The following is a 288,358-nucleotide window of genomic DNA, read 5'->3' as shown; positions in this document are numbered from 1 at the left end:
AATAATGACAGCAGTGATATTCCTGGTGCGGTTGTTTTTATGTTGTGTTAATACAGTGTTAAGCCAGTTGTTTAAAACTGCTTTGCAATAATTAAGTAATGGCAGTTACTGCTACATGTGTTTATTAGTAAAAAAAAAACAAAGCACTGTTGCTGTTCAGTTCTTTATATGTGGCCTTAGGGACTCCAGCTTTTGTACTCCCCAATGTGCCCTCTCATTACTGAAAAAAACTCACCAATAAAATACCACAGGGGAAAAAGAAGTTGGATTTTTTCCAGGGAGGACAGGAGTTCAGCTGAGCCTGAACATCACCATAGTGGCAGCTTCTGACATCTTGGAAAGGGAGAGATACACCAGGCAGAGGTGTGGCTCTCTGTGCCACACTCCTCTCTCCCTTGCATTGCAGCATCACCGCAACACAAGAGTTGTATAGATGGATGCTGCAGTTTTTCTTCCTACTTTGTGTCTCTTCAAGAATAGTAAACAGGGCTGAAGAAAGCAGTGTTCAAATGAAATGTCAGAAAGGTGCAATACAAAACCCAAGCAGCATTAAGACACCACTCACAACTCTTGCAAAATTGTTAATAAAACCAAAATCCAAATCAGCTTCTTTTCCCTATTTGTTGGGAAAAAAAACAACCAACCAGGCCTGAGTTTCCATCACCTTATATAATCCTTAACACAAGTGTGAGATTGACAACACATAAAAGCTTTACATTCATCATTTACTAGACAAGGAAAATAGGAAGAAAATGCCTGAAACCCCAGGATGAACGGAATGATGGCTGTGCAAAGTGTACCCTATGAAAACTGCAGCATTAAGAAACACAACAACTTATGGCCCATGAAGGATAGCTGTATAGATTGCCATGAAACACTGAAAGAACTAAAGGTCAAGTGAATCCACTTTTCACTTGAAGATGGAATTCACTCTTTTTATTTGATAACTTCTTCCAATCACTAAGCAAGGAAAGATGAACTTCTACACTAAGTAGGTAACCTACAACTAAGAAAGCATTGTGAATATAACCATACCACGCCAGAGGAATATTAGAATCACAGAAATATTCAGGTTGAAAAAAAAAAACCCCTCAGGATCACCAAGTCCAACCCTACTCTACAAAGTTCACCCCTAAACCATATCTCCAAGCAAATTAAATTTACATTTATATTCCATGTAATGTTTTAGTTTTCATACAAATGTTTACCACGTACTCCCATTTTGACACATCTTACTATAAGAACTTTAAAAAGTTCTGAATCAAAGTCTGTAAAAGATAACCTAAAGGTAGCTTCTTCAGCAAGCTGAGTAATACGTGATAGTTACAAGGTAGCGAGAGGATTTCTCCAGCCATGGCAAGCTTTCAGCAAATCACTGTCCTGTAATACTGCAGTTCAAGTATATTAAAGACAATTTGGTCATACATTTTAGGTCACATGCTGTCAATAAGTAAATCCTAGGCATGTTTGACTTTCTGAGGAGGCAAGTGTCTCAGAAATCCTTGCAAAACTGTTTTCTTTCTCCTCGACTCCTTATTTGAAGCATATTTTTAACTATGCATCATTGTGCACACATAAATTCATTTATGTGTATTAATTTTTGCTCCACTTAGCAGAGTGGTCACTTAATTAAATGTCTTCAGTTGTTTTAATGAAAAAGAAAAAAAAAAAACAACCACCACACCAGCTTTAGCAGAGTGTTGTAAAACTATACGTTTAAACATACTATTTGTTGCCTTTATTTCAGTCCATTTGTAACACTGATACTAGAACATTTGTGGAACTGATATTAAAAAGTAATATACTTTTCTAAAGCCCCTAGACTGTTTAGCAGATTTTTAAATTGAAATCAAAATTATACAGATTTTTCATTCTGATAATTTTACCAATTCACTAATTCTTTAATCTTTACAGGTCATTGAACAGCTTCACATTAATGAGATGCAGTTAAGAACAAATTTTACAGTTTTTCTCTTTTCTCCTTTTTTTTTTTTTCCTTGAAAAATGTTGCATATCATTTGCAAATTAGAAAGAACTTGTTCCATTTATGGTACATTTATTTAAAATAATCAAATGCATGAGAGCCAGCTGAACACTGTGTGCAATGACGCTTTAAAACAAATTACCATTTATTTATATGGAAGGAATAGACTTTTAAAAAGCACACAGACTGCATTTTGTTATTAATGGTGTTCTCCATGCAAAACTGAGTTCTTTCGGGAAGATACAGAAAGAAAAGAAACCTCAGAGAAAAACAAACAGGAAGAAAGCTTATCTTGGGACATGCACATTAGAAATGTGTAAAACAAACAAAAACTGATGGCACCTGAGGTGCATATATGAGGAAATTCAGTGGCAACATCTCTGCAGCTGCTAGACACTCTCAAACTACATCACAGTCACAGAATCACCAAGGTTGGAAGAGACCTCAAAGATCATCAAGTCCAACCTGTCACCACAGACCTCATGACTAAACCATGGCACCAAGTGCCACGTCCAATCCCCCCCTTGAACACCTCCAGGGATGATGACTCCACCACCTCCCTGGGCAGCCTATTCCAATGGCTAACGATTCTCTCAGTGAAGAGCTTTCTCCTCACCATGAGCCTAAACTTCCCCTGGCACAGCTTGATACCGTGTCCTCTTGTTCTGGTGCTGGTTGCCTAGAAGAAGAGACCAACCCCCTCAAACTCTGCAGTAGATACTGTATTTATAAAGAAGTTGAGTTACTCAACATAGGCATGTAAAAACTTTACTTTCTTCCAGTAGGCACAGTGTATTCAAGAAACACTTTAATATCAGATGCCTGAAAGAATCAATATTTCAAAATTATTGTAGACTGCAATTTCATGCTGTGGAAACAGTGAAATGTAATTACTTTGGCTCAAGTATGTTAAATTACTATTATTCTATTCTAAATTGACTAGCCTGTTTATCCTTCTAAATGGCAAGTTAACCACCTAGGGTTTCTCGGGCCAGGTTTGGTGCATAGAAACATGTGCATACCACCCATAAAAGCCAGCACTTGTTCCTGGCCCAGAGGTCCATTGTTATTCAGTCAAGAAAAATTAACTTGCTGAAGATTAAAGTTACATGTCGTAGCTGAATATTTTGACTGCTGTTCAACAATTCTCTAGGCTCGTTTGTAAAAGCCTGCAAACTGTGCATTTGACTCCCTCCAGAAGCCAAATGAAAAACATTTTATACTGTTTATAAACAGCTCTTTCATTAGAGAAGAGCAGCAGTCAGGAACAGAGATATGTTGTGATGTAGGTGGTACAGGGATGTGGATTTCTTTCTTTTTTTAAGAAAGAATAATTGAAAACAGTAATTCTATGAGCATTTGTCTATTGTTATTTCAGCATGCTCATTCCCTTGCACTTTAGCTCCCTCTCTCATTTTATTAGCTAGAATATGACCTGTACCTTCATAGCTTAATACAAAGGAGTGCTACCTATTTCGCAGTCAATTTTAACAGAGGCAGGGATGGAAACATACACTAATTTTCTTTTAAGTTGGTTTTTGGAAAGGCTTAGAAAATACTTTACCTCCAAAAAACATATGAACTCTTTGGCAATACTAACTATACACCTGATAATTCCAGAAAGCTTCTTCATAGAGGGGGATGAGATAAGTAAAGCCTAAAATTACTCTTACTAATGAGATTGCTGTTAACAGCCAGCAATATCAATACTTGACTGCAAGTTCTTATCTGGCCAGTGATCTGACAACAATTCCAAATTACTCATTAGTGATCTTCACTTCAAGAGGTGCTTTGTAAAAACCTGAACTAATTCCCTCTTCTCTCATGAAAAAGCTATTTGCATGATTCCTGAAATACTGAAATTTGAGTTGCTCTGTAGCTGCTAGCTATTGTCATTGATCAGATTTGAAGGTTGGGGTTTTTTTCTTCTAATAAGCTCCCTTACAAAATTTCTTAGCAAATTAAAATATAAAGGAAGTTACAGCTCCTGGGGCCTGTTTCCATCCCTCCAATCAGCTCCTCTGATGACCTTGCTTTCCAGCTATTCTGATTTTTGCCTCTTGCAGCCTTGGGGAGTGGCATAGTCTCTGCATAAGTTCCACCTAATCATTTCAATACTGCCTTACTTCAGCAAAAGGCCACTGAGCTATGGTAGCATCTCTGATCTGTCATTCCCTCAGTTGTTCTCCATTGCTTTACTATCAGATGAAGAGAGAATAATGTGCACACACTTAACCCACTGGCCCTCCCCAGGCCAATGGTCCAGCTCAGACCTTAACAGCATCAGTTTACTGCTGCAACAGCAACCTGTTCCCACAACAGGTCTCAGAGCAGATCGTAGGGTGTGTTAAGTCATGAGATTCTTGTTCCATTGCTCCAACGTGCCAAAACAACTCTGGACTGCTAGACTTGCTCCCCAGCATGGTGTCATCCATGAACTCTCTGAAGATGTACTTGAACCCATGCCCACCTCAGTAACAAAGACATTAAAGCACATTTGCCCTAGTGTTGACTCCTGAGGAAAGCCACTAGTAACCAGCCTCCAGTTAGACCCTGAACTGGTTAGTAATCCTTTCAGCCTGTTGGTGCAGCCAGCTTCCCACCCCCCATTAAAGCTCACCCAGTCAGCCCATATTTCATGGAAATATCATAAGCAGTTAAAATATTAGAGAACATACGAAAATTGGAGCTCTTTTAAGTAGGTAGGCAGAAAAAGATTTGCCATCTTAAGGAGAAGGGACCAAACTGTTCCTGCCAATGAGGAGGCAGAGCAGGGACAAGAGGCCAGAAGACTGTGAGATTCCAGGGAACAGCCTTTCCTCATGCCAGATACGCTACCAGTAGCTGGGGCAGCTATCACCTGCCAGCAAAAACCGCAGAGCACATCATGTTCTTAACCTTTCTAGCAACATCATCCAGCTCCAGTCTTCTGGGCACCGTATGGGCAGTAGGGCTGTTGTGCTGCCCACACAACTGCTTCTTGTACCGTGGCTGTAGTCAGCCTAGACACTCTTCCTGGTTCAGCTTTGTGGCCAAGCAGTCCCTAGCTGTACTGTGGAAATTGCATGTATGTCAAATAAGTTCTTGAAATTTCCCAGAACAGGTAAACACTGAAATTGTGATGTGTATAAATCTTTCTGTTTTCCTTTAAGCCTGAATAAATATATATAAGTTCTTATTTATTTATGCTGTTTTCCAGGTAAAATAACAGCAGTGTCTTCTTGTGACTTAAGAGAATCATACCACTTTAACAAATGCTTAAATAACCAAAGCACTTGCACATATTGACCCTTCCTGTATTCTCTGCAGATTACTTGTTTGTTATTGTAGTGGTTTGGGCCAACGTGAAAAACATGTTTCCAGTCATTTGCTGTGGAAAGCTTATACTCCACTTTCTAAGACCCACACTGGTGCCATTTTTTCCTATAAGGCAAAGCATTAGAGACCTTCCCTATCCCCTTTGTGAAATCTGCATTCTTCTGCTTCACTTCTCAATCCAACTTAACATGTACATCAGTTCTGTTTTAGCAGCTGGTAGCTTTACCAGACACAAAAAAAATAAGAGTAATAAATGATACTTGGCTTAATACTAAGTTTAAGACATGAATAAAGTTGCTCTTTCCTTCAAAGCTCAAAAGAGACCCCTTCATAACCACTCCAGACCAGCCACAGAGGATAGGATCTAGACATCTTTTAAGCAGAGGTTGTAGATGCCAACTTTATTGCTCATGAGGCTATACCAGATGTATTAACTCAAATGGAACAAGAAAGAAGGATGCCTTCACTGTCCCAACAAGCCTACTGTCATGAGGGCTGTGAATATTACGTGTTCAATGTTCTATGTGAAAGAATGAATGGTAAAAGCTTTCAGAATGAAGTCAGCTGTGAATGCACACTGGTTTTTTAACTCAAGTTCCCTTGAAATTTAGCCTTTCAAAAAGTTAGAGAACAACATTTGAAAAATGAAGGCATAGCCCACAACAGTTCTATATTTTTAGAGCAAATTCAAATATAAATACATCATAATCCTGTTAAAATTAGGTTTTTCACAATAGTTCTAGTTGTACTATCTGAGGTTTGAGGATGATGTGTAAATCCTTCCTGCTGCAAACTCTGTATATTTCAAAAAACAAACATTGGTCCCAATTCTAATTTTAAGTATACCTGGTAATTTTTCTCGAATTCCATGTTTTGAAAGCCCTATTGATGTCAAAAGTAATCAAAAGGTCAAATTCGTGGTTGGAAAGAAAGGTTGGAAAACAGTTACTCAATACTCAAAAAAAAATTCCTGGAATATATTCCTGTTGAAATAAATTATTTTTCTCACAGTAATTCTTTGAAAGAATAGTGGCTTTTGTTTTATGACAGAATAGCCATACAGAGGGATAATCAATATTAAATGACATGCCATTTCATATTTTTGCAGAACATCTTCAGTTCCTTATTCTCATGTAGATTAGACCTAGGCCTTCTAGACTACACCTGGAAATTATGGAGAAACCTATCTAGACCAAATTTATTTACCCCCCATCAAGACTTCTTAGCGAGTGGAGGGCAATTGTGACAGATTTGGACATAAAAAATTCTGGCCCTTTACTGGGCTGGCAGTCAGCTTGTGTGTCAAAGATGGTGGTTGTCCCTGAACCCACTTCAGTTCCATAAGATTGCCAGTGAGCCGAGATGGTGACAGCAATGCTTATTGTCCCCAGCAGAGATACTGTATTGGGTTAGGATGCAGGGACCATGCTGCTGCAAGAACATTTGCTGACCTTATCCTTCCCACTTCAGCAGGAGCAGAGTGTCCCCACACTGCACTGCTCTTGCTGTCTCTCTCAGTCCCTCTCCTTCTCACAGTAGGACTCACCCAGGTCCCTGACCTGAATGGTACCTAAATTCAGGTTTTGTTTCATACTCCTGACTCATACTCAGCCACAAACTGAAGCTGAGCACGGTCCCCCCACATGGGAGTGCTTGCAGCTGACTATTCCGGGAAGTAAGTTATTGGAGAGCTCTGTAAGGGGAAACCTTTACATCAGGACTCTAGGACTAGTTCTGCCTTAGTGTGTATAACATGTGAATTACTTTACTTTCCTCACTAAGGATAAATAATGCAGTTCTTTCTGAAGCAAAACATACCCCAGGTCAAGTTTTCCCTCACGAGTTATACTGGCAGCCTGGAGTAAATGGAAATATGCCAGAGTCAAAGTGGACTGTAATAAAGTCAATGACATTTTATCAGATACCTTAGCTAGGGGCAGAATATGATCCAACACGTACATTTTGAATAGAATTCTTTTAGAAAGCACTTCAGAGAAATGAAACAAAACCAGTTTATTTTCTTTGATAGTATTCAATCCACGCAGTACAACTCAAAAGAGGCCAATAAATGATTGTTACTGGAAACTTTGAAATATCATTGCAAAAGAAAACATTTATACAAGTTTATGAAGGCTTCTGAAGTGTGGTTGATATGTTCAGGTCCAAAAGGACTGTAAAGTATTGAGATATTACATAGAGTAATTCTGATGGTTCTTACTCTATTTACACTGAGTGCAATTTAGTTTGCCTTTTGCATATGGGAAGCATTAATTCTGTACTGAACAATGTTTTGATTACACACTAGTGAACTTCTTATAGAAACACAAAAGATTACTTGGATTAATAGCAAGAGTAATAAAAATACTTCCCACTTTATAATGCAAAGATAAACAGATGAATCTGTAACAGAAGAAAAACCAACCCTGTGTTTTGTGGAAAAGACAATATTCAGATCTTGGCAAACAGGTTTGGTAAATATAAAGGTAGCCCTGAGTGCTCACCTGAAAATGGTTTTCATCCCCGCATTTGTCTATAGCAGAAGTAATTTTCTTAGGTAATTTTTTGGTTTAAGCTTGCAACTGAAGATAATCAAGATACACTTAATTACAGTAGGGTTACAGCAAGATTTTTGGGGTTTTTTTTGGAAATGTGATGCATCTCAGGACAGTTTTCATCAATAGTTGAGCCAAGTTTGCAGAGTGCACGAACCTTTCATTAAAGCTGAGTCAAGTCTAGAGTGAAATCACATTGAATTATGGCATTATATTTAAAGTAGAAATACCTTGTCATCTTTGGGAACTTAAAAATTGAAATAGCAGCTTCAATATTATAAAACCGTGGGTACCCTCATATGAAATAATTTCAATGTTCTGTCTATCCTGTCTTGAATACAACAGAGAGAAAGAACGGTGCAGCTGACAGTATTCAAAACCAGGCAATAATGATGATTGCAGACACATAAATATATCCAGAGATGAAAAGGTTGAAAAATTTGAAGGTTTCCTTATTGCAGAGGAAATGGAGGGGAAAGAGGGAGGGAACAGGCTAGAGCTACTGTATTGAATGCAAGGTATGAGGGAATTCAGATGTTCTGATGTTCCCTACCACTGTGAGAATAGGGGCATTTTCAGTAAGTGTATAAAGAGTGGTTTTGCAAAGTGCTAAAGAAGCTAGTCTGTTTTGTCGGGGGGGGGTGGTGGGGGTGGTGGTGGTGTTGTGTTGTTTGTTTTTTTTTTTTTCTTTTTTCAAGCCACAGATTATAAATGACCTATAGAATTCCTTGTTATACTTGAAAAATTTAGGTGGGTAGGGAAAATATAGTGATTGCATCCAAAAACTCAAGAACACAAAATATGATACTTAGCACAAAATCTGACTGGTTAAAGAGGTTAACCTGATTCTAGCCAAAAGAAACCTCCCTCTTGGGCATGTTGTCTTCTGTACCAAATGTTATCATTACTAATGCTATTGAATTTACCTATTATTAATTCAGCATTTGTATTTTGTACTATGAATGGTTTACATTTCCTTTTTATTTTCATTGAAGAGTTATGTTAGTCTTTATTGCTAAAGGACTGTTCTTAGATCAATCACCTACAAAGATTTTTTGTGTTCTTCAGTGCACAGGCTTCTAAGAGAGAGGCTTGCAGACTAGGAGAAGGCACTTAGTTCATGATTACTAGAAATACCTCTTTGCTTTGAACTATCAACAGCCTCCTTAAAAATAAACATATTACAGCCAGATAATTCCCATCATTCTAGCAATAATTGATCTTTATCACTGCATACCACCAGGGCAGTCTGGTTACCATATAGAGGCTTCAATAAAATATTTGGATAAATCATCATCATGAAATGCACCAACACACCCCCACCCCCCACCCCAGGCATTTGTTGGGTCTGAAGTAACTAAGGTGCAACAAATCCTCTTCAACTAATAGTCAGGAGACAGAAACTAACACCAGTTGATATCTGTAACTCTGAACAACATATTTCTCTAAAAGCCTGGGCAAACACAAGTAGGGGACATGAAACAAAACTAGAAATGGCATTAGGAACTTCTAAGAGAACTAAGGATATATTTGCTGGAGATAATAGAACAGGCTGTAAAATGCACAAGAGAATGCCAAAACAACATGGATTAACCACAAGAAGACAGAGGAAAACAGAATTCCATTTCTCTGTTCACAGGAACATTTATTCCCTCTTTCCTTCATCTTCCTCTGATGTTTCACATCTACAGCCACAAAGAAAATATCAGGTAAAGGTGGATCAGCCTCAGACAACCCAGAATACTTATTCCTAAATGCATAGCTCAGGGTGTGAGAACCAGCAAACTAAAAGCCTTTGCTACTCAAAGAGTCACTCTAGATCATCAAAGCATTTCTTTTCTCCTCAGATTCTATATGTTAATCTTGTGCTTTAGCCACATTTTCCTGTTTGCTTCATCCACTCTGGGTGTGATATATTTATTGGGTATGGAGAATGGGGGCACCTATAGCAACACCAATAAGAAATATTAAGGATTTTAATTTCACCTTGCATGCACATGTCCTTCTATTGCTTTGAGTAATGCTGTGTAAAAGCTCATACAGTTTATGCTTAAGTATGAAGTTTAAAGAATTCAGACTTACCAGTAATGAACTTGGAGCAGGCATCCTACATGATATTTGTTCCATGACGCCAGGTGTTTCTGTACAAGGCATTGTCTCCAGGTATTCAAAGCCTGTAGAACGTGTTGGGTTTTTTCACCCCACCAAATGCAACAGGTGTCTGCAACAGGCTGAGCTGCAAAAAGATTAGGGAAGTACTTTTGAGACCTGCTTTTCTGGCTACCCCAAACCCATTTACATTAAAGAAGGCTGGACTTCACACTGGTAGATGCAGCTAGCGTAGACATTGATATGTAGGATCATCATCCCTCCAGAACAGAAGGGAAACTAAGCTCACAGCTTGCTACCAAGCTGTCTCTGGGGAAAGCAAGAGGAACTGCTGCTCTGCCCACATGCTAGATTTCAAACTGCTGGGCCAGACCATGACATTTTGTATGCATTACAACACTGTTCCACACCTGTAGGAGCAGATACATTAAGATAGTTGACTGAGGCCACTGACTACTAGTGCTGAGCTTTGACTTGAAAGTCTCTTCCTTTCCACCTGGAGAGTACATAAAAGGCTCTTCTGGTGGAGAGCTCCACCGCAATAGCTTGTATAGCAGAGGGAGACCTGTTTCTGGTCATCTCAGTTGTTTTGTGGTAGCTGAGACAACTCAACCAAGAATTTGTAGAAGTGTAGTTCTACCTCAGGACTGACACATACCCAACTGAGGTCCATATCTGTGATATGCATGAGCCTGTTGAGGCTCATATGTCTTGTGGGAGTAGGTGGAAGGGACTTAAGTTGCAAGATTTTGCAGTGGCAGGGATTAAAAACAAACAAACAAAACACCACAGTGATCAGTTTTGGCTGAAAAAGCTATTGACAAGAAAAAAAATCCAACTCAACAATAACAAAAACACCTCGCCAAAACCTACCAACAACCAGAAAGTTATTTCCCTTGAAAATATTAAATTTAGATGAACCTTGACGTTTCTAGGTGAGAGACCAAAGTCTAGCTCCAGGTAATAAGCATATATGCTACGCATGCCACTTACAAAATGTATACAACAAGGAAGACATTAGTTAAGAGAGGCCCATTAGTCATTTGAGTGTTTACAACACACGTCATGCTGCTTGAACATAGCTTCTCTGGCTTGATGAAGGATATACAGGAATCCAGTGTGATTTTTCTATGGAATGCTAGCTGGTATCAAGAAAATGCAAAACTCTCTAGTGCTATGAGATCCAAATTCATAGAGTACTGCTGTAGCTGAATTGTTTGAAAAGACATATGGCATCCCAAGTGTAACAGATAGTTGAATCTCAAGGGGGAACCATTGTTCATTCATCTGGACCAAGTGACATTCTTTATGCAAGAATAATTCCTGATTAAAGGGTGAGTTTTAATGGAAACTAATTAGGCAACCTCTTTAGCCTGGGCATAATGATCAAATGAGCTGTCACACAGTACCTGATACAATGATCTCACTTGGTACAAGATTTTATTCCTTAGCAATTACACTCCCACGTTGCACTGCATGTGTTTATTGCCTGGAGCACACATGTCAAATTAAAGAGCAGCTTATGCACCTGATATTTAATTATTGCCTAGCACTACAGACAACCGGGAAATGTCAAAGCGAGCAGTCCTGCATTGGAGCAACTAAAACTGATATCTTCTTTGGCAAAGAAAAAAATAGAGATAAAATATGTATGGGGGATTCAGTTGTCTTACAATTCACAGTTACAAAAAAATGGCCTCCCAAACCTTAAATAATTTACCATCGTGATGAATTCAGAGAGTTCTGTCAAAGCAGGAGCGTGTGTGAAACGGGTTCACCAGCTCACATGATTATTTGTATTAGGTGCATGTTTGCATGATTAAAGTGTTTACAGGAAAATGGCGGGATTTGAGCTGCTTCATACCAACTTCAAATACCACAGGGATTATTTATTTACTCAGGTATGAACTAATTCACAGGTGTTAAAAGAAACATTCATTCCTACAGCTCTGTTATCCTGCAGTTAACTTAAAGTCATCCTTAGCTTACTGGAAATTTTCCTAAATTCCTTCATAGTCAAATCACCTCCATAATCCTAGTTGTAATAAGGCTGAAATGAAAAGCCAGCAATACTCAAAAGGATGTAAGTAAAGTGTTTCCAGCAAATTGAGACATGCTAATCAAAAAAAAAAAAAAAATAGAGAGAAGAAAGTTTTATGGCTGCAACAGAGGTGCTGACAGTAAGGTGAGGGAAAATCCGTATCGCCTTGAGTTTGGAGTGCAATTTTTAATAAAGACAAATATGTGCACAATACAAAATAATTTCTCTTAGTCACTGATCTGTAATGGAACACCCAAATCGAGACCCAGTGGTCTCCTGTAGCTAAGAAAGTTGTGTGTGTATCTTGGACCATTCTACTCCAAATAAAGGAATCTAATTACCCGTAATCTTAATTGCACAGTCTAATACTAAAAAGGCTTAATAAGAGTGCTTTTGTATTTACAAAACTGCACAGCTTGTGAAAGAACCCTCAAAACATTTGGCAGGAATCCCAGCCGAGGTATGACTGACTGGAACCTCTAATGACTACAACATGTAAACAAGTGTTTTGTTTCGACTGATAATCATTAACTTCCAGTGTCAGACTTATCCCACAAGGTTTTGTTCACTGCTTCACCAGACTGCTTTACAAAGGCATCTGGCGCTAAGGGAAAGGGGGGATGGGGGGTGGGGGGAAGGAGGCGTGGAGGGGAGGTGGAAAGTGCAGAGTGCTATACAGTGTTGTCACTCTTAAACTAAAGTGGCAGTAGGCAAATGAAAGGGTCATGAGGTAAATGCTTCTAACAAGTAGCAAGCTGCTGTGATAATTCCCACCATTCTTTGATGGTCCCTCTTACTGTGTGACTTAGTGACATAATGTGCTAGACCTCCTGGTTATTTTATTTTTTAATGAAGAATGGTAATTTGGAATGGAGCCTCACTGGATTATTGTTTCATGACTGGGTAGTTTTCAAAATTAAAGGTGTGTAAGGAAAAAAAAAAAAAAAGATAAAAAAAAAAAAAAAATTTAGTTTCCCTAACTACTGCAGTACTGGAACAATCTGCCCCTAAGTGCTGCATTTAAATAAAAGACAGAGGAGCAGTTGAATACAGTCCTACAAAGACATGTCTGGTACCCTAACAGAAGAGAAGCACATCAGGAAATAGACTAATTGTCCTGGTTAGGTCAGCTTTGACAGGGCGCTCAGCATCTCTCATTTCAAAAGTGAATTTCAAATGGCTGGATCCTCACCTGGAGTAACTGCTAAAACGCAGACACCATGGAGGAAAATACTCAGATTTCTCATCATTCATTTACTTTATTATTAGAACAGTTATTGTTCAAATTATTTTATGTAGAAACCCTGGGGAAGTTGTTAAAGAAATTTATGTTTGTTATCTAAAATGTTTGGTTAAAACTTGCAGTCTATAAACAAAAATCTGAATAGCTCATATTTACATTCTCAACCTTTTCTTATCTTGGGAAGTGCAACTGCTAGGCTATTTTTCAATTAAGCAATTGTATAGCCAAAGTTTTCAGTCTTTAGTGAAACAGCAGCTAGTATCTAGTACATTGCAGAGCTAGTACTTCTGTGGCTACCTGTAAGTAAGAGGTCATTTGTAAGCTCCATTTAACTATAGATACCACAGAGACTAGTTGCAAAGGTTTATACTTATTTCATGCCCTGCTAGGATCTTGCCTGGGTAACAAGCATCTCCTGATCAGTTTTAGCAGAGCACTGAAAAGCGTGCCATGCATAGCTCTCGTGACTGCATGAAAGAATTTATGCATGCAACTCTCCAGCAGCGTTGATATATAACACCTCAGGATCAGGTAGGAGCTGTGAATCAGCCTGTTTAAATTTATTTTAAAAACACTTGGCAAAGCAAGTTTGCAATTGTTTAATTTTCATTATAACTGCTGCCTCACAAGATAATGAGCCCTCATAACAGTGTTTTATGTAAAAGCACATTATGCCTTTACACAGCACACACAAATGGCCAGTGATTATTAACAATGTTAAAGTGTCAGTAGAACCAAGCCAGCATAACGACACACATTTAGATGCCATAAAAGCTGCAAATGACTGTTACATTGTTTTAAAGGAAGCATCTTTAAAAGGCACTTGCAAATAGAGGAAAAAAAAAATATATATTTGCTACGAGGAATAGAAATTTATGATGAAATGTCAATCAGATTTCACTCCAGGAAAAGCATTAGCCACAAGAAGTGGCTAAGCTCATCACTGCTGTTGTTAGTACTCTCACTTCTAGGATTACAGACAAAATGCTCCATAAATATTTTTTGCTTTTACCTTTTTTTTTTTTTTTCTCTTTTCCCCCTTCCTTGCTATTCCAGGATTTCAGTGTTTTGGAATGCTTTAAGAAAACATTCTCAAAGTAAAACTTTGGAGAGTCCAAATGTGCACATTTAGTACTGATTTATGGTCTCAAAAAAGAGTCCAGCAAAGAGTAAAAGGATAATCACAATCTAAATTATTACAAATATTTTAGAAGCTTTTAGCTTTAAAATGTCACTCAGGGCATCATCTTAGATACAAGTAGATCTTACTCCCACTCACTGAGAAGAAAATGAAAGTGTTAAGAAGTTTGAATCACAATGGATTCATTTTGTTAGGCTGTTAGTTATTTACAGCAATCCTCTAAAGTTATTTCTGTGAACTTGAAATTATTCGAGTCATTTATTAGGCAATGTTTGATTTAATTTTAGTCTTACAACAGAAAGAAAGAAGGATTGGGGGGTGGGAGGGGCACAGAAGGAGGGCATTTGGGGTTTTGTAGTTGTCGTTGAGGTCTTTTTTGTCACATATTTTAAGTCACCACAATCTGGCAAAGAAAACAGCATCATCTAAAATTTATCAGAAGAATTACTGGTTTGCTCCATGTAACTCAGAAACTCTATGAACCCATATAAGTTAAACAAGTAATTTTTAATTTTAGCTTATTCGGTTGCAAGGCCATATGCTGTATTTCATTTCATACATTAACAAAGGTGTTCAAGAGGAAATGAGTTGTGAATGTTCATTCCCCTCCCCAGGATATGGGTTTAGAAACATAAGCATTCAAGGCTTTTAATAAAAGTGAATATAAACAGAAATGTGAAATCAAGCATTTAAGTTTGTCTTAATCAACATAATCAGTGGTCAATACTATGTTTTATTTATTTTATTCCCAACCATTATAATTTTACCTCATATAGACAGTAGCCTATTCAAGTGTGATATGCAATAAACATTTGTATCGCCCTCTCATTAACCACAGGCTTATTTTTCCCTCAGTTGTTATAAAACAAACACTTTAGAAAATGAGTTAGCTCAAAGAATAAACTGGTACATCTATATCATTAACATAGTATAGATTTTGAACCAGGTAGACACAAGATATTTAAAACATAACTTCAAAACATGAATATTTCATTGCCCTCATTGGATACTCAGTTAGGAACTAAGGCAGTAAATTAGTCCCCCTTAAACATGCATTAAATAGATATTGTTTCTCTAAAGGTGGGAACCTATCATTTGTCTCCAGTCAGTTTTAACATTTACACGTGCAAGAAACAAACGCCTGAACATTAGCAGAGAGATTAAGAGGGCAATTAATTAAGCCACATTAGTACAACGTGATCAAAAGCAAGGCATCAGTATCCTTAGGGCAAAAACACATTTCAAGTCAAACTTTAAGTACAGGGGTGCATATCTGGTCACAAACAGACAGGAGGATATCTCAGACAGACCCTTCCTTTATGTTAAGTATCTTAAAAGGCATCAAAGTAACTATTTGCACTGGCTGCTGCATTTATTTGCACTACAAATTATTTGAGATCAGATTCTAGCGCTCGTTAGATTTTTTGATACTTAGAGAAAGAAACCATTGTCTCATATTGTATATACTGATTGCCTGGCACCACCCAATGGTAACCATCAGAAATGCAGATGCCTGTTCTTCCAGATGCATGTAGAAAAAAAAAAAAAAATCAACACTTACATTAAAAGAAAATAAGCAGTGGGTGTTTTCTCTACAATAACAAGCAGGAATTTCTTCAGAAACTAGAGAGCTGCTCTTAATCATGACATAAATTAGTTCATCAAAAGCTGGAGAAAGTTAAGTGCAGTCCAAACTGCATGGCAAAGCAAATTATTTGGTCAGTGAATTATGTATGTGTTTTTTAAATGACAACCTTAAATGGTCATATTTCTCATGGCATCAAGGCTCATAACCAGAAGAGAACCGTTGTTAAGCCTTCTGTGACAGGAAAGCTCACCTACAGTGTGTAACTACAGAGGAAAGAGTAGAAGTTAATCAATTCCAGCAAGTAGGGAAAGAGGTGGATACAAAGCAGAGAAGTAAAAAGCCTTTATTTCTTAGCCACTGTAAGAATCCTCACTTGGTCTGTGATACACACTATGGATATTAAAAAAAAAATAAAATCAAAAGAAACAACCAATAAAAAAAAAATAAGAAAATCTCACACACACATGTTTCTTCAGTCAAATGAAAGAGAGTGAAAAAATGTAGTGTCTGTATGATCAGGAAAGATGGCTACTCCCAATGAAGAGGAAAAGTCACCACTTAATTCCTAGGCTATCTTATTCAGTCAGGGCCTTTGTGCAACTCCAGCACCATTACATGAAAATGTGCAGGTAATGTAAAGAGTCTGAAACACTTGTTCAAAAATCCTCAGAAATTACTCCATCTCTTTTTCTCAGAGAAGCTGCTGAAAAGTGACTTGGTATTGCAATGTGTTTTCATTGCTGTTCCCTCTGAGCTGTCCTATACTCACATGTATAGTTTACTCTTCATTGCTTTCCTCATGAAGGCTGTTTTATCAAGTGTGATGATCATTTCATGCTACTCACAGAAAACAATAAAAGAGAAGAAGCAGTATTGAGGCTTGTCCTTTTTCCTTGTTTAAACATATACATAAGTAACTTTAAAAAGTGATGAACTGGTGGAGCATATTCTTTAATTATCAGAAGGATTACCACAATCTTTGCATGGAACTGTATGTACTGGACACCTCAAAATTTAAGACCTTCTAGATCTCAAGTGGTACAAACATAGCACCTGCACAATTCCACAGAAAAGAACAGTGCTTTCACAGGGAGAAATTAAGTCTCAGATGCCATCATGGACTAAAAATGCCATGGCAGCGTTATTTAATCTCCGATTAGATGGATTTTTCAGATGTAGAATGGAATAATACATGAAGTGTACTTGCTTCTGCGCTGTCTAGTTCCATTTAAGGCTATTATGTCTTGCCTGTATACCTTCATTAATTCCCTGTACTTCTGTGAAGAACAAACCAAGTATCTACATCTTGTCACAGTGTATATTCTTAAGGATAGAAAGATAAATTGAGGACTGATGGATGTGTATGTTGCAGTTATTGCTGTGATAATTATAAATTGTTTTAATTATGACAGAACCTTCAAACCTGATGTTTCAGCCTCAACAATGCCAGTCTCAGAGGCAAAACACACTGTTTAGAGAGATTGTTCGGGACCCTAGAGTGCTATAAAAGGAACCATTTGCACGACATTTTTTACTGCAGTTCAGCAGTGACAACTAAATCACAGATCCTGGACCATAACTCCATATCAGGACAATGATTCTGCAGCAGACTTTAGAAGCAGAAAGCTACAAAACACCTGTGGTCATGAGAGTAGCACTTGCATTGCTAAGCTTCCACAGAAGAGATTCAAAATCTTCAACAAATTAAGGTACACACAAGGCTCCAGAGGTGAGCAGATATTACTACGTGTGCTTTATAGATAAGATGGAGGTATACAGGGTTTAACATTTCCCCCTACATCAGATAAGTTTGAAGCATCTTGTGTCTTACTGTAACATTCTTCCTCTTTTTCCTGTTCTCTAGACAATAGCCATGTTAATGACAGAGGGTCATGTAAATCACTGAGAATGGAAAAGGCACAGAATATGTTCTTACAACGGTGGATTTTAACTCAGAAGGCATTATTTGTCTTCAAAAGGAAACAAAAAATAACAGCAACAGCAAAGCTTGCAGCACTAAATATAATAGTACAATTTATATGTTATTTTCACAAGGATAAGCTGTTTTCTAAGGACAAGACAAAATAATCAACCCTATAGAAGCAGCTTGAGTAGTCTAAATATGTCCCAGTTAAAATTGTTAATGAAGCTGCAGAATGAATGCAAATCTACAAGTCCCAGAGCTGGTGTAGCACCATGTAATTTCTAAGTAACAGTGCCTGAGAAGTCCCCTAGCAGCACACCACAATCTCTGCTAAAGAACTGAGTACCCTTGTAGCACATTACTGGTCTACACAGCGGCATTCAATCAGTTTCTTTAATCTGAGGAGCGCCTTTTTACTTCATGAGGAATCTAACTCTATTGGGGGGATTTGAACTGGAGGCCCTTGGATCCAAAAACAGCAACATTACTAAGGCAAGTGAAGGCAAATCTCCAGTACCTTTTAGCTGGAGTCTTAAGGGGCCTGTAAAAACAGTGAGAGTCTCTCCCTTGCAGGGATACCAATTATAAAGGGTAAACCATTCAGCCAGCTTTAACAGAGATGAATGGGGAAGGAAAAAAAAAAAAAAGCCACACAGGAAAAAAGGATGCTAAATTATAGAGGAACAGTAGCACATATGTTGTATTCATTCCAGGTCAGAGTTCACAAGGAATTAAATCCTGGCAAAGGCTGAGTGCTTTCAGCTACCATTGGGCCAAACCCTTCCATCTTTAATGTTTTCTTATGAAATAGCAAAACTGCAAGTGACCTCCCAGATTACTTTTTCCCTACCTAGAAGATCTAGAGCACTAAAATGAGAGGGAGATGCAACTGAACTGTCCTGGCTTACAGATAGAGGTTTTTCAGCATATCTTCTCCCCTCTAAACAAGTAGGACGTATCAGATGTCTATGACAACAAGCACAGAGGAGAAGAAATATTTCTCATGAAAACTAGAGGCAAAAGATAACTTGTTTTCCTGCTCAGTAGCAGGACAGTTTCCTCCACTGTTGCAAGACTTGTATGCTCCTTTAGCTGGAAACAATCACCCCTCTGCTCCTGCTGCTGCCCAGTTCCAGGTGAGATCAGCATCTCTGAACTCCAGCACATCAGGCTGATGGGAAAGCCAAAAGGCTTTGCTGGGGTTTTTGGCTCACGACCTCTAGCTTTTTGGGAGGATGCCAAAGTACAGCTCTTTCTGTGCTTGTTGGCTCAGCAGCTCTGACAGGCTGAACTAAAGCACAGGCCTCTAAAGGACAATTACTCATTTATTCACAATGAGCGTGCAACCTTATAACAACCAGGACAAATACAGCACTTCAGGGTCAGACTTCGCTTTTGGATAAACACAGAGTAACACAGTCTGTATGTCATTTAAAGGTTTTTTTGAGCAAATCAACAAAAAGCACATGCTCACAGAGAAGGAACCCTTACCCCCACTTGGCATAACATAGAAAATATTGCTCATTTGTGCTCTATTTCTTCATTGTTTTGTTACACCAAAAGGAAAAAATCTCCTTCATTATACACCACACTCCAAGAGACACCCTGGCCAGGCAGCTGATTCCATACACTGACAGACAGCAGGATGGCTCCTCAAAACCTCTCTGGAAAAGTTGCAGGATAAATAGGGAGCACTTGGATCTGAAATTTATGTCATAATATAAAACATTAACTCCAGACAGGGTGTGCAGCCTTTGCCAAAGCTTGATTGGCATCAGATGATTTTGGCAGCTTTGCTTGTAAAGATCTCAATGGAAATCTGGGCAACTGGAAATTAAGTGCACAAAAATTATAGGGACTAGCATCTACCTTCAAGCTCTTCTGCAACAGAAGAGGGCAGCCAGGTAGCTGATATTCTGAATGCAAAAAGGTGTATTTCAAAGCCATTTTAAAGCATTAGGAAAACACAAGCAAACAAACAAACAAAAAAACCCCACAGATACCAATACAGAAGATACCAAGAAACCTCAATTGTCTAACAGTTCATTCCAAAAAGCAACACCAAAGCAGTGAAAAAAAGCCAGTGAGCACAGGAAACCAATAACAGCAACAAAATAAGTAGCATGGAAGTTCTGTCATTCCAGTTAATTTCTGTGTTCGTTATTCATTAAGTCTTTTGTCTACATCTACTGATAAAAGGCTTTAATCTCTGCACTTCCAAATCTCTATGAATGACAATTTAAGGCATTTCATTTACCCCATATTTTTTAAAAAGTGGTAATTAAAATAATCTGTTTTACACTTATTAAAAATAAATTATTGCATATTTTAATGTTTTTCCTCCCTGCAACTTTTTCTTAATTAGTTATTTAAACTGCGTTGAAAATCCCAAGCCAATACATTTCAATATTCATTTTTCTATTTCAATTTTTCAAACAAGAAGAGAAGTTCCCCTCTTTAAGCTGAAAATTCAATTAAAGCAGATTAAATACTCATTGGTGCTATTTTACATCGTTCACAGAGAGCTTCCCCCCCCCCCCCCCCCCCCCCCCCCCCCCCCCAGTATTTATTAATGACAATAATTTCACATGTACCCATTATTCTATAACAACATTTTTGCATGCAGCCATTATGTCTGATAACATCTTTCATTTGAAAAGACACTGAAGAGCTCTAACAAATGGACACTTTTGTAACTAAGATGAGGGAGTGATTCACCACTCAACCCCAAGCCTCTCTGGAATAGAAATCCTTCAACTGTTTAAAAGTCCATAGCAATGCCGTGAAAAGCATCACAAAGTGCCATAGCAAAGATGAGCAGAATTTAGCACAATGTAGTCCCCATTCCCTCTTGCTCCCACAGCATCCTGACATAAAGGTCATCAAATACATAAATCAGCTGTCAAGGCTGACTGGCAAAGTGTAATTACTTCTGGTGAACTCAAAGATATCAGGCCTGGCATCTCTAAATAAAAGATTAGTAAACTCCATATTCCCAGACTGGAAGGGGCTATACATAATTTACATAATTTAGTAGGACATGCTAACAATTATGGTGCTGGTTTACTCTCTGACAAGCACTGTCACAAAGCCTGCAAGTGGACTACAGTATTAGGAAAGAATTACCAGAAATATTAGCAAAGACAGACTGACATAGTGGACAAGGTCCTGAGTAGATGTCAGCAGGCTTTAACTATATGCCACAGCCACACAGCAATGCTTGAGCAGAGGCATTCAGCCCAGGGAAGTACTATAAACAAAGCTTACAGGGTCTGATGCAGAGACAACTCAGTCTGTCCTGGAGCCTGTCAGACCATAAACACAACTGGATGAAGGGCTGAAAATTTAAAATTACTACATTGCAAATCATCCCTGAAATTATCTGGGATTTTTCAGCTGGTTAGGTATTTTAAAGCTCTTCCACACTTTATATATAGATAGGTGCAATAGGAATGTTTTGCTTCTATATGCATGCAATATGTGTGGTTTAAAATTGAATTGTATTTAATTGGAGAGAGAAGTGCACTCCCAGTTCAGACAGAACTGAAGTAATCATTACACAGTGTGGAATAGTAAGAAGAATGAACTCAGTAAGCTTATGCAGAAAGTGACTGGGTTTAATGATTCTCTCCACACCTTAAAAAGTCCTAAGAAAACAGCTTTGCCCTTTAATTTTGCGTGTCTTTCCACCATGGCATAGTGTAAACTCACTTATTCCAAAGTTAGGCACACTGTATTGCGTTCAGTAGAGATGGAGTTTTCTTTTGCCTATATGCTCAATGAGGTTCAGCATGGCATAGTTTTTCTGGAACACAAAACATTTTCCATAATTCCTGGATTTCTACCTTGTTCCCTGTGTTTTATTCCCATACTATTGGTTACTGAAATATCTCTACAGCTTGGCCAGTCTGTTTCCAGGCTTTCAGGTAGATGTCCAATCCATGCCTGGGGGTTCTTTTTACCCCTTCATCTATTCCACTAGTTTTGCCAGTGCAGACTGGTGCATTATCCACACTAAAAGCAAGAAGGTGAAACATGAAATCATGCCTTGGCACAGGGTATTTCCCAAACTCCAGCATCATTTTTATTGCTTGCACTGTTTAATGGTTCCCTTATAAATACTGTTGTGCTCTTTCATGCTAATAATACTGTATAGATGGTAGTGTATGGTGCTCTCTCTTCAGCATTTAACAGGTGAAGTGTTTTTCCATGTAAAACCCAGTTTAATTTGGGATAAGATGCTACAAGTAAAGATGAAACTCTTAAATAATTGGTGAAAATTAAATTGTAATCATTTGCAAATTTGAAATTCTTTCATTCCAGTGTCTTCTTCCTAATTTTGACCTGCAGTTGCCAAGAAACTTTACAATTTTATGCAGACAGCATCTTTCAAGAGCTGATATAGGTTCTTTTCAGACTCAGACTTTAATCACTATTTCAGTGTAAATATTCCTAGGGAAACTCATTCCTTGATGTTATTTTCACCCTTGTAAGCTTCCTTTAGCCCTTTCCTATAAAACATGACCAGCAGCACTTTTCCAAAGTCCATTTTTGAAAGGAGAAACAGAGATAATCCAGAACATACATGGACATGTATATGCAGCAATGCAAGTTCCATGTCAAGCTGACATTCTACATTTCTGTCATTCCTAGGCTGGAGTTGAGAGTCCCAGAAAGTAATACAAGCCAAACAGCAGTGAAGACCACTTCTGACAGGTGTGAGAGCAGACAGCATCAGGAAAGTCAGATCTATAGAAGTATCAACTCCTTATTAGGAGTGAAGAGGATTCTAGCATGGCATCCCAGAAACTACCCGCTATCTGCTACCATATTCTGATGAACTGATCACAACAATCCTCTTTGCTCATGCTTTGAGCACACCGGATAGGTCATTCCTGGTTCCCAAACCTGAAGGTGAAAGGGCATAGTAAAAGATCCCTGGTTAATTTTTTTCTGATTTGGAACAAAATACTTCCAGATACTATTTGAGAGGTACACAGTGCACTAAACTGAGACAAAAGAAAAAATAAGAAGAGATGTATGATACTGCCCAATAACCAATATTTTGTCTCAGTCTTTAGTCTTATTTCCTTTCAAAAAGGCATCAGATGCTTCTTCAGTTGTAGAGACTTCCTCTGTAGTTCAAGTGAGATGGTCAAACCATATGTACATGACAAAGCATATTACAACAACAAAAATTATTCCTAAGCCAAACACCATGTCTAAAAGCAGCTTTGGGGCTCTTTTTTTACTTTAGATGATCAACATGTTGTATTTCTACTTTTAACTCCAGCACTTCTCCCAATAATTTTCTAGATGCTTATCTCAAATATAGCACTCTGTTGGTAGCTAAAAAAGCTGGTTTGCACAACAAGGTTTAAAACTGGAACAACATTTCAGCCTAACGCAGGGTAATAGAGACGAAGGTTGAAATTCTGAAGTTTTGATATCTGCACAGTGACTGACCACCTACTCTATGAATTCTCTAAATTGACAACACTGAATGAGAGCAGAGATCCACAGATCTCAATGCCAAATCAAAGCCAAATGTACCAACTGTCATCAGAATGTCTTTATTCATGAGAGATGGGGTACACGTGCACATAGCTATTCTGTACACTGTATGCAAATTCTCATTCTATAGGAATTATGCTGTTGCAAAGCAGATCTAGGGAAGCTCTACACTAAGGCTACATCCCTCTGGAAATACTGCATGAAAAGGCTTTTTATTTTTAAAGATAAATTACATTTCTTGTATAATTGAGTCACACTTTTCATGTGGCACTCAGCCTAGGGATGTCTGCAGGAGAAAAGAACAATATCTTACTAAATCCCTTTTAGGATCATTAAATTTAGATCACAAAACTCTCGCAGGCGTGCAATTCCAAACATGTCACAGAAACAAAAGGAACAACAAAAAGTGACAAGCTTGCCTTACATTATTTTCCTTCTTCACAATGATGTTTAAGGTAGCAAAGTGTTAATGAATTCAGTACAATGTATCATGCATTGTGTTAGAACTTTTACATTGTTGAAAAATTGTCATATTTGGCTAGGCAGCTGCATGGAGAAAAAAAGCTCTGACAATATCTAATTGAGTCTATTTTTACTGTCTTTCAGATAACATTGTTAGAATTATGTACTGTACATATTTCTTATTTTTAGTTTCATACTCCCTCCCGCCTCTTCACAGCCCTCTACTGCAACAGTATTTTACTACCATGGATATAAATCCAGGTCATTTTCACCAAAGACAAGCGAGTCCCCTTCTGTCATATTGAAATGGGGCTACAAGCTGTTATGTAAATCACTATTAATAACAGAGTATCCAGGACATGTGCCTCTTAAAAGCTGGTCCTTCCTTAGAATGCTGACTGGGACACAAAAGCTCCAAGCTCTGTTTCCTACTTTGTCATGTGCTTCCTGGGCATTTTCAAGCTAAACATTTCATCTCTTTCCTGCTCCTTTCTGTAAAATGGGAACAGTAGAGAATTTTCTTTTATTTTATTTTTTTCTCCTCTGCCTTTTGAGACCATGAATGCTTCAACCTAAAGACTGCCTTTTCTGTGTATCTATCATGTCCTGCATAACTGCTCCAACTCGCATACACACACACTATATTTCAGGTATTAGGATGGGATAATTGCAGGGCTTTCACCACAACAGCTTTACATCTCTCAGCCTTATCCAATCAGCCTATTCTCAACCCTTTCACTCCTGATTTTTTGTGAGTGTCCCAAGCCTTAGTAGTCTTGTAGGAAAATCAGGCAGGCAGGTTAGTCACACAGACAGTACACACTTCTTCAAGGCTACAAAAACATGTCTTGGGCCTCATTCTTTGCAGCAGACCGATTTCTGTACTTGAATTTGCTGCGTGAGTTACATGACACTAACTAGGACTGTCAGAAGTGCACATCTCAGACTGAAGTATTATGAAGAGGAATCACATTCTCTGGGGATGCACACACCTAGCAGTACCACCATTGCAAAGGCACATGTGAAGAAAGTTACTCTTCTGCACAGCCAGCCAGGAGGACTCAGTCTTCAAGTTGTGCAAATGTAGATACCACATCCTGCTTCCACGAGGAAGAAAAGCATACTCAACTAGAGAAAGTAAGCCAGCCAGGTGAGATAGCCTGAGTAATAGAAATTTTAAATGAGTGTTTTTCTGTGTGGTGTCCTGAGGCCGACTCCTTCTTTAAAAAATATCCTACAATTTAAAACAACCCAAAAAATAAATATCACCACCCCCAAAACATTGAAATATATTTTTGTGCCCCCACATTCAAGGCACAGACTTTTGGAAACAGGATCCTCGATGAAAAATTTCAACCAGCCATGACCCAAGAGAGCATTTTGCTATATATATACACTGGGGAAACTATCACAAAAAAATGGACTTCACAGTTCTTTGGAAGAAATTATTTGAGAAACACCAAATTATTTCAGGGACAAGATGAGAAAAATACAGTAAAGAGGAGTCTCAAGATTAGAAAACAAACCACCTCACAAAAATTAGAAAGACTTCTCAGCCCATTTTTTTTGAGCTCCTATGTCTTCTCTGGCTAGCCCTTTTTAAGACTACCAAGATTTTTTTCCCCCCAGAAAATAGAGGGGAAATGTCTTCTCCTGCACTCTGCCAAATCTCCTGTGGGTAAACTGAAATAAGTCAAAACTCCAGAAAGTGAAACTAGTGCATTCAGGAAAAAAATATTTAAAATAAAATCTACTTTCTACATTATTTTTTTCTCCTCCCAAAAAATTGAAACAAGCTCAGAATGAAAACCAGGATATCGTTGTGCAGAAGACTGACAGCTCCCTATATCTCCTCCTTGTCCTTTTCCCACTTCTGTAAAAACATATTTTATTGTTTTCTGCATGACACCCCCACATTCGCACCATAGAAACCTAATACTGAGACTGTTCTGAGTGACTCAAGCTTCTGCAAGCTTTAGGGTGCCCCATGGGGACACAGCTATTAGAGAACCAGGAGGGGGAAATGAAATTAAAATAGAAACAGAAAGCATGGTAGTCTTATAGAAGAATAAGTGGGATCCTAATGAATCTATACCTGTGAAACCTAATAGTCAGAACAGAATTTGCTATACTTACTCACAATAGTTCTTACAGCAGTTTTAACAGCAAAAGTGCTCCAAACCATTATAAAGTGCAGCTGTAGATACATGTAACAGATGCAGGAGTCAGTAGACCTGCTCCTCTGGTACAGATGCCCAGAGGCTATGGTCAGGCATCCAGGATATGAAAATGGATACACCATATAATCAAGACAATAATGCCCACGGCATTTGCTTCCATTTAGCCTGAAGGCTTCTGAAAGTACAGGGAAAAGTCTAGTCGATTATGGGAACTGGCATAATGTATGTATTGCCAAAGAGAGCAAAACTCTCTAATATGATAACACCACTTTTCATTTTTCATGAGTTTCCTGATTTACAGTGCATAATGTACTGGTCTGAACAGATGGATTTAGGAATTGATTGGCTTGTGCACAAACTCTCCTCTGTTATTAAAAAAAAAAAAGTATAATTTTCATGTGTAGATCTACACAGACTAAAAATGGGATGACACCAACTTTGAAGGCTGAACTGTAATAACCTTAAGAGAGATTCTCTCCATGTGTCTCTGCCTGTTCTCAGGAGAGGTGAGGACTGGGTCTCACATGAACTTTTTTTAAAAGAACAAATTAAATCTGCTTGACTACTACCATTTACCGTCCAGTGCTGCTATGCAACTGCATATAAAATAGTAACTGTTAATGACAAAACCCCAGAAATACTTAGAAAAGGAGATTTCCACTTTCTGAATGCAAGATGAGCCATAGCTTCATAATGATTACTGTGGCATTTATTATTTATAGTATATTTTGGGAAATAAAAGGACACGTCAAATAATATTTATTTTTTGGTACAGCATACAGTCTGACCCTGAACTGTCTACTGCCCATACTCAATATTACAGTTTAACAGGGGAGAATAAGCACCTTGTTATGGTTATTTTATATCCATTTCCAAGCTATATACAGGAAAACTCTATGCACAAGCCTCCCATAGAAACACTGAACATGAGAGTGCTAACTGGGCTATCAGCTCCTGGCCTCCTAGCTGCACTCTTCATATAAGACCTTTCATAAACAGTTAAATCTCTACCTTAGATAAGGTAATTCTGGCCCATAGGGCTCGTGAAAGACAGTTCTAGTCTCTCACTACTCTGATAGTTAGGTTTGCTCCTGATTTTCAACCTGAATCTGCTCATAGCCAGCTCATACCTTTTGTTGCTGAGTGGTCAGTGTTCTTGCATCTTCACCTCCTCTAACCACTCTGCTTCCTTTGTTCAGTTTTTCTCCCATTCTGTTCTTTCCTTCCTGTCCCCCATGCTGTCCTTAGGAGTTTCTTGAGCAAATCACTGTTTGTAAGGACCTACTTGACAGCAAATTATTCATTTCTATGTTGCACAATTATGCAAGCAATTATTTAAGCATCCTGTTGAATGTGTGTACATATAACATACACAATTGTTACTAGTAACCAAATTATCAAGCAGCTCTACATGACACAAGCAAAAACAGAGACTTCATCTTTGTGCCAGTAAGAACACTAATGCTCACCAAGGCAGAAATCTATTTGTTGGCTCTTAGTTCTGTTTATAGCAAAGCCAGTTTTTAGAGTGGTTCTACAGGACATTTCCTACCACAGTGGAGTCACAGAAGCAAGATTGTGTTCTCTAAAATGTCTGTGCTTCTGGCAATTGTCAAACACGCTGGACAAAACACATCATTTCTTTGTCCCAGTATGCATCATGCAGGCAGATTTTACTACTGAGCTGAACTACTCTACCAATGCTCAGGTTTGTGAACAGACTCCTCTCATATGTGTCAGTCCACGCCATGCCTCTGTTTGAAAACGATCATTAATAACATTAGCAGAGACTGATTATACATTTTTCTCTCTCAAGTGAAAGTAAACACTGAAGAATCATTGCAAGGAAAAAAAGACATCCATAAAGGGTCAAAGTCTCAACGAAGCTGCTGCAACAGGACATAACCATATCCCTATTGTGTCACCTTTTTTTAACCCTGGAAAACAACTGGTAGGAAATCAGAGATGTACTAGAAAGTAAACTCAATTTTAAAACATCAGAAGCAAAGTTGAATGCATAAGCCAATGTAAAACCCAGCTTGAAAACATGGAAAAATTAAGCCTCGTGCATGGTTTGAGGCTTTATCAAATTTACACCCTTAATATTTAAAATTATGCAACTGCTGCAAGGCCACCCTCTATCTCTTTTGGAAAGTCTAAAACAAAACTTTCATTAAAGGAGACTGCATCGTGTCTGCAGAGCCAAATAATTTCCTCCTACCCCATTTAAGAAAGCTCTTCTTTTAGAGGTCAGCTTTACTTGCAATACATGCCCATGTAAAGGGCTGTAGCTCACACCAGCTAGTGTAGTGGATGAGGGGCAGCAGGATAAAGAGGCTAGCCTGGGGACTTGCGTGAAAGGAGTTTATCTGGTAGCTCCCTCTGATTAATTTAAAAATGTACCTTGCACTGAGGTACCTGAATTTCTCTTGCCCTTTGCACTTCACAGCACATTACAGCCAAGCTGTGGGTATTTTTTTGTTCTTCCCTGAGTTCAATTTTCTCATTTTCCAGGTACTACTTTTCCCCTAACTCTGTATACTCTCTGCTGTCCACCTTGCTCTTTGCTGCATGATGTCTGATAGAGGATCCACCTCATTTTCTGCACTTCTCTGTAGAGCAATTCCCACATCAGTTCTCCTTCCAGGAGCTTCTCATTCCTGCTATATCCTGAAGAGCTTCTAGCCTAAAACCCACCTTTTCACACACATGTGGATTGAACAGGGTAAAAAGCACCCCTCTGGATTGCAGTCTCTGCACCAGGACTCTGGATGTTTTCAGCACTGAGGTATCTAATGCATCATGAAGGCAAACAGCAAGCCCCTCTCTCACACGAGAGAGAGCAAGTATGCTTTGATTTCCAGATCTCACAGATAGGGAAACAGAAATGCACTCTGATTGTTTCCTTTAACCTGGGGATGTACAGGCCACATAGGGTGTTTCCAAATCAGCCTGTTCAGCAGAAGTTCTGGAGCGCGCATATTCAAAACCTGGGATGCAGAGGATGCAGAAGGGGTGGCTTGTCTCCTTTCCTCCTGCTCAGAGACAAAGCAGAGAGTCTTCCCTATTTATTGATCTCAGAACACTGAAGATTTTGAAATAATGTCTTTGCCTTTCAAGTCAGAAGTGTTAGAAGCCATGGCATAGAAAAAGTAAGGGGGGGAGGGGAAGGACAGGGGGAAGGAAAATTGGCAAGGAAAGAAAATGCTTTTTGAAAGCATTCACTCAACAGTTCAGAATTGATCTGCAGAGTGTGTTCCACTTGGGTTTGCTTTTCATAGCCGTTAAATCACTAAAGCTCTATTCACACTCACGCTCTGCCAAAGAGGTGGGAGAGTGGAGACAGGGCCCTTGTTGGCTGTGCACACCCCAGCTAACAGAGTCAGTAGCACCCTAACACAGTTCAGCCTCTATTGCACAGAAATAAGAAAAGGTCTGCTCAGACTTGGACTAGAGACTTGCCCTGGTTAAAGGCAAAAAGCATAAAAAGGATCAGAGCCAGCCCATACACCCACACCCCAAACTACTCCCTCATACATCAGAAATGGCATTTTACTGCAAAACTGGTCAGTAAGTGCAGACAGCTTTGTCCCTGCTTGCTTGCTTTCTTTCCAACCTCAGGGAATTAGTGACTCACAGGGATCCTGCACATTGCACCATGGGGAAGGATGATCCTCTCCTAAGCTTCCTTCGCTTCCACCCACCATTCAGTTATTCAGTAGACAGAAACTATAGGCTGGCTCTAAAGCAGTCAAACTGAAGCAATAAAGCTATCATATAACTTAATTTGATATTAGGAAATTTCTACAGGTCAGGATCATACTTCGTCAGGTAAGAAAAAGATTTCTATTGGCGGTGTATGCTTGGCGACTGAAATAAAAACAGACAATGCAAAAAAAGCACATCAGCCCCAAGGCAAGTAGGGGATAACCATCTGTTCAATCTTAAATCAACACCAACTCAAACTGCTCCATCATGTCTACAGCCACACATTGAACTACTTGCAGAGAGGAAGTTGTTTATCCCAGTAATCTCTTGTAAACTCTGCATTTTCTGTGTACTCCAAAAACACTGCCAAAATGCTATTTACTTCCTAACATAGAGGCTGGTTCAATGGACCTTCCACCAAAAAAAAAAGCAAGCAAGAAAACCTTTCTCTGTCACAGAGCAGGCAAGATCCTCACTGCTGGAATGCAAGACCCCAAACTTCTTTGGCATATCTCTTCTACATTGACACAAAACAGTACAGGAAGGAATAGCTGTTTGACCTTTCCTTCTACTGACAATAAGCACAACAAACATATGGGATGTATCTCTGTAGTGAGAAGGGCAGGCCAGTTCTTAATTTATTTAATTTTATCAGAGGCTGGAAGTTTTCTGTGACTTAGAAGGTCCTCTCCAAACTCAGGCTTTCATGAAGAGATTATTTTATCATTATGGAAAGAAATATATTTAGAGATCTGTTGACCTGTGTCTGAAAGTATAGCATTACAACCATCTTCAGGAATTAGAATTAAAATTAATGGAACTTCTGGCTTTAGAAAAGACTCAAAAGTTCAAATTTTCTGAATAAATTTCACTAAGATTTTTAGAAGGGAAAAATAAAATGCACAAAGACATTAATTTAAAAAAACCAACAACAAACCAACAACCACCACTTATTTTTCTAGCAAGTAGCCCAGGGCTCTGTGGCAGAGCATTTGACAGCATATTCTCTCATTTTTGCTCTGTCAAGATTTTTATACCATGCCTATGGCACATCAGAGACCTTCACCCCAACAGCTGCCATCTTTTTGCAGTAATCAATACTGATATGTCATTAGCTGATATGGGAAATCCTTTTCCAATCTCAAGCAGGCATCATGATGATAGACTACATCATACACTGTGTGACATTTGTGTATTCTGCTGCATAAAGTTGTCACCTAGAATCACCTCAAGTCTCTTGCAGTGTTTATGAATATGCTGCATGTATTTTAGTCATCCTGTTCCCCCTATTACTTGAGATTTCTCTTTAAGGCTGTTTCCTTTGTTATATATATAAGCTCCTTAGGCTATCAATGAAGAATAGGGGGGAATGTAAAGAGATCAAATTTACATTTTCATCTACTCACAAAGCTTCTAACCTTAAATGAAAAACAAGTGTTCATTAAAATTCCTTGCAACAATCCCAGTACCCATATCTCATGGAGCTTCAGGAGAGGCACTCTTTTTCAGCACAGCCAGACATAGGCCCAGCCTGTGCTGGGAATGGGGAAATGCAGAAGCCCTTGAAACAAATCTGAGTTTAAGCTTTCTCCCTGACAAGTTGTGACTGTGCAGAAATTCTTTCTAAGGCTTTGGTGTTACTGCCATAATCAGATATCACAGATATTCACTCAGAACCACAGCAACACAAGTGTAATTTTCACCATGTCAAAACCACAATGAATATGGTACTTCCTACTTAACTTCTGGCCAAAGCATAACCAAAAAGGAAAAAGAAAGAAGGAAACGGTCTCCTTGGGAAAAGGCTGGAATTTCAAGTCTTGGCACTATTTATGCATGCTGTGATTTCTTATGCACAGCCTCTATAGCATGAAAAAGCCTACATCAAATATGACCATCTTCTGAAGATTCTGTGTGGGTTTCAAAAAAAAATCACTTTGCACATTTCAGTGCTAGTAGGTACCCACACTGAGTTATGAATAACTTCTAACTTGTCTCAAAGCCAGCAAGCCTCCAGCACTACTTCAGGATATGCCTGCAAGGGAGTTTTCCTACAATTGTCATATGAGAGTCAGGTAGCATTTTGGAAAAGGATAGTCTCCCTGCTGAGCAACCTTTTGGAAGAAGGGGGTCACCCAAAGCACTCTTCTTTACATATAGATGTGCAAAGGAGTTTTTAAGCCTGGTTTCCTCAGAAAACAAGGCTGATGCAATTACATTTGTTTAACTGTTTTTCCCCAAAGCTTCCTAAATCAGCCACATTTGCAAGTAGAACTAGTATTGAAGATGTCATGTTGAGTGAAAACAGGCTGTCAATAGAAGGAAAAGCTGCAAGCTTGGTTTGTGCACTTACTGGTCCCCAGAAACATTTACACCAAGACCACCAAAATACTTTTTTTGTTCCCATTTGGAATGAGAATCTGCATCAGATTCACCAACAAACAAGCCGGGCAGACAGGTCCCATACATCACTCTCTCATTACACAGGCCTCTTGGAAAGAGCCCTCACCTTCTAGCTCCTTCGTGCATACACATTTTAAGATCTGTTTTTATATAGCCTATTTCAGTGACACTAAGAGCAAGACCCCTTCAAAGTCTTCTTTCTCAAAGTCATAAAATCAGTATGATTTGGCCCACAAAAGCAAGGACCAAGCCGTTTTTTGGAGCATGGAGGAGAAAGAATCTAAAGCTTTAGTTTACTCTTAAATCTAGTCTAGAGCTCTGAAAGTACATCTATATTTGCACTGTCTTCTCATTTGGCAGATAAGCAATAAAATTGCTCAGTTTTCTCTATGCTTTCAGCTGACAGTAGGCAGATTTTACATGGCTTTATCTGATTTTTACTTTAAAAAAAAAATAAATATATATACACAACTCCAGGAATGAATGAGAGCATTAGCCTCCACGCATTCTGCACTTTAGGCTATTTACTACTGGATAGCCCTGGAATATTTGCAGCTGGCTGTACTGTGTTTTGTACAATGTAGCTCTTTATCATGTTTTTTATCAAAGAACTGTGGTTTAGCACAGAATGAGCCAGTGCTGCATTGAAGCTGTAATGTGGCTCAGGTTACCAGATTGCATTTTTGATGATTTGGTATTAAAGTGCTCAACACAAAATAAAAATCAACATTTAAGAAATGCAAGTGAGAAAAGCTCTAAAAGCAACTGGATAAGCTTATGGAGATTTTGCCTTACTTTCTGTATTAAAATGAGTAGCTTTGAATAAATACAAGTGAATCTCCCCATTATTTTCTTTCTGAGGCAAATCTTATACTAAACTTTTGCTAGCAGAAAGTCAGGGGTGCGAGGACATGGGATTTGCAACCAACACAGCTGTGCTGGCAAAAGGCCCTAGCATAGATGTGGTTTTACCGGCAAAATTGAACTTTTGCCAGCATAGCTAATTTCTCTCTTGAGAGTTAGTTTTGCCAGTACAGCTGCATCCAGACTAGGGATCACTGGCACTATGGACTTCTACAGCTCTAACCTCACTGCCTTTCAAACATAGACGGTCTCTTAGTCTCAGCCTAACAGTAGTTTGCCAATGTGCAGCAAGTTGGTCTCACTGAGATTGTGACCATCTAACAAAATACCCCCAAAGCTGATCAAATAAAAAAGCTACCTGGTTCCTCAGTTACTGCTTACACTGCCCTGACATGCAAGGCTCGTCTTAATACAGTCCTTTGCATATCTCACAGAACATTTTTTACTACCACAGCTAGTAACTTTTTACTGAAGCAGAGGCATGTATGCAAGCACCTCATGTCGCTAATCTTTTAAGGAGAAGCTTTGCTATTACAGATGCTTCCTTTCTTTCTGCTTTGTTCTCTTGGCTGCTTCCAGCCATTTAACTCTTCTACCTTTTTTTTCCCAAAAGGTTGTACTCACCATGTTTACTCCTTTTCTTACTCTTCTTTCTTGTCCTGGTGGCTTGCATTTAGGACACTAATATTGCCCCACTCCCTCCTCTCTACCTAATTCAGAAAAGTCACCTTCTCTCCATTCCCTCTACTCTCCACAAAGCCCTTATGCTTTTGGTCTCAACTGAGATTTGCAGCTGATACCTGTGCTAATAATTGCTATCAGCTGCAGTGACATCAGCTGCTGGTTTCTCAACTTAAAGGACTTCTGCAGCACACCACTTCTGATATGCTGCTCAAGTTGTGCTTTAAAGTGTTGAACTACTACCACCTACACCCCCTTATCAGTTTTCTTGTCATTCTCAAGCATTATTGATTCCTGCCTGTACTTCTGTTCCAAACTGGGATCTCTCTTTTTTTCTGTAGGAAGCAACTTCTGCTGCCACACCAGACTTCAGAAGACACAGAATTCAGCTCTGATGCAGAGTATTTTAAATCCTTTCTGACACAGGGACATATAGATAAAGAGATAGCATTTACCCTGACCATGCATTTTTCATGACCATGACTAGGATAATCACCCAGGAGATGAGCAAGGTGCTTACACATCAACTGTGTGTGAACTGGAGGGTGTGCAAACTCTTCAGTAAAGCTATACTTATCCTCAAAGGAAGCTGGGTGCACCATCCTGCAATGGGAATCTCTGATGGATGGAAGCCTCTACCCATCTCCTGGGACCTTATATTGAGATTATTGCTGGATGTTAGAAAACATCCTTCCCTAGGTCCAGGGTTTAGTAGCTCCCTGAACAGATAGCAATTTTGAAGACTGGTTTTTTGAGGAGACTAACTAAACAAACCAATTACTAGTTGGTTAGAAATGAGGGTTACAGTGGTTTTGGATTTTGAGGCAAGCACATAAGACTACCACACTGTACAGGTGAATCTGGCCCTAAACTTATAAATGTATTTTACTCTGGTTTTAGTTTTTGGTTGTTTTGTGTTTTTTTTCTGAGAACATTCAAAATGGAGACAGGAAAATGTCAGTTCCCATATTTGAGGGGGTATAATTAACGTTGTGGGTTGGGTTTTTTGTTGTTGAGGGGATTTTTGTTTTGTTTTTTGTTTTGTTTTTTTAATACTAATGAATAGTGATTATGCAACCATGAATACTGTAAAGACCAAGAGAAGCAGTCCAAATAATATAACAGTGAAATCTCTTGCTATGTATATTCTATCCATTGTACCCTGGAGCTATTACAGCCAAAGGTATTGCTGTGTTCCCTTCAGCCCCAGGAAAAGGCTGGTACTTGTCTTTGACAGTGTTAGAGTCAAAGAGGTTCAGCTTGGGAATCCTCCACCTGGAGTTCTCCAGGCTACTGGCCAAGGCTTAGTTGTGAACAGCTTGGCTTTATTACACTCTTTTTTCTCCAGATTCAGTGAAGATGTACAACTGCTCCTAACAGCTACTGAGTGTTTAAAAGGCCTCCGATTATGCATTGTTGAAACAATTTGAGGGAAAAGAAATGATACAGATGCTGCTGGCTTGTTTTGTTGGGTTTGTTTTGTTTTGTTTTTCAAAGAGAACCAGTTTTCATTTCTATTAAATGCAAATAAACGAAGGGGTGTAATTGTCAATTTTTAGATATTTATTTCTAACTTATAGCAAAGATATTGTATGTACAGAGAGGATATTCTGCCTTTTGTCAGGGGATATTGTATAAAATAAGAAGTTGAATTTTTACCTCAAGAGCAAAGCAAAACTTCAGTGTAATCGGTCGGATGCAATAAGCACATAACTTTGCATATGAAAATGCATGCTTGATTATGTACAGCTTGTTATATGGGCCAAGTAACAACAGGACAGTGGTTCAAGCTGACAAATTCCAACAGATTTTTGGTTTGGGTTTGTGTTTTTTTCCTAAAGCTGCAACTAGTTACATGCATTTGTAAGAGATTGACACACACCGTACCAACCGTATATTTCCTAAGCACTCTAACAATACAAACTGCAAATTCAACTGATCCTGAGCTTTGCATTTTTCAGCTGTTGTCAATTTGCATCACAAGCATAAAGTTATTTAATATACAAAAGCTTTAGTGCTCCTTCCAAATCATATAACAACACGTTTATCCAAGTGCTAAATAAAAGCTTTCAGAACTTTAAAGTGACTTTATGAATTGTATGTACCATAAAATAAACATTAGAGTATAATAATATTCTGCAATTTGGAAAACAGCAACAGAAACCAGTAGAAGACAAAAGAACAAATGCTTGAGTAATCTGCTGTATGTCAGAAACATTAAATTAATTTATGCAATAATGTAAGCACACTGATGTTAAGGTAATATGAAGGACATAAATTATACATTATTATTGTCAGTTCTAGCACTTATCTTAGTGGTATGTCAAAATAAATCTTGATATGTTAATATTTATAGAAATGAACAACAAGTGTTACAGCTCAGGGATTCATCTGTGATATTTTTATATATAATTTGCATTTGCACATATGGTTGTCATTGTCTTTGCTGTAATTTGAGAGGTAAGCATCACGCAATTCATTTCTAATGCATTTTACATTACCATGAAAGCACATTATGGTTCCTCCAAATGCTTTTCAAATAGATGGCCTGCAATGATTTAGAGATCGCACAAAACGCCTCAGCAAATGGGTGACAATCTACCTGCAAAATCTACAGTAACAATAGCTTACTAGTGAGCAAAGTGCATAGTTGGCTAATGACAGATTGTCTCCATAAAGTAAACACATTCCAAAGTTCTTGCAGTGTAGCATTTCCTAAGGATTATTATCTCCAAGAATACATCTTTTCATTCTTTACATTTACACACAAGATAATTCATCCTCCTCCCTCTAATATCTGAGGATACCCCTTTTATCAGCCTCGTTTTCATCCAGCAGTTTGGTTTCTGGCTGAAGATAACTGGACATAGCTTGACTTAGCATTTGAAGCTGCCAGAAGTTTGCAGAAAAACAATACAAGAGAAGATACACTCACAGTTGCTGCTACCTCAGAAGCAAAAGGCATACATTCTTCCTTCAGCAAGAGACTGTAATTCCTCCCCTGAGTAAGGGTGGGTTAGGGATTTTGGCCTTGGGCCATGTCTTCTGAAGTCTGGTAACCATGCTATGGATAAAAAGGTAGATACAGAGTTTATATATTGCTGAGTCTACAAAGTAAGGGTACTTTTCCAAACTACCAAAGATAGTCTTCCTGTTTTCCAGAAAGGAAGTGTGAAAATATTTATATCCCCTGATTTCAGCAGTAAAAGACAGCCTGAGCCTTACATTTGTGTTCTCTTTATGGAAGGACTGCCATGTCAAAATGATTTGGCTAAGTCTGATGATCTTGTCTTTACCCAATTGTCTCATACACAGCTGAAGCTTGTTGCCCCAAAGTTCATCTGTCAGGATTTCCAGTGAGAAAGAATCTAAGTTCAGATTTTCGAATCTTTATTAATTCTGATGCCTGCTTTTTAAAAAACTTGACAACTCTCCCCAGCACCAACTGTTATGCTCCATCTGAACTTCTGAAAGAGCTCCTTTGGAAAAGCATTTCTCGGTCCAATTACAAGTATACAGAAATCAACCTAAACATTCATTTTGGTGCTACCATAGGCACTGAATCCAAAAGGCAAAACAGTAGAGAAAGCTGAAGTGAAAAAGCAGTGAAAAACAGCGACTATTGTATGCTGTGGTGTAACACACTTACAAGCACCACCTGACATCGCATAAAATATGCAAGTGGTTACAAGAGAAAACATGGGGAAGGTTCAGTGTTCTTTCTGATTAGCACAATGTAAAACCAGCCTAACACTTAAGAGAATAGAAGGGGCTACACAGGTGAAAATTGAGAGTATAAATTGTCTCCTAAGTCCTTTGTCAGATGTGACAACAGGGACAAAAAAAATCCTACCTGATTTCATTTTCCAACAGAAAATAATCCTCAAAACTCAATGACCAGCTTTTCACAGAATTCATGTACAATTCAGGAGAGTGAAATACAGCACAAGGGAATACAATCTTTGCACAGGAAAGCTGTACCTGAAGGAATTCTATGCCAGGGCAAACTAGATCCATCGAAAGTATACATGTAAAGCATAGGTGGGTCTGATCTATCACTTGCTTTTTGTTTAGAACATATGCTGCACATCATTTCAATGAAACTCCTGCAACACTGCATCACTGCAGTGAAATGGAATACCATATGACTGCTTGAATGTTCTGGGAACAGGGAGGAAGTAGGCTTGGTGTAAGAGTGGAAAATTCTTCTAAACTTGTAACTGCACAAAAGCATTTAGACCCTGTGGGGTAGGTCTTCGGCTATGATAAATGTTATCGCTTCACTGAAATCAGTGGAGGAACAGTAATCGATATCAACTGAGGATTTGTCCCACTGACTTCAAAGGATGTACTTACAGTGCACACATTTAGAGCAAATGTACAAACCTTTCCGACATAGAGGACTTTAATGTAAGCACATCAAATCCTGAAGTTCTTACTTAATATTTTACACTACTCTTATTCAGAAATCTCTCATTGGAATCAAGCCATGAAGAGAATATTAAAAGGTATTATCAGACCAAGATGCTACAGAAGAGAACCTTACAGGTTAAAGTTGTTTGAGAAATGCTCTTCAACAAAATAAGGTGTTTCATTTCATGTAGATTTGTATTCCAGATCTGAAATACTTTTTTATTTCTTGGGCTTAGGAAAGAAGCAAAGAAGCAGCTCTTTTTTGTTTTTTTTTTCTTTTCTTGTAACTTTCCCAGTGTAGATGAAGTAGAGAAAAGAGATTGAAAACAGGAGGAAAATTAGAAGTAAGGATGTGTAGGCATTATACATTTTAACTGAGTCAGTACCAAAAGGAAAAAATAAGAGGCAAGAAAAAAATCCCCTCTGTGTATAAAATAGTGAATGTCCTTTGCAAATATTACTCATTTTTCACCTTTAGAAAAGACAATTTATGTCAAATAAAGCATTCCATAAGCTGTTCTTCTATTTTTGAGCCTGTTCTTATACCCACAAACTTTTACATTTTTTTGTGTTTTAGAGTAGAATTTTAGGAACTTATAAGAAATGTTTAAATTTTAAAGTGGGTTCATCCTTCTTGAGCACTCATAAATCCTGATAATGGGAATAGGAAGTAAAGCATATGAAAGTATACTGCATATTTCCTCCAGTTTCTTCCTCCCTTGGTTTCTTCCAGCCTTCTGTTGTATATATTTGTATAAATTGTACAGAATTAGAGGAAAAATCCAATAATGACCACACATAAAAACAGAGGAACTGACACTTGCCAGCTAGAAAAGAGGAAAAGATGCAACTTGAAAGCATACTTATAGGGATAAAAATGCCTCTCTCCTAGATAGATCCATTCCAAAATGGTCACTATGACAAAGGTGTCTGTAAGAGAGATTTGATCTTAGCTGGCTAGTGGCATTCAGGTGGCAGCCTGGTGTTTGTTGCTTGTTTGGGTTTGTTTGAGCTTCCTATCACCACACTGCAATGTGTTTTTCAGATCATTTCTTTTTCTCCCCTCTGTAACCTCTCTATTTTTGCTTACTTCTCAGTTCTTCCTGTTGCCTTTGGCTCTGTTCATCACACTGTTTTCCAACTTTGTCTTCCTTATCCTCCTAACCTCCTTTTTTGTCACTTTCTCACACATAACCTGTCTTCTGTCTAGGCCACAGTGCCCAACGGCACTCTTACCCAAAAGATAACCCAGCAGGCCCCTAGGCAAGTCTCATGAATGAAGAAAATCCTTAAGTGGCCTTGAGCCTCTAAAACAATACATATGTTGTGGGCTTTTATAGCCCATGGAATACAGAATATGTATGGAGTATAAATGGCTTGATTAGACACTCCTGGTGCAAGATCAGCTCCTGGAACAATTGCAGGCAGTCAGCCAAACATGAGTTAGCACAGCACTGGTATTAACCTAAATTATACTGGCTGAAGCATTTCCTTCTGTCTCCCTACATGGTAGCCATCACCAATGTGTTCTTTGGTTATTCTGCCCTGCACCCTAGAAAATTCCTGTTTCCCATTTTCTCCATGCCACAAATTGCTATGACTTTCTGTTATCAAGTACATTTTCCATTAAAATGACTCTTCAGTCACTTCAAAGTCTTCTGACTCTGCTGAGCACGAACTAGCTTGTCTAGACCAAAGAGCTTTCATATCCTTGGCAGGGCAGAGAAGCATATATGTGGCTGGAGTGAAGGAACAGAAGTCAAAATGAGCCAGAAAAGGTCTAATATCCAGCCACAGATATACAGATAGGACCTACTGTATTGCTAGATCTGTATTTAGTGAGTCCTAAAGTAACATATCCCTTTGTAAGGAAGAGCAACAATATGTTTCTCAAACTTCAGGATCTGTTTACACTTTTCTATAATTTTCACCACTATCACTTTCTTCAGAGTCTCATAGTTACTTTTCTTCCTTTTTTGATCTTTCATGCATAAATATGGAGCATCCCTAACACCACAGGTTAAAAAAAAAAAGAATTAAAAAATCTAAAACTAAAACAGAAACACAAGTTCTCACTGAGATAATTTTATTCCAGTTAGAGAAGCAGCACACCTAGTCATGTGGTGTGCACCTGTAGTTCTCTCTCATTCCTGTCTTTCACAGGTGTTAAGCTTTGGTAGTAAACACACACCCCAAACTTTCTCAGGGTGGTATGGGGAGTGACATAGACCATGGGTATTCAGAGCAACTAGGCAGGGTTCTGTATGTCAACAGCAGCTGTTCTCTGAGAAGAATGCATGTTATCATGCTAAACAGGATGCCTCTTTTCTGCATTAGGCTAGTAAAGCTTTGCAACTTTGTCAACCTTTTTAGCATTCAACAAATTCTTTCAAACATATGACTTTTTAATAAGTTAATCCATTCATTGTCTGGAACTGTGCAAAGTGACATAAAAGCACAATGAAGCCTAATTAAACTTGTTCTGTGAAAGCTAATTTGTCAAACCCAGAAGCATAGTTCATAGATAAATGCTAATATTTGAAAGTCAAATTAAAGTTGAAAAGGTTTGTAATAACAGTTAATTAACTCTTGTTTTGTTTTCCTCTCACAAACTTGAACCAGCTGAAATATTGCTCGGTTCATCTTTAATATTTTGGACCACAAAGATAAAATTCAAAGCTTTGAGATAAGCCTTTGATGTTGGTATTCTCTACAGATTATATATTATTTTAAGATCTCTTTGTTTAAAAATTCATTTTTATTATCCCTGCATGAAATGCATGGCAATTCCCCAAATAACTAACCATCAGGGCAATTAACATCTTCGATCGACACCATATTCCTGATAATTAATACAGACTTTGTACCTCCCCTGTGATAGCTGCAAGGGTTTGATTTTTCAGAGCAACTGTTCATTTACAGAATCAGTTTCATCCTAATGAAAATGGATTGTGAAACTTTAATGAACAAGACTTTGCTGTCATAATAATAAAGACTTTGAAACAACATGAAGACCTACATAACAAGCATCTTGCTATACTTGTGTGGCTATGTGGTATCAAACAAATTAAGCCCTACAACGAATATTAACACTAGCGTTTTTTGTAAACTATATGACATCAGATAAACCCATAAAAGTGAGCATAATGTTGTTTTGACAACATCTGGCGTTATAGCTTAATAAACTAGGATCTGTAGAGCAAGCTGGCTTGATCTGCCCTCCTCTCTGGTTTTACAAAGGTAAGCAAAAGTCTGGAAATCAAATTTACATACAGTACTAGTATGCTTGCTATGAAAGTCAATGGATATTCTGTGTGCTTCCACCATGTTAAGAAGTACATATAACGGCAAACAAGTATGAAAGATATCTGCAAAGAATGATGCCTCTGGCATGCATATAAGCAGCTGTACAAGTACCTTGCAGATAAATAATTCATCTCTTAACAGGTAGACTATCCTGAGGAAGAGTTTACTCCTTTAACATTAATCTTGGGTGGCCTTGACAAGAATTCCCTGTCAGCAAAGGGTTAAATGTCTTTCAACTGCACAAGTAAAACAAAACTAAAAACAGAGCCAGGGAGAGAGACTATAAGAGAGGGGAGTGAGACAGCAACTGACTGGCACACTGGGGCACTTTCCCTGGCCACTGGAGCAGGGCTGGAAAGGTGCAGAAAGCCCTGATGGGTCCAAGGGGTTGCCCTTGTTGGTGGGGCAGGTCCTACTCTCCCAGCTCACCCTCGTGGGAGTCGGGACAGCTGAGTGGGGGCACTTCATCCTCTATGGCCCTGGTGTGGAAAGTCTCTGACAAGGAACCTAACACGTCCCCTTTGGAAAGGGCTTGTCAGGCTGTGGTTCAGATGAAAAAACAAGCAACCAAGCATCCTAATGAGAAAAAAAAAAAAGGATCTGGGGGGAGGAGGGTTAAAATTTTCCTCCACTAAACTGAAAAGTCATTGTTTTTGTACACCCACCTCACCTCTGTGCAGAGCTCTTTGGAAAGCTCAGAAAGGAATTTTGTTCTATCTCTAATGCCTTGGTGAAAGGTCTTTCAAAGTTGTAATCTAAACTATAATATGCTCCTAGTTTTTGTTGGGCTAAATCCCTTCAAACACAGAAATAGATGTTTGTTCCCATTAGAAAAAAATGGTGTATGGGAGAGAAGGGATAGGCTCATTAGTAAATAAATGAATGAATGGGATAATTAAAAAAAAAAAGAATAATTTGCTCAATCAAGAATAATTTGAACAGCATCTAAGTAGTCATGGAAAATCATAAACTATTACCCTATATAGTGCTCCGTTGACTATTAAATGTCTCCTTTTTCACACCACTGGCCTGAATGAATAACTTGGCAGCACAAAATTAGCCAGGTGGCAAAATATGCTTGTGTCAGCTATTGGCCAAACAAAACAGCAAATAGCAAAGCTCATTTTGCAATGTCACATTAACTCCTTCATCACTGGGGGTACATATTTTTATATCTGCTGTTTAGAAGTACCTGGGAGAAGGCCAAAAGAGAACCACTCAATCTCTGCGGCACGGGTGGCCTTGCTCTTGCTCCACTTGTCGCAGTTGCAGGTTGAGGTGATGTTTGTGGTTGTTTCCACATGTGGCATCTGAGGTGATACGTAAGGGGCTGCTCTGTAAACATCTATGTCAGTTAATATCCCAGTTTGGAAAAACTGTATTCTCAGATCATTTTGTGCACAACTTCCTTTGCCTTTAGTAGAGCCATCTCTTCACATTATCATGACGAATTTGTCTCTTTTCATATTGTCATTATCTTTTGTTTACCTTCAGCTTCCAGGAGACCGTCAGTAAACAGATGTAAAGAGCATAAAGCCAAGTGTTAGAGCACTCAATTTAACTATATTATGTTCTGAGTAACTTCAACAGAATTACCTCAGGGATTAATCTGGAGTTTTACTTACATAGCATTACTAAAATATTATATACGTGAAAAGGATGTTCATCTCATTGATGTCAGCAGGATTCTTTTAATAGATTTCACCAAATTTATCAAGAGCAATCAATGACCTTTTTCATTCTAGATGCTAATGTAGGGGAACAAAATATGTTCTTGTATAATTAGTAATCTTCCCCGGCTATAGAAACTTACCTTCCCATTACACAGCTAACAGTAGATTCCTAAAGGTAAGGCTGGGCCTGTTTTTTGTTAACAGAGAACTTACTTAACCTTAGTATGCAATATTTCCCTGAAGTACTATGGAATTTCATTAAGAAAATAAAGGCTGTATTTTATAATTAAGTTGCTGGCTTAATATTTTTTTTACATGAGACATGCTTTACTGATAAAACTGACCATGTCATTCACCGTGAACCCAAAGCAGAAAAGGGTAGGATATTGGCAGCTGCATTTATAGATTTTTTTTGGTCTACAACATATATATTTCAGAATCACTTCTGAACATGATAAACACACTGTATCTAGCAAAGGTTGGTGTCTTGTTCTTATCCAGGCAGTGTCTTTTCCACTGAATTGTTTCACATGTCCTAGGTGTAAAACTTGGGTGAATAATTTCCATTAAAAACAGGAGTGGTGGGCAAAGGAATCACCAGTACTGTAAGTAAATGAGATGGGGGGCTTTAAATACACTTAATAAACAGTCACTTAGGCTGACCATAATAACTCATGGAAATTTATAAACTATTACCCACTATAGTACTTCATTGACTATTAAACATCTATTTTTCACACCACAAGCCTGAGTGAATAGCTTGGCAGGAAAAAAAAATTGGCCAGGTGGCAAAACGTGCTCACTACAACCCATGTCAGATACTGGCCAAGCCAAATAGTCCAGTAGAAGCTGATTTTTAAATGCTTTTTTTAACCCTTGGTAGACTGTGGTGAAGTTTTCTGGGACTTAAATTCCTGGAAAGAATAACATGCATTAGCATTTTACATGCATGTCTTCTTAAGTACGGTCTTTCTGTCTGTCCTGGATACCTGTCCTCTCTAGGCTGCCTATCTGTGATGTTTAGTTTTGCTGATGGTCACAGCCCAGGGACAGAGGCAATGCAGATACACTATTGAAAACATATCTGGTGAATCTGTGACAATCATTAGTTATATTCTTGGGACAAAGGGGTCTACAGGAGGGAAAAGAGATCTTACAGATGCCTTGAGATCTATTTGATCAGTCTAGCTGACAGAAGGGAAGGTCAACGGGGTAACATTGAGTTGAGCTCAATGTACATAGCCAAATGAAATTGCTGAAGGAATGTGTGTAGGTACCAAAAAAAAAAAAAGAAAAAAACCAATTACTGGAGCTGGACTTAGGCCAGAACACCTTCACTAACACCTCTATTCATGGGGAAAAAAAAAAAAAAGAAAAAAGAAAAAGAAAAAAGTGATCCTTAATGACCACAAATGATCACAGACTCTGTTTTACATCTCTTACAAAAGCCAGTGCATTCAGCAGCATTACATTCCCCAGAGCTAGACGGATAAAGGGGGAAATATGTCATCGATTTTTTTCCCCTCAAAGAAATTAATGATACTGTTTGCACTAATTTCAACTGTGCAGAGATTTTCAAAAAGAGAATCAGTCCTGTTTAACCTGGAAGCTAACAGTATTAAAAACCTAAGGTGTCTTACTCAGTGCTTTCTTTTGCAGAAAGATCTGTTTCTTTTCAACTAATGTGTATAAAAAGCCTCTTAACCATTAGATTCTAACACTACTACCTGCAGCAGTATGGAAACAATCAGCCTCTCTGAAAGTACCTAGTAACGTCATTCCAATGGGGAAATTACTGGTGTGCCCCAAAGTCCACTGAAGTACATGGAACAGCTTCTGTGGGTCTCACTATAGCCTACAGACAGATATAGATACACAGATAAAACTTTGTGGTTTACATTTGTGTTAATGACGTACTCTCAGTATATATGACTGCTAACTGCTTTTAATTGTTCACTCTAAAAATATCCCATTTTATATTCAAGCTATGTAACCTACTCATCCACTGGTTATTCTCCACCAAAACATTAAATAGCTACCTCCAGATATATCTCATTATTTCAATTCAATAGGATTATTGAGGTCTGTCCCTTGAAGTTAGATTTTCTATTAATAGGTTAGGAAAACAGGAAGACTCTCCATTATTTGCAAGAAAACTTTTTTGTGAGGAAAAGGGGACATAAAATTTGCTCTTGCTAACAGCTATTGTATTCTGTATTTCAGTTAATCTGTTTTCAGCTTTAAGGCCTTTCATCAATATAAACCTGAAGTTTAAAATACATACACAGGTAGCTAGTGTCAGAGTGTGCTTGGATTTGAAACGAGTCTGTATCTACCTTTCCTTATTCAGGTACAAACACAGAGACACATCCTCCTCTTCTCCATATTCCTATTTACTCAGTGGCTTACTCCCAAGCCTGGATACACAGGAGTAAGGACTAACTTGACTTACTCATCCTCTTTGCACCTGGAAGAGGAATGAACTAGGAGATCACTTGCTGGTGATCTATTCTCAGTGGGATTCAATGTCTTGTGTGACAATTCTTGGCATGGTTTATTCTTTTTCTCAATAATTTGCTCATGTTATTGCCTACTAAAATTGCATACATACTTCACATGAGAATGCATGAGTCAAAGCTAAGAGAACAGCTCGCATGGAGCTACATATGTTCCTCAGGTTATTTGTTCAGAGACTGATATATTTCTGCTGTCAAACTTACAGCTGGCTTAATGCAACTTGGAGCCTATAGTGTTGCTCCAACCTGTGCTACTAGTAAAGTTTGCTCCTTTCAAAAATGCTACATTATTTTTTCACTGCCAAAGCACACACCAATCTCGTGATCAGCTATGGAAACTTGGTGAATGAAACAGGGCCTTTGAATACTAAAGAATTTATTCTTTTGTCACATTGGCTACTACTCTGCAACACTTCTGCCACTTTAACAGGCAATGAAAAACAGCCAAAACCATTAGACCCTGTGGGGGTTAAATAAAACAAAGCAATATTCCGTCCTGCATATTGAGGTGGTACACATAGCCTCACTTCACATCCAAAGCAGAGAAGTTTTTTGGCTTATGTACTTGCAAAGGGAAAGTGTTATCATACTATCACCATAAGGTTTGGCATTGGGGTTATTGAACCTGTTCTCATTTCAAGACTTGGCATCCTACATTTAACACCTTGGGCTGACAGGTTGAAGAAGCATGAGGGCTTGTTACCTACTTGCCGATGGGGTAGTATCTTGCTGCTGCTCTGCTAGGGCCCCTGTGATGGATCTGAGCAAAATACTAGTGAATTTTTAGAGGTAAAGCAACACCATTTTAGGCAAGAAATGTTGCTCTAAAGTGAAGGTCTTGCTTCATATTGATCTACTTTTATTTAATCTTTCATCAAAGGAAACAATTTTTATCACTGACCAGATATTCTTTGGTCTAGTAACATGATCTCTTCCTTACCCTTTGTTTATTGTCGCTTAAAACCCTCTGAATTCAGACTTTCATCTAGCAAAAACTGAGAGGCCTTATGCTCCTTTAAGATGCTTGTGGTGTTGCTTTTCTTTATTATATGCTATTCATGGCATCTACATAAACTTGCTATTTGAGCTATGGAACAAATCCATAAGACACCACTGTAGATGCAAACCATGTACCCAAATGAGTTGATTTTGGCACTCAGATTGCTGATGAAATTTATGCTTCATTAACAGATGCCTAATGTATATAATACACATATTTTAGAATTGACCTCAACCTAGCCAGGAAGGCTGGCTGAACCCATGAAAATACAATTACCTAATGAGAGATTAGAGGGGTTTGCTTATTGTATTTACTATTTCTAGGAAATTATTTTGTGTCTCTGTAGCTGTGTCAGCCTTCTTGCTAAGAGTATGTTTTAATGTTGTTATAGCTTGCAAGCTAAACTAGTGGAAAGACAGGGATAGGCAGCACAATTTCCTTTCAGACCAGAGCCAATGTTTCTCCAAAACCTTAGCAGGCTGGGTTTACCATAAGATCAATGCAGCTGAACACTCCACCTGCAGAATGAGCTCACTGTCTGTGCATTACACTAGTCCTCTGCCAGTCCAAGTAGTAAGACTCCTGGGGTTGGTCTTGAACCTGCTGCTCCCCCACACTAGAGTGCTAAGCTTTGCTGCCAAGACACCAGGCCAGGTATTAAATGCATTCTTGTTTCTGTTACTTCCCAGCACTCAGAGGACCACATTAGAAAGACCCCCAAAAAAACATAATTAGAAAGCAAGGAGAATACAGAGTACTTAAAGACCTTTTACAGAAAGGAATACGTTATAAAAAACCCTACCAAACCCAAAACCACCAACCAAAAAATCCTTTCCTTACAGAGGCATCAAAATGATTAAACCTATTTGAAACAAATAAACAAATAAAAGAATCAGGACTAGGTAAGCTTGTCTTTGCCATCGTATTGAATTTTATGTGGCCTGCTCAATTCAGCATTGTAAGCCTTCCATCTTTTGAAGAAGTGGACTTTATGGACACTGTAGCTCAAATGCCCAGGTGCAGGAACCCTGGAGTATGAACCCATCATTAACATCCAATTCAGTCTCACTCAGGACTTTGGATGGGACGTGTGCCCCACATGAATACCTTGGAAACCACAGTGAATGGCAGGAGTGCTGCTTTTAATTACACGGAGAAAAACTAGTGAACAGGAAAGTGAGATTCCCATAAAAGCTATTTGGCAGGAGGATTTCACCTTTGGTTTTATAGCTCTTGCAAGGGAAAAAATGAAAAATCTCTTTGTGTTTTTCTTGTTGTGATTGTTGGAGGTAAAAACTCAAGCAGCCCAGGTTTATCATTGTATAGATTGTATGGGAAATAATGCACAGCATAATTCTACCACTCTGTTAAACAAGAAGCAATTCAAAGATTTTGAGATGCAGTGAGGGTTTCTGAAGCACATATGGACTAGGATGCATTTTTTCAATATAGCTGATTGTTAAAAAATGTTAGTAATTTACTGCTTTCTGAATCAGAGCTAAATTTTAATCTTTCATTGTTTCACAAGACTGCTACTTTTAACTGCTTATTTGTTCCACTACAAGAAGCTTCACTGTTAACTATGCCTTACTGTGTCTATTTTGCTAGCCAAATGCTGACAAACAAGAAAAGGAAAACATACCATTTGCAGTTATATGTCCTACAAGAAATATTTCTATGCTACCCTAAACACAAAAGTGCTTCAAGCTAGTCACATAGGTCAGGGAGAATAAAGAGGAAGCAGTCATATAAATTTGTGTACCTCCACTATTTAAAATGGGACTGTATTTATTTGTCTTTTCTGAGATAAAAAAAAAAACTTACTTGTGTTTTTGGGTATGGAGACAGAGACTTCCAGTAAAAAATTATTTAACATGTAAATAATAAATATTTGAGAAATCCATAAACCCTCAACAAAATACATGTCTACTGCTGTCAACAGCAGCTCCAAGTTTTCTGTGCCTTGATTTGGAAGGGGTCTCCATCTTGAATAACATCTTGATTAATGAACAACAATTGCATCTGATGGTTTTGACAGCTGCTATTTATGTTGAACTTTGATACACAGCCCAGTCACAGCTTTGTTATTGGTGACTTCACAATAAGGTAATTGATCTGGATCCAGACTGAAAGGCAACCATGTCCCACAGTCCTACAATGTCAGTCCACAGTGTAGAAGGGAGCAGTAACCTAAAGAGGCTGCAAATATTTTTTAATACCTTACTTGAAAAGAAAATGCACTTTGATAGTTTTGCTGTTAACCCTAACACATTCATTGATTTTCAAATCTGCTTTCTCTCTGATTTGGCCAGGAAAAACACCAAAGCTAGGAATGTTTTCACATTAGTGCAAGCAGAGGGTAGAAAGTAGTACTAGGGTTACTACAGATATTTGGAGAAACTGTATCATGTGAGGGAATAGCTTTCAAGAGGACTGATGCCCTTGACATCCTGTGTAATTAGGGAAATACCAAGCAAGACAAAGGCGATTTTTGTCCATGTACATGGCATTAGCAAAGTCTAAAAAAATAAACCATCAAAAAACACAAAGTGAAGATATTGAAATGGTCAGAAGGTTATAAAAATGTGAGACCAAAGGCAACAGCCATAACCCAAGAAATATCACAAACTTTATCTGCATAATTCAAATGCCTTGATGTCATCTCTGTCATGCTTACACAGGGGATGCAGGGTTCTTTGATGCTGCAGTATAAGATCCCATAGATGAAGATTAACTTCATCTTCCAAGCTGAAAGAAACGTGTATTAGAATCATAGAATCTACAAGGTTGGAAAAGACCTCAAAGATCATCAAGTCCAACCTGTCACCCAAGACCTCATGTCTGCTAAACCATGGCACCAAGCACCACATCCAATCCCCTCTTGTACACCTCCAGGAGTACACTAGTTTTCCTTTACTTTTTCAAGAAGCATAGATTGTCAACAATCAGTGGAGTAATCTAAGAAAACAGTCAATCTACTGTTAACCCTATGGTAGTTTAATCAAACTAGGAAGATCTCTCTCTAAAACAACATATACTCTCTCAGGAGTTATTGGATAGCTACAAGATCACGTATTGTCTTCAAGTGACAAGTCAGGCTAGATGATCCCAAAGCATTCCTCCAAAATCCATCATACAAAGAAAAGAAAAAATCAGTTTAAATCAACAGAGATACATAGATAATTCCCTTATTAAAAAAAAAAAAAAAGGGGGGGGGGGAATAATTTAAATAAATGAATAAATCAGAGTCACTGGTTTTGTGTACTTGTGAAAAGAGATACTGAAATATATTGCTAGGGCTGCATTCTAGACAAAGGACCTCCCATCCTATTTCAAGTTTTATAGTGTTTGGAAGCTGACAAATAAATTACATTAATTGCATTCATTCTAGCAACCACTTAAACACTATTAGGGCTTATGCATACAATATCTGTGCCATTAGTCAAATCTGAATACCTTGCTGCTGGTAATCAACAGTCTGCCTTCTAGTATAACTATTTTAATGTATTTCTGCAAGTCTCCTTTCGCACCATTCAGCTTTTGAACATGAAATTTAGGACACTGATGAATAACCTCACGTGGTGTTCTCTCAGAGTTATAGTCTACTGGGCTACTTGCAGAGAAAGGCTAGCAAGGTTTACTGCCTACGTTATTATACTTTGCCATGCTGTAACCACCTGCTGCAATACTATCCTCATATTACTATTAGAATTGTTGCTTTTCTTCTTTCTTTGGCTGGGGAGAAGTGAGACTCCTTTCCTTTCCTGTCACTCTACCAGGAGACTGACAACCCAGGCCAGGAGGGACAGGGAACATGTATGCAATACAGAACGCTAGAAATTGGGAAAGCTGCCTGCCCCTTGTATCCACTTTGAATTAAGAGAAAGCAGAGGGTGGAATGGGTGGCTTCTTGGAATCTGTTTCTCTTCATTGCCCTCCAACTGGCTATACGAATTGCGATCAAGCACATGAGAATCCTGGAGTTAGGAAGCCAATTGCTTGCCAAAGCTGCCTGTACATGCTCTCCAAAGTTGATCCAGCTGTAAGAACATATGCTCTCAGCAGTCCCTGAGTAACATCTCTAGGAGTCTCCAGCTTTGTCAACACTGTAGCTGCTTCTCCATACAAGGAGCAGGGGACTATGACTCTTATTTTAAAAGTAATTTGAAGACACCCTTGGAGTCTCACCAGTCGTGTGTCAGTCCATGATTCAGTGAGGTTTAGTTTTCATACTGACACCAAAACCTCAGCTATGCACCAGGGAGAAATTCTGTGATCATTTGAGTTAGAGAACTCCTTTTATAATTGAGGGGGAAAAGGGAAAAAAAAAAAAAAAAAAAGGCAGGGTAGGAGGCCTCAAAACTGATTATTCAGGTCACAGAGTTCTCTATTTTTATCATTTCATTAGCATGTTTTTCTGTTTGATCAAGGCAATAAAGAAAGGGATGCGTAGACTCAGCATAGTGTTTTGCAACTTTGGAAGCATGGTTTGTCTATGACCTGAAAGATCAATCTTAGGAACAGCATCTCACCATTATTTCAAACTCTTAATTTCAGACAACACCTGCACAAGATTCTGCAATTCTGCATTAATATGGAATTGTCCTAGATGTAACAGTTGTTCATTAAAATCAAGTTCTTTCATTTATGTTCATTCTCCCCCCTCTTGTGGTTCATTATAAAATCACAATTGTTGCCTTCAGAAACATTCCATAGTTGGGCTTTCGTGCAGAAAGGATAGAAAAGGATCCACAAAATCTAACCAGGCAGTGCTACTAATAAGCTCAACAAAATGCAAATACAGTAAATAATGAGCTTGTTATTCAGGGTAATTCTGCTTGCTAATTTAAATGTTCTCTGTAATCTTTGATTGAAAGCAAATCTTGTATGGAATACATTTCAGACAGATTTAGGATAACTATTAATTGGATATCATGTGCTATTGTCTAGGGAAGATTTTAGTACTTGCACCCTCAATCATTTATTGTCTTTACTAGCTTAACATAGAAGCATTGAGCCATAATATCTTCAGCCAGATCTTCAGCTTGTATAAGTGACTGTAGTGCTAAAATCCTGTGAGCTTGTGCCAGAAGTATGCCAGCTCCATTCTACAGGCAGCTTCTTGCATGTCTTATGTACATTTCCCCATCAAAGTGAGCACCCTGACTCGATTCAGCAAAGCATAATTATGAAGAGTGGTTACAGAAAATACACAAAGATCGTGGATATTCAAAGGTCTGCAGAAAAAAAAATGTTTTTAACCATGAAAATGCTTATAAATGGATGTGAATATTTATACAGACTCAAGATATCACTGTTCAGTTAAAAATATCTGTGTCATGATGCAGCTAGAGAAATTTGTCAACAGCAGGCCAGCTAAATAAAATTACTGAATTGATAGAAGCTGGTCTAGAAAATCAGGGACATGACGCAGGAAAGCCAATGTGTACTAACAACATTTGGTTGGAGGAAAACTCTCATGTCAGAGTTTCTCACCATAATCCTAACTGACAGCCAGTTACAATTTTGTAGTAGGTAGGTTAGACTATCACACTTACAGCCTCTTTAGCCAGGCAGTCTCATAAGCAGAGCAGACTGCTGAAGTGAGTGAAACAACTCCCATTGCTAGAAAAGCTGTTGTGACTGGTGACTCATGGGTGACTCACTTCTGAAGGGGGTGGGAGACCCGTTATGCAGGCTGGCCCCATGTCTTCCAAAAGTCTGCTGCCTCCCAGGCTTTGGTTGCTACTCATGGAGAAGAGAAGAGCCTACGGCCATGGGAAGAAAAAGCAGACTACTCAGGAGGACTACAAGGTTGTCATGGGACTATGCAGAGGAAAAATTAGAAGAGCCAAAGCCCAACCGGAAATTAACTTGGCTTCAGCTGTTAAAGACAACAGGAAATACTTCTACAAACACATTAGCAACAAAAGGAGAATCTCTGTCCTTTGTTGGATTCAGAGGGGAGTATAGTGATCAAGGATGATGAAATGGCTGAGGTACTCAACACCTTCTTTGCCTCAGAATTTAGTAGTAAGACCAGCCCCATCATTTACCAACAGTCCTGGGATGTCTCAGCTGAGCGGAGATTGGCAAATGCAATACCCATCTACAAGGAGGGCCAGAAGGAGGACCCAGGGAACCGCAAACCGGGTAGTCTGACCTCAGTGCCCAGGAAAGTCACGGAGCAGGTCATCTTGAGTGCCATGATGCAGCATGTGCAGGGCAATGTCAATCCTCAGTGCTATGATGCAGGTGATCAGGCCCAGACAGCATGACTTCATGAAGGCCAGGCTCCTGCTTGACAAATCTTTTCTAACAAGGTGACCCACAGTAGGTGAAGGAAAGGCTGTGGATGTTGTTCACCTGGACATTTCACACCATTTCCCACTGCATCCTCCCAGAGAAACTGGCCACACTTGGCTTGGATGGGTGGGCAATTCAGTGGGTTTAAAACTGACTGGATGGCCAGGCCCCAAGAGAGGTGGTGAATGGGGTTAAGTTTACTACCTTTATCAATAATCTGAATGAGGGAATTTGGTGCACCCTCAATAAGTTTGTAGATGACACTAAATTGGGTGGGAGTATGGATCTGATTGAGGGCAGGAAAGCTCTGCAAAAAGATCTGGACAGGTGGGATCAATAGGCTGAAGTCAGTTGTATGAGGTTTAACAAAGCCAAGTGCTGGGTTCTGCATTGCGTGGGGTTGTTGTGACCCAAGTGCAGAACTGCCCCAGGAGTGGCTGGAAAGTTGCCCAGCAGAAGAGGACCGGGGTGTGTTGCTTGACAGCCATCTGAACATGAGAACATTTCCGGCTCAGATGTCCAAGGCCAACAACATTCTGGCCTGTATCAGGAACAGTGCAGCCATCAGGATTAGGCAAATGATCTTGTCCCTGTACTCAGCACTGGTGAGGTCACAGCTTGAGTGTTGTGTTCAGTTTTAGGCCACTCGCTCCAAGAAGGACATTGAGTTGCTGAAGCATGTCCAGAGAAGAACAACAAAGCTGGTGAAGGATCTGGAGAACAAGTCTTGAGAAGCAGCTGATGGAACTGGGATTGTTTATTCTGGAGAAAAGGAGGCTTAGGGGAGACCTTATTGCTCTCTACAGCTCCCTGAAAGGAGGTTGGAGTGAAGTGCATTCAAACATAGACTCTCCACATATCTGCAACTTTCAGAATTAGAGGTAAGATTTGTGGTAGACTGACATTTAAATGAACAACAGCAGATGGCTGCGTTTTGTCATAACATAATAATCACCATTCTACTTAGCAGCTGAAACTCCTTAAGAACAGCTATGGGGAAAGTCTTACAGAAAATTTCTCACAGATTAGACAATTTTTAACAAAAAGCATAGAATGGTAATAACAAACCAGGCTCAATAATGTGAATCAGCTACATATAATACTTAAACACTTCTAAGCAAGAATGAAAAATGGTGGTGGAACTTTGAGGAATATCATTCTCCATTGTGCCCTGGCTATTTTTTGTGCCTGTTGCTCTAAATATTTAGTGGGGCAGGGGAGGGGAAAGGAAAAAAAAAGAAAAAAGAAAACATAAATGCTACAAACTTTACCCTTGATTAGCATTACCCATCAGAAATTACACAACTGATTTTATCCATTGTATGAAAAGGCTGAAATTGCAAAATGCCAGGTAAAAGAAAGAACTGTAGAGAGCCTGTAGAGAGCCAATGCAGACAATGGCAATTTGGCTTTTAGTTTAGTTTAGTTTAAGGTGAGTGGGAAAACTCCTACTCCTGTTTTCTACAGTTTTTAATTCTATGACACAATCACATCATACAATCAGTCATAAACTTTGTAAAGTCATAAACCCATGTTAATCTAACCAGGCATAGGCTGAAAGGAATGGGATAGATAAACTGTGGTAGCCCACAGATATCATTGGAAACCACACCTCAAGGGTACATGTCAAAGACCAATTTATTGCCTACATCTTCCTTATCCTAGAGGAAGTTATTTGTCTCTAGTTCATACAAGTAACATTTTGGAAACCCTGACTCTCAGCCAATACCAGTAAGCTAGTCAGAGGAGTTTTTGTGCCAAGAGGGATTGCTTCATCTCCTGCAATCCCACCACCCTTTCCCTTCCCTAGGCACATTCCCTCTGAGGAGAAAGAGGAAGCAGATGCATAACCCTGCTGCTCCTGCAGGCCCAGTCCCAAGGTCCAAGTAACCTACATCAGGATGCAAGAAAAGCCTTCACACTCTTATTGGGCATGCAGTACACATCAAAATCTAGCCCCAAGAAATCAAGAGATTAAAGTTAGAACATGGTTTAAATGGATCTGAGTGAATAATTTTTAATGAATGTATTTAATGATGGATGAGTTTCCTTCCTTCTTTCCATGAAATGTGAGGAGCAGTTGCAATTTACTACACACATTCCTTCCTCATTGAATTTTTTTAATTTCTTTTAAAGTAAGAGGTTGCTACTCCAAGCACAAACTCACTGTTCAGTTGCATTTGGTCCCATAAATCACTTAATATTGTTTGCATCCTCCAGTCTAATGAACACAACTCATGGAATCAGCTTTGTGCTACATGGGCTTACAGAAAGCACATTAGAAATTCACTTTTCACAGTATTCCTGTGTGAGCTTAACGTTTATTTTCTGCCAGCAGTTATGCAATTAAACTTTAATAACTATGAGCGTGTGCAGGAAATGACACCAAAAGCAACCCCAAGATGGCTGAAGATTTACTTCCAAATTTGCACAAATAAGTGGAAATTGTTTCTGCATTATTCATCCAACTTTAGACCTAAACCAAATAAGCCTTGCTAGCAGCCTTGGAAACATATGATGAAGTCTTTTAAAATGCCAGTAGATGTCACCACTTCTCCCCCAGCAAGTCCTTAAGTGCATCTGAAAGAAGGTTTTGAAAACCCAGTTTGCACTACATCGTGAGTGGAGAAAGCAGAGAGACTCACTTTGCTTTGGGTTACATCTATGTGTTTTGACAGAAAAAGAATACATCCAGTTTTCCAACCTGTGTCAATGAATTAATGAAGTCATAGAGCTCATGTAGCTACTGTAAACCAAACCACATGCAGATTAGCCATCAACTGCATAACAATGTTGTTGCTGATATAAAACAGTGTCCAGTGTTGTATTAATTTTTCCTGTGTCACTTGATGCCTCAGAAATACCAACAGTTTCAATGATGCTTTAACTATAGTCCTGATTGTGCCAAAGCTGGTTTTCCACCTATGATGTCCCAATCCATGCAACATGGGTTTGCTTTAGTTGCCCAAGTTTAAACAAGCCCACTAGTGTCTCCTCCCTAACACTTGGGTTCAATTCTTTTCACCTTTCACTTGCTGTTATCCATCCTGCTCCTGAAAAACAAGACCTCATGCTTCAATTCACCTGGTTTTCATGGCTACATTTTTCTCCACTCCCATTGGGAACTAGAGTTTCCACATGATAGAAGAGAACTTCTTCTGGTCAACTACCTCCAGACAGAGATTCCTGGTACTTTCCCTTTCCATTTGCACACTAAGTCTCCAAGGAAGATATATTGTTTTAATAAGTAGCTGATTATACTCAAGGCCAGATAAAATCAGGATCATTGTTTGAGGAGATGGATATTCATTTGTTTATACTGACCTTGCCTCCTTGCCTCTGACAGCTGAAGCATCTTTCATTGTTCTCTATAAAATGAACAACTTCATATTTATCTGCATCATGGAATAAATAAAAAAAAAAAATTCTAGTCTTTTAAAAGAAACTCAAATCCACAGAGCATGATAATATATACAACTTATTCTACTACAGAAAAATTCTGTAGTCTAAAATTCATTTTCAGAAGAACTTAATATTCTTTATCTTTAGAGACAAATTTTACTTTTTCTTTGAGAGTATTGGAAGATAAAATTATTTCTCAACAGTCCCCAAGGCAATAAAATATTTTGTCTGATTGCTTTTCATGTGACAAGGTCGCCCCAGAAGAAGCTGGCTTTCTATCTACTTTTACCCCTTAAGAGAAGAGAATTTGGTTACACAGCCATGCATAATCACCATGTATTTCTGATGAGTTCAAAAGTGTATTAAATACTTCAGAAAAGTTCATTTGCAGGTCTGTGGATGGCTTGATCTTATTCAGATTTCATCCAGATTAAAATGTCCAAACTGACTAGAGACATTACACATGTAAGGAAAATGGTCCCCTAGATATTTTAGGAAGTGAGATAAAATTCAAATGCATCACTAAGACCTTTTAAAGTGGCCTTATGTATGTGACTGGTTCACTTGAACAAGTTAAAAAACTACCAAGCACATTTAAAGAATATTTAAAGCATTATTGTTTCTATTCTTTTCCCACTCAGCTGTAAAGGGGCCTCTAGATTACTGTATTGTCAATGGGATTTGTAGAATAGCAGCCAGAACTAACAGGAGACTGAACAATAGCAGCACTGTACTTCTGCTCAAGGAAAAAGAAAAATGCAGCCTATGGTAGAACTTTGGGCTGCTGCATGAGGATTGACTCCTTTTCCGAGATCCTGCTGATTGCTTGCTATGAAAAAAATAATATATATATATCAAATATTAAAATGTAAATATAATATATATCTATATAAGTATTTTATATATATATAAAATCAAACCTTCATGTTAACATTTTTAAATTACTTCCTTCTTTAAAAATAAATTAGTGTTAAAAAAAAGAGGTTTTACCTGAACAGTTAAAAGCAGTTTATTGCCTTGACTAAAAGTATGTGACTGGAGGGGAATGATATGAATGACTGTCCGCAATCAAACTGGATAATTACCAACATTAATTAGTCCAGAAGGTGCTTCAGTATTTCTAAAACACTGCTGTCTGTACACAGAAGAAATATATAAGTTATGTGTGAGTTTGATACCAGTTATCAAGCCTGTCGTGCAAACAAATAGTGAGGAAGATCGCTCTTCAGCAGGAAAGTGACAAATGAAGTGGAAAAGAAGAGGTATGCAGACAAAATCAGAATTATCCACAGAGCTTGCAGCTCTCAGCTGTCCCAATGGGAACAGATAGAAGTTACTTTAAAAAAAAAAAGTAAACAAGTCCACAGATTACTCAACAAAGGACACAGACACCTGAACTCACTAGAGGCCATGGAGCATTCTCCAGTTGAAGGCAGCTTGGGGGAATCTTCAACAGGAGAAAGCAATTTCAGCAAGACTTTCTCTCCTTCTTGTATTCATACATTTTCTGGCTCTTGTTCTCCTGCTTGAAACAGACCAGTTTGCTGGACAGGACTACAAAACTGCTGCTACTAAGACCATATGATGTTTGTTCACTTTCCTGTGAATGAAAAAGTAGCCCTTGATATTGGAGTGTCAGGACTCAAGATTAAAAAAAAAATAATTAAAAAAAAAAAATATGGAACTTCTGTGAAATATCCTGAAAGAAAACAAAATATGATAATTTCCTTGGTAAAATCTTATGCAAAGGCAAACCGAGTATCTAGAACAGCTGAGAGGTGCTGGACTGAATGGTTGTTTCAGGATCTTAGAACAGTTTGTAACTGAGAGGTTTATTCCACATGTGCAGTCATTAGAGCTTAGAAGAACTGCTAAACTGAGATTTAGTAAAGGAATTTGTGTAATGAGATTGGAGGGAAAGTTAGCTAATATGTACCATTCTCAAATAAAATTAGGGTTTATTGATTTAGGCAATTCTATACCAAATAGTTCAGCTTTGCAAATTTTTTCTTGCTTCCCACCTCCCCTCAAAATCCTGCTTCAGAAACTTCTTCTTTCATCAGGAACATTTTCCTGTCTGACAAAGTTATTCTCCTGCTCACCACTATTAATAAATTCATGGTGTATTAATACCTTTCTTCTTCTCACCATGATTCGACCACATGTTCTGATTTCGTGGCTAATAGGATAAGGAATAGCTAAGGTATCATTAGTATATAGCCCATTTAATGCTTTAAAGATTATTTTCAATCATTGACAACCCCAAGAACATATGAGCTAAAGTTCTAAACTAACAAAAGAGTTCAATGTATTTTTTAACTCTATTAAACTAATACTAGATGAATTTATCTGCTTTAGGTAACAAAGTAGTGACACAGTAAAAGAAATAATCCATTTAGAAAATCCTATATTTCTAATTTACAAGGCTAGAAGTGCTACAAATCAGAACCATCCAGAGCAGTCCTCTGAAGGCTTTAGCAGGAGTTGTACAGTAGCTGGACCTGAAATTGCTAAATGGACTTCAGCATACAAGGAAAGATCTCTCACAAAAATTAACAAGAAATAAATGTTTAAATATATCCTTTTCATTACTAAAAATCAGAACTGTGCCATCAGAAAAATGTCCCAGATCTGTGACATTTTCTTACTGATATGAATAGTGAGAAGGGGGGGGGGAACAAAAGGACAATAAAAAAGGTGAGCAATATATAGCTGAACATGAGAAACAACGAAAGTATTGCCACATGAAAGGGGAACTCCTGAGCTTACAAACCATAGCTGTAACAATGGAAAAAACGTTTGCATTCAGCTGCTCTATTTGAATGAGTGCTGCAGCTGAAGTCATGCTTGGACAGGAAAGGCAACCATCTCAGTTAAAGCCATGTCAGATTAACTGCAAAATAAGCTACAAAGACATTTCCACACAAAGAATATCATAGGTGCACAAACACACACAATACAATTTGTCACCTCCAAAGCAGTTGGTCTTTGTATTAATATTTACTTAAAATACATTATCTGTAAGTGGCCTTAATGAAATGAGGCATCTTGGAAAACTTCATGTCAGACAAAAAGAGGGGAAGGACCACTCCATTCCTGTAGTTTTCAGTCTACATAGAAGAGAGACAAAACAAACAAATGACCAAACAAAACAAAACAACAACAACATCAAAAGATAAATGATTCATGTTCATCTGATCTTTGCAGTAGAATCCAGAATTTCCATCTGAGAGTGCTTTTTGGTAACAAAACAGGTTGGAAGAGACCTTCAAGATCATCACATCCAACCCCTAGGGACTCCTAAAGCGTCTTCACAAGATACAAGTGATTCCAGTTGGAATTAGAGGGGCCTTGTTCCCAACCAGCTGGAGGAAAGGGACAGCTGGGTTTATTGGACTGTATGGATCCGATGGCCAAGAATGTCAAATGCGGGTATAAAGATTTAGTAGATGCAGGTGGCCAGTGAACTCAAACTGCAAGAGGTCAAACCCATCTATATTTCTGGTGTGCCAAATGTACCCCAGCAGCTAGATGTATTGAAAGCTGAGCATCAGAATGAAAGTCACAGTTTGCTTTCACAAGGAGGGCTGGAAGTAGTCACTGGAATCAGCTGTTCCAGGGTTGAATCCAGACTGTGCTGGAACAGGGTGGAGCTCTAGAACATCTGCAGTGAGAAGTCTTCTATGTAACACAAGGCAATGTCATTTTGAGTGAGAATAGACAATGAATGATGACATCAAATAACATGCATCCCACAACACCTTGCTGCCATCATGCCAGCTTAAAAATTAAAGTGCTGGCTGAAGCAAAGTATCATGGGACTCCAAGTTCATATTTCAACATGGGAGCCTTCCTGTTCTGGTTGCTGCTTCTGGTTTCCAGGGTTTTGGGGGGTTGGTCTTTTCTGCTGGTCAGGTTGTGGATTGGGAGGTAGGGGAAGGTCGCTGGCTTCTGCTGCTGTTTCTGCATTTTGCTGCACTTTTCTGCAAACAGGCTAAGGTAATTGTACATTGGATTATCTCATTTCCAGTAAAACTCTTTATCTCAACCCAGATGTGGCTGCTGTGTTACTTTCCCTCCTGCCTGTGTGGGGAGAAAGGTGAGGCTTGAAAGAGCAGGCTGTGTTAACCCAGGACAGTCCATAACACGTTTGTCATGACTTTGAAGAGGAACATCAGCATGCACTTTTTTTTTTTTCTCTTCATCTCTTATTGATTTGATATCACATTTAGAGCAAAGCATTTTGAGTTCAAGCAAAAGCAAATAAAATTAATATAACAGTAACTGTCATGAGATCTTTAGTACAAGTGAAGCCAAAGAACATTGATAGGTAAAGACAATGTAATAACTGTACAAGATGATTCTAAAAGGAAGTTTGAAATGTAAGAGGAATTTTTTTTCTTGTTAGAGCTCAGCTTATTACTTTTTGGTAAAGAAGGAATACAGGGTTTGAGGGGGGGTTGTTTTTAATTTCTTTTCTGGTGAATATTAGCTTCCCTGACATGTGCAATGCAATTTATTAGCTCCATGGTATTTCATATACTGTCTGGATTAGATCACTTTGGAGACCATTCTGAATTAGTGTCCTGTGTCCTGTTTTCTTTCTCCTTCTCTTTAAATACAAGAGATTTTTCTCTAATAAGAACCATACAACCTGGTATAATACTCTGAGCTTGATGAGTTGTTTCATCTACTCCTTGTTTTACAACACTGGCAAACAAGGTTCATCATCTAGTGCACACCAATCAAGAAAATAATGCGTCAGTAATTTCAAAGGGAGAGTCTTATGTTGCATAAAGTTTTGGTTTGATGGGAATTGTACTTGATATGTAAACAGCATGAGAAACCCTAGTTGAAAAAGTGCCTTCCTTTTGTCTCCAGACTGAGTCTGGAATTCATCTCACATTATCTGAACTAATAGTTAGATGTCGAGGTGTTTAGACATCTACTCCAAACAAATCATCAGCACTATTTTCCATAGCCACTTGTTAAAAAAGAAAAAGAAAAAGGCAGGTCTGTGGCATTATGTATACTCTGTCTTGGACAGTCACCCTCAAAAAGAATTGATCACTTCTTTCTTTGGTTTACAGTAAGTACCTAAATTACTGATCTGGACTATACTTACAGAGCTGAACTTCCCAACAGATGAGAACTTCCCCCTAAAGCACATGAACTATTTCTTCTGACCAAGATATTCTAAATCAATAACCAGTCTAACTCATTCCACAAAGTTTGTGTTGTTTTAAGGATGAGATATTCGTGGAAATGATTGGCTGTGCTTCACAGTCACTCCCTTGTTTATCCATCCCTAAAGACAAGCTAAACATTTGAAATTGCTAATTTGCAATAATTGCTGCTCTAAAAAAGTGTGGCCTATTTAATAATTAAGCAGTACAAAAGTAGAAAGCAGTGACGAAGGATGTTGTATCTTGCTTTGGAAGAGGAACCAAATATTTGTAAACAAGGACATTGCTTACTGTACAAAGTATACTCCTTAAATGTTCAACTTTACCACAAAATTTGACAAGTTGTTCATACTTAGCTTCATATTTTGAGATTTTATTCAAGTTTATTTTAGTTTATGCATCAGACCTCTACAGTTCTAATTCTAGCAGGAAGCTTGCAACATGGGGGTTAGCTCTGGCTGCTCTTTACTACAGTGCACACTGACTTATCATAGCTTCAAAGAAGGCTTCCCTAGATGGCTTGGACCCATTCCATTATTTATTTATTTATTTTGATGCAAGTGAATAGAATAGAATAGAATAGAATAGAATAGAATAGAATAGAATAGAATAGAATAGAATAGAATAGAATAGAATAGAATAGACCAAACCAGGTTGGAAGAGACCTTTGAGATCATCACGTCCAACCCATCATTCAACTCCATCTAATCAACTAAACCATGGCACCAAGCACCCCATCAAGTCTCTTCCTAAACACCTCCAGTGATGGCAACTCCACCACCACCCTGGGCAGCACATTCTAATAGGCAATCACTCTCTATATGAAGAATTTCTTCCTAACATCCAGCCTAAACCTCCCCTGGTGCAGCTTGAGACTGTGTCCTCTTGTTGTTTCTAAATCTTTTTAGATACATCTTCTTGATTTACCATAAACTTTGCTTTACCTGGAAAGCATACACAATGGACATATCTTGTTAAGTATACCCTTCCAGAACTAAGACATTTTAAAAGATTTTTACAGTATGTGGTATTAAAAAAAAAAAATCAGACTAAATTTCTCTATTTGCTAAAATCAGTAAGTTACATTGAAGACGTGCATTGTTAGGTTGTATTCTAAAGGCTGTGGAGGACGTGGACAAAGGCTAGTTAAAAGACAGTGGTAATATCCAGAATATAAGAAAGGTACAAGCAGTGTACCTTTGAGTTAGACATTTGTGACACAGGTGATCACAATAGTGATAGAAAACGTATCACATTAGGCACACCTCCTGCACACTGTTTTAGTCTTTCGATCCATTCCGTTTCTCTCTAAAGCAAATTTGCAGCACTAGCTGCTACACCGTTTGCACTGGTTTCTCACAAGTTCCATTGGATTGCACTTGAATTAGTAAGACAAAAGGTCACTGACTTGCTGTTGAAAAGGAAAGAAAAAGCTGTGATTTTCCAGTGATTTGGCTCTTGGCCTAGTGGTTTTCATTCATCACTTGGATTCAGTGATTATTTGCCAGGGGAATGATCAATCCATAAAATATTAGTTAACAAGCATCCTTGTAGTGTACCAATACTTGAAAGTAGACTTAAATATCATAGAACCATGGAATGGTTTGGGTTGGAAGGGATCTCCAAAGGTTTTCCCTGTTATGGGAACAACACCTATTTATTTTTGCTTTATTTAACAAGCTATTTTTGTTACTTAGTTTTTCAGCAAAAATCCCTTATCAAGGTAATAATTAGCAGAACCCAACCTTGGAATTTAACTGCTCTATTCAGATAAGTAGTAATTGAAAGAGAAACTCAGACCCAAGATCTGGGTCTGGGATAAGGATTTCTGCAAAGCATGTAAATATTTAAGATAGATGACCCTGTATTTTCCTCATTACTGGTTCTTCAGCCTACCAAGTGTTGAAACTCTTCACCTACCATCTCACCAGCTAAGCACTTCCAACTCAAATTAACATCTCTCAAAGATCAATGCCATCTTTCCTCTGTCCTAAAAATGAGACTATTAGTGAATAATTTACAGTGTCAAGGGTGTTACTTGAAATGCATTACATGTAACATTCATTTAAACTGAAAATTAAAGCACATTTCTCAAAATACAAAAATCACTTATTTTGACTGTTTATAGCTGTTATTTGAATAGGATAGGATAGGATAGGATAGGATAGGATAGGATAGGATAGGATAGGATAGGATAGGATAGGATAGGATAGGATAGGATAGGATAGGATAGAATAGAATAGAATAGACCAGACCAGACCAGACCTGACCAGACCAGGTTGGAAAAGACCTTTGAGATCATTGAGTCCAACCTATCACCCAACACTATCTAATCAACTAAACCAAGTGGCCCATCCAATCTCTTCTTAAGCACCTCCAGTTATGGTGACTCCACCACCTCCCTGAGCAGCCCATTCCAATAGTTAATCATTCTTTCTGTGAAGAACTTCTTCCAACATCCAGCCTACAAATCTTTGAATGAAGATGGTCAACATACATCTTTGGAACAAGCCATGTGAGATACCAGAATCAGCCCTGTGCTTAGGCAACATGACACCCTACAGATGGAAGTCCCATTGTGTGGATGCTACCAAGCAACTCTACAAAATAGGTTAGGTGTCCAATTTACCACAACATTATCTTATCTTTTGTAGATACAGGTTTTTAAAACAGAACAGGTGAAACAACTAACATTCCCCATCAATGATTCATGTGCCAAACACACAATAAACTGAACAAAAAAAAAAAAAAATTTATTCTATGAATGAAACATCTGGACCCCAAATATCTGTAAACTGGTTCAAAACTACAGATGGAATTTGAACACTTTATCCAAGGTCACTGGAATGAAAATCAAAGTTACAAAGAACGTTGGAGCTCACTGTACATTTGTCTGACATTTCTAACCACGTACAAAACCTAAAATGCTATTTCAGTGAAATGACAACACTTCTGACAGGCATGGCAGTCAGTTTCCAGGATGTCTATAAGCTGATACCTAAGCTGCATACAGTCTCTATAGGTCAGTTTTCCAGGATGTCTATAAGCTGATACCTAAGCTGCATACAGTCTCCATAGGTCAGTGAGTCCACATATATGGATTGGTTTGGAAATGTATTACGCATACTCTCTACTACACATACACTCCACTAACTCTAAACAAATATACACAGGAAGTCCAAAAATTGATCTACCAAAGCACATGCTTCAGTGAAAATCTTTTTTGATATGAAATATTTTTGTATACTGCATTGAAATCAAACACTTTTATTCACTCTTTATAAACAGAGAAGTCACTTTCAAAGCAAACATGTTCAATCCAGAATTATTCAGAACTAATGAGCAAATAACCGTTCAGTATTTTTAATGACTTTTTACTTCCAAGTTAATTAAGAAGAAAGGAAAGGATACATTTATTTTTCTCAGAAACTTTACCATATACAAAAATAAAGTGCTCAAATATAGGTGAAAAATTCAGACCTAGAAAAAATGGCTTTGATGACACTTAGATGATATTGGCTCTTTTATGTTCTATTTTTCTACTACAGATGTGAGGTTCACCTAAATGTATCTTGTTTCTATAATGTAAACAGCCACATTCACAACATGAACCCATGTAAACAGCCAACATGGGCCTAGAATTATGGCTACATATTTACAGACTGAGAGTATCTGCAGTAAAATCAATTAACGTGGATTCACACTATTGTATCTGAGCAAATTAGAGTCATTGAATGATACTGGCCTGCTCACTAAATATTTGATTGATCTCTTACAAATGGCTTTAAAACATCATGGGTCATAATGGCATTTCATTAATGGCTACTTGAATTCACTTCACTTGTGTGGATATTTTTTTTAATCAGATTTTAACTTTACCTGTTATGGGATAAACTCTACCTCATCTACAAACTCATCTCTCTGGTTTTAGTTGCAGCTGGCAGAACGAGTTCAGCACAAAAGGTTCACAACAGAATTTGATGTGTTTTGTTGTATTAGAAATTATCAACATGATAGCAATGAGACCTTACTGAAGTAATTTTTTCATGAGATTTATGAGCTTACAGTTTATGTCAAGAATGCTGATTTTGCCACATAAAGCATCCATGGTTCATACATGTATTTCTGCCAAGTGAGAAAACTGTTCAAGTCCATCACTTGTATAATGCTTTTAAACCTTTACAGTGCCATACATCTTAATCTCAAAAGTTCAACGAGCTGCCTCAAAGCAAGCAAACAAAGCAGAATTCATCTCTGCTCTTACTAGAAAATCACATCTGTGAAACATCTGATTCAGTGCTTATCTTTGAGTAGTTGCTTATGACAGAGTTCATTTTATGTTTTCTAACATTTTAAAGCTCTGGTCAAGATAGAGCTCTGAGTTAAATGAAGAGATCACAACGAAGAAAACACTAAGGCAAAAACTTTTTAACCCTTAGACTGAAGAGGAGAAGTAAGTAGCCACCATGTATCATTGCTTGAAACAGCAGAGATTTCTCAGAAAATGCAGAAGGCAACCAAAGCTTAGCAATTTCCTGGTGCCTTTCTTCTAACCACCACATAATACTAAATTAACATTAATTCATTAAGTTGCTTAACATATCTACAAAGTAAGTACAGCAAAGGAGAAATGTACTTACTTTTTGGCAGATGTCCTAGTGCTCTAAAGTTGCTGATCATAAAATGATCCAGAATAATAGTGGCAAGCACAAGTTGGGGGGGAAGCTACAAAGCTGGGGGGGGTGGGAAACTAGCACTCTCAAGATATTGATGGTTGAGTAATCTTAAATTTATATGGTTTCTTGATCAATATAAAATGCCAAATTTTAGGAGGAATGCTCATGACAAATATAAATCTATTTTAAAATCAACTCTATGCTTTATGTTGTACTCATTAGTAAAATCTCTTTTTGTCAATTCCAAGACCTCCTGCAAGTCCTGTTTTGCAGTTTTAGAAATACAGGACTAGTTAGAAAAATAGGAAAATGAGAATTCAGATGACAATGATTTTATCTGTTCTGATTTAGCATATACATACACAACTTTTCACAAAAGTAGTAGCTTGAACATTAAAAACATATCTGGATATGCTCATTTCCAGTCCTTAAAAGGCTTAGAAAGGATGGAAAATTACCAGTGTGTAATGATTTAAGATTTTATGTGGATACCTTCACACTGATGACGTGTTTGACTTCATGAAAGCTTTTCTAGAGTTGTCTCCATTTCCTTAGGAAACTTACTAATAAAAGAGTTGTCTGCAAGAGTGTAGCCTCTGGTGGAGCACAGCTTTATACAGCTGTGTCCTTTGACATCATTCCTAGCCACTACTTGAAATTTTTCTGAAAAATGTTCTCAGTTAATCACAGTTACATATTTTCATAAGTCCATTTAAAAATAACAGTTACAAACTGGACTCAGACTGTAACATCCCTACTGTTTTCCCAAAGTATGTAGTTGCAGCTTTGAGAATTATTTTTCTTCTAATTCAGCAAATGGTTGAGCCAGAAGCATTCCTTTAAAAAACCTGCAAAATATTTTAACTGTATAAAAATACCATTGACAAGACATTAGCAGAAGCATTTATTCTTGGCTTTGTTACTTTGATTCAACTATAGTAAAAAAAAAAAAAAAAAACAACAAAAAACAAAACATTTTGTTAGAATGCAGTCTGTTGATATGTGTTGGCAAGAACATAAAAAATTACCTTCCTAAACAACTGAAAAAAAGTTTGCTCATTTTGTCGCTTTGCTCCTACGAACAACATGTTCGTGGTTTAAAATAAATAAGTCATAAATAACAATAGGACTAAAAGTAAATAAAATTCTATTTGTAGTATCTTATTGTGTACCTAGCGTCTTGATTATTTTTCAAAGGTGTTTGGCTCACATTTACACAAAACTCTCTTCCATATTTGTGCATAGCAGAAAGGAATCCACAAGTCTGGGCTTTACTAGCTGCTGAAAATCTGAATCTTCAAGTCCATCAGGGCTCATAACTGCTAGTCTCCGTAGGGCTGCCTAGAAAAACAAAACAACACAATTATGCTGTTGAGGTTTGACAAAGCCTTCATTACAGGAATCCAAGGCTCAAAACCAAACTGTGCAGATCTACAGACTCTTCTGCCTGACTAATCTCCAATTACTGTCTTTATCCGCTAGACGAACATCCCCTCAAAGGCAGCTATTACATGACAGTGGGGTTTCGGGCACTTTACTCAGCCCTGAGCAGTAGGGCCAGTGTGGTGTTAAGGACCACAGAGGTCAGAGTCAGAGCACTTTGACAGTAAACATATCTCTGATCTGCTTGATGCATGTCTCACACTGTCTCTTTGTATCTCAGCTCTCAGCTTCTGTCTTATTTCTGAGAAGTACAAGCCATCTGACTCAGGAAAAACATCTATTAGTTAAGTTTTATGCAATGCCCATAATAGGAATCTTAGGTACTAGTGTGCTAGAAAGAAGCTGTATATTTCAAACCACGTGGGAACAAATACAACTGACAATTCTGATTATGAGGCTGCACAATGGAAACTGTATTGATGTTTCCATTATCTTCATAAACTCTTCTCTTAGAATTTCCCACTGGAGAAAAATATACAATTACATACCTTCCAGCAACCTGACATGACAAATGCAATGGGAAAGCAGACTGGCTTTCCTCAAGAATCACTACCATCTTCTATAAGGTCTGATGGCTGGGATCAGTTTCTCTCTCTGCTGTGATAACAATGCAGCACTAACACAAGAGTTAATCTCACGCTTCAAAATATACATAAAAGTAAATAAACAAGCTAAAAATATAAAACATAATGGATTTTCATTACAATACTTATCAGAGCCTGGAACAGTTTATGTCTCAAGGACAACATTTTTGCCACATCTTTATCAGAAACTGTCATTAGGCAGCTAATATAATACTACTAAAATACCAGGAGAAGTAGAATTGCTGTGACAGACAGGCCAGTAACAACTGAAGGCATGAATTCAAGGAATGTGCAGCAACAATTTCAGTGTGCTGCTATCACTATATGGCCTCTGCCCTAGCCATGGAAAATTAACAAGACTCCTCTTCATATATAAGGAGTGACCACAGGAATGATATCTTATGCTCACATGCATGCATTCTTCATCTTGCTTAAAGAAACAAAACTTCTCATATGCTGGTACAGAGCTAGCCATTAAACAAAATTGCAGTAACCAAGCTTTACTTCTGCATTAAAAATAACATTAATACTAAAAAGCACTGTCAAACAATACTCCTCAGTCTTCATTCATCAAAACATATCTCCTAACCTTAGATCATCCATGTCCCCAGAGAACTTCCCTCTCACAGAACAGTAGGAGAAATTACTCAACTCCAAGAGCTGGTTGGGACTCATAGTTCGTGCAGTGCAAGGCCAGCAGCTGGAATCTTTCTCCTAAGCAGAGAAAGTGTTAACCTTTCATTGGCCACTCCTTGGCTGGCCATTATATTGACTTGGAGAATCAAATTAAAAAATTAAAATGGATTGTAGCAAAAGCAAGAAATCTCCCTTCCTGTCTTCAGCCACTTCATGTAAATATTTCCATACATGTGTGTGCAGATAAAGGGCTGCTGCCCCTGTGATTCAAGGCTTATTTCAGCATCATCAGAGAGTGGAATGTAAAAATTACTGAAACCTTAAATTCTGAAGTGTTTCAGTGAATTTTTTTAGTGCTCAGTAATGTGAAAATGAAGCCATTTTTCCTTATATGCTTAAATCTTCAATCAAAGGATAAATAATTGACACTATAGAGGATTATGCTTAAGGGGAAAAACAAGAGACCCTGGCATGAATCTAAAACATTCCTGCAATACTTATGCATTTTGAAATCTAAAGGGCTGGGGTTTTCTGCATTTTTCAGAATAAACATGAAAGGAAGATTAAAATGTACTTACCAGGCATGCCACTAAAACAGAATCACTGTTATTTCTTTCAGTTGGTGATCTGCAAAGTTTAATTAGGCGAGGAATACCTGAGTGCACAAAAGAGTATCAGGAGAAATAATTTAGAAAAACAAACTCACTACTTTTAGTCAGAGTCTTTTTTTCAGTTGTTTCATATTTATCTTCCTTAGTAGACATGATCTCTAATGCAAAGATGACATGCAAATATTTAAGGGACTGTTCATGGAGCTATGCAGTTCAGAGCAGTATTTAATGGATGTAAAGAATAAACAAACAAATGCATCGTTTTTACCTGCTATTGCTGCTTCAGAGTGGAAATTGTGACCCATATTTCTTCCCTAATGATTCTCCCATGCACCCTTAAAATACTCCAGCCAAATGAATATATTCCTTTTTGTTAGATTAACCACAGCTGAATCTGCAGGGGTCCAAGTTTTCTGTCCCCTGGCAGATCCTGCTTAAGGGTTTAAACAAAGGAATGGAGGAGGCAGCACTGTCATTTGGCAAAATCTGCCACAGCTGTGCATTGAGTGGACACTGCACCTCAGGTTCCTCTGGGAAACGAGCCAGAGGTTCATTTAGCACAACATCCTCAGCCACTCTCTGGACAGACTGTACATGTAAGCTCTTCTATAAAGTGTACCAAGTGAGGCTAAAAATTAAAAAGAGCTTCTCCATAACTGACAATTCCTCCCTCTTTCAGCCTGCCATTAAGCTAGAGATACATCCTTACAGCTGAGCTTCACGGCTGCATCAGCCACTTCAGGATCTCGGCTGAGTCGTGCCAATGTCACTGCAGATTTCTGTTGGACTCGCTCACAAGCAGCAACTTCTGCTGAATTTCCTGAAGACGATCTTTCAAAGAGCATTTCCATTAAAAGTTGAACACCTAAAAGGATATAAAAGCTACTGTTATCTTCTCTTTAGCAAAAAAAAAAAACTTAGTTCAAAAAAGTGGAATGTAAAAAAGCAAGGTAGGTAAATACAGACCAATGACTGCCCAAGCAGGGCATGAAGAATGTATAAATGTGGACTGCAATTTGGCCATCAGCATTCAGGCACATCTAATCTGTGCAAAAAGTTTGTCTTCACTACAAAGCTATAGAAATTCTGGAACTAGAAAATACACTAATTCTTCTCTCCTCCAGTTTCTTGGCTGGTCTAAAAGTTGGTCTTTTACACAAGAGGACACAGTCTCAAGCTGCACCAGCAGAGGTTTAGACTTGATGTTAGGAAGAAATTCTTCATAGGGAGAGTGATTGCCAATTGGAACGGGCTGCCCGGGGAGGTGGTGGAGCCACCATCACTGGAGGTGTTTAGGAGGAGACTTGATGGGGTGCTTGGTGCCATGGTTTAGTTGGTTAGATGGTGTTGGATGATCGGTTGGACATGATGATCTTGAAGGTCTCTTCCAACCTGGTCTATTCTATTCTATTCTATTCTATTCTATTCTATTCTATTCTATTCTATTCCACAAATTTATTTCAGTTAAACCAAGTACAGTTCCTTATTTGCTTCTAAAGTAGCCTGAAGGTAATCGCTAATCTAAAAACCTGTAGTGGCATATTTCAGGACTCTACATGAAGTTCTGCTTTTAATTAAACTTGGGTTTTTTTAAGCATTTTAAATTCTTTAAAATATTTTATCTTAATCTCTTTAAGGGTATTTTAGAATGGGGGGTCATTTAACAATGGGCATGATGAAATTCTGCCTCTGAAGTTTGCTGTGCAACTAACTCTCCACTTCAGAAGAGACAATGTCATCCATGTTGAAATGGTTTCATTAACTTATTTCCTGTAGGAGTTTATATTCTTATTGTAGCAGCACAAAACCAGGTGAGACTGTACTGATTTCTATTTTCTAGATTATTTTAAATGTAACAACAATTATGTGCTATTAGACTGCACATGCCATTAGGCATTCAGATTGCTTCAGATAGCATCAGAGGATTTTAACTGTTAGAACATTTACATAAATAATTAAGAGAATTAGCATCAGAATCATGCAGCTAGATAATACTCAATCAACATATAAAAAAAAAAATAGTTAAAGTTGAGAAGAAAATTTATTTAAACTTCCCAGGACTCAAAGATGCTTCTCAGTTTGTGAATCTGGCTTCTGACCAGCATCTGATTGTTACAACATTAGGTGGACACAAAAAGCCTTTTTACACAAGATGAATGTTAACCCTTTTTAAAAGCCTGGGGGCAAATGCCTCTGTGAGCTTCCATTCCTGACTGCATATGTAAACCCTCACTTCATCACATTGTGCTTGCCAAGCCACATGTACAGCTCCACATACTGTAGTATCTAGCAGGAAGCTAGGCCTAGTAAGCATAGCTGCTAGTATAATTTCATGAACTTGCGTCAGTTTTCTGCTGTAGTAGAAGTAGATGAAATACGATCAGACACCTGTCCCAAACAACAAAAGAGTTTTTGGTGTGCTCAAGTTAAGTAGATAGCCAAGTTACAGAACCAATCTATTAATCACAAAGGAATGTACAATCTTCCAGGCTGTATCTGAATTGTCAGTGCCAACAAAACAGAAGACATAGCACAAGTCAAAGACAAATCACCAACCGGATATTATCTACCCAATGCCATAATGACAGACACAAAATGCAGGTAAGTAAGGCTTGGTATCAGATGATGCCTTTCAATGTGTGAGAATTGATACCTTATACAATGTAATCACCAGAAAAAAAACATTCTTTAAATACTTTGTACTACCTTGCTTTACATCTGTCAGTAAGTCATGCAGACTGAGGACAGCAGCAATTGGCCACACAAGCAAAGTTTTCCAAAGCAGTGGCAATTTATTTCAGTTACATAGAACCACCCCAAGGATTCACCTTGCACCCTACAGCAATGCATAGTATCCAGCAGAGACAGGATGCAAAATGAAGGATTATTAGCAAAAACTTTCTCCTTCACTTGCAGCCACTAAGTTTCCATCTACTCACATTCTCCACAATCACACACAGAGTTCAGGTCAAATACATACCATTTCCTTCAATGATTTCTGAAGCACACTGATCCAAGACAGACATGTTTGCCAGTATTGTTACTACCTGTTATTAAAAAGAAAAGGAAATATGAAGTACAGCCCTACCATTCAGTAAGATTGAATACCATAGTGGTTTACAAAATCAGTATGGCCAATTAGTATGGTCATTAGCATGACCCAATAAAATTCAAAAGCAGATCAGTGTGTTCCCATCTCTGTGATTTCTTAGGGATCTTTATTTTACATATGGCTGCTACCTGAAACCTAGACAAGAAAAGTAAACCCACTTTTTCTTAGGCTTCTATACCCATGCATGGAAGTCTGTTGTATACGAATCTGCACACACACACAAAAAATTGTTCAGTGGTCAAGTTGTTCAGTGGTCAAAGAGGAAGATACAAAGTTAAAAAACAAACAAACAAAACCAACAGAGAAAACCCTGAAGTCCTGAATTCAGCTAGCAGGTGCTGGCCCTCAGGACCAGTCCTGTAGTCACATTCCAGCTCAGGCAGAGCTCACAGTGAAGGCTAAAAACCATCAGACAGCATATGTTCAGTAGTGATAGGTTATTGCTCCCTTTCTGCTTCAGCTGAAATGTTGAGAAATCCTCACAATAGATTGGGAGTTTTGAGCCTTGATTGAAGGGAGCATTTAAGGAATACTTTTCAGTTTTATTGAAGCCGCATGTTGTGTGTGTGTGTCAAAAAGCACTGTCCCAAAATGAGCTGGATTTAAAAAAATCCATGCATACTTTTTCTGAGTCAAGGCCAAGGTTAGGTTTCATACCAACAGAAGCAATGTTTGAGATAATCATTTACAGAATTTCTTATCCAACACAATCTGTTTTCAACAGCAAGCCATTGACAGAGACTGGATCATATAGAGCTATTGGCTTTCAATCACTTTTCCTTCAGTGGTGTCATGTCTCCAGATATTCTATTTTACTTTATTATTCAAATAACTTGCTTTATGCATGCAGATATATCAATATTAACAGCATATGTGAGGGACCAAATAATAAATATTAAGGTCATTAGAATACAATATTGAAATAATATTATTTCTTAAGATATTTTAATTTCCTCTATTCTACTTGAGAAAACTTGATCAGCAACAAAAATTTGAGAGCTGGTTATCTGCTTTTTAATGGTACAATATAAGTTAACAATCAAGCAAACTTCTTAAAGGTAAGTAGGCATGAGATCAGATTGAGATCAAATCACCATTCTGATCTCACTTTGCCATTTATTAACAAGGATGACTCATTTTGGATGACATAAAGGTCTTCCACTTTTGAAGGTAGTGCTACTGTGTCATCTCTCTGAATAAATATACTTGCTAAGGATGCAAATGAGTTGCTGAAACTACAGAGTGACAGGTAGAAATATGGTAACTCAGTATATGTCTATGTATTTATTCCATATTAATTATTAACTGTGTTTCAGGCAGAGTGTATATGTTTTCTCATTCTAAATTATATCCTGTTAATGAAAATTGCTTCCTCTATGCAGCATCTGTACCCCATGTGGCTCTCTAAGCCACAGATGAGAATTCAATTAACCACAATTTGAATACATGCCAATTATTCCACTGCTTCAAGTTATTTTGTCTAATAAGTATTTTCATACATAAAAATATTTTGTGTGTATCTTTTGACGCCAAAAATTATTTGAGGTTATAGCTACACTTCCTTTGTGTTGATTATGTGGGCCCCTATATTTTGCAGTGCCTTTATGAGCTAGCCTAATAGGTTTATATGTAGCCTTCTCCAGAGGAGTTGATAACAAGAGCCTCACCACCAATAACAGTCAAGTTCTACCTGTATGGCACCTTTTAAATTCTTAGTAGGACTTGAAAGGCAGTTAAACTGTAGATTAGCTCACTCCACATAGTCAGATTTTTGTGTCCTAAAAAAAGAAGACACATTCTCCTGTGTTGTAAACAATGTACCATGAAACAGCACATAAGCACATAATAGGCAAGCTGAATCAAGTTGACTTTAAATGCTGTGTTTCTGCTACACTTGCCTATTGAAAAATTCAATACACATGCATCTTACTCAAAAATTCCACTGCAATATGGACCAAAGTTCAATGAATTTTAATACTAAAAAGACATCTCTAGAGGAAAACAAACTTGAAGTAAACTTAATTTGCTTTGAAGACCAGCACTTCCATGAGCACTGATATCAATGAAGTCTCATTTCTTTTAGAAATTAGAGTTGGTCAAAATCCACAAAGAGTACTTTTCCAGTGGCATCTCTCCCACTGTAGATTTCATATTTTTTGTCTAATAATACATAGGCATACACTACAATATTTTCAGTTCTAGTCCGCTTTACACTGAACTAGAGTTAATCTAACTGGAATCAGGGTCTGAGTATGTGGGAGGAAACTTAATTGCTCTTATTTTAAAGGAGGCACAAAGTGCAAAAAACTACTTCAGCTGCCACTAACTCAAGCAGAGCAGTCAGGAAGTGATTTCTGGTGCCTTCCTAGACAGTAATAGTAGCAAAACTGTTTATGAGCTCGCTTGCTCAAAAGCAAGACTGAAATCACAAATTTCACCTGGGCAATGATTCTGCTTCAGGAAAAAAAAAAAAAAAAAAAAAAAAAAAAAAAAAAAAAAAAAAAAAAGAAAAAAAAAAGATGAGTGGCAAAACTCAAAGGTCATTTGAAATATGCCACCTCATTTCCTGGAGGTCTGAAGACAAGACAAGAAATGCAGCAAAATGCATACATAACCATCTCCAATTTACAGCTTTAAGATTGCTACAGCCTGGAGCAAAGTGCATATAGTTTGTGCAGTAAACAGCCCAGCACCAACCTGATCGTACTGTGAACCTGGCAGGTAAGGGCAGAGTATAAAAATGGCAATGAATTGTGCTGACATAGCCCTTTTCCTCTAGAAAGACTGCACTAAGTTCAGTGTCTGCCCAGCTTCACAGATAATTAAACAAAAATACAGAAAAGCTAAATTCTTTCTTCAAAATCAGAACTGATCCCAGGAATACAAACCTCAACACACTAAGCTAGAAAATAATAGCAGTTTCCTTCAACTGAGTTGAGATTTTACTCTTCCAGCTGACCCTCTTGTTTTGCAAGTTGGAGCATGTTGCCTTATCCTGCATCAAACCTAAATTTGAAAGGTAGATTATTTTTTTCCTGCCTAGACTGTCATTTTGTTTCCAAAAAAAATGTAGTGTTTAAGAAAGAGAGTCAATGTTGGACCACTGAAATGTAATAATCCATAGCACAATCCACACAACGCCAGTCAACACTGCTACTTACATTTTTATACGGGTCAAAGGTGTGTTGAACTGCAGAAAGGATATGGGAACATGCTGTTGAATCACTTGGGACTGTTAAATGTTACTTGTAGCTGATCTTGAAAGTAATTTGAGGACTAGACAGGAAGCTTAGGTCTACTGAAGTGAGATGTGATGTGGGCAAACCACAAAGCTTTGTTTTCAACCCTGTCACTGGCTGCTTGCATAACATGCCACGGGTGATTGAGTCACAGGGTACCACATGTATTTTGTCTCTGAGAAAGACCTGCGGATGGCTCAGCAGTGGAAGAGGTATTCCTCTTCTGACCCAATTGGGAGAGGGAGCTCCCCCTTCCACACTCTTGCTTTAAGAAGCATAAACAAGGACTCTTCTTCAACTGCCTTCAATGCCTGCAGCATCTTCCAAACACCAATAGGAAAGAATTTAGCAGGGGGAAAAAAAGGCAGAAAAAGATTTCCATTTTCCCCATCCAACTCAAAAGCCTGTCTGCACATCAAAATTTTTGAAACCTAACTCACTGATTTTAGACCTAGAAATAACCACTTTAAAATGTATGTGCTCCCTGCACATTAATTCGCTGGCTGAAGATCACAAGCTGTTAAGAATATACCTCCACACCTTCACAGGTAAGGTGAGAATACTAGCAGCACTGAAGGGACAGGTGCGAATGCAGAGAGAAAAGAATTATTACACATAAACATACTGTGTACAAACATATATATTTCATATATTCCTATGTAGAGTCTAAGATGATGGTTCAAGTCAAGAAAGCCCTGAATGATAAGGGGTTTAGCTAAGTCCTTCTTCTGACAGTGCTTAAATGCCATTAAGATGTCTGACTGTATCCATTATACTGTTGAATTTAGGCATGAATCCTTCTGAAAGGTTATTTTGATACTCCTTTGAAATAAATAACATTTTATCTAAAAAACAAATACCTGTAGCATGAAAAAGAACATGACACATTCACACCCAAAGCTAGAGGCTGTACTGCTTTTCTCTCTAGCTAAATGTGTTCTCCTCACTGCAACGATGAGGCACAGAGCAAATTAAAAGGTAAAACATTCCATAAAATTGTCACAATTTACAGGCATCCTTCCCCCAATTACAACATTGAAACAATTACCCTTTTGAAAGGTGAACAATCTATTCAAACACTTATTAGTTCAGAAATCTGAAGGAAGACTGTCTCTTAAGGCTGTTGCATCACCCAAAGTGCTTGATGAGTAACACTGTCAGCTCTTCAAGACAAGGTGTGCAGTACTTGGATTCTTTTTGAACATGAGGTGCTCAGTTACAGAAGAGCATAAAGCAGGATTGTACAGTCCTCATTGCTACAGAAATAACAGAGACAGCGCACCACAGAAAACATTGCACCTTTCTGATCTGGTTTTTCACTCCAAGAAAAAATGAAAAGGGTTATTTGAGATAATAGTTCTAGGAAGGAAGCCATTGAGTTTCCCATTCTTCTAGCTAATGACACGCACTACAAACTGCAAAAGGATGGAACTAGTGCCTTTCCTGAAGCCACAGGTATTTCTTTAAATGTCTGTCTTCCTCATGCAAATAAAAAGACTTGCTGTGCTAATTTGCTTGCTAGAGCAAACTCACAGCTGACACCATAATTAAGATGAGGGGATAAATGAATAAAATAGTTAAACTATAGGACTGTACAGGATGAAAAAAAAATCAAATAACATGAAGAATTGTATATATGTAATAATAGTGTACAACCACGTTAAACATTACAAGTGATGTCCCTGACTTTGCTCAAAGAACAATACAGCAATTATGGCTTAACTCCATCTCTTAAACACTCCTGAGCTGGAAAAGTACTGAGTGCCCTATTAATACATGCTAAAGCAGCCCTAGTAACCCTGAGGTCCCTCATACCTTGATTTCTGTGGCCTGGCTCTTGTTGAAGGGTTTATATGGCAGTGCAGATCCCACATCTACCATAAATCATCTTTTGGCTACTTCAGAGGCAGAAAGGGGATGGACTTGTGAGACTCAAGTTACAGACTTTGAGTTATATTCACACTGTCTCATAAAAAGAAGAAGGTTAATAAAGCTGACTACCAAACACCGATCCTTAATAATAACTACTGAAACCCTCAAGCCTCATCATACATTTTACTCTGCTGAGGTAAAATTTGTCACCGAGATGCCAAGTAAGCAGTGCCTCTGCAGCATCTCATTGTGTGGCAGTACCTGAAAGGAACAAAAGAATTCTCTCTGACTTAGTCTGTGCATTAGCACAGACCATTAATTTTCACCATTAATATTCTGTGTCTCTTTACTTAAAAAACTGACCAAAAAAAAAAAGGAAGTCCAAAAGTACATCAGCAATATTTGGCAGTAAAGCTTGCAAACCATCTACCATGCAGTTAGGAATTGATTCAAAGCCCACCAACGTCAATGGGCTGAGGATCAGAGCCTTACTCAGCTTTTGGAGGCAATTCATCTTTGAAATGACAACTATATTTAGGCTGCAGTCTCCATATATATCTTATTTGCCTCAATGCTCTGCCCAGTGAACTTCTGAATACCTCCAAAGATTGAGGTTACATAGCTTCTCTGGTCCTCTGTCACTGTTTGGCCACCTTGATGCAGGGGTGCAGAAATTAATTCTAGTGTCTTAGAAATATGGAACTTTGTTGCTTTTATTGGGGGTTGAGTTTTGGGGTTTTGTTGTTTGTTGGTTTTATGGGGTTTTGTTTGGCAGTTTCTTGGTTTGGGGTAGGGGGTTGTTTGTTGGTTTTGGCTTAGGTTTTGGGGTGGATTTTCAAAATCACATTAAAAGCTGTGGTATTTCAGAATACTCAATAGAAAACTAAATAGAAGTGGATAAAGAGCCATATATTGGAAAAGAAGCAAGAACAGAAGACATGAAAGCGACTTAGGTTTGACTATGTCAAGTCAGACAGAGCTGAAATGGGTTGACTTTTACACAAATGTACTCAGGCAGCATTTTGCTGGGAAACCACTCACCTGATCCCGGGAATACGGAGTATCCACTATGTGTTTGTCTGAGCATGCTGCTAGAAGAATCTTCATTGCATTTAACTGGAGCAATATTTCACAGGCCATTGTGTCAAAGAAAGTAATATTGGCAAGAGCTGCTGACGCCAGCAGGAAAACTTCACCAGACGATGCTTCTTTGCACAGTTCTAGGAATGCAAGAAAATAAGCTGAAGAAAAGCCATTCTTTTATTACAAAAATCATCCTTAGGAATTCCAAAGCAATATTTACAGCAGCTTGTGTTAGTAATCCTAGCATCTAAGACCAATCACATGACCAACATGAAAACCAAACCAAACAATTTTATCAATTATATAGTTCCATGTAACTGTTTAGGTTGGAAATTACCTTCAAAATCAAGTCCAACTATTATCCTAGTATAGCCAAGTCCACCACTAAACTGTGTCCCTAAGTGACACATCTACACATCTTTTAAATAACTCCAGGCATGGTGACTCAACCACTGCCCTGGGCAGTGTGTCCCAGGGCTTGACAGCCCTTTCTCGTGCCCAGTCTAAACTTCCCTTGGCACAACTTGAGGCCATTTTCTCTTGCCCTATCACCTGTTACTTGGGAGAAGAGATGCACATCCACTTTGCTGAAACCTCCTTTCAGGAAGTTGTGGAAAGCAATAAAGTCTCCCCCTCCGCCTCATTTTCTCCAGGTTAAACAACCAAAATGAAAGTTTCTGGTAGTTGAGAGGGATGGAGCACAGTGCAGAAATAAGAGATTCCTCTCTTTAGAAAGTAATGAGAAATATCATCTCAATTTTCTGAAGTATCTTTACTAACCCAGCTTCAGGAAAACCTTGCTGCCACTTTTGTCTCATTTTACCATGGATCAGAGACCTAGACAAGAAAGATTTTTTTTAATTGTCTCATAACAATGCCCATGGATGATACTATATTGTACTTTTCTTCTAAAGTATTATAGAAATTTGGATGCAGTTGTGAGCTTGGGTTCTAGCAAGTTTTGAAATTACAACAGGCATAAATATTAGCAACTATTAGAAACTGCTATTTTATTTATAGGACAAGAGGATGTTTTGTTGAGTCTTTTCTATGGCTCTTGCAGTACAATTTCCCACAGATATTATTTTGACAAATTTGCATAAACTCTGTTTAAATATGAACTGGAATAAAAATTCTTTTAGTAATGGCAGGATGCTCTGATTCAGAATTATAAATAACTGATTTCATGTATCTGTTGAGGAGAGAAATGGCAAACATTATTTAGGGAGTATTTCTAACAAAAGATAGCCCTAACCCAACCTGTTCTTTTAACCGGAAAGATTCAGAAGTCCCATAAAGAACTTACTGACAAGTGCTGTTACAATTTCTTCCATATTTTCCAGAAAGCTGCTGAGATGCTGAGTGAATGTGAGATGTGGAGATGTGATCTGTGCAATAACTGCTGCTGCTTCTGCATGAGTAGCTTCAGAGTGGCTGTTATCAGTAAGAATGTCAGCCAGGCACAGTATCCCATCAACCTATGGAAAAACAATAGGTATGGGTTGGAAATACTCCAGAAAATACATCTACAACCAAATATGGGTTTAGAGTTCTCTTTTCTTGGCTGTGGTAAAAAACAAGTTAGTTTATTTTTAAAAAGCCTTTGCTGACAAATATCTGAAGCTAGGCGTTAATTCGAACCAAGCTGTGCTAAGTAAATGCTAACTGCTACTATGCCGCACCCTCACCTGAGCTCTTGTCTGAGTGTTCTCACTGTGAGACTCCAGCCTGAGTGTAAAGCAAGTTCTTCACAGACTTTTGTGCCTGTTGGTTTTTGGTTGGATTTTTTTATGTTTGTTTGGGTTTTTTTGTGAACTTACCACAAAGCCAGTGCAGAATCAAAAGGATACTATTAAGGAGAAACCCTGATCAAACTGTATCCAATGAGCTTCCACAGGTCCCACATTAAAGCTAAGTCCGTACATCTCTTCCCCTCTTGTAAGAGAAACGGTGCGGGGGGGGGGGGGGGGAGGTGTTTAAAAATCAGTAAAATATGCATGGGTTTTATGCTTTTAGCACATCTGAAGTGTTCTAAACTCAGTCCTTACAGTTTAGACAGACACATAGGTGCACACCTTGCTCTGGATTATGAAAGACCCTTTGCTACATTGAAAGACTGCAGCAGAGCATAGCCAGTGCAACAGCTTAAACTGCAGAAATGTGTCAGTTACTGACAACCAAACTCAGCACAGGAAGGTTCTCTGCAGAATAAGACAACCTATGAACTTTCAGATTAACAGGAGTATGTTTCTTCCCCTGTTTAACATACCCTGAATAATTTGTGTTGTCAGGCAGGTAGATAGATGCACTTAGAGGGGACAGAGCATAAAGATTTATGTATTTAAATATGGACATGTTTATGTCAAATCTGCATTATTTCATTATTAAAATCCTTATGAGTACAAAACTGATGTAGAGGACAGTTTACAAATAATCAGAGCTTTTACAGACTTCACTGAGTAACTTTTAATAAAACTGACCTTAGTTATTTGAAGTTCTGAAAAAGTGTTGCTTTATGTGTTGCTTGGATACAAAGAGGATATGAAGGCTTAGCACTGAAATAGACTTCAATGGTCAAGAAAAAAACAAGCCTACATTTGTGTTGTGCACTCACCAAGACTGTTTTTCAGGTCTGTTCAGACTGCATTCTCTGTCTATTCAAAGCTGCCTCAGAACATCCATGTGAAGTCCTATCCATTATTTCACAAAGGGTATTAAGCAAATCTCTTATTCACGGTTTTATTATTCATTAACACAAAATGCTGAGTTATCTTAATTACTTATCCTGCAGTGGGGATGAATTAAATTATTTGATAAGTACTGGCAGTTTCTGTGTTTTACAAGTCCTCAGACTGATGGGAGCAAAAATTACCCTCTGGAAGATTATTCACTGGGATGCACTTTTTAATAGGCAATAGACTATATCATTGGAACTCTAATAACAAAGATAAATACAAAAGAAATTACATCTCTATTTTTCCTCAGATTACAAATGGGATTTAGTACAGAAGCTCAAGTACTGGCAAGAAGAGGAAGAATAAATTTTCAACATTAAGCTTTTTCTTGACAAGCTTTCAACATTAATCTAACTACAGCAAAATATTTCCTCTTAGTTATGGCAGAATTCTACAGCTTGAAACAGCAGATTCACATAATTCACTTGGCTTCAAGGTATATTAATAGATCTCAGTGTCAAGAATTAATATATGTTCTCACAAGATGATTTAGTAGCCAAAGTGTGCTAGACAATATCGTATGCAAAACCCCCCAACTTTGTCACCTTGAAACCTCCCCAGATCACACCTTGTCTGGGGGCCGAAGGATGCTAATAACAACAGTCAGTGTAAAAAGTTTAATCTATTTTGAGGCATTAAAAAAAAAAAACAACCTCACAAGAAATTTCTAAGATTGGTAACAGGATACAGCAACCCTCAGCTTTAAATTTACTGGTTAAAATTCACTTGGCCAACTCTTACTCAGTGACCTCGACAAAAACGCTTTAGAGCAGTTTTATGCTATTGGAGGACAAGCAATGGCTTATGAAAGATGGGTACAAGCACATGGCTAGATTTTCCCATCACCACTGACTGTTTGGATCTCCATCATAAAACAGAAGCTTCTAACAATACAAGACTGTCCCAAACTTTTAAATTACTTTTATTATATATATATATATAAGCATCCTTCCCCCAGAGTTGATGAATTGTAAATAAAAGTGCGCATATATATATATATATATGCACACACACATATATATACACAAAATATGTATTTTGGATCCCTGAAACCAGCACTGGGTAGTTTCTTGTCATTCTGTTCAGAATCACCTAAAATACGAACAAATTCAGCCTAAAAATTTGCCCTACACACTTTGGTCTCCATTCTTAAATATGGGAACTAAACTAAAATAATTCTACTTCGGCAGGCAACCCCATTTATAAGTGTCTAGCAATAAATTTCAAAATGACAGGGGAACAATCTAATAAAAGCACTTTAACATCCAAAAAGAAATTGCTGCTCAAAGCATTTTTATAATTAGTTTTCACACTGAAAGGAACTTTGGATCGCTGCCCTGTTTTCTGTTTAATTTTGGTGAAGTAATCAGCTAAATGTCAAATCTGTTCATCACCTTGGCAATACAAAAGAACCAGTTAGCCAGATAATGCAAACAAATGAATTCCATGAATGCAACAAAATGCTGTGGAGACCCTGCCTTTGAGGAATAGCATTCAGTAAATGCTCTATCACCAATATTTCAATATTGATAACTGGAAAAATGCCAGGAACTTATGAACACAGCCCTGTTACAGAAACTTAATCCAAGTGGCAAAATAAATCCATGACCACTTCACTTCATAGATCAAGTCTTCTGAAAGGAAAATAATTTTTCTCCACAACAGAAATGAATGAGTTCTGGGGCAGCCCTCTTCTTTCTTCAGGACACCTGCTCTTCCTACTAGAAATCTTAAATAAAACTAGGTATTTGTTGAGGATACTAATACACAATTTGGGATGAATTGCTTTGATAACTTCATGATCTGAAATATTACACACAAATCTTGACTTTCTACTTCCCACAAGGAGGTTCAAGGCAGAGTTGCCATGCCACTTCATGAACCGAGACTCATAGCCTCCTTTTCAGTCCATCTTCATTTGTATTAAATGCTGCTAAAAGCCTTCTCTCACACTATGACTTAACCTAAAATTCCTGTTTGTCCACCCTTAACACTCAGATGATCTTGACACACATAAATTTTTCCAAATTTTTGGGTTTTTTTGCATTCTCAAATTCATCTCCTAGGTCATCTTGCTGAGTCTGGAATGCCTTACAAGCTATTAGCAAATCTCCCACTGTCAAATCTGTGAACAGCACTATCAACATACATCTTGCTACTCCTGTAGAGCAGAACCAGCGGGTTGCAAAGCAGTTTTAAAAGATGATTGTAAGGGGGACGTTGAGATCCAAATATAAGACAGCAAATGTGGAAACAAAACCAAAAAGGCGATCACCTCTTAAACATTGTCTCAACCTCCTCAGGAGGGTAGATGAGACTTTCAAAGGCAGAGGCTGCAAAGAATCAAGGACTGACAGATCAGAGTTGTGTTTGTTTCATCTTTTCACATGTACTGTGTATTAGCACTTTCAACTTGAAGCTAGGACAGGTTAACTCTACAGGTGAAGATACAAACACTAGCAGACTAACTAGAAAATGCATAGCTCAGTGAAAGCCCAAAAATATTAACATTTATAGGATGAGGAAGAATGTGACAGAGGGGGAGGGAAGGAAGGAAGGAAGGAAGGAAGAAAACATTACCATATTCAGAAAATGTTTGAATTCTGCACTTAACATTCTTTGAACACAGTGTATTTCACTCCACAGATGATCATATAAAAAAAGGAAGTCACTTTACTGTTCTGCAACTCCATTAAAAATGGATCCATAGACTGCTATTTTGATGACTCATTAAATGAATTCTTGATCATCAAGGTTAAAGCATATCTTGCGTCAACTTCTGCAACTTATTCTACACATGTAGAAGGTCTATAAGTATTATTTAATTTTTGTTGAAATAAAGGAAGGGAAAAGGAATAGAATAGAATAGAATAGAATAGAATAGAATAGAATAGAATAGACCACACCAGACCAGACCAGACTAGGTTGGAAGAGACCTCCGAGATCTTCAAGTCCAACCTATCATCCAACACTATCTAACCAACTAAACCATGGCACCAAGTTCCCCATCCAGTCTCTTCCTAAACACCTCCAGGGATGGTGATTCCACCACCTCCCTGGGCAGCTCATTCCAATTGCAAATCACTCTTTCTGTGAAGAACTTCTCCCTAACATCCAGCCTAAACCTCCCCTGGCACAGTTTGAGACTATGTCCTCTTGTTCTGGTGCTGGTTGCCTGGGAGAAGAGACCAACCCCCACCTGGCTAGAACCTCCCTTCAGGTAGTTGTAGAGAGCAATAAGATCTCCCCTGAGCCTCCTTTTCTCCAGGCTAAGCAACCCCAACTTGCTCAGCCTCTCCTCATAGGGCTTGTGCTCCTAAACCCCTCACCAGCTTTGTTGCCCTTCTCTGGACACTCAACCTTGGAAGCAATGATCTTTCCTACTTGAACAGTTGCCCTGCACATACAAACTGCCTTAGCTCCCTTAACTGAGAGCTGTGCCGATTTATACTGGATGAAGAGCTGGTCAGCTCTTTTTTCAAATGAGATGATATATTAATAGAGTGATGCCATTAAAATGCCCACAGATACTATTCCAAGTAATCAAAGCTACTGGAGCAGTTCCATGGCAGCAGCAGTGACCAGTGAACCAAACTGCAATGATTTTTATAACCACTGCTGTGCCACAGTAGGCATGGGACCTAATTTATAAGCTGTATTGTATACACAGCAGAATAGTGTGGGGCTGAATAAAGGTTGAATGGTTCCCAACTCTGTAGCTTTACAACTCCTGGCAGTAACCTTTGTTTCTAAATTGTCTGTGAGTAGGTGCTTTGGCTCATGGCAACTTAAACTAAAACTTCCCTTTTAAACTTCCCTCCTTTGGAACATAATCAAACCAATGAAGAGGAATTTGTTCCTCCTTGGTTTTAGCCATCAAGGGGCAGTACAAAGCTTGTCTGATCTTTACAAGGATTATTATGTGCCACAAAAAAGCCTCTTTCAAAGTTAAAAAAGGAGACAGCTGGCTGTATCAGCTTGAAGGATGCATTAAATGCAGCAATGCCTAAGTAGCAGCCTTGCAGCCATGCCATAGGACAAAAAAACTGCAGAGCAAGATGTGGCCAATGGTTTCTCACATTCTTTTGCCCTACATTTTGGAGAGCTGGATATACTGGCATGGTTTTAAGCTGCTGGAACTGATCTCTATTTGTAAGATTTTCTCAATGTCTGCATTACAAATTCCAGAAAGTCTATGCTTGCTTCTTTTAAATAATGCATAAGGCTTTATATATTATACTTTGGGGTCTGAATGTCATTAAAATAAAGCCGTACAGACACAAAATGGACTCAGCCACAAGATGAGAGGAACTGTCATATGTTATATAAGAATGCTGAACAAGATACAGGGACCTGCAGTCTGAATTAGGAAAGGACCATACATTAGTACTTTTCACATGGCCCTCATTTTTATTTACCCTGGGGGATCATAGTCTTAGAAAAAAAAAAAAAAAAAAGGAGGAAAAAAAAGTAAAAGTAAAAAACCACCTCAACTATTCCTATAAACAAACAGGGGCTCCAGGGTTATGCATAGCAGAGCACTCCAGAAAATGAGATGTGATCACTGGAAAAAAACATGCTCCAATCATCTAGTTTTAAATAAATAATGTCACTGACACTTCATTGCATGAGGGCATATTCTCAAACACCTGGTGTCTGGCACTTAAAAAACAAGAACACTCTTTCAACAAGTTTGATTACTTTGTATTATTTAGGTTTTGGTGTGACCCCATAGACTTTATTTTCAAGAAGTGTCTGTTAGTGTACCTCTTCACAAGAGGGGGGAAAAAAAATCCCGTGCACATCACATTTTTAGAGGACTCTCTTCATCTACTGCAATAATGGAAAAAAAAAAAGTCCCTCTATCCAAAAAAAAGAGCAGCACAGAGGTCACAGCCAGAGCATCAGTCATTATCAGCTAATCTGACTTGTCATGATGTCTTTTTTTTCTCTCTCAGGAAAAGTATACTATAATCTTTCTGGCAGAATTCTGGATGTATTTAAGTCAATGCATTGAAATTTTAAGATTGTGGTAAAGAGCTAATAAAAGGACTTATTATTACTGTAATTTCACATAGAGCTTTTACTCTAGTGAGACTAAAATTCTGGAACAGGTCATTATACCCTGAACTTAGGAAAAAAACATAATTGTACTGTACACTCAGGTATGACAGTGAAAACACCACAGCAGAAAGTAGAGAGTTACATTAGAAAGGTAGAGAGAGTGAACAGTGAAGACAGCACAGGATGTTGCTTTTTCACTGTTGCTTTAAATTCAAGATGCTGCAAATGCATTCAGAAATAGATCCTTATCCAAACAATTTTCCTGCAAATACTTTTAATTTCAATGGTGTCAGTTTAGCCTAAAAAAATAACCAGTCTCTGAAATGCCTCTACAGTACTTAGGATAGGATAGGATAGGATAGGATAGAAATAGAATAGAGTAGGATAGGATAGAAATAGAATAGAGTAGGATAGGATAGGATAGGATAGGATAGGATAGGATAGGATAGGATAGGATAGGATAGGATAGGATAGGATAGGATAGGATAGGATAGGATAGGATAGGATAGGATAGGATAGGAATCAACATGGTTGGAAAAGACTTCAAAGATCATCAAGTCCAACCTGTCACCCAAGACCTCATGACTACTAGACCATGGCACCAAGTGCCACTTCCAATCCCCTCTTGAACACCTCCAGGGACAGCAACTCCACCACCTCCCTGGGCAGCACATTCCAATAGCTAACAACTCTGTGAAGAACTTTCTCCTCACCTCGAACCTAAACTTGCCCTGGCACAGCTTGAGACTGTGTCCTCTTGAGTCACATGCATGCTAATTAAATGCAACATATCAGAATAGAAAGTACTAAGCATACACAGCAACTCAAAAGACTATCTTTATGTCTAAATTCACAAAATTGCCAAAAGTTACTCAGTGCTTCACTCATGTTGTTCTTTCTACAACTTTTTGTTGCTTTTGACAAAACCACTATGAGGCACCAAGCGCTCATATAATTGTTTGCTACAGTCACTCCCTCACAATGGCTGCTCAATTATTTTAATTAATTAATTTAAATAAATTAGCTCCAGAACAGACCTCGTATGTGCCAGATTTTTATTGGCAGAGAAGTTTTACAAGCAAGTTACAGAGCTTTATGATAGCCATTTATAATGAAAACACTCACAACACTTTAGCTATAAAACTTTTAGTGAGCAACTCAATAAGAGTCCATTTGTGTTGTAATAACAGAGGAAATTGCAACCCTTATTCAAACAAGAATTTCAGAAAAGTAAAAAAAATAGCAGTTTTCATCTGGAGAAAATTGATGGAACTTTACTGGCTAAAGCAGACTCAAGCTATTTGGACCTAAGATTTCTCTCCTGATGGTTAGGAAAATCTCCCTGGGTCTCCTGCAAACATTGATTTATTCCTATGACTGCAGTGGTAATAAAATAGTTTCAAAATTGCATTAAGCATAAGAAATTCCAATTTAAGACCTGCTGCTTGCATGGAATCTTCATGAGCAGTCAAAGGTCTACTATGAGCCATCAGGTAACATGATCTCAGGAGCTTTTCTCTCTATTAGCACCTTCCAGTTCTGCTCTTCGGTCTAATATAGAGTTAATATAGCATCTGTATTTGAAGAAAAAGGAAAATGCTAAGAGGCTGAGAAAAAGAAATATTTTAGAAGCTGAATTTTGGTTTTTCTTCTACTCAGCATTGTTTGTTGCATTACCAGGAATCAAATGAGAATCCTTATTGCAGGATAACAAACATACATTTAAAGTTAAGCTAGCATTTGGAAGTTGCATTGGAGGAGGAAAGAAACAACAAATTTGGTTACACTTTCAACAGAGATTATTTTTCCAACAAAGAAAGATACATACAACATAGCACTCTGATACAGGGGCAGATCCAATCTAAATTCAAAATCATATTTGTAAGTCAGGCTTATTTTCATAAACCAATGCCACATCAGAAAACTACGTCAGAATTCACTGAAGCTGAATTTACCTAGTGAGCAGATTCTGGCTTCAATAGTCCAGGATGTTATCAGGTGGGGGGTGGGGGAGGCAGGTGATCTGTAAGGATTATGTTATGGCAAAGATGAAACCTCCACATGCTGCACAGATCTGGGAAAATAGGCATGTTATTGAGAAAAGTCCCAAACACTGTTCTGATTCTGTCACCAAGTCACTGTCAGATTTTCTAATAGTCTTCCTAATCTATGAGCCAGTTTGCTCACTTTTAGAATAATAGTCACAAGAGATGTTATGACAGAAGCTGCCAAACTAGCAAGTACTAAATATTAGAATTCATACTTCTTTTCCCCCCTGTCTCTCTCTCTGTTATTTTCTCTATCCTGCAACTCTGAAATACCATTTATCAGTATAGAGTTATCCTGACTGACTTCTTTGCAGGCTTTGAAGAAGTTAGCACTCAGAATGTTCTTTAAAACTGAAGAAAAGGGAAAGAAAAAAGTTAGCATCATCTCTATGTAAAATTACTTCCTTTGCCACTACTACTTTCAGCAATTGCCATACTTTCTGTCTTTTTTTTATTCCCTGTGAGAAAAATCAATTGTAATTACATGAGTATGTCTCAATTACCTGTCCTTTTTCAGGATGGAAGTCTTCACTTGATTAATTGGACTTCTCTGTCCTAATGCCTTCTCCAATGCCCTAGGTCCTGGGTGCCTTACCTTCTTCATATATTTTGTGGCAAGCCTTCAGTTTGACTAGCTCATATGAGACAGAAATCCTTCTAGCAGAAAAGTGTTAAAACTGCACCAAAAATTAAATGCAAGTGTGTTGCTTCATTTTTAAAGGAGCTTGAAGAGAAAATGAACCAAAGGGCAACAGCACACTGAATTTTTACTCAGGGTAACATCAGTACTGCTTTCAATACAACTTAGATGGCAAAGTCAGAACAGTAAAGGTGTAGGGTGCACTTCTCAAACAAATCTGAAACAGACTAGGAAGGTCAAACTCTTGTCAGTTCTACTCTTGTCAATTCCTAAAAAATCCTCTTCTAAGTAAAGGGTAAATTAACTTGTTACATCCTTTAAGCTGCCCATTTATTTTTGGTGACACTGCTGTTAGCATTGCCAAAATTTAGAACATTAAACTATACTCCCTAGAGACTTCCTTCTCATCTATATGACACATATTCCTCCTGTTCTCACTCCTGTCTCACACCTTACAGCCTGTTCAGACTGTTGCAGCTAAGCCCAGACTGTGATCCAATCAGGAGCCATACTTTCCACTTGTTGTCCCTTGCCCCTTGCACATGTGCTGCCCCAATTCCTCTCCAAGCTTTTGAGGCTGTTGCTATTCAATACTTTCAGGGCTGTTTTCCTCCATTCTCCCATGATGCTCTTGCATTAGATATTGCTTAAGGTTTTTGAACTAATGTAGCTAAAGCAGAGGGTCTATCCTGTGGGAAAAGGCCCTCACACCATCCAGAGTTTGTTGTGAATAGATAAATGCAGAGACAGCCTCAGATTTTTCAAATTGAAAGCCCAATTGACAGCTACGGTTTCTTGATTTAGGAGAATACTTCAGTAGTGCACAGCCTTCATCCTCATAGACCTGCTTTCCAGAATCAGCTCCTGCAGCCCTTAACTAGATTTGGGCAAGCCTTACCCAGCAGCCACAGAAACTTTGCTGTAATTGCAGCCTCCACTGGGTGCCACTATTGCATAACACAATGCCGCACAGGACAACACATCGGCAGAAACTAAACTTGTACTTCATTCTTGTGAAGTTTGCAAACCGCATTCAAAGAGTTGTTTCTCAGTTCTGTCCCTAAAATTCCCTATGATGATCCTCTTTGAGACAGAAATACAAGAAATTCTTGTATTTCAATTCTTCACGGATCAAAAGTCTCAAGCACAGTAGTACTTAGATTCTTTCCTAATTTTATACCTTAATAAGCCTTTTAACCCCATGAGGGAACCTGTTCCAACATGATGACTGATAATCAGCTTAGTACCCTATTTTGACCTATCACTTTTTGACCTCTGATGGGACAATAACCACAGGGCTCTGAGTAACCTGATCTAGTTGGCAATGCTGCTGCTCACTACAGGGAGGTTGAACTAGATGACCTTTAAAAGTCTCTTCCAACCCAAAGTATTCCCTGAGTCTGTGTCTCTGTCTGAAGTGCTTTGATGACATCTTAGCTACCACAAGAGTGAAACTAACCACTAATACACAGTGACATTAACAACATTCCACTCACTTCCTGAGCATTCTGAAACCGTGTGCACATCAGAAAGATGGCAGTTACATTGAAACTACATTATCAGACAACTTGTAATATAATGGCAATTAAGTATTACATCAACTCATATAATTAATTTCTATGTGATCATCAGTGTATATCCACAACTTGCTAAATACCAGTTTTCTTCCTTCTACCTTCTTAATTCCCCACGTTGATCCTGTAGGACCAAGACCTCATCTCAGCCAAGGATCCTTATCAAATCAAAATTTTGCTTGAAGTGTAAAGGCAGGAGCAGTTAAAATCAGCTATGCACAATACCCTAAGAGACAGTTTTCAGGATTTCAGATTATTTCCAGATTAAAGAGTAACACTAAACACTCAGCTCAAGTTTCAGCTCCACTGATTATCAGCCTTGAGTAATCTGTGGACCTATCAAAACACAAGCTGGAGAGGGAAACCCACGATTCTAAGACAGTCTCTGAAAATTGAGACTGATTTTGCATATGAGTCTGTCCTTGATCTACACAAAATCTTCCTCATCCATTCCAGGGGACTGAAAATGAACAAGCTGAAAGCCCTCTGAAGAAGAAAGTCTCTAGACAGCATTGGCAAAGGAAGGAACAGTCAGTGAAAGAACTAAACTCTCTGAAAAAAAGAAGATACAGGAGGCATATGAAGAATACTGTCAGATGTTTAGTTTTCCACAAACAGAATCATTATCTTAAATGGATGAGATTGTTTTTCCAACAGCTCTTTGAATGTTTTTAAGGACATTATGAAACATTAAAATTTTAGTATAAATCAGGCAGAGTGCCAGGTCTAAGCCATTTCCTGCAAAGAAGCCTAAGAAAAAATATGTATATTCTGACACAGAAGCATGCTTCTACATCACCTGCCATTAGTTATTCTTTGACCTTAGAATCATAGAATCTACAAGGTTGGCAAAGACCTCAAAGACCATCAAGTCCAACCGGTCACCCAAGACCATTCAATCCCCTCTTGAATACCTCCAGGGATGGTGACTCCACCACCACTCTGGGCAGCCCATTCCAATGCCTAACAATGCTCTCTGGGAAGAACTTTGTCCTCACCTCAAGCCCAAACTTCCCCTGGCACAGCTTGGGACTGTGTCCCCTTGTTCTGGTGCTGGTTGCCTGGGAGAAGAGACCAACTCTCTCCTGGATACAACCACCCTTCAGGTAGTTGTAGACAGCAAGAAGGTCTCCCCTGAGCCTCCTCTTCTGCAGGCTAAACAATCCCAGCTCCCTCAGCCTCTCCTCATAGGGTTTGTGCTCGAGGCCTCTCACCAGACTCATTGCCCTTCTCTGGACACGTTCTAGAGTCTCAATGTCCTTAAATTGAGGGGCCCAGAACTGGACACAGTACTCAAGGTGTGGCCTAACCCTCACTTTTAAGCAAATATGGGGGGGACTTACACATATCATAGCTGAGCTTCAGCTAAGCCACAGAGCAGCTGTTAGCTCATTACATACAGAAGGTAAAAAACTTAGACAGTTAACTTCCTGTGTTCTTGTTAGGAGCACACACAGGATACTTTACCTGAGTGATTCAATACTTCCAGACCAAACTTGATATGGACATCACAAGGAAATGGCACTGAGTTTTGGATAATTAGTCCAATTAGCTCACACTCCTTGTTTGTTTTTTTTCCAACTAAGTCTGGGAAAAACTCAGCTCCAGTTAAGGGTTAGCATTTGCCCTCACACAACAGCTGGACTATACCAATACTGACTGGAAAATCCTGCAGTAGTCTTATATTTATGTAATGCTATTTGGGTGAGAAAATTAAACTTCTAAGTGCTAATTCAAACCAAGCAAACCTACTGAAAGGTTAATAGTGCCCAGTAATAGAACTGGTTGAAGCTATTACCATAAGAAAAGTTTCCTGTACCTACTTTTTCCATTTTGTAAGGCGTTTTCTCAGTGTATTGCAGTGGTGGGTTCTGAAGAGAAGGAGAAGAGGCTTTGACCATAATTTTGTGAAAAATAAAAACTAAGTAATTCTATCTGTATAAAATAAGATTTTGCAAAGTACAAATTGGTGGATTTCCCTCTCAGTAACAGTATCCAGAGCTTGTATATTTTGGGAACATTGCTATGACCTGATTTGCAAAGATCCCTTAGTACCTGCAGCTAGAAAAGATTCTCAGCTTACGCCTGTACTGAACCCTGTGGCACAGCAGAACTCTTACAGCCTTACTGCTTAAGTGTGAACACTGATAAGTGCTGTGATGCAAGAAGCTTGTTAACCCCATGTTGAACCCAAGGGAGGGTACTAAGGGTTCTGGAAAAGAGCCAAGGTCTCAGCTAAGCATAAGCTGAGGTTTACATATTTTGCCAGTTTGAACCACTACCAAAAAACAAGCCCAAGGAAGTTGTCAAACTGAGAAGCCAACTCAGAGAATGGGTGCTTTTGTGATGAGAAACAGCTTTCTGAAGCACTCTCAGGTTCTGATCCTCACACCAACAGATAACCCATATTCATTACCAGATCAAATTAGCAGCCTCCATCATCTTATCCTCAGGTATGATTCAGATCAGCTCATTGATGGATGAACTAAAAACTCAACAGATGGAACATACAGAGCTGTCTTCTTCGAACCGGCACATCCCATTGGTCATTGAGTACTTCTGTAAGTGTAGTTTTACATTTGTGAGGAATCCCACAGCTGCTGTGAGATGAATGACAAAAAGATTTTCTCCTTTTGCTTTTTAGTAATCTGCATCTGTGAGAGTTCAGTCCTTCAAAATTAAAGAGAGATAAAACAAAATGAAAGACGGAGTTACGAAAACAAGAACAGATATATAGGAAGCCATATAGAGCGCTAGAAAATGCCAAGAATCATCGTTAATTCAGACAGGAAAATAAATGTGGCAGGAGACTTAGAACAGAAAATAATGCCACTACTGAATTTACAGGCTCCAAAGTGTAAATGCAGATCTCTGTAAGCATGCTTTTCTTCCGGCAGAGGTCTCTGAAATCCATGGGCGTTTAGGCAAGCTCAAAGCTTAGGCAAACAAGAAATGGAGGCACTGAGTAGTAAACTCTCCAGACTTTTCTAATGAGTCACAAAAATCATCAACCATTCTGAGTCATGAAGTCTGCAGCAGGATGGGTCAGTCAGACTGGCACATCTAATTTCAGCAGAGATTTTGATGTGCCTGTCTCAGTAAGTATTTTCACCCCTATCTCTCCTCCTCACACTTGATGTGGCTACAGCTACGCTCTTTAATGCACACGACGTATGGTTCATTCAGTAGGTGTGCTTACGTGAGGACACAAATGCAGATAACGCAGTGCTACAGACCCCTGCTGACTGAGAAGAATAATGATAGCTACTTGTCCAATGGGTCTTTTTATAAGGCCATGTGTTTCCAGTTTCTTTTCTGCCTCTATCAGAGACAAGAGGAATATTTGAGGTCCAAAATAGTGCTCTCTCTCTGCACTCTTTTTAAATGCTTGAATTGATTCTCATTAATCTCTGCCTTCAGTTTAGGAGCTGAGTAAGCTTCTTCTTTCATCTTAAAATTAAATTTGCTTGATAGATTATTATTATTATTATTAGGTAGGGAAAACCCACCTGTCATTCGATGTGTTGGCTTCTGTTCCTTCAGACATTATTCATGGATCATTTGCTCCCCTGATTATTGTCATTGCTTTAAGCAATATTTTTAAATCATTACAGAAAAATCATCATCTGGTGATTTCCAAATTATTTTTCATTTATAAAATTCTCTTAACATCCTGACTCTTGAAACATAAATCTAGAGCTATTTGGAGAGCTTTAAATAAAATACTTAGTGAAATATAAAAATCAATAGATAGCATAAAATACCAACATTACTGACTGCAAAAACCATGTGTAAATTATATGGGAGCCAAACAAGTGCAGAGTGGTAACCTGGCACCAGCTCAAATCTTCAAAATGAAGTTGGAGGGATGGCAATCTACAGGCACTGCTCCAATTTGATCTTGCACATTGAAGTGTGCACCTCAGTAACCTGGCATAGCCTGAAGACTTTTCAGCTTTCAAGAACTATTATTTCAATAGAACTTATCTTTTTAAAAACAAGAAGGAAAATCTGAGGACTCTCTTCTGCCCCTAAGCTACAAAGATAGAGGTGTATAAAAAGACAGAGCTGAGGGATAGATGAGAAGAGAGTTTGGTTTTGCCTATATGACTGCAGTGTACAGGGGTGCTGAATGCCAAAGTACATCTAATTCTGTCAGCTCTCACTCTGCATGAGCACTGCTCTGGAGTCTTGAAAAATAGAATAGAATAGAATAGAATAGAATAGAATAGAATAGAATAGAATAGAATAGAATAGACCAGACCAGGTTGGAAGAGACCTTTGAGATCATCACGTCCAACCTATCATCCAACACCACCTAATGCACTAAACCATGCAACCAAGTACCCCATCCAGTCTCCTCCTAAACACCTCCAATGATGGTGACTCCACCACCTCCCCGGGCAGCCCATTCCAATGGGCAATCACTCTCCCTATGAAGAACTTCTTCCTAATATCCAGCTTAAACTTCCCCTGGCACAGCTTGAGACTGTGTTCTCTTGTTCTGGTACTGGCTGCCTGGGAGAAGAGACCAACCCCCACCTGGCTACAACCTCCCTTCAGGTAGTTGTAGACAGCAAGAAGGTCTCCCCTGAGCCTCCTCTTCTCCAGGCTAAGCAACCCCAGCTCCCTCAACCTCTCCTCATAGGGCTTGTGCTCCAAACCCCTCACCAGCTTTGTTGCCCTTCTCTGGACACGCTCCAGCAACTCAACATCTTTCCTAAATTGCGGGGCCCAGAACTGGACACAGTACTCAAGGTGTGGCCTAACCAGTGCAGTGTACAGGGGCAGAATGACCTCCCTGCTCCTGCTGGCCACACTGTTCTTGATACAGGCCAGGATGCCATTGGCCCTCTTGGCTGCCTGGACACACTGCAGGCTCATGTTCAGCCTACCATCGACCAGTAGCCCCAGGTCCCTCTCTGCCTGGCCGCTCTCCAGCCACTCTGACCCCAGCCTGAGCAGTGGCAAGACTTACCCTCAGTCAGTGATAATACCTGAATGCCTCTGCTATGCCATCTCCTGACCAGACAACACCCAAATAAACCAGAGCTGCTATGAATTTTTTATATGTGCATATGGTATCATAGAACCATGCTTAAGTGGTATGCTACTTGAAGCACAGAACAAAGGGAAGTAAAGCCTAAATCTGTAGGATGTCATTAAAGGACTCACAGTAAAAGCAAGAATACTTACAGTGTTCATTGTTGGATTAGAATATATCTCACAGTTCTGTTACAGAAATCTATAACTTGATATTAATTCATAGACTGCCTGCAGCACCTCGATTGGAAAGACAGACAAGGTTTAGCAGAAGTCTTGTACCTATCTCTTCTGACTCTGAAAGTTGTACTTTGTTCCACAGCACTGTGTGTTCAGGGATCACCAAATTAATATTTACTCAGTGAAATTTGCTTGAGTCTGAAACCTCAATCATGAACAAACCAAGCGATGCAAAACTCTGTTGACATTTTTAACAGGCAGCGGTGCTCTCGTTTTTCAATGAAATTACTCACATGCTTAAGGCTAAGTGCACATGTATACATTTGTAGAGTCTGGGCCAGGCCTGATAGCTAAGTGAGGATCTGCTGATAAACAACAGAACCTGTGTGCTCTTCACCAACTCCTTAGCTAAGTCTCACATTGTCCTACTTCACTGATGTTATCAAAATATTTATCTTTCATGCTATGCTTACTGGCTTCTTTCTCCCTCTTCTAAAATCTCTGATACTATTAAAGTGAAGCATGGTTTGTAAGGAGAGGAGCTACTGACACATATCTTCTTAGACCATCAGGACTATAACAACACAAGCATTATAATTTAATTAGTCATTTTAACAGAATTGGAATAATGGCAGTGACCTCAGCAAAAGTATTTTGTGATACTTCTTTCCTACAGAAGTCTGGCAGCATACCATAATCCTGAATTAACATGTCTGTCTTTATTCTCTCTGTCTCTTAGGTAAGTTTGTATTGTTTTTTCCCCTCTGGTGTTTGTTTTTCAAATTGTTTTTCACACTGTTTTTCAGAAACATGACCCTGCTACAAATTCCAAAGCATTTTGCCCTAGAACCACAGCCTGTCCCATCAGAAGATTGGCCAGATTCTGCAATGAAGAAGCCTTGCTACACTTGCCTGCGATTGTGCTGAAAGAAGCTGCGTTTACTACTTAGGTATACATTGCTGTGTAATCAGGAGGTAAACCTTCAGACACCACCTCATATACATGAAGCCAACAGCTGAGGAAGGGCAATTCCTGCACTCAGTTATGATTTAATGAATCTTGCAGGGGCTTTGACAGAAATGTAATTTGCCAAACCCAGCACATTTTTCACTGCCAATTAATTAAACAGCTTTACTGAGAAGAACTGTCCAGTAAATTAAAGAGCTGCAAGCCTAAAACTTTACATTATCTAATTGTACCACCAACAGCAACTGAAATAGATTTCCCTAGCTACCAAAAAGACTATGTGAAAAGAAGCTTTTGGAAATACTTGCTTCCCATACTGTTCCTTAAGTTTCACGTGCATTTCTGTCTCATTGTAGCTCTTCATTCTCCTCTGAGCTAGCTACACAACTACCCACAGACAACAGTGAGACAGTTCCCAGTTCCAGTTGTCAATGAGATCAAGTTCCAATGTGCTTTGCACCGCATGTCAAAGGTTGACTGAATTAGTCTTTTGAAAGTTATCCTACTCTCTGAAAATTCAGAACAACAGAAATCTCTTTATCCATTCTTGCTACAGTTCATAACTTCATAACATGACTTGAAAGCCTCGCTACAAGTGGCCATGAAAAATCAGCCAAAAAAATGTTCTTGGGTGAAAAAAAAAATGCAGTATGCAAATCAGGAGCTGACTCTCCAGCCAAAGGGTTATAAAAGAAACACACCACTTGAACTCTTTCCATCTAAATAATCTCATCTGCTTTTAGCACACAAACCAATGCTCTACAGTTTTAAGCACACAGAAAGTTTCCAATCTCTTCCAACCATGAAGCTTCTAATGTTTTTCCTGCAAACAAACACTACCTTTGGGGGACAAATAAGAATGATATTCCCCTTCAAAAAACAGTGTTGGGAATGTTTGTCAACAGGATCCATGAAAAGCTCAGAAAGGATTATAGTTGTTGGGTTTCTTTCAGGAAAGAGACAAAAGAAGGACTTCTTAATAACTTGACGCCTTCTAATGACTTCTGAAATTCCTGTGTTTCGCTATTGATACCTGGCCTGATTTCTTGTAAATTACAATTTCCCATCATATACAAGGTACTACAAAAATAAAACATTCATGATTGTGGAACAGTCACATGCTGTGACAATGAAATCCATGGGCTACCAGCTAACTTGATGATCAGATTTTAGAAACATTAATTGTGCCCTCACACTAGGTCATCCAAGCTCTCGTAATCAAAACCTTCTCCATAACTGTCTCTGTCTTACCCGACAGGTACGTGAAACTTCGTGGTTTTAGCAGCTGAGATTCAAGGCAACACAGATACATCACCCAAAGCAGCTACTGCCTGATTTTGGTCAAGGCTGTTTAAAATAGCTTGCTCTTTTATATGTGTGTGTGTGGGTGTATATACACAGATGGCCAGAGTCCAACATGATGGCATCCAACAAGTCCAAGTGTCAGGTGCTGCACTTTGGCCACAACCCCATGCCATGCCACAGGCTGAGGTCGGAGTGGCTGGAGAGCTGCCAAACAGAAAGGGATCGGGGGGTACTGATTGACAATGGCTGAACATGAGCCACCAGTGTGCCCAGGTGGCCAAGCAGGTCAATGGCATCCTGGCCTGCATCAAGAATGGTGGGGCCAGCAGGAGCAGGGAAGTCAGTTTGCCGCTGTACTCAGCACTGGTTAGGCCACACCTTGAGTACGGTGTCCAGTTCTGGGCCCTTCAATTTAAGAAGGACATTAAGACTCTTGAGTGTGTCCAGAGAAGGGCAATAAGGCTGGGGAGAGGCCTCGAGCACAAGCCCTAGGAGGAGAGGCTGACAGAGCTGGGATTGTTTAGCCTGGAGAAATATATATATAATCAGACTACATTCCCATCAAGCAGAAATTGTAATTGTGTGTATAATCATAGTGCTTGAAAATTGGTCTGAGTTCACAGTGAACAATAGATTTTACGTCACTCGTGGTTAAGAATTCTCCATGAAATTAATAGTTTCCCAACCACAATGGTACACTTTGTATTCGCTTCCCCTTTCTCCAGATTCTTTTTCTTGAGTTTTGTCATTTGATATAATGTGCTTTAAATGAAGGATTCAAAGCAATTTATAATCTATACCTAGGCAATTTTTGCTTAAAGCACAGTGATGAAAGCTGTGTCATTTGTTAAAAAGAAGGCTTTATTAATGACAGTAACAAATGTTGTCACCAGTCTCTCTGGAGTATCTTCTCTTAATGAGTTGATTCCAGGTGTCTTGCTTTCTGGAGTACTTTAATGTAAGCAAACATACACAGCACACTGTTAATATTTAGGCAGCTGCTTCAATGATTATTTGTATAAAACATTACGTTTTTGTGGTAGTTGAGACCAGCTGAGCTGCAGCTTCTTAATGAAATAATGTTTCACATTATTGTGAACTTGCAGTACATTGCATGATCTGTTGGCTGTTTATTTCTGAACTAACTCTGCAGTTCTTTTATTGCAGCAGTAAGTTTGCCTCAGGGTAAAAACACACAACTGAGCTTCAGTGTAAGGCAAAAATTGGAAAATTATGCCTTCTAGCGCCAGTCTGCAACAAGCATTGTATGGAGAGACCTGAAGCAGAGAAACTGACAGCCTCTAAACTTTAATGAGGCTACGTGTCAATATGTGTCTAGGAGACGCTGTTCAGGGAGACCTGCAAAACAAGGATCTAATGCAGACACAGGAAGAGAGAAGGCTGAAGAACTGCTTTAGACAAACAATGTGCTAAAGATGTATGATTGTATTCAAATATAAACCCTTTTTCCAGGCAAGTTAACTTCTTGTTGAAGAGAGTATCTGTTAGATTTTGTGTGTCCTGACAAAAAAAAGTAGTTGAAGCACAGTTGTTTATAATGTAAATCTCCAGGATGTACATTATCAAATAATCAAGAATACTTTGGGTTTTTTACCTTAAGTTCCTTGAAATGCACACATTAATCTATCCCAACTTTGTGCCTTCAAAAGTCCTTCCCACTTGTGAACCCTTGTGGTGAATTAAGTTTTCAAAGTACACTGATGAAGGTTCAGACATACACTCTAGAACCCTCAACAAATTAATTGCCTAACTGATTTGCTCCTGTTAGGTCTGTAGTTCAATGTATAACAAATAACAACACCTTTTCAAAAGTCAGTAAAATACTTGGAAGTGAAATAGTAAATATTTAAAACTGGCATTTTAACCAAATTATTTGGCATTACCCTAGATACAGCCAACTAGATTAATCTAAAAGAGTAAAAGCTAGACACTGTGACAACAATTGGGTCATTGTAACTATAGCAAAGATTAGTTTATTTATCAAGATAATAAAAAAAGTAACAATGATTTTTTCATGTCCAGTTCTTGCCCTGAGCAACTTGGTCTAGCAGAAAATGTTCCTGCCCATGGCAGGAGGGGTGGAACTAGATGATTTTTAAGGTCCCTTCCAACTCAAACTATTCTATGTGTCTCTAAGTGTGATGGTGAGAGGGTAGTGCAAATATATATTTAAAGACACCAAGACACACACACCCACCTTTTTTTATTGCCTTTAATGCCTTTTTATATATATACATATATAATTGAGGAAAATATTTTTGCTTAAAATAGGCAATTTTCTACATCTGTAGAAATGAGGAATTGATTGTTGTTTTCCTCCCTTAGTAAATGAGGACAATATTTCCACATTGCAATTCAGAAGCTCATTCAAGAGAAATGGCTTAAACCCAGTATGACATCAATCACATTAAATTTGCACTAATTATAAAGAAAGCCTAATATTCAGGTACCTTTAAACACAAGAAAATGTTGAAATACTCTCTCTTCTTGGATTGCCTCCTGTGAACTGCTGACTTCATTGCTTACTTTCTAAATACCCATTGACATGGTTTGTGCTACTTTCTTGTGTGGCTACTGAATTAGCAAGATCCGAGAACACTGGATAAATAAGCAACAGTCCTAATGTTTTTAGTATTTAAGCACTGCAATTACTGCAGAAAGCACACCATCCCTTTTAGTTCACCTTTCAGGCAAATGTTCCATTAGAAATGATAGCTCTTGCTGCTTTCTTTGAAGTGATCTTTTAAACACTTTAATGCTTGTGAAGTCTAATTGAAAAATGGAGGCGGGGGATGTTGGGGTGTTCATTTTGCATGTCTGAATTGTTTGGAGGCCAAATTTTGGGTGTTTTTTTCAAATGAAGTTTCTGCCATTTAAAATCAAATTCAAATTGCACTGATGTTTTAATGCACTAGGTGGCATAATGATATTCACATTAGAGCAAATGAAATGCTTCACCACCCAGGTACTCAGCTGAATAATAGAAGCCTCCCTTTCTGCCAGATAAGTGCTGTGGCAACTTCTGTAACAATAAGAATGCTAATATTGTTAGCCCTGCTTTTTGTTCTTTGCAAGAATGCTTCATGTTTTTAAAGAAAAATCATTGTTATTTAAAGAGTATGATATGAAAAACCAGAGTGCTGTTCACATCAAAATACTGATCATCTGATATATGTGCTTTCGATTGATTCCCTGTGGTCAAAACATCTTCTTGTTTCTACATAGGTGTACAAGAAGGGTGACAAGTGTACAAAGAGTAGTAAAACTTCCTATCTTTTCTCAACTTCATGCATTGCTACACCTGGGTTGTTAGCAGCTGACAGATTAGTTACAGATGACATATCATTGCACCAGCCTGTTTTTTAACCTCCGTTAGCACTCAGAGGGACATTAAAGTCCTTGCAGAGAAAACATCTTTTTCTTTTGATATATAAGACTTCCCATTCTCCTTCACCAAAAACCCATATACTGGACCCCCAGAACATACAGATCCTCAGCAACACAATTTTAGACAAAGAAGTTGACAAAGTGATAACCAAATCCTGCTATAAAATCTTTTCTGTTCAGTCAGGTTAGTAGGATTAATGTCCAGCCCCTTGCGTTGCAGACTTCAGTTTTGTCAAGATGCAGATGAAAAATTAACTGCTGAAAGCAGTGGTACTGATATCCTACTCCAGTCCTGATTGTGACAAAGTTTACCTTGAGCAATTTCTCTTGTGACCAGCATTAAAGTAGATCAAAGGCATATGAGCTTGAGAGTTATCACTTTTTCTAGGACTCCTGTTTGGCCAGGTTTGATATAGGCCACATTAAATGCATGCTGACAGTGCCAGGAATAGGACTAGGTGAACTGAATCAATCTTTTCTATTTCTAACTCTATTAATTCCACTACTACTGTGGACATAATGAAAGATCCTTTTAGACTGATTCTGGTGTCAGTCTGAACCAGCATTATGTCAAAAAAATTTAAGTAATCTTCATTTACTGTAAGCTCAGATACTTGCTTTTCACTGCAGATGTTCTGTCACAGTTTGCTTGAATTCTGGGCAGTAAATTACAAGATACGTCAATGTAAAGAGGCAGTGAAATCATTTATCATTAACTTGAAGAGGCCATTATTCAGCTGTGGAAGATGACTGTTTTATGAAACACAAAGGATGAGATCATGATTTAGTGACCAGAATTGTTCATTTTCCAAAACACAGCAATATGTAGTGAAAGTGAGAAAGGAATGGAGCCTAAGCAATTGCTGTAATTTTATCTGGATAATGCTTAGATGTTTGTGATCCCAGTTAAAATTGGCTCTCATGAGACCTGCTGCTGACTAGCACGCTCATTTTTCTATTGGCTAGCTGCTCTATTTGTCCCAGCTCTTCCTGTGCAATTACAACTCTCACACCTTGCCGCAATACCGCAAACAGGTGCCCTACCTGAGTGTCAGGAAAGGGTTTAGAGGTATAAAGCCTTCTGTCTTAAGGGTTATTTGAAATATTGGAGAACACTTCAGAAGGTCTGGAAATTAAAATTTCCCTCGTTTCTTGACGTAGTCACTAACGTATTTCCTTGTTTTATGAAAGTGACCTCCACTTAGCTTATTTTTGCAAGCACCTGAATAGGATAATGTTTTTGGTGGGACTCATTTTGGGAAGACTGAAGATGTATTCTGCGCACAAAAAGTGAGCTTAGTATGGAGCACAATATTAATACCACCAAGTTATCCACCGCTAGAAGAGATTAAAAACAGGACCTCTCTGGGTTACAATGCAGTCAGTAAAGAACACTGAAGTGCCTACCTTTTCCAGTTGGTGCATGCCTTCCTCTACGCAGCAAAGAGATGCCAGTGTTCTCAGTGTCTGGGGATAAAGGCACCTGAAACAATCCTTGCGACAGATCTTAAAGAGAGCAACTACACCTCCTTCCTGCAGGGGAAAAGAAAAAAAAATAAATAATCAGGAAAAGCAGCACTGAATGTTTCCCTACTATTTAACTGAAATTGGGTAGGGAAGTAGATTCCTTTAGTAATTTATCCAAATTAGCTATCATCACAACACCAACAAAGAGGATGTTAAGCTCACACAGAAAACTCAAGTTGATTAATGCTTATATACTAAGTGATGAAAAAGTAATATAGCCTCTGTGGGAGGTGTGCTTAAGTGATTGACTTTTAGCAATTACAAGCACAATTTAAATTAAACTTGACATTCATGCGAAAATTACAAAGAATTATCAATAGGTAGCAATTGGAGTGACATTTAAGTGCTAGTTCAACCTACGCTGTTAGCTTAAAACAGATTTTTGCTGGGATGTATTACCCATGCCTCCACATTTCTGAGCCCCATGCAATATTTACTCAATGCTAAAAAACGAGAGAGAAGATTATAGGATTGAAGAGCTACTGAAAATAACATGGAAATAAGTGTCAGGTTCTGTACAGATACAATATCATCACTCTCTAATACATAAAATCTGCATTCCTACATTTTTATACATATGGCAATAATGCCAAAGGATTGAATATACACACATCCTTAGTGTAACTAGCCTTAATTTCTTCTAACACAGCTTGTAAACATGTTTGCAAAGTCCACATGTAAATGGAAAGCCATAAATACAGATAACATGTACTCTGGGTTTTTGGAGTGTCCATTTCAAAACGTTATTCCACCAGATACACCACAGATGCCATATATTATGTAAGAGTAGACATATAATGAAGAGTAAAGCATTGAAAACATGAATATCAGATGAAAGACCTGACTAAGTATTTTGATTACATCAGAAAATGGCAAATAATTGGAATTATGGGCCGAGTGTAATACACACCCTTTTAAAAGCCTGTTTCAATAGCCTCTGTATAAAAATATTCTTCAGATTCACAGAAATAATCTTTTTTCTCCTCAACCATTTGTGTTATTTGAAAGCTCAAGAGGTTGTACTGGCATAAAGCCTCTGAACTAAAATTCAGACTTGACTCCTTTTCAGAATCCTACATTTTTGTACTAGTTCTGCTGGAATAGAGTAGAGAATAATAGAGCAAGGAAAGGTATCTGTTCAGTCTAACAAAAATATGTACACTAATTTATAAGAAAATTAGACAAAACTAACACCTCAATACAGCTTCAAGATAGAAATTTTATGTTATGTCCATGTAATTTCTGTAAGACCAGTAAAACCAGTAGGCTTACTGAGGTCTGCCAACAGTAAAATTCATTTCTGGTATTGTAAGATGTGCACACGTATCTGTAAGAGTTATTTCGTATCTAGTAATGCTATACATAGACTACTGCAGAGAGGCCATTTCTGAGCCACTGAAGTAGAAAAGAGGCAACGCTAACAAAAAAGTTTCAGTCATTTGTCCTTCCACAAAAGGATATATTTCACCCAAGCAGTAGTTCAATTGTCTATGAAAAAATACAGAAAAAAAACATTACCCCAAACCTAAAGTAACCGGATATTTCATTTATTTCATCATCATTTTGAAAGTCCCCACAGTTCACTCAAATCAGAAATGATCTGAGCCTCTGTTTTAGTCAGAATAAGCAGAAGTTGGTGGACAACACTATCAAAGCTCAGGTGTTGGCACATTTGCTTCAAGATTTCTGTATGATAAATGGGTACCCTTCTATTTGCCAGTGATGGACAGGAAGTGATTTATCACTGTGTTTGTCAGGAGCTGTATGCTTTATTTTATGCCCTGTGTAGCATTACCAAGCAGTAAAACACTGATCACAAGTAATAAATCTAGAAAGTTGTAGGTGAAATACAGAACAGGTAGGTCTCCTGGGTTAACTCAGCCCACTCTCACAAGCCCCTCTTCCCCTAACAGAGACAGGCAGGAAAGCAATACCAAAAAACCCAACTTTGGATTGAGATAGAGTTTTACTGGATGACAGATAATCCAATGCACAATTTCCTTAGCCTGTCTGCAGAAAAGTGCAGCAAAGCACAGAAGTAGCAGCAACCAGCAACCTCCTCCCACTCCCCAACCCACAGCCTGCCCAGCAGAAGAGACCAACACCCCAAACCTCAGAAACTGGAAGAAGCAACCAGAACAGGAAGCTTCTCATGTTACAGTCTGAACTTCAAGCCCCATGATACTTTGCTCCAGCCAGCACTTTTATTTTGAAGCTGACTTGAAGGCAGGATGGCATTGAATATCAGTAGCAGATTCAATTCAGTCTGTGGCAGTAGGAAATATTGAGCCTGATTCTGTAGCTTGCCAGAAACACTGTGGTTCCAAAGGTAGGAAACTGATCTGCAAGCAGAAACCTGACTAAAATTTTCCCTAGTAGCTGCAACAAATACTTTGCTTGGATCTTCCTTTCCACCTTTTCCCTTTTTTCTTTTAAAAATCACCTAACTGGTAAAGTTTCCATTATTCTGCCACCAGTGTAGTTGCTTGTAGATGAACATTACATATTATGGTTCAAAACTCAATGTTGGCTCTTCTATTAACTTAGAATTCAAAGATTTTTATTATTATGGCTTCCTTCCTATTTTGATCCCTCGCTACTACTCATCGGTGTTAGAGCTCCTAGATTTTGTACTTCTGACAGCTGGTGAGAACGATTAGCTGGCTGCCAGGGTGAGTCAGCAACATGACTCTTTCACAGCAGATTAAAAAGTTGCAAGCTAAAATAAAAAGTTGAAGAATGCCTCCAGGTGGAAGATTATAGGTGACACCAGCATAGGAAGTTATCATTTCAAAGCCTTTTCAAAGTTTGGTGAGATATTAGAGGAGGAGAGAGAAGGGGAGAGAATACTGAAGCCCTTACCAAAATGTGAAGTGAGAAACCAGTCCCTATAAACAGTAGCTTTTTTATATGATCCTGGTTCTTTGTTTGCATGTCCAAGATGCTGGTGTGCTTTAGAGTTGTAATTTGTATCTTGGGACAGGGGTAAATAAACCTCACAACAGTGTTCCACAAGATTGCACATTGTATTGGAGAGTAAAACTTCTAGTTTACATGAATAAATTTGTTGAGTTCTGCTTTCACCCTAAATATTTTACTTCCCTGGTTATTTTTTACCAAATATCACAGCTCTCAAGGGAACTTCTGTGTCTGTAGAAGGTTTTGTGATCTTGGTAAAACTCAAATCCATTTTCAAGTCCTACTCTGCACTTACAGTCATAGTTAACCACTCAAGTGACTGAACTCAAAATTTTGGTCTGTTATGATTCCTCTGCCACTTTGCACACTTGATGCAGATAACAGGTAATAGAGAGGGTGAAGGATGAGGGTGAGTTGGGACAAATGTATTTCACAGTACACAGAGGAAACTGACACGCAGGACAGGTGATGCAATCACTACTGTAATTTGGCAACCAAATACCACTTAGGGTGCTCTGCGCAAGGGGATGCATTTCCTCGCTTGTAAACATGTAGCATCCCCATTTTAACAATAAATTAAATGTAATGATTTATGGAAAGCCAGACTTCATTTTTGCTAAATTAAACTGTTATGGAATTCACACAATGACCAAAGGCACAAGACCAATTTTCCTTGACTTTTTAGTTCAGCACTTCCTCAATACTCAACATTTTAACATTGTTTTTGGATACCACTGAGTGGAGCTCAAATACCAATTTAGAAAAAATTAAACCTCTCAGGAGGTTTGCCAGGATCCACTGCATGTTTCTGATTCTACCACATTCACAGCCTTCAGAACAGAGCAGTATACCTTTTATGGTGCAAACATCCACCTAAAGGCAGATCAGCGGTAAACTTAATTAAATGTTGCTGTTTAACCTCATCTCTGAGCAGGACAAGGGACTGGCTTGCCTCTCCAAAAGCAGAAGTTTGAGAAAGGAGATTTTTATATATATATATACACACACAGAGTGATTGTGATTATCCTATCCTTGACCTCACACAATGCCCTGCAATTCTCACTTTTTCAAGATCCAAGGTGCAAATTCTGCAGGGATTGCCAGTATCATTGATCCTGGCAGAATGAGTCACTTGGAGGAAAAGTTAGCATCAAATACATAGAAAACGAGAAAACACAATGCCAGTAATTGTAGTGATGGTCCTCCATAAAAGGGACATAATGGATGCAAAGTATTTTCAAAATTACTGCTGCAGTAATATCTCTAACCTCTTGTTTACACACATCTGAAGACATCTTGCTGTTTGTCTGCATAGTCAGCCACATGCATGGCCAATTGTTAAGTTTCTCTTCACTTACATGTTTGGTACTTAAAAAGTATTCTCAGGAGAGACACTTCAGCCGAAGATGCTGAAGGAAGTTGTAATACTTCAGGTGGCAAAAAGACAGCTGTAGTTGAATCAATGCCCAAAAGACCATCCTACTGTGGCTGTTTGCACAGGCATTGAGCTTTATTAAATTAAAGATCTGGAGGTTTAACAGGATAATTGTGGTAAACTCTGCAGAGTAAGGCTTACAAAATAGGAAACAAGTTTCTCAGATTTTAATTTTTTAACCAAGGTTATGTTCTGAGATACAGAATTTCATCTTGTACTATACATTTCACTACTAAGCTGAGTAAAATAACTCATTTGTGTAGCTTGCTTCCTTCAGATTCATCCATATATCCCCTTACCTTAGCTATGATACGGCACAGATGAGCACCTTCCTGGGTAAGGCTGAATAAACTACTAATGGCCAGCTCAGTGATGTACATACTATCTGACAATTCAATCTGTCTCAGAAGGGTCTGTGTGACAAGGAGAAAATAAACATCATTTACTTTCAATGAAAAGCATTAGTATTAGATTTAAAGACACTTGCTTCTCACCCAGAGAAAGGGAAAAAAGCCACGGGCAGAAGTCAGACTGATAACACTGTGCCATATTTCTCATTGCATTTCAGCAGATGTAACCAAGAATTATTCATATTTATATATAACTATCACTGTGTAAAAGAACAGGTATGTGTGTGAGAGAACACACAATAAAGAATTCTTGAGATATTTAGTAGATTGTTGTTGGGTTTGGCCTGGAACTCAACTAGCATTTCCAGAAAGCAACTGATCATGTCACAGTGTAGAAGCAGTATCACAAGGTGATAGAAGACTTCCACCTTATTTAGAAGGAATACTGCAGGAGAGCCTTTCTTCAAGATTTCTGAAGAAATGCAGTGTGAAAGGAAAACAAAACATGACCAAAGGTCTTATTAACAAGACACTGTTCATGAATTAAAAGCCTCACAATTAAGGTGATATAGAACAGTGAATAGTGAGTCACAAGATCATTTTGTTTGAGATTTAAAATTATTTGAGAATACAAACACCTAAATCTCTAAGCAAGATATTTGAATCATTGATCATAAATTAGCTGAAAATTGAGAGCTCTAATTCTAATCATTCTCTTAATGGATGCTCTCCCTCAAGAATCAATGATTTGGAAATACTATTTTCAAACTATAGACTAACCTGTGCTTCATGTGTTAAAACCAACTCTATCAACTGGCCAAAATACTGAGCAACTGTAGTGAGTGTTTCATTAATACAAGATTTCATGGACTTCAGTATCTGTTCATCTTCAGTTTGTATGCACCTGGGGGGAAAGGAAAACAAAAAGGGATAAGGGTGAAGGTGAAAGATGCAATGAGCAACTCCTGGTTTATCAAGCTGATTGTCGCAGGTGAGCTCTGTATAATAACAGGGACGTAATGGAAATTCAGCTCCTCATGATGACACTGTCATTGTGCCAGCAGCATCATACCAGACCAGTGGACACTAATGAATCATTTGGGGATCACTATTTACTTCAGACAGCAGGCCAAATTTCACTGCAGATCAGTGTGCTCGTATCAAGATAACTCTGCCGTTTTCCCCTCCTGCTAATAGTTACAGTCACTCTAGGTTGTCTGCATTTTAACTGCAGCTCTATATATCCATCCACCCCTCATGACCAAGGAAAGGTTTTTGGTGACTTCAGTTTCTTTACCTTCTTTGCCATAGTTTAATGATAGCAAGATAGGAACCACAAATGTATGTGTGTCCAGATGAGTAAAGTCCATTTACATTTGAATAGCATACTCAAAAGTACAATTTAGCCTTCTATATAGAAAGATAACGTAGAGCAAGTATAAAGTGTTAGTCTAACCACTCTGTAGTCAGTGATATTTGGCTGTAAATAAAGAAATTAAATAAAGATGGGAAACTTTATTCAATTCAGTTGAACTATTACTTTCTCACAGAAATGCATTACACTTGAATTGTTAAAACATATTCCACCCAGGCAGGCCACTATAACGGAAGATACAGTTTGGTTGATCAGTGTCTCCACCCACACAGTGTGTCCCCTTTGCAGCTTTACCTGTCAAACAGACAAGGAGGGAGAGGGCTGATTTAGGGCAGGCACTATGAGATCAGAGACCTCATTAAATCAGTGTGCCTCACAGTAGACTACAAAAGTAAAGTCTGATCTGTGTGGGTTTGGCAAAAGTCAGTAGTGCTTAAGAAAAGTTCTTTCCTGATAATTAGATGGTGTCTTTTTTTTTTTTTCCTGAACATAATGATTTGCACAGTGTTCAAAATAAATCAAAAAAGACTGATTGAACTGTGCTGGAGGAAACAAGATGATTCCTGCTAGACAGGGGAAATGTCATGAGAGGAATTATAAAGAGATTCTTATTTTCCAGTCTCAGCATTCCAGAGTGCACAGAGCTACAAGTGCAATTTAAAGAAATGTGTATTTCTGTTTGGTTTATCAACACATGGAGATGTTCATACAGGAACACGTAGTATGACAGTTTCACAACTTAAGTTTTCACACCAGCTGGCTTCATAGAACACGAAGGCAAATTTGTCACTGATATCATTAAAGCCAAACTTTTTTTCCTTGATGTCTAAAAGCCCTGAAAAATCCATTTGCATGCAGCTTCGTGGCTGTGCCAGACTGTGCAACAGCAGACCCCATCTTCAATTAGGATGCAGCGTAGGTAAAAGCGATTCACTTTATACACCAGAGAGGCCAACATACAGGGAGCATTCCAGGGCTGTAGGGGCCTAGTTTAAACATTTCAGAGTGTTAGTACATTAGTACTTCCTCTTAGAAAATCTACAAAATAATAAACCAGAAAAAATAATATTTCAACTAGAAAATTTAGGTTACCTTTCTGTGAATGCCGTAAACTCTGAACACTTGTCTATTAAAAGCTTTTCATACTGCAAAGAGAGAAAGAGAGAGTGGATTTAAAGCAATAACCATACACACAAATGCTTTTTTAAAAGTTCTTCTTTACAACAATTAGCTGAAAACGCTCTGGAAACATACTACTTCATATAGACATTCTCTTAGTTTAGCCCAGTAGTCCTCAAAACCAAAACTTCTTTCATATAATTTGTCAACATTACAAACATTCAAAATCAGGCCTGTGAGAAAACAGGACCCAAAATGAGTCAAGGATGATTCCATTGCTGAAAAAAAAAAAAGGAATTAGAAAGCCTCAAACAAAGGACCAGCATTGCTAAAAAAGGATTTCTTCCAGATTTTTTAAAGCAAATGTTATTTATAGTAATAAAAAAAAAAAAAGATGAAACAAGACAAACACAGCAACAGTTAAGGCATCCTACCTGGTGCATTTCTTCTGAAGGATTCCTGGTGAACGTATTGTATTCATTTATCATTGAACGCACATGGCAGTTGACTCTTACTGTCATGCTATGGACTCTCTGCCATCTATTCTTCTCCAGCTTTTGAGCAATCCTAGTCAACTCCGTGCTTATGATCCATGCTCTTTTTAATAACAGCTGCAAGTTATCACATGTATTATATTGTGAGGAAAGGATAAGTTCATTTTGTTCATCCTTCTCAATACTGATGGGCTTTGACTGGAGAATACACATACATTCACAGTCTGTCATCAGCTTCAGGTCTTCCATCCATCGCTGAACAGAGTCCACCTGAATTAAGTGCATGCTAGAAGGCAGAGAATGAAGGAAGAACAAGGTAACACAAAACACCTTTACCATAACCACCAGGAAGAATGAGGTAAAGCAAAACACCTTTACAGTAACAACCAGCAGTATCACAACCTATCATGTTTCAATTGATTGGCAAAATGCAACTAAATGGACAATTTGCTTGTGGTAACAGAGTGATATGTTTAACTTTCCATTCTAAACACAGCTTTTGGTTTTCCAATCATCTTACACCAGGTACCTCTTATACAATTATTTGCAAAAAATTAGCAGAGATTAGAGATAAATAAATAGAAGTAAGTTTAAATTGCACTTTTTAGGGAGAAAATGTTTCCTGTACATTCAAGGCTTAATATAATGAAGGAGCAAAGTTATGGGTGCATTTGCTTATTTATGAGACTGTACTATCAGCTTTTTCTAGACACTCTGCCTATTAAACACTTTAAAAAAATTACTTTACAGCATCTCTCCACCCACACTGGCACAGCCAAGCCACTAAAATGTGGTAGTGGAAACAGCAGTGCTACTGAGCTGTTCCGTTCCCTAGAGCCTTGAGGTAGAGTTGCCTAGATATTTTTCCTTATAGTGAGGTGCCCAGTTCCTAATTAAAAGCCACTGATCTGCACCTCAACCCTGCATACATACAGAGCCAAGTTATGTTAACATAACTGGTATTATTAACACTATATCTAACATGATGACCATTAGGTCAGAGCATGTTAGGTCAGAGCAGTGTTTGCACAATTGCATTCACCCTCATCTACATTGTTTTTGCAGACAGGGTATAGCTTCTGGGTTTGTTTTGTTTAGATCAGGGAATTCCTAAGTGGCAGCATCCTGATCCCATTGTCCCTGGAAATTTGCTCCCTTTTCTCTGAGGTCTGCCCAGTCCATTGCTGCCTCCTGCATTTTCCCAGACCATCTGCACAAAATGCAGGCTCCTGGGAGATCTTAATTTTTGTATGTCTAAAATAGTATCTGCTGAATTTATAAACACGGGCATGGCCAGCAAATGTAATATTTATATACACAGCATATGTCCAAAAGGGGCACTGTACTTAGCAAGAATTTCAGATTACCAATCTACAGTTAAAAAAAAAAAAAAACACAACACTTTTTTTGCCCCCTGAGAGTTTTTGTAATTTGAAGACATACTCTTAATTTTTGTCATGTCATCTTAACACAAAATGCTTCAAAAATGTTATTATCTCTTATTCTAGTGAAAGATGGATTGATACTAAAGGATTCTGACAAAATAACTATGAAAGGTAAGGCAAGAATTAAATTAAATGAAAGCAAGAGAGACTGGGCTTAATTATTTTCCCCAAGCTTCTGTTAGTATCCCTCAGCTAGTCTGACCATGTAGTGGATTGTTCTCTACCTTCTGAACACACCCTGCAGTTCTGTATGATGCCATACCAGAAAGGACTGCAAGAAAAGTTGCATGATGTCCTCCATTCTTTTAATCCAGATGCTGAATTTTCACAGCTCAGCATCACAGCAGTAATACATTGTGCTTTTATCTAAACCAAATCTACAATGAGAGTAGCCAAGCTAAGGACGATCTTGTGCTTCCATTTATACATCAGCTGATCTCAAGATATCTCCCCTCCAGACCACTGAAGGAATATTCCGCAAGTGATCAAAATGTATTAATGTACATATGAAAAGGAGGCTCACCTTAAGTATAATTTCATATAAATCTACAGCAAAGATACAAGAGGTGACTGTCATTGATCCAATCCCCCATTTCACCATATATGATGAAACTACTTTTAATTTTAAACTTTACAGGCTACTGCTATTTAAGGTCCTTTATTCCCCATTCAGCTTTGAATATTGTGTAATTGAATTTCAGTATTGATCGTGGCTTGTGTTCTGCCTGCTGTGTATAGTCTCTTTATTGCCTTTTTGGATTTGAAGCCAGGTTTCCTAACAAACAAAAATAACAACTTCAGAAGTGTGAGACACGATTTATAAGCATGTGCAGCGTTCACGTGCGGTTCGGGATAAACTCATAACATAGAGCAACGTATTTTTCATTTCTGAAATGCACTATGATAATTGCCAAAAATCTGTTTAGCTAAGTACCAAAAAACCCCTCCTAAATTACAAATTCAAATGGGAAAAAAAGGACTATAATAGTAGGTAAGTAAGTAAGTAAGTAAGTAAGTAAGTAGGTAAGGCCGGGGGGGGGGGTGTGGGGGGGGGGGGTGAGGGGCAGGCATGGAAGTTCTTATTTCCTCTAATTCCAAAAGCTTATCTTCATTCTGAGGAGTAAAAAAGGATGACACAGTAGTACAAAAAAAGATAAGGATGCATGTTAAAGAAATTCCCCTTTTTGGCCTCTATTCCTATTGACTGCCGCAAGTACAGCTGCAGAATTTATGATTTCCTATGACTGAAACAGCATTCCTTAATTTTCAGCAGCAGCAAAAACAACACCACTCGCGTCCTCTCAGACAGAACCACAGAAATCTCCCCATGCTGTGTCAGCTTTTCCAACACATTCTCCTCCAAAATACACATCATGATTCCTCAGGTGAAACACACGAATGAATCACCTTCATCTCCCTGTACTTAGCTAAAATCTTACTGTGCATTCAGCAGGTTAATTTGTAGACGATTCTTTTTGTGTGTCTATTGAAACAGGGAAAGCAAAGAGTGTGATTGTTCCTAACTACTTATTAAGAATCATATTCCAAACAGCATTTACTGAACTCCAAAACCAAGCTGAAAATTTCCATTTTGTCTTCCCATTACTAAAATAAATAAATAAAATAAAAATCGGCACCTACAAAATAAAAACAGCCATAATGAGGCAGAAGGGGGGGGAAAAAAAAGAGAGTAAAAAGAAGAAAGAAAAACAACCCAACTCACACAAACAAACATAAAAACCACCAACCACACACCAAGGAAAACAAAAGAAAAAAATGAAAAGAGACTGTCTAGCCCATTATCCTGCTCCTAATATGGCCATTAGGAGTTGCATAAGGAAAGATCATAAGAAGCGTGGCAAGAGCCGAGCAACCCCTCCCTCCCATCTTCTGGCAATTAGTGGTTTAGGAACTTCCTAAGCCAGAAGTTGTGTCTGAGCAGGATGTTTTTACAATTCATGAAACAACAGTAGCCATTAATCCTTTTTTGAACTCAGTTAAACTTTTGGCCTTTACATCATCTACTGGCAGTGGCGTGTATTGGTTATGATTTGGAAAAAAAGTGTTTCTTGTTTGACTTAAACTTGCTGCCTGGAGATATTAACAGAAGCTCTTTAGTTCTTGCATGCCGAGTTCTGCATTCACCCTCTTTGTGCAATTCATTCTTTCATTTGTTCTACCATATCTTCTCTCAGTTATCTCGCTTCCAAGGTAGAGAAACAATCTCTGTCTAGTCTGTCACCACACAGGAGGGATTCCACTCCTTTGATCATCCACTTACTCTCCCCACCTTTTTAAAAGCCTTTTCCAGTTTTTTCTGCGTTCTAAGATGTGATGGCAAGAACACCATACAATATCCAAGATTTAAGTAAATTGCAGATTTAGACATTTGAATTACATATCCTGCACTGTCCCTATTTTCCAAGAACTCACTAAATCAAATTTCCTCTTTTTGCTTAAGTGTTTTTCAGAGAGTTGTTTCATCTTGACCTTCCAGAAAAATCTACTTATTTGGATTTCAGAATCTTTTCCATGACTGAGAATACATAATTTAGAGCTTGCCTTTCTATGTGTATGATGAAAAAATGACAGTTCTTCAGTTCCCTTCCCCTCCTCACATGCATTACATTATGTTCATTAACATATAATGTCTTCTGGCATTTTACATTTCTGAGACTCAGTATTATGAGTCTTTGTGTTTTGCGTTATTTCAATTTGGCCTGAACAGTTTTGCATCAGCAGGAAGTGTTGTTGTCCTGCTATTAAACTGTTTTTCAGGTTGTTAAATACATTAAGCAAGACTGGTTCAAGCACAAGAGACCTTACTGGTGTGATTTTCTCCAGTTGTTTAACCAAGCAACAATAGCTGGGTAACTGGCAGAGGTCCTGGTGTATATTGATAGCAGTCCCCCACCAGTTAGAAGGTCTGAATTTAGTATGTCATGGCATATTGACAAAAAAGCAATTTATCTAGACTCTACATTGTAAAAGCAGCATTTCATGCAAAAATAGTAGTAAAAATAATTCAGTGCAAAATAAAAATTCAATAGAAAGTCTCCAGCATTTCTTCAAAGTCATTCTGGTTTAATTGAGGTTGTAAAATATTTGATGAAGTTTTCAAGAGCATGCCTCTGAATTTGAGTAACTAACAGTTTGGACACACTGAATTCTAGTGCACTGGCCAAAAGCCAATCTTTTAAAAATTGTGCTGTTTTGACAAAGTCCTTTGGTGCCACTAGCTGAGACCAGTTCAGCGCAACAGCAGATTGAAAGTACATTGCTCCAAAAGACACTCAGACCTTGTTTCATACAGGCATGTCTGCACCATACAACACAGAATGTTAGGGGCTGGAAGGGACCTCAAAAGATCATCTAGTCCAACCCCCCTGCCAGAGCAGGATCACCTAGAGCAGATCACACAGTAATGCATCTAGGTGGGTTTTGAATATCTCCACACTGCAAGAGAAATTTCATCCTGCAGCAAGACCCACATTAAAAACAGCAAACCCTCCCATTTTAGAATAATAGAATCAACAAGGTTGGAAAAGACCTCAAGGATCATAAAGTCCAACCTGTCGCCCAAGACCTCATGACTACTAGACCATGGCACCAAGTGCCACGTCCAATGCCCTCTTGAACACCTCCAGGGATGGCGACTCCACCACCTCCCTGGGCAGCGCATTCCAATGGCTAACAACTCTCTCAGTGAAGAACTTTCTTCTCACATCGAGCCTAAACTTCCCCTAGTGCAGCTTGAGACTCTGTCCTCTTGTTCTGGTGCTGGTTGCCTGGGAGAAGAGACCAGCTCCCTCCTGGCTACAATCCCCCTTCAGGTAGTTGTAGAGAGCAATAAGGTCTCCCTTGAGTCTCCTCTTCTCCAGGCTAAACAACCCCAGCTCCCTCAGCCTTTCCTCGCAGGGCTTGTGCTCAAGGCCTCTCCCCAGCCTCATCGCCCTTCTCTGGACACATTCAAGTATCTCAATGTCCTTCTTAAATTGAGGGGCCCAGAACTGGACACAGTACCCAAAAAGAGGCATTTCATATTCAGAGTTCTGTTACCAGCATTTCTCTTTTCTTTTCTTTTTTTAATTTGTTGTTTTCTGTCATCTAGTCAGTAGGTCAATTACAAACAAATCACAAGATCTTAAGGATAGGCAAGATGGACTGTCATCTAAAGGTTTGCTCTATCTAGTGTTGGTACTACATCAATACAAAAGAGAAGAATGAATAAGTAAATCATCTGTTTAAAACTGACAGCCTGGAGCTCTCTACTACAATTTTACTGGCAGCACATGTGCTTCATTTCTAAATTGCAAATGTTATCATGAAAAAGAGTTTTGCCTCCATTTGAGTACACAGTTTCACTAAGTGCAAAAGATTCATGTTTTATAACGTTGTGGTCAAGTCTCAGCTGATCAATTCACACAAATAATTCCAGTGGTCGTATTTATAAAGAATAAAGACTTCTGCTCAAAGTATGTTTTCCAGGCTTCTTAGCCTATTTAGCCATTTTCACCTATTATGACAGATTTATCACCAGTCCTAATGAGAGGATTTAGTACAGATTCCAGATAAACCTATGAAGAAAGCCATTGCCAAGTCTTACAATTGGGCTGAAATTTATTATTCTAATTAGCAGTAGGTAATTAATTGGCAACAAACAACTCCTTGAATGGATTTAGGCCTCTCTTTAACCATTAATCATCTCTAATTCTTTTCCAATTCATCTTTTCAAAATTATTCATAGGTTCCCAATACACCTAGGGCCAGTTTCTACATCAATACAATGGAAGTCAGATCTCAATGGAAGGATTTAGTCAGAAGCCACAGAGACAAGTCTTATTTATCTTATTTATGCACTTAGAACTAAGCTTCTGTGGTTAGGCTACTTCATCTTATGCATTCACCACCACAGAAATGACTACAAGAGAAGTAAAAACATCATAAACACTTGTAATGTGTAAGGTATGACATGTAAATTGACTACAGCTTCATCACACCTATTTAAAAGGCCACATCAATCGTTTAGTGTTAAGTGCTGCACCAATGTGCTTCTCAGATCTTTATGTTTTTCTGAGAAATCCTCACTGCAAGTGGTCTCTCTACAAATGTCTGGAAATACTGTGCCACCTCAGAATTACTGGCACACTACAGAACATAAGGAAGATAGAACATCAAAATTACAGACCAATTCAGCTTGCTGATTAGCTTATTTAAAATCTAGGATAATCCTAGCACATATTAGTTTTCTTTATGGTAGAGTTTAAGTAGAGCCAAGTTGGAAGGCAAAAGGACCAGTTCTAACTGGTGTTCTGGGTTTTTACTTTGTGCCCCACACATTAAGATGCTAAAACAGTAGCTGTCTCAACAAGCACATAAGCCACTGGGTTTACAGCAAGACAGCAGTAACAGAAAATAAAATTTCCTGACAGAAAGGAGGTAAATGCTAAACAAATCCTGCTGTCAACAAGTTAGTGACAGCATAAGGCTGCTACTTGCCCTGCCTACAGGCAAAGCTGAACAAACCACAGGCTAATCTTGTCACCATGATCACCAAGTATGCCTGTTGAATTTATATTTGCATAGTATTGGTGATTCACACTTACAATGAAGACTGTTGCATTTGTAGTGTCATTGTAAACTAGTGAGCCAATTAAAATTTCTAAAACCAATCATTTTGGTGAGCCCTGTGCTACTGGCATATATAAACTTGGTAAATTGCTATGGAGTCACCATCACTGGAGGTGTTTAGGAAGAGACTGGATAGGGCACTTGTTGCCATGGTTTAGTTGATTAGATAGTGTTGGATGATAGGTTGGACTCAACAATCTCAAAGGTCTCTTCCGATCTGGTTAATTCTATTCTATTCTATTGTTGAGTTGCTGGATTCAGATCAGACTTGATGGGCTTTGATCCAGCCAGAAGAATCCAGACTTAGAAGCAGGCAATTTTAGCAACTCTACAATTCAGACAATATGGTAGATGGGAAAAAGTGCTCTGCTACTGGCTTTGCTTCTTGATGGCCCATTCATGTTGAAAGGGGATGAGGAACAGCCAGTACAAATCCACTCCTCTTAGATCCCTTCACCCAAATGTGTTGGTATGAGTTCCAAACACGTTTGCATCTTTTTTAATCTCTACTGGCAAAACTAGAAATGAAGGTGTACTTGATAAATCCTGCCAGTGGAACTCTGGGATAGAGGACTTTTTGTTTGGTTGGCTTTTTGGGGTTGTTTTGGGGTTTGTTTGGGATTGGTTTTTTTTGATACTGGCCTTTTTAAGCCTATGTGTAACAGAGTATCTCCATCCTTCAATGATTAACAGAATCAATTTACAACAGGACACTGATCATCAACTAAACTCTGCTTTCCTCTGCAAGCTCCTTTGAGCAATGGTAGGCACTCCACCAGCTCTGCTGGCCTATCCTCTGCATATAAATATAAAGTAAAACAAACAAACAACAACAACAAAAAAAAAAAATCAAAACAAAACACCAAATGAATTCTACTCAGATCAGTTCCTATTCATTTAATTATATTTGCAAAATATCAGCATGAGATAGAAGTTAAATACATAAATAAATAAAATTATAAGCTGACCAGGCTTTGTGAAGGATATTGGTTCTTTTGTTCAGCATGTTACTTGATCATTTGTTCTGCAGTGAGTAAGCATTCCTCAGACAAATTGCTCTTTGATGAGCTGGATGAAGGAGGCATTACCTCCATCTGAGATTAGGTCCTGAAATAAGAAACTATTCTACAATGCACAATGCTACAAAACCAGGGTCTTGTGAAAACATGAAATAATTGCAGTTAGGGACCTTAGCTTTGTACACAATGACAAAATCCATTATTTTGTCTAATTAGCCCGATGGAAGGAGAACAGCCTAGCCTGAGGGAACATCATAAAACAGATCTACTCAGAAGCCAAAAAATGTTATTTCAGAGCTTTAAGTCTATCTTGATAACCGAAATATCGATAAACTTGAAGAGATGTTGTCATCAGCATACATTTAAGTTGCTAACTGTTGAGTAAAAAAGAGTGCTCACTCCCATAAGCAGCTAGGCATGCTTCCTACATTGTGGGACACAAAAGCCAACCAGGCTATCAGTAGGAGATGTGTGCAGGATATTAACCAGAGAGTTCACCCTAGTACACTGCTTCCTGATGCTCAGGCTACACCTGTAAACGCAGAGGATGATATTTATAAGGCTATAGCCTTATAAAAACAATATACTGTAAGAGAAGTTCTTGTGAACACCTAGCAGGGAAGGAAAAATAAAAATGAAAGAGAAGGAGAAAAACAGCAGTGGAAATTATCTGGGGCCATAGACCGTGGAAATGTTCAGACACAACTACCAGCAGGGACTATTTTGGAGGCATATAATACGGGAGTCCATGAAAACAGTGCCAGTGCATCATTGAGTTTTTTTCTTTTTGTCTTCCAAATATGGCTTAATTTGTAGTTTAATAACAAACAGCACTGCTCTGTGCCTTTTTCAGAAGAGTTATGACATGCATTATGAGCACTACCATTAGCCTTTCACCTTTTACTATTTACTCATTTAAGGTCCTAGCCCTACTGATTGAGTAAAACCTGGATTACTTAATGAAGGAAGCAACAACCATTTTACAGGGAGTTGAGATCAGCACCACTCAGAAGACTACAGAAATCTGTGGACCCTGTCACATCTATTGCACAGCAGAGTTCTAGGTAAAACTGTCCAAAAAAGGGGTAAGATAAGGATAGCTTGGTATTGGCTTTTCCAAGATTCACATTAGAACATTAACACTTCAATAGACAAGTTCAGAAGATGAGAACTAGTAACACAGTGTCAAAATACCAGAATGAGTTGGTAAAACTACCTTAAGTAGTGTCATTCAAATAAGAAAGCAGTTTCTAATCAAACAAATATGGTATTTAAACATAAGCTTATATATTTCTGTGGAAGTCAGAGGTCTGAAAATTAAACCTTACATGACCAAATCCATTCTTCTGATACTGGAAAAAACAGATCAGATAATTTGTTCACAAATGGCTTAAAAGCCAACTCATCAAATAATTTATTGTAGGCTTAAAAGTGTTCCATTAAGTGCCTGTTCTAGAACTGCACTGCTCCAATGGTTAGAAATCTCTTAATTCTGATTTAAATTTCTTAAGTGTCAGTTCATGCTCATTTCATCTTCCCATATCTTTCAACATATTATCTCTAGAAGCAAACATATCCTTTCAGCTTCTGCTTTGCAAGATATAACAAGCAAAATTCTCTAGATTCCTTTCATGAAACAAGCTGCTTTCCACTCCCCCTGTCCTAAAGAGTCTGGTAGATCCATAGATGCTGCAAAATTCCTTTTTTACTGAAAGACTGGATATTGTGCTTGATGGCAAATGAAGTTTCCCTTTAACTTCCACAGTGATACAGCCTTATCTCAACCAGAAATATCTCACTTTATATGGTCTGGAGCTGATCTTCACCTTCATCACCACATCTTACTGGTAAATGCAGTCACATTCATCTCATTAGCAACTAGTATACATAAGTCCTTCTCCTAACTTTTTTACCATTGAATGAAACAGATTATGGCAGATTTTCTTGTCATCAGCTCCTGAATGTATAACCTTGAGATTTCAGCTACTCATCCTTTTTTCTTCAGTGCTTGAAGTGTAGTTCTAATTCTGTGCTTTCAAAAATAACCCCTGCATTATCCTTTCCCATTTTGACCTTTGCTTGATAGCTACTGTTTTCAGCATTTACTAGCAAAGTACGGCATGTATAAGCTTCACTGTCTTTCCTCTGCTAAAAGGGAAAATAGGGAAGACAGTTACCTTGCCTGGGAGCAATAGCAGTTTATTCAGTACAACACATTTGGCAGGTACACGTTTTGGCATCCTATTTCTCATTTAATCCCAGATCTTTAGCTACTCTTTACTACAATTTTTCCTGAGTTTCTCTCTTCCATCTCCTTTCCAGTTAATTTTTTATTCCACCCACTCTCACGATATAAGAATTGTGTTTTGCTGCTTTACACTTGGAGTCTACAAAATTTTGCTGTCGGATTCAACACTTCAAATACTCATTTTCCCACCTTTTGTAAATTGAGCTGCATTTTGCTTCTCCCTGAGATGTGTTTGTTTCTTTCCATGCATTCGACAGAGTTAAAACTAGATTGTTAGTGCTCCTGTCCACACTGAAAATTTAGTCTTTGTTCAGTCAGGGCACTATGACTGCATTTAATATCTGCTCCTTAGAAGTTACAGGAAAGTAAGCATTTCTTACCTTCTTCTCTTTTATTCAGCACAGCTGAATTCAGGTAGCATTCATACATTTTAAATTGCTCTCCTGAACAAAAAGCCTAATTGGAAAAACTATAACTGATAGTATATTCTAGACTAGTGTCCCAGTCTCATTACAGCAGTGATTTAAATGAAAAATACCTCTTTTTTTTTTTTTTTTTTGATTGTGTGATCAGTTGAAGCTGTGTGTAAATTGATATCAAGGTGTCAATTTGAGTATTTGCTGAAGACCTTACATTTGCAGCAACTGGAACTACGGCAGAACAATCCAAGTCTAGTGCACACTTTGAAATACAATTGTTCTCATACTCCTCTCTTAGAGCAGGGCATCTGTGTAGCAGTTTACTCAGTTGGACTGTCTTCACTATTTATCAACAAAAAGATACTTTTTCTACATTACTGAGCTCAGCCTCTTACCCAGCTGAGAATGTTCAGCGCAATTCCAGCCCTTCAGAACAGAACAAAATGCTGAGAGAAAAAAGTAACTTATTTTCCCCTGGCAATAACACATTGATTTCTTTCCAGGTTTTTCCTGGTACATTAGCCAAGAGCAACATGGGGTTAGACTCTACCCAGCAGAATCAAGAGTGCTCAAATCTATTTGCTTCCTGATTCATTCTCACAACATAAACACAACCCTTACCCCTCCACATTCATGACTGTGCCACAGGAAGTGTTGACAGGCTTCAGAAAAGTTTATTTGCTTTTAAATGAGGTGGGAAAAGTAGCTTTGTGCCTCAACCATTGTTGAGAGAGTTTCTATCAAAAGAACGGGGGAAGAGAGTTTTGTAGAGCTAGTGCTCTGCCGTATTTATCCATCCTGACTTCCCACTGGGTGCACTGGACTGAGAAAATGTTAAACAATACTAGCATACAAATCTGGAAGTTTGAGGATTCCAAATTAGATTTTAAAGACAGGAAATACAGTATAAACACCTGTGAATTAAGGGCTCTTGACTACTGCAGACTGGATGTTTCTAATATACACTAGGTCTCCTGTTCCTACGATATTTTTCTCAGATTTTCCCCTGTTTAATATTTATTATGAGCTCAGTCCTGCTGCTATTTAAGACAACGGAAAAATATTTCCATTAATTTTATTTGGACAGAATACTATGTTCTTGATGTAGATGCTTTCTATATTCCTGTTGTACCCCTGGGAGAACCTCAATAGTAAAGTATTCGCAGAAGGAAAGGTACAAAATTCTAATACCTGAAGCATAGTCTATGCGTGTAACAGGTTTGGGTTTGTTTTGTCTCTAGAAAAAACAAGTCTTTAAGGCATATTGCTCTAAATAAAGTAACATACATGCATACATGTGTGTGTGCATGTATATATGTATGTATACATGTAGACAAACTTCATTGCATTCTCTAAAATACTGTAAGGGGCAAAGAGAAAGAACTGCCACGGCTAACAGCCACATTTCAGCTTAACTCCAGTATGCATTTCACTCCAAATCCCTCAGGGTTAATATGAACTCAGAAATCCAACCACTAACACACACTAGGAAATATAATGAGACTAGAAATGAGGTCAGAGCAGCACATTTCTTAAGATCACTCTACTGTTTGTCAAAAAGGGAAAAAAGGGGAAAAGCCATTTACAAAGTTGTAGCATTGTTCTGCTAGCTTTCTTAAATTTGCTCATTACAGGTTACTGAACAACTGATTACACGATCCTCCCACCATCCCCAGGCAGCAGTGAATCAGATTAAGAGAGGTCAGGCAATTAAGTAAGGAAGAAATTCCCAGGAAATGTGAACTGAGGTGACAAATATTGTATTTAACACAATATGGTACTGGTATCTCTAATAAATAGCTGAGAAGACGAGTTTGTAGCAAGATCACTAAAGTATCCCTAATGAAGAGATTTATTTTTAAAAATCAGATTGTGGGAAAATACCTCAGAAATAACAAGGTTAGGGTAATTAATCATCATCCTCTCCTATAGCCATAGTTGTAAAGAGAGTTTAATGAACTCACTTGCAAGGCAACATCACTGTGAAAATGATGGTAAAATATATCACATGGAGGGAGCAAGTTAGTTTGTGAACAGAAGTACAGCTTTGCAGCTGCTGAGAGCAGCTGCTGGGTAGTATAAAACATTATCAACCTCAACAGTGCAAGAGGATGATGCACACATGCCAGGCCTAACAAGACATATATAGCACTCAGTATGTTATGACCTCATAAGTATCATTAAATAGCAGTTTGTGAAGACCGGCTAATAAGGGCTTCCATTGTGTTTCCCCAGCTGAGAGGCAGGAAGGAAAGACACAGGAAGGTAAAGTGGTTTGCCTAAGGGCAAGAAGATTAATCAGCAGTATAACCAGGGCAGAAATCAGGAGGAATGATGCAGGGTCTAGAGGACAAGTCTGATGAGAAGTGGCTGAGGAAGCTGTGGTTGTTCAGCCTGGAGAAGAGGAGGCTGAGGGGAGATCTCATTGCTCTCTACAGCTACCCTAAAAGGAGGTTGTAGTGAGGTGAATTATAATCTCTTCTTCTTAGTATCAATTGACAGAATGAGAGGAAAATCCTGGAATTTTGCCAGAGGAGGCTGTCCAAACCTTTTTTTAACACCTCCAGGGATGGTGACCCCACCACCTCCCTGGGCAGCACATTCCAATGGCAAATAACTCTTTCTGTGAAGAACTTTCTCCTCACCTTGAGCCTCAGCATCCCCTGGTGCAGTTTGAGACTATGTCCTCTTGTTCTGGTGCTGGTCGCCTGGGAGAAGAGACCATCCCCCATCTGTCTACAGCCTCCTTTCAGGTAATTGTAGAGAGCAATAAGGTCTCCCCTGAGCCTCCTTTTCTCCAAGCTTAACAGCCCCAGCTCCTTCAGCCTCTCCTCATAGGGCTTGTGCTCAAGACCTCTCACCACCTCGTTGCCCTTCTCTGGACACGCTCAAGAGTCTCAATGTCCTTCTTAAATTGAGGGGCCCAGAACTGCACACAGTACTCAAGGTGTGGCCTTACCAGTGCTGAGATCTAGGTATAGGGTCTAAAGCTGACTAATCCAATGTTACAAAAATGTCATGTAATAGTTGTGAAGATACACTCAGAAGGAATCATCTATATCAGGGAGATAAAGCAACCTAACATTCAGGCAAGTTGTGCTACTGTTATTTCAAAGACGTTAATTGGAAGGTCCGTTCAGAAAACGATACCAAGTCCAAAACACAAGATACTCATCAGGCAGATGGGAACTGCTGTGTCTCCAGTGCACACAGAAAAGTCTTGTCTAGAGATTTTCACACTTCAAAAATATGCATTCTGAAAATAATCAGCCAGATTTCTTCTATGATAAAGGCTATACCAGCTCTAGCTTGCCCACTTTACAGTGCTTGGATGCCACACACTGTGAAATATGCTACTGACCCTGGCAAGAGGGATTCAAGATAAATTCCTAACTGTCTTTAAGGATGAAAGATGATGCTTGATCATTTTTAAAAGGTCCCAGCTAACAGCAAGCCACAAATATGAAATACCAGCTTTAATGAAAAAAGGTCTAGTGAGGCCAGGTGAACACATTGTTAAAATTCATCAATTTGTTCACATTTCAAACTCACCATAACTTCACCATTATTATAATGGACAAACTCAAATTTCCTTCAGGTTAAAAGCCAAAATTCTTTTGTGGCTTCTGCAGCTCAAGTTAAAATATTTTACAGCATAGCTCTGGGAAGTAATAGAATATGTTTCTACAGCATGTTATACAACTTAAAGATATAGTGATAAAAGGGTTAGGAAAAACCTTGCATTCTGGCAAACTTGCACATTCACAAAATGAATAAAGTACAAGTGAAATGCAGGAATTTTTAATTCCTGCAAACTAAACTGCTGACCTACATATTAACCTCTTGGATATAGGAAGAAGGATTCAAATGAAAATAAAAATCTGTTGAGTTAATATTCATCATGAATGCCACCAAACAGTGGCAAATCAATAGCTGTTGTTTTACTAGCATCATTCTGCAGATCCAGCCAACTGGCACACCTGAAAATCCTTCTGAGAAGGACCACGTGAATACACAAAGTTTTAACTACCAGCATCAAACTACCCACAAACAATCTGGCTTTCAATTTGGTTACAGTGGAATATAAATCACTAAAACCAGAAACACTTCACAGCGAGGTGAACTTCCTTTCTGAAGCTATAAAATTCTTTGTTGGATTGTTATAGGCTAAATGAGTGAAACGAAAAGAACACGAGGTCATCAAATGAAGCATCATTAGTGGCTGGAGCTACACAATAGCTAAATTTATTCCTTATCATCAGAAGGTATCTTTATGGCATTATTGGCAGCGTACCTTGCTGCTGTAGTACTCTCTTCATACAGCTTACTGCAAAAGAGGTTTTTAATAAAACATTTTCAGTTCCCCAGCAAACCTTCCATTCATGAATGCTTTTCAAAAATTCATAGAACAGTGAATGATAGAGTCATGTAAGCACACTGAACTTTGAACTCTGACAATCTTCACCTCTATCTCCTGTGTCACAGATAACATGCATTTTTTTCTCTAGAATTGCTTAGTCTTCATCTGAATACTTTAAAAGAGCCACAAAACACAAGTTTCTGACATCATCCACATAAAGCTTATTATAGGGAATGTAGGATTCAAATCAGCAGGGCAAGATCAATACACAGTAATCATCACCTTCATGGCCCTCCTCCAGACCCACTCCAACAGATCCATGTCTTTCCTGTACTGAACACACTACTCCAGGTGAGGTCTCACCAGAGCAGAGTGGTAGAAGCCCTTTGCCTGACCTGCTGCCCAATGAACACATCTCCAGCTATCACATTACCTACAACACAAATACAAAACCACCACTGCAAGAAAAAAACAAGCAAACAAAAACCAAAACACACACACCCCCCAAAAAAAAATAAATGTCAACAACAACAACCTTAAGACAAACAGAAACTAGACTGAAAAAATCCAAAAGTCATACTGGAAGAAGTTCTGATTTCTTGTGAGCTGATAGATACTCTCACTTTGATAGTCTTAATCACAGAGGGCCTAATAACAGGATACCTAAGGAAGACATCTAGAGAAGTTACCAGAGCACCTGTAGATTTTGAAGAGCAATGCAAGGCTCTAAATATGCAGGTGGTGTGATCTCATTCATATTGTTTTTCACAGGACTCGGATAAACATGCAGGTGTGATCTCATTCATATTGTTTTTCACAGGAGTCAGATCTTGAGTTCCACCAAAAAAAAAAAAGAAAAGGAAGAAAGCTACAAAAGGAGGAAGGGCTGTCTTTTGGTTAAGAACTGGAAGACAGGAAGCCTGACTTCTATTTTTGCCTCTGCCACAGAATTCCCATATGGCGAATTGGGATATCAAATCCAGGAAGTGATTTTGAGATTAAATGCTGCAAAGGATTTATCCACAAGTGCCTAGATTATACTACACCCTTCTCGTCATTACCATAACTCCGCCTGAAGAAAGTCATCCAGGTTAAAGAACTTTATGGTTTTCATCACTCTTCAGAGGCCAAGTTCCAGGGATTTCCATCATAAAGAACTGATCCAGTAAATACAGTCACCTCTCTATTGCAAACACATTCATCCATTTAAAAGCAATGAGTGCATATTCACTACTGTGATGTACCAGGCTGCAGGTGTAAACATTTGCAAATGCCTTGAGAAATCATCACAGATTTGCACACTTGTTCTCAACATTTTGTATGAGCATTGCCTAAAACCGAGCTTAAAAACAAGTTTAAGAGTCTGCAGGTCCTCAAAGGAAAGTGTAGCTGCAGCCTTAGAGGCATTTAATCACTCGAGTCTGGATGACAGAGCACGCCACTTACCGCTGAACAGGTAACGGAAGGGAATCTAAGTGGTCTTCACCCTTAAAAGCCATCTTTATTTTATGTGCACTTTTCCATAGACTGGACTCTATAAAGAAAAACAAACACTCTGTTAGCAAACCCAGGGAAACTCCAGCTTCAGTCCAGGGTGACACAGCATCCTCCTACCAATCTGTGGAGTTAACTCTTCAAAGGGTTTCTTCATCTCAGGCTATCACACAAGTCCAATACATAGCCAGGGCCATTAAAGTAACATTTCATGGCATAACAGTGTTTGCATGTTCCTGAACTTCCTGCACTGCTGCACAGGTCAGAGTTATCGGAGTTGAACATTCCTGAGTTAAGATAGAGTTATTATTTAGCCTCATTTGAATTAAGTTGAATTCTAGAAGAAATCTATTTGATATGATTGTCATCCTTCAGATTATTGAGATAAACATTGCAAGAGAAAGCAAGTGTTTGCTCCTGTTATTTCAGGTTCATTTAGTACTACATTTACAGAAACCTCCTTGATGTCCAAGTTACTGAGGTATTGTATCCTTCTGTGCTAAATAATTTTGGCGATCTACTGATTTGAAACAACGTACACATCTTCCACCTCAACGTTTTTCCTTTACCCTGAATGGCCAAGAGATGCATCTGAACACTATTGTACTAGAAATAGGCAAGAGAAAGAGAAGCTCGTTTTCGGAACTAGGAGAGGTTCTGTCTCTCTCTTAACTACCTCCACCACACAGTATAAATCAGCATATATTCTTAACAAAAGCCAGAGAGCATTTGTTGGGGGGGGGAGGAGGAGGAGGAGGGGGGAGAAAAGGTTAAAAAAAGAAGAAAACAAAAATACAAGGAGGGATGAGGGGGGAGGAGAGAGGAATCATTCCCTCTCACCCACATGGCTAGAGGAAAACTAATGCAGAAAACTACTGCAAAATATTTGAAGGAAAAGATTCAAGAAGAACCAGGACATGATGAATGAATCTGGAGAGACAGGAACAGCGGGGAAATTATGCTTCCTCAGATGTGAAGAAAAACCTGGGATCAATGGATCTCACTCTCAGAGAAAATACTTTACACAGGAAATTAATGCTGTTTGGGTCACCAGCTGAGGCAGAATATTTTTTATGTAGTCACTTGTGAAATTCTGCCGTGTGGGTATTGGCTCCATTTTGCAAGCTGAGTCAGCCAGCATTTAAGATTTTTGCAACTTCTAATTGCTCTTAATTGACACAGAGTGGTCCTCAGCATCTTTCCTAGCAAACTGATCTCTAATGACTGCTAATGCATGTCCTCGATTTTATGCCCAAGATCCCACAACCGTTGTGTTGAGTACATAAAAGTATTACAACCAAAGCAATGCATTCCCATGTTCTGTCCACTCTTCCCACATTGCTTTGGTAATAGTGTCACCCTGTGTTCCTCCTCACTCTTTAAATGTTCCTGGAAATAACAAATTTACTCTTAGTCCATGCATCATTGGAATGTGCTGGCCGGGGAGGTGGTGGAGTCACCATCTTTGGAAGTGTTTAGGAGGAGACTTGATATGGGTGCTTGGTTGCATGGTTTAGTTGATTAGGTGTTGGATGATAGGTTGGACGTGATGATCTTGAAGGTGTCTTCCAGCCTGGTCTATTCTATTCTATTCTATACTAATGAATAAGTGTATTGAAATAGAGAAGCATAATTAGTTTAGAAAAATTAAAAATAGACAGTCTAAGTGTTGCTGAATTCTCTGATTTAAAAAGATTTCACATATTTGATACACTTTGCCTGCAAATTCATATACTCAAGTATAAAAACATTAGTAGGTATTTTTCTGGTCCCATGGCATCAAGATTTGAAAAACAAGTTTAGTGTTGCTTTTGGTTTGCCTTTTCTTTTTTTTTTTTGCTTGATTTGGTTTTGTTGTGGGTTTTTTTAAGCTTTACAATATGATACACAGACTTCTCTAACAACTGGAATAAATCAGCTATCTTCATTTCCTTTTACTAGCAGAAATTTATTGTCAAAGACACATAAGATTACCACTTACAAATTATCACCTAATCAGATTTACTGCAAATAGTCAGTTATCACCATTTTAATTTGGAGAAGATGTCCTTAATCAAAGATGAACACATCTGCATAAAATCTTAATTTTCAAGATGAGGTTTCCCTCCCTAAATCTCATCGTGCAAAAACCCAAGCAAATATTATTTTAGCCAGCAGAAAACACTTAGCTGAGCATGAGCTGTATCACCTGCTTATCATTAGGCACATGATTTACCTTCTTGTGCCACCAACACAAAAATCAACAGCTGCCTTCTGGTAAAGCTCCTTCAGCATTAGCTCAGCCTACTGACAATTTCTACACATACAAATCAAAGCATCTGCTTCTACTCCATTAGTTGTGATCAGTGAAATAATGTACACAGGCATAAATTAGACCATTGCATGTCATTGTTCCCTATATATAAGGAACCTGACAAAATGTAGGTTTTTTATGCACTGTCTTCCCACAAAACACACATTTCTATTACAGATGAGAGCCTTTAAAAACATGATCAACTCCTACTTAGAGGTCACCCATGATTCAGGAACAATAAAATGCCACACTAATGCCTTAACCAAATAGTCTGTCTGAAGCCTGTGATTGTATAATATTTCAAGTCTTTAAGCCCAAGTTAATGTTGACAACATGAGGAAATGCTCTTTCCAAGCACCTGCCAGTCTGCCAGAGGACCAGCTGTACCACCAGGACAACAAAATATCACACCAGCCCATCTAAACCCATGACAAAACAGGTTGGAGACCCAGTGACTGCCACTGTACAGGTTTGTGGTCCTGCACAGAATGCTTTCTCCAAGTGCTGGGCAATTCCAATGCTCAATGTCAGACAGGTTCAGTTTTCAGTATTCTCATTTACCTCTATGGGTAAGACTAAGACAACTGTACTTCCTATTAAAGATTATGACAGGACTGATGGATTCATCTAGTTAGTTGTTGCTGCTTTTAATTAAGACCACAACACAATCCTGAGCTCTAGGCAGCATTCCAAAAAGGAAAGTCTCCTACTATAGCTGCCTATAACCTCCTAAGCATCACCCCAAATCAAAACAAGAAAATTTCAGAGTATCAAACATTTTCTCTTCTACACAAACCATCCTACTCAGGGTCAAAGGCTTCTTTACTCTGGCAAATATAGGACAAGAAACACAGAAGAACAGAGACCTGAAGTTACTAACAGACACACATATGCTAGCAACCTGTCATGAAAACCTCTCCAAGGCTTTTTCTCTGGGGAACTGAAACATGAGTGCACAACCCCATTGCAACTGCTGTCTGAGGTACATTGCAACTGTGCAGAGGTACCAAGATCAATAGCTTTCACACAATGGCTATACACAACTAAAACAGGTGGTGTGCACATGAACACACATGTTCAAGGATACACAAACTGCAAGCATATGCCACATGCCGCTTAATCCTTCTCACTTGCTGCTTCCTCACAGATGGTGATGACAGTGTGGCACCAAGCAAAGCTACAGACCTCAAACAGCGCCTGAAGTCAGAGACCTTTCTCCTAATGGTCATTTAAAAGGTCCCCCCTCTGACTTAAGATTTCAGAAGAGCATAGTATATGGTTTGTATATATGCTGTGGCAGTATATATACACACACATGCTCACATTTATTACATGCATACTGTGCATACATTTTTCCACTGGCTTGAATGGCCACTGGTCAGAGATGCTGTCTAGGTAAACCAAAAAACAGACAAACAAACACACACCAACCAAAAAAAGCCAAACAACCAATCAAAAAAGAAAAAACAACCCCAAACAAACAACAACCACCAAAAAAAACCCCAAACACACAACGCAGGGACCAACGAGGTACCAAAACAAACAAACAACGAACCAACAAAAATCCCCAAATCAAATATTACTTACAGGCACAGTACTGGTCATTTTTGTACCAGCCCAAATGATACTTGTGCTGAAATAATAAAGTTGTCATTGTTGGGCTATTGCAAGACATTTTTTGTTTAACACCTGATATAGGTTTTTACATAAATGCACCAACTTGCATTGCTTACTTGTTATTTTCTCATGTTTACTAAAGGAAAGTAGTAGGTAAGCAGACCACAAACAACATTTCATTGCTATTGAAGACAGTAAGTCAACAGCTTCTTTTAGAAAACTGCTACACCAGTAGAAAACAAAGCATCACACTTGAAACATTCTGTAAGCATTGCTCACAAAAAAAAACCAAAAACGTGTCAGCAGAGCACACCACCAGAAAGAACCTGCTTGTATACAAGGGCCATGGCCTGATGCTGACAACTAGAAACAGTTTAAAAAACTGTTGAACTAGCCCACCCATAAAGTGGAGAAGTCTCACCTTAACTTACACTAGGCTTGGCAACACCTGTGAAACCAGTGTAATGCAGCACAGCAATATAGCTGGGAGCTGTTGTCCAGAGAAGGGCAATGAAGCTGGTGCAGGGTCTGGAGCACAAGCCCTATGAGGAGAAGCTGAGGGAGCTGGAGTTGCTTAGCCTGGAGAAGAGGAGGTTCAGAGGAGACCTTGTTGTTGTCTACAACTACCGAAAGGGAGGTTGTAGCCAGGTGGGGGTTGGTCTCTTCTCCCAGGCAACCAGCACCAGAACAAAAGGACACAGTCTCAAGCTGCACCAGGGGAGGTTTAGGCTGGATGTTAGGAAGAAATTCTTCACAGAAAGAGTGATTAGCCATTGGAATATGCTGCCCAGGGAGGTGGTGGAGCCACCATCACTGGAGGTGTTTAGGAAGAGACTGGATGGGGCACTCAGTGCCATGGTTTAATTGATTAAATGGTGTTGGGTGATAGGTTGGACTTGAAGATCTCACAGGTCTTTTCCAACCTGGTTAATTCTATTCTACCCTATACTACTGGTTCCACAACTGCAGACTCCTCCTGCCTTACAGGAGCTCCCTGCTGGATGCCACCTCTTGCTCATCCCTTTAGTGTCAGAGAGCAGCTTCTACAGTGTAATGTGGCTTTTTACCATCCTACAAAAGATGTTATTTCTGCCGGAAAAACAAATTGCATCTTGTAAAATCTCCCAACTTAAATTTCTTCTCCATCATTCAACATGTTCCCTTATATTTAACAAGCTAAGGAATTCAAAGCATTTTTGCAGTCAGGATTGTTAAAAACACATTCGTGTCCAGAGGTATCACAGTAATAGCACATAGTCAAAGCAAAATAAGTGTGACTCATTTATTCCTGCTACTGTTAGCCTTAAAGATGTCCTCCACACAAAATGATGTACCAAATAATTAAGATCTGAAATGCACACAATTAAATTCACATCTCAGCTCATTCACTTCACACATGTCCACCCTGTAAAGGCTTAAATCAAAAGGCAAATCCATGAACTTTCGCCACCCTATTTCTAACCCTTAACATCATCATTCCAACAGTAAGAGCATCTCAAAATAAGAGCATCATTTCTTTTCCTGAAAGGCAGAGATCCATGCATCTAGCCTTTGGCTATTAATAATAATCAGAATTAGAAGAGCACCTTACCTTTAAGTAATATGGTTAACCTGTGAATAAGAAGTCATTAGCTAAAAATCATTTCAGATTTGTTATCACTTGATTAGTACGAAAGGTTCCTATCTCTAGTAAATACAATCTCTGTTCTACCAAACAGTGCCTGTCCTTACTTCACATTTCTGCAAGTCTGGGAATCATTAGTAGTTATTTTCCTGATGAACATAATAACTGTAAATGAAATGCCACAAATCAAATTAAGAGCAGGGTTCTGACAGCATTTCTGTGATCGGTCAGAAAGTAAATACACACACTCTGTCCTTCAACAGCCTATCCTGTCCACCAGAAGTTTTTCATACTAACCATCTGAGGACTCAGAATCTTCTTGTCATTTTGTATTATAACAAGCTTATAAGGACATAAATTAGTTACAGTAGTAAAGGCCAACTCAGATTTAAGCTGGATTTCATAAATCTAAGAAGCCATAAAACCAGGAGCAAGAAATAATGAAGAGTCCTTCAAATGATGCATTAAAACAGGTTGTATTAGCAGGGGATCGCACACAGAGATGTACTTACCAAACACCTAGAATGCAAAATTAAGACTAAAAGAGGGAGGGGGAGGAGCAGGTGCTACCTGCAGCATTCATTCATGGAAGCTGCTCTTGCAGAACCAATAATCAAAGAGAAAGCACTGCTGAGTAGTTTATTCTTTACACCTCAAGTACAATGTAAAGAACAAATCTATTTTCGCTCACACAGGGTTTGATTTTTAATGCATATTTCTTCCCATTTTTACTCTCTGAGTGAGGACCTCATTTTAAACAAATTGCTGTCTTTGACAATACTCATTTTTACATATCACAGAATCATAGAACCGTTTGGGTTGGAAAGGACCTTAACCACTGGTGTTGGATAGGGACACCTTTCACAAGATCATGTTGCTCAAAGCCTCATCCACCCTGGTCTTGAATAGCAAAAAAAAAGATACAGCAGAGACATATTTCAATTTATTATTTTTTTTTGTAAAATATATTATTTCCATTATACTACATATTTATAAAGAGTGTTGTGAATGTATATATTAAAAAGGGGCGTGGAGTGTGTGTGCATATATATATGTATATATGTGTGTGTGTGTGTGTAGATATATATATAAAATGTAGCTATTCATGCAAACTGAAGTCTGTGCTATTTTTGTATTCTGGATTTTTCTTATCTTGGCCTTACTGTACACAGCTATACCTGGGGGCAGCATGTGCAAGGAAGAAAAAAAGATCTAAAGCCAACCATTTGTCTGCAAACAGATTTTAATTCTTCATCCACTTTCAGGTTTTAGAGCCTTCAGAATGCCTTCCTTGAACATATAGTTTTCTTTCTTTATGATTACCACAATTAAAAAAAAAAAAGAGGGAAAGAAAAGAGGGAAAGAAAAGAGGGAAAGAAAAGAGGGAAAGAAAAGAGGGAAAGAAAAGAGGGAAAGAAAAGAGGGAAAGAAAAGAGGGAAAGAAAAGAGGGAAAGAAAAGAGGGAAAGAAAAGAGGGAAAGAAAAGAGGGAAAGAAAAGAGGGAAAGAAAAGAGGGAAAGAAAAGAGGGAAAGAAAAGAGGGAAAGAAAAGAGGGAAAGAAAAGAGGGAAAGAAAAGAGGGAAAGAAAAGAGGGAAAGAAAAGAGGGAAAGAAAAGAGGGAAAGAAAAGAGGGAAAGAAAAGAGGGAAAGAAAAGCCCAAAGTAACAAAACATATGCTTTTACAGCAAAGGATGATTTCTCACTTCATTTCTTGCTTTTGGCAAGTGGATCATATGGAAACACACTACACAGAGTCTCCAATACAAACAGAAGATCTCCTTGCATTGGAAAGAAAAGCATAGACCCGTGTTAACCAGGTAAATCTAAGTTTCTCCATGAGAGTGATTAGGAATGGATGAGATCTGTCATCACATGCCAAGGCATGAGTGTTTTGTACAGTATCTTTAGCAAATATTCCCATTTAGATATAACATCTCTAGAAGTACAGTGTTTACACCATCGTGGACTATCTTGTGGAAACATTTTAAAGAAGAAGCTAGAGAAGAGCATAACAGATTTAAATGTTTCCTCAAAATTATTTTGGCCAGAAAGCCACTGGAATAATCACTTAGTCAACACTTTTAGAAAAATCTTATCAGTGAAAGACTTTAAAAATCATCCCTTCTGGAAGGGGCACACCAGTTTGTATAGATGGCAGTATTATGGGAGTAAACTGATTAGTGATCACATTTCTAGCAATTAGCATTTTAGAGGCAGTTTCACTGGAAACAAATTTGCTTTTTGAGGTTCAGGAACTGAAAAATAGGTGGCAAGTTGGTGCACTCCAGGGCTGTATTTTATCTTTTATGTGACGCAGAGTAATCGCCATATAAAAATGTTTATTGGTTCTCAGAGCAATATTAATGCAACTTGCTACCATGAAATGCTGAGGTGTACAGCTCCTCTGGAGATACACTTCCCTAGCTGACAGACCACGTAGTGCTTTCCCCACCCTTTCTTGAATTTGCCAATTTGCCATCACCTGCACTAATCTGCACAAGTCCTAAAAGGGACAGCCTTGTTCCTGGTCACACTTCTTGGTTTCAAAGGTATTTCTGGAGAGAAACAGACAAACCTATTTGGCTTTTACTGTCTGGCATGCAAGACCACCTCCCTTCACAGTGACTCACCCTCAGCCATGGCAGTACCTGCATAGATGGCCCCTATGTGGTATGAGTGCCTTCTGTTTGGAGACATCCAGGTGCCTTTGGACTGAAGAACAGCTACCCCCCTCCTTTTTTGTGGGTTTGGGATCTTGGTTTTTTTGGTTGGTTGGTTGTTTTGTTATTGTCTGGGGGGTTGGGAGGGTGTGTCTTTTTCATTCCCCCAGGAGTAGATATAAAGTGATGACCAGGGACACAACAGCTGTAAACACAGTACCTAACAGACACAGCTCCGAGCACCCCACACTGCCTGTGAGGGGAGCCCCAACTGGCACCCAACAGTTAGAGACTGTTCCAGACAGCCTGAGGTGAGTGAGAGCCCAACAGCAGCAGCTAGCTCCAGCTGCACTGCCAGGGCAGCACCCTCAGAGCCCAGCCAAGGAGGGTCCCCACAGTCACCATGATAATGTAGACCACAAGGAAACCAGCACCAGCACCACCTCAACCTCCCAGATCTCTCTGAAGTAAAACCATTTGGAGGCTTCCCCTACATTTTTATCAGAGGTAGAAGCATGTGTTGTTTTAACATGAAATTTGCCTGCTTTGGTCTGATTTACCTCCTACACCCAAGCCACATGCAAACAACTTCTATCTAAAGGATAGATTTTGTCATCTCAACAGGAAGTGAGATCTTGTGTCTTCCCAGTCTCCATGTAGAGAGATCAGAAACAAAAGGGCTGCTATTTTAGCTAGCCGTTGTGGAGAGCACAAAGTAAAACACATTCTTGCACTTTACCTTCTACAAGCCCAAGCAAGAGTGGATTATGCTGCTCAGAAGAAATGCCTACAGAAGACCAGGGTTTTCTGTTATTTGTTAACATAAGGCTTCCAAGTCTAATGAAACTACAGCTAAGAGTAGTTATTCCCTCTGCAAACATTAAAAAGAGAAAAAAAGATTAAAAGAGTTTAAAATGAAGCAATAAAAGAAAATCATCCCATCATTCCCTATCCAGGCAGAAACACAGAGACTTAGTATAATGTCATAGTATCAGTCAGGGTTGGAAAAGACCACAAGGATCATCTAGTTCCAACCCCCCATGCCATGGGCAGGGACACCCCACACTAGATCAGGCTGGCCAGAGCCTCATCCAGCCTGCTCTTAAACACCTCCAGGGATGGCACCCCAACCACCTTCCTGGACAACCCATTCCAGGGCTTCACCACTCCCATGGTGAAGAACTTCCTCCTCACCTCCAGCCTGAATCTCCCCACCTCCAGCTTCATTCCATTCCCCCTAGTCCTATCACTAGCTGAGATCCTGAGAAGTCCCTCCCCAGCCTTCTTGTAGGCCCCCTTCAGATACTGGAAGGCCACAATTAGGTCACCTCGGAGCCTTCTCTTCTCCAGACTGAAGAGTCCCAACTCCTTCAGTCTGTCCTATAGGAGAGGTGCTCCAGCTCTCTGATCATTCTTGTGGCCCTTCTCTGGACACGCTCCAGCAGGTCCATATCCCTCTTGTAATAGGGGCTCCAGAACTGGATGCAGTACTCCAGGTGGGGTCTCACCAGAGCTGAGTAGAGGGGGGAGAATCACCTCCCTTGACCTGCTGGCCACACTTCTCTTGATGCAGCCCAGGATCTGATTGGCTTTCCTGGCTGCAAGTGCACACTGAGAGCTCATGTTGAGCTTCTCGTCCACCAGCACCCCGAAGTCTCTCTCCTCTGGGCTGCTTTCCAGCCAATCACTACCCAAAGTTAAACACAAAGCAGGTGCAAACTGAAACCAAGCATTCCAGTGTTCAATATTGTAAATAAGTACACAGAGAAGATGCTAACATTGTATTTAGCAGCTTTCATGAAGGGAAAAGAATAAGGACCTACACAAGAAACTCACTTGCTGCAAGGCAAAATGGCACTAATATCTTTGCACCTCTCTGTATACAATCCATTTTCTGTAATGAAAGGATTTCATTTTCTAATTAATATCTGTTCCAGTTCAGCAGTCTGAAAGACATCTTTACTTGCATTGATATCCCTCTACAGAACAAAGCAAACAAACAACAACAACAAAAATATCCTGACATTTTAACAGAGATGAGCAAAACAATATTATTAATTCAGGTCACAGCCCACACTAGTCAACTCTCTACTGGAAGTATCACAAGGCATTACATGGTAAACAGTGGTGGTATTTTCACAGCATTTGCCAGCAGCCATTAAGTTTTTCATCTTGCAGAGTTAATATCCAGTTGCTCTTTTTTTTTTTTTAGTCATAACTCCAAAAATCTTAAAACCCTCTTTAGACCAGTACAGATCAACACACATTTACTGAAAGGCAACACAAACACAGGAGGCCAGGAACGGTTCTCTCTAGTCATTGAATAATTTCTCTAGTTGAGTTACTTTGTAAGCTTGCCTCTTCTGTCGCTCAAGTTTATTGTCATTTCCCCCCCTTTCCTTTACATATTAGTTAAAAGAAAGAGAAGGACATCGGAGAGCTATACTAAAGTTTAAAATGAAAGACAGTAAATGAGAGATGTCAAGGTTATTGCCTGCTAATAGGGTATCCCAACAGAATACAAGAACAGGAGTTCCAGATTAGCCACAAGAGTCTAAAATGAGCTGACACATGCCAAGGAAACTGTAAAGCATGTGTGGTTGATCTAGATACTTTCAAGGATCCCATCTCTCTGAACAGGGATTCTTCTTCACTAGGCTTCACGCTAATTGGAGTCTCTGCCTTTAAGTATGTCTTTCATAGGTAGAAACAACAAATCCAGTAGACAAGTTTCTATCTACAAGCTGAAAAGAATAAAACCAGAATATGTGAAATTACCTATAGACACAAAAAAAAGAACATCTGAACCTACCACAACATTTGAATGTTGTCTCTATTTCTTGCCGTTGTCCTTTAGTAACATAAATTAATGCTTCCAGATAGCCTGTCAACAGAACTCTGTTGCCTAGTCATCGTAATTCTACATGAAGGTCAAGTAATAAAGCAGCAGTGGGCTTTTTCTCTTTCTAAGGAGAAAACACTGCTCTCACATATTTTTGAATAATTGTCAAAGAGAATCCAATACTTAGTTATTTTGTTTTTTTTCTTCCTCTGTCCTTCACATGAAAGTGTCAAAGGAGCCGAAAAAGCTGTGATAGCGCAACTCGGATAGGGAATGCCCTGCAGGACTAGAGACAGAACTGCTCTGTAGGATCATTCCCATACTCAGTGTCTCAAAGGCAGGTGTAATATGAGCAGAGCACATCTGGAAATCCCCAGCAAATCTAAAGACTTAGGGGGACTTTGCAACCTCTACACATTAGGTTAGATGTCTACCAGAGATCATGCTGTGACTTGTGAACATGTGCTATCTCAGTCTTTGTGTCAAGATTTCTTCTGAGGCTTTGGCTGCAGAGGTCCAGAGGACCAAATAAATAAAAGTTCAAATGGTATTACCTGGTGCAATTACACCATTTCCATGGTCTTTGTGATTTAGGGTTTCTTGTTTGGTTTGGGTGGGTGGGTGGTTTGTTTCCCTTCTGCCCCCTCTAATCAGTAGGCTGAAGTTTTAGTATGGAAGGGCCAAGGAAGAAAGCACAGGCAACAGAACAATAGGAAGAAACAAGGAAAAGGCACACTGCCCATTGCAAGTAAAGTTTGGATGTTGATGGGTGTCCATATGAAGAACAATGCTACATCTAAGAGCTCGTAACATTGCTGATCCTGAGAGGACAAAAGTAGATGCCCTTTTCTGGACAGGTCCATCATGACTAAGGAGTCAGGAAAAACAGGAAAGAAAATGCTTCAGTTTGCTGCTTACACTTAGTACAAGGATAAAAAAACCATTAGGGTAAAGAGGGCTTTATCCTAAGGCTATTGGGTTTTGTCTTTTGTTTAAAATCCAGCCATGCTGTACAGTTAACACAACATCCTCCATCAGCTTACAGAAATATTAATACAAAACCTTGCTGTTTTTCACACGTTACCATTCCTACAAACACTGTAGCTCAGTAGTGATCTGTGTAGTTTGACATGTAGATAGTCACTTTTTCTGTCACAGTTCTTTTACTTAGCAAAGCTGCAAAATTGGAAGGGATACAAGGTATGACCTATAATCTTCTTTCTCATTGGTAGCTCACAGACACATAGCAACTGCTGTCTACAACTACCTGAGGGGAGGTTGTGGCCAGGTGGGGGCTGGTCTCTTCTCCCAGGCAACCAGCACCAGAACAAGAGGATACACTCTCAAGCTGTGCCAGGGGAGGCTTAGGCTCGAGGTGAGGAGAAAGTTCTTCACAGAGAGAGTGATTGGCCATTGGAATGGGCTGCCCAGGGAGGTGGTGGAGTCACCATCACTGGAGGTGTTTAGGAAGAGAGTGGATGGGGTGCTTGGTGCCATCATTTAGTCAATTAGATGGTGTTGCATGGTGGGTTGGACTCTATCTCAAAGGTGTCTTCCAACCTGATTAATTCTATTCTATTCACATGTATCAGCTGAACTATAGTAGCTGACTGCTTCTCAGCTGATGTGCGATAACCCATTATGCAAAGGAACTGGCACACAAGTTTTTGGTACATGATGAACTACTTCACAGTCTGTTCCAGGGTGGCTGTATTATTTGTTCTCATTATTTTCTAAGAGGTGATACCAAAAGAAGAGGAAAAATTGCCTTTTAAACAGTAAAAGTCACATTGCAGAGCAGGGCTACTGTTTTGATAAATATTTCTCATTGTTATCAAAAGTTTCTAGTAGTTTGAAATGGCACAAGTAGAGACACATACACCAGAATTAGTTGGATGTAAAGATCCTAGAGTAAAGCTTTTGCCTTTAGCAGCCAAATTCAAGGGATTCCTAGTCATTAAGCTTAGGAGTGCTTGGATTCCAGACTTTATTTTTCCTCCCCGTGGACAAATAACTGTGACCTTGACTTTTTATCCAAAATTTAGGCTTCACTCTTGCAGTTATTTATGACTATGCCACAGCACTTGCTCATTAATACTTAACTGAAAGTCAGACAGACAGATACACATTATATTCATCTGTGGAAAACAGTCCCTTCACTCCTTTGCAATGCAAGTCTGTGCACTACTAACCCCCGAGGCATATGAGGCTGGCAAGACCAACAAAACCATTTAAAGTTTCAAAGTTCTCCGTGAACTTCCATTCCCATAAATCTACCATTGAATATTTCAGGTGCAAATACATAAACTCATAACAGGGGTCATAGAGCTGATCCATTGCACTGAAAACTTCAGTCTTCAGGTTTGTTTCATTAACTGACATGTAGGCTGTGGAGCAGACTAATCTCCCATCTGCAAGTGTAGCCCAGTAAACTCCCAATCTCTCCAGGGAGCTCATTTCACTATTAAAATAGCTGCAATTTTTTAGGGATAATTTTATGTTTAAGTTTCCTATATCTCTATTTTTCATGATCAGCCTCAGAAAACTCTGCTTATCTTTGATTACTCATCCTCTCCCAGTATTGCCAATGCAACCAAGGCCAGTAAGTGGTCTATCAAGAAAACAGGCGTGTACCTAAACCCTCATGGGGACAGAGTGCAAATCCCACCTGCAAATATGACTTTCATTATTTTCAGGGTGCCTAAGCTTAGAGATGCTACAAACAATCCAACATTTACATCAGTTGAATCCAAAGAACTGCCTGTGCCAATTAAACTTGCATTATACCAGTAAATACTTGCAGACCAGGCATGTCAAATATCCAGCTAGATATTGCCAATACTTGTCTACAGATGTTGAGTGCCTTGGCATCCAAGAAGAGGAAGGATCTGCCTTCTGAGTAGTCAGGGAGACATCACTGCCCATTAGCAGCAGAGACTGCGCATACAAGGGTTTTTCTAGATAATGATATTTGAACAGGACTCAGCCCAGAGGATTGAGGGGACCAAAATATGACCTCTCTGAGCAAGTGCTCAGGTGAAAGAACAGGATTCCTGAAGCCACATCTCTTCTGTATTCATTATCATGACTTGGATGTCATGCAGATAACTTGAAGATTGTGTACATGAGCCAGCTTTGGAAGCTCCTGTCAATACAGACCTCAGTGAAATACTGACCCCAAAAGCAGAATCAATACTTGTTCAGCAGTCCCAAAACCTGAAAGACTTCTATTTAAAGATGGAAAGCAATGACCAGCAACTTATACATGCAAGGGAAAAAGTGACATCCTTAAAGCAGAGGAAAAAAATTTAAATTACTGCAGTGGTAAATGCAAATGAGTTCTGAGACCCAGCCACATAATTGTCCATTAAGATATCAAAAAACAGATTCTTCTTTTAATTTAATAGTCTTCTAAAAGAGAACCCAAGGAAATGCTAAGCATTACTCATGGTGGAACTACAGGACAGAGCTTTCGGCTCATGACTCATCCAATAAAAGTGAAAGCAGTTCATAAGCAGATTCTGAAAAATTTCAAAGCACAAGATGAATTTACCTTTAAAAAACCCATTTCAGTAAGGAGAGGGAAAAAAAATAATTAGTTACAGGAAACACAGGGCAGTGGTTACAGCTAGGGAATGAAAATATGAAAATTGTCCTGCTTTCCACAACAAGGGTTGTCACCCACTTCGCTGCTGCAAGTTACAGCAAGTTACTTAACCTCTCCATCTTTCTGAGGTAACATACCTAATACTCTCCAGTGCAATAATTTGGGGGGGAATAGGCTTTTTTGTTTATTCACAGCATCTGAACCTCAAGGTGATTTCCAAGTATCTGCCCAAATCTTAATTCCAAGAATTGAAGAGGTCATACACGTAAAACTGTCACACTAGTGTACACACACACCAAAAAATATAGAGAGATTTTTAAAAGGAAAGTGAAATGGCTGACCACTGACAGGAGATGACTAAGAGGGGAAATTCAGTAGGGATTAAATGTGGAAAAACAGGTCATGAACCTTAGCATTCCAGAATCTCTGAAAGGTTAGAAGAATAAAACAAAGCAAAGTCAAAATTCCAAAGGGAAATGCTTGAATTTTTGTCATACATTCCTACAACATCACTGTGACTCAGAGGCTGATATCACAGACTCACAGAATGGTTGAGATTAAACATACTTCAGTGAACATCAAAACGGAGCAGAGTGGTTGAGGTTGATCATAGAATCAATAAGGTTGGAAAAGGCCTCAAAGATCTTCAAGTCCAACCTGTCACCCAAGACCTCATGACTATTAAACCATGGCACCAAGTGCCACAGCCAATCCCCCCTTGAACACCTCCAGGGACGGTGATTCCGCCACCTCCCTGGGCAGCACATTCCAATGGCTAACAACTCTCTGTGAGGAACTTTCTCCTCACATTGAGCCTAAACTTTCCCTGGTGCAGCCTGAGCCTGTGTCCTCTTGTTCTGGTGCTGGTTGCCTGGGAGAAGAGACCAGCCCCTTCCCGGCTACAACCACCCTTCAGGTAATTGTAAACAGCAATAAGGTCTCCCCTGAGCCTCCTCTTCTCCAGGCTAAACAATCCCTGCTCCCTCAGCCTCTCCTCACAGGGCTTGTGCTCAAGACCTCTCACCACCTCGTTGCCCTTCTCTGGACACGCTCAAGAGTCTCAATGTCCTTCTTAAATTGAGGGGCCCAGAACGGAACACAGGACTCAAGGTATGGCCTTACCAGTGCTGAGTACAGGGGCACAATGACTTCCCTGCGCCTGCTGGCCACACTATTCTTGGTGCAGGTCAGGATGTCATTGGCCTTCTTGGCCACCTGGGCACACTGCTGACTCATGTTCAGCTGGCTGTCAATCAGTACCCCCAGGTCCCTTTCTGTTTGGCAGCTCTCCAGCCACTCTGACCCCAGCCTGTAGCACTGCATGGGGTTGTTGTGGCCAAAGTGCAGCAACCAGCACTTGGACTTGTTAAATGCCATCCTGTTGGACTCTGCCCATTTGTCCAGCCAGTCAAGGTCCCTCTGGAGAGCCCTTCTGTCCTCTAACCGATCAACATCTGCTCCCAACTTGGTGTCATCTGCAAATTTACTGATGACTGACTCAATCCCCTCAACCAGATCATCAATTAAGACATTAAACAGGATGGGGCCCCGCACTCATCTCTGGGTTCACCACCAGTGGCTGGCCTCCAGCTGGATGTAACACACCTCGGTAAACATCAAAAAGGATGTTTACCTCTGGGTAATACAAACTGCTTCTCCTGGGTAATACAAACTACCAAAGTTGCTATTAACTGAAATAATTTTAAAACCAAGTCTCACACTCAAGAGAGTTGCTACCTGTATTGCATCCTCCTCTTAGGATATCATCGAAAGTTTAGATGGAGACCAAACTTTTCCAGCATAACAGAGAACTAAGTGGAAGAACTAAATGGGGTCAGAAGGGGTCATTGAGAAAGACAGACACATTAAAGCACCCAACAGCCCTGCCACTGACTTCAGCAGTGAAATAAGCCAAAAACATATTGTACATTTAGGAGTTAAGATTGAATGGGACCTTTCTAAAATTACACATACAAAATACCAACTTCTGCAAATAATTATCAGGTCATGTAGCCATAAAAGTCAAGAGAAAATATTTTATTACCTGCTCATCTTATTTAAGGAACAGAGCCAATATTAGTCAGCACAAGGAGCCTTTGCAAGCAAGAATGCTTCAATCAGTAAAGAAGGGAGGTAATTAAAATGAGGGAAATCCAAAACACAGTTACACCTACCAATCATGTCATCTAAATTGTACTATTTTATTCATTAAAAATAAAGCTTTGAAACAAAGATGCCATATTTTATGGAAGTTCTTGATTACCTTTCTGCCGAGGGAGCATGTAATTTACAAGAAAGAGGACTTAAAGCTTTAAGTGCCTCTGACTTAATTCAGCATGCTGTATTGATGGTCCCATTTAGATGATTCCATTTTAGGCCCCTCTAACGCATTAAAGGCATGACTTACTCACATCCATTTGGCTAATGATCCCCTACTGCTCTAAAGTAAATGACAGCTATTTACAGTAAATTATTCAATTAGATAGAGGGAAGTGCAGTATTCATTTTATATTGTTTGACACGGCAAAACAGAAGTGTGCAAGAAGGCAGGTGGGGCATTTTAATCTTTCAGAATCAATTGTTTAATCCACAGCAAGAGAATAAATATACTCCACGATACATGTCAGCATCAGATGTTTATTGTAAACATTCTCAGAGAAACTGAAGTATTGCAACCCCAGATAATGACATTCTGCTCACTTCAGAAGTCAGTTGTGATAACAGTGTAAGGAAAGCTAGTAACCAGCATCTTACAGAACTTCATTTCAAACACAATTTCAAGTAATATACAAAGTAACTTTCTCTTGTTTTGGAGAAAAGAAGCAAACAAACAAAACCCCACCAAACCAAAAAACACCTGCTAGCAGACTAAACTTCCATTAAAAAAAAGAGGGAAGCTATTCTGAATCCCATTTCTTTGTAATGGGCTTTATTCTTCTAAGTGCTTGCTTCACTTTCAGAAACAGAACTGATTCTCCCAAGACATTTGGATATTTTTAATTCATTACATCCCAGGAAAAGACAGCACATCTGCCCTCACAAATTGCAAGGGAGTTGAGGGGGAAAAGAAAAATTCAAATAAAGGACAACCTAGAGAAGTGCAGGTTGGGGTGAAAACACAGCCCAGAAAGGGAACAATCCCACTGCAGTAACTCAAAAATAGTCTCAGATTTGAAGATCTTTTCACTCATTCTTGTATTCTTCTCTAGGTGCTGAAAAGTGTGCTTTCATACATGAGCACAGGCACATGTTGTAGTCCCCACTGTACATATGCTAGTGTGGCCACCACACCTGAAAAAAAAGGTTAAAGGTAAGACTTTGATGTCCCCTGTCAAACCTTTGCCTCATAAAAGGCAAAATAAAGGTGATATTGTTCTTATTATGAATACAAACAAGAAGTCCCAGGTGCAGGTGCAGCTACTACGCATTCTGAGCCTGCCATCAACCACACTTTGCACATTTCTCAGAGCTCCTGGCATTTAATAAGAAGGGTAAGAAGGAAAAGGCATTCTGTTTGAGCCCTCCTGGGTAGCCCTGATTTTGGAGAACTTCTCCCTTCTGCAAGCCCAGAGTGCCTCAGAATGAATGCCGAGGTTCCCAAATAGAACACTTTTCTCTGGCTAACCTGCCAATTCATTTAATTTTCTGCAGGCACAGGGCCAAGTTCAGCAAGCTCAGCTCCCACTAAGTTTAATGGGAGCTGCAGTCTCCCATGCCAGCAAGTGAAGTTTGCTGGGGTACTCGAAGCAACACATTACAGAAAGTATAACTGTAGCCAGCATCTGCATTCAAAGGATGTATTTGAATGGACTGTGCCTTTTTTCCCACCATAGTGTTGCAGTTCTTCTAAAGCTGCTGGCACAACGAACCCCCTTCCTACGCTTGCTATGCATTCACTCATTTCCATGAGCAAAGATCCCAGAGTGGCCATTTGTAATGATGAATTTAGTCAGAAGCCTGGCTTACCACAACTAGACTATTATGACTCCAGCTGTCATTTGATGCCTTATAAACCAAAAGTGCAGGCTATATTGTTCAGAAGACCTTCTAAGGAAAGTCTACTTTTCAATGGCTCCAGAACTTATTTTCTGTTTATTAGTTATTATGCTAGCTACTCTCCCCCTCTTATGAAAGACTTATCTTAATGTCTAGCTGTACCAAAACCAAATATACTCGGCAAATTGTAGTGCAGGATCTCAGTGTCTCTAAATTACAGATGCTGTGCCAGCTTTTACTAAGTAAAGATTGTTCCATTATTATTTGCAGAAACTCAAAAATCTCCTCTCTATAAAACACCTTTTAGAGGCTATACTAATACAAATAACAGTAATAACAATTCTAGACCTTAGCAAGAAATTTCTTGCCTTTCGGTCTCCAGTGGCTATCTCTGCTTGACCTGCACCTCTTCATACAATATCTTCCTTGTCTACCCTCCTGCTCTCAGACTAAACACTTGTATCTGCTGCTATTCCCTCTGGTGCACAAGGAAGCAGCCTCGACTTGCATTCTTTAAGCATGTGATGATCCTCTGAAACATTCCACAGTCAATTTGAGCTGAAAAATTACCTGCCTGAAAGGCACTGAGTTAAACCAGATTGCAAGCCAAACCTCCATCTAGTGAGAAGCAAAGTGAAAACATTTGTCATGGCACTCAAAAGCATCCAGGAAGTCCAAAGTTATTTAAAAAATAAAACCAACCCAAACTCAAGCATAATGTGAATTTCAATGTACATGTTTCAATAATTCAGTTCACTAAACCAGAATTCTCTACACAAAATAATGAAAATTTGTAGCTTTCTAGTTCTGAAATCCCCCAGAAGGTCAAACAGGAAAGCTCAGAGCAACAAAAACATTCAAGGTACATTGCCAGTAAAGCTGCTACACATCATAGCTACACTGAGTAGTACTGAAAACTAAATATTGAGTGTAAAAAATATTATATATGTGTGTCTGAACAGTTGTTGAGAATAGGCAGGAGTAGCAAAAATTAGGAGACAATGGAGGAGACAGTAGTCATCAGTTTTTCCCTAAGCTCTTCACAAAGAATTCCTTCCTTCCACAAGGCCAGGCTCTGATGGGTGCTTTAGCTGCCCATGCAGTCAGCAAGAGCACAGCTCAGCTGGACACTCACACCAGCAGTGGTAGCATGGCCAAGCTGGCCTAAGAGCATGGCTAATACTGTTGCCAAGAAAATATAGGAGCAACTATTAGAAGGAATGACTTGGCCTAGGATAAGTGACTTGACGTCATCTCCTTTCAGGTGGTATAGACAGGAGTGTTGAGGCCCGAGGTCTAACAGATGTGCTGTCATACCCAAATGGGTAATCTCTGCTTTCCCAGACAAGAGCCCTGTCCCTGTTGTGCACAACTGTCTCCAAAACAAATATATTAACCACTCCAAATGGACTTGATTTGCAAGTAATATTCACAAAGCACCCAAACATCCTTTGCTGAGGGGCAAAATACAGTACAATTTCCCTCCACCTTATGCAGGTGCACTGCATTTTCATTCGTATTACAATTAAGAGACATTACAGGTCAGGCACACACATCAGCTAGAAAATGGGACAATGATTATTTAGCCCAACCCTGCTCACACAACATCAGACTTTGTCTAGTTTTGATTTGAGACTCCCCTCACCCCAAAGCCTTCACATTTTTTTCAAGCTATGGTAATACTTAGATAAATGAAGAAGCAACTTTTCCACATGAGATCTTGAGTGTGCCACCCTACAATGACCTCTTTCCCTGCTTTCATAATTCAGAGATGTTTCAACAAAACCAAAAACCCCCAGCATTTTTAATGGGTCTGAGTAGAAGGTAGAACAATTCCCTGAGCCTTTCCAGGTCTTCCCCAATGCCAGCAGCTGTTTAATACATCTCTGCAGAAGTCCACTAATTTCTTCTCTTTTTTTTTTTTTTTTTTTTACATTTTCTTTCTCAGCAGCCAGAGGTCACCATCTTCTCACAAGTCCTATGAAGGGTCTCCTAAGTCATATACTTAGGAGGCAGAAATGAGAGAAGCAAGAGCATGCAAACACACTAACCATGCAAGAAAATAGATACAAGTGAAAAAAAAACAAAAAAATCTGCTTTAGAGAGGTACTTGCTTTGAAAAAGGACTACAGTCTGATCTGAAAAAGAAGCAAAGATAGAATAGAATGGAATAGACCAGACCAGGTTGGAAGAAACCTGCGAGATCATTGCATCCAACCTATCATCCAACATTATCTAATCAACTAAACCATGGCACCAAGCACCCCATCAAGACTCTTCCTAAACACCTCCAGGGATGGTGACTCCACCACCTCCCTGGGCAGCCCATTCCAATGGGCAATCATTCTTTCTGTGAAGAATTTCTTCCTAACATCCAGCCTAAACCTCCCCTGGCGCAGCTTGAGACTGTCTCCTCTTGTTCTGGTGCTGGTTGCCTGGGAGAAGAGACCAGCCTCCGCCTGTCTACAACCTCTCTTCAGGTAGTTGTAGAGAGCAAGAAGGTCTCCCCTGAGCCTCCTGTTCTCCAGGCTAAGCAACCCCAGCTCCCTCAGCCTCTCCTCACAGGGCTTGTGCTCCAAACCTCTCACCAGCTTTGTTGCCCTTCTCTGAACACATTCCAGCAAGTCATGATCTTTCTTAAACTGAGGGGCCCATGCACCATGACAAAAATTTCATTGCAATCTCATGGCATCCTATGATTCTGCCTTAGTACATCAGTCTTTGTTGGAGACAGCAAGTCCGTGGCATGAGGCAATGGTTCAGCAATGACAAGAGCACAGTTCAGGCACAGTACCATGTTATATTTCACTCATGCATCCTTCAGCCAGACAACCTGTGCTGGCTGCACTCTTCTTTTGTAGATCAACATAATTTGAGGTTTTTAAAATTCCTCTTTTCCTTCATTTAATCATTTCTCCATAAGTCCTTAAAAATCAAGGACATTTTGAGAAATGTTTGTACAAGATCTGGCATATGAAGATTCAAATTCCTATAAATAGATTAATAACCCACTTTCTGGAATTCTAATCAGCTTCTGCTTTTGGTTTAAGCCCTATTAAATGGCAATCTCCAAAGCATTTTTACTGCTGCTGAATATTCATTCCTGCTTTTTCCTTTAAAGGAAATCTACTTATTGACTCATTTTGTAACTCCCATCAAAGTACAGGTTGCAGGAGAGAAAAACAAAAAATTGGAGTGGATATAAAAGTACCACAGTTTATACCTTGTAAGACAGGACACCAGAATTTCAACAGCAAATCTTTCTACACAAGGCAAGGGTAAAGCTCTGCACCTCCCAGAGTATGCATTGGTGTCTAATAGTGTTGCTCAGCATGGCCATATTCTAATATTTCCAGAGAAATCCAGCTCCAGCTTTTTATCTACTTCATGTTCACAGAAGAGGTACATTTTCTCAGGATGAGAACCGATACCATGTTTGCATTACTGATGTAACCTAGGCCTAGCAAGATTGTTTTTTTGGTTAGCATAGACACTTTGAGAAAGAAGAAAGGATAAAAGTTCTGCTTGGAACACCACTCTTAGGTCTCCTAGGTTTTCATTTGCTCCATTGCCAGTAGTTTCTCCTCTTGCAGCTGTCAAATCCCCTTATTAGTGCTGCAATGGGACTGACAAGAGCAGCATCCAGCTTGTGTCTGCCCAAACACCATAGCAGCTGCGTCAAGGAGCTGAGCAGTGTGGTGACAAAGCTGAAGGCAGCACTGGATGTCCGGTCCCATGCACAACCATCAAAGCATATGCCTGCCTAGGTTTAAGTCCATGAAAACATGAAATCAAACCAGACTTGCTTTTGTTTATAGCCATATTTCCTACAAGCACTTTATATAAGAAGCAAGAGTGGGGGAAAGCTGCCATACAACACACCTGAAGTAATCTTCAGCTGCACTTTGGCAAAATGCCTAGGCAGCAGCATGATTTTTCCCTCTAGCTAGCAAACAGATCCTGTTTCCCTTCTTTCCAGGGCCCACATCCGTAGACTCAGCTATAGTTTTGGTAGCAGCCTTTATAGCTTTCATATGGTTACCATTTCTAAGGAAACCACTTCCTCTGTATAGACATAGTTTATTTTATTTATTTTCATGTTATTGTAGATTTGGCAGAATACACACACAGTATGAAAAAGGGGGAAGCAGCAACGGCAAGGGACAGAAATCAGACCAAGAAAAATCAAAAGGTAAGCATGTTTCTTAAGACAACAGATCAAATGAGGAAAAATCACTATGAGATAATGTCTCAAGCTCACTTTCTGTCTTGCCTTTTTTCAGTACAGCTATCACAATGGTTCAGATCTTTTCTGGCAGGATTTCATGTAAGTATTGTGTGTAGAGGAACCAAAGCAGTCAGATCAACATTTTCATTATTACTAATTGCCTAGAAACATTTAGCTCTGCTTTCCTGAGGAGCACAGTGCCCTGGAAATAATAGTGACCTTGCTCACCTGCACTGTCTTGGATATGACACAGCCACCTCATCACCAACATATAAAACTCCAAGCATTTCTGTAACTGCAGTCTGTAGCACACCTGTAGCACATGGCGGTGGCTAAAGGAAGCCGCAAAGGAAATCAAAGTCTCTGGCGCAGGTTGAGTATTCTTCTATCTTCATTTTCTTTCTGTTCTAAACAGCTTAGAAATAAAAGAAAACTATGCAAGAAGTAAATCTGCCATTTCAAGACTAAGTTTTGAAACAGCAGTTCCAGAACCCAATCCATATAAATGCTTCAGGCTCTGAGATAAAGATTAGCATTAAATGCTATGCTTATTAAAGAAAATGTATCCCCATCCCCAGTTCTCAGCTTGTCCTGGTGTTAGTGACTACAGTCTCCCAGGAGTGGGCTTTTCACAGAATCAATAAGGTTGGAAAAGGCCGCAAAGATCATCAGTTCCAACCTGTCACCACAGACCTCATGACTAAACTATGGCACCAAGTGCCACGTCCAAGCCCCTCTTGAACACCTCCAGGGATGGCAACTCCACCACCTCCCTGGGCAGCTTTTGCCTACACTAATAGTATCAATTTAATGCATTGACCTGTAAACTGATAAAGACAAGTTCAGGAAACTCAAGAACACAGGTTTCAGTCTGCCACTGCTGTGGCAGGGATTGATGTCAACCACTGCAGCTGCTTGCTCCGTCACAGATCTGAATTAATTTTTTGACACACAATGAATACTGTCCTCAAAAAGCAACCAGCCACCTGTCCTGAAACATCTCACCTGGCTGTAACAAAGAAGAGTTGGAAACTCTGAAATATCAAAGAGTCACTCCACTAGTGGTATAATCAATACCTCCAAAGTCCCTTCTATCTGGGCTGAAAAGAGATGTTTAAATCCTCTATGCTGTGTATGCCTGACAGTTATAGGTCCCTTAGATGAAGAAAGCTGATATTTACAAATTACTCAGGTGCTGACCTTTGAGAACACGTTGACCTACTTTTAATTCTTCTGGTCCTTGACTCTCTGAACAGGCTTGCTTTCCCATCTGCAATGCCTGGGAAAGTGCACAACCCACACAACCCAGCCAGATTCTCAGAGATTGCTCCCTGCAATATTTTCTAATAGTTTCTTCCTGATAACAGAAAAATTCTTGCATATCTCTACCCATTTTCATCTGCTGGTGGTACTCCACCTGTTTTCTCAAGGCAGCTAACAATCAGCAGGTCATTCAAGTCCAGTGAACAAGCCTCCAAGTATTTTTTTTCCTCCAAATGAGAATTTAATGAAACAGATATTGAGGAACAAAAAAAAAAATATCCTGAGGAATCAGATGAGATTTGGGGGATCAGATTTTCAAGTGAAGAAGACATTTCTAAATTTGATGAACACTCATGTTCTGGGTCAAATGTACAGATTCCAGGATAACACAAAGCACACATCCGGTATAAGAAGTCAAAATTCATTTTTCTGACACAAAATATGTTTCAATATAGATTCCTTAGGAACATAGCCTACGGTGAATCAGCAGCCTGTTTTGCTGGAGGACAGCATGGATGCCAGTAAGAGATGGCAATCATGGAGCAGTGCCAGGTTAGACCAGCTGAAAATATGACTGTTTTTCTCGCATGGAGAACCAAAATCTCAAAATATTCTGTTATGATCCAGGTTTGTCAATATGCATTTCCAGCTATTGTAGTTTCCTCGACATTTTCATACTCTGTTCTGAAGTAGACAATGAGCTAGACAGCAGCACAGGCTGCACTTGGAAAACACAGCATCTCTGGATACCACTTTCCTACACAGAAATCTCAGTTGTAAAGGCTACACTTCCTCCTACACTTTGGTCTTACCTTGCAGCATAGGGCCAGTAAGTGGAAATGAAAACTGCTCTTCTGTAGGATCGCAGCACAGGCTGAAACTGCACAATTTTAGCCTGGAGAAGAGGAGGCTCAGGGGAGACCTTTTTGCTCTCTACAATTACCTGAGGGCCTATCCTGGCCAGAGACAAATTAAGGGCAACAAAGTTGGTGAGGGGTTTGGAGCACAAGCCCTGTGAGGAGAGGCTGAGGGAGCTGGGGTTGCTTAGCCTGGAAAAGAGGAGGCTCAGGGGAGACCTTCTTGCTCTCTACAACTACCTGAAGGGAGGTTGTAGACAGGTGGGGATTGGTCTCTTCTCCCAGGCAACCAGCACCAGAACAAGAGGAGACAGTCTCAAGCTGCACCAGGGGACGTTTAGGCTGGATGTTAGGAAGAAATTCTTCATAGGGAGAGTTATTGCCCATTGGAATGGGCTGCCCAGGGAGGTGGTGGAGTCACCATCCCTGGAGGTGTTTAGGAAGAGAGTGGATGGGGTGCTTGGTGCTATGGTTTAGTTGATTAGATGGTGTTGCATGATGGATTGGACTCGATCTCGGAGATCTCTTCCAACATGGTTTATTCTATTCTATTCTAATTCAGAAAGTCCTCCTCAGGATATCTAACTTAAATTTTGCAAACATTAAGAATTCGTTAGCACCAAAAGTCATTTGTGTTGTCGCCAAAGTGTATACAGAATATTTTTCAAATCAAACCAATTTGAAGAGATGTCACAGAGCAGAAAAACATCTAGTTGTTTTCCCAAAGGTGTTCACCTCATCTTGTAACAGTTAGAAGCATATTGAACTCCATGAAATTTAAAAGTAATCACATAACCCAAAAAAAAGTGAGTAAGAAGAAATACTTCCCATTAAAAACATTAACTGTTCCTTGATTGTGTGACTCCAAAGTGCTCACATTGAGGCTTAAAAGTAGTTTTCGAAACTACAACTCAAGAAAAAGAATCCAGCATATTAATGCAATGTAGATGTAAAGATCAATTTGCTTTTCACAGCATAGGAGCGCAGCTTAGTGCTCACACATGGCATTTACTTTTCTGCCTTTTAATCCACACTGATAAACCAGCAGACATTTATCCCACAAGCCAGTTTTCCAAGCTATCTGTAGGACTGTGAATGCATTTCTACCCACTGCAGGCTTGCAAAGTGGAGAGCAGCACAGTAGTAAATACTTAGCCCTGCTTGGGCACATCTCATCTCTATACCTATAGACAGATCTCTACACTTGGCCTGAACGATAAAACAAAACCTACATGTTACCCAAGAGGTTGCTACATCTTCCACGTGCTCCCTCTTCTGTAACCTCCACCAAGCCAAACTAGCAGAGTTAAGGTCAGAGACCCAAGAGACATTTACCATCATTGAACTAACATGCTTACCAGGAAGGGGATGAATGGTGCATGGCTCTACTTCTTTTCCAGTTCTTGTGGATGATAGCCTACCTACCAGCTCAGATACCACTGGAATAATAGATACTTAACTGAAGCTTTGGCCAGGAGTTGACATAATGCTGAAAGCAGACTCAGTTCCTTTTACTTCTGCTGGAGCAAGGAATGAAAGCTGAGATTGTTTCATTACCAAAATGGAATTTTCAGAAGATAAATGAAGGGGCCAGTTCAGCCCTTCTGAAAAAAATCTATGCAACCTCAGAATAATAGTCAGGACCATGATGAGTTTGAGGTAACTAGTATCATATTTTGGGGGCCAATGTATTGGGTATGCTTTTGGAATTACAAGGCTACATCTGACTGGAGGAAAAGCAATAATGGTGCTCATTTCCAAAAGAGCAGCATTTAATTGCTAAAAATAGATGTGTTTGGGGTTTTTTTTATTAAGTAAAGTTCTTTCTGAAACTGTACCCTCTTTGGTTCCTTCCTTGGCCCAGTTTTCAGTACTGGAAACTGCTAAAGTCTGTCTATCTCAGACAAACTCATTAGCTAGGAAGACAGAGTACCTATAGCTGGAACAAAACCCCACTGCCTGAATAGATTCCTTCTGCAGTGATGAACTGCTGCATTCTCCCTCTCTTTAGGCCAAAGGACACCCTCAATCAATGTGTAAATTCTGTTTTAGAAAAAAAGCAGGAAGCCAGCAAGCTACAACAGCACAAACCGAGCAAGTACAGTCCAGCTCCTGCTGCCTGAATCATGACAGCGCTCACAGCCATGGTTCAGCATTCTTCTCATCAGCCCAAAGGAACATAAGTTGTTATATTCTGAAGCATCATTCAATGGTTATTAACATTTAATTCAGTTATTCTAACACCCCTGGAAAAATTCATTGCATCCAGTATTTGCCATCCAGCCTCCCAATTCCTTATCCAATAGTATATAAAAACAGCATGAGGAAACTTTACAAGAGAAAGTTATCATCATTGAAGAGACAGAGGAGTGTGTAATGCAATCATGAAACACAAGGAGCGGAATCATGCTCAACAGCACTTATTTTCTAGTATAACTAATACATCATTTATGGTGATTTGCTGTTTGTGGTGAGCTCTTACCCCAATATCTTGTTTCAAAGGAAAAACATAAGTGCAGCTGTTCCTGGATGTGCTTTATCTTTGGCTTCATGTTAAGTGCAGGTATAGCTCTCAAACTCACCTCTTATTTCAGGCTAGAATAGAAATAATTCCTTCTCTACTACGACTCATTTGACAAGATTGTAATTCCCTCTATAGACAGCCTCAGAGCTGTGGAAGTAGAGTATTTTCTGCCCATCCTAGCTCAGCAAAACTAGCTCCTGGCTGCCAGATTTGACAGGTGTACAGGTCACATTCAGAAACTTGTATTTTCTGGACTGGGTGGGAACTCATCAAGTTCAAAAATTTAATAGCTCTGAGAAAACATTTCAGTCTATTTTATCCTCCACTGTGTGAACATAACTCTCAGTTAAAGACCATTAGGGTAAATTGAATAACTCTAAGATGTGAAAATTTGTCCAACACTTTTTTTTTAGACAAATTAAATATACACATATTGTAGTTGGCAACCTCTTTCAAGAGATAAAATGAGACAATATGCTGTACAGACTAACATAGCTTTCATACTAGAAACATGCTGAAAATCCAAGGGTAGTTCTATCATGCATTGAGTAGCTCTGGCACTTTGCAAGAAGGGTGGACTTGCAGCAGAGATACAGTCACAGTGCTTTAAATGCAGTAGTCCAATACTTCCTGCAAGTGCACACAGCAGCACAAGTACATATATTCAGACATGAAATCCCAGACTGGAATAATCACCTCATTTAAATACCCAGCAAGAAAAGTCTTCTTTCATAAGTCACTAGAAAGTTCAGATCCTTCAAATGGGGAACAGTGTTTCCACTGTAGCAGCTGGCACTGCACTTCTCAAAGAACTTCATCCCACGCTTACATCCCCAAGGAGTGATAAGGGCACTCCAGAATAAACACAATGGTCCACTATTGCTAGTCTTAGTTATTAAGTGAATCTACTGACTTCTTGTCAGCACAAGCACTTCCTTTCAACACCAATTGTTTGCTGAACCAGAGAATATAGTTTTCATGCCGCAACATTAAAACCACCCCAAACCCATACCTTGCATTTAATCTCAACCTACAATCTCTAGTGGCACTTTAAAGTCTAGACTTGACTCTTCTTCACTAGCACTATAATAAATTACAGCTACAGGCCTGTTTTTGTAGCACTGTCTTAAGCTTTCTCTTAGCAATACTCTTTTTCTTCATGCCATAAACAAGGACTGTGTTATACCAATATTGATCAGCACTGAATTATGACAGTTTCCTGTCAACAGAGCTGACTTGTGTTGGTTTGGCCAGCTGCTCAGCTTTCAAACGGTTTCACTGCAGTGATTCTTTAAGAAGCAACACTTTTGATATTTCAGAGAAATATTTTATTGTAGACAAACCATGAACATCTCTAAAGTTCTCTCACTTTTTGCTAACATTTTATTGTATTTGTATAGTGGGTTTGATGCATATGCACAGTGCTAGAAGGCAATACTACAAAACAGTGCTCACAGTCCAAAGAGGTGCTGCACACAGCTACCTTATATCAGAGCCACCCAAAGGGTTACAAGAACAGACAAAGCTAAAGGTAATTCTCCCTCTTGCTTAGCAGACTTCATAAGCAGAGAGTAGGAGGTAGACAGGAGCTTTGATCATTCTGTGCATTCTGCACACTTGTACAGAAAGTCAATAATTTATCTTATTAGTAACACCTTAGAGGTTTCTGGCCTCCCTGGTATCACAGTGCCCTTCTCTGACAAGCAAGCTTACTACAAAAGTCATACACCAGACAAACTCCTGCTAAGCACAAAAACTTTGAGATAGCTCTAAGAAAGCTTTCAACATCCAAAAGAATAAATAGATGATGGATATATCTACAGAACTGAAACTTTTTCCATTCATTATTAACAAATTTCTACCACATAACTTTTTCATCATTTTATCAATAATTTATCTATTAACTGGTCATGCACTGAATTTTTATAAACATAGTAAGAAGCCATTTCAAATTTAACTACTTTTCATGTAAACATATACCATTCACTGCATAAACAAATTTGCAAAGCAAATCATTTTAATCTCTCCTACCTTTGAAGGCAGAACTAAAGTTACTTTCTAATAAATTTTAACCTGTACCCAGGTTTTCTCCCATTAATATTAGATGAGCATACAGAGTACTAAGGCACTATTTAAACCATCACTGGGATAAAACAAAAAGTCAACTTTTACAAGTCTTACATGTGTGGCTGCCTTCTTTGATTTACTATAGCAGAAGTCATATAAAACACTGCATGTGGTCTTTGGTAGTGCTGCTGCTGTGGGATGGGGGTGAGGAACAAGCATGAGCAAAGCCACAGAACAGAGCAGGACAAATGTTAATAGATTACTAAAACATTACAGACATGGCAAAGATTGAACCTAAGAGATGTCCTGAACTCTGAAGGACTTGGAGGAGGAGACAAGATTTCCTACATTAGATGGGCTGCCAAACAATGGTCACAGCCAGAATTCAGGATTTTATTTCCCTACTGCTTTTAGTCTCTTCTTCTCCAAATCAACACTATATTGTTCAACAGTAAACACAGCTGATTCTGCTCCTTATGCAGAATGAAGCAAGTGTTTACCAGTTGCCCCAAAGCCATGAAAGTCTCTGTCATGAAAGAGCTAGAATAGAATAGAATAGACCAGACCAGGTTGGAAGAGACCTTCTAGATCATCGTGTCCAACCTATTGTCCAACACTAACCAACCAACAAATTAAACCATGGCACCAAGCACCCCATCCAGTCTCTTCCTAAACACCTCCAGTGATGGTTACTCCACCACCTCCCTGGGCAGCCCATTCCAATGGCCAATCACTCTTTCTATGAAGAACTTCTTCCTAACATCCAGCCTAAACCTCCCCTGGTGCAGCTTGAGACCATCTCCTCTTGTTCTGGTGTTGGTTGCCTGGGAGAAGAGACCAGCCTCCACCTGGCTACAACCTCCCTTCAGGTAGTTCTAAAGCTGAAGTCTTTGATCATCCCAGTATATGGAGCTATCCAAGTGTTTGAACTTGACTATTGTTACATCTCTCTTAACACTAAAAAACCCCACAGAGTATCAAAGACTGGTCTTGTACTATATTTGCACGATGACCTATTAATCAACATCCCTACGCAAAGTTCACCTCTTATTAAAAATAATTAGCTTGACAGATTAGCACTCCCAGAGCAGAAAGCTGCCAAACTTAAAAGCTGTATTGCAGTTCTCACGCACAGCTCTTGGCAAAAGTGAGTCTGACATCCCTACTTAATTCACTGGCAAAAGGTAGAACAATTTATATGCCTCTTGTGTAAGGTTATGTCAAAATTGCATCTATTTTTGCAGCAGATCTTACACATCCAAATCCATCTGTAAATATCCCTCAGCTTCCATAAAACTGAGGCCTTCAGGAATCCACTGTATTGGAGATGAGACAGTGATCAAACCCCTGCCTTCCCACTTGCAGTGTGTCATATACAGGTGCGTATTGCCTGAAAATAAATAGCAAACCTCTGACGAAAAGGCGCGATAAGGATTTACTCTTGCTTTGCTTTTAGGTACCACACATCTGAGTTGGAGCTCTACAAATTCCAGGAAGCCAAAGAGCAAATCAAATCAAATAAACACCAACACAGTGCAGTTTCCCCAGGTCTGGCACCACCAGTGTGCTGGTTTAGAAGTTCCTGTCAAAAGTGGTCTCCTTGTACATCTGTTTTAATTTCAGCATTTGAGATTATTGCCTACTTAGAAAAATATGTTGGTCCTTCTTGACTCCTGGATCCTGTTCTCATGTGTGCCTATGACTAAAGGAGACTTTGATTATTCACTAACTTATATTTGCTACAATTTATTTCATATTTACCTGCCTAGGTTAGGCCACACCTTGAGTACTGTGTCCAGTTCTGGGCCCTTCAATTTAAGAAGGACATTGAGAATCTTGAACATGTCCAGAGAAGGGCAACGAGGCTGGTGGGAAGCCTCAAGCACAAGCCCTACAAGGAGAGGCTGAGGGAGCTGGGGTTGTTTAGCCTGGAGAAGAGGAGGTTCAGGGGAGACCTTCTTGCTCTCTACAACTACCTGAAGGGAGGTTGTATCCCGGTTGGGGCTGGTCTCTTCTCCCAGGTGGCCAGCACCAGAACAAGAGGACACAGTCTCAAACTGTGCCAGGGGTAGTTTAGGCTGGATTGAGGAGAAAGTTCTTCACAGAGAGAGTTGTTAGGCATTGGAATGGGCTGCCCAGAGGTGGTGGAGTCACCATCCCCAGAGGTGTTCAAAAAGGGATTGGACATGGCACTTGGTGCCATGGTTTAGTAGTCTTGAGGTCTTGGGTGAAAGGTGGGACTTGATGATCTTTGAGGTCTTTTCCAACCTTATTGATCCTATGATTCTATAAATAACTTTAAAATGAAGAGCTGATCTAACCTCTCCCAAGGAAAGGCAATGAGGCATGTGCAAAGAACCAAACTGTCTTACGAAACCTTAGCTCCATAAGAACAGTTATCACAGAATCCCCCAAAATACACTTCCCTATGCTCACCACACCACAGGATGTGATGTGCCAGAGAAAATGTCTGTTTCTGAAGATGTGCATAACTGTGGTATCTTAGATAATGTAGTGAGCACAGAGAAATGGTAACTTTTGAAATGGAAAAATGGTAGTTTGCACAGTAATTGCAAGCTATCAGAAATGCCAGATTTACTTAACCGCAAGACAGAACAAAGGCTGGCCCCAGTTTGAGGCAATTAAACTCCACAGCAATCAACATAAAAATAAGAAGCCTTTGTCACAAATGTACTTCTTTGTTTTTACTGGAAATTGTGAAGCAGCTCAGCCTCAGTGAACCAGAGAGTGAGCCAAACTACAGGTCTCCCCTCTGCAAAGACTGCGGTCTGTGCCCTTTGTGCTTTCTCTGGACAGATGGCACTGAGAAAGTGAGGAGGGAGGAGAGGAACAGGCACCAAGACAAAGTTTCCTTTTCAAAGTATCAGCCAGGTCAAAGGGAAGCAGGCACTGCTCACAGAGACCTGAAGCTGTTACAGAGTTTGTCTGCCATTTAAGATATGATCTCATCTCCACTGATGGGCACTTTGTTTATGGAATCAAAGCCATAACAAGTAATGAGCAGATTGATTTGGCACATAAAGTCACACTTCATTATTTCTCCAAAATCTAGAATTATAGTTACTTAATTTAGTGTACGTAATAACTAATAAAGCAATTGACTTAATACAATCTGAAAGCTAAAAGAATATATTTACAGCACCAAGAGGGGTCTGTTCCCTCATTCAAGCAGCGTTATTCCCTCTTCAGCAACATTATTCTCTCTTTCTCATCCCCTTCTCATTTTCTTCAAACAAATTACCCCTGTGCCCAGTCCTTCCATTGACTTTGGAGGTGCCTAGGCTGGGTAGGAGAAAGGGAGGGAAAAAAAAACCACAACCAGAGAGTATTTTAAATTGAAAAAAGCTCTGGATGCTGTGACTACATTTTTAACAAAGAAAACTTGAGGCAGTGTGATGAACCCTTTACATATTATCCTTTTGTAAGAACTTTTCTCCCCTGGCTAGTTCACTTTTCTTATTATTCAAAAAATGAGTGCTAGCTCCTTAATCTTTTCCCCCCTTCTTCTCTCCTTTCTGACACGCCGTATTTGCTTTCAAAAGGAACTAGGAATTTTGAGCCTTTTCCGTACCCGGTGTGCTAGCTCTTATACAGGCCTTGCAGCAGGAGATTACATAAATGGTACTTGAAGCAATAATGGTGCAAACCAATATTCTAAAGGAACATTTTTATTCATGCCATAAGAATTGTCTCATTTCTTTTCCATAGGAATAGATACTATTAATTGAATGTTTCTGTTCTCAAAGCCCATTAAGCTGCAATCTGCCTTCAGCAAATGATACAGAGATTCACAGCGCTAGACAATGGTTTGGGCTTGTTTGTAAGTTTTATTTACTATTATTTTGTGACATAGCTGCTTCTGCTTAGGTTTTGATAATGGCAAACACAACTCTGCTGAGAATAGAAACAAGTAATAAGACTGATATGAGGAATTCTATTTTCATAGCCGAGTCCAAAAAAACTGCAAGATTCTACAGAAAAGCTAAAATGATCTCATTTGATGTGCCATTAGGTGCAAGAGCTGCCAACCAGGATCTGCAAAGCAGAAACCATAAAGGAGAGCTAAAAGTACATGGAACCTGATTAATCCCAAACTACTCTCCTCTGTCCTTTAGACACAATTTTCAGCCTCTCCACAGAAATAGCCCTAAAATCCATGACCAGGTGTTTGTGAAAACAGTTTCACTCCAGGAAGATGCACATTTTATAACCACCTTCTTTAGATGGCACATTTATCCATGGAAACTTCCAAGAAACTAAGAGAAGACACAGAATATTCTTAAATCAAACAATATTGTCTGCATCACATCCTAAAACAAAGTCATTTTTCTGCACACAAGGGTTTTTGATGAGAGATGGGACAACAGGGCACTAGTCCACGAGCTCCGGCACTGCTCTTGAGCACTATGGGGTAGGCACCTGCCATTAGTATTAAAAGCTACAACTGAAGAGACAAAAGGAATGTTTACCTCATGCAGTTTGAGCAGGATCATTTTTAGAAAGGGATTTATAGGAGTCTGAAGTCCTGCTCTAGCACAGGGCTTTTGATTTTCCTCTTGCGTCTTAAAAGGATTTCCCAGAGACAACTGAATTAAGCTACTTCGTAAAGAAAGTAATCTCTTCTCTTTTGTGTATCAGTATAGTAACAAAGTACACAGCCCTTAGCACCACCCTTTCACCTTTGATTCTAGTTTGGACAAGAAATTGTGCTGTAATGACACCCTCCAATGTAACAACCAACACGGTTTTTGTCAGTCTTCACTGAACCTCATCTGGATTGTTAGCAAAATTAAGGTGTAGGTTTAATTTCCACCCATCATAATGAAGAGAGTAAGAAGGATGAAGAAGCATTAGAAAGTTAAACAATCAGCTTGAAGGAGGAGTGACATCCATCCTCCTCTTTGCACATTTGTCCTGTTTTTTGTTTTAACCAAAATGTAGCAGTGGCATATTCACAACTATGACCAAATTGCTTTGCCACTTTTGTACTTTATTACGAACAAGCAATGCTAACAGGTTAGCAAAGGGCTTCATAGTAATCCTGGCAATTTACAACATATCCTCTCTGCTTTCACATCCATACAAAACAATTACCATGACGCTCAGACCAAAACAAAGACTCTATTTTTGTCACATTGCTGCCCTTCAGCACCAACAAGACACTTACCAGCACTACAATTTACTGTTACATCATTTTGGACCTGTTTGTAGTACCCAGGCCTATTTCATTGTTGACCTTCCTGCAACATGCAGTGGGTCCTGCAGGATATTATGAAAATAATTGTATAAAGCATAACTTTTGCTAGAGCTGAACTGTGTACAGCTATTCTGAAGGTCTCAATGGGAAGCTGTACACTGTTTGGGGTTGACAGAGAGTAGAGGCTTCAGGGCATTTTAGAAAGAAAAAGGCAAAGTATATTTTGGGAGGCTTAGAGAAAGAAAGTGAGGGAGAGGCCAGATTTGTACACTCAGGAAAAGAAGAAAAAGAGCACTAACTCCAAAGTATTTGCTAAGAAATTTACAGCATCTCTTTGAAACAACATCTCAAAGGTATTTGCTGTACTAATCTAAACAGATACTTAGGAACAGTTATGAGCCAAGCTCCTTTTTTAAAATAACAAACCAAAGAAACCCAAAACACTCCACCAAAACCTAGGGAACATGCACACCTATGCCTCGTTGATCAGAAGAACAATAAAATCAAATCACCTCACCTTCCAAAGTACATGGAGGTAGCCTCTTTTTGGAGGCATTTCCCTGGGGATGGAAGTTTGAAATGGACCAAAAAAAACTACCCCACTACTAAATATCAGCTTCACCAATGTATGCAGCAGCTCACAGCCTGTAAACACATCCATTGGATACATCTAAGAGAAACTCCAACACAAACCCTAGAAAACTCAAGCAATGAAACCAGAACTATTTCTTTGCTGTTAAGGATGCTCACTGAAGAACAGGGCCAAGCATAGGGTTCTGCATTTGAAGTTTTTGTGGCCTTTCCTGGTGCACTGAGAGACACTTTCATAGAAGATAGACATATATCTGTCATACATAGGCAGTTTCAAAGCTCAGCCTGATTGATGGACAGTGTATTGGAGACCAACAGATTTAAATATCTTTTAAATCAATCTCATTGATATCCATTTCAGTTACTGCAAACACTTAGTTTAAAGCATAAATTAGAGTGCTAACAAAGAAATATTTTGGCCCTGAATCTCCACTTTATGCAGATCATGAGACAAGGACAAGCTAAACACCCAGAGAAACAAGAGAAAAGTTTCTATCCCCACTTCTGGGGCCAGTAGGTTAAAGAAGTGATCTCATGGGAAGAAGTTAGGGTAGCCTCCTGCAACACACACAAAGCAACTTGCTCTTCCTTAGCTTCTGTGGGCCAAGGCTCATGCAGCACAGCAGTGCCTCAAGTTTGAAGAGCTCACAGCAGATTGCTCATGGGGAGGAGAGATACCACGGGGTATCAGTGCACTGCTATGGAGATACTTCCAAACAATATTGGGCAAGAAAACTCACCCCAAACACATCACCAAGGGACCTTATTTGATATGAGAGGAGAGACTAATTTCATACAGTTTCACCACAGAGCCAGAGGGTGAAGATGCATCATCATCTAGCTCCACATACAGGCTTGATTTCAGCTTAAAAACAAAACACCACAAGTCAAATCCATAGAAGCAACCATACTTACACAACCTCCAGGTCCATAGAAAAAAGCCATGGCCTTCCTCTCATGAACTGATGCTGTCACCTTCTTTTCCTGTCTCAAAGTGCTCTCTGATGCAGTGGTTGGTCAGTGACATACGCAGATTTCTCACTTGTCAAACACCACTCAAAACCAGTGCTCCAGAAGCTGCTGAATCCAACCCCCAACTCCTCAAAAAACAACAACAAAAAAGAGCCACATAGACAGGACCAAAAAAACCCCACCTGTTCTCAAATAGCTTTCAGGCTCATTGGTGTAAATGCAGCCCACCTATGCAAGCTGCTAGAGAAAGCCCAGGCTGTGCTTGTTAGCACAACAAGGCAGTGGAAGGGGAGCAATAAATAAGCACAACAGAAGCTCTGACAGAGAAAATCTGTCCTGCTCACAGTCAAGTCAATGGCTGATGTCCCAACAACAAGCAGTGTTGTGCCCAGCATCAGCAGCTAAGAGCTCAGTGCAATAATCTTACTTTCCTCATGCCTTCCTGTGCAGCTTGCTAAAGCAAAGCAATTCCCAGTGCATTTCTTGCACACCATGCCCCTTATCTTCTTACTGGAAACACAAGAAAATTCAGTGTGACCAGACCCTGTGCTGTAACACTGATCATATTTCAACACAGCTGATAAATAAAGAAAAGTCTTACATAACACTCTTCATTCGAGACACTTAAATCTGCAGTTTCACATCCACTTTGTGCATTTTCAGTCACGTGAAAGTAAAAACACTTTCCCCTAGAAGAGAGCTGAAGGTGGTAGAATAAGGCAATGTATTTCACTGGCCCATTTAACAAATGAAACATTTACTTTCTGTTTGGTGTAAAGTGACAGCCGGCTTATTAGAGCTGACACTGATCCGCCTGAGACGATTTCAGTGAGCGAGTCACGCATGTGAAGGTCAAAGCACCAAAGGAATTAAATGAAGAGCGGAAGGAAGCAGCTTCCTCTTAAGGATAGAAATTAGCTAACAAAAATGCTGTTCCTAGTGCAGCCCTGCCTGGTTGGAAACACAGCATCTGCAAGTGCTCTGTTCTAGAGAAATGCTTCTAAGACACTTGTTGACTTTCAGTTTTTTATCCCTGGTCACCAGCTCCATGTGCTGCAGGCACAGCCCCAGCGCAGCTCTCAAGAGCCTGCAGTGAGGACTCTATGAACACAATTTGTGCTGTGTCAATGACTGACTTATGAAAGGCAATATAGGTAATACTCATACATCACTTTTACATATGTGAGAAGGATAATTAACGTGGGAGGATCCCCTGTTTAAACCCAGTAATAAGACAAACACAGCTGTGCTATCTCAATGAGCTTTACCTCCCTGCCAGGTGTGCACAGCTGGCTGCAGAGTGTTGATGGACTCATCTGGCTGCCCGCAGCAGACCTTCAACACCCTAGAGGAATTAAGAGTTTAGCCAAGAGATGATCCACTTTTGCCAAGGTTTGCTTAGCACTCCTACTTTTGCCTCCCCAGGTCCAGCCCAGGCTACAGGAACCCTGCAGCACCTGGATCTTGGCAGCTGCTGCCCAGAGCAACAGCTGGAGAGAGAAGTTTGCATTCCCTCTAGGGGAGATTCAGAGCTGGTGACAGAGGGTGCAGGTCTAGTGCATGGCTCTGGAAAGAAAGAGGGGTTTGAGTCCTGACAGCATATGAGGTCCTGCCTCATGCAAAGTGCACCATCATGCTGTGACAAACCCCTAAGGGGAGATGGAGCCTGTGCTGCCTGGGTGGTCTGATTTTTGTTCCTTTTCATGTTTACTCCACTAAGATTAGAGCAGTGAAAACAAAGCAACACAATTTTACTAACCCCAACTCCAATGCACTGAGAAGGGCAGCATATCTGTGTCCCACCTAGTCTACACAATCACATCAAGGTATGCAGGTGCTCACACATGCACCCAGCCTGGGTGGTTCCACAGCCTGGCACAGGTGATACAGGATGGCTAGCAGCCACCTCATGCTGTGTCCCAACTCCAGGGCAAGCCAGGTTTGACTTCCAAAATGTGTGGATTCTTCAACTGAACAAATACCAAAGGACTTTGGTATGAGCCATGCTTCATGAGCTCCATGACCAGCATGTTTGTTCAATCTCTCACATTTTGAAGAGCAGAGCTGAAGAGCAGCTGAAAGTGCTATGCTGAACCTTGGCCAGCACAGCTCCCTCTGGAAGTCTCTTACTCTGAATATTTCAGCACCCTTCCAGCACTGGTTTTAACTCCTTCCTGATTAAGAGCCCAAAAACATCAGAGCAAGCAGTTCCTGGTTATCATGCACCCATGATCATTTTGGGTTCCCCTAGCATTTCTTGAATTCAGTCTAGTGCATTTGAGTTAGCAGGGAAAGGTCACTAAATTAAACCTGATGGGTGCCAGCATCTCTGGTTTTAATCTCAGCATTCTCCAAGCACAATTGTTTGATACGAGGCCCCAGATTTTAGTCTTCCTTCACGTAAATACCATTTAATTAAAACTATGAGGGCCTATCCTGGCCAGAGACCAATTAATATGTCTTCACTTACTACCTCAGGGCTCTGCCAGGGTATACGGGCTGGGGATGTGAGCAGAAAACCAGCACCATTCCTCTAGAAATAGCTTTTCACTGGTGCCTGTTAGGTCTGACCAAGTAATTTGCCTGGTAACTGACTTACTGCAATTTTGATGAGTTGGCATTCTGGTGTCACAAATGAATATGTGCAGTCCCTTGTGAGAGAGCAGTTAGGACCACAGAAACCAGATTGTTGTCACTCAATCTAACCAGGCATGGAGGTCCAAAACTAAGCATGTCTGAGAACAATTTTTCAATTCCTGAATTGCATCAGACAAGCAATTTGGTCTCTGTTGAACAGTCTGGTCACTTTTCAGAGCTAGGCACTGCCACCTCTGACACTCCCAGGAACCTCTGCAAAGGGCTACAAGACCCTCTACACCACAAGGCATTTTCTTATGGACCAGTGCCACACATTTTATGGCCTATTACAACCAGATAGCCACCTGGAGAGATGACTGAAGAACAAAGAATGGACTTAATTGGGCCAGGTACACTGGAGGCAAAAGAAAGTTGGCACACAGTCACTCATGCTACTCCAGCTGATTACACTGGTAGTAAACCTTGTACTCAGAGACCACGTTTGCTTTGCAGACCCAAGAAAAATATGTGCTTCCTCCTGTGTTCATTAAGTCAGTGTGAAGACTGGTACACAACTCCTGCAGGAGAAAACCACAGCACAACCTTTCTGTGGCTTTGCCATCCCACTTGTGCCTCTCCAAGAACTTGCTGCAAGCTCCTTTTATTTCCTCTTTCATCACCAGAACTTTCTGCCAGAAATGACACATTTGGTATTTGGAATTCAAAAAAATCTAAAAGAAACATGAATGGGAGAAAAAAAAACCCCAAACATCTGCACACAGAACAATGGTTGTAAAGGGAGCAGGAGCAATGTCAGTGACCTTCAGAAAAATAATTTACATAGGTCAAAAGATGACTGGCAATAAATACTAATATCCTTTATTAGACATTGCATGTCTTAACCCCATTTCCCTTAATGCTTTATTACACGTTTCACCTCGAGCAATGCCCATGGAGCCAACTCAAGAAGTAGAAGTGTGTATAGAAGAAGCAAGGATACATTTAATTTCCTCTTTACCCACGAAGAGGAAACAAACTAGTGAGGACAGTAAGGTGTTAAAAATGTATAATCTATTTTACAGTCTCCTTCCCTGCACAGAGTCATGTAGACCTACAAAAGCCATCAGGCGTTTTGGTTTTGTCCTGCCCTACAGGTGCAGCACAATTTCAACCTCCAACACCGTATAAAGCTTTCATGGTGAGATTGTCAGCAAACAAATTAAAACCAAACTGGAGTCCTGCAACATGAAACTGCAAACACTTTTGGAATTAATATTATACTCCTGTGTCATCCAATTCCAGTGAGACTCACCATACACATTTTCTGTACACACAAAACTTTAGAATATGAAAGCCCAGATATGGGGGGGGGGGGGACGGTTGCCAGATGTATTTGTACTATGAAACCCAAAATAGATATTCTATTATTTTAGCAGCTATCAGCCTTGACTTTAAGATACATATTTCATTTAGTTAAAAAGGGGAGGGAAAGGCAAAGCGGTGAATGAAAAGGTTTTAATGAAAATGGTCCTGGTTTAGGAGGAACCTGGTACAACTGACTTTACACTGCCACCACACTTCCACGCCCCATCTGGACGTAAACCACGTTAAACAAAGAGCACAGATATAACATTACAGCTTTTTTCACTCTCTCTGTAGAAACTGCCACATGTGCAGCTGAGAAAAAAGTAACTCCTCCAGTAATAGCTTTCCCTTTCCAAGAGGAAATATTTGCATCAGTGCATGCAAGTTTTAGAAATACAGAACTAAGTGCCTAAAGGCTGAGCTATTTTCACTTTCCACGGTCCTCAGAGATAGGACTACATGCACAAAATGAAGGTACAGTTCAAAATAAAGCAGCAACACAAAAACATATGCTTAGATACAGAAATACAAGACTTGAGCAGCAGAAGAAAGCGTTCTGCAAAGCTGTTATCACATACACATTCACCTCCTTTTTCACATTAAAAGCTTCTAAAAGTTCCAGTCCAAAATGCATTGACAGAAAAGTTGCTCAACTGCCTAAGCATCACATTTTACACATTCAGCACTCTTACAGAGCTTCAGGATGAGTTTAATCTCACAGACAGCTCAGAAGACTATGGACAAATATTACCACCCAATAATAATTACCCCTTGTTCTCACTTTCTTTCTGTATATATTAACAAATACAAAGCTCTTTCTGCTTTTTTCAGCTGAAGCAGCCCATTACCTGCTGTGCTTTTAAGCTCGCATCCACACTCCCCAGGAACCGGATAACGTGCCATGCAGCACAGTGAGGAGAGCTCACTCAGAGGCAAAATAATTCTGAACTTACTCAAGTGAAGTCTCTCCGCTGCATTTGCAGGCTGAGCAATGTGCAACTGTATTTATTCACCACTGAAAGACTACGCTTTACAGTTCTAACCCTGGCAAATGCTGAGCATTTAAATAGTTCTACTTTTGCCTAGATGCACAAAGGGATTTTATACTTCTACCACAGCTGTGCACAAAAGAATAGAGTGCCATTTCAAATCAGAACTCCTGAAGTTACTACTTACCAGCTTGTGATTATATTTTCAGTAAGCCAGATGAGCTGAAGAGACAAAAGTTACAGAAAAGCAGGCAAAGTTAACACAAATGAAGGGAAAGTAGCACAAATCCTCTCTTCATTCATCTACTTAAATGTTCCCGAAGACTAAAAAGGACCTTAAAGAAAGTGCTCTCAGCAAAGACTACATCCTCTTGTCAGTCAAACCCTGCATAGTTTCAACTAGGCATCCGTCCAAAAAGACATGGAATTATTCTATTTTTGTCTCCCAGTGCAAGTGGAAACATTTTTACAGATTTGTGGTGAGGATTTCAATTTTTGTAGTGGTCAGCTAGGAGAGGAATATAATTAAAGACCCTCTTAAATGCCAGACTGTCCACAAAGGAGGAACTGGATAAATCTGGAGATAAATAAGAGTTCCATTCCAATACAGTCTGGTATCGAAGCACAAGAAAAACTTTCAAGGAAGTTAAAAATCCAGATGTGGTTCACTGGAAGAAAGTTGTAAAACAGTATCTTTTTAAACAGCATTGTTGTCAGGAGGAGTGGGACAACACTTTGTCAACAAATGTAGCCTTATCTTCTTTAATTAAAAAAAATGTTAGTTAATGAATGAATAAATAATACTATTACATGGAAAGTTAACACTTGTTTTTCCACCCACGTTACATCTGGTACGTTTCTGGGAGTTTTTTCCACGCAGGTGTTTCCTTAGAAGTGCTTCACACTTTGCCTGTTGCTGACATAACAGAAAACTTCTAACTTTGTAAAGTATGCAAGTCCTTTGGAAGTGGTATGTTTCACTTTGTTGCATTCAATGTTTACTCTTAGTATATCCATGAGAAACCATGGTCATTTCCTCTGTACATCCAGTCTGGAAGCTGACACTGAAATTCATTGTACATCTTTACTGGCCTCTTGAGCTCTCCAGATATGAGACTTTCCTCTCAAGGAAAGCTTTTAGTTCAATTCCCCAAAATCCTGCCATCATCAAGGAATCTGAACTTTTGTCTGTGCTGTCTTGTCTCTGCTCCAACTTCCTTACCCACTGCCCCTTTCGTGCTTTTTTGTTACTCTGCTCCTATCGATCTTCCTTTGATGTCCTCCATTTCTGCCCTTTTCCATTATGCACTGACGCATCTTTTTAGTCCCTGTTGTAGCTGTTAAGTCCCTGTCTCCTGGTCCAGCTCACCAAATTAACACCTTACCCAGCTGGTCAGTCTTAGGGTTTCTCCAGTCACCACTGCATGCTAGGCCACCTTCCAAGCTACTCCTTCAGTGTAAAAAAATCTCACATGAATTAGTCCATGAAGTAAGCTGGTCCTGGATGTCATCATCCCCCAGGTCAAGGCCATCATGCAAACGCACCAGAAGACATGAATCAACTGTCACAGTAAGTGGGAGGGCTGAGAGGAACAATATCCTTTTTTAACAGAGACAAGAAGTTCAACCACCCTGCACCCTCAGCAAATCTGTGGCTGTTTTCACAGATTGCTCCTTCTCAGGCACCTTTTCTTACCAGTCTTTCTGGGAGTGTGCTGGGCTTATTGGTCTAGTCTTTGCACCCACCACAGCTCCATCTGAACCTCCTGAGCTTGTTGTGACCAGGGAAAGGACTGCACCTTCCAGTCTGGGCCAGTAGAGAGGGCTCCCTTTGATTTGTGCCTGTCCAAACAGTGTGAATCCCTGTAAAGGATGAACAGTGCCTTCAGGATGAATTAACACACTACGGGTCAGCCACTCTGTCACTTACCAAAATGCCTGTGTATTTATGTGCTCAGTGCAGCACCCAAGTAATAGAAGACTGAGGGTGACATAATCTAGAAACCAAGTTGATATTTTTCTGCTACCCAAAATTTAGGAAAATAATCAATGCTTTGCACATGCACCATTATTAATGTCTAATTAGCATCACATTTCTTGCTGCCTGGCTATCAGCCACTATTACACCAGTATGACACTGACTTTTAAAATGGAGATGCTTTATGGCACCTATTGCTTAACTGTCTTATTCTAAAATTGCCTGGTCTCCAAAATCCATCCATTTTAAGCAGTTCCTGAGAGGTAAAAAGCTCTGGATTAAGATTACTGTTCCATTATTGGTCAGAGTGTTAATTTCCTTCCTGTGATACCAGGCTGCTTATCATTTCTGACAACACATTTAATTGCTGTTGCAACCCCCACAGCTTTTTCATAGGTACTGTCAAGGTTATTTTAATTAAAATAGTATCTGTACAGAGGTTAATGAAAACTGGGAAAAAATTCCAGCAGGAGATTGTCATCCACCACTCTTCATTAGTTCATTAGAAATCAAATTCCCATAGTCCCCATGGCTCATGGAGACCAAGAGGGCTGAAGAAAACACCCCTGAATGGCTTCCATGGAGCTTCAGCTCACCTGCTTTGCTATGCAGACCTAGAGCCCTCTCCACACAGTAACCATTGGACAAAGCCCTCAGTGTTTGGCCCATTCTTCTTGTTCTCCTCAGAAATACTAATGACCATGAGGCTTATGAAATTTCCCTCATGTCAAATGCTGCTTTGGTAGCACCATAGATATAACATGGGATCACCTGTACTTTAGTAAAGAAAAGGTGATTCAGGATCAAGAAATGCATTCCTTCCTAAACTTTTTAAACACAACTTCACAGAGAGGGTTGTTAGCCATTGGAATTGGCTGCCCAGGGAGGTGGTGGAGTCACCGTCCCTGGAGGTGTTCAACAAGGGACTGGATGTGGCACTTGAAGCCATGGTGTAGTAGTCATGAGGTCTTGGGTGACAGGTTGGACTTGATGATCTTTGAGGTCTTTTCCAACCTTATTGATTCTCTGATTCTAAATGGTACCACATGTGGCATTGCTGTGCTGCCAGCAGTAAATGCACTCAGACACACCCACTACAATTCTTTTAAAGCACCCCAGCCTCCACTTTAAATAAATCCTGCATATAATCATACCAATCAATAGCTGTTCAACAACATTTTTCTCTCTCTTTTTTTTTCCCAGTTAGCAACCCTCACTTAGAACTAAACCTTATCTCTGCAACTGTTAATCTAGAAAATTACAGGCTTTCAGTCCAACCAGAATGTATGGTTGCAGTCCTCAGACTTGGCAGGCTGTTTCAGTAAAGCTTCTTGCAGAAACACTCAGGGGCTGTAGTTAGCTTGTTCCTAATTCTTCCTCCATTTTAAGGACAATTTGCTCACTGCTTGCTTGTCTTTCTTCGTGTGTAGGTGACAACAGACACATCATTCACCTTCTGCAATGCAAAGCAATGCCTTTGGAGCCAGTTGGCTCTAACTTCAGGCTCCTCTTCTAGCTCAGCTACTCTGTCACTTTCTGTCCCATGACCAAGTCACCACTACTGGTTGGTTTTCATTTGAAAAGATGGTCACCTCCCCAGATGAGCCACATCTGTGCTATGAATGCACAGCCATAGCCAATGAAGTGAAACTGCCAAGTCTGTACCTCTGTATGGGCAGCAGAACTAGCAAGCATTACTTTCCTATAGATTTCCATGTTGCATATTACACTCCCTAACCTCAGTTCCTTACCCTGTCCCATATTACACACATTCTGGCTCCTCTGCTTCCTTCTGACAGACTCCAGATCAGAGTGACTTGCACTTTCTGTCAAAGAGCAGCTATTTCCTCATCTTGGCTGCTGATTTTTGATAAAACCTGTAAGAACTGAAGACCTATGAGATGTCAAGATTTTAGACAGTTTCCTAGTTCCACAGCTATCAGGCAAGTCCTGCTCCTGCCTGCTCAGTGACCATCCCAGTGTGAGGGTACTGGGTATGACTGATAAAAACTCATATGCAGTTCTGGAAAGCCGTGCTCTGAATGTTGCAGCATAACAAAGCACAGCTGGTTAAAACTTCTCGTGGGCTTGCTATTGCATTACATCCTGTTCATGTTAAAAACATGCAGTTGTTAAATAAACTACCTATCAGTACCAAAAAAACACCCTGGGAAACAGACTTGAAGAAATCCCTTATGAGGTCAACACTTCTGATCCTCACTGAGGGGAAACAGAAAACTGAGGACCTACTGCAAAGGAAAGGTCAGTCATCACAGACAGCATCAAAGATATTTTCATGGAAAGCCTGGCCAAATGACTGCATCTAAACACATCATTTCCCCTTTGTCCTGTCCCTGAGCATGAGCATTGTTCTGTTAGTGGAAACATTTTATTTTTTTTAAGTAACATTGCTGAACATAAATCAGCCTCGAGTGGGAATAATTAGCGCAAATTAGAAGATTAAAACCATGGGAACAAACTGAAATAAGCAACTTTTCAGTAGCTGTGATTTTCTGTGGGGGAGGCAAAGGATTCCTGTTCTCTCTCACTCACTTCATAGGAGCATTTTCTAGTAAAGGGACAGTATTGTCACCCTCAGACTCAGATTTACTCATGCCTTTTTGTGACTGCAATGATGCCTCAAGGCGTTTTCTATTACCCTTTCCTATTATAAACCTTCTTTAGCTTGTAACAATTCAGATGCTTTCTGCTGTAAGCATAAAGGAGCTCTTCACTCCTCACACACTGCAACGATTCTGATTACTGGGAAGATATTTGAGATGTAATATTGTGAGGAGAGGTGTAATTATGTCTGTATTTGAATGGAACCATTCTAAAAGGCATCCCAAAAGCAGACTTTCATGGCTGCCATAGGCACTTGGGGTCAAGCAGTTCATTAGGAAATAATCAGGACCTGAAAATGGTCTGGTTGTTTTTTGGGTGCCTGGCAAATTCCACCACCTTCTCAGGAATCTGGTATTAATTGTTCTCACTGTAAGTGCTCAGGGTGGTCAGTACACACTGGCACTGACACCAGCACCCTTTAGCACTCCTCATGGTACAACCAACATGCTTATATTTGTCCCTAGCCACCAGATGTGGTTGCATTCATACAATGAAAATTATCCTTTCTGCTGAGCCTGGGTGTTTTATTACATCCGAGAATGTTAGGATTAGGGCACATTTCTTGCTCTGTACAGTTTATAGTCAGAACTGGACTCCCAAAAACGTAGGAGAGAAAACCAGGATAATCTTCCCTTGGAGTGTAAGGTTTGGATTTTAGTCCTTTCTGGTTTTATCTCCTCCTGTTTTACCTTCTGTGTATTCTCACTTACATGTGTTCTCAATCTGCTTTGCCTTGGATAGGGTTGGGTGATCAGCTGGACTTGATGATCCTGGAGGTCTCTTCCAACCTGGTTGATTCTGTGATTCTGTCTTGCCCCCACAGTCGTGGGGCCATTGGCCTATCAAAGGGCACACACCGAAGTCCTTGCACCATTGCAACTTTAGCTTCCTATTAATCTTCTGACTAGAAAACCACAGTTTGCTTTCTCCTGTTCTGCCTTCTTTGTGTATTTGTTCCAGCAACTTAATAAAGCAAAATGTTTTGTACAAGCAATGGAGAAGCCTATTGCTGTTAGAGGAAAAGCAGCTTTTCACTTCTCAGACAGCCTGACCTTCCTCAACAGCTCTGAGGAGAAGGCCAGTTGTCTGCATGACCTTCCCACCCTTACCCACACTGTGCCCCAAAACAAGGTGTTTAACAAGGGAGGTTGCCAGGACAGCCCAAAGGCCAGCTGGGCTAAAACTAAGTTATTGGTACTCATCAGGCTTTGGAACCAGCTCTGTGTTGATATATTCTGTGTCCCTGTATTTATCTGTCACAATCATTAGAAGGCATCATCATATTTGAGCCAGCAAGTATGAAGATGTGTCTCTCTGTAAAGATGTCTAGAAGTCCATTGCTTTTTAGCAAAGCACTTGAACATGCTTTTAATTTTATGTCCATGGCACTGGAGCATGCACTTAACTGGCTGTTTTTGGAATTAGATTGACTATTTCTAGATGAGTAATGGATGGCTACCAGACAGGGTTGTTATAGCTCATTTACACAAGGTGTTCATTTGTGCAGCTGCCTACCTGGGAAAGCAGGCCAGGTGTGCTGCCCAGGCAGGGCTGTGCTGTGCACTGCTCTCATCTTGAGGGCTGTTCACTATAGTAACCCTCTCTGTATCACTCAGGACCCAATGAATAATTCAGTGGAGCTTCATTACTCCACCAGTCCTGTCTTGTTTACTGGAGTATCATGCCATGGTTCGGCACCCATCTGGCTGCAAGCAGAAAACCTGTGGAAAATGCTGCCTGTGGAAAAAGCTGGAGGGAATCTTTGATGCTGGAGCCCCACAAACTCCAGTCCCTTTGATTTTCTGTTTGAGAGAGAAAGGCAACTCACCTGAGAAACTGTGTGTAAACAAATTGGTGTATACATCTTGTGTCCTTCACAGACTGCGGTTCTTTAATCAGATAACTTTGAATTGAAAACAAAACATGCTGGAATGTGGGGAGGTCTTCCAAAGAGCAGCTCAGGATGCTCTGTTCCTCTTAAACATTTAGGGTAAGCCCTGTGAACTTTATTTTTAAATGCAAACAAAATAAGCCTTTATCTATACTGCAAACAGTCTGCCAATATCCCTCTCTCACAGGTATTATACAAGCAGAGACACAAACTGTAACCTAAAATACATTAGGATTTTGCTGTCACGAAAATACCGTGGGGTGGACAAGGAAAAGTTGCAAAATATTTTGACCAGAGCAGCTAGAAAAACGAGATTCTGAAGTCCATGGTTATTCCACTTGATAGCAAAGCTCTTATGCCCATGAGCTTACCTTCCACTTTTTCCTTTAAAGTAATTATTAGTAGCTCTCTTATTTTTATGGTTAACGCCAGGAGCTCCTGCAGAGCGGAACACAACACTGAAGTAGCCTGGATTAAAAATGGGAAGCATATACTAATATCTTCATTTAGATGAACAAATAACTGATTTTCCTTTAGACTGCCTGGAAAAAAATGATTAAAATCCCTAAATGTGTTTCTGCCTTTCAGTCACTTCGGTTCAGAAAGAGAACAAAATCAGTTACTCTGAATGATTCACTCACACCTTTCGGTAACTGAGTTATTCCAGAGCCTTTCTGTGTCTCCTATGCCCTCTAGCTTCCAGAAGATGTAATTTACCCAAGCACATTCGAGCACATTGAGAGTTCTAATTTCTTATGAAGTCACTAAAAACTTACTATGCCAGAAACTTAAATGCCTTCCCTTCTCTTCTTCCCAGATACAATTTTTACCGCAGACTGAAACAAAGACATGAAAATGTTGAGTCTCATTTCCATCAAAGGCAAAGCAGAGCTGTGAGGCATACAGGATATTACTTCTTAGTTTGACAATTACAAAGTTTAGTAAGGTCATTACATGGTAAACAGCAAACACCACTTGATGCACAGATTGCAGCATTTCCTAATCCGTACACTGGAGGCTCTACTTTGTGAAGCCTCATCAGTTGAATTTCTGGAGGTAAATCCTCAGGGAGGGGAAATGTGCCCAGAAAAACAGAGAAGCCCGGTCTCCATAGTGAGACATCCCACAGCCTGCAGGAGAAAGGGGCTGTCTTGCTCAGTTTAGGAGAGCTGACAGGACATGACAGCTAAATCTGGCTGGCTAGGAGAGAGAGCTCCGGTTAACTTTCATCTTAACACATCACCAAGAGCTGCTAAACTGGAAGTGTTTCCTACCTGCCAAATCACTAATGCGTAAGAGCAGGGGCTTTCCCTCAAACCCACCTGAGTGGCACCAGTGGCAGCCTACAAAGCACAGCTTCTGCAAATGCTGCAAGGAGGACTCAAACAGAATCAGAGAATGGCAGTGATTGGAATGAACCTCTGGAGATCATCTAGTCTAACCCCTTGACACAGCAGGATCACCTAGGGCAGGCCACACAATAAAACTTCGGGTGAGGGGAAATACTGGTGATTATAGTGACTGAAAGGTCTCAGGGACCCTGAGGCTACCCACGTTGTACTTTTTCTGAGTGGGACACTGGCAGCCTGTGCTACCATGAGACAAGACACAGTGCTAAGGCTTTTAGTTACCAGCACCGCAGCTACAGATGCTGATGATAGAAGGCGGTGTTTCATCATCTTTCAGGAAGTCACTGGAACAACTGACACAAATCCTATCAAGAACTTCAGTCCCAAAGATGTTTCAGTTAGTTAACTCCTGAACTCACCTGAGTTTAAAATGCACAGTCACCAAAACCAGCTCTTTGACACCTGAGGCAGAAGATAACACAGAGCTCTGCCACTGTCTACTGGGGAAAAAAAAGGTTATGGACATTTTTTCTCCTCTGAGAACCTTAGTTAGGAGAGGGAAGCAAAAGGCAACTTTTGCATAAAGCAAACAAAATTTTTGCACATTGATGTGTGTCACCAGCAGCATGCTTGAACTAGAAAGAGCCAATGCATATAGTTTATGCAAACTTTTTTATTTATGTAAAATGTTTGAAATGGTTTAGTCCCTGATCTGCTCATCCTTAACTCTTTCAAACTAAAACTAAAGCAGTTTGACTTTAAACTGCAGCTCCAGCATCTGAAGGTCAGATCTATTTCTTTTCCATTTAATTCTCTGCTTCTATTACATTAAGAACACAAATCAATATTCATTTTCTTAACTAAATTAACACTTAGATAGTATCTTTAACTATGGAGTGATAAAGAAAAATTTCCCAGCCTAGGACGTAAGGACTGTGTTAACTAAAACCTTGCTTGGAAAATGTACACACACACAAAAATTGTCACTGCCGGAGTTACCGTCTTAAGACTCTGCAGGAGGACTGACATGGTAAAAAGTCCCTTTAAGCTACTGAGACTCCTCCACAGATAAAGTCTGCCTGTCCAGATCAAAGTCCCTCCACTGGTACCATCATCCTTCCCCACAATGCACTTGCTTGGCATTAATTTGTGGTAACAGCCTGTTCCTACCCACTATTAGTAGTAACTATACCAACGTTCAATATAAAAAATTGGTTAGATCATGAGTTAAAAATGGAATTATAAACCATGTAACTATTCTAGGAGCACAAACTAATTATAATAATTGTCTCCCTCCACAACAAGAGACAGTGAAGACCTATAACAGACTTTCAAGCATGTCAGCAAAACAACGGACAAATTAATGTGGATGACATAATTGATTTGGACTTTCAAAGTGTTTGCAAAGCTACAAAAGAGCTATAAAGGTTCCAAATAGCCATGGAATGAAGTTCTTTCGTGAAGCAGAAATAACCTCAGAGTAAACACAAAGTAAGCAAAATACCTGGTTTTCTAAACAGAAACAGAAAAGTATTCCTTCTGGTCATGATTTCTGACCTGCAGCAAAGCTACACAGGTGGACAGCTGACTGCAACTAATACAGGTCAGTGGGATCTAGGATGGGGACAGTCACAGTCCATAGGCTGCTTCCATCTGCCCTTGGAGAGAAGAAGGAGACACCTTAAAGCATGCCCAGCACCTTGGGACACAGCTGCTTCAAGGGGGACAGGGCCGGTGAGAGGCAGCTAAGCAGTCCACAGCTCCACTGCTCCTGCTCTGACAGTGCTGGCACCTCAGCAGACAGAAGCACAGAATCACAGAATACAGATGGTTGGAAGAGACCACAAAGATCATCCAGTCCAACCTTTGACTCAACACTGAAGGGTCAACAGGCCAAGCAGTCGGAAGCAGCCTTTGCATGCCTCTCTCCTGGGGGTCAAGAGGAAACATCTTGGCCACAAGGCAAGGCTGGGCCTCTAGCCTGGAGGAGCAGAAGTTATCAATCCCCCTCCCTTCATTCCAGAGGGGCTGGAGCATAGCACACTCCTGTGGCACTGAGCAGCCCTAGAGCAACCTCCCCTAAAACAACCTGCCAGTCCCTAGCAGTGGGGACATCCAGCCTTTCTGACCCAGCTGATGGGACAGGAGGAGATCACCAGCAGCACTTGACTAGTGCTGAAGAAGGCAAAACACTAAAGTAAGAAAAACAAGGTAGCACACTGAAAACACTGCTCTGACTGTCCTCTCCACCTTCTTCCCATGCTGTAAGGTGGAGTGTCTGGCAGGCAGGGAGCATTCAAACATGGCTGCTTACTGCATCCAGTACTTTGGAATTACACAGGTTGTTCAGTGTTCTAATCCTTCATTGTTTCCTCTCCTTTGCTTCATCCTGAGGCAATTTCCTTTCTGTAGCACTGCTGATGGAATCTCAAGCACTTAGGCTTGCTGGCAAACTTGGGAGCAGTTACTCAAGACAACTGTGGTAGGGGATACTGAAGACCGTTTTACCTACATCTACCATACACAACCATCACCTACAGATGACCACGGTCCTTGAGATGTAGTCTCCTCAGAGAAGACTGGCTTTCAGGAAAGAGCAACTTTAGAAGGCCTAAGGACCATTTGAAGGCTTGGTGCAGAACAGGGAAAGGAACAGTAAAGAGGCAGCAAATGTATGCACCATGTGGACCCTTTCAAGCAGCCAGGGCAGGGTTCACCAGATTGTCAGAACAGTGAGCACAGCCAGCTTGGAAGGAGGTTGCCAATGCTCAGCACAGCTTGAAATGCCTATTTAATCTCTAACAGGTATTCTGTTCTGAAACAGCTCAATCTAAAAAAAAATGCACAGGGCCAAATTCTCCAGCTTGTTTTAAACTCTTCACCTTGTAGAGGTGTTCAATCTGCTAATTAGACATGACAATGCTGAATTAGATAACCAATACCAAAATTTACTACTGCCTGCTCTAAGTTGCTTTTGGCAGTGTATAGTGTCAGAAGCAATAGCATTAGTTCTGCTCCTTTCTCACGCTGGATGATGGAAGCTTTCAGGAAGATGAATTAAATTCCACTAGCAGAGAAAAAAGGGATCTAAATGTCTGGAGAGAGCCACAGTCAAAGTCCACTTGGGTTATTTCAGAATGATGTTCTGTCAATACAAGTAGCAATATCCTGGTGCATGATCCTGAACCAAAGACTTATTTGAGTCTAGGAGCCCTGGGCAAAAAGCACACGGCTGAATGGCTCCCACATCTCTCTTTTGGGAGCTGCAAAGGTGCATGGGACAGGTGGTGGTATTGCTTTCCTCTGTTATCCCTCACCTGGTCCCCATAGCAGCTGATTCACACCTGCATGATACCCCATAGGCCATCACAGCCCTGCACAGTGACCCTGGGGGCTCATGACACGCTGAAGAGCCCTCCACACCTTCCTACAAGTCCCCATCCTCACAGCCAGGAGGTGAGCAGGTGAGTTTGCCTCAGAGCACTAGCACAAGTCAGTGACCCTGCTCACCCATCCCCACGTCCAGCTGGAAGCTGCACCCACCAGCAAGAGCAGGTGGGTAAATACCTCATCTGTGCTTATTTACTGGCCACAAGATGGTGCTTCTTTACTTCCCATCAGCTCAGAGCAGAGAACTGGGCAAAATTCATAACCTACCTCTCTCAGAAATTTCTTGCTCCTTTGCCTTTACTTGCAAAGTACACCCTCAAAGCCTTTATCTGCACACAGCTTAGAAAACCAACCTATTTGTTAAAGAAAACACACACTTACAAGCATCTGAAAACATCAGAGCCAAACTATAGGCCTCATGATAGTGCCTCGTAAACAAGAATGCAAATGCTTGTGCATGATTGATCTGTATTGTGGTGGCTGACTGCATACTAAGTAACTTGGGTTTGACGCCACTCACACATACTGCACCAGCACTGCTTTTTCTGCCAGCTTTCAGCACATACAGAATGGCAATGTAATTAAAATGGAAAGGTAAGTACATTAGAAACCATACTTTTTCCTATTAAATGCTAATTCTCAGATAGATTTTCTCCTGGGATGGAAGTTTGGGGTTTAAGAACTGACAAGTTTGGGTTAATACTGTCAAGAACAGCACTGTTAAAAAAACAAGCCATTTATTCCACTTTTTCACAGTCAGCCAACACAAATGACAAGCCTCTAGTGGCTCTGCAACTCCTCCTACCACGTTCACTACCTTCAGATTTGACAAAATGAAAATATAAGAGTTCATACCTCTAGTTTCATCTTGTTTCAGTACTAATCTGCTTCTAAAGCTCTGAGCAACTGAGTTTAGTGGTGAAGGATTTTTACCTTCCTGGGAAAGGATGGAACTTTTTTCCTGTTTACTCCTTGTCCTTTATAGATATATTTACCTGGTGAGTCTATTGCATCTCTGTGCAGACAGAGACAGAAGAAACAAGGGAAATAGATCCTGAGATCACAGAATTGCCAAGGTTGGAAGAGACCTCAAAGATCATCAAGTCCAACCTGTCACCACAGACCTCATGACTAAACCATGGCACCAAGTGCCACATCCAGTCCCCTCTTGAACACCTCCAGGGATGGAAACTATTTCTTCCTAAGGAAAAAAAAATAGCAAACAAACCAAAAAACACCTATTAAAAGTTTTATGCAACCAGGACAATGTGAAGACCAGCACCAAGGTTACTAAATCTGGTTTACATGTTAGGCTTGCCATTTGGCAAAGAATATTAGTCTGAGGAAATCCCTTTGGCTGAGAGAAAAAAAAGTACAAAACTTTGTTAAACTGAAAAGAAGGACTAAGAGTTAGTAGAAGAGATGGACTTTACCAGCTGTCAGATTACATGAAGCAGCCTCAGGTGTCTCTCAGCAAAGAATGTTTATAAATGGAAAAAAATAAACTGCCTGATCATTTGGACCTTAAAGCCAGAAGGGGCCCATGAACATTGCCTGGCTTCTTATTGAATATGCATCATTAAATATTATGTATTCATCCCAATAACTGTGCTAAGGCATTTTATCTCAGAGAAGATTAAGCTGTTAGCTGCTGTAGCAGGGAACCAAAGAGACAACCTGCCGTTTGTATTCAGAGGCTCTGCAATGACAGAGAGAGGAATTATTGATGTAGCCAGGTGATCTTAGCCTCTAACCTCCACTTTGTGCAAAGGAAAATGGGGGAAAATAACTGAAACCTGGTGAAAAGTGCTGCCAGGCTCCAAAACTGGTAGTTGGGTCTAACACAACCAGATCCTCATACAAGCACAGGGCAGTGGTTCACTATGTGGGTATAGCATACCCAGGTATGGGCAATTTCAGATACTTCAGAGGAAAATGGAAAAAAGTGCCAGTCTCTGGGCAACAGATTTCCAAGCCAAGTCTGAAAATCCCTCCTTTGACCATTTCAGCACTGGAACTTTTTCCTTCTAAACTGGTTTTATCAAGTTCTGCTTTGTACACTGACTTACCAGAGCTGAAAAATTCTCCAAGGAGTAAAACCATAGTCACGAATGAGCATGGTACAGAAGCGACATCACTGGATGACCTTACTGGCTATGTCTACATCTGGTTGCCCAAGCTTCTCTTTTTTTGCTATTACACCTGCAGCAGACAGAGAAGAGATATCATGAGAACCTTAACCTCTACTTTTGCATGGCGAGGTGATCTTCATCTGAGTCCAGCTGTGAGGCACAAAACAAATCTAAACAAGTATCTGACTCAGCTACTAAACTGAAACAGCATCAGCTTTGAGGAGGAAGCTGGCAGCACCACTTAGAAGTCTGTGGATGGCTTCCAACTACCCTCTTCTCCACTCACTCTAATTATTTATCCCTGATCCCTAAATAGCCTCTGCTTCAGGATTACTTAAAGGAAATGTACATTTCTATAGCTCCTTTTTCCCCTCTCCCTTTCCAATTCACTTTCTCAACCTTAGACAAAACTCAGCAAAGCCTGTCTGGCTATTTCATCTCAACTACATCCTCCATAAAAACATTTAGCCTTACCCCACAAAGCTTGTCTCCCTTTTTATTAACCCCAACTGCACCTTCTTATTTTCCCAGCAGAAGCCTCAGCAGGTAGTGTCCTCGAGCTGCTGCTTTATGAATTGATCTAAAAAGCAGCAATATTTCCTCTCCTGAACTTTTTACTCCAGGCCTAGTATTTATGGTTAATGAGGCTGCAGCAGATCAATGGGCCAGCTGATCTGCAGTGACGTTGGGCCAGTGCCAACTGCTTCTGCAAGTGTGTTCAAATGAAAAAGCAGCTGCTCAATCCAGAGTGTATCTAAAATACTTTTTTTAATTTTGCATAAATTCACAAATGATACAATATTGAAGGGGTTGGTTCAGGGCTTTTGTTGTGTTGTTGTTAGGTTTTCTTCCTTTTTTCCCCACCCCCCTCCCTCTAAACATACTGTACAATCAGGTTAGGTCAGTGGTTTACATCAAGGCACAGCACACCATATAATACATATACGCCTTGCCAGGCAGCAGTTTCGTCTAATCCCCGAGATGTGGCAGTAGTGCCAGGATGAGTAGCAAGGATCACATAGAAGCTGGAAGATAAATAAATAATAGATGCTCTCACATTTTATTTGAAACAGAGTTGCATATAAAAAGAATATACAATAATTTAACTTCAATAGTTAGATTCTCTTGTACTATACATAACAGAAGTGGTTTCATTTGTATTAAATAAAACATTTTCAATATCAGGATGCAAAATTAATCTTCTGGCTGGCTGTCATGGTTGATGGAGAAGAGCTGCTTTCGTTAGGAAATTAAAGTTGAACTTTCAGTTTCATGGCAACCTGAAAGAAACAAATCTAGAGTTACGATATATTGGTAATGAAATGTTACTGCTAAATAAGCAAATAATTCCAACCTAACTGTTGCATTTAGTTAATGCACTGCAAAGATAATTATCTAAGCAGAGCAGCTACAAAGGCTCCTCTTCACAGTCTAAACATGCTACTCTTACATTTGTAAGATCCTTCTTTATGCTGTTACTTGATCTGCTGTCTCAGAGATTGCCCCTGCAGGTCTGTTATTTATCCAGCAAACCTAACATGCTGCTAACGCCACAGGCTGCCTGCCCTGCAGAGTTGGTTTATCACAATGTATTTACCATATTCACATTATCATTCAGCTTTTTATATTTGAACACTTCTTCTCCGCCTGCCAAAGGCCTTGGATCCCACGTTGGTTGGTACAAAGTTGTTCTTGCCCACTCCTCCTGACCTGCTCAGGAAGTCTGCCAGACGGTGGGTCACACAGGTTGCTGTGTTGCATGCCCTCTTCTGTGCTGTGACACTGCTTTTCAAAAGGAAAATACAGGGTTAGTTTCTTGAGTATCTACCCTGTGTACAATGAAACATCACTGTTGAATGCTATGCCTAGATTTTTCTATAGAAGAAAAGGTAGGCTTGTTATACAGCACGCGTTTGCCACTTGTGTGTGCAGCTTAAGTTCTAAAAGATGTGTCTTTATGCTCTTCTTAGAGCCAGTCTCAGATTACAAGAAGTAGCTGAGTCCTTCCTTTCTTGAGCAATTGGACTGTAGACCAAGCCAAGCCAGATTTTCAGCCACACCTGAGCCATTGCCCACCTCCAGCAAGTTATTATGACCTACTGAGAAGTGCAGGGGAGGTTTAGGTCTGGAGCATTAAACTAATACCTACATCCTCCAAAAGCTTAGACCTGCAGGTTTTTTGTAGTGCTGCTGGGGGACAGTGATAGACACTGACCTTCAACACCTCTGCTCCTCACATCACTAATAACAACAGGAGTGTTGTCAGCAACTCTGATAAACCTGTTATCTGCACAAGAGCTGACCAGCTGCTTTCAGAGCTGACCCACACATACTGCTTCTACATGTTTAATGGGTATGTGGGAACCCCTTGTTTCTAGAGTTAGACCTCTGTCTACAACAGCACTTCACCATGGGAACAGTTCATAGTAGCTAATAATTTTGCTAGATGGGGGACTGAGGCATTCACACAGTCCTTGCTTGACAATTTTTCTACTAAAGCAATGACTTTGTCTTGCAGTAGGGTTTTTTTCCCCTCAGCTGAGAACTACAAAACAGTTTACTAATGCTAACAGTGAATATTGTTCACCACATCAAGACCAATTTCTTGGAACAAGCCTCTTGAGTACAAAATAGATGCAGTGCTGCAACAGAAGAACTGTAAAGAAATCCAGTCTTGTGGCTTCATTTGCAATTCACATTGTCTTGAATTAATAAAAATACTTTAAACATTCTTGAGTTTCAAATATACTAGTGCAAAGACCTATTATGAAGTAAGAAGGCAAAAGAGAAAGAATGCAAAAAGTCTTACCTGGAAATGGTCAGTACCCAGTTTTAAATCAGGATTGCACTTCTAGTTTGTTTGAACAAATTCGTATGAGCCTTTCCCGATTCCTTTGCCCCCCAAGATCCTTACTAGCATGCCTCATTATATCAGTACCTCTGAATGTATGTGTGTGATTTCATTCTCTAAGTTCTTTCAGCTTTTCTGTGATTACTGGCATTACCTCTGTTGAGCATTAAGATAACTTGTAGAATTTTTGAGCCCTTATCTAGTAATCTCACGTTCTAAACCAAATTATGAAACCAAGCAGATCTAATCCTTATAGAAAAATAGGTTTATTGAACAAGTGCATGGGCGAGCACAAAAGAAGTCTACTTGTACATTCAGAAGCCAGAAATTAATAACCTTGTTTGGATTATTATTATTTTTAATCAGGGTCTAAGAAAATCATTTGAAATGTCAAGGCAGTGCTGTTCATTGGGTTTTTATTTATGTTTTCCCTAGACTGGTATGCTCTATCTTCCTAACATTAGATCTGTCTCAAACATTCTCTGTCGAAAACAGACTCAAGATAACATAGCAAAGTTAGCAATCAAAGTTAGATCCACATGCATCAGGTTAAAAAAAGGGAGGAGGGGAGACATAAGCATGTCTAGTTGTTTCCTAGGGCTCCCCATAGTTTGCATAGCGTTCGTGTTCCAGGTCACTCAGCACATTTCGCTTCTTGCCAGGAGTTCCAGCCCCGACGTCAGTGCGAGGGTAAGTTTGCAATTTGTGCAATTCTTGAGACAGTTTGCCCAGCACACAAGTACTCAGACTGGCACAGCGTTTGGAAATAGGTCTATCCAGGCTGCAGGGGGGAAAAAAAAAAACAACAAACACATGCCCAAAGGAAGAGGAATCTCAAACATGCATGTTCATGCAGTTCTTCCCTACATAAATATCTAAAAGTTAGGAAACTTAAGAGAAAAAAAAAAAGTAATCAAAACCAAACCCAAACCCCTGACCTCACATTCCATGCAAGGAGGTTCATACAAATGCACTCAGAAGGACAACACTATTTTTCAGTGAGTTCAACTTTGTTGCAGAGCAAGTTCATTAGCCTTCTGGGTGCTCAGTCAGAGGTCAGGTAGTTTTTCTGCCTGTGCATTCAGCATGCTGTTCAGTCTCATACATCACCACCATGCTTTGCAATACAAATCCTGTTAGGGTAATGCAAATGCTCTCGCATGCCTTTGGTCTAGGGGGAGAGTGGCGCTGCGTGCATTAGGAGGAACACGTCTTCTCTGCCAGGGACTTTCCATGCCTTACAACAGCATGCACTTTCACGACAGAGAATCCAAGAGCAACTGAATGGCCACTAGCACTCCCACTAGGAAGACATACCTTTTGCTGACATATTTTAACATAACCCACTCACTCAAGCTCAAACCGCCCTCCATTTTCAGTTGTAAGAGACAGATAGAAGCACGTTAACTAGGTGGAAGCCAGTCTCTGTAGTTGCATCCTTTACCAGTGAGGGGACCACAGTTAGCCATAACCCCAAGAAAAGAAAAATTCTTGACCTGTAGAAGGGTGTGCTCAAATGGCTTTTTGCTGAATATTGAATATATAACATTTCCCCATTGCCATTCTGTCACCCCAAGACTGCAGTCCTTACCTGTTCCCCTCAGAGGCTTGCTCCAGCTCGTCTGCTGTCATCTGTATGAACTCTTTCACCAGTGCATTTAATAACCTCCGAGCTTCATAATCACTGAGTGTCACTCGATCTGTTATGGACTCCAAGCCAGGTCTAGGCAGAGGCAAGGAAAGCAGGGTGAATAAAAGCCAGACTGCTGCAGAGGGCCATGCACAGGAGAGGGGGTTGGCATGCATCACTGCGTGTCATTGGCAGTGTCTTTCACTGGTGTGACTACGCAAGCCATCCTCAGGCACAGTATTAGGTGGCTTATATATGCAATAAAAAGCCACAGTGTCAAAAATCTCATCAGAAGCATCCAGCTTTCTCATCCACTGTAGTCTGTTTTCCTCCTAGATCTCTGAAGAACATTAAGTATTTCCACAGCATTCAGATACAGCACTCAGCAACAGGACATGGCTTCTTACCTGACTGGGGCTGCCTGGAAGCTGTCCATCTGGCACACAACCAAGGCATAAACAGCAAGGAAAGATGAAATCTTCAGCATAACCATGATTTCCTCTCTACAACAAAGAGGTACATCAAGCAATGGCTGTTTTCCAATGTTCTCATTCCTATAAGCTCTACTGAAGAGGTCACAGTTTCCTAGCCACAAGTAGCACAAATACTAACCTTTTTTTTCCTTTTAATATTTCTTTTCCCTTGCTTCTGGTAATTGCTATTACACTTGGAGTTTCTCAGAAATGAAGATAAAATTTAGCACTGGCAGAGGGGATAAAAGGCAGCTTTTCAGAGCTGCAGATCTGCACAGCTATCTGCATCCACCTCAATGCAGACTTTCCCTTAGACTGGTAGAAAACATGTTCCTCTAACTACTGCACACAATGTCAGAGCCAGTGTGTCCAACACGAAACCAGCACAGTTCTGCGATTCAAGTCCCAAGGGAAAATATTATTTTTAAGAATGAAGTGCCACTGCTAGCACTTCAGCTCCAACTGCCTGATTCTTGGCAGCTAGTATGCTAACACCCCAAGTCAGATTACACTAGAAGACTCCAGTGGTTACATTTCAATAAATATTTCTACTCTGAAAACAGAAAAAAAAGGGGAAGTTAAAAGTTAGTCATAAGCTCCCAATCCATGAAGCAAATATCTATAACCAAAGCGCTCTGCTTTGAGAGATGCTTGTTACTGTCACAGACACAAATGAGCACATCATTAACTACCACGTCACTTCAGCTTTGCCAGCTCCCAGCTCTTGATGTGGCTCACCAGAGCGACCAGACACCTCCCAAAGGACACCCCGCTCCCCGCGGGTGCCCCCTGGATGGTGCCCAGCACGGGCAGAACACCCGGCATGGGAGAGAGTTTTGCGCCAAGAGCTGTCCCACATGGCTGTGGGACTCTCCACGCCATGTCGCGGGACGAGAGAGCCCTAGTTCTAACTATCCCCCACCTTCACCACACAGGCATGTGCCCTCACGCAGCCAGACCCCGCTCAAAGCTCCGCACCTCGATAGCGAGGAGGGACGGAGGGAACCAACCTCACGCAGGTAGCCAGGAGACGGCGCAGTGCTTACCGGCGGTGCAAGACAGTACGGAGCGAAGCAGGATGCCGATGTCCGCGGTACCGCGCACCGCCCGCCGCCGCCGCTTTATACCTGCCGCCGCCGCTGCCTGCGTGGGCGCCCGCGCGGGGCCGCCAGCCAATCGCTGCCTCGGCCGCCCGCCGAAGCCCGGCCCGTCATTGGGCGCCGAAGTCCGGCTCGGCGCTGACGTCATGCCCCGCTCCGTGAGCGTCCCATTCACAAAAAAATCCCAGCGTGGGGAGCGGCGTGGTGCTGCGGGGCGGGGACCCTATTCACACTGCACGGCACGGCCCCGCTCCCCCGGACCGCTCACGCGTGGCGACCTCTGCAGCAGAGGGTCCGCATTGCAGAGCGGGGCCGCTCCCTCCCCGGGATTCCCACCCCCGAGACCGCACTCCCCGCCCGCCCGGTGGTACCCTGCCCTCCCTCCCGGCGCTCCGACAGCGGCTGCGTTTGGGCGAGAGGGAGTTTCGCCCAGATGGGGACGGATGGAGTGTCAATGGGGCAGGGGCACTGCGTACGTAAATGCCCATGGCCAGTACGTCCCCGGGCGGGGCAGTGCTGACCTCCGCCCGAAGGGCGCACCCCCGGCTCCCCCCCGTTTCCCCGATAGGGGAAGGGGCGCCTTCGGCCAGCATCCCGCCATTCCTCTCCGGAGCGAGGCACTCGGGATACCTGCCGGCAGCACACCCTCAGCCTTGTGTGTTGCAGGGCGGCCGCACCGCCTGCACTGGGACTGTTCCGCGGCATAGATCCGCGGTCCAAAAGGAAGCCATCATCATCATTAACATCATCACTATCATCACCATCACCACCGTCACACAACTGGAAGGGCAGGTGCAGCACCTTTCCGTGCACGGAAGAGGCACCTCGGAAGGTGGGGGGGAGTTGCTGGTCGGGGGGGGTAGGGTGGGTGTCTCTGGTCGGGGGAGTCGCCTTCACCCGGCGTAACGCTGCGCGGGGATTAGCAGACAGCTGCCCGCCGCCCCATACATCACTCGTGGAGGGCCCTTTGTCACGGCCCGGCAGAGCTGCACCTGCCCGCACAGGATGTTTGCTCCGGCGCGGCAAATATCCGCCCGGCGCGGGGAGAAGGGGACGGCGGAGAGAGAGCGGCAGAGACAGTGCCCTGCCCGTGACCCAGGGGGATGCGACGCGACAGAGGGGTGGGAGAAAACGGCTGCCCGCCAGAGCGGGCGTGGGGAGGGGGTGGGGAAGTGGGCCAGGCGGACTCCTCTGCAGCGACTGGGCACGGAAAGCTTTTCCACCGCCCCCCGAGAGCCGGGGGCTGGGAGCACCTTTCCTGCCCGCCCTCAGTAGCAGGATGTTTGCCGAGGACGGTGGCATCAGCAGGCACCGGCAGCGCGTGCCCCCGTGGTAGAGAGGATGCCGAAGCGTATTGCCCCGGCAGTCCCGAAATGGGGGCGCTAACTGTAGCCGGTATCCCAGGCTCGACTCCGCCCGCTATCGCCCCTGCCTCGCTGTGGGCCTTCCCCGTTCCCAGCGGCGGCGTCACCGTCCGTGGCAGCAGTGAGTGAGTGCCACCCGTTGCAGCGAGCGCAGCCCCGCTCACATTGCGCGGTCGTACAGCGGGGCAGGTGCTGAGCACAGCTCGATCGCGCCTTTCGGTCTGTGAAATGGCTGCAGGAGGTTTGCTGGGGACCTGCCGGCCTTTCCGTGCTTGTGTCTGCAGAAGCCGGTGGGACGAGCGGCTCTCGAGAGCCGAAACAGTGTGTTCCAGCGGCAGGTGAATAAAGTTGGGGGGGGGGACCGCGGGACGGGTACTGCTTGGTTTTATCTCTCAAGTTTAAGGAACGCGAACACGCTGAAAAGCCTCGGCGAGCTCCTGATCATCCGCTGATGGTTTCTTCATCTTCCCATCGCTGCCGGCATCCTCGCAGCCTCCCGCAGCCCCTTAGCCCCCTTCCTGCCCAGCACGGGGGCTGCGCAGCTTCTCCGCACTCATTTAGCAGAACGACGATTGCAAACCCTTTCCATTTGTGGAGGGGCTGGGTTCTGGTTTGTTTGTTTGTTTTCAGATGACAAGTAGCGGAGTTTACTTTTTTTCACGCACGTCTGCATAGCTTTTCAGGAGCTGCAGCTCTGGAGTGGTCTCGCCCGCAGTGCCTGGCGTGTGGGGACAGGTCTGTCCCAGCTCCACCACCCGGAATTCCTGAGCAAATGCCCGCTGAGGTGTGGGCTCGCCCCGACAGAGAAGCGCCTGGCCCCGGGGCTCCCCCCTGCCGATTCCCATCGCTGGCTGAACGGGCACCGCTCGTCTGCCCTGCCGGGGAGGGCTCCTCCTCCCCCCGCACAGACAAGTTTAAAATTTCGTTTTAAATAGCACTTCCACCGCACGTGTGCTCAGAACGGCAATGCCTAGGGAGAAGGAGTTCATATATTTTATTTTAAATCTCTTCCGTTTCCACGACATCTATTCTGGTTTTTAAGCCGTTTTTCAGAGGCTATATTGCCAAGCATTGGGCAGCCCAGAGTAAACGGCTCAGCATCACTCTTGCTGTTTTAACGTGTCCTGTACAGACTCAGCAACAGAAGTGGAGGAACTTAATGACCGGGCTTCCAGTCAGATATTTCTGTCTCTGCTGGACCTTTCCTCTTCCTATGTTAACAATTAATTGTTTGCATGTCCTTTAGGGATTTATTTAATCCCTTGTCCACACAGAATATTCTCCTTTTTTAACCATAAAAGTTCAGATTACTCTGCTGTAATCGTGTGTTTCAATTTTTTAAGGAGGTAAAAGACAAATTTCATCTTGTGGTTGATTCCACTGGGTTCAAGCTCTTCTCTTGGCAGAGCAGCTCATCCTCGGGCTGGAGCCCGAAGGATGCAGTGATTGCAGCAGTGCAGGTGCCAACGTTTCTACTTTAGGCTCTCACAGGAAGAACCATAAATTCAAAGCAACAGGTATGAATGCCAATAGATCTGCTTTTGTGCATGTATAGATGAAATAGTACTTTGGCAAGCACTTTGGCTGCTCTTTGCCAGAGCTAATGGAGGGACTCCCAGCTGGAACACTTGTCCCATTTTTTTCGCCTCAGCTACACGTCATCTGCTCTCCCCAGAAATATTTTATTTTTGCAAACCTCTCTCCTCTTATACATAAGATGGAGAAGAACGTTTAGCCAGTTTAAAAAAAAAAAAAACAAAAACAACACTCTAAAGACCAGCTTGTCTGGTTTCAAAGGTGTAAGAAAGATACAGGATTTTCACAAGCTAATGGTCTCTTGTTCAGTGACTGCTCTTGAGAAAGTGGAACTGCTGTTGAATTAACTACTGAGAAATCTCTCAATCAGCCTGGAAGCAAATTTTCTTCCTAAATGCCTTTAACAAGCTCCCAGACTGCTGTACAAAACACATTTTAATAGAAGATCACTGTTGCATTGGTTTAATCACACTCAAACATTCCCATGGAGCTTTATGTTTGTTTTGCTCAGTAGGTTTTGCAGTGGTTTCCCTGTATACATTCAAAATCCATCATAGAATAATCTAAAGCAAAATAAGCCACACTGTCCTGCCCAGAAGATGGCTTGGCAAGGCAGAAGGGGCAGACCACGAAGAAGCCTCCTATGGCTCTGTCATCTTCTAACCTGCAGGTTCACAGTTTCCAGCCCTAGCCGATGCTACCTAGCAACATGCTCCCACCCTCTGACAACTGGCAAAGCACAGCCATTCTCCAGGCAGACCCAGTTCTGTCACAAGCTGCACTTCCAGTAGGCTGTCAAGGGGAATCCCACAAGAGGAACTCCTAGCTCACCAGATAAAGCTACGGTCAGACTGGCAGCATGATCAAGGCAGCTCCAGGGGTGAACTATGGAGGAAAATTTCACTCTGAAAATATTTCCAAATCGGCACCTATTGCCAGTTCAGTTTTATGTGCTCTGCAGGTAAGATAAGAGCTGAACAAACTTCTTATCTGGAAAACAACCTGGGAATGGAAAACTAACCTTGTTAAGCAATAGCACAGTTATAAAAGTTTGATTAGACTGTTTGCACAAGTGCTATGCTCCTATTTTATATGTCATTAGAGCATGTCAGCAGAAATATGGTGAGAGACTATATCTTGTGTCCTGAAGTTGATCCCATGGTTCCTCTTTACAGGATTTAAGAAGGATGGAAGATCTCATGTCATCATTTCATGCTTCGTCTGATAATACTGCGGTCTGATTAAGCCATGGTGAAACTCAGTGTTTTCCTCAGGCCCTTCCAGGACTGTTCTGTCCTGGTGTTGTTAGATACCACATCCCTGTACATCCCTGCTGTTCCAGTACTGTTCTCCAGGTGAGGAGGGCCAGCTGCAATTGCTTCTTAGCTGGCTGTTTAACTGTTTGACTCCTGACAAGAGGAACTCATGCAAGGGCTAAATCTGGGACCAGAAAAATATCTTTCTCCTTTCACTGCTGGTAAATATTACATTAATAACAAAGACTCTAACAACATAGTATTTGCTAATCTACCAACAGCAGAGCTTCTGGTAACCAACAGCCATATAAGACTGTCAATTAAAAATATAGATTTCTAAATTTATGCATAAAATTGACCTAAGTATACACTGAAAGAGCCAGCAAATAAAATATGCCAAAGCTATTTCTGAAGTTACAGTCTTTACGCCATTGACACAGCCTTCTGTGTGCTTGATAGACGTAGCAGGACTGGGATTAAGGGAAAAAAGCTATTTCAGCAACTAATTACCAAATTCACAACATCTAAATCTATAAAGCACCAACATCATTATAGGCTTAGCTAAGGAGATAATTTTAACATGGCTCCATCATAATGATATGGGTGTGTTAAGAAGAGCTATGTGAGTGCAATAGGTAACATCTGCATGTGACTCTAAACTTGTCAGTGGGCTTAGGAAACAAATTTCTTCAGGGAGAAGCTTGCCTATTCTACATACATTTATATAGATCTCTTCCATTTGCCTGCCCTGTCTGCAAAGAAAAGATTTTTTTTTACATTTCTGGCTATAAAGAAGTTGTTTTCCTGTATGCCATTTCATAAATAACAGCATGACTTCACTGGACAAGAAGCATTACAGTAGGAATGGAAACCACTTCAGCCTGATAAAGAATTACCTGCAGCACTGCAGCAAGGCTGACAACGCTAAAGAGTAAGAAAGCTGGAACACAAAAATTTCCTGTTACAGTGCAAAGTAATTGTAAGTCTTGATGACTAGGATGTTTTAGACTTTAATAAAATACCTGCTTTACTGGGTTTTTCTACTCAGCCATTTTTTATAACTGGGGGGAAAAATGCACTTAAAAAATCCACCCACCACCCTTTACTCATGTTATGAGTCTGCTCATTTGACCATTGTGATTAAGATGAGTAAAACCTTCCCAAAGAAGCAATTCAGCACAAGCTGCCCCACACTACTGAAGGAATGAAAGAAAAATTAAAACCCAAAAAAACCAGGATCACTCAGAAGCTGGCATGGAATCTTGGCCTTGGATGGCCATTGGAAGCTCACATCCCTAAGCCTACATTGTTAAGTGATTTCATCTGTCCACAAGGCTTTATTTATCATTTACTTTTGACAACTTTCAGTCACATTTATCCAAGCTGGTCCTTTTTTAACTCCCATTTAATCATGCATCCTTTAGAGGTTCTTGGATCTTTAATCTTGGCTGATTCACACTTGGCTTGACCAAAAGGGATTTTACTGGTTTGCAGTCATGCTCCTCAGTTCCTTTTCCTCTATTACAGCAGGTCGCATCACTGTCTCTTCTCCATAATCAAGGCTCAAACACTATGTGAGGTTACTTTTGATTGTTCCCATTCCTGCTTGAAGATAACTGTCCAATCTTGTCTACTTTTTTCTTCATACAAGTCTCTTACTTTCTTTTTAGCCAAACACTTGGACTTTTCTTCTGTATGTTTTTTCTCCCCTCAGGTCCTTCCTGTGCCTTTTTTTTTCCCGTTGCACTTGCAGCTCTTACCAAAGCAACAGCCTTTGCTGTGTTTGAGTTCTTGACCACCTGCCCTCTGAGCAACACCTGAGGCCTTCCTCAGCTTTTGTGCTATGTACTCTTAGGTCAGTATCACTTGCAACGTAGAATGTCCCATCCCAGGAATGTATTGAGAATTAAGCATTAGATTACCAAGCATGCACTGCAGTGCATTTTGATCAGTCACGTTATTAATGAACTTAATCAGAATAGATTAATTATCAGTTTAGATCTTAGCGATGTTCTCGTGAATCTGTGCAGAGATATTCATTTGAGTTCAATGAGAAAAAGAAATCTCAAGTTCGAAGCACGTAGTACGAAAATTGTTGCAGGGCAGGAATGTTTCTGTTGTATTTAAACTGCACAGTGTAAACAGCCGTGACGGAGCAGCAAAACCAGCGCGAATGTGACTGCCCACTCGGCAGGTGTCAGCACTGCCGGAGACGTCTCGGTCTCTCCACCAACTCCAGCCCCAGGACACCATTCCGATGAGCAACAGCAGCCCGCACGCCTCATGCCTGCGATCTCCCTTGCTGCTTGGCCACCCGAATCGGAAACGTTTCCTCCCGTGCTCAGCAGCACAGTTCGCCGGACTCCTTCCCTCCGCCCGCTGCAGTCCCGCCGCTGGTTGGTGGCCGATGTCCGCGGGCAGGCAGCACAGCACCAGGAGCTGCGGGCACGGCCCGTGCGGCTGTCACCGCCTGCCTGCCTACAACGACCCGCCAGAAGCACAGCCCCGACCGGCGGCAGGACGGTCAGGTGGGTAACGCGGCAAGGTTCGGCGGCTCCGAGGGGGCTGGGAAGACATCCCAAAGTGGCAATCTTTGCTTGCAACAGGCACAGCCTGGGCTGCAGGGCGAAGGCAGGAGGCACACGGCGGGTTCACCACAACACTGACGGGAGCAACTACTAGTGCTACTCCAGACACGACAGCAAAACCAGACCACGCGGGCACAGGGCCCGTTTCCTGCACCGCCGCAGGACGCCAGCCCCGTACCCCGACCAGCAGACACCCCACATCCCTGCCACCTCTGGCCGGGCCAAGCGATCGCGGCGTACCCCTGGCCTAACGCGAGGGGCGGAGCCGTCGCGAGCCAATGGGCGCGGCGCGGAGCTGTCCCCGCCCAATAGGTGCGGCGGGCCGGGAGGCGGCAGGAGGAAGCGGCGCGATGTGGCCGGCAGCAGCAGCGGGAGGCCTGCGCCCGGTGGGCGGTGGCCCCTGCCTGCTGCTGCTGGCCGCTGTGCTGGTGGTGCTGGCGCTGGTGGTGCGGCAGCTGCTGAAGCAGCGGCGGCCGCCTGGCTTCCCGCCCGGTCCCACGGGGCTGCCTCTCATCGGCAACATCCACGCCCTGGGCGCGGAGCAGCCGCACGTCTACATGCGGCGGCAGAGCCAGATCCACGGGCAGGTACCGCCGCTCCAGCGGCATCTGCCGCCGCCTCGGGGCCTCCCTGGAGCGGGAGAGGGGTGGGCTGGGGCGAGGCGGGCAGTGCTGCCAGCGGCAGAGCCCGGGGAATCGCAACTGTCCCGTCGATCTCGGTTGTCGCGGAGTCCCGGGTCAGCGCCGGCGGCACGGCGCGTCCGGCCGGGGCTGTCCCGCCGCCTGGCCCCGACACGGAGCGGCTATCGGTGCCCGTACTCTCGCGGCAAGTCGCAAAACGGCGGGCGGAGGCGGATGCCCCGGGGAGAAGGCAGCGGCACGATGGGAGGAGCCCCGCCGCCGGCTAACGGGAGCAGGGGAAAGGGCCCGTATCCTGTCGGTGGCTGAGCTCGGAGCGCAAGCCTTTGGCAAAGAGGCGCTGTGGTCAGCCCCTGCAGTGCGAGTGGACAGAGCAGCAGAGCTGTCCCATCCGTTCAGCCGGCAGCTGCCGCTGTAGGGAGCTGCTGCTGCCTGGCTGTGGCTGCTGGTACAACGCTCTAGCTTGTGTCCTGCTGCCAGTGGATCTTGCAGACCTCGTGTTTATTTTCATCAGTTTCAAGCCACGATCTTGTGTTTCTTTTCATCAGTTTCAAACCAATCTACTCTTATAAGCCTCACAGAAGTTAAATCTAAACTAGGTGCAGCAGGGAAAGGCAGGCAGGTGTTCCCTTTTGTTGGGGTGTATGTACACATCTGTGTACACAAACACACATAGGGTTTGGTACCATCTGGCTAGTCAGTGCACACCCTGGCCAGCCATTCCTTGAGCTTGTACATCTCTAGACATCTCTACGGTGTTTCATTTGGCAGGGTTAGCACTGGAGACATGTGAAAGGTTGAGCTGTGTGTCCAATCAACAACAGTTTGTCTAGAAAAATACATTCTTCAAACCTCTAGAACATAGTTTGCAGAAATACGTGTCTTTTGTCACAAAAATAGAACAGTCATTATAACAGAAAAATACCAAGTCTGCTAAAATAAAAGTCATAGAATTGCTTGAGTTGGAAAGGACCTTTAAGGTCATCAAATGCAACTGTTAACGCAGCACTGCTAAGTCCACCCCTAAATCATGTCACTAAGGACCATGTCTACACATCTTTTAAATACCTCCAGGGATGGTGAGTCAGCCACTTTCCTGGGCAGCCTCTTCCTGTGTTTGACAACCCTTTTGGTGTCAACCCAGTTGGCACAGAATATGTAATTAGGCTGTGTATAATTATTACATATTGTGGAGGTTAAGACTTCTTAAGTGAAGGAAAAACTAGAGATTCATAAAAATACAGATATATAATGCTGGGAAAAGTATGAAAAGGAATGTAAGATTTCAATCTAGAGTTTAGCCTCGGTTTTGATTTTTACAGTTTAGGCCAAGATTTTCATTTTGTTTACCCTGTGTGTGCCTTCTGCAGGATGTATTGAATCTTTGTGCAAAGCATCTAGTGCTAACCACTTCTGGAAATGGGAGATGGGACTAGCTGGGCTATGCTGTCATTTGTTGGCTGTCATCATGGCTCTTACTTCTATCACCTGATGGTTCTTTGGGAGCCTGTGCAAAGTAAGCTGGTGTCCAGTTTCAGAGATGGAAAGGACTGGGTGCAGACTGGTTATTTTCACAGCTGACACCACTTCTGTGTTTGCCATTACTAAGTGACATGTTGGAAGTCTTTAGGATAGGAACTTGGTAGCTTCAGTCACAGTGCCCTTAACCCAATTCAGCTATTGGAGCCTGCCTTAATTCAGGCAGGGAGGAGGAGCAGGCACAAGGAGCTTTCTTCCCTCCTGTGGAAATAGTGAATTAGGAAAATAGGCAATATTTCTAGTCCTTATATAAAAAACTATACTTTATATCTAACAGTGTAATATAATCACAGCTGCTGTTAGGGGACAGTACATCTTTTCTGAAAACAATGCATGGCCCTACTGAATTCATGTTTTTTAATGACTTTATGAAATCATCCCTGTTGGGAAATGGTTTGAACATGTGTGCAAATTAGGCCTTGAAGGACTTTCTGTTGTTAATATAGCAATGGAGTAGGAGTTGTGATGCTTGATATGCTGAAGTCAAGCTGCCCTTGAGAAGGAAGGCAAACAAGATAAGAAGTAGGTGAAGATCTGGGAAAAAGAGCAATTAGGAAATTCCACAGAGTACTGAAAACAATGATGTAACCTTTTAGAAAGTTACCAATAGTGTGTGTTAAATTAGAATAGAATTAACTATGTATAAGATAAGACTATAAATAAGGAAGTGTGGAACAATAAAGTTGAAGCTTGCTTATCAATCATATTGATTGCTGCGAGTCTTTCCCTCACCCCCCTCGCCGATGGATTTCTCTTCCCGACACATCCCCAGTCCTTACTTTGTAGACCTGGTCATGTTAGGCACACAGCAAAGCACAGAATGTAGTGTAGGGCAATTTATCTTTTCACCAAGTAAATTAGCTCTGTAGTGCCACAGTTGCAGCATCTCTGGTTACCCATAGTGCCTGCTGAAGTTTACCCAAGTCTCTGTTTTACATGACTGCCCAGTGTTGTTTCACTTTCCTGTTGCTTCTTTTTACTTCTTTTAACTATTTGTTCTTAAGATTTGCTTGTAATAGCATTTTAAATTTTTGATTATATTTTTTCCCCTCAAAGATCTTCAGCCTTGATCTGGGTGGTATATCTGCTGTTGTCCTGAATGGCTATGATGCAGTCAAAGAATGCCTCGTTCATCAAAGCGACATCTTTGCAGACAGACCCTCTCTTCCCTTGTTTAAGAAGCTGACAAACATGGGAGGTAAGTGCAAATATCTCATATATAAAAATGCAATTTTTGGCCAATAGGTGGGTTTGTGATCCCATGAAACATTGGCTTTAGCTGTTTTCTCTACTTCTTTATCTCCTTTCATAAAATACTTGATGCTTCTTTAAAGATCATGTGTGGAAGGGATTGTTACTCTTGGACTATGTTCCATAGCAAGATACATGTAATTTTTTTTTTTTTTTGTCTTTTTTTTTTCCCTTATTGCATAATTCTATTATATTATGAGGAGAAATAAAGCATTGCATAAAATACTGTGTCAACATATTTTTTCAGGCTTACTGAACAGTAAATATGGCAGAGGATGGACAGAACATCGCAAATTAGCTGTAAATACCTTTCGCATTTTTGGATATGGTCAAAGGTCCTTTGAGCACAAAATTTCAGAAGAAGCTATGGTTTTTCTTGATGCCATTGATACATACAAGGGCAGGCCCTTTGATCTTAAGCACTTGATCACAAATGCTGTTTCAAACATTACCAATCTGATTATTTTCGGCGAACGTTTTACATACGAAGATACTGAATTTCAGCACATGATTGAGATCTTTAGTGAAAACGTTGAACTAGCTGCTAGTGCTTCTGTATTTTTATATAATGCTTTTCCTTGGATTGGTATCTTGCCCTTTGGGAAACACCAGCAGCTGTTTAAAAATGCAGCTGAAGTCTATGACTTTCTTCATGAGCTTATTGAGCGTGCCTCTGAAAACAGGAAGCCTCAGTCACCTCGACATTTTGTAGATGCATATTTAGATGAGATGGAGTGCAGTAAAAACGATCCAGAGTCTACATTCTCAAGAGAAAACTTAATTTTCTCCGTTGGAGAACTCATCATAGCTGGGACAGAAACCACAACAAATGTTTTAAGATGGGCAGTGTTATTTATGGCTCTTTATCCAAACATTCAAGGTAAGAAGTTCGACATTTTGAGGAACTGATACACTTTCCTATGGCAAATTGAAAATGCTTTTACAAAGTGGTGCAGTGATCCATGACTATGACCAAGTCTGTGCGTATGATTCTCTTGTCTAATTTACCAAATATACCATGCACAGATGTGAAAAGCTTACTTTATATGCAGGTGAAGAGGATATTAAAAGTCAAGTAGGATGGTAATACTGGTGAATGTGTTTTTTTATGGAGCTTAAACATTTTTAACAAAGTATTACTGTATTTCAGTTTAGTGTTGTGATGTGTAATATTGGTTGGTAGATGTACTAATCTATGTAGTTAAATAAGCAAATACAGATTATTGAAAGTAAAAATGAAATCAGCAAAAATTTAAGTCAGGTTGTGGTTAACAGTTTTAAGTACAATTACTTTTTATCCTTTGGTGCCTCAGTTCACAAGAGTAAATTAAAGACTATCACACAATAAACATCAGCTTTTGTTCTTTTTCCTAACAGGACAAGTTCAAAAAGAAATCGATTTAGTTACTGGCCCTAACAAAATGCCCACCTTAGAAGAGAAATGCAGGATGCCATACACTGAGGCTGTGCTGCATGAAGTTCTAAGATTCTGCAATATAGTTCCACTAGGTATTTTTCACGCGACTTCCAAAGACACTGTGGTGCGTGGTTACTCTATTCCTGAAGGCACTACGGTCATTACAAACCTCTACTCTGTTCATTTTGATGAAAAATACTGGAGCAATCCAGAAGTGTTTTCTCCAGAGAGATTTCTGGACAGCAGTGGCCAGTTTGTCAAGAAAGATGCATTTGTTCCTTTTTCACTAGGTAAGAGTGACTCTTTCCACTGTTCCCATTTGTAAGGTGAGAGATGCATAACATACAAGTGATAGCAGTAAACCAAAAATGGACAGAGTGAGAGAAAATATCCACAGTTCTGATGAAATGGTGACTGAAGAAGCTGGGGCTGTTTAGTTTGAAAAAGAGGAGGCTGAGGGGAGACCTCATTGCTGTCTACAACTACGTGAAACGACACAGTAGAAAGGCTGGTGCTGGTCTCTTCTCCCAGGTAATTAGCGATCGAACAAGAGGGAGTGGCCTCAAGCTGCGACTGGGTAGGTTTAGACTGGACATTAGGAAAAAATTTTTCATGCCAAGAGTGGTCAGGCATTGGAGGGGGCTGCCCAGGGAGGTGGTTGAGTCACCAACCCTGGATGTGTTTAAGGGTCATTTAGATGTGGTGCTTGGGGATATGGTTTAGGGGTAAACCTTGTAGAGTGGGGTTATCGGTTGAACTTGGTGATCCTGAGGGCCTTTTCCAACCTGTTTCTGTGATTTTAAAGATATCCAGTATAATCCACAGTGGACATAACACATTATAGCATAGTAGCTTTTACAAAGGTGAGCTTATTATTATATGTATACTATGGGGGGGGGGGAAAAAAGACATCAGTATATCTTCTTGTCTGTCATTGCAGTACATAAGTGTTATTCTTTTCACAATTAATAATCAGTGGCTGCTGGCTGTGATTTACACAACCAGCTTTCAAATTTCAGCACTAGATACTGTGTATTTTATTCACAACAGTGACCATGTTGCATTGTATTCTGCCCTAAGGAAATACTCAGGAAGTCCTAAATGATTATGGATTTGTCTTTTGATATCTATAGGAGTGGACAAATTTACCTTACATAGCATTATCAACCTGAAAAAAAAAACCTGGTGTTCTGTATAAGGTAATGGGCTAATGGCCAGGGCTACCTCTGCAGTCCATGGAAATCCACAACCTTGTGTAAAGGGTGACTTACTTTGCTTATCTAGGATGCTCTTTATCCAAAACATAGGGAGACAAGATAATTCCCTTGGAATAGATGCACAGCATCTATATGGCCAAAGTTAGGTATGATGAAGTCAACCTTTACATCCGTTACACTTGTCTGTTTGATCTTAACAGTTCCAGATGTTGTCCATTCATCTGTCTTCCACAGCCACATTCACTTCCTGTAACTAATCATACATGGAACAGAAACTACTATTTAAAGGCATTATCCAGACCTATTTCATATCTTTCTACTTATCATGTTATCATAATTGCCAGGTAATAATGACTGGGAGTAGACATAATTAAGAAAATAAGGGACAAAGGCTGAAATTCCATTTCTTTTAAAAACTCTTCTGTCTAGATTGGCACTTCAAGGCAAGATAAAGTATCTAATAGCTTATCTGAGTAAATTTGGCAGAGCTATTTACTACAGAAGTTGTGTAATGAGAGGAACAAATTCACTAAAACGTGTTTCATGCTATAAACTGTCACCCGTCCTCTTAGAGAATACTACCAGCAAGTTCATCCAGCTCCTCTTAGAACAGAGAAATGACCATTTGTATTCCTACTAGGTGAAAATGTAATTGAGCACATTTGATGTTTTTTCAAAACCTTCTTTTTCAATCCAGGAAGAAGACATTGTCTTGGAGAGCAGCTGGCTCGAATGGAAATGTTTTTGTTTTTCACTTCATTACTGCAACGATTTCACCTGTGTTTTCCTCATGGCGTGATTCCAGATCTCAAACCAAGATTAGGCATGACATTACAACCACAGCCATACCTCATCTGTGCCAAAAGACGGTGAAGAGAAGGGTCTAGACTGTCAGGTGGAGCACAATGCTCCAAGTTGCAGCTGAAGATCCACTTTGCCTTCTGTTTCTAAATGTGTTCATGTCAGAAGAACAAAACTTTTAAGGACTTGCAGATAAATTCTATTTATGCACAAGTTTAGTTTCTTTTTACTTGGATTTAACCAAAAAATACCCTCAGCCAAAAATGTGAAGTACATCCTGTGTCTGAAGTTGATGTTTTCACTCCAGCAGTCTGTTTCAAATCTAACTTCTGATTCAGCTGTTAAGCAAGTCATTTTACTTAAGGGATATTTTTATAAGGATGGAGAATATGGGTCAAAATGTTCACTTCGACTCGTCCATGGAAATTTCATTTACATTATTCCAGCTAAGATGTTCTTTTAAATTCTCCATTAAGTTTATACAGCTAAAAGGTTTTAAAGGTATCTATTTACATTTCTGCAACTCAAAAGAAGCTATCTTTTCCAGACATGATGAACAAACTGTCTATTAAAGAATTTTAATCCTTCCTTCTCCTTGCTCTGTCTTCCCAGCTGGTCATAATTTTCCAGTGAATGAGATAACCACATGAATTCACTTCCAAGATCTTTTATGGCTTGCTTCTCATTTAGTAACATGTATAAAGTGCTCACTTATTGCCATTCTCCTGACAATTACAGGAATCATTTTTGCCAGGTTATTGCATTTCCAGACACGTCTTCCATTGCCTCCACGCATAAAGGATAACATCATGATTGCTCTCAGCCTAAGGACACGGGGGGAAAAAAGTGCTTCTTGCTACCAGTCACATGCAACTCTGCTACAAGTCAAGAAAACAAGGTGCTCATGAGTCTGACCAGAGAAGAGACATTTTTGGGAGGGGGAGTGGAATAAGGTGGGGAGAAACAAGATTCTAAATGGATTTGAAGCACAAGTTTTAGGCGTAACAGCTACTCTTGACTTCTACCAGTTTCATTTTTTGTTGTTGACAGCTGCTGCTTTATGGTTATTGGTAGATAAAGATTTATATACCCAGGCCCTACAAGAGAACCTGACAGTCTAAATATGGTACATTCAATCCTGACAATGTACGGAGAAGCAAGGCTTCAGATCAGAGTTCAGTACAAAACGCTGAGCAAGCAGCTATTTAAGGACAGAGCTGAGTATTAGACCTTGGTCTTCATACAGCTTATGCTTCAACTTGGAGCTGCAGGAATGTTCAGAGGCAGGAATTGGTATTTTTCTGCTGACCTGATGCTTACAGCTTCTAGTGAGCAGAAATACTTACGAAACAGCAAAAGAGAAAGATCAAACAGCTAATACCAGCCCACTTCTATAACAGCCTATTGACTTAAGATGCAGCAGGTCCAGATGAGATTACTTACTCTGTGTCAGGGTAGTCAGACCCATGTGTCTCACAGATGGCATCTCAGACAGATTCCTGATGCTCTGGAGGGGTTGGGCAAGCTAGTCCTTTGCTGAATAACTGCCTTTCTGTAGACAAAGTTTAAGATTCAAAGAAGGAGAGGAAGGAGATAAGCCTGATTGCTCTGCATTAGACACACCATGAAAACTGTGAATGAATATACTGGCAAATACTGGGGCTTAGGAGTCAAGACTGGGGTGTTCCTGGATACCTGCCAACATAGGTGTTGAATGCTTGTGAAATGCTTAAGGTAAGAATTGTGAAATCTACCAAATTTAGTATGAAGCAACACCAAGCAGAAGAGTTCAGTGCTACAGTCCTGGATTCATGGTGATCCCACACTGCACTCTTAGATCAGATGGCCAGAGTTTTGCTACTATCTAGGGTTGCCAAAATCTCTACATCCTGTGGCTAAAAAGTAGTTTAAGTAATCCTAATTGAAAAGGGGAGAGGATTAAAAACAAGAACCAGTTCTCACTGGGGCTACACTCAGGCAGCTGCCCAGTAGTAATTCCCTTTTGCTGAGGTATTTTGAGATCTAACTCATGGCTAGTCTTTAATCCATTTGATGAGAACCACATTGATTATATGTCATTCTGGTTTCTAAATCAAAGTGTCTTAGAAAAGCCTCAGAATATCAATCCAAACTTTTACCATTATCTGCCAACCTACAGTCTCATTTAAGCAATCAAATCCATTTGACAAACTTTTTTATAAATCTATGTCAGTATTAGTTATATTTACATGTTTAATTCTAGATCCACTTTTTAATCATTTTTCTTCTGACTCAGAATTATCCTACCAACCCAATTTAATAATTTGAAATACTGTCATAATAATAGTTGTTGTTTTTTTTTCAGTCCTCTGGAATTTCTCCATTGTATCAAGTAATGAACATCACTAACCAGACAGCTCTTTAGAATTTCCTGGTGACAGTTTTCCAGCTAGGATAGCTGGCTGCTATTTAACACTGTTTTGGGATTAAATGTTGATATAGTAACTAGTATATCTTTTCCTGGGTGAAGAATTTAAGGATGGAAAAAGACATTAACTAATGTGTTGAGGTAAGATTGTTCCCATTCACAGAAGGTTTTCCTGTCCAGTTTAGAACTGGAAGCATTGCTTCCACATACAGGTGTATCACAGTCACAAGGAGAAACTTACATGTACATTCTTTGTAACTTCACTGCCATCCCCAAAGGCAGGAAAGGACTTTTAGCTGTAAATGTAACAAAAAAATGCATATTCAGCTTGGCTTTGTTGCTCTCAGTCCGTGTGCAGTTCAACCAGCGCTTGATCTGAAGTCACTGATCTTTCTGCATTTGTTCTGGTGATGCCTCCTTAAATATCATCATTGTGATTCCACTATAACATTGCTGTTTTCTAGCAACGTTGCAGAAGTTATAAAATTGTAATTCTGAACGCAGCTCAGTTGATTTACATTCATTTCACACACTCACACTGCAATATATTCATTTCACAGGGTATGTTTTTGACCTCCTGTTGGCCAGATCCAGTACCAATAACAAGAAGGCCTTTCCTTCTCAACTCTGGCATTTTCAGCCATGTCCAAATATAAATTCAGATGCCTATGAGCCAGTGACATAGAAAACAAGCACAGGGTGAGGGAAATCTGTATTGAAAAGCTGCAACATTGTAGATTGCTGCAAGGTACTTCTGAGCTGAGCAAATAAATAGCATGTGATCATCATACCAGGGCAGCGCCATGTCCAAGCTAATATGCTTTCATTTCAGAATGATTTATTATTTCAGACCTGGTGACATTCTGGCACTGTTAGCAAGTCTTTGGCTAAACTGGAGACTCAAGTGTGACTCCAGAAAATACAGACCACAGAAAGATACTGTAGAGGCTACTGGCTAGAGACACGGTCAAGACTCAATTCATTTGCTTGGTTTAGCAAACACACAAATAAGTGACTTGATTTGCTACAGCTGTCTAAACAAAGAACAAAAAGGAGATAAAAGAATATTTCAGTAACTAGATAAGAATATTAAACAGAGGTCAAGGTGAAATTTCTTTAAACTAGGAAGCGGGTGAATAGTTTGTACAGCTTTAGATGAAGACTCAGGCATGGAAAAAGCACTGACGACAGTTATTCCTGGATTGTTACAGAAATCTCTGCACTGTCTTCAGCATGAGAAGCAAACCACAGACATTTACAGAAGTCCCTCCTGTCCTAGTCATCAGCTTATATTTACTGTTCTCTGAATTTCAAACCTCTGCTAGCTCTTCAAAGTGTAAAAGCAGCCTGAGCTCACATACCAAGCAGGTCTTTTCTTGATTTAGTATGTTGTTCTGCTACACAATTAGATTCTGAATCTAATTCCAATTCAGGCTGTCCAAATAGTGAAAATAAACTATTAATCTGCTTTTTTTTTTAAGTCTCACTTGAGCCTAATGGTTTGTACAAGCACTGGCAAGTACCTGACAGAGATTATGGTAAAATGGCACATTCACCTCAGAAGTAGAAAGTTCAGAGAAAACACTGTAAAATATAGTGAAATCATTTTGAAAAGGGAGTAACAACAAGATTATTAAAATTTTGCAACAATGCATTAAATGGAAAAATTAAGGGGTTATGGATAAACAGGAGGGAAAAGATCAAAATGGTGAAGATGCCAGATTAGAATTTATCTTTGGGTGAGAGGGCTGGAATGATGAAAACATGAGGTAACACAGCCAAGTACAGTGGACTGTTCAAGAAGAGTTTGAAAGGTAAACAGTGCAAACTAGTCTGTGAAGGTACTGACATGCACTGTCACAGCAGCTAGATGTCTGAGGTGACTAATCAAGATCAAATTAAAACTTCTGTTCTGCAAATATTATGCCTCACTCAGTCCTTTCATACAATACAATTTGAAGATCAGCAGAGTTTTCCATTTCTACATTATCCCTTTACGTATTTTTGAAGGCTGTCAACTATCTCAGTGTTGATGTGATTAGAATTAGGCAGAGCCCATACTCAGAGTGGTCATCTCTTAGGAAGGCTGCCAGGCTTCAGGAGACATTACGTTTGTTACGTTCTCTGAATAAGCAACATTCCAAATAGATTAAATCCATTAAAATAATGGAGCATATCAGGAATGTGCAATCTAATCCAAGATCTTACTCTTACTGCAGCAGATGGCTGCTTGCCTAAAATTTTACATGCAATGTATACCAGCCTACAGTACAATACCAGAAACCAGCATAAACTTACTCTTTATTCCCTTGCTCTTTTCAAGTGCTAACTTCCTTGTCTACTCTCATCCTAAAAAGAAAAAAGAAGTATTTTTAATGTGTATAAACTATGATTTATCAGAAGCAAGAAAAAAACAAAAAAAAGCATTACATATTAGAAAAAGAGATGAGCTTCTTGCATTACAGGTAAACTTACTAGGATGCTTAATCACATTGGTCCCACCCTTAGCATCTAGGCAACAGGGTCCATGCTGTATGCCCCATGGTCAATTTTACACCCTCACTAAAATGAGGAAATAAAGGATAGCTCATTTGCCATTCAGGTCCTTCACTAATATAGGTAATCCAGAAGGGTTTCAGACCAATAAGAAATGAAAGTTAGGGAATAGAATTCCTATGGATAACATATTTTAAAAGAATTCCTGTTATTTTCACATAATTAAGTTTCCTTTCTTGACATGCCTCCCTATTTATGGAGTCCAAGTGCCCTTTTGATTCTTTCCACAAAAAGCTCAGTTTAAAAGGTAGTGCTGGTGAACAGCAGAAATCATAAAATTCTTAGTCTTAAGATTACAAATTAGGTTTATAAAGCCTTATAAAGCCTAATAAAGCCTAATAAAGCCTACAGAAATGCTTATGACCTTTCTTTTGCCTGTACAGGTTAGGAAGTTAATTTAATTGCCTTTTTTTTCCCCCTCCCCTCCCTTTTTTTTTTTGCCTGAAGCATAGAAGTTAATTTTTAAAGCCCCTTCCAGGTAACTTTAGATTTTGTTCTACAACAAAATCATTTACATCATATAAAAACAAGCTGTTTCTCCAAAAATGTACAAACTGTCACAGTAAAAAGGAAAATGCAACATACCTTAATACTGCATTTTAGATATGGTCATAGTTAATTGTGGCATAGTTAATGTCACCATTATAAACTTGAAAAGAGACTGTAAGGATAATTCATTGCTCATTGCAATAAAGCTCAGTGATAAAGGCTAAAACGTATCTTAAAATCCCAACTTGCTTAATCTAATCCTGCAAGTACAGGAATTACATCATCTTCAAAACGATCCAGCACCTCCCAGTGTCTTAATTATGCACTTTCATAACACCTAGAGAGGGCCATATAGCTTAAGAAATATTTAAAATATAAGCTTTAGCAAATTAACATTAGACAATCAAAAAAAGTTTTAAAACCTTTTGGCTACTCCACTTCCATTTATTCATAAACTGACCAGACAACAAGGCAATCTTAACTCTGAGTTTCAACCCTTGTCTGTTTTTTTTTCCAAAGTATCCTAGCTCTTTTCCTCAACAAATAAAAAGATTATGGCTGGTGGGAGATGCATTACCAGTTAAATATGCAGCACATGAAAAGCTCTTCATATTCCCTGATGTAGATTCAGCTGACATACCCCATTCCTGTTGTCTGAATGTTGTTTAGTGACTATCTTACATCTTTTTGCATGTTTTCTTACTGGTATTTAAAGGCATCAATGTAAGATCTCAGCTCTAGTCCTAGTATTTTAAAAACAGGTCCAGAAAGAATCTCAGCAAGTTGTGCAGTTTGCTCATCTGACCCAGGAATGTTTTCTTGAAAGCTGTTTTTCAGACTTCATTTTCAAAAACTTCCTTACTACCCCAAGGCAATCCATTTCTTTTAAGTCACAGCCCTCTCAATCCCCAAGACATGGACAGCCATGTTGACATCCTCCAGCCATGTTAAGCCTGAATCTTCCTTCTTATCACCTGAAGCTGTTTACTTCTTGTCAGAAACAGTATGAACACGGAAATCATGATTCTGATTACTTTGCTCTTTGAAGCAGCCTTATCAAGTATTTAAAACCTTAGAATATCTCACTTAAGTCACCTTTTCTCTAGGCTCAGAAAAATCTCTTGAATTCATTTTCTCTTTCCTCTTTAGGTCAAGTCTTCCATATCTCTTCTCAGTCTCACTGGTCTGTGCTGGAATTCTGCAATCTATCTAATGGATAGATATTTTACCTGGGGTGTGACATCAGAAATTAGAAATAGTATCTTGGTAATGCCTTATTTATGATAAATAGAACAAAAATTATTACAAACCCATTCTCGGAGATAAATAGGAGGGCTTCTTAATTAACTTCTTTGACTGAAAGAAAGCTTAGTTAATATATGAGTCAGATGAATTGGCAGTATCACAGAGATTAATAAATTCTAATAGGATGAATGTCATGATAAAAGAAAGGAGGAGTCTAAGACCATTTGAATGACCACATATAGGAACAGGTTTTCACATCTAACTGGCACAAGTGACAAAGTCTGCTGTCTGCTGCCCATGTGCCATAAGTAATATCAAGGTTACCGTTTGGATTTTTGGTATAACCTTACACTTTAAGGTAAGCATTAGGCTTTGCTTTATATGCAAGTGAAATGAAAAGACTTTGATCTCATTCAAGGTGCAAAGGGTTCTGCTGATTTGAGAGATGAGTCAGAAGTGACTCATCACCTGTTTTTTGGCAAGATATTTAGAACATGGAGAAATCACAAGGTGAATGGTAGGAATCATTTCAAATACTTCACACTCTCACCATTACTTAAAGGCCCTATCGGTTTAATGTTACACATTTCTGCTTCTGAATCCCCACAGGTAAACTGGAGGACAGAAGGCTTCTCCTCTGTGTAGGATTTTTCCTCTTAGATTTCACAGATGGCAGCATTCTGCTAAGTAATACAGCCTGCATACTAGAACCTGTGACAGACACCAGTTGCTATAACCTGTGATCTCCTGAAGTACAGAAATCAAAAGATGACTCACAGGGTACAGATTCCAAAAGAAACCTTCCGGTCAAACACTTCCAATTGTGTTGTGCCCTTTCAGAAGGTTGTCTGCAGTGTCACATGGAACCAAGTATGTGTCAACCGCTTAAATACATTAAGCATCCATTATTTGGTACCCCGACTGTATCACAATAGCATTTCAAGTCATCCAGTTTCTGGACTTACCTTAAGTAACATTACAGCAGTCCTTTCATTTTGAATCCTAGGCTGTCTAAATCTGATCAAGGAGGAAGAACTCACAAGAAGAAGATCCAAGCAGTTCACTTTGGCTGGTTTAGCACCACTGTAACATCCAGAGGTCTCCAGATGCACAGGGCAAATTGGGTCCTTACAGAAAACTTTCTAGTCCAGCTCTGCATGCACTGCAGATGGAGATAATCCAAAACACATTGTAAAAAAAGGCAATGAGGAGATGGGAGGCTGTAGCAGTACAAACTTCATTATTGACTAATTAGGCCTGCTTCTTGACAAAAAATAGTGGTGAGTGTTGCTTTAGAATGTACTTTGTGTTCTCCTGTGCTTTTCTGTGCTCCTTAGAATTCCTTGGTGGCTGTGAATTGAGGTGTGCTCACATATTTAAATTGGTTGTAATCGTTGCACATAAGGAGGAAGTTCTTGATGAGAGAGGTTAAATACTGGAACAGGCTGCCCAGGGCTGTGGCTGAGGCCCTGTACCTGGAGACATTCAAGATCAGACTCAGTGTGGCCCTGGGCAGCCTGATCTAGTTAGAGTGTCCCTACTCAGTGCAGGGGGGTCGGACAAGATGACCTATGAGGGTCCGTTCCAATCCAATGCAATTTCCCAGTGGGTTGTTACCAGCATGAACGATATGCCATATATGGAGAAATACTCTTGTTCACAGATCAATCAACACTCAGCTGACCCTCCACCACTGGTTTTAAAAGATTAAGACACCTTCAGTTAGTTACACCCACTGCTGCAAATACACCCTGAACCAACCTTTGATGACATCTATACATCCTTTTCCCATTGCTCTTAAGAGTAATAATTAGTCATATATTGCACATACATAAATAACAGACATTTTAAGGTGGATTTTGAATACATTCATAACTAAACATACATTTGAAGCAGACTGTTGTAACTTGAGAATTCCTACTTGGAAATACATATTAGTGCAACAGTTTAGTAAACACTGAGGTTTGCTGCTTGTTTCCAAATTTAAAAATTGCTTGAAGGGAAACCTGAGATAAGAAAGTTGCTGGCAAAGTTGTCACCAGATATAAATGCTGCCAATGCTTTAGTAAAAGATTTTTTTTCCCTTCTTTTTTTTTTTTTTTAATATTAATTTTCAATAATACTTTTTTAAAAAGGAAACTAAGTAAAAAGCTGTCATATAAAATCACATAGCAGTAACTTCAGACAAACTCATTTGCATTTTTTTCATCAGTCAAAGCAAAATGAAGTTAAACAATATTAAAGTGATTTCTTTTCTATATATATACAAATACATAGGCTAAACATAAAATGCTGAGAACACAGCATACTGAAACAAGCACAATTCCTGTAGTCTTCAAAGTATCCATTAGGAAAATATATGAACCACAAATGTAAAATACAAGTGAAGGATCAGTAAGTGCCAGTTTCAATAGTGCAACATTTTATTAATGACAGAAATATCTGGGTTTAACACTGCTCATGTACAAAAAAAAAAAAAATGCAGTGATAGTAAGAATGGCAGCAAAGAGGGATTTGGCACTGAATATATAAAATTGCAAAAGCATGTCTCAGTGGTCTTCTAAAGGGATTGACAAAAAAAATCTTACCGGTGGAAAAAAAAGAGTTTCTTTTCAGTTGTTTGAAATGGCCAATCAAAGAGCAGAGTAAAAATTTATTTGTGTAAAACAGCGCAATACAATTTACACAAGGTTCTTTTAGGAATGTTGCCTTCTCTTTTTTCAAGTCAGCTGATGCAAATGTAAACACAAATATGCTAAGATACATTTAGCAATTTGCACACGTGTGCATTTGTTTTTATTCAATTCCACTGCACAGCATATAAATGTTTAGTACTAAAAGGTGCACTTTTAAACTTAGCTCTATTTGTGGCTTGGTTACAGATTTGTAGCCTAATTTTTTTATTTTTTTAAAAAATTTTGACCTACAATGGTCATGTTCCTAATACACATTTGTGTCAAATGTCTAAGCATCTTATTGAAAACCTCGGTATCTAAAATGTAATATAGTACAGTGATGTTTACCTTGCTATTAGGCTTTACACAAAGTTTCGACATTCTGCTTGCCATGTGTATGCTTCAGGATGTAGATCAAACTTGAAGGCAATATAGGCTATGTCTGTGATGGAGGAAAAGATGTGGAACATATTGGAATACACTAGCCATTGTAAACCAGTAGTTTGTGTCTTCTTATCTTTTTTTTGATCTCTTGAATTCTCCTATAGTTTTACATACAAAGAATAAATGAAATACCATCTTATTTCCTTCAAATTTAATACCCAAAATTCATGGAAGATAAAAATCTGTGATGTGGTTGACTTGGTTTTAAACAGGAACCTGAGTAAGGGGAGGAAATATAGCATTATGACTAAAAGAAAACAATTTCTTAATAATTTAAGTAGCTGAACAGGTTTTTAATGTTCTACCACAAAACAGCAAGGCAACAGATAATAATGGCCTTGTATTCAATGAATTATCATGAACACCCACTGCAAACCTGAATATTTTCTGCAAAAATAAAACATCAGATTATGCACAATAATAAAAAGCATCAGAAATAGATGCACCTGGATTTTTTCTTTTCTTTTTTTTTTTTTTTTAAACCACAAATATCAGAATTCAGCATTTATGTCACAGTCCTTGAACAGTTGCTCTGAGATGGCTACGTTAAGCACACTACTGCACTAAGTAGACACCCCACAACAGGCTTGCACTGCAACAGTAACACAGTTTTCATATAGGCACAGACTTTTCTCATTCATGTTCAAAAACAACATGAAATGAACATCAATATTAGGATTCATCCCATATTTCCTTGTTAGCAAAAAGTTCTTGCCACTTTGGTAATTGAAGTCACTGAATGTTTTTATAAATTGCAGGTACCTCAAGGAAAAGAAGAGTTCCATATTCAGCAAGGCAGCATTATATCAGGATATTTTATACCAACTAAGGCATAAAGAACTTTGCATCAGGGTATACAATACTCAGTCTTTTAATAAAGTTTCATATTCTGTGTGGTGAAAGTGCATAGGAGTGGGATTCCACTAGAGTAGAAAGAATCCTCTCACAGTATTAAGGCCTTTCAATTTTATGTGAACTGTGTCAGGCTAAAGTCAGCACAGTGAAAACAAAAGTAGGCTATCGTCATACTGGACACCACTGAAGTTTTCTTAGCATGTCTTTTCTTCTCCTAGTTGTCGTTCATCTTCTTCATCAGCTTCCTCAATAACCTGAATTTCATCTGGTTGAGGTAAAGATGATATCTCAGTCAGCAGTTTAGCTCCTTCAGCTTTATTTTTTTCTTCCTCTTCAATGACTTTCTTCCATATTTTGTGATTTTCACTGAGATGATGTATTAGCTGGCAAAATATTCTTCTACCCTTTTTCCTTTGAGCTTCTGCAAAAGTAGAAGCATGTTTGGTTGCTTTAGATTCAAAGCAATAGTATTTCACACATACAAAACCAAAGGCATGTTGTAAGACAGATGTAAACTTGAGCAAAAGACATGGAAGCTTATTCAGAATAGTGACATGGCAAAGGATAACAATGAGTGTCTGTTTGAAATTGTAAGTCTCCTGGTATTAACAAAAATTTTCTTAAAAGAGTGCCAATTATGAAGTTGCACAATTGCAAAATCTACAGTATTTGACTGAAATTGTGTAGTACATCATTGCCATGTCTGAATTTATGAAATGACAACCATATGCATCAGCTGAAATACAGAAACTTACTTAAAATAAGATCATCTTCCATTTCTTCATCATCACTCTCTAACTGTGCTCCATCATCGTCTTCAGTACTTTCTGTATCCTCTTCCTCTTCATCAACCCATTGCCCTGGAAGCAACCCAGCTGCATTATAGGAATTACAAAGGGGGCCAACTATATGAGTGATGAAAGATTCCTGCAGTTTTGCAAGCTGTGGAGAAGAACGATCCATGAAGGGGCTGATAGGCAATCCAAGACTTGCTTCCTCATCACCCTGAAAAAGAAATTTAAAACATTATTGGAATTTCTCATAAAAATTATATTTTCATTTTTAATTTAAAGATAAGTTTAATAGAGTCCTGCATAGGCCATAATCCTCCCTTCAGCTCTGCTGCAAGAATACCCTCGTGCACAGAAGGAGAACTAATTCTACTGGAGCTGCTATTCCTTTGCCTTTACAGGACGGCTTCAGGGCAGGCAGAGATTTCATTTCAGTTGCCTGTTATCAAAAGAGTAAATTACACTTTCCATACCCACCTGTTCATAAAATTCATTAACAATGCCTTCTGTCCATTTCAGATGCAGCTCTCTAACTTTTGCTGGGCCATTAATATCTGCCAGTTTGATGCATATTTGACAGGCCAGCAGACGATCATTTTCATTGCTCCATTCTATGCCATGACTGTTGATATCATTGACCTGGATTGGAGACATACATTTGAAAGAATTAACACAAAACTATTCATCAGTGGTTTGAGTTTTTCCAAGACTTTTCTCAATAGACACTTGTATAAATGTCTCTATATGTTTTTCATGCCTTACATAATAAAAAAAGAAGTAATTTCATATCTCTCAGAAGGTAGAAATGTGAGGTCTTCTGTAGGTCCCTATGTCACATCTGCTAGGATTATTAGATAATCTAGAGAACAATCTGCAATTGGTTTGTACAAAGGAAATACTCTTACTTTCAATTTTCAGTAACTTAATAATATAAAACTTTATATGTAATAACTCAGTAGCAACACTAACATCACAACTAGCTCAGTGAAGACACCAAAATGTAACAAACCTTGGCATTAAATTCTGCAAGGAAATCAAAGTGCTTCTTAAGATCTGTGGCAAGGATCGCTTCAATCACTAAGAAACGAAAACGCTTGAATTCTACATGATCAAGATTGGACAAGAAGTTGTATTCTGGTCGTGATAAGAAAAGATTCCAGGCAGAAGCAGCATGGTGATTTTCTAAGACTGACCTGTCATTGTAGAGAACAGCCTACAAAAAAAAAAAAGAAATGTTAAAAAAAAAAGTAAGGCTTTAAAATGACAATTAAATATTCTGAAGCTCAAGGGCTAGTCAGAAACAAGTCTTAATAAAAATTTTTAAAAAGGAAGTAACTATTGGAAATTATATTGGAAATTATGTTTTGCCTTCTGGTTTTGAGGGTTAAAGTTAAAGAATGTCAGATGAGAAAAAGAAAGAAACAAACCAACCAATTAGGAAAAGTTTTTATCTCCTTAACCGTCCCTAAGGTTGTCTTAGCGACACTATAGACACGCACATACACCATTTAAAATGTAAGCTATGCACTCATGGTGGTATCAGTGGAGCACACACACAGACTTCAGACAGGAAAAAACAAAAAGCCTAGACCAAAACCCAGACCTATGTATATGCTTTTAATTCCTTTTAATTCTTCTTAATTCCAGTATCGTTTAGAAAAGAAAAACAACAGGAAAGGAACTCCAAAGCATCTGAGAACTGCAGTTAATGGGAAATGGTGAGGAGTATCACTAGTTCTCAATATGCTACATTTAATGCTGATGAATTCATCTGAACTGCAAATGAGTTAGATAAAACAGTTGTAGGTTTTACTCACAACTCCCGTGTTTATACAAAACACCCTAGGAAACAATTAATTGAATATAGATTAAATAGAACCTGCAAAAAAACTTCTTTGGAAAAAACACAAAACCAATCTTTATGTTTTGAGGAAAGGAAGAGGTCACTAATAAAATGAATGTGTGTATTTTTGAAGATTGGACATTAATTGGTTGGATTCCTCCTTGTGTACAAAACTGCCTGTTTCTCTCTTTTCAATAAACAATTGTTGAAAACTGACTGGAAAGTTCACTTTTGAGGTCTCCTTTCTTTCTGCTCTGTTCCAACAATGAAGTTGAATGTGGAAGATAACAGCAAGGATGTCTTACTGAGTCCTTCTTATTTCACTGACTCTCCCTTAAGGGTAATATGGCTATTTACCATAAAGGACTAATTTGAAATACAGATATAAAGTTAATTGGACTATTAGAGGAACCTAATTGAACTATTGGAGTTTTTATGGTAATTGCAGACACTACTATGATTTCAGAGAACTCCCAAAATTTAAGATATTCATGAATTAGCTGCTTAGACAGCCCTAGGGCCAGCTCTCTATTAATTTTTTAATCTAACCTGCACTTATTTGTATTATTTTCTTTTTTTTCATTACTTTATCACACCTTCACAACTAATACATACAAAATATATTGAAATCTATCACAAAAATAAATTACATAAGTTATGCAAAAATTAAATTGGGCAAAAGATCCTGAACAAGCTATAGCAAGGATACAGAAGAGAAAAACAAATTCATTATTCTTTCTTCAGATATAGAGAAATAATTTTCTGGTTAAAGAATTTCTTACCTGAGGTGCATTTGTAGCCACTAGAAAAGCATTTGTACGACCAGGATGATCATAATCATGCATGGCAGCTGCTACATATAAAGCCATCAATTCCAAAGCAGGAATGTTTGATGCCAGGCAACCATAACTATCATCAGCAATAGAACAACTCTTTGAAGAAATATAGCTGACTTGAACAGGTGCAATACCACTGCCTTCATCTAAGAGAGTTAAAGAAACAAAATACAATTTCAAATGTTATTATTAGAGGGCACAGATCCACACTGGCTGCCCTCATTGGAAGAGAAGAGGAAGGAAGGAAGATTTGCCACGGTCCCTGAAACTCTCTGATATCTTAGCAGACATAGAAGAGAGGAATTCTCTTTATTTTTGCACAGGTTACTCGTGCTGCAGAAAGCTAGTATGTATAATATAATGTATGTATATATAAAGTATATTTACAGCATACATTTTACTGAAAACTATACAACTACATTTTAAAATTCAAATTCTAAATTTTTAAATTCCATGAGGCCAAAGGCATCACAAAACCAAGTTTCATTTGAACTAGTGCCATACAAAATTTGAATCTGAAGTCTTTCATGCCTCTCTCAGGGATGCTCTTATGCTGTTAGGGTAGTCACTCCAATGCCTGAACGTCTGCATGTGAGATCTGCTACACAATTCTGAAATATTAATGTTTACTCTCAAGTCATTAAGGGGAACTTCAATTAAGTTAAATACTTTGACACTGGCACTTTAATCTATTTAATTTAAAAAAATATTAGTCTAATGTTATTTTGAATGCCAAAATTATACTGACTGCAGCTTCATTTCAGCAGAGAAAATTTACTGAGGGAACCTGCAATCTTGCAAAACAAACTACTACTTATCTCCTAAATTTTTCTAGAAATGTATTGCATGAATTTCTGATGGTGTGAGCTAACATTGTGATAGCAAATAAAGAGTGATAAGATTAATTAGGCATTTTCTTGCAGAGTAATTCTCTTTTTCACCTGTTGTAGTTTCATTAAGATACTCTTACAGCACAAGAAGGAAAAATAATCTATGTGAATACGTACCCATATCACTTTCCATGATATGCTCATTGTGGATTTGCTGAAATCCAGGGATGGGCCGTGTGGTCAGATACCATACTGCATGGAGAACATCTGTAGCATGTATACGATTGTGATCTGAAAATTAGCAGATAGAATAAAAAATACCAACTGAAATATAAGCAAAAGGAACCAAAAAGGGAAAAAAAAAAAAAAGTAATGTACCAAGTTTACTGTGGGGAGATTTTGATTAGACACAAAGGAAAATCTCAATTTAAATGGTTAGTAGAGGCTATGTCACTGAAGACTTTTAGGAAACAAGCTGGATAAACATCAAACATCCTCTAAGCGTACTTAATCCTACCTGACAGTCAGGAAGGGATTAAGCAGCTTTTTAACTCAGTGATGGTGAGCCACTTGCACTGCCTCCAACCTGATACTTAAAAGCACCTGCAAACATCTGTGACATTGGAAAGGGGGGAGAGGGAGAACGTGCTCTGTGTGTTTTTGTTTTGTTTTCCGATGAATTTGGCTGCTCTAAGCAGCAAGATGAATAATTAATGCCAATGTTCTATATTTTCTTACTATTCTATTAGAGGCCTAAACCAAATTTCTGTCAAATCCACAAACATTCTTCCATCAACTTCAGTCTGCTTGATTCAATATTCATTCAAATTCTTTAATATTATATTCAACCCACATATTCACTAATTGAGTTTGTGAGTCCACATTTGGGTTTGTTTTGGGTTTTTTTTTGCTGCTGCAATTCATTAAATCAGTTCTAAGTTCTGACAAACATATTAATTAAACACACACTAAATTCAGGCATTGTCTATGTCTGTATTTAGCAAACTAACATATTTACTAAAGGACGTAGACTAACATAGAAGAAGAAACATATGCAGTTGGAGAGTACTTACAGGGAATATCTCGGTAGCCACTTTCTAGAGCACGGAAGTAATTCATGAATTCTTGAGTTGGGATTTTGAAAATCTCAAACAGGCCAGTGTCTTGAAACAAGGTATAAGTTACCTAAACACATATTAAGATGAATTTCAGTTTGAAAAAATAAAAATATACCTAATTTTATTCTGCTTTTTCAGCTTTACAAATATTCCTGTATCTAAAATTGCTGCTAGAGATGGAAATTTCGGGAACTCCGTTAAAAGACTATCTGAAAGCTGTTGTCATAGAGATGTTTCATGACTTTTTAGCATAAAAATGTGGATTTTTCCCATTTTCTCAAATAAATAACAATTACTAAAGCTTTTATTTCTTTAATGAACATTTTGGAGACTATTATTATGTTAAAGAACTCATGCTTTATTCCATTAGTGACCTAAAATGCAGAATCCATATTCTTACTTATTAATCAAAAATTCAAATTATTTTTAACTACAGTAGCAGAGCTGTTAGTATAAAAAATACAAACCAAACATTGTATTTATTTGTGGTATTTCAGCTATTTCTTTTATTACTTATAACTTATCTTGGGTAATTTTAACAAAGTTAGCTGGTAAATGAAACACTCCAAAAATGCACTCAGAACAGCTACGCATCTGTATACTGTGTAAATATATTATGATTGACAAGTAGAACTTAGTGACTGCAAAGACCTAATCCCCTCAAGACTGCCAATATTAAAAAAGCATTTCAAAGCAAGTCACTGATACTCATTTTTGTCATTTCTGTCCCAGACACTTGAGAGAAAGAGTAAGTTCTGAAGTGTGGGAGGGAGGTGCTCAAAGGAACGTGAGAGCAAATTAGAGACATCCCTTCTTCTTCTGCCTGTCCCAACACTTCCCCTTCACATATACCCAATTTGAGAACCTTACAACTGGTGGTGGTAAAAATGCAATTTTTCACTGTCTCTTAAGTAAGATATGTTACCAGATGCTTACAGCACAACAGACAAAAAGACTGGGGTGGAAGTAGGACAAGTAATACACATACATACAACATCTAGAAATGCTGATACAGAAACTCCGGTCTAGTAAAACCCTGCACAGTTAAGAACTTAAGAGGTTTGATCTACCCCCTGGGCTGCACACAAATGAAATGCAAGCTAACTTGGTTCAGAGTACTAGCACACCACAGGAAAAAAAAAACAAACACTCAGGAGAGGATTGTGGCATCCTAGTCTGTACATGAACAGCTGTCACTAACTGAGGTGACAGAAGACCTGAAAACATTCGATCAAACAAGACTAGTTGAAGATTTAAAACAATACCCATAATATTGTGTATTATGAAAGAAAAGCTAGTGTCTAATGGCAAAATTACATTATCCCCATTGGGTTTTTTTCCCTGTCTTCAGTATGGGTGCAGGCCTTTGGTTCCAACTGCACCTGAGTGCTTTTAAGTTGTTCCCTTCTCTCCACTTGATTGTTTCTAACACTACCCTTGAACCAGAGTAACACTCTTTCTACTCCATGGTAGGAAACTAGGATACTGTAAATAAAAATGTTTTCTCATCTAATTAGAAACAAATCCAGCTCATACTATAGCTCCATGATTGCTAAATCCAGCATAAAGAGACAGAAGTTTCCAGATGACAGTGATGAATGGGAGAGGCTGGGGAAGAGCAAACAGAATCATACTTTTGCACCTGCCAGTAGATTGGCTTCAGCACAACATGAAACTGCACGGAAGAGCTTAGTAATAAGTCAGAAAGAGGTAAAAGGGATACTACATGCAGAAAGCAGCATGGAAAAAAAATCCCATTGTTTGTAGGATCAAGAGGCAAAAGACTGCCTAAAAGATCACTTCTCTTCCCCCACAGGTGTAGCTCTGGCAGAAATATTTTACTGAAATAAAGAAAAAAGAAATGGTTGACAAACAAGGTAGTAATTCTGAAAGCAGGAGACAAAATTTCATAGGAATGGCATATTTATACAAAGCCTACTAAGTGTGAGTTGAACCTATTTTTACATTGAGAATAAAATTCAGAAACTGTGGAGCAAGTTGTCTATAGATACATCATTTTTAACAGTTTTCAATGAAATGGAGCATATGAGAAATTATTTTTCTAGTTTCAAGTTAGTATTCACATATATGTTGACTGCAAAACAACTTCATGGCTTAAATGAAATATATAAGCACGGCAGCTTTACACACCCTCCCTCATATAATAAAAGACAGCAAACCTGGCTAAGGATCCTTCCAGACTGGTCTCCCATTTCTTGTACAAGGTCAAAAATTTGGAAATTCCAATTGTTCATCTTCTCCATTAGAGAATCATGGTCTAACAAAGCTGTTTCTAATGTAGGATTCTGCTCCACCTGTATGAGAGCAAGATATTTTATCATCTCTAAAATAACAATGAAATCAAATGTGTCAGTTGCAGCGACGAAACAAATCAAATCAAAACAAATAAAACCATGAAAGTGATAAATTGTCACTGGACTTCTTGGAAGGCAGCTGTCAGAAAAATCATACATCTATAGCATAAATAGCTCAGCTAAGGGCTTAACTACTTATATTTTGGGGCAGCAGATTCAAGGGCTTTCTGAGACAATGCCAAATTTTCATTCTTATATCTTTTTAAAGAAGATGAGTTGACAAAACAAAGGAAGAACATACATAGGCTAACAAAACCTTTACCGAGCTTTAACAGTTGATTCATTGAACAAGCTTTAAAAATATTGATGTATAAACCCAAAATAGTAACAAAGCTTAAACCATTTGTCTCTCTGCACTTCCAACATACTGCATTGTATGAGCATCCATCTGTAAGTCTCACTGAAACTGCCACACCTTTCACAGTTTATGAGAAACAAGAAAATATACTACAAAAAAAAATACTAGTCAATCATTGCTTAAGCATACTATCAACACTAAATCTACACAAACCAAGTTTGATCAACGCAATTTAATACACTCACAATATTTCTTGCCATTGCTGGTGAAATGTATGCAAGCTGGAAATACACAGCTGCTAAATGACAATTTGAATTCCCAAACCACATCATTTCCCTTCAAAATTACAATTCTTAACAATGCAAAGACCTCTTTACAGCATGTTATAAATACTGTATATACAGAATACTGTACTGATAGAAGTTATTGCTGGAATTTTTTTTTGCAGTGACAAGCTTACAAGGATGTTGTTTTGTGTTTGATCGAGCATTTCCTTCCTTTCATCTTTCTTCTTCTCTATATGGTGGAAAGAATCATTTGGAACACTAGCACTTCCAGTTTCACCTTAAAGAAAACACACACAGAAATATTGTCTAAATCAATTCTTTGAAAATTACTACTGTCTAGTAGTTTTTTAATTCACCACACAGGTTTTTCCACATAAAGTAGTAGTCTGTTTCTAAACAATTTTTAGCATTCAAAACAAACAAACAAAAGAGTTGTAAAGGACAAAATCTATTTGAAGATTGAGAAAAACTAGAAGCCTAACTTTTTACTTACAAAAAATTGGTTCAGGGATTAGCGTAGCTGAGATGAGAAAGAACTTGTTTGATATATGGCGTACCCAACTAAAAAGCTGTGAGAAGAAGCCTATTAAAATCCTTACTCTGAAGCAGGCCATGTTTTAGATTGTCTTGATTATCATAAGTCAAAATGACAGTAAAATACATGCATAAAGTCAGTTTAATCGACTTTAAAAAAGATGCAAGTTGCTATCAAATATGTATATATTTTGAAATCCCACCTGATTTTCTGTCTTTATATTCTGCAAATTCTGCTTCAGGTGTTGGCATAGGCTTGAGAATCTGACGTCCACAGCTTAGGAGGAAATGAAAAATATTTACAACATTCAGTAATTTGCTTTTTTTTATTGCTGCTGCTGTGTTGCACTGAAAAACACTCACAAATTAATTTTCTTAAAATGCCACGGGATTGAAGGCTCCTCCACCAAGTTCTTTTTTTCTCCTAATTTGGCACATACAGATTTAGTCTGCACTTAGAAATTAATCAAACATCACCTCCCCTGGACACAGCTCCATAAATTAATAAGGTACAGTAAATTATTTAGAAAGTATTCAGAAATAAAGAATTCAGTTTCCCATTTAGGAAATCCTGATTTTCTAAAAAAACAACTGTAAAATGCTGTTACTCTGCAACTGCTGTTTTCAAGGATGAGCTCAAGTTGCGCCAGGGGAAGTTTAGGCTCAAGGTGAGGAGAAAATTCTTCACAGAGAGAGTTGTTAGCCATTGGAATGGGCTGCCCAGGGAGGTGGTGTAGTCACCGTCCCTGGAGGTATTCAAGAGCGGATTGGACGTGGCACTTGGTGCCATGATTCAGTAGTCATGAGGTCTTGAATGACAGGTTGGACTTGATGGTCTTTGAGGTCTTTTCCAACCTTATTGATTCAAGGATTCTATAATTTCAAATCAATGTCTTACATACAGCATTCTTTAGTCTCCCCTGGATAACAGTTACAGGTTATTATGAGATCATTCTTTTCTTCAATACTAGTAGATGTATAGGTCCTGTTTATTTTTTAACTGTAAATGCATTCTTTTTAACACATATGAAGTTACAAGAAATGTAACAGAGTTTACAGTACCTGCTACACACATAACCTATAGGTGTTTTAACTTGCTGCTGAATATCTGGAGAACTAAATGTGTATCCTGCAGGCTTATAGATATTAATGCTTGGTTTTGTAAGAAAATCAGCGGTATCAGGAAACTCTACAGGCGACCAGTTGCTGAAAGCCCCACTGGAGACAGATCCATGGCTAGGTGACCCCACAGGACTCAGGCCAGGAGAAGCACCTTCCAAAACAAACATTACACAGGGTTGAGATCACAATAAAAACATTACTGTTCAGAAAAGACTGAAATTAAACAAGAACCTCTCTAAGCGTAAAGAATGTGCAAGTTTTCAAAGCACATTTAAACACACACCCATGTAGCCAGACCTGTTGCAGGCTTTGAGATCTCCAATGATGTGCCATCGAGGCTACACATGTGAACAGGCAAATCAAGTAAAATGTTAAAACCTCTGGCTTTCAAAGGATTGGTTTTGATTTAATCAGTAACTGAAACTTTCCATATTTCTTTCTGATTCAGGATTGCTTTTTCACATTTTCCACGGGGGGTCAGGGTAAAATCAAACCCAGTTCAGTACTGGTAACTGATCTGGACAAAAATCCTTTAATTCAGTGTTTTGCAGTAAAGTAGTAAGATGCTCAAGACACACTAAAAAAACAAAGCAAAAATCCTGAAATACTCTGACTGTAGTTCCAAAACCAAGAGCTACAGGGGGCAGACACTGGCCTTTCTTGCCAGTGATGTACTTTTTTTTATTGGCATGATAATCTATCTAAATCTGCCTAATAAGCCATGGGGGTGGGGGTGTCAAAATTTGTTCATAGGTAATTGGATATAAAATCCAACCAACAAATTTCATCTTCCTTAAGTCCATAAAATCTCCCATTCCTGTTCAGAGTCCTAGAGTTTACTTCAGGCTCCTGCCAGTGAACTTTAGGAAAGACAGCTGGCTAATCTGGGCTCTGACTATTCTGTGCCTAACATCAATTTACAACTTCATTTTGCAATAAGCCAAACCATCATTTCTTTCCTATACATGGTAACATTTTGCAGGTACATAGCATCAGGTGAAAAGATGAGTTTTCTACAAGGTTGATGTTAACCATAATTTTAAGTATTCTTAGGAGCAGATTTTTAAAAATAAAAATTAGATATATATAATACATGCTGATGCTATTTTAGTACTCCATTTACATGAGGTACTCCATTTACATGAGGTACTATCACCAAGCTACACAAATCGCATGGTCTTACCTGCTCGCCTGGGACCTATGTGAGCCAGTGTCATAGAGGATGATCTTTGCTTTGGGATTGTCAGCAGGTTTGCACCAAAAGACCCATTTGAATGAGATCCTTGGCTGAAAATAAAACAATAAGTTTGTTGGTTGTTTTTTTCCCCCTTACCTTATCTTCCATTCTGATTAAATAAAACCAGAAAATAAAGTAAAATAAAACAGTCAGACTGCTGCAGATTACCTGTTACAGGTTCACTACCACTAAAGACATAGTACTGAAAAGAACTCAAATTCAAGATCAGCTAGAAAATATGTCAACTATATGGAATAAAACTGCTGGGTACTGGGTGAAAGCAACAGAAAACTTTACACAGTCCTAAAATGACACAGTAAATCTATTTAGCCCAAGTGCCATAAGTTTAACTTTTAATACAGTATTTACTTTTCATGAATGTCTTAACAAAGCAGGCTATTTTCTACCAGATTGGGCTTGCCCTTCAAATTATTTCTGCATATTTCAGTAATTTATTAATTGATTGTAATCTTCCAACTAAAGACTTTCAACTAAAGACTTTGGTTTCGACAAAGTCAAAAAACCAAAGCCAAAACTAGCTGCATAGCTCGGTAGCTAAATCGTTTAACTCAATCGCTGGGTGATGCCATCTGCTGTTTGAGGTATGAAATTGCACCCAGAAATTCCAATGCTACCATTCCTTCAGCAAATAAAAATGTGACATACAATTAAAATTAACTGTATGCATGTGCTTCTAAGTGAAAACAGTTGATGCAAAACTAATTATTTCATTATTTTATTACAGGAAAACTATTTATCGAAACAGATGAGGGGTTTGGAGCACAAGCCCTATGAAGAGAGGCTGAGGGATCTGGGGTTGCTCAGCCTCGAGAAGAGGAGGTTCAGAGGAGGCCTTATTGCTGTCTACAACTACCTGAAGGGAGGCTGTAGCCAGGTGGGACTTGGTCTCTTCTCCCGAGCAACCAGCACCAGAACAAGAGGACATAGTCTCAAGCTGCACCAGGGAAGGTTTAGGCTGGATGTTAGGAAGAAGCTCTTCACAGAAGGAGTGATTGGCCATTGGAATGGGCTGCCCAGGGAGGTGGTGGAGTCACCATCACTGGAGGTGTTTAGGAAGAGACTGGATGGGGTGCTTGGTGCCATGGTTTAGTTGATTAGATAGTGCTGGATGATAGGCTGGACTCAATGAAAGGTCTTTTCCAACCTGGTTAATTCAATTCAATTCAATTCTATTCTATTCTATTCTATTCTGTTCTATTCTAATCTATTCTAATTTCATGCTGTTTAATCAGATTTCAAACAAAAGTCAAATACAGAAATAGTAACTTGAACTCCCATCATTTGTTTAAATATAGAAATATTTTAAAATAGTTAAAAGTGAATACAGATTTGTTCTTGTGAAGTGTGATATTGACATGTTAGTCAACTTCAAAAAAAAAAGTTTGGGTTAACAACTGGGATAAATTGAGCTTTTCATAATTCATGCACTGTTTAGCTATCATACTTTTCATGCATTTTTTATAAATCATAGAAAAATGCTGCAACAGCATTTAGTGCATGAAGGTCAATTCATCCTGAACTGGAAGTAAGAAAGCAATACATATTTTAAGTTAAAAGGAAGCCAGTAAAAGTTTAGAGGTTAAATTAGTTTGTTTTGCAAACATATAAGCTGGACTTTTTTTTTTTTTCATTTCCCACTACCTGATATGCAGCCCTACTTCTTCTGACAGTGCATGCCAGTCAGCCTCAGTGACCTGATTTGTACTTGAGATCACAGGTACAGAGTATGGCGCATCATTCACTTGAAACATTTTCCAGTTGGTGCTGGCAGAATTTGGAGACTTAATTCACAAGATTTTGTATTAAATACTTCTGCTACCAAGTTCCAGCATTACAGACATAAACATTTTAGAAAGGCTACATTTATTATTGTCTTTAAAATGTGGTTAAGTGCTTACCTCGATGTGTTATATTCCTGATGTGATCTCTTGCTGTTACTCCGTTCCCATCTAGAAGCTGTTGATTCTATGGGTGGAATGCCAGAAACTCCTGAACTTCGTCTCAGCTGGGGTGTTGGCAGGCTATTCCTGCTTAATCCCTGTTGAGTAATTTAACCATACAGTCAAAACCAGACATTAAATTTAATCTTTGGTTTGTGGGGGGGTTTGTTGTTGGGTTCTTTTTCCTGTCAAAGAGAACAGGCAGCTCACCATTCAGAAATGGAAAAATAAATCACAACTGAATGCACTTTGGAAGTCAGTCAGGGAAGAGAACTAAAGGTATACATCATCCTCAGCAAAGAAACAACTTGCTTGAAATATGGAGGAAAGCTTTCATATTCCAAGTCAGCAAAAGAGAGAATGAAAACTTTTCAATATAGTCTGAAAGTCCCAATTTTAAGAAATATTTTTATATGATTTTCTCCAACATAGGGTTAGATTTTTTCCTTAGCATGTCACGTAGTAACTACACTCTTGCTTTCACTTATTTACCCTAGGTAACAGAAAAGTAACAGATTTACACACTGGTCTCATAATGTCATGTGCTTCATAGAAAGAAGATATATATTTTTTTTTCCCTTTACACTGCTGATTAGCATTTGTCTGATGACCAGTTTGATGCTCCCAAGAGTAAATTTCTTTGGGGAAAAAAAGTCAATGAAAAAGCCACACTGACAGTAATTGTTAGGTCAAAAATGTGGGAGAATCAAGAACAGCCCTGTTTGTGCCATATCATGAAAAAAATAACATCTGCAATTTATAGTTGCTTTTAGTTTTTTTTAATCCTGTGTTTATTTTGTGGAACCATGTTCCAACTGCAGATGGGTGCTTTCATCTGTTTATCCATCAATGGCTTCAATATACATTTTGGTACCTAGCTACATTTCATTCGATGTTTTTTTCACAGCTGCTCTCTTTTGACCTTAAACATAGCTCACAGGTGCTCAGTGAGGCACCTGTTATCCACGCAGGAATGTTTTAATTTGATCACTTCTCTAAAAAATTGCAACACACACAGGAATGAAAAATAAAGTAATTTGACCTTGAGCAGCTTCCGATCTCCTTTTTCAGCAGGATCCTCTATTTCAGGACAGGGGAAGAAACCAGGAAACGGTGTGAAGGGACTAGCCTTTGGCCTGCATGTGCCTGAGAAAGCACCAATCAAACTATTAATGCTTCGAAGGGAAGAAATCACTTGTGGTGGAAGGGATGGGTCAGCCAGGAGGTCTGCTAGCATGCTCCGAGCCTCATTTAGTACTGAAAGATCAACTCCATTTCCATTGCCAGCATTCTAGAAGAGATGGAAGTGCAGCAAACTATTAACATGGCCAAACATTTTACAGCATTCTAAGTTTTATCCATTGCAAATTAAAAAGATCCAACGAAGAAATCCCCAATGCAATGCATTTTTCTTTTAAAGAAAATATATCCATACAGACATGTTCAAACAGCAATTTTTGTGGGTTTTTCTCACACAATAAAATGTATTTCCACACTCAACAATAGCTTCCAGTTCATTTTCCTCCATTTAAAATAGAGATTTCTTTTTAATCTTGGTTTTTGGTTGCTTTGCCTCAGAATTAAACTTAGCATTCTATCTCTTCCAATAATATCAACAGAAATTGTGGTGGCCAAAGTGTTGTAAGTCCCTTATGGAGGTACAACTTACATAGCTTCATTACTTATATTAATCCTGATTCTACTGAAACAAATCCTAACAATCATGTCAAAAAGCAATTAGTTTTGATTTGGCATAATTTTCTGAAGAAGACATCTGCCCATTCACAGTGAACTCTGCACTCAGTCACATTTCACAAAACAATAACTAGATTCATAGCACACTGACCTGGTAATAGGGTTTGTACCACTGCCTCAAATCCCAATCCCAAAGTATCATCTGTAAAGGAAAAGAAGGAACAAAACCAGTCATTAGTGATATGCTAATGCTGAAAAGCAACAATGGAATAAATCATGACTGTGTGATGTAATACCAAATTCTTTTCCCTTCATGTTTTTAATCTGTAACTCAGACCATTTTCTCAGCTAGTGCTACCACAGCAGAAGCCCTAAAGAAGTGTTTGAAGAATTGAATGCAAGAGAGGTATCTTGACGACAGAATGATTGCACGGCCTGATTTCAACATTGCTGGCTTGTTTATAAATCATTCCAGATGTATAATAAATTAGATGGCCACAGTGCTTTTCCTGCTTTAAGTCACCCCGACTTCTAAAGCAAATCTATCCCAAAACCTCTAACATAACATTTGATATTTTTTTAATTCCCAGAGCCATTCAAACAGTAGTAATCTTGCAAATACCAAGCAGAAAGTGCTACATTCACAGCATTTGTTTCTTAAAAAAGCAAAAGTTGCTCAGGTTAAAAAAATCAATGAGTTTAAAAACATTGTCTTGCAAGAGGCTTTGTTGGGTTTTGTTTGAATACGGTTACAAATGCACACGTTCTGAATAACTACCCAAAACCCACCAAACCCACAAAAGAACGTCAGCAACACAATCTGAAGATGCTATCGACTTCCAAGTACGTCAACAGCACTGCGTTTTTCTTGACAAAAGACAAAAACATCACTTCAGAAATGAAATTCAGATGTTTGATTTATGTCTTCATGACTCCTTGACAGGTTCCAAATATTCTCTAATAAATGCAATCATTTGCACAACATGCATTCACAAGTCAAACAAATAAGGAAACCTTTTTTTCCCCCTCTTTCTTGTAGCTACAGAGCACAAATAAGGCGCCAACTCTCCATTTGGTAGTTCGTGTTCTGCAGTCTTGTAAGTTTTTCTACTCACTTTTATAGATAAGAACTACGTTTGGGTTTGTTTCTCTAAGACTAATAGCTCTGTCATAAAGAAAACAGTGTCCAGGTTGGCACTTGGCCAACAGAAGGTGCAGAAAGTGTCAATAAAGAAACACGAGGCTGACATGTCAGCAGTACCTAGGCAAGGGCAGCACTTCAAGACTCTTGCTCATCTGTTATCTTGACAGAGATACCATTCAGCCATGTTTAAAGTTAATAGTTATGACATCCACTTGCTATGAAAAGTCATCAAGCATGTGCTTAAAGTGGGAGTAAGCTAGACTATGTCACAAAGTCCTGTTGTGTAAAGCAAGCAGATCTAAATTTAATAATTTGAGGAGTTTGGTTCTTAATTCATCTAGTTACCGTCTCTTCACTCATCTTTGTTTTTTAAAGCAACTTTAAGCACAAGAGTTGAGTGTGACCCTGTCAGTGACAAGTATTAAGATAACTGCCATTTTGTGCAACCATTTTAGCATGATCACTCTAAAGATGATGCAGTTTATCCTCCATAACAAACTAGAATGAGTTGTCCAGCTGGGCAAGTTGGGGTTTTTTCTTCCTCCATTCTCAGGTTTCTATTTCCAGACTGATATTTATTTACTGTATCAAACATTGGTAAATGTTTTGCTTTCATTCTGACCTCTTTAGCTTGGACACAGAGGCTGACTGCATTCATCTGCTTCATTGACTTTTGACTCAACCGGCAACAAAGATCAGATGTCCACATGAGTTTTGTTAGTCGTATTAGCAACCTTTGATACTAACGGTTCACGTTGTTGCATAAGCTTGCTTGCAATACTGCAACCTCTATTTGGGGACACAAAAGAGGTTTCTCTTCCCTCCAGTTCTTTGATATTTTATATTTCTTTTAAATATGTGGTACATCAGCTAGTTTTATTTATTCACCATACATGAGATCCTAATAAAATACCTACAACTCTTCCTAACTCCAGAACATTTCTGTACCAAACTTTTAACTGTTAACTACTCTCCCTGATGCAACCTCCTTAATTCACCCTGTAAGTGACTGGAGCTTTTGTGTCCATGGATGCACACACATGCATGCTACACAGGTTTCAGTGTTGTAATTTAAGGGTCAATCTATATGACTGAAAACACCTTCCTTTTGGCTATAGTAAAGCTAGAGTAAAGAAACAGCCTCAGCATGGCAGAGGCAGGAAATAACCAAATGGAAAAGTGTTCCTGCTATATGTTATGTCCCATACTCACCCAGTGTATGTAAAGCAAAAGAATGTGCACAGCTCATGCAAAATCTACTTCAAATGTAAACAATGGTTTGGTATCTCACATGTCAGGGCACCGTTTTGTACACAGTTTTAGTTAAACTAACAGTTTCACAACTGACATTCATGTCTGAAAGGTTTCTGTTGTCATTTAAACCTGATTTAGTCTTCTTTACAAATACCAATTTTAAAGCAAAGAATGTAAACCCATTTAGAGACAAACAGAACTTAAGCTTGCCTGTGTGTCGCCAACAGACTTCTTTTTGTCACTTCCTATGCACCCCCACTGATTAGTACATACACCTCCTGAGAGAAGACAGGTGGAGTATAGCAACTCCCACAGCTGATAACAAGGCTAACACTATCAGGGCTCATGCCATGTGCCTGCCACACGCTGAAGCAATTAAAATGAGCTGGTGACAATTTTAGGCATAAAGTATCAATCTCTTCTACTAGGAACAATGGAAAAAATGCTAGTCACTCTACAACGAATATTTTTTCGACAACTTGGTCTATCTCTGTATTAGTCAAACCCTCACGGGTTAATAGTGAAAGGGCGGAGGGGGGTGTGAGGGGTACTGCCTTTTCTCAGCTGCTCTCAAAAACACCACAAGATGGCACTCAAGTCTGGAAAGCATTCCCCCAGCAAACAATTCCGGGAGACGGGAACAGAAACCAGCAGCGTATTCCTAAACACCCCTTCTGCAGAATTGAAATGGTTGGAGGGACAAGGGGGGTGCCAGTTTTAAAGGTTAACAGTTAATGAGATCTGCTACTTTACAAAAACTTCTCTGTTTAAGGGAGAATTTACTCCTTACCATGCTGCTCTGAAACTAACTGTAAGCAAACTGGTCTTTGTCTCTCACTACCTACCAGACTTAGTTTAACTAGCCTAACTCCATGCCTTGCAAGTATAAATCTGGAATACTAAATAAAGCAGTGTTTTGCACTTTCTTGTTGTTATGTTGAGGGTTTGGCAGTAAAAGCTTTAAATTAACTACCGTGGATCATCAACAAAAGTTACAAAGTATTCCTAAAGTTGCACTAACCTTACAAGAGTAAAAAGGGCACAGTTTATTTTGACTTAATGTGAACAGACCTTAAAATAGGTCTTAGGCAGAGCTTCAGCAATTCCTGATTTTGCAACAGTACGACTTGTTGCAGAAAGATCTGTACACTGTAATACTAAGATTTTGAAATCCTTTGCACATAACATTCTTCCTCACCTCCTCCAACAAGAAACACCTGATCTAGGAGGTACTTGAGTCAAAAACATTGCAAGCTACAACTTAGACTTCTGCTTAACAACTCAGACTTTGGCTTTTAAGCATTCATTGTCAGTGCCAACATCACAGCAATCACCCATCTGGAAGCTTCTCTGAAAATAAAATTACAGTGGGCTCTAATAGAAAGGTGAGAAATATACAGCACTCACCCCATAACCCTGTACACCAGTTGACAAGTGAGCCTGGAGGAGAAGTCCTCATATTAGCCTGATTCTAACATCAGTCTCCGAGTCAATCCAAAGAGCAATGATCATACTTTCCTGCTTTCGTGTAACTGCCTGGCAAGCTGATAAGGGTTTTGAATGACAGTAAACAAAAAGACAAACCAAAACAAATCCTCTACACACAACACAGTACTGTGCCTTGTTCTTGAACAGTGAGGGACTGTATTATGTTTTACTGTAACAACTGAATCTATTTGGCTTATGCAATAACTTCCAACACAGTTAAAAGATGATAAGCCAGCTTACAAAACCCCTTTAAATATAAATGACATTTTCATTTGGCCACTATCAACCAGCGATCGGTTTAGGTCAGATGGAAACGTCACTCAAAATAGGCTATGGGAATTTACATCACTGAAAGACATTTTTCTAAAGGCTAAGAAAGTTGTTAAAGATCAGCAAATTCTCCCCAGGGGCTGCTGTTCTGAAGAATGAACACTATATTCAGTTCTATGGATGCTTAGTCAAGTCTAAGGAAACTTTAAATACCTATCACTGACTGGAATTATGCAGGAAAATTGACAACGAGCATCAGATGTTACCCTTTGTTTATATTTTCTCAAACAATAAAAACAGTCTTTCCATATACTCCAAAGGAATAGTCATGCAATTTGAACACAAGAATTTTAGAATCAACTTACAAACTCATACAAATAAAGGGGAAAAAAAGTGCTCCTCTGAGAAGCCTGTAGCCTAAATAAACTAAAAGCAGATGAGAAATGGGAGAAGACAGTCAATGAAAACCAGCAGAGCTTCAGGGTTCTTTGTTTTGTTTTTAATGACTTTTCTGTATAAGAAGTTATCTTCCCTCTCACAGTGCAGGCTGTGTTTCCAGGCGCCTGTGGCAGATGTGTCTCTCAGAAGTGAGTTGGTGCCATGGAGCAGGGAGGTTTTTTGGATCTGCTTTGCGTGAGTGCCACAGCTCCATTTGGCTAAAGTCATGTTTAAAGAGTATTTTAAACTTCTAAAGCTTTAAGCACACTAAAAGCCTACTTTTCTCAAGTTAGAACCCTTAATATTACTATAATAAAGCATTTATAAGCAATGGAAAAAAAATCACAAATGCTCAACTCAAACTGTGCATGGTGTGATAACTGTGTAATGAGATTTTCAGAATAATTTAACTTTGAAAACACAAAATCATATCCCCATAGCTACTCCAGAGTTACTTGTGTTTGTGCAAAGTTAGACTAAGGGCAACATTCATACTTATGCAGAGATTTAAAATACACAGCTACAGAAAAATGTTTCAGAGCTCAGAAACCTTAAAAAAAAAAGTAAATCTAAAAACTAGACTAAAACTCATACATCTGCTCCATGGCCTTAGCTGAAGTGTGCACTCCATCTCAGGCCATACGCTGTGTTAAGATCTGCAATGCTGGTGCTTGATTGCCTAGAGCAGGTCAGTGGGAAATTTTCCTTCCAGTGCTTGTGAGATTCAGCACGTGCATTATTTAATGCTTGTTAAGAAATGAAAACTTGTCCTATTTGACACCACCCATTCACATTCCATGCTCAAAAACTGTAATGGAGAAAACACGAGTACAAAAATTAGTTTCTGCTTCTGACTGAGTCTTTCATTGATCAAATATAAGAGATTCCTAGTTGCTAGTAGCATCTGTTTGACACCATTAGGCATTAGCTCCGTAAATAAGTATTTCCATAGCAACCAAGCATAGAATTAACTAAACAATGAAACCAACACCATAGCAACTTGATTCAAAAATCAACTCTGTAAAAAAAAAAAAAAAAAAAAAAACCCACATTCAAAAGCAAAATTCTACAACCCAATAAGAAACTAATTTATTGTAGAGTATGGGAAAGGTTATGTTACAGATCCATTTCTTTTAGTGACTGCCTTTCAAAGCAGATTGATGCTAGCTTCATTGCTTTTATTTCTAAATTACTCTTTTGTAACAGCTTACAATCAATTAGCTTTTTTAACTCAGGTAATTTAATGATAGAAAAACAAACACAGCAATATACAACCTAGAAGTCTTATTTTATTTATTTATGAGGATTGGCTTTCCTCTCCGGGTAGAAAAGGTAGATGTTGAAAACCAGTATGTTATTGAGTAGTTAAGTTGTATTCAGTATGAGACCAAAGGTGAAGCAACTAAAGCATGACTCTGTCAGCGTAGATGTAGCATTATTTAGATAACAGAGTGTTATGTTGCAAAACCTTACAGGCCAAAACAACAGCCACTTGAGTAGATTATTGTAATCAAGAAAAAAAATATAGCATGTATGAAACTTAAGGCATTCAGAGTCATGATGACTTTTCTCCACCCACTTAAACTTCCCAGGGAAATAAATGGGACAGGAAAAAAATAGGATATTTTTGGATTCCTAATACTTATCACTTCCTGACTCTATACAATTTATTTATCCAGGGTTGTACAATAGCTAACAGGTTGTGAAGGCTGCAGATAGCCAGACTTCTTGGAGCAGAAACTGAGTGTGCACTTATGGTTCTGAGGTTTATATCCATGTACTGAAGGAAACAGTCATGTCTCCTGTCCTAGATTCTATCATTGCCTTAACAGAACTCTTTCATATGTGATGTTATATTCATTTCTTTAAGATGTCTATCATCTTCCTTCAATGGAAGAAGATTTGCTTCTACTGAATTGTTTTAGTAAACACTGTTGTAGACACTAACAAATACATGCAACATGTTTGGCTGGACACATAACAACATGGGAACATACAAGTGTCTGGTCACCCTCATGTTTTTACCAGACTCCACAGTATTCTGATCTTCCTTGCATACACAAATCTTCAAAAACAACTGCACCTAAGTAAATTTTAAAAAATCACTTCAGAGTTTTCACATGTTTAGTTACTGTTTTCAGTAACTTCATCCTAGCAGAGATACAAAAAACACAGCAAAAATGCTCCATTGTGCTGAAATTTTGAGTCAACTCTCAGTAGGCTTATTCGTAAAGTTAGCATTACACCCTGCAAGCAGAAAAATATGGGTTTTGTTTGGCTGGGGCTCTGGGATTTTTTTTTAATAAGTTAGTTTCACCTGTTTGTTTTTAAGAAGATCTGCTACTTCTGCTTTTTCACCCAGGAGTACCAGCAGGTCAGCTTCTACTTTGTCTGCCATAGAAAGTTTTCCATTTTCAAACTGCTGGTTATGTTTGCTCCAATATTCATTCCTTTCAGTACTTTTTTTAAGGTCTTCTAACATTTCAAAAAGGTTCTAAAAGGTGTTTTGTCTATCAAGGGAATGTTTTTTTTCTTCTTATGTAGATAATGAAAAAAAAAATGGCTAAAACCACACTTAGGTCATTTCCTGTTCCTTCTAGGTTTTGTCAGACTTGCACGTCAGAGTAAAGACCAACCAGTAATTTATGGCAACTGGGGGAGGGAGGACAGAGGAAAAAAGCCTGCTATGTGCAGATCCTTTAATTGCCCATTATAAGCATTTTCCTTTAGAGCATGTGTTTCTAATCACCATCAAAGAAAAGAAAGAGTGCTAGGTGGATTACTGCTCTGATCTGGTAGTTGCTTCGGTGTTCTGGCATTCTGGACTTCTTTTACTGTCATCCAAAACCTAAATCCATTTTTTAAAGTTGTGTTTATTTTACAAAAGGTAGATCTAGAAACTGCTCCCAAACCACCCTTCTCACATTTACCTACTGGCATTATTTTACCATTATACATAGTAAAAAGCCTTTACTGCTGTGTTGACACGCTGTTAATGTATCATGTTGGAGCAGGTCAGAGAGAGCAGCCTTAAGTTGTGCAGAAAGAAAAAACACAGTCTTAATGCAGTAACTGAAAACACTTACTAGAGACAAACTGATTTACCCTTCTGTCAGCTTCATTTTTTTAATCAAGTCATTTTTTTCTGCTTATTACACTGGAGATATAGAAATTAATTTCAGATCTTTCTCTTTTTAGCAAAGAGAAACAATCTCATGACCGCAAGTTTGGGGTTTTCTTCAGTACTGAGGTGAAGAAAAGGAGGTACAGAATTTTTCAAAGATTTTTATCAGACCTTCCTCCTTAAAAATCTCATAAAATACCTGTATTTCTCCTCAAGCCCCCCTCTAAAACAAGCAGCAGCAAATTAAGCTCTCAGTCAAAAATCAAGATGAATGTGAGAATGGTTCCCATCAAAAGACCAAACGGTCACCTAGTCCAGTGTCTTGCCATTGACAGCCCCCTCAAGATAAGGATGTTGTCAAGTAAGCAGCATGACTTCTCAGAATATTCTCTCAACCTCAGCAACACAGCTCAAGGCGCTGCATGTTGTATGCTTTTGTATATTACAAGAGTAAATAGATTTTTCACCTTTTTGTTTCTCTGGTCATCTTTTCAGAACCACATAACCTTCTGACAGATCCAGTACCATACACAAAGGCATTTCATAAGTTAAATACAGGCCATGCAAAGTTCCCTTTCATTCTGAATTCACAGAGCCAGGAAGCAAACAATCAGCAATGCTTCCATGCAGCCTGCGCACCGAACGATTTATTTTTGCAGAAGCAAAATCGGTTGGTTTCCAGCTAACTTCGGGCACAAGACAATTCTTTTTGGACTATGAGGCTGTATTTTCAAATCCCTCAGGCTGGATTCATTCAGAGACACGGCACCTTCAGAGTAACAAAACTCTCATTCACTAAACACACCACTTTATTTGATTACATTAACAGTTGTGCTAAGGATTTTTATTTACAAAATTGCCGCAAGGTACAAGCCTTACACAAATCAGCATTTTCTTTCAATTACTTGATGATCACCCAAAAAGAAACATTAGAAGGCCTGGAGTTAGAGAAGTAAGCTGAAAGAAAATGGTCAAGAAGCCAAAGAAGATATTATGTCATAAAGGAAAGCAAATATTGCTGCAATGCTGTGGTTGGAAGTTAGACATGGGGACTGAACTAACTAAATTCTCAGTTGCTCAAGCTGAAGAATTAAAAGCAATGATTTTACAGCAGATGAGAGAGTCTAATTATGAGCCTGATTACATGAGCAATTGTGTTAGTGAAAGTTAAATCAGTATTGGAAAAAAAAAAAAAAATCTTAATGGACAAATTTCTGGCTGAAGTGCCAGGAAACAGAAGATGAGATCTCTTGGGGGAAAAAAAAAAATATTGAAACTCCAAATAATGTAATACAGATTGCTGTCAGAAACAGAGAAGAACAAGGGAATGCAAATTGCTGCATTCAACAAAAAAGTGCCAATTTACTTTTCTCTAATGAATTCATGTCAAGTAGTACTTTAGTTAGCAGTTTTGTAAGCAGCTGAGAAAAAGCTCAAATGGCAGCAGATTTGAAAGAACGCAGCAATGTTTCTTCCACCTAGTAATGTGATTCTGTTCTAAACGAAAAAGAAAGAACAGTGATGCCTTCCCACTTGTAACATTAGATGATGACTAGATTAAATCAGACTACTTGGGAGATTCACTTTGTCCCCCAGACAGCAGGTCTTGCATAGACAGCTGTTTATGTCATCCTTATCTTGCATGTGCCAAGTGAACAAAGGAACCGCCACTAGCAGTACAGAGAGGAAGGGCCACACACACAGTCCACCTTGCCTCGTGATAAACTCATCCATCCAGGAAGAGAGCATGTAGTCAGGCACCTCTGAGAGTTATGTTACTAATCTCATCATGAAAAAGGGTCTCTATGAAAAGACTGAGAGATGAACAAGCTCAGATTTCTGTTACAAAAGGGGGAGGGGGGGAACTCTTGAAGCCATTGTGAAGTGCTGGGGTTTTTCATAACGCTGAGTAGCAGCGCATCCTGCTGCAATTGATTCACTTTGTAGAGATATAAGCTACATTTCACACCATGCTAATATGGTAGACAAGTGCCCACTGCCAGGAAAGGAAAATCATCTTTGTCCCACAATCAATATCTTTCCGTCGTTGGTCTTTTCATAAATTATGATTCTGTGTTCTACTCTGCTGTTCAAACTATTACAGGACTCTCCCACACTTGAAGACCTATAACCTACTACACACAAAGGTAAATGGAAAATCATAGCCAAAAGCCTGTTTTCACTCCAGTGTTTTGACTTACTCTCTAACCAACTTTGCTACGCTGTTGACCGAGCACAAATTCCAGTTACGTAGGGCATTATTGGAAAGGTTTCTGAAAGCAGGTGTATGAAATTCTAGCACAAGAGAGAATTGTGAAAAACAGTGAGGCTGACTTGTTCTCTAAGTAACCTACTGACTTCTGTTTCTATAATAGGTTTTCCTATGATTGATGAGTAGAAAAATTGGTATCTCCACCCTCCCTCCCCCCCCCCAAAAAAAAAGAAGAAAAGGGGGGGAAAAATCAAACCTTGCAATGTATCAGTTTGAGCTGATCTTCAAAATACCCAGACTTAACACAATTATTTATTTTATTTTGTTTTGGTAGTATGACTCAGAGAGAGAAACTAATATGAAAGAAGGAGGTCAAGATGGGTCAAGTGTCTTCCAGTGATTATAAGATAGTAAGAATAGCTTGCCAGGCTTTTCTATACAAGCAGAAAAATACTGGGATGGTCTTTTAAACTGTAAGACATTTTCAGCAAAATCATCACAATAGAGAGAGCTACATAAATGCCTGAAGAGAACAACACTGGCAGTGAGAATATCATTTGCCTTTTGGGACAAATATAAAGTTGCAATGTAGCATGCCCAATAAATCCATCAAATATTGTAAATGCAGGCAAAGTAATTTTTCCTTGGGGAACACCACTAATTTTTTTCATTTCTCAGCCTTTTTCTAATAGACTTTAATGTGTTTGCTATGAAGTCTCTTACAGATTGTGTTTCCAAAACAGCTATTAATGAGATGAGCCTAACAAAAACAAGTCTACACTCATCTGTGACTAATCCTACATTCTTATCAATAAATTCAGCTATCAAATATCATCTCCAAGAACTTGCATAGGTTTTATTTATTTTTAAGCAAAAATAGTTTGACATTTTAAGTATTTTCCCTAACACTTATCAGAGAAAAAAAATGTGGGATAGCAAGATTCCCAGCAATATCTGGCTAGAAATATACTGTCTCGAAGAGGCAAGCAGGAAAGCTTTTACAATACCTTGCAGACCATTATAATTGGCTATTCCATTTTAAAAAGGCCTCATCATCCTTATGAAAAAGACAAACAGTTGTACAACCGTTCTGCTGCTGTTTTTCCCCAGTTAGGGGAGTTTTGGCTGGTTGGTTGGTTTGGGGTTTTTTTAGTGTGTATGTTTCTTGTTTGTTTGCTTTATGTCTGTTTGGTTTTAAACCAAAAAGTGAAACAACTTATGCTTTAAAACCAATGAGGTTTTCCAGTACAAGACTTATGTCATTCTAAAATTAATGCATGTAACAAATGTCTTCTATAGCATTTCATTACACTGCGATGGAGTAATTGCTATTCTTTCTCTATTTGAGTCTTTTTAATGTATCAGTTAATATATACACTTTGAATGTCATAATTTAATTAAATACCCTTGTAAAGTATACACAAACTAAACTAGGAGATAGACTGGCCAAAATAAATAATCAAATATTTAATCATGCCTGATCCCACACATGAAAGATAAGATTTTATTATAGTAACCTTCAAAGGAGTAAAATCTGTACAATGCGGTATAACCAACCACAAGTTGTGTCTCGTATCACAGGACAAGAAAGCAGGAGGTACAATATCAGCTTTTAAAGTGATCCAGAAGAATGTGGGGAAACTGTCAGAGGAATTGAGAGAAAAAAACTGTGGAGAAGGAAGCTCCATGAAGAGAATTTACAGATGCATCATTTAAATCAGTAGGATTTTCATGCAGAAATACCATGCTCAGTAAATCTGCTTATCTTTTTACAAACACAATGCACACATCAATTAAAAAAAAAAAGTGAAACAGTCAGCCAGTGTGCTTTGACTTTAAAACCCAAATTGAAACAATTCCCATCCTCCCCCCCACCCCAATAAAACAAAAACCCAAACCAAAACCAACCAGCCAAAAACCCCCAAAACAACATCGAAACAAGTAACTTTGGCATAGTCTTCTCTAAATGCTGCTGAAGAAATCACATCAACGTGGGAAGGAAGGGATGGCTCTCCTTTGGATTAGCAAAACATGGAATGTAAAGAAGAAGAGTAGAAAGTTCACACACACAAAAATTGCTAACAGAGACTTCCTCAAAGATGCATCTCAAAGCTGAGATGCATCTTAAGCAACCCCCTCAAAATGAACTGAAAAAGTAACAGATTTCTGAAGCATAAACATGCACTGATAACACAAAATTCCTGATAGTCAGCGCTGATTGTGAAAAAGGATGAAAAGACCTTACTATAGCATGCAAACAGACAATAAGACATTGATGAAATGTAGTACTAAGGGGTAAATGCTGAGAAGAAAAATATATATTAAACTACTTTATAGAGAGCTGGAGTCATATTGCATCAATAGCAATCAGGAAAAAGATCTTGAAGTCATTTTCATCAGCTCAATTCTCAAAGACATTAAATGAAATATTAGGAAGTGAACATTAAACAACACAGAAAAGAAGTGTCACTGCATAAATCCATGCTACACCTGCAGTAACTTTCCTAGTTACAAACTGCTATTCTTTTGCATCCTTGGGAAGTTTCCCCCCGAGGCCTGGTTATGGAGTTGTTCCTCTCTATTTTCTCTGAGCTACATTTGGTTAATAACCAGTTCTTTTTCAGAGCCTATTTTTTCCCTCCTTCATAGAATGTCCCAACTGAGCCTCAGATTTAGAAAATGTCCCAACTTGCCTAAGCTTAGCACTTCACTGGAGGAAATTATTGATGTTTCTTTTATTAATCCTTTATTTCCTCAATTGAGAGTCCAAATGAAATATCACATTTCTCAAATGCATGTCTTATTGCAAAGATGTACAGAGACAAGCATTTCAGAAGCAGTCTCTATGGTAAAGGTGATTCTTAAAACCCACTGGAGGATTCAAGCATGGTCAACAGTAAGAAGAATCTTACTGTGATACAAACTAGCAATGGTTGAAAGTAATTTGCTTTAGTAAAACACATCAGGGCAGGAACAAAAGAAGAAAAATAAAAAGTAGTAAAAAGCTCTGTCTTAAACTGTAGTAAACTGCTCTGTCTTAAAATGGCAATGTACTTGCAATAAATTATTGTTCAGGGATAAGAGGTTTGGTTTATGCTGGTATGGAGACATGGGAACTGTGAGCACAAAGTCCAGGAAAAAAAATGTTGCACACAAGTATGCCTAAAACACTTGAGTAGACCATTGAATTTTTCCTATTGTACATGATTCCATTTCCTTTCTAGCCACTGCCCTTAAAAATGCTTATTTCCATTATATAAAGAGTATTAAGGCTCTTTCCTCTTTCTGATATGAATTCCTTTTTCCAGAACCTCCTTTCATATAGAAAACATCACAAATGGTTCTTAACATAATTTAACATTTTCATGCTGACTGTATTGTAGTGTCTGAACTGCCCTAAAATAGTTTTCAAAATAGAGGTGACTGTAACGTGTGCACATAGACACAAAAGTTCAGCAGGGTGTACAAAACCCACTTTGAAATGTCATCTCACCAGGTTCTCTCTCACAGAAGAGTTTGGAAAAGTAGCAGTGCCCTAATTTATGGGTGCTTCTCTTACAAGCCATCTGCCTCAAGCGAAACAGCTGCCAGTGATGCAAGCTGGGAAAGTAGCCAATCTGGCTCACATGCAACTATATACCCAAGAGAACAATTAATAAGTCACAAAACAGTACCCAATTATGCAAGCATTTTTGAATCTTGGGGCTCAGAACAGGGTTGAGAGATTATAAGACAGCCTGAAGGAACTCTCAGCATTCAACTACAGTGTATGGATGCTGCAGCACCTCCTGATCTTTCCCTGTTATCATTTTTTACACAAGATAAAATAGAAAATTAAATTTCACCTAAAAGCTAGCAAGCTTTCTTGAAAAGACAGAACCAAATGCTTATATTTCAATTGCAGGAAGATATCTTAAATAATTGCTTAAGCCTCAGTACTCATGGCATGCTCCCTTCCATTCAAAAAGCAGAGTGTACTAACTCGAGAAAAGAGTAAATAATTCTTTCCACAAGTGACATTATTTTACCCTACTTATGTGAGGGAATTAAACATTCTTTCCATTGTCTTCTTTCAACTATTACCATCTGAGTTTCATATATTTTGTTCTGTTAAAAATTAATAATCGATGAATGTAACAAAGAAATCCTCTCCAGCCACAAACTGAAAAGCAGCCAGGGTTATTTTTTTGGCAGGTAACAAGCCAGATTCAAGCTGAGCACATATGATTAAGATCTGACAGTTGTATCATATCAAATTATTTTTTTTCAATGCTCTTTTGTTCACAACAAGTTTTCACTAATTGTCAAAATATATGAAAATTAAGGTCTGCCCTGTTTCAGTCTCAAGGGAGTCTGACATTTTCACTAGGAAGAAGTCAGATGATGTTAGAGCCAAAAAACATAAATTCACACTTAGACTCTTACAAGTTCAGTTTCTCCAGTTAATCTGTCAAAGTACAGTCTCCAGGTTTATGTAAAGAACACACACTAATCCACACATATAACAGAAAAATCACAACATTATTAAAAATGTAAATAAGCTTTATTTGGTGGTATTCTGTTTTCTTTCCTCACATAGCAGGACTAGTTAGTTACCAAAACATTACTGCCTTCCAGTATCTGAAGGAGGCCTACAAGGCGTCTGGGGAGGGACTTCTCAGGATATCAGGTAGTGATAGGACTAGGGGGAATGGAATGAAGCTGGAGGTGGGGAGATTCAGACTGGATGTGAGGAAAAGTTCTTCATTGTGAGAGTGGTGAAGCCCTGGAATGGGTTGTCCAGGGAGGTGGTTGAAGCCCCATCCCTGGAGATGTTTAAGCCCAGGCCAGATGAGGCTCTGGCCAGCCTGATCTAGTGTGAGGTGTCCCTGCCCATGGCAGGGGGTTGGAACTAGATGATCCTTGTGGTCCCTTCCAACCCTGACTGATTCTATGATTCTATAATCACTCATCTCTCTAACCTCCTACTTTCTTTTCCACCCTCAAAAATAGAGAAAACTATTCATAAAGCCTTGTAATTTGTCACACTTATAGCAAACTTTAAAAGATTCATTAGAACCACATTTAAAAAGCAGTCTATTAGAAATAATAAGATGAAAATTAGTTTGACAAAGGTTAATTCCAACACTGTAAACAACTTCAAAGAAGTACAACACAGTCATATACCTACTCAAGCTACACGGTTCAAACAAGGCATGTTTAAAGTAAGTGAGGAGCAGCTGGAGGTAAGACAGAACCATAAAAACCCCACAACTTTAGAAACCTCAGGACTGCAAGGCAGAAAGGGAAATCCTGCTTGATTACCTGGTACCTGCAATGCAGTTAAAGATTTACAGAAAGGAACTCTGCTCCTCCTAATTTTAGCACATCTTTCAGAAAGGGCTCATTATTAAAGTAAGAAAAGCAGAAAACAAAAATTCAATATGAATACCCCAAAATTCATTTAATGAAATATCATATGGAAAAAAAGGCAATAGGGAGTAATCAAAAAAAGACACAAAAATGTGAATTGAAACTACAATTGCCAGGAGCTTAAAATGTTCACCAAGTCTTTCTCCCACCGGCAATCTCTGTCAAGTAGTAGAGCTCACACAGAAGCTTACAATAAAATCTGTAATATTTACAACCCCCAAACCTACAGGGGCTGTAACATCAGTAAAGTAACTTACTGAAGTAAGCTTCTATTCCCACATCTGACCAAAATGCTGGGGTCATGCGATTGCCTCTCAAACCTGGATAAGAAGAACAGCCAGCTCTGGCCTCAGCCTTAGCACAGCTCTGTTACTTGCGCAATCCTAGACTTAGCTTTGTAAGCCTTAATGCATTTTGATACAAGGTGCACTACCAATACAGGATCACAGAATGGTGAGGGTTGGAGGGTTGAGTCCAACCTCCTTGACAGAGCAGGATCACCTAAGGCAGATCCCAAAGGAACACATCCAGGCAGGTTTTAAAATTCTCCAGAGAAGGAGACTCTACAATATCTCTCAGCAGTCTGATCCAGGGCTCCATCACTCTCATGGCAAAGAATTTTTTCCTCATGTTGAGGTGGAATGTCCCATGTTCCAGTTTGTACCTGTTGCCCCTCTTCCTATCACTGGGCACCACTAAGAAGAGACTGGCCCCATCTTCTTAATACCCACCCTTAAGGTATTTGCAAACATTGATTAGATCCCTTCTCAGTCTTCTCTTCTTCAGGCTAAACAGCCCCAGGTCTTTCAGCTTCTCCTCATAAAAGAGATGCTCCAGTCCATTACAAATGCATTTGCCACCTTTAAGTAATGAAACAAAAACAATCAAAGCCTTTAAAAACTATTTGGATAATAACTCCACAAACTTTTCTGACACAAGATTTACCCAGCTCACTGGCTTTGGAAAAACCTCCTATAGGCATGCTATTATTACATTATTTATATAGATAGTATTAGCACTTGTCAAGAACAGCAAGCGACCCTGACAGGGCAGAAATGCATATATTGAGGCTTGCCATTTACTTAAAGGCTGTAAGAGAATCGTAAACTGCAGAGTGAACATTTTAGACCATTTAACAAAGCAGCAGTCATCTGTCAGACCCTAACATACTACAAGTGCTTGAAGGGCCATACTTTGTAGTCAGCCCTATCATGGCACAGCTATGACATTTTCCATGACACTTCGCAGCGCTTCAGATTCTGTGGGCGGTTCGAAGACACAAATAATGATTTTGCATAATAACTAAAGAAGATGCTTTTTAAAATGCAATGTAAATATGGTTTGTATAACCTGTAAGAAGCGTAAAATTTGGTTTTATAATGAAGTCCACTTGAGCAAGGATAAAATTTAACCAGAAAAGTGGAGAGCAAAGTACGATGGACATGTTACAATACAATGACAGCATATTAAGCGACTAAGAAATCATTTTCCAATATTTCTTCCCTATAATAATACCAAGCTCCTTTTCTTTCAAGTTTATTTTTATAACCCTTCCACCCCCAAAGAGTACTTGTGTATTTAAAGGAGTTACAACAATGACAGACATTTGCAGGAAAATCAAAGTGCTACAAACTAAGGTCAAAAGTATTACGTCAGAAGTGAACTCTATTCTACAACGACACATTTTAAGCCCTGCTATCGTGTTTCAGAAGAAATCAGTTGAATAAGTTTTGTCAGTTTTTCAGTGTAAAGCAGTGTAAAAATCTTTTGCATATTTTGGCTTGCAGGATCTTCCTAAAATAGAGCAATGGCAAAAGATATAAAATAAAGATTGAAAATATTCAGTAATTTCGCTAGTTTTTCTAGCTATCTTATAAGACATACTGAACAGAGTAAAATCTTCTGTCTGTTACAGAGAAATTCACAAGAAATATAGTGTTCCTGTTACTGTTTTCCCCAGACTAAAAAGAAAAAAAGAAAGAAAGGGAAAAAAAGGTTCAATTCTGGCTGTCATTTGCTGTCTGGATGTGGCACTCCACAGCAGGGGAGCTGAAGCAGATGATTTCCAGAGGTCCTGTCTAACCTCAACTTTATGTCACTACGAAGCGCGCAGTTTGGCGCACAACAGCTCTGTAGTCCCAGGTGAGATCAAACAGAATTCTATAATTTCCAGCAAGTTCCAATGTATTTTCCCTTCATTATATCATCTTGTGGAAAAGTTGTAACAATTCCCTTGTATGTCCACATGTGAACACTCTGAGTAACTTCAGAATTAGGTTGGGGACTAATTTATTAGTTTTGATCTTTTGGAGGGATAATGACAAACCACCTAAGAGGTGACACCACTGGTAGATTGCTTTTTGCCTTGCATTGCTTTTTGCCTTGTTTGCTTTTCTACTCCAAGCATTATATACTTCCTTTTTTTATTTCAAAATGTAAATACTCACTATTAAAATACAATCCAAATTCAAGCAGCAGACATTTCTGGTGGTATGAAAACATACAGAAAAAGCCTGCTGGTCTATTTCTCCACCATAAACTTAATTTTAGTAAAAAATCCCAGGCTCTCCTTCCACCACTCCTCTTCCACTATTCGTTGCACTGATTCAAAATAGCTTTTGTAAAATAAATTGCTTGATGGCTTAGGTCCATATGGGTCACACTATGGTTTTTTCATCATTGAATGAACCTTTTTAGAAGCAGGCTAATAATGTCCTTCCCAAAGTTGTTCCTGAAAAGCTTCCCTACTTCATAACGGTCCAAGCTTTTGCTATTACGGAGGCTAGCACCACGCTGTAACATCTATGCTGGTCGTAACCTTGTACACAGCTATTGAACACTAAGTTCAGACAGCATTATCATATGAAACTTCTACAGGTCTAAGGACGAGTCCCATTTTCAAGCTACTGTTGGGACAGATCAGGTAGCTCAATGCCCTCTCTGGACTCATCAATAATATGCTACAGCTACTGCACCAGGTAGATGATGCCCAGAGGAAGTTAATCATAGAATCAGTAAGGTTGGAAGAGACCTCAAAGATCATCAAGTCCAACTTGTCATCCAAGACCTCATGACTACTAAACCATGGCACCAAGCACCACATCCAAGCCCCTCCTGAACACCTCTAGGGACCTCCACCACCTCCCTGGGCAGTGCATTCCAACAGCTAACAACTCTCTCTGTGAAGAACTCTCTCCTCACCTTGAGCCTAAATCTCCCCCTGGCACAGTTTAAGACTGTGTCCTCTTGTTCTGGTGCTGATTGCCTGGGAGAAGAGACCAACCCCTTCCTAGCTACAACCTCCCTTCAGGTAGTTGTAGACAGCAATAAGGTCTCCCCTGAGCCTCCTCTTCTCCAGGCTTAATGCTGCTCTGGCCTTCAACTCAGAAAACAGCAGGTTATGGACCATTTCTCATCTGCTGCAGCAGAAAAACAAAACAAATGCACACACATTTGAAAGTTTTAACCACCACTGTCATTTCAGGCATACCACCAAAGCTTGTAGGAAAGAAAAAGAAGAAAAAGGAGGGGAAAAAAATCCTGTTTTGGCTGGAAAATACTTTCAGAAAGCATCCACCACCCTCTACCTTGTCTGTGGTGGTCTTTGTGGCAACAATGTAAAATCTTAATCTTCAGTTGGTAGACTTCTTTTTTAAGACAACCTGTGCCTCTTTCCCCAGAAAGCTTATGCTCCCAAAATGCTTTCCTCCAAATGCAGAGTTAAACTGAGAAACTGCAAGAAAGAATCACATAAGCATCACCCTTTTTGGGAACTCGGAGACATGCTTTCCTTCCCCCCTCACCCACTCAGAGGCAATTTGTGAGTTGCATTTATAATATTATGATAATAGAGACTACTTAAGTGGATAGATTGACAGATAAGAGAGAAACAAAAAATATTTTTCCTTTGAGAAGACACCAGTCTGCACTCGGACAATACCAAAAGCCACTGCCAAGCAAAAACAAGTTGAGAGGTCAAACCCAAGTGCCAGTAGTGCTATCTTGAACAATAATCACTGTATCCAAAGAATGCTCCTGCTAATGTCTTCATAGTTCTTCCATGATGAAGGAATAATGCAGACTGATCACAGGACTGCCAGACGTCCTGTATAACTAAGATGTGATGTTCTAGTGGTTGAATCCAATGTCCTATGAAAAGCATATAGGCTATGGCCTTTCCTGTGCTACTGTGGTAACAGTTGGTTTTCCAAACATGCAGAAATCAAGGCTATGTGGCATCTAGAGAAAGTGGTAATTATGCAGATAAATTGTACTTTCCATGCACAGTACGCACAGTTTAGTTCTCTGCCACGGTCCCAGGGTTTAGCATCTAAACTCTGGCAATGCTAAAAACCTGCCAAATTTCTACAGACAAAGAAAGAGTTTGTTTCAGCTCCAGATGTGATTGTGACTAAGGAGCTACTTCTGACCTCCCTCCTCTCTCTCACTGACCTTGGCAAAATACTTGTAAAATGGGACTATTTATATTCATGAGTTGCCCTCTCATAACTGGTTCATTACTGCATCATCAATCTGTACAGAAAACCATTACTGGCTGTAAAAGATGCAAATCTGACTTTTCTCTTTTTATATACTATTAACATGTAAATGCTTGAACCAAATGGCTACAGGCTGGTAGGAAAGCAAAAGGAAAAACACCATACAAGGGGAGCTGATAAAAATCTGTCATTCTGAACAGCACCTTTATACCAATATAGGCAGTAAAAGGTTGGGAGACTTTTATTTATCTACAGTTTAGAGAAACTTGGATGCTAATGGAATAAGTGCCAGAAATTGGCTGCCACAGCAGAGTGAGTTTTCCAAACAGATATTTAACCTAAATCTTGAGAATTGTGAGATATTCCAAAAGAAGGACAAAACAAAACTAAAGAACATAACAAAATGGCTCAAGAGACATTTATAATCACTTTTAAACTGTCAGTTAGCAGTGAAACTACTAGATCAAGCCAAGGGAATAAAAACTGCATTAACTGGAACAGGCTGCCCAGGCAGGTTATGGAGTCTTCTTCTCTGGAGACTTTCAAAATCCACCTGGATGCATTCCTGTGCAGACTACCCTAGGTGATCCTGCTTTTGGCAGAGAGGTTGGACTCGATCTCTGGAAGTCCCTCCAACCTCTAACATTGTGATTAACTGAACCTGTACTCAAATCAAAGATAAATGCTGAGATTCCTAATATTAATGTTGTAAAAACTTCTATCAACCCATTTAGCATTCTTACTCATGCTGTTCAAGCAGCAGCCCAAATACCTTTTAGCATCGTAAAGAAAGTGGAAAGTGAACTCTTGGAAGTTCAGAATGAAGTAGTAAAACCACTAACATTATAATAATCTTTGGAAGCAATTCTGATGAATCTGAAGCTCTCAATTTATACAGTTCTTGACTCCAGGAAATGCAATTTACCTGATTTCTCAGCTGGTAGAAATAAGCTGATAATGCACAGCTCAAGACTGGAGAATTGCTGCAGTCTCAGGTAGGGTTGAATCTCCCCCAGTGAAATGGGACACTTTTCTAACCATTAGGCCCTCTGACTCTTCCATTAGGCAATTAGTGTGGCGCAAGCTGCTACTTTTCAGCTGCTCCATCTGAAGCCTCTTACTGTTTTTATAAAACAAAATACCTCATTATCACCCCTCAGAGAGCATATACAGGGAATGTATTACTGCACTGGACATAAAAGCAAATCCAATGGCAATTACTGCAGAACAGCTGATGTATCAGACTAGCCAATCCACAGTAACATACCTACATAGCTAAATGACTGTGGGATAAAAGGTTAACTTAGACCATTTGAAATAAGGAAACAATTCAGTATTTCTTTCTATTCCACTTATTTAGTGTGACCTCACATGTACTTTACTGTAAACCTTCCAATCTGTGACTAGAATACAAATTAATTTTCTAAAGTTATTAAAATCTTCTCCATCTTCTCCAAGACAGATGAAAACATTATGATAAATATTTTAAAGACACACTAAGACAGACAGTTGAAATAGACTGGTTATAAGCATAACAGCACTGTATCAGACAAAGATTCTTTGTCCTTCAGCTATTACAACCACAAAATGATCCTTTCTGAGTCGTATTTTCAACCCTGAAACAAAACAAGGCATAGCTCTTAAAAAGTCTTATCAACTATAGAATTTATTGCATATCTCTAATTATCTGCACTGATTAGAATCTCTGAATGCATCCAGCTTGTACCTGGAGAAAAGATAAATGATAGCTGGAGATGGAAAAGGCTTTGTACAACAGAAGTGATTTGAAGGCTCTTAGTATTGAAATATTTCAAGTAAAGTTACAGAGCACTAAGGCAGGCCTTTTAAAAGCATCAGAGTGTTTTTCTGTACTTATACTACAATATTTGATCCAAACACAGAAAAATCTGCTATGTATTAGTGTACAGTGTGATATACATGCATATGTAATAGAGTTGTATAGCGTATAAGCAGCACTCAGTGTTCTAGACATGAAAAACCTTGTGGTTAGTGCTTTAGGATCACAGCAACACTGCTACATGCTGATGTATGATAAACAAAAATTTCAATTCACAACTGACAGAACTTGTTCTATTGCAGCTGTCACATTCCTTTTTGGTGATGTCAGTAAGTAGCTCGTCACCACTTATTCAAGAGAATGGCAAGCATTTTTCCAGAATTCTATGCAGAAAATTTATCTCCAAAATTCTATAAGGTAGCCTTAAGTGATGCAATAATTATGTTTAGAAAATATGCTAATATGTGCATAAAGAGGAAAAGAAGAAAACACACTTCTATTTTTAATTTTTTTTGGTGAGATGTACAGATGGCAGAGACAGACACTTTCTTAGGAAATGAATACAGCACTTGAAAGACAATGGATGGGGTTAACAAAGAGGATTCTGCTGCTCTGCAGTGTATCATCTTGTATTTGCTGAATTCAGTTCAACACCACTCAACTGTTTTATACTTCCTTAGACTTTGGTACAATGCTCACCATGACAGCACCTGAAGAGCCATGAACATTCTTACAAAATTAGTTTCAAAATGCTTGTAAAATACTGAAGTACTTTACTGATTAGTAATTCACATTTAAAAAACAAAAATAATTAAAAATAATCTTGCTAAATTTGGATGTGTAACTGAACACCCAGTTCCTTTCACCACTTAAATAGAATTTAGGCAAAGCACAGCTTGGCTGCAGCAAAGAACTGTTACTGTTACTGCAAATTAGAGCCATAGTCTCAAAAACAACCCCACAAACCAAAACGCTCACATAATCAGACAATCACAGAATTGTCAAGATTGAAAGGGACCTCAAAGATCATCCAGTTCCAACCCCCCTACTATGGGCAGGGAGACCTCATACTAGACCAGGTTGCCCAGAGCCCCATCCAGCCACTAACAACTTGGGAAAAGTTAGACTTCAGTGACCCACCAAGAATCTCACATACACAAAGACATTTGAGTTACAAAGTCAGAATAAAACTCAGTTCTCCAATGTAATGCTTAACTGCCACAAGTCTAAGCCCATCTCTTTTGGGGGTTTATGACTCATTCTTGACACTTACTTGGGGGGACAGAGAATGAGAAACTACAGTGAGAAAACAAAACAAAAAAAATCTGTTGTTATTCACTGTGATGCAACACAAGTTTCAGGACTTGGGGGCCAAGGAAGGACAAGAGAGGTATATGACACATCATTAGAATTTCCAGAATTATTTGATTTTTTCATTCTTTCAGAAATATAGCCCCTTTTAACTTTTTTAACTACTTGTTCTCAAGAAGGCAAACCTAAACTCCCAAATTCCATCATATAATGTCCCATTGCTGGAGTGACAAGCCCCCAGAAGAGCAAGCAATGGTAGAAATCAAGTTAGAATCTTTTACTCAGATGAATATTAGAAAGCATTAAGAGCCTTTCTCAGGTGCTTGCTCTAAGCAGAGGGAGACGGTGTCATTCAGGCTCTTGACTGCAATGTTCCTCAGCAGGCACAAACTTCTGCTTTTCTCTTGAATACAAGATTTATGGCCCTCTTCCTTCCAGCACTAATCCAGACCATCCCTTACCTTCTTATTCCAATTTCATTGTACAGGTATCTCTAGCTGTGTTTACTTCTCATCGTAACCTCCTTGTCTAGCATGTCAATCTCATTACTCCAGAAATCAAATTACCCCATTCTCATTGATGTTCAAACCACCATTTCAACCTCCTCTTCCTCAGCCCCAGCTTCTTCCCTTCTGCTTACCAAAACACAGTAACTTATTTTTTTCCCCACACCCACACCAATTTCTTATCCCTGCAGCAATCACACCAGGCAAGACAAGGCAAGGGAGAGACAAAGCACAGAAGAAACCATCCTCCTGTTCAATTCTGGGGCAGAGCCCAAGATCAGAGCTTAAACTACAGGCCAAGTCTATTTCAGATAGGATTATACACATCATGGTGGAATCTCCAGGTACTGTGCTACAATGATAAAAGAAGTTTTACTGAGCAGATACAAAATAATTTTTACAAATAGATCTGATCCAAGACCAGATTTTCACAAAGATAACAGTGCACACATCTTTGCCATAAAGGCCATTTTCTTTTCAGTTTCCATTCTCATCCTATAACTGAGAAGTCTGAGACAACAGATCTTAAACCAATTAAAGAAAAAGGAGGGGGGAAAAGTTCAGTCTATGTGCCAAGTCAGTAGTTCTCAGAAAAAGGAGGCAAAAATAAGTTTAGATTATAATTTAGAAATCAATTGACTAATCAGTTTTGGATAGACAACAATAATTTGGCTTCACTTCAGAACCAAAATCCAAAGCCAACTTTAAAACTGTTAATTTAGCCACGTGAAAGCCAGCTCCCTCTTCTGCTGTATGCAACTGCAACCAAGAATACCCACTTACCTTACAAAAGAAGTAAAAAATACTGTCCCAATGGTTTAAACAACAGTATAAACTAGCTACACTGGACCAGACCCCAAACCTCCCTCCTAGTATCCTGTCTTTGACAAGTCAACAGAAGATTCCTACAGACAAACAGAAGATTCTGTTCTCTCAAACCTCAGTATCCAGCAATCTGCAGCTCAAGCACTTCCTCCAAGTGGCACTGCACTTAATAGCAATCAACTTCTGGTATCTGAAAAGTCTTATAGTAAAAAGTTTCACAGCTCAGAAGACACATCACCTCAAAGCAAGCTCAAACAACTGATACTTCTAGCCTCCTAGGGCTTTCTCTACCATACACGGTTTCACAGATCACTTTTTTTGGCTATAGCTGTCTTTTCCCATGCCGCAGTCAAAGCCCACTGTATTGGGTCTGTCTGGGGTGGAGTTAGTTTTTCTCATAGAGCCCTCATAGTTCCTTGTCTGAAAGGGTTTCCAACAGCCTTAATTAGCCCTGTTACTTGTTTGTCTTCTTTTCTCCAGTCTCGCCTTCTAGAAATCCAAGCAGACTGTATCATATTTGTCTGTTACCTACAAACTTGCTACTTCCTTCAAAAAAGATCTCATAGGATTGTTTCGTGCAAGACACACTAACAAAAGCAGTATTGACTCTTCTCCCAGAACATCATCTTTCTCTGAAATAAGTAATGTTAATGTTTGTTATGGCTTCTACCAATCTGCCGGCTATGAAAGCCATGGCTATTGGCCAACAGTTCTTTAGAGCTCTCTGGGGAACTTTCATGAAGTGACATGACATCAGCCAACTTGCAGCCTGCTGGGACCTAATCAAATCCAAGCAAAAAGCTGCACATTACATTCAGCAATTCAGTTGTTTCATCCTCAAGTTTCTCAAGAACCTTGGGAATGCTTTATCTGGTCCTGACATGTTGCCATTTTTCCTTTAACCAATTTCTTTTACAACACTTACATTTGACTTCAACCCTCTGAAGCGCTGCCTGTAAAATTCCAAGATAAGAATTTTCTCCCTGTTTTCCCACAGCAAACAGTATTGAAAATAGTATTTTCTTTCCCTCCTATGGCTTCATCTTATATGGACAGTCCTATTTCTGAGAAACTCCCAGACCTCCAGGCATTCTGGGAGTCCTCAAGCTTCTAACACATTTGTGCAAATATTATTAATACTACTTCATCGTTTCTAAAAGTTGCTCTTTGGATTAATTTTTATCTCCACTGGACTATTACATTTCACTTGTCTGCTATAGACAGAAGCTCAACCAGAAAAAATAAGGCTCCAGGGAAACCTCATAGCAGCCTTCCAGTACCTAAAAGGGGCCTACAGGAAAATTGGGAAAGGACTTTTTACAAGGGTTTGTATCACAGAATCACTTGGGTTGGAAGGGACCTCTAAAGGTCATCTAGTCCGACACCCCTGCACTGAGCAGTGACATCCTTTGATGTGAAGTGACATACTTACCTTGAGTACTGTGTCCAGTTCTAGGCCCCTCAGTTTAGGAAAGATGTTGAGTTGCTGGAACGTGTCCAGAGAAGGGCCACAAAGCTGGGGAGGGCTTTGGAGCACAGGCCCTGTGAGGAGAGGCTGAGGGAGCAGGGGTTGCTTAGCCTGGAGAACAGGAGGCTCAGGGCAGACGTTATTGCTGTCTACAACTACCTGAAGGGAGGTTGTAGCCAGGTGGGGGTTGGTCTGTTCTCCCAGGCAACCAGCATCAGCACAAGAGGACACAGTCTCAAACTGTGCCAGGGGAGGTTTAGGCTGGATGTCAGGAAGAAGTTCTTCATAGAAAGAGTGATTGGCCCTGAATGGGCTGCCCAGGGAGGTGGTAGAGTCACCGTCACTGGAGGTGTTTAGGAAGAGATTGGATGGGGTGTTTGGTGCCATGGTTTAGTTAATTAGATAATGTTGGATAACAGGTTGGACTTAATGATCTCAAAAGTCTCTTCCAACTTGGTTAATTCTATATTCTATATTCTATTTTAAGTCACACGAGGGGAGATTTAGTTTGTATATGAGAAAAAATGTCTTTACTGAAGCAGTGGATTCCCCTACATGCACAGTTTTAAGGCTCAGCTTGACAGAGCCAGATCATTTCAACTTTACTATTACTTAGAAAGGTTGGACCAGATGATCCTTGAGGTCCCTTCCAACCTGGCATTCTTTGATCCTCACTTAAATCAGGTTGCCCAGAGCCCCATCAAACCTCACCTTGAATCTCCAGGGATGGGGCCTCAACGACCTCTCTGGGCAACCTGTTCCACCTTAATCTAACGGAGGAGAGTGACATCTAGTAGGGCCTTCCTAGATGCTGACTTAAGTACTGAAATCTCAGCTTGCTATGGCATCCAGCATCTTCCCTACTCCAGGGTTCCCCTGCTGCATGGCTCTTCACTCACCAGAACCCCCAAGATTCACTCATTAATTGGGTAAACATGCACTAAATCTTTGTTCAGGAACAGGTCTACAGAGGGATATCAGGATTATTCCCTTAGTTTAAGCACTAGCAGTTAAACTAAAGATCAGTGAATTCAAAATCTACCTGTAATCAGCTTGTGAAAGGCAGCAACATTTGATATGATTCACAAACCAAAAACTTTAAACAGATTTTTGAACAGGACAAGATTTTTGAAGGACAAGAATTGTATGGTATCACTTCTTTCCACAGTTTAAGAGGTGCAGACTTCTGAGAATTCTCTCATGCACAGACTTCTATTCAAAGGAAGAAACTAACTTATGCTTTTAAGCAAAATACACTTCAAATCTCATTCTGCCATGAATTACTTTAGCAGCATTAAACAGCAGCATCCAAAACCAACAAAGGTTTCATACCAGTGTGGGGACAGGAGAATTAGACCAAAAATATCAACAAGATGTTTTAATTTTTGAAGAGTCCAGTCACTGACATTAAATAATAATAATAATAATAATAATGCTGCAGGCAAAGAGCACTGCAACAGTGCATATGAACATTTTCCTCTAAAGTCACAAGAATTTACCAAAATGCTAAGATAAATGTTAGTGCAACTTAATATTTATGTCATATAATCAAAACTTTTTAGCTTTCAATGACTTGAAAGGCAAAATATGATTTGAACACTGTAGAGGAGTGGGCTGAGACGAAGGGATTGAATGCTGCAGTGGAACTCAATGAGAAGGACCTACAGAAGCACAGAACTCAGGGAGGCCCTGTGACGCTGAGTGACCTCATCGACTTGGAGTAACCCCGAAGCTGTTTACGTCCCTGAAGCAAGAGGAGTGGCTGGCATTTAGAGTATAGCCAATGAGAAGTTGACTAGTAGGCATAATTAACAGCAATTGTATATAAGTGTGTCTGGTGTTTAATAAAGTTGGACTCTGGTTGATCACATTGATCGTTTGTCAGCCCCTTCTTGCGGCAGAACACACTGCTGCTATGACTGCTGGCCTATATGGTGAGAGCGTGTTACATGCATCTTAAACGCATGTTTCACAACATTAAACATTTAGTCTGCTCCCACCACCCTTTAAATACAGATTTAATATATCCTGATAGGTTTACATTAACACAGGAAGCTAACAGACTGCTTGAGGCACTGCTTAAAGTAATGAAGATCTCTAGGACTTTGCAAGTTTAAGTCCCAAGAAAAGATGAAAGGAAGGAAGCACTATGGCCTATTTCTCCAATGACAGAAGAGTTACGAGTAGGCAAAGGTGCTAAGAAGTTCTAGTTCAATCATACAAGTCAGCAAGGAGTATATTAGACAACGCCTAGAGAACTCCAAGCCAAAAAACTTAGGTAGTACTAGCTCAGCAGCCACAGTGGCGGGAGTTCAGCATTGACTCAGTATTTAAATATTTGCTCAGCTCCTTTCTCTTTCCCAGGATTCACAGGCTGAAAAGAATTATGTGCTACTGCAAACATGCCCTCAGCAGTACCTGAACTAGCTAGCTGTGTCTACACAAAATTTCACACCAACAGGTACATAGTATTCTAGGATCATTCCATTAGAAAGGAACCTCAAGAGGTCATAGAGTCATAATATGTCAATAGCACGCATTTTCTATGAAAGAATAAATGTTATCCTGTATCCCCATATTACCTTTAAACCAAAAGGAGTCATTGCCAGTTTTATTCCCTTGTGATAATTTCCATTTCAAGCCTCATTTCTGCTAGGGTTAGAACTCCAAACATTAACAAGCAGTTAAGTTTTTACATCAGAGATGGAATTCCCCTTGCAACTTGCTGTAACTCAAAGTGGGATGGTAACAATTAACCACCTCAAGTTATTTTGGGACCACTGCTGTACAACACATCAACAGAATTAATTATCTGGCCAAGCAGAAAAATCAGTTTTTGAAATAAAGCAATGAGGCAAAGCTACCAAGAGCAGAAAAATAGTATCTAATATTTCACAAAATTTGCCATCAATTCACTTGAGGAGCAACACAATAAAGTCACTGCCTCCAACAAAGAACAGCTCAAAAGAAAATCACAAAATAAAGCCTATGTGTCCAAATCACCTCCAAAGACTGCATCAGGCATTACCATATTTGAGTTGAAACTAATTCTTTCAGCCATCATGCCTAGTTTATCTACAAACCTTTCAATTTTTGACAGTCAGTGTGAACCATCCCTCACTGAAGTGTTTATCCTGGGATACAGAGACAAAAAGCATCTTCATCACTGATTTGATTTGTAACTTTAGAAACACACCTTATCAGCTAATGTTCCTATTAATTGCCACATAACACATTAACCAAAATCAAGCTATACCTGTTGGAGTCTCCTAGACTTTCAGGATATTTCTGAAGGCACTAGCTTTATACTTGTTTAACTTTCTACCTGCAACAAAAGCAAAAGTCAAATGAAAAGAAGGAAGAAGAAATTTGCAAGGTCGAGATCAAATGTACACAATTTTCGTAATCTTTGCATAAACAATGAGCAAAACAAGAATCTAACTTCTAGCCAATTATCAGTGAAAAATTATTCCATTTCCAGCATCTCATACTAACCACACATTTTCCCAGTTTAGTCCATTTCCTTATTACAACTGCATTATCCTATGTAAATGAGCAAAAGATTTCAGGAAAGTTCTCAACTCTACACTGTGTTTCCGAATTCTACGATTGTAGCTGCCAGCTTCAGATGTATTGAAAACCAATGGAAAAAAAGCCTAGATGATAAAATTATGTGCATTTAATATATTAGCATTCAGCACTGAAAATGTTAACTACTGGAAAAGCAACACTGGACTGCTAAAACTAATCCTGCAAATAACTTTACCAAAATGTTATAAATCATAGAATAGAATCATAGAATCGATAAGGTTGGAAAATACCTCAAAGACCACCAAGTTCAACCTGTCATTCAAGACCTCATGACTACTAAACCACGGCACCAAGTGCCACATCCAATCCCCTCTTGAACACCTCCAGGGATGGTGACTCCACCATCTCCCTGGGCAGCACATTCCAACAGCTAACAACTCTCTCTGTGAAGAACTTTCTCCTCACCTCAAGCCTAAACCTCCCCTGGTGCAGTGTGAGACTGTGTCCTCTTGTTCTGGTGCTGCTTGCCTGGGAGAAGAGACAAACTACGACCTCCCTTCAAGTAGTTGTAGACAGCAATAAGAAAGAACCAGCATGGGTATTTCTTGCTAGCACAGAGGGAAATGCTTTCTCAGTCTGCCTATTTTAAATTTACAGAAAGATGTTTTTGGATCAAAGCCCAGTCAGTTTCACAAACTAATTGAACTTACAGGATGGTAACTAAGAAACCTGAGAAAAGAATGGTTGCTATACGTTGCACTGCAATTAGGAAATGTAATAAAAGTCTGTTGCTTTGTCTTGGTTTAAGATATTTATGGTTAACCCACAGGTGTTCTTGAAAATTTCACTTAATATTTTACACTTGTAATTCAAGGTAACTGTAACAGATTAGCCAGGTTCACCTGAAAAAAAAACATTAAAGAAACGCAAGGTATCTTGCACAGCATCCCAGAGCAATAGAATTGTTATAAAATCCTAAGTCATACACAATCAGTTACTTTAAAATATGGGATTTCATAATTGTTGCTGTTAACACATGACCTAACAAGGGATGAGCGACCTGTATTTTGGGTTCTCTGCTGTGGGTGCCTTTTGAAGCCAATGAAACTGACAGGGTCATTTTTTGAATAATCCATTTAATTAAAAAAACGTGCAGTTTGCTCTCTGTGAACGAGAGCAGAACCTCCAGAAGAAATACTTGCAAAAACCCAAACCATGTGTCCAGGATGCAGCTGTGTTTCCAAGTACACACAGACAGTTAAAGTAATTTCAACGGATCTCACACAAAACAGAATTAACACCTTTCCCCTGCAAACGGAAATGAGCGTAAGAGCACGCTATCATGTGTCAGTGAGTGAATTTCTCTGCTGTCTCCAGGTGTTTTGCACAAGAACATCTGCTATCAATCGGCAGAACTTTGGGTGGCATCACCCGGCAGCAAAACACCCGAATGGCAGACAGTCACCGACCTCTAGAAAAACGCAGAATTGTTTGTCACGGCAGTAGGTTTGGTCTAAGAACATACAAAGTCGTGAACCAAAGTTCATGGTCTCAAAAATCAATTTAAAATAGCTTTGAAACAAATTAGTTCTTGTCACTGCCACATGCCATGTATGTTGCTACTGACCGAGCTCATGATCATTGCAAATGCTGCCCAAGGAACTAGTTAAATTCAACACTAGTTAAACTCAGGCTACTTTTTAACAGCATGATAACCAGAAGCCTGTAGAAAGAACTAGGACATGCCAGGTTAAAGAAGCAGTTCTTCACTAACTGGTAGTAACTAACCTGGCTTTATCAAAAAAAATGTTGTGGATGCAAGAAGGTTAAATTAAATCAAGTGGAAACTGGGCAAAAGAGGAAGTGCCCACAAACTGACGGGGAGATGAAACAGGCACTTATAACGAAATATCTGAAAAGGAAGTCTCCTGACCTGAAACCAGGTGGAAGTTGGGAGAGTGTAGGAAGGTGGTATGGTGGGGGGAGGGAAGTATCATGTGTTACCATATTTTTATCCTTCCATCAGCCTCCGATTATGGCTACTTTCTTCCCCCCCACCCCATGACCTTTAATGCATTTAACTGCACATTAGCCCTTGTAATGGACAGGAAGATGATAAGCAGCAATTTAGGATGACTGTTTGTATTGATTTTTCCCTTGGTGTGCTGCTTCTGGAGATACTGCTGTTATCAGGCAGATACATAGAATAGATAGAAAAAGTTCTAGGCTATCTTACAGTCACAAATATCTGTTTTATATGACATCCTCAAGTCAAAGATACTTACCTGATTAGAACAGATGTTAAACTTGTCCCTCGACAAAGATCAGATATTACAGACAGAATATTAAACTAAGGGAACTCTTAATCCAAGCCATTTTTATGCTTTTATACTAATGAGAATCACAACTAACAACACCATTCATTCAAGAACAGTTTACTGAATTAAACATCATTTCCTAACTCTGCCTTTGCTATTGAAAGCTGGAGAAAAGATTCTTATAAGAAGAAAATATGGTTACAGGGAATGAAAATTCAATAAAGACCTAGAAGCAGCAGCACTAAGGGCAAATGAATAACAGCACCTGAAGGTACCTAACTTTTATTAACCAGAATTAAACCATGTTTTTCTGAACAATTAAAATTGACAAGACATAGTTACAGATTATACCAGGTTTGGGGAACCAGACAGTACATGCAGGGCTGCCATCCAGTGGGCCTTCGACACACTGAAGGAATGAGTGAACAGTAGTCTTATGAAATTCAACAGCAACATTCAGAAGCCCTGCACCTGGGAAGGAAGAGTCCCTTGCAACAATACAGGCTGAGAGCTGCTCACCTGAAAGGATGAAGGGCTGAAGACAAGCCTGCAGCATGCCCCAGCACAGTATGCTGGTCTGTATCCACAGCAGAACAGCCACTAGACCCAAGGAAATGACTGTTCCCCTCTGCTCAGCACTTTTGAGACTATACCTACAACAGTACATCCAGCTTCGGGCTCCCCAGTGCAAGACAGACACTGATAAAATGAAGCAAGGCCAGCAGAGGACCACCAATATAACTACAGGAATGGAGAACCTATCCTGGGAGGAGAAGCTGGCATAGTAGGGCTCCTCCACTCGGGAGAAGTGATGGCCTTTGGTCATCAGCCCACTGGCAGCAGCCTGCCAGTGTCTCATAGGAATCCCTCAAGACAAAAAAAAACCCCTAGGCTGTACCCAGTGGTGTGTAGTGGGAAGGTGAAAGGCAACTTTGAAACAATTAGTTCAGACCAGACATAAGGAAAAAAGAAAAAGTCTCATAATGAGGACACACAAGCAGTGGGACAAGTGCCCAGAGAAGATGTGCAGTCTTCTGTTCTTCAACCTGAAGAAGAGATTCTATGTTTACTGTTTTGTTTCCTGCCTTATTAAACCATCTGCTATTACTACTGCCTGCAAACATTTCAGGTGCACTCTTTGGCCTACCATGACTGCAGCACCACTATGATTTCCTTCGCTTGCAAAAGAAAATTTTCATAAGAAGAGTTTTTGATTCAGGTAATTTTTATTCAGTGTGGGTGTGCTGCCAATATAATCAAGGACAGAAAAAATTCTCAAAGGTCATTAAGCCCTCTCCACTCCAACTCTATTTGACACAAAGGCATGCAGTAAAATATTCCAAGAGTATCATTCTGGCTTTTCCAAATGTATAGACTCTGGCCAAAAATCTCTAAGTAAATATGCTTCACTTGAATTGGCAATTGTATGTCTGCTTTCATTGCTAATAGTCCCATTTCTAACCTCGAGATGAGGTACGTGAAAATTTTATGCTACAACACATACACCTTTTAAATTCTTATTCTAATTATGCTACAGGAAAGATGAAAAAAAAGACTACACCTTTCAGCAATAGCAAAGAGAATCTATACCTCTCCTTATCATCTCCTGCAAACCAGACACTGTGGCATATGCAACAGAAGATACAACCGCTAATCAAAATGAAATAGAGAAAAAATAAAGTATGACACTGCAAGCAGTATGTATGCTTATTTAAAGCAGCAATCTCTTTGGCCTAATCTAGTTACATACTTTCGTCTTTTCTAAGAGTCTGCCCACAGCAGATAAACACACAAACCTTCTTGTGCTGCACCAACTGACGTCAGCAGTCGCTTAGGAACAGCGTTTGGTGCAAAAGTGGTAGTACCGAAACTATGTTTACAATTGAAGAGAAGAATGACAGTATGCAGGGCTCACCAGAGCTTCGGGAACACAGACACAAATTCAGAAAGAAAAAACTGCAACAGATCTTTTCTAAAACTTCAATGGGATTTTCAGAGAAGTCATATTTTTCTCTGCTTAAAATGGTACCCCTGGGGGAAAAAAAAGTTAAGGGAAAAAAAATCATCAGTTTTGGAATGCAAGCTTTGAGCTTCTTTCACTTCTGTTTAATCTGTAAACAAAAATTCAAATCCAGTAACAACTCCATTGGGTAACTGTTTACAGGGACAAAGCCCTGTTGTTCTCACAGCAGGAAAACAAAGGATCTCACAAAACAACCTGCACCAGTAGAAACAACCATCCCATCACTATTTTCTAAATGGTCAAATGTTTAGAAAGTCTAGCATTTAAGGCACCGAAAATGCTTTAAATAACTCAACACAAACATTATTCTGAAGACCATCAAGAATAAACAAGATAAAACTATGCAGTTACAAAGCTGTTCTGTGACAGCTTCCCAAGTAAACTTACTTGCATAGTTACAGAGTTTTCGTTTAGAAAAAACAAACAGGTGTGAAAATTGTATGCACAAGTTTATTTACTGGTCCAGGGCAGTTTACAAACAAAGCCCAAATTTGGAGCAATTTTAATTCTAGAACAGCATATTATAAAGCTTCTAAACCACTTGTTGTACGTTTGGAAATTTACTGAAGAAGGAGGCAAAGAAAAAAAAAACAACAACCCAAAAACGAATGTGCACTTTGCACAAGTTACAAAAAAGAATGCTATTGCAAATTAAGTGCTGAACTTATGTACTACACCTCTAGCAGCCATTCTCCTGCTCCAGGCTATGGAAATGAAGCAGTTTTCTCATCAGAGCTGGGCCTAATAGGAATGCACTGTAATGTTAGACAACAGAGAGTCTGTACCTCCTGCTGGCTCTGAGGAAACATGAAGAAGGAAGCTAAAACTAGAATGGCCCCCCAAAAAAAGGACACTGCAGGGAAGAAAACAGAGTAATATCAGTCAGTCCTACAAACCCCAGAATGCTTATTTTCATATTCATTTCACATAATTCCAATGTGAAACCTCAAGTTCAACAGTCATGCTCTGTCCCTGAACTCTTAACTGCTCAGACATGAGAAGCTGTGTGTGCATTTATCAGAGTTTTTTGCTGTGTGTACCTCCAAACAAAAAACTGCTGTGGAAAGTGAACACAATCAGCTTCTTCCTTTAAGCTAATGTAAGAATTAGTCTAAGTTTGTGAAGGTTAACTATAACACATGCTTTATCAAATGGAAGGGATAAAAACCCATTCCCCCTTCAGCCCACCAAAAGAAACCCACCCTCCACATGCAAAGCAAAAAGACCCCCAAACCATAATAAAAGGCAGTAAACATGGATAATCCTCTTGAAAAAAAAACCAACATATTAACTTCCTGACATGCAAATAGTTTTTACAAAATTCATCCCCACATTCTCTAAAGCCCAGACAAGGAAAAAGGAGCAAGTAGCATCAATTTGATCTGGAGCAGATAATGCATGGTTTCATTCATCTCACAGTTGCTGCATTTTTGCCTCGTACCCACAGTGGGACAAAGCTGTTTCTGTGATTTCAATGCATCCCTAAAGAATATTGTCTCTGGACAATGTCCAGAAGTAATTTGGGCCAAGAATAGCCATTTTATCCCAAACTGAAACATTCTGACACCAGCTACAGGTCTTAGTAGTTTATCTGGAAGTCAGGCAGAGATCTGAAGAGTTGGCTCTACTGAACTCAGCAAAGTCTTCCTCGTTAATAGTGCAACAGTTCAGAAATTGCTTCAGCTTGCTTTCTGATTTATATTCCTGTACACGGACTGCAAGTCAACTTCCAGGACTCTGAATGTACTTCCCATTACAACTCCCACCATGACAGCTGAGAACTGAGTTGCCACTTTTCTAATACCCTTGGGAAACAAAGCATCCTTTTTCCGCTGCTGTATCTGGAAACAATCAAGGTGCCAAAGGGAAGAACTAGCTCTTCACACTGCTATACTTGGAGAATTTTTGAGGGGCACAGTTCCACAGTGCTTCAATGGACAGTAGGAGCCTCTGGTGCCCAAGGCTCACTGCTAGTAAACCTCCCATACAGAGACATTCAGAAGCCACCTGAATAATCTTTAAAATGCAGCTTGTGATAAGAAGCAAAGACCCAGAAGCAAATGCCCCCTTGTTACTAAAAATGCAGCCAATGCTCTAAGCACACACTTGCAGAATTCCAGTTAGAATTATGCTCCTACAATGCCAGCTTTGTATCCCAGTAAGTGGTAAGACTTACTGGGAGATTTTGATTTTGTTGTTTTTCTGATAACTGGTCTTGTAAACTGCCACATTCTAAGTAAGTGCCTTTTTTCCTTCTCCACCCCCTTCTCCATAAATACTGGTTAGTTAAAGACTACCAGTCACCTCACTGCTGCAATAGACAAGCGAGATACAAACAATACAATAAACATACAACTATTTTACCTGCAAACAAAACATGAACTTAGAGATACAATGAGGAACCTACTTCACTCACTCATAAGTTACTTTTCTTAGAGAGGAAAAAATAACTTGGACCTTCAGAAAACACTGAGGAAAATGAGTAGCAATCAATGTTAACTTTAGGCTTTCTGGTCATTCTCAGAAAAGAAATTCTGTGAAAATGCATCTTTTCCCTGTAAAGCAAGCTTCTTTGCTACATCCTTTTATCTGCTGTCCATTTTACTATTCAGGGCTCCACAAGAATAGACTGTGACCTATTCTTCTGCTTCTGAATAAAATACCAGTGAGACAACTTGCTTTTCCATGGCAGCAATGGCAGTGAAGCATGCCTCACACTATGTCACAGAGAAAGGCTCAGAACATATATAAATCATCCAATAAATGAGACAGCACTTTAGTTATCCTGGAGCTGTCATGGCTAGACAGCTTCTTTCTGTTACTGGTAAAGCCTGAAGAACAGTAAAGTCCTGTACTATGACACGATATAGACTGTCATGTTTCACTGTAACTGTACAGGAGAGGAGCTTCCCAAAACTTGAATAAAACATCCCAATAAGGAGCATCAAAAACGTCCCCAAAAGGAGTATCAGAACAGTAAGCACAGTTTTTCAGAAAAAGGGCTATGTAGCTCTGTGAGGAGCACAGATGATTAAATCCTTGGAACTTCTGTCTTCTGACTAAATCACCTGGCAGCTTGGAGTTGCAAGTTCTAAATGCCCCATTTCCCTGGATTCAGAGTACTGATTCCACCTGTCTTTTGTGGCTTTGCCAGTATTTCTCATAGCAAGAGGGCTATCAAGCTCTCTTCTCTTGCTGGCCACTGATTTTCACTAAGTTTACAGGAAACTTTTTATTCAGATAATCGTCCTCTGTCAGGACAGAGGTCAGAATAGCCACTTTAGAGATGACCTGGGAAACACACATCTGTGGTAAGGGAACAAAAAATGCCTCAGCACATCCAAATACTTGACAGCATGAGACAGTGTCTTTTATTAGTGTTCAACAGGAAGATAAAATAGGAAACAGGAAATTATTTCTTAAACACTTTTTGTCTTGTAACATAAACTTCAGGGATACATTTGCATAGCTGAAAGATGCTTTAGCTTCTTGCAAGGGTGATGATGTCAAGAAGCAGTACAAGTTCAGGACTAAAGCTTCAACAGGAAAAAAAATAGAACTTGGGAGTTCACAAAACTGACTCAAAAAAGCTACTGATAAAAGAAATGCTGATTCATTCGTAGAATGGAATAATTCAATTGATTTACTTTTCAAAGAAAAAAAGTCATGCTAGTGCTTAAGAGGAAAAAAAAAAGCAACGTGGGAATTTGTTGTTCCAAACACCATTAGACTGACTCACGCTATTACGTTTAAACAATGTTAACGCTCACTACCACACTTAAACAGTTTGAATTAATTGCCTCAGGACACAGAAAATGAGCTACTACTGTGCAAACTAGAAAATGCAGTTTCTCAGTGCATAAACAGGTTACTAAAAATGACAAGTGCTGAAATAAAAGCACACCGTGCAGTTGACACAGGTTGTGAAATTAGTCGGGATACTAAGTGACGTGTTTTAAATGTCAACGTGCAAAAGCTGTAATTTAATGTCAAATTTTTGTATTATGTGCTTGACACTGACAATAATTTTGCCCTTATAAAAGTTGGGTAGCTGCTTTGAAGTGGTGAGGTTTCAGTGTGAACATACCAGGCATTTTACAATATTTAGACAAATCGTAACAAGTCAGTCACTAAATACACAGACCTGAAAATGGAAGGGAGGGGAAAGCATGTGCTTTGTGGACCTTAGATGTTCTGATTTTCCTTTTGTACAATTGTAGTGTTTTGAGGTACATGGATTTGCAGAATGCAGCAATCCTTCAAGCAGGGAAAACCAATAAAGCTAAATGGAGCACTTACAAGAAGTTATAGAATCAAAAGCAATGACCAAAAAAACCCAAACCAAAAAACCACACACAACAGCAACAACAACAACAAAACAACACCAACAACAGTACATGAAACAGAATTTGTGATGGTCTCAATATTCCTACTTCATCTTGAACATCTGAAATAGTTTGAACACTTCATTGACATTTTCTGACAAAATATGATCTTCCAAAAGTACTCTCTTCAAGCATTTTGGCAAACTAAGAATCTTTTGCTTTGCAAGTGTTCTATGAAGAGACTAAAGCTCTTGTTTAAAATCTAACAAATACAGATTCATTACAGCATTCTTAGCATTTTCATATAACAACAAAAGCTGTAATCTTATTGTGGATCAAGATATAGTAAACATCAATAAAATCAAAGACACAGGAGATTCCAAAATTGTTTGATGAATGTTTCTGATCAATAGATGAAAGGGTAATCTTCAATTTTCCTCAACTCACAGAGGACTGCAACCACGATAATCAATTACCTAAAATCAGCACACACTACATTTGCATTGAGAACAAAGCTTTTAGCATATATATGAAACAAGTTTTTTACTGGAGGCCCCCACATACTGTGGTAGAGAAAATAAGGCATGGAAATCAGGTTAGAATTGCCTAGTCTGGCCTTGGGTCATACCCCTGTCAGCATTGACCACTTACAGAAAACACTGGCTAAATTTCACAGAATGTTCAGCTTTTGACAGTTCATCAGCCACAACAAGGAGTTCTGGCAAAATATTTAAGCTTTGTGGGCTACTTTTGCAAATGTTCAATTAATCAAAAAGATTAATGACAGAATGGAATTAAACACAAAACATCCACCCGTGTTCAGCCAATTCCTTGAGCAGGTTTCACAGCTTGCTGCAAATTGTCTCAGCAGCATTAGATATTGCTGGTTTAAAGCCATCACAATGTACCTCTTTTCTTGAGATGCTGTACACTCATTACTCCTGTTTGCAGTCACTATAGTGGATGACTGCTAAGGGCCACTCTTGCACTCTTTTGAGAGTCCTTGCCAAACTGCCTCAGCCCATAAACAATTCCCCTCAACTATTTCTTACAATATATTTCTAATAATGTTTTCAGTTGGAATATCTCTATGCTGTTTTAGCTCTTCAATGGAGCTGCCAACCAGCCACACTTATTACAGACCCCTTTTGGGGAATTTCAGTGACAGAGGATGCTCCAACATCCTTCATACTTCACACAGCATTGTCTAGAACAGATTACCTTGTACACTCACAAGAAAATAGATAAAGCCCAGAGCATTGCTAAATCCTTATTTTGCCCTAATCAAAAGAGTGTTCTAATTCCATCTCCTGGCTAGGAATGATTGGTCTCTGAGAGCAAAAAAAATTATCAAGCAACTTCAACCTGACATCAGGATTTGCTTTCAAACCTTATGCTTCTATAATCCTGCTTCTTCTTTATGTGAGTAAAATTTTCTCCCCAGTTTATCATTCCTTTCACTTCCCTTCCATTTTTCCTGGGTTTAAGTTTAATATTTGTCAAGCAACATTTTGGTTAATGTGTATTGGTTTAAAAATTGTGAACTTTATAATGGGCAAATCTCTGGTTTACCTTCCTGAATATTTTTTTTTTAAATTACATCAATTAGGTGATGAGAAACTGTCCTCCTTTCCTTAATGCTTAAGAAAGCATTACTAGTTGCACAGTGCAAGCTCTAGTATTTCATAGAGAGCTAAGCTAACAACTCGAAGCAGCAGGACTGCAGGTGTTTTCAAAAGATTTTCTCTTTGATCACAAACCTCCATCATATGGCAGAAGAAAACTCAAAGTTCAGAACAGAAAAAGATACCCAAAGCTCCTCGTGTGTGCTCCTTAACAGAGGAATGCATTCAGAAGCTTTAGTGAGACACATGGTGTGTCTGCCTCCATTTCTCCTCTACCAATCCCTTCTACAAAAAAACTTATCCTTGTGGTGAATGCCTTTTACTCTGGTGGTTCTACTGGGATGATAGACAGAACACATAAGCAAACTCCTCCATAAAGTGCACATACCACAGACCTAGAGTTATTATGGAAGGAATAAGTAATTCCTGATTGGATTGCACAACTCTGTGTTATAGAATATTTTAAGCCTGGTAGAACTCTGAAGCTGGCAGAAACAAAGTCACAGGACCTGTATATCCCATGAAGATCAGTCTGGGCCTAAACTATTACAAAGAAACTGTTGTTTTGATCACATTTTCCTTTTTCTTGCTGCCATGTGTGTGAACTTTTGGCAACATGAAAGTTAATAGCTGAGGAGGGTTACTATGCTGGACTGAAGCATCCTTACTCTTAATTGGAAGGGGGGAAAAAAAAAAAATCATCAAAATACCTAGAAGCATCAAAGGAGGACAGACACACTTCCCAACTCGGCACGAGAGTCTGCCATTCTAAGGCAACAGCTCTTTTTTCCACTATCATATTACATATTTAGTCCTGTAGACTGAAGCCTGACGGACTGATGGGAGTTCAAGACCATTAAGGTGACGCGAGAAAGTGTTGTTCTGGTTTTGTAACATTTTCATTTTACTTCATTCTGAAAATAATGAAGAATTTGTGTATGAACACAACAGTATTAAAGTACTGTTTTAAACGAGTGCCAAATGCTCAGCTATTAGGAAGAAACTGATTCATGTGTCCCTTCCCAGCTTGTTCTGTTCTCACCTGGGAATGTGGTGTGGTTCTGTCTGTTATCACACAATCTTAAGTTGTTTTGCAAAAGAACCCTCTGCCCCATTTACTGTACAAGTCTAACTTCAGTATTTAAATTGAACCTTTGTATTCAAGGTCTTTGTGAAAACTTTGTTTATAATATGTTGCAAGTGTGGTACCACACCTGACTGCAGCTGCTTAATAACTTACGTTCTAAGTACCTGTTTGACATTTTTCAGTTATCCAGTGTTGAAGCACTCTGTTCCTTTTACCTCAAGTAGAATATACAGTTCACTAAAGACAGCGACAAAGCACAGAAGTTTGGGGGGGGGGGATGTCAGAGTATACTGTTTTTACTGATTTATTGAGAATTTCTAACACGCTCACTCTTTACACTGCAGTGCCATTAATTCTCTTAAATCAGCACAACTTGGCACTGCCACAATAAAGGAGCAGTCCTGCTCTCCCTCAGCCACTCATTCCCATCCCCATGTCACTCCCTCCCTTATGCAGCAAAAGCATTCATGTAGACACGTGGCAAGGAACTACAAAAATAAATGATTACTTTTAACATGAATTAGTTCCTCAATTTAGTCCACTGTGTAGTCTCATGAATGCTTGTGTCAGCACAAAGGGGGGGTGGTGCCAGGGCAGGAATGAGCAGACAGTGCTGGGAAGGACCACTCCTTTCAGTGGAAGTACTACAGGGAATTGGAACATTTGAGTAGAGGTGTTCAAATTAGAAAGGCTAGGTCCAAAGGTCAAAAAAATATCCTTTTTTTTTTTTATGACTACATACAGATTAATCTAAATTGGACACAGTTCTTAGCATCAGAAAATTACCATGCTCTGACCTCAGAACTCCAAATTTTAATCACAACTTGAACTGCAATTGTATCTCCCAGTCAACAAAAGCTGCTAGCTGCTGTTGCACCACACGTTTCAGTTGGCTCTGCTGCTGGTATTATCAGTGAAACAAATAAACAAACAAACATCCCCAAAACCACCAAAATGTGAAATAAAGATGAGGAAAACTAGGGGGAAAATATCAGAGACAAATGTGAGAGTTTAGCAGTCCAAATTTTAAAAGAAAAAAAATAATAAAGAAGAGGGAAATACAGAAAAGTTACTGAGCTCAGTCTACCATGACTTTGAAAGCCATTCAAGTCGTGGCCTCCAACGTGCATCTTAGCAAAAGCACTGTTCTTTGGGTACTGTAGCTATTTAGAGGAAACATTTATAAAATGACCATCCCAGAAGAAAAGGGCAGTGGGATATGAAGACTGAGAAAATTAACTTGAAACTGTATTCTAAGAGAAAAAAAAAATAATAATAAAGGAGAAAAGAGCTCTCCATTCCACAAGATTTTAGGGAACTCCTACATTCTATTGATTAACTGAGGACTCAAATTCAGCGTGCATACTGAACACAAAGTCTGACACTGATGATACTGGAAACAAATTATTTAAGTGGACATCAACAACAATTAAATGGTGAAAAAATCACAAAATACTAACAGAAAACTTGTGACATGCCAGGAAAATTTAGAGGTGGCTAAGGCATGCCTCTCTGTAATTCCCCTTAGCTTTTATCCTCTGAAAATCCAAAACAAACATAGCCCAATGACAGGTTTACTGCAGGCTGAAGTTGTGATGTCCTAGGGTGGAGCTGTGGAGAAACTTCCTATTCAGAGGAAAAAGGGAGATCTTAGTATCAGGAGAATGGGGCTGGTGAACAAAAGTATGTCTACATCATTTCCTCTATTGACTTTAATGATTACATGGAAAACAAAAAAAAAAAAAGGAACATTACTGGAGAAGATGGTTTGAAAATAAGATCTGGACAAAAGTTATTCAACTTGGAATAATACTAATGTTTTTTTTTCAAATCCTGCCTATCTTAGGTACTTCTGATGTTTATTTAGGAACATAACCATATGAGGAGAAAATGAAACAAAGGAAAAAAATTCTTTGTGTTGCTCAGAAAACATGAAAATATTCCTGATGCACAAAACTATCCATGCAAGGGAATCTCACTGCTGGGCATTTTAGCTGCATACATAAAAGAAACAATGGACTGTCAGTCCCTTTCTTTAGGTTTTCAGTAGAATTTTCTACCTGACTGGTTCTAAAAGTTCTAGAGCACAGACAAGCTGACTTAAAAAGTCAGGAGTCTAGACAAGTATTTCCCCAGGAATCATACAAAACTTCACAGACTTTGCTGAAGAAAATGCAGCCCCTTACTGTAATGCCTGAAAGATTCACTAGCCAAGCAGTCTTACTATGCTGCACATCCATCTGTTACTACAGACTTATCTTTTGAAATACGCAGGGATACCAAACAGTCTGGCTGAGAACAGACATTCAGAAGAAAACTGAATGTTGTCAGCTCGTAAAAGCACTTTGGAAAACAGCTAACAAATGCCAGAATGAAGATTAAATTCTGATAATTGAACAATATTAAAAGTTATGCAGAAAAATGACTATGTGGTCATTTAACTCCCATCTTCTTCACTGAAGACTGACCAGGCTTACAGGGCTAAAATACTAAATGAGGATAAAACAAAATATTCTATTTGTTTGATACCTTGCCTAACTTGCAGGCATTGCCCTAAATAAACTGCAAAGTGACTGGACATACACTCATGGAAAACACTGGTGACCTGATGACGCATTAATCTCCATTTTACTGTCCAGAATTGAAGGGATAAAGAAGATCAAGGACAAAATTCAAAACTGAGATTTCCAGATCTTGCTTTGTTAACACCTGCATTAGCTGTTTATTAATCATGCAGATTTTAAATCCCAGTACTCATAGACTTCAACGGTAGACCTTGATAATTTGCAATTGAGCTAACATGAAAACATTCCAAATAAAGCCCACACCAAGCAGTGGCCACATGCAGCAACGTGTTGGTGAGGTGAGACAAGTCAGTCGAACAGTTTTGAACTAGCAGCAGAAAAAGTTGCTCTTCCTTTAGAATGGCATCCCAGGGCTTTAGCCACCTCCACCCACATATAAAATTATTGTATTTTGAAATAAAGCAATGCCAGGCCAGGTAGACAGTGATCAGCATTTGGAATGCATCCCCAGCGACCAGCTAACTGTGGGTTTATGGAGCTAAATATGGGTTCCCAGACTCTGACAGACAAGTTCATAAATTGTGCAGAACAGAGGTACTCAGTCTTTCAAAGCCTTGTATTCAAGGGTACAGGGCCTGGGAGGGGTGCAGCAGGTTTTGGAGTTGTTTAGGTTTTCTTTGTTGAGTGAGGTTTTGTTTGGTGTGCTGGGGGAGGGGGGGGAGTTCTCCCAAGACCTTTGCATATATTCTTCAGATGCTAGCACAATTCTAATTGACGATCTGCCAAAGTTGTTCTTTACATCAAGGCAGAAAATGCAAGGATTTTATATGGAAGAATTCTTCCAAAAATAATTTCCAAGTCCTAGCATTCAAACATTTAAAATACATCAACTTGAAGCGTCACACAAACACAGGAACATAAGTGTGTCACAACCTTGACATTTTAACAAGTTTAGTCTTTAACTACATAATACCAGTTTCTTACAATCTAAGTTTACTCCTGTGTTTGCCTACGTAACAGGAAAAAAAAGAAACCCACAAACACTCTTGGTTTAACCTATCGGGCACTGCCTGATTTTTTTTCCCCTAAAACAATACCTAGTCATAAGGCAATACACATACTAACAGCACACATCAATATTAAAATCAGTTGCTGTGAATTTGTTTAGTTTTTAAGTGACAGGCAGAAGACACGATTTTCTGAGATAAAACACACACTGCTTTCAACACTAAACTGGTTTATATTAGTGGCTAGGTAACCACTGGAAGTTACTGAATTTTAATCAATGCAGGAAAAAAGTATTCAGAAAAGGAATCCCTTGCTTTAGAGGTTAAACCTCAGGTAACATTAACGTTTCAAATTATGTTTTAATATGCAACATACAAGAATACTTCAGTACAACTGCAAGAAGAGGTGGCAATGTTCAAAACGCTGGTGAAACTTGCACAGTACTTAATTTTCATGACTAGAAGATGATCACTTTTATAGAGGTCACAAACACTTGATTGGACATCTTTTAGAACCAAGCACAACTGCAAGGTCCTTTGGAGAACTAGGCTGGGAGTTTAAATAATTTTTCAATTTCTCCGAAGCAGCACTTTGCAAATTCTCATGAGCACCACAGCGGCAGACACAAGCCAACAGTCTGAGATGAAGCCAGTCTTTTCCTTTGTAACAGTCGAGCTCAGCTTGCAACACTATCAAAAATAAAAGAACTGTAAGCTAATTGCTGGCAAGTATGACGCAAGCGGTTTCCTCGGTAACAGACCAAGTTGCTGAAGTGCCTGATCCAGCATTTCCTCATCTGTTTGCACTCACACCAGCAGTCTGACAATGTAGTCACTGCATCCTGTTTCACTCGGCAGCCAGCGAAACATACTGAGCTTAACCCTTGACTAACATCTTTACAGTCAACATATCCTATCTATAAGTTAACTTTTACAGCCACATTTTGTGCATGCATTTTTAATTTGCTCACATCTTTGCAGTAGCCGTCCCAAGTGCATTTTCTTTTTAATTGAGAAGGAAAACATAAGCCAAATTATCCATTTGCAATTAAAAAATGCTATCCTTTCATTTGCAGTTGCATTACTGAAAGTTTCTGTCAGTTTTAAAAGCCACCTACAGCTTTTGCATAAAACACTGAATTAGCTGTATCTCTGATTTTAACTGTATGGTTCCAGAATTTCCCTCATTTTAGATCCAAAGTAAATCAGACAGAAACAGCAGGAAGACGTATCAAACTGCTTCTCATTCCCTTCAAATAGATGTGTATTCATAAGCAGGAAGCATGTTTTTAAAAAAAAAAAAAATAAAAAAAGGTATCACAAACCAGCTATTGTATACACCAAGGAAAACAAAAATCACATTTTAATCTAAAACCATGTAGAAAGCACGGATCTCATCCGTGAGCTACTCCGCAGATTCCAGAGAAAATTCAAAACAATATTAAGAATCACACATATAAAAGGAAAAAAAAAAACACCCAAAAGTGAATGCTGGCCTTTCTGACAATATATTGCACACACACACACACAAAAGATAATTTTACAATTCATTTTTAAATGTGAATTTGATTTCGGTCATTTCAGAACATGAATAAATATGAAACAAACTCTTTCCAGCACAGAGCTTTTACGTGCCTACATCGATGCTTCTCCGGTGTAAAACATAACTGGTTTTCTGTGCCATGGAATAGTTGTGGGGTACAAAGAAAACAGCAAGGCAAGATAAAAGTAATATTTTCCTGGTTAAAAATTCTGGGCAATGTTTCAGCAGCAAGGCAAAATGCATGTGAAATTTACTGCTGAATAGTCTCCCACCTCCGCTGACTGACCTACCCAGTGCAATTTTAAATGGGAAATTCCCTAAAGCAGTCTGAAATAGACAGATGACAGCCAGACAGAACAACCTGTCACAGCAGCTTCCTGACCAGTAAAGAGAACAGGGTATTGAAAACGTGAAGGTGCAGGGAGGAGGCAATGTTAGGGGCTTTTCACAATTTCTTTCAGAAAAGCTTACTCACTCAGGAAGCCAGGTTCATATCACGTTAGAACTGCTCTGAAAGGAGATCTAAACCAGTCCTGATTTTACAGTAACTGCAGCTCTCATTCTTTCAAACACATCATGAATTCTCCAGTTTCTTGGGAAGCCTTCTTGTTCAAATATAGTAAATAAATTATCAATATTCCAAAAATAAATCCCTAAAGTTTTTGGCCAAAAAGCCCAGGGAGACTGACAAATGAGTGGTCTGAAATAAAACTAAAGAAGAGCATCCAGGTCTGCACTGGCAACTATACTTCTGTAGAAAATAATAAACGAGAACGTTCACACGATACAATCAATGCTCTGGTTTTGTCAGCAATTAACTACTACTTAGCATCTCAGTGATGTTTTTCTCCAAATGCAGACGTTTCCATCAGCAGGATTTTCAACTCTATTAGTAGTTTTCCTCTGCATCACTTCTTAACTTCCTCCCATACACCTACCTGCATTCCTCTTCGTTCTAATGTTCCAGTAACCACAAAGTAGGAAGGTAGGTAGGCAGAAGAAACAAAAGAAAGAAATGTTTTCTTCACCAAAAGGCAATTTGCACGCAATTGAATCGAAAGCCAGCTCAGAAAAAATAAAGGAAGTAGTCTGGTATGTGATAATGGAAATTCCAGGAATGAAGAGTAAATGGTAGACACAAGGCATGTTGAGGAACCCAAACATCGCTGCAGGGCAGGGAAGCAAACCAGTACAGACTAGTGAGACTATTGCTGCAGGGTTATGCTGAAATACAAAAGATTCCCTGCCCAGCTGTATTTGACAATGGATCAGGGACCCCTGAGATAAAACCATGAGCCACATAATGCCTTTAGGTAATGGGATTCAAGGTTCAGACAGTTTCTCCAAAACAAAAACATAACACAGCTACTGAGGATGCCTTGATTAGAACCAAGTAGAGGAACACCCACATACAAGTTCTGTCAGAGGGCACTAAAATATACTTGTATCTAAATATGAACATAGGCACCGAGTAACTTAAACATTTCAGTTACGTAACCAATCTATACAAGATCATTTGGCATAGAAGGCTAGTCCATACAAGGCTTGGAATTCTATCCCAATACTAACCACTTAGTACTTCTGCAATACTCAAGAATTGTTATCTGCCTTGTAACAGCCCACCAAATACAGAATCCATCATCATGGTACAGTTTTTCTCCAGCCCTATCTCCTGTTCTACTCTGTCTGGGACACAAGAAGAAAAATACAGCTCTGCCCACCAAGCTAGACAATGACCCAAATGACACTCATGACAAGACAGATGCAGGGAACTCACTGTTTTTACTCTGCCTTTTCTTGGCTTACACCTCTTCCTGAAATCTGCAGAGGTACCACTGCAGAACATCTCAAAAAAGTGAAGCAGAGCTGATGGGGAAAAAAAAGACAGACCTGGGACACAGCTGGGAATCTAACAGACATGCTCAGACAAAGTATTACTCAGAAATTGGAAATAAAGTTCAAAATTTCCTTAGAAAATAAGTTCTGCTGATAAATTTGCTTGCCCCTTGGAGGCAAATAAAGCTCCAGATACCAGGACAGAAAATACTCCTCTGCTCCTATTCACCCTGTTACAACCCAAGGTGTAATCAGAATGAAATACCTCAAATTTGTATAAGAGCATCAGTATTCTAAACATCAGGCAAAGCTTTCTTGTGGCTCTCAAACGTTGCAGGAAGATGTATTGACAAATACAGACCTTCTCATTCTTTCCCTCCATTTTAAATGAAGGAGAAAGATGTTCAGGGTTTTTTTTTTGAGGCACGGTTCGCTCCCTATTATCATTAGTCAGCCAGCTACTCTTGCTAGAACTGCAGCACTTGAGCCAATACCGCTCCTATTTCTCCCTCCTCTCACGACAGCAGAGTTTGCAAAACAAGCAAGGTGGCTAAAGGCTTAGTCTTCACAAAGAAAAAACAAACAAAACAAAGGAAACCCCACATCACCAAAACAAACAAACAAGCAAAAAACCAAACCAAACATCAACCTAGAAAACCTTTGTCCCCTCTGTCCAGGAAATAAACAAATGGAGGATTGTTTTCTGCTTTGAAACTACCAATGACATACAGATTCTCCTGGGGCAAAAAACACTAAGTTCCTAACTACAAAGCCTTCATATTAGAAGCTCAGATCTCACAAGTACATTTGCAATTATGCTTAGGGGGATGAAGCAGGTGAGTAAGCACTTTGCATGCAACTTGCAGAACTGGGAAAAAAAAGGAAAAAAAAAGAAAAAGAACTTTACAATATAGTAGAGTGCCAAGGTAGAGGACGAGGTCTGTATGAGTATGTAAAAACTAGATGTACAAGCCTTTTAAATGCAGTCTACTTATCTATCATTTTTCCATTATGGAAATTTACACAGTACTGAAGTAAGAGACTCTAGATCATGCTGTAAATGCAAAGAACTATTTAATTATTCTATCCTATAAATTACATGGTACCAAATGTTCTACTCTATTTTATTTTTACTGTATTTTAAAAACAGTAACATGATTACTAGGTTTCTAAAAAAAGTCCAAGTGTTTTCAGTTAGAACACCTGTATGTCTGCTGAAAGATACTTGTAATTTTAAACCAAATCACATCACTGATCGTGCCATGTAGGAGAAAACACCTCTTCCTTACCTGTGGGTTCTAAAACTATTTTAAAGAACAGATAATGTCAGGGAAAGAGAAAGAAAAATGGCATTTCAAAAAAGACAAAAGCAGCAAGTAATTAATTTTATTGAACACTAATCTCCTTGAAAATTATTTCTCTTGTACTTTCAAGGCCAAGTATATATATAAAATTATTATTTTTTTAAGATATGCCTTTTAAAAGCACACCAATCCTGCCCATTACCAGACAGGTGAAGGGAACATAGCTTTAAGATTGTTAACACTTGCTACTAAAGAGCTAAAGTTATAAATTACATTAAACCCTGTGAATTTTTAAACAAGTAAGGACCATAATCTCAACCCTTAAACACTGTAAAACACATGTTCTTTTCCACTTGAAAGCTTAAGTGCTCTGCTGACTCTAGGGAGCTGCCTACTAGAATAAGTGTTAAGGCAAGTATAGAATAGTTGCAAATCTTTAGCAATGAGATCTTAACAGCAACTAGTCATGGACAAGAAAAATGGCACAAGAGTAACTCATTACCTTTATAGGTCCATTATTAAAACTATACTGGCTTTTGCAGTTAATTCTGAAACTGCTTCTCTTTATGACACGAAACACAGTTTGAATCTTTCCTAAAAGTTGTAAGATACTTTCCTGAACAAGGTGTTTGTAACTATGAAATTGATACAACATCTGTTTCTAAATTAATTTGTCCTGAAATTTTATTCTTAATGATCTTAAAAACAGGTTACACAAATTTCATTTGTAAGTGCAGCTTTACTCAGATTAGTTGAAGCTCAGGGTCATTTAACTAGTTTTGATTTTTCACTCTTCATAAAAATTCTTCTTCACACACAGACTGAAGTACTAATTTCTTCTTCAGAACATTCTGCAGATGTCTCCAGTATGACTGTCATTGTCTCAAGAGGTTTGAAAACACAGGCCACTCTTAAAAGCAAAAGCCAGCATCTGCCTCTATTCACTTCTTATTTCCATTTTGACGTCACAGAAAATCACCTGCAAGCCTTCTATTTTCAAGCTTCTTGAAAAATTCTTTGGCATCTGATGAACAGTGTCATTTATGAAAAATAAATTCATTACAGCAATAACAAAAAAGACTGCTCATTAACACAAAAGCTGTGCCAAGCACTTCTTTCTTAACAAAGCTTGCTCAAACTCCAAATAGATTTTAAATATTATCATGATATGGAACATTCTGCTACGGTGAGCATAGTAGTAGCAAGAAACTCTGACACTGATTCTATTTAATGCTTTTCTGTAACTACATAAAAATAAGTTAATGGATACTTGTAATCAAAGTACTGTCAACTGTGCTTTGCCATAACAACACAAAGCTGTTATTTATATCATTGCAGTCACTCCTTTTAACATACTACATTTCTCTCATTGGAAATATCTGAAGTAACATTCCCCAGCTTTTTAGTATATGTAAAATACAGACTAATGGATTGAAATTCTCTCACTGCAAGTTTTATTTGAAACCTGCTTTGTAGGCATGCTTCAGTGATCCCCAAATAGATAATGTGCTGTCCCAAAAATGCCGTTAGTTGGAACAAGAACAGAGGGAGGGCACATATAGGGTGATCAACGCAAGCTTGTTTGTGTTTTCTAGTTAGGATATAAAACATACTGCTCAGTCCTGTATTAACAGCTTAGGAAGAACTGCTCAGTCCTGTATTAACAGCTTAGGAAGAATCAAGCTCTTGTTGTAATTACTGCTTGTGTTCGTGTACCCCAGCTTATAAGCAGCAATACACAGTAGGTGCATCTGTGTTTCAGTGCACTGAAATGGACAGTCTCAACAAAAGCAGTCTAACACAGAACATTCATCATTCCCTGAGCAAAATAAAGTCTACTTCCAGTAGATCTAGCTAGTCAAGAGGAAAACTGTGCTAGTGGCCTTTACTCCTTCCAGTCTGAGCCAATTCTTTCACGGCAGTGCCAAAGCAGATGGCATTTCACAGGCACAGCAGGATCTAAACTTTTTCAGTCTGTTAATCACACCTTCAGTTTTCAACACAAATTTCTCTCCCCTACTAGCCAAACATAGGACTGTAACTGCTTATATTTATGAAGGTACAGTTGAATTTAAATGTCATACTGTGCAATGAGGATAATTCTAAAGGGAGCAAGAATGTGTAGGATACTATGGAACTGCAAGAGTGGGTATCAAAGAGCCTGTGAGTGCACTTACTCATTACACTGTTTTGGTGACAAACCAAATGAAACAAAGGCTATTGTGGACATTAATCAAGACAATCACTTAAGACTTCTCTCGAAGAAAATCCTTTTTTAAAGTTAGCAAAATTAACCTACACACATGATACAATGGTAGTAAGTGCTAATGATGTCCCATAAATAAAATTCACAAAAAGTCAGTTGCCTTCCAAAGTTACAAGCCCAGCTAAGGGGCCATGTGCTCCTGTGGAGCATGCACACTGTGCAGCTCCTTGGCCACCCTACATCTGTGACACAGAGGATAATGAGATATCCAAGGATCAGGGTTTATCAGTCATCAAATGCTAAGAAACAGTAGGTATATCAGCAATTTGTGTGAAAGGACAGAAACTGTTCTGGGGAGCCAAAAGGACTACAAAAACTCCTTAATACCTGTTCTTAAATATCCCTGTACTTTTCCTGTACTAGTAACTTATAGTACTTGAAAATGTAGAATTCCTTTGAGAGAATCTACTAGATGGAAGGAATGAATTTATATTCCTGAAGAGTCAAACATGTATCACACTACAATGCTTAGGGAAAAAAAAAAAAAAAAATTTAAGTCAAAACAAAAGCAACAAACAAAAGCAGAAAATACAGCATGAACTCGTATGTAATATTGATCCAACTAAGAAAAACATAAAGCCCCTAAAGGTAAATACAGGCCTTGAATTTTAGGTCACATTGGAACAACAATCATTCTGAAGATACAATGAGCCTAGTATAAGAATGTCTTTTTCAGCCTTTAGATTAGTTCCTATCCTGTTGCAAGGATTTGCATCTAATCAAAAAGCAAATCTAACATGAACAATAATGAAGGTCAAAGACGACCTTCTAATACCATAGTATTTTGTTTCATAAAAGCTATGAAAAAGTAGGGAAGGCCCAACACATCAAAACTCATTCCTGGTCACCAGCTGCCTGCATTTATATGAATTACATCCTCTCTCAAAGCTGTAGGATCCACTTTCAAACATAAAAATGCTCCAGAAACTCTAATTTTATTTCAGCAGTCATTTATGCTGTCTTTAGTTCCTAGGATACTTCACTTTGTCACATGTGCCAGTAAAGCCCTTCACGTACCTGGTCTTCCTTAAGGACAGACACTGACCTGTTTCTGCCGCATTTCCCCTTCCTCAGTACCGTCATCTGTCAGTTTACTTGTTAGCCTATGAAGTCTGGTTCCTTTCTGTTTGGGAGGCTTTAATACTCTTTCACTTCCACTGGATCCTTAAAGTTACTGATGTTTTTTATGCTTCACCAGCATTCACTCATAGTACAGTCTGCCCTGACTAATTCCAGCCCCCACTTTAAATTTTTGTTCTTGCTATTATGTTGCAGGAAAGTTTCTTCTTTTTTTCCCCCATTAAAATGAATTGGTGGGTCATTCCATCTTTCTGAGCATTGTTTATACCTACTGAAAAGTTCATGTTGAAATTCAACATTTCTCATCTTAAACTAGTCCTACAGCTCTCCCTCCACATAGTTTTATCCTGGAAAAATGGGTGAAATTTCAAGAAAACATTGTATGAGTGTGGCCTGCCCCTCACTTCTTTAGTGGGCAGAAGTTTCTAATCCCTTTTCCCCTATAAGTATTTGCATCAAGGATAAAACAGCCTACATCTCCCAGTTTCCCTGTCTATAATCCTGATCTTGCACAAAAGTACAAGATTTACTTTTGTCCACCCTCAGCAACTAGTTCCTGAACATCAGAATTTGCCAAATAAGGCCCAGGGTTTAAGAAAATTCCTGACCCCAGTTCTGGTATTCACTCAGGACAGGACAGTCACTCTCATGGGGATTCAGTGTTCAGCACTGCAAACTTGGAGCACATTCTACAGGGTTGGAGCACATTCTACAGGGTCACTTCACTTCCCACTCACCTTTTCTTCATAAAACGTGCTGGAATTTGATATCAGTGAAACTTTTAAGTACTCAATCAGTTCAGTTGGTCAACTATTATGATGGTACTTGCAGGCACATACATGCACATATATATATAGTATCAAAAGATCAGTCTTTTCCTTATGAAAATATAGCTGACTCGTAGTTCTCTTTCTTTTCATGTTTAACCTTGCAGAATACAGTCTTCATGAACTGCAGCGTGGAGGCTGTCCTCTTTGCCATTCATTCTGCAGACTATCCTGGGAACTTTTTGTTCCTCACCTCTTCTGCCATTTTCTTTCATAAATTTAAAACGTACTCCTAGTCAAAGAAGAAAATTAGTACTTTATCAAATTTATCCTGTTAGTTCCCTTTGGCACAGTCAATTGCAGAGTTTTTGGAACCTTTTCCCCCAGGGTCCTCCACTCCTTTCCTACTGGTGTTTTGGTCACTTCCGTAATATGCCACCCTCACCTTGCACTAATTACTCCAGCATTTCCACAGCAGTTGTCTTTGATCTCCTTCCTTTCTTCTTTGACATTTTCTTTCTGAAAAACCATACCTGCAGGAACAGTCAATCTCCTTTGCTACACCAATGGCTTACAGATATGTTTCACTGCTTCTGGTGCACTTTTTCCTCTACAGAATACAAACTGCCACCCAGTCTTGGATATCTAAAAACCACCTTAAGATAAACTCTGCTAACAGAGTTCTTAACTGTACTGTCTCCTCAACAGCATTCTTTGTCATTCTCTGTGAACTACAGTATGGTCCTGGTGGCTACTTTGCCAGAGGACACCATCTTAAAGTCTGGCCTCTCTATAGGCCTTATTTCATGAGTCTTCCCATTTCACATTTCTTCTAGCACAAAAGATTTTGTTAAGGTCAGACAGAAGCAGACAGGAACAATATGATTCTACTCCTCTGACATCAGGTTGCAGAAACAGTTTTCCAAGAGTGCTGCTCTTACACATAATCCTTCTCTTGGTATATTCCCCACTCAGTTGCATCCCACCGAAACTGATTACAGTCTCAGCTCAGCATGCCCATATTTCTGCCTTGACTTTCCCCATAAGCAATTAAAAAAATAAATAATAATACTTAAAAACAATATGTGAGTAGCAGAGGCATACCTTGACATGCAGGTACACTTACAGTAACAGTCATAATCATTAGGGAAAACTTGAAATTTCAAGGAGCTGGTTTGTCAAATGCATCAGAGTCGTTACATTTTGTGTTACTGGCTACAGTCAACACAAAGGCTAACATGGTTCAAGGATGCAAGCAAGTACCTGAAATTAACAATTTTAAGACACTGTAAAATACATATTAACAGACAGCTTCTGTACCAGAAAGTGTATACCCTGAATACTTAAGGATAAAGTATAATTTGTTTCACCAAAAAAAAAAAAGTAATAGGGAGATAAATTGTCTAAGCAAACAAGGAACCATATTGATTTCAAGCTACATAAATATTTTAGACTCTTGAAATTGAAGTGACTCTTGAAATTTAAGGTGATGCATCAAAGGTATGAGATAGCTTGGAACATAAACTGGGGAGAGGTGGTGGCCAATCCAATAATCTAACCACAAGACAACTCTTTCTGTAATGAACAGAGTTGCAATACAAAAGCACACTTTATCCATGGAATATTCCAACCTTCCCGTGTCTTTGAACCTAGACAGATAACTAGGAAAAGTCTCAGCTCTGTTTGCAGACTGTTGAGGACAGACATCCTCTGTATTTAACTAGGAAGGCCTACTCCTTACTCAAGGAAAAATATGAATTTTAGAAATCACATATTCTTTCTGGATTCTGAGAAGTCCCTATGTATGAGTTCCTATACATAGTTTTATGCTCTCACACACATTTGCAGCATCATGTTAAAGAATAAAAACATTTTACTACACTATTTTTCAGGACAGGGTGTTCACAAGATCTGCAATACTGAAAAGCACCTTTTAGACTCCCAGTTCTGATTTGGCTTTCATTCTACAAAAAGTGCTAGATAGGCAACAGTCAATAAAGATAAACCTTTTCACACCAGTGGCAGTGGGTACAGCTAACAGATTAGCATCCAATTAATGCATGCAATCAAAATATCATCTACATAAAGTCTGCATTACTGATCAATACTGCAGTCATACCGCTAATAAACAATTCCTCTTCAGGTCCAAGATGAATACTGAAGAGTACAAAAAGCCTGTTTACTGCTAAACTCATCTTTATTTATGTAAGCATAAGTGTTAATATAGTAGATTTTTAAAATGATACTGTATTTGCATAATTTTTTGCCTTAATCACATTGCTTCCTTCTAGGTGTATTTATATACTTTGATTACACCATTTAAGTATATTCACATAAAAAAGAAAAGATTTAATCTATTCATGACTCTCCTCTCACCTCAAACTAACATTGCTAGCCATATTGTACTGTGGAAAAGCCACACACAACACAAATTTGTAGACTTTGGTGGCTGAAGTAGGCATCAATAATCATATAAAAAGTAAGAATAATGGTAACTCAATTTTACCAACTCTCCAGCATTACAGTTGTCATACCTGCTCAAGAACAGAAATCACTAATCTAGGTATTTGTCATAAGGTTGCTCGAATTAGAAAGCATTTCCAGGATCACAGTCACAGGGCCTCTTTCCACTTCTACCCCAGAGAGTAATGATAGCTCCATCTAATTCCAGAGAGCACACACTACCGGTTGTACATATGTTCCCACACACGCTCTTGGTGCACACAGACCTCTTAGAAGTGCTGGCTCCAGCTATTAATGAAACATACAGTCAACTCAATCTGATTGCCTTCACACTTATCTAGACAGAGAGCAGGGCATTGTTACAAATCAACAACTGAAAACCTAAGGCGAGTAATATTCTCCTCAAAGAGTAACTCACAATGAGAGCAATCAGCTATTGGAATCATCTCCCCAGGGCAGTGGTGGATCTCCTGACACTGGATGCTTTTAAGATTCATCTGGACAGGGTGCTGGGCCATCTTGTATAGACCCTGCTCTTGCCAAGAAAGGTTGGACCAGATTACCTTTAAGACCTCTTCTAACTTGTATTCTATGATTTGATACATTTGCCTTTTTTGTACTTAAGTGCCCCTGCTTGCAGAGCTTCACACAAACCTCTGTAAATAAGACGTCCATGGCAATCATACAAAACACATCTAACAGAATCACGATGGCAGCTTAACTCTCCATCAGTGTTCCTGTCATGGTAGACCCACGGTGGACCTGTAGCATGTTCTCTAAACTCCATTGGTCTCCCTAAATATGCTCATTAAACTCACTCTTAAAATAATAATATTGGAAAAGAATCATTGTCCTATTTTATAAATATCTGAAAAACATGCAATCAGTCCTTAAGGAACATTTGCACCATAAATGCTTTCTGAAAAGCATGAAGTGCACACACTCCTCCTGCTTCAAAGCAGCAATACAAAACCTTGTAGTGTTTATTCAAATAAAGTCACACATTATGGGCTTACTTCTCCCCACCTCCCTACCCAAACAATTGATGCTTTATCAGCTCTGCAATGTCTGATCTCTCTCCAAGTCAGACAGGAGATCAGAGGATTTAACCTGTTTTATCCTTAAAAAAAATTACGTGTATCTATGAATCACATTTAAACTGTGCTTAATAAAGTGCAGCTACTTATTGTAAAGCATGATAAGCTATAAAGAAAATAAAGAACTTCAGATCTTCTTGTCTCTGTTCTCTTCTAATGTTAAAAAAAAAATAAAAAAAGATATCAAATTCTGGAAGTCTACCAAATAGTTACATTTTATTATGAACACGTATGATTTAAGTACTGCCAATAAATCATACGTATTTAGTTATGGTTGACATTTATGATGTTACTTAAAGAATAAATGCCTCAACTTGAAATATGCACATGCCTTTAGGAAGTGAGACGAATATCAAAGGAAGCATTTAGGAACTTGCATAAGAACAAATATCTTCTACCCTCTAAACAGGTTAATGAAACCACATTTTCTGAGGTATTTGTACTGCAGACAAACGTGACAAAAAGAGAACGTTTACCATCCAGAAGGGAACAGAGAAAGTAACTTACTATTCGATGTTCCCTACCAACCGCCGCTGTTAGTACAGCATCTTAATATTTCTTTCATAGTATGCATTAGACAATTTGAAACGTATTGAATGAGTAGTTGCTGAAGCCTGTTACAGCATACCTGCATTTTAACCATTTAGGCAGAATCAATTACGGCTCTATTTTTATTGTGCAAGTGCAGAGAAAAAATTGCTCGAAAGCTACCCCACCGTTTCAGACTCACCTCCCTCAGCCCTATTTCGCAGTCAGTCACAGAAGCGCATTACAGAACACACGTCGAAGCAAAATTAGAAAATTTCATTTAGCATGCATGAGTTTCAGCCGCAACAGTGGTAGATGAGGGATTCTGCAGTGACAGACACTTCCCAGAAGCTGTTCACATGCACGTTTATTAAATACACCCCACCCCCCTTATTCTCCCTTCTATAACGGTCTGATAACTCCCTCGCAGCAGCCTGGGGCCAGTTCCACCAGCAGCACAACTCGATGCTCCTGCAGTTCACGTGCAAGGTCCCAAATAAAAACAAACTTCCCCCTCCCCCTTCCCTCCCACCCCGGTTGGGGGAGGGGGTTTGCGCTAAAAAAAAAAAAAAAAAAAAAAAAAAGGAAAAAAAGACTCACTGAAAAGTTTTCCGGGAGGTAGAAACCAACAGAGTTCCATTCAAGAAAACATGAGCGTTTCGGGCATCCCTCCAGACTCTACTGAACAGCTCTCTCTTCAGTCAAAAGTTTCTTAAATCCCATCAACCCGAGCTAACCGTTAAGTTACGTGGAGCGAAGAGGAGGGTTAGAGGGAGAGAAGCAAGATATACTAATCTGCAAGGCAGAAAGGCAGCTGCCACTCAAGCAATGGCAACATCTAATAAATAACATGCCTCAAAATCTAATAGTTTTTTAGCACTTGGCAATCATTTTGTCACTAGAAAGCGGGAAGGACCAGAAATGCCGAGCAACTGGAAAGCTGTGGTTTCTTTCTCTCGTGAAGTGTGCCAGAAGCAGAGGAAGATGGTGGGCTTTGGGGGGGGGAAAAAAAAAATCAAAATAACAAGGTAGCTGATAGCTGTGAAGATGTTTGGTTTGGGAGTTTGTTTTAATCAATAGGAACTGCTTTTTAATATTTAAAATCCAATGAAAAGCGAGCGAGCCTTCTGTCCTATCGCAAACACGTTAATATGATTGAGCTTCTATACAGACATAAAGGATTATATCGATTCTGGAGAACCGAGCTGAGAAACCCGCTAAGGGACTAACATTTTCCTCCATCCTACCAACAGGAGTTTGACAGAAGGCATTCAGCACAGACACATACAAGCAGTCAGGAAAAGCGAATGGCGCTCATTCCTCAGAAAGTTTCTCCCTCCAGTTTCGAGAAACCTACCTGCTCTCGGGAAATGCAAGGCAACGAGGGTCTCCTAAACATTTTGCAGCTGCCATAGTAGCTGGCCGAAGTTTCCCCTAAGGATACGCAGCTAGATCTCCTCCTGGGTCGGATCACAGGCACTTTTTCCTCCACGCCGGAGAGCCGTGGGTGGTGATGATGCTGGTGGTGCGGTCCTCGGCTCTGAGCCGAGAGGATGCCGTGCTCTCCACCACAGAGTGCCAGGAGGCAGCCTGCCACCCCCACCGAGCCGGCCAGCAGCGGTCTGAGGGCTTGGGGGAGAGAGTGAAGGCTGGTGAGAGACACCAGCCACACCAGGCTGGAGAAGACCAAGACGAGGAGGCTCCGGCGCAACTTCAGGGAGCTCTGCAGCAAGGTCAGCGCCGCCACCGAGCCCAGCACAGTCAGGAGCCTGCCCAGGACCACCTGCGGCTCGGCGAGGGGCTGGGGTTCTTCTCCTTGCCCCTCCGCGGGCAGCAGCCACTGAAATGCCAGGAAGTCCCCCAAGTAGCAGCACACGGGAAGCGTCAGAAGCCACCAGCGGGTCGTGCCGCTGCCGTGCTCCCCGCGCCTGCCGCCGGTCAGGTAGCAGGTGAGGAAGAAGAAGGCACAAGCGATGCTGAAGAGGGGACTGAGGCAACAAGACAGGCACAGCAAGGCGTGCAGCGGCCAGGGGCTCCGCCAGCTGCTCCCGTCCTGCTGGCCCCCGGCGCTGCCCCAGCCGTGAAAGGCCAGGAGCAAGAGGACAGCAGCGGCCAAGGCGCCGAGGCTGAACAGAGCCCGGGAGGAGGAGGAGACGGCGGTGGTGGTAGGGAACAGCAGCAGAGAGAGGAAGCTCTTCGGGGAGTCCTGCCTCAGAGGGGTCGCGCAGCTCTTCACGTAGCCGTTCCGTAGGGTCTCCGGGCTACCGCTGCCGCCGGGGAGCGCCGGGAGGGCAGCCGCCCCGCCGCCGTCCGGCTGCTGGCAGTGCTGCGGGGCTTTGCTAGGTCCGTGGTGGGAGGCGGCCGTGGCGGCCGCCTCTCTCTCTTCCCTCATGGTGGTCGGGGACGCGGGAGGACGAGGGAGAGGCGCGGGTCGCGCTAGCTCTGTCCCGGCCGCGCCTCCCTCATCTCCTCAGGAGAAAGGCGCCGGGCTGAGCCGCCGCTTCTCCTCCGCGGGCAGCGGCGTCTGCAGCATGGTGGGTAACGACGGGAAAAGAGAGAAAAGGTAAAAGTCTCGCTTGCTCGTTCGCTTTCCCCGACCAGATCCAGCGGCGGGGACTCGCTGTCGCCTCCCAGCGCCAGCCCGGCAGCAGCAGCCGCGGGCAAAGCCCCGGCGGGGGTGGGAGCGCGCCGAGGAACAGCCCCATCCGCCGGCCCGCCCGTCGCCGCCACCTCCCCCCCCCATCACGCCGCTGCGCACGGCGCGCGCGGAAGCCCCTGCGGCGGCACGCGCCCCGGGAGCGGCCGCGCGCTAACTGCCACGCGCTAACGGCCGCCCGGGAGCTGGGGGAGGCGCGCGCGCGCGCCGGCTTCTTCCCGCCGTCCCATGTCCGGGCGCTGCCTGCCCTGAGGCGACCTGCGGGCCCGGACTCGGGCCCAGCCTCCGCGCTGCCCGTGGGTACCGAACGGGTTCTTCTAAAAGTACATACATGCCACCCGGCCCCGCGGGGTAGCGCGTAGGGAGCGGGCCGGGCGCCCGGGAGCCCCGAGCGGCCGCGCATCCGCCTCGGCACCGGGCCGCGGCGGAGGACAGAGACGTTGGTCAAGCGACTGAGGACAGAAACGCTGAGCTGTTGTAACTTTTTTCTTTATCTTGTGGTTTTGTTCTGAGATACCCCGGAAAAGTTCGCAGTACGGGATGTTAAAGCACCCGCAGGGTACCGAAGTACTCTCCCTTTAAGGATTGTCCCTCTGTTTTTGTTTGTTTATTTGTTAAACAACCGAAATGTAAGTACAGATTAGAGTAATTTTCTACACTTGTTTCCCCCCAGTCTTTGTTAATTAAATTACAGATTAGGCCGTATTGCTAGACCAGGTTTGGTTATTTGCACGGCTAATCCCTTTGGAATGGATCAAAATAATCATTTTGGACCAGACTACTAGAAGCGTTCAGGCTGCTGTCAGGGAAAATGGGCAGCTAATGGGATTTTGAGCCTCCGCTCATTCATCCTGTTTGTTTGTTTCTGGAAGACTAACTGGTTTTGAATCACAGTTACAACTGTGCATCTTTACCTCATTCATGTAAATAAACACCCTTTAAACCACGTTGCCGCATAATACTATACTTTACTTGGTTTAGAAATCAGATCAGGTAAGTCGGCGATTGACCCTTTTCCTGGCTTATTGACAAGGAATTCCTGAAATGTCTCGGTGCCATTGTTTGTAATTTGCCATCTTTGAGTTGCCCCGGAGTAGCCGCTGTCCCGGGGAAGCTGAGGTGCAGCCGGGAGATTAGCACTGAGA

General features: G+C 39.6%; 4 protein-coding genes across 4 annotated transcripts; 1 reads left to right on the top strand and 3 right to left on the bottom strand.

The window, feature by feature from the left end:
* Positions 1-67,398: 67,398 nt before the first annotated feature.
* INSC (INSC spindle orientation adaptor protein) lies at positions 67,399-182,195 on the bottom strand. Its single transcript, XM_054172018.1, has 13 exons — positions 182,162-182,195; positions 127,522-127,609; positions 110,894-111,239; positions 110,433-110,485; positions 108,746-108,869; positions 107,915-108,028; positions 103,142-103,267; positions 80,077-80,248; positions 78,725-78,907; positions 72,445-72,507; positions 70,174-70,329; positions 69,432-69,508; positions 67,399-67,531 (listed from the first exon to the last, which is right to left on the bottom strand). The coding sequence occupies exons 1-13, from the start codon at positions 182,193-182,195 to the stop codon at positions 67,403-67,405; spliced, it is 1,665 nt and encodes a 554-aa protein (XP_054027993.1). The 3' UTR covers positions 67,399-67,402.
* Positions 182,196-185,433: 3,238 nt separating this feature from the next.
* Positions 185,434-187,203, bottom strand: CALCA (calcitonin related polypeptide alpha). Its single transcript, XM_009905127.2, has 3 exons — positions 187,113-187,203; positions 186,667-186,798; positions 185,434-185,856 (listed from the first exon to the last, which is right to left on the bottom strand). Exons 1-3 carry the CDS (start codon positions 187,196-187,198, stop codon positions 185,670-185,672), a joined length of 405 nt encoding a protein of 134 aa, XP_009903429.1. The 5' UTR covers positions 187,199-187,203; the 3' UTR covers positions 185,434-185,669.
* Positions 187,204-195,300: 8,097 nt separating this feature from the next.
* LOC104304430 (vitamin D 25-hydroxylase) lies at positions 195,301-202,126 on the top strand. The gene is made up of 5 exons (XM_054172016.1): positions 195,301-195,609; positions 198,256-198,397; positions 198,698-199,330; positions 199,828-200,157; positions 201,782-202,126. Exons 1-5 carry the CDS (start codon positions 195,301-195,303, stop codon positions 201,955-201,957), a joined length of 1,590 nt encoding a protein of 529 aa, XP_054027991.1. The 3' UTR covers positions 201,958-202,126.
* Positions 202,127-211,244: 9,118 nt separating this feature from the next.
* Positions 211,245-287,376, bottom strand: PDE3B (phosphodiesterase 3B). Its single transcript, XM_009905170.2, has 16 exons — positions 285,915-287,376; positions 227,635-227,685; positions 226,831-227,079; positions 225,747-225,886; positions 223,774-223,877; positions 222,531-222,741; positions 221,672-221,745; positions 221,108-221,211; positions 220,155-220,289; positions 217,930-218,041; positions 217,034-217,147; positions 215,973-216,172; positions 214,357-214,560; positions 213,825-213,986; positions 213,312-213,561; positions 211,245-212,977 (listed from the first exon to the last, which is right to left on the bottom strand). The coding sequence occupies exons 1-16, from the start codon at positions 286,947-286,949 to the stop codon at positions 212,751-212,753; spliced, it is 3,372 nt and encodes a 1,123-aa protein (XP_009903472.2). The 5' UTR covers positions 286,950-287,376; the 3' UTR covers positions 211,245-212,750.
* Between the last annotated feature and the right edge of the window lie 982 nt (positions 287,377-288,358).

Source organism: Dryobates pubescens, chromosome 22, assembly GCF_014839835.1.
Source record: "Dryobates pubescens isolate bDryPub1 chromosome 22, bDryPub1.pri, whole genome shotgun sequence".
In the NCBI taxonomy this organism is placed as follows: domain Eukaryota; kingdom Metazoa; phylum Chordata; class Aves; order Piciformes; family Picidae; genus Dryobates; species Dryobates pubescens.
The sequence above is the reverse complement of the archived record's forward strand: the minus strand, read 5'-3'. Positions and strand labels throughout refer to the sequence as shown.

Coding starts and splice junctions, on each gene's coding strand:
- INSC (XM_054172018.1), bottom strand. CDS start 182,195: ATGGTTTTACTCCTTGGAGAATTTTTCAGCTCTG. Junction 108,029..108,745: donor TTTTAACACATGAAGCACAG/GTTAGTCTATAG, acceptor CTTGTCACACAG/ACCCTTCTGAGACAGATTGA. Junction 69,509..70,173: donor TGCAGCCGTGAAGCTCAGCT/GTAAGGATGTAT, acceptor TTGTGCACTCAG/GTATTCCTCGCCTAATTAAA.
- PDE3B (XM_009905170.2), bottom strand. CDS start 286,949: ATGAGGGAAGAGAGAGAGGCGGCCGCCACGGCCGCCTCCCACCACGGA. Junction 217,148..217,929: donor TGGCTACCGAGATATTCCCT/GTAAGTACTCTC, acceptor GCTAATTTTCAG/ATCACAATCGTATACATGCT. Junction 213,987..214,356: donor TTGCAGAATTTAATGCCAAG/GTTTGTTACATT, acceptor TCTCCAATCCAG/GTCAATGATATCAACAGTCA.
- CALCA (XM_009905127.2), bottom strand. CDS start 187,198: ATGGTTATGCTGAAGATTTCATCTTTCCTTGCTGTTTATGCCTTGGTT. Junction 186,799..187,112: donor TTCCAGGCAGCCCCAGTCAG/GTAAGAAGCCAT, acceptor GCCTCTGCCTAG/ACCTGGCTTGGAGTCCATAA. Junction 185,857..186,666: donor CAAGCCTCTGAGGGGAACAG/GTAAGGACTGCA, acceptor TCCCCCCTGCAG/CCTGGATAGACCTATTTCCA.
- LOC104304430 (XM_054172016.1), top strand. CDS start 195,301: ATGGGCGCGGCGCGGAGCTGTCCCCGCCCAATAGGTGCGGCGGGCCGG. Junction 195,610..198,255: donor AGAGCCAGATCCACGGGCAG/GTACCGCCGCTC, acceptor TTCCCCTCAAAG/ATCTTCAGCCTTGATCTGGG. Junction 198,398..198,697: donor GAAGCTGACAAACATGGGAG/GTAAGTGCAAAT, acceptor ATATTTTTTCAG/GCTTACTGAACAGTAAATAT.